Source organism: Python bivittatus, unplaced genomic scaffold (genome assembly GCF_059951505.1).
Source record: "Python bivittatus isolate LINGU-HERP-01145 unplaced genomic scaffold, Pbiv_v1 ctg000020_np1212, whole genome shotgun sequence".
In the NCBI taxonomy this organism is placed as follows: domain Eukaryota; kingdom Metazoa; phylum Chordata; class Lepidosauria; order Squamata; family Pythonidae; genus Python; species Python bivittatus.
In genome coordinates this window covers 36,622,371-36,910,728 of record NW_028277030.1, presented here as the reverse complement: position 1 = coordinate 36,910,728, position 288,358 = coordinate 36,622,371, and the positions used below count along the sequence as shown (strand labels likewise).

The 288,358-nt window shown below is 38.4% G+C and overlaps 4 protein-coding genes across 5 annotated transcripts; 2 read left to right on the top strand and 2 right to left on the bottom strand.

Annotated features, from left to right (window-relative positions):
* Positions 1-37,224: 37,224 nt before the first annotated feature.
* Positions 37,225-93,948, top strand: BMP5 (bone morphogenetic protein 5). Of its 2 annotated transcripts, XM_007431739.3 has the most exons (7): positions 37,225-38,500; positions 59,644-59,836; positions 65,458-65,606; positions 79,996-80,193; positions 84,166-84,242; positions 85,664-85,774; positions 93,043-93,948. In XM_007431739.3, the coding sequence occupies exons 1-7, from the start codon at positions 38,014-38,016 to the stop codon at positions 93,190-93,192; spliced, it is 1,365 nt and encodes a 454-aa protein (XP_007431801.1). In that variant the 5' UTR covers positions 37,225-38,013; the 3' UTR covers positions 93,193-93,948. The 2 variants fall into 2 exon arrangements, with proteins under 2 accessions (XP_007431801.1, XP_025024670.1); XM_025168902.2 differs by lacking the exon at positions 85,664-85,774.
* Positions 93,949-142,135: 48,187 nt separating this feature from the next.
* Positions 142,136-204,390, top strand: HMGCLL1 (3-hydroxy-3-methylglutaryl-CoA lyase like 1). Its single transcript, XM_088137163.1, has 9 exons — positions 142,136-142,481; positions 152,244-152,321; positions 154,210-154,317; positions 163,584-163,679; positions 165,189-165,337; positions 173,572-173,635; positions 176,736-176,924; positions 197,329-197,454; positions 202,851-204,390. The coding sequence occupies exons 1-9, from the start codon at positions 142,365-142,367 to the stop codon at positions 202,950-202,952; spliced, it is 1,029 nt and encodes a 342-aa protein (XP_087993289.1). The 5' UTR covers positions 142,136-142,364; the 3' UTR covers positions 202,953-204,390.
* A 306-nt stretch (positions 204,391-204,696) lies between these two features.
* GFRAL (GDNF family receptor alpha like) lies at positions 204,697-225,761 on the bottom strand. Its single transcript, XM_025170902.2, has 10 exons — positions 225,653-225,761; positions 221,806-221,946; positions 218,582-218,731; positions 216,130-216,543; positions 214,213-214,263; positions 212,729-213,059; positions 211,788-212,038; positions 209,287-209,382; positions 208,574-208,655; positions 204,697-207,533 (listed from the first exon to the last, which is right to left on the bottom strand). Exons 1-10 carry the CDS (start codon positions 225,675-225,677, stop codon positions 207,407-207,409), a joined length of 1,668 nt encoding a protein of 555 aa, XP_025026670.1. The 5' UTR covers positions 225,678-225,761; the 3' UTR covers positions 204,697-207,406.
* A 2,806-nt stretch (positions 225,762-228,567) lies between these two features.
* HCRTR2 (hypocretin receptor 2) lies at positions 228,568-255,824 on the bottom strand. The gene is made up of 7 exons (XM_007434772.1): positions 255,596-255,824; positions 239,004-239,182; positions 237,404-237,647; positions 234,281-234,396; positions 232,516-232,736; positions 230,633-230,754; positions 228,568-228,788 (listed from the first exon to the last, which is right to left on the bottom strand). The coding sequence occupies exons 1-7, from the start codon at positions 255,822-255,824 to the stop codon at positions 228,568-228,570; spliced, it is 1,332 nt and encodes a 443-aa protein (XP_007434834.1).
* Positions 255,825-288,358: the final 32,534 nt, after the last annotated feature.

The window sequence follows — 288,358 nt, the reverse complement described above, 5'->3', positions numbered from 1 at the left end:
AAGTTCCATGGCTTTTTTCTAGCTGTCTGTCCATTAATCCCAAAAGAAAAACCTCTGGTTTCAATTGTATATTAATCTTTAAAACCTTCTGAATTAATGTCTATATTTATATCCAAAATGCTTTGCCTTTTTTACACGTCCACCATACTTGATAAAATGTCCCTTTATGTTGTTCACATTTCCAGCATAAATTATACATTCTAGACAATTTCTCTGGTGACATATCCCAATGGTACATCATTTTATAAGCATTCTCTTTAAGCTTAGCATGTAAATTTCAGCCTTTTCAACCACGCCATTTGTATATTGTAACCAACATTTTTAGCCCATTTTATCATACATTCTTCCACTTCTTCTTCTTCTGTCTGAGCAAAATGAATTTTTGAGCTTGCCTACACCTCCTCAGTTTGGGGATGATATTTAAACTTTCACAGCTCCAGATGGAGTTGATGATTATGATGAAACCTGTGAGGCTTTGGTGGTGATGTGTTCAGCGTTGCCTCAGATTTTGGACAAGCTCAGCAGAAAAGGAACAGGATGTTCAGACCAACTTAATGTTTCTCTAAGGGGAAGAAAGATTGAGGGAACAACATGTGAAACAATGGAGAATTAACACATTATCAAAATGTATGGCTAAAAAAAGACAAATCTTCCTTCAGCTATCAATTTTCTCCTCAGGATTTTAAAAGGGCAGCTCTTCCCTTTATTATTATCATTTATTATCATTTATTTATATAACATTAGGGACCATGAAAGTTAAAGCATGAAAGTGCTCTTGCTAGTTATGGCCACCTCAGTCAAAGATCTGGAGAATATATGAGGCATTTTTTTTTCTTTTAAAATTAAGAAAAAAACATAATACTGGGAACATTGAAAAGCTTCTTAATCTATTGAAAGGTTAAGAAATGGTCATTCAGTTCAAGGATAGGTTCCTGCCTGTTCTGTAAAGACTAGAGTGAAGCAGTTTAGCAGATGAGAGCATTTCCAAAATCGTATCCTATTAATTTCTCTTTAGGATTCTAGCTTATATTTTTCAGGTTTTGATTACAGGAAAAGAATTTTCTAGTCACGATAACACATGCAGCCAATAAAAAACTTTGGAGATAGATAGATAGATAGATAGATAGATAGATAGATAGATAGATAGATAGATAGATAGATGATATATAGATATTCTTGTAGTGGTGAAGGTACTGGCCCAGAAACCAGGGGACTGTGAGTTCTAGTCCTGCCTGAGGCACGAAAGCCAGCAGGCGACTTTGGGCCAGTCACTCTCTCTCTCACCCCACCCCACCCCACCCCACCCCACAAGGTTGTGGTTGTGGGGAAAATAGGAGGCAGGAGAATTAGGTATATTCACCACCTTGAGTTGACCAAAAATGTATAAAAGACAGGATAAAAAGCTAATAATAATGATAAAGGATATCAAACCAAAACTATGCAGTAATAATACATCTATGTCATATGTGAAGTCCTCTGATACATTTTATGCTTTCAACACACTGAAATTAATAGTCTTTTTAAAAAATCCTGGGTTGTATAATAATGTGAAGGAGAATGTTTTGTTGAACTAGTCTCATTTTAAGTTCATAAGAAACTTATATAATATTCTTTAAGTCTCTTAATCATTGCTTTATTAATATAGGGTATTCTAATTGAGTCTCATGAAAAGGTAGGCTATAAATAATATTACTAAATAAACTCTTTATGCCAGAATGCTTACAAATAATTAATATTAGTAATTTTAGGCAATCCAACTGATAAAAAGATAAAAACTGATTATTTAAATTAAAATTCTTCCAGCAATATTCAGTGTACCATATAAAAGTCCTTTCACGCATTCATTGAAACCAATACTACAGATTTCAATTTTTAAATGGATACCCAGAATATCAATTAATAGCCTAACATTATCAGAAGCATGATGACGTTTTATAAAACCACACTGTGTGGGATAGATGATTCAAGTAAAATTGTCTGTTGCCTGTGTGTCAAGATTGTTGTCAATATTTTTGCATCAAAGCTTAAAAGGCAATTTGAACAATTGGCAGAGTTTTCATCAACCTTCAGAATTACAGTTGTGTAGGTCTCATTTATTTATAAACCTCTGGCAGCACAGGAAAAAACACCATTAAAAAGTTGCTCACCAGAGGGATAATCATAACAGTCTGCCTCCCAAGGTTTGTTGAAGACAGGCAAGTTATCATTGATCTTCTGACTATCAGAAGGGAGGCGACCATCTGAATTCCAGAGGACAGAAAAGGCCTGTGTTCACGACCTCTATAGGTGGCAGTATCTGACTGAGAAGACAAGTAAGAAGCCTGTCCTTCTAGTTAAAAGAAAAGGTAGCAATTCTATCTGAGTCCTAAAAAGCATTACAGAAGGGGAATCTAATATATGGTAAAGGCGGAGAGCTCTGAAAACTGGGCACTAAACCCACAATCAATCTACCTCTTATTGCATTCCATCTCTTCAAAAATATGGGGCTTGCTTTTAACTAGATTTGGGGTAGGAAATCTTGGGGTGGGAAATCAAGTTGCCAACTTGATTGTTTTGACCTGTATTGCAGATGACCAGATTACACTATTACATTTTTTATTGCTATGATGTTTAAAAATGCATATTTCAGTATACATTTAAATGTAAATTTTCATGCAGTTTTTTTTAGTCATGGATTTAGGAGGAAACTGAATGAAAAAAAAAAAAAGTGACCAAGATGGACAACAAATCAAACAATCTTTTTTCTAGTGGATCTCTAATGGCCCTTATACAGAACAAAATTCATAATCTTTTAGTAACTTGCAGTCTTGTTTTTCTTACTCAACCATTTAATTGAGACAAACCACCCCACAAGGCAGATAGGACAACAAATAATGACACATCTTCAGCCACGTGATTTCTAGAAAAACATGTCCCATGTTTTTAGACTTCACACACTTCCAGAATGGGAGTGAGCATCTTTATCTTTTTAGCGGTATGTCTTTGATATTTTAGAATTGTGGGTGGGGTCTTTGATACTAAGCTGACTTTATAAAAGAAGCAAGCCTTTCCTTATACAAGACTCAAGCCAGTAAAGCTGCAATATAATTTTTCTTCCCTGCAGATAGCAAAATATGAGTTCCAGCTATATTGCCAGTACGTCAGGTAAAGAAATACTGAAATGAAAAGAAGGTTGCCAGAAGAAATATTTGAAACCTTGACAATTTTTGAATGGGTAACAGAATGTCCTTCCATAAATATACTTAAAACAAGCTTTTGAACAAATTCGAATTACTTCAGAGATTTGAGGCATAAGGTATTGACAAATTAAAATTAATTTTTCACATTAGTTTCAATATATCTGTAAGAGAAAATGACTTCAATTGTGAATTGATTATGGTGTTGTGAAGCAGACTCTACCTAATCTAAAGTACTAAAGTTATTGGCTTTTCCCCATTTCTCATTGTATTTTTATGAAAAACAGGAAAAAAATGTTTATATAACAGTTTGAAATTTGCAAAATGTTTTACCGCTTGTGACTCCTACAAATTCCAGCAATGCCATAGATGACATCTGTGTTGTGTGGAGGGAGTTTGACTAAAAAGGGAAATATGAAGAAAGCAAAATATGCAGACAGTAGCAGGAGATTGCTAGGTGAGGTGACCTTAAAGAAATATCCTGAAGTTAACTCCAGCTGAACCTAGAGCGTTGGCATGACCTCCATAGTTCAAGATGATGAAAACCAGTTTTTATCTACTTTCAAGGTAGAAATGTTTTTTGCAGTTAGCAGGTGCAAAGAATCTCTAAATGAACAAATGTGTGCGTGACCATGATGCAACCTTCCTTAGCTATTTATATACAAGAAAATTAGTTAAATGAATATGCATACAGGAGTCCTATATATTCTATCTACGTTTTCTCTCAAGGGCCTTTTTCCCTTGTGGAGAAATATGATATTTGTTAAAATAAAATCAGTTTGTTAAAATTGCTAGAGTGTTTGATTTTTCCTTGGGAGAAACTACTTGTTTCCCCAAAAATTGTCATGTCATGACATATGTTCCTTCATATCTACATTGTGATATTACATAGAAATATGTAACAGAGTTTGTGCTGCAATGTTGCAACATAGGTTATGTCACTTGCGATCCCTTTCTGCTCCTGCACGTACCTATGAACAGGCAGATTTAAAGGAAAATGGGGTTAGGAAGCAGCAGGCAAAGATATTTCTCTTTTGCGTACACAGGATTTGCAAATTAGGTTTTCTTCTTGGTCAGAGTAGAGGCCGTGTCTGATTGTAGTTGGAATTCATAACTGGATGTGCATTTATTTAGATTACAAAAAGAAGAAGAAGAAGAAGAAGAAGAAGAAGAAGAAGAAGAAGAAGAAGAAGAAGAAGAAGAAGAAGAAGAAGAAGAAGAAGAAGAAGAAGAAGAAGAAGAAGAAGAAGAAGAGGAGGAGGAGGAGGAGGAGGAGGAGGAGGAGGAGGAGGAGGAGGAGGAGGAGGAGGAGGAGGGGGGGCATATCCTAGATGCTATGATGGCCTTTGATGTGCCTAATGCAATTAGACAAGATTTTGGCTCACTGACCTTTAGACCTAAAATGTGAAGTCACTTCAGCACGTAGGCTGCTTAAGGCTTTGGCTAGAAAAGTTTTATGTACTGCAATGATGCAAAAGGGGAAAATAAATGTGTTGCTTAAAGATGTTCTCTTAAAGATTTTAAAGTACAACTTGGAGTATACTGCTGTATTTTATGCTTGATGTGGACTTGCGGAATACGGAAGCTTCCAAGTGTGGAGGAAATGTTGTTTCTCTTTGGCCAGGAACAATTATTCCAGAAGGAATAAATAGCATGAACTATCTTTTAGAAGCAAAATAAAAATTGGTTCACCATAAAGACTGTTAACTTCTTTTCCGAACTCCATGTGGACTAATTTGTGCTCATGATGCTTACTTTCGGGAGATGAACCTAAGTAGGATAATGACTTCGCTTGCAAATGTTATCATGTTATAATTATGCTATTTATTATTTATAGCTGTATTAATAGGACTTGCATAGCATCTAAATATGCAAAAAACTTGCAGACAATAATGTAGTGTTTGTTATCAAAACCTGCTAATTTTATTAGCATTTTAGAGATAGTGAGAAAGGGATTTGTAATTGGGGAAAAGGTAATTACAATTTCCTGCTCAGATGTAAGGATCCTCCCTCTGCAGTCGAAGCACTAAGAGCAGATCAGAGCAAACCCAAAGGACTTGAACATCTGAGCCATAAATATGGTGCAGAATAAGGTAGACACTTTTAATAGCACAGTCATATTTGGAAATTAGTTCTATTCTGTTCAATGTGGCCTATTTCCAGTTAACTATCCAATGCTTTGAAGGATATATAATAAGCCTTTGCATCTACTGTATGGCTAGCCAGTAACATATTTATTTTTACTTGGCCATTTAATAGAATCTTGCTTGCATCTGTTCTCTCAGAAATAAAAATGTGGATAGCCTGGGAAAAAGCTTGAAAATATCCCTCCATCCTTTGACTAAATAAACGATCTGTTTCTCAGTATTGATCTAGTAGCAACAGAAGCTTGGAAGGCAATATGGTTTCAATCCACACTGATGATCATGAATTATTTCCTAGGGATTTCCTACCTGATGTCTCCAAGTTTCATTGGGTTGAATTAAAACCGTACCTGGTAAGCATCCATTTAAATCAATAGGTTTTAAGTTTCTCGTCTAGATACCAGCATATTTGATCAGAATAAAACTTGACCCAGTTCAGTGTTTGGGGTTAAGGAGGAAACTTTGACATTGTGCCATCCCTAAAGCTGTTGGACCAAGAAACTAGGAGCAGGAAGGATCCGTGTGTTTATGTACAGATAGGCTGCTCACTCCTTGCTGCCCTTCCTGAGTCTTCTAGGCACTTTAGGACCATAGATAAGGGATATTATAAATCAGTCAAAATCAGTGGACTCTGAAGTATACTGAACTTTGGCTAACAAGGAGGCTCCCATATGAATAAATATGAATTAAATTCACAATTTGCTATACAACGTACCTGAATATTTCTTTGTAAAAATAATATTTATACACAATTATGCTTGATTAATGAGGTTCGGAACATATCTTTGCCCAGACTGTTAAATTTCTCTATATCAATCAGAGCTACAAAATTCACGTTAGCTATAATTTCATTTTTTTAAAAATGTAGAATTGCAAACTTCTTTGTTAGCTGTTACAACCTTCACTGTGAAAACTAAGAAAAAAGGGGGCACAACATTGGAAGTCCTGAGCAGTGCATTCCAAAAAATTAATTACTATAAGTAAATAGGATAGTCAGCTTCAGAATGGTAAACAAATATTTTATATTTATAATTATTATATTATATAATATAATAATATAAATATATTATATTTATATTATTATATTATAAATTAAATTAAAATTTGTTAATCATCACACAGGCTGTTATATTTACTTTTACTAATGATGTTATAGTCATCATATAAATATAATTAATATAAATATTATATTCTTTCTCTCTATCCCATTCACCAGACCAGTTCACAAAATGGTTTTGAGACCAAGGAGATAAAAATTCAGTACCTTTTATAAAGAAAAAGGCAGAAGATGTACGATCTTACAAGGACAACTGCAGTGCAAATGCCATCAGCAGATGCAATAGTCTGGGTGGGTAGTAGGTGGGTCTATTATGTGGTTAGAAATTCTTGTAGCATAGACTGACTCTTCTGGTGCCTGGACAGAACCTGACATCATCTCATCATTCTAGTCAAACCAAGCAAGGCCCATAAAAGCAACATTATGGTGAAGCAACCATTTAGCGGAAGGTTATGGTAAACAACATGGATGATTTTGAATGTGCTATTTAAATTCAAAGCCATAAGTGAATAAAATTAAATGACTGAGATAACATAATCATGGTCCAAGATGTGTTAATCTTGCCCAGAGATTTTTAGTGTGCTAGTAATACCAATGACTTATGTCAAGAGGAGCAAGTCTACCAAAATGATTATTCTACTATTGAGGCAAGTTGTGGCACGGTGAAAGTGGATTGGATTTTAACAGAGCCAAGTTACACCCTAATTTAGTTAATAGGGCTATTGTTAGGAGAATTAAAGAATACTTTGAATGTTGTCTTGTGGAACACTAGGAGTATATATCTGATATATCACAATGTCTCTACAGTGTGTGTGTGTGTGTGTGGGGGGGGGGGGTTCCAGGTTCTTTTTTGATTTGTTAAACTTTACTGGGATCTTGCTTCCAAAGGCTATTACTTATCTATGTACTTTCTGGTAGAAATAAGATTCTTTCTCCCCATTGGCTTTGTGGCTCTACATAAGGGAGCCACAAAACTACATAACTACAAAAGCTACGTAACACAACTTGATTCATGGTTTGCATATGTGTGGGCATTTGGAGCCTCTGAGTCTGCTTACGGATTCCCAGTACAAACCACCCTTTATGAGTGACAGTGGAGGCTCATCAGATCCTGACCAGGAGTTCCCCCAGTGCCAAGGGTCTGAGCCTTGTTAAGCACTGAGTAGGTCATTGGTATGTGCCAGGCAGAAAGAACTCTTTGGACAAGATTAAATGCATGATATGCAACCACATGGATCTCAGTCAGAACATAGGCCTCCAAATGTCATGGCATATTGCCTCTGTGGAATAGTGTGCAAAGTTCTCTTGGATGGGTTCATCCATCTTCAATTTCATTTTGACATATTAACTTTCTCTGTGGTTTCTTTTCTTCCTAATTGTTCAAACATATCGATAAAAAGATGCTTTAATATATATTGTTCCAGGAATATTAAATTCCAGGAATCATCTCATATTCTGCCAAATTATTTGCACCAAGGATTGAACTGAAAATAAAAGACATGCAGCTGAATCAAAGTTAAGCAGCTTCTGTATGCAGCTGATCTTGAGGGATAACCTCTGTACTAATAGAAGCACCATATGTCTTGGCTAATAAAAGGCATCTTGTTGCTATGGGCCTTGCTTTTGGAAACTTCCTTCTCTGCTTAATGTTAAAACATGACAGTCTTTGCTGTAAACAAAGAAAGAAGAAGTGGAAAACTCTTTGCTAATACAGCAAGCCATGATTGCAACCTTAGGGTTTATATCAAGATAAATTTGGGCTGGACTTCTAGTTTAATTATGGAAGACCTCCTGTTAATCAGAAAGTATCATTGCTATAACAGTCCGCTCAGAAAAAGTTTGGCAATTGAAAGGTAATTTGCAGACTTGACCCTTTGGAAATGTTAAGCTCCATGCTTTGAATAATATTATATGGTGGTTCCATATCAAGTTCTCAGGGAAACTGGAAAGCACAATAATGCTTAGTGTTATAGTACTGTGTTGTGGAGAAAGAAGTGGCAACTGAACCAAAAGGGCCTTGTCCCTGAGGGTTTAGTATAACACACAACCACAAAAAATCTTGAAAACCCCAAGTTTTAAAAATTTGAATTCCAGTTTCAGAATTATTTTTCATTTGAAAGCATATCAGGTTGAACACATGGACCTCAAATATATTTATCACTGTCCTATCTTCATCTACCTCTGTAAGAACTATAAATAAATATCATCCAAGTTTGCATCCAAATGAATGTAGCTTAGATTGTAAAACCACTTGACATCTGCAAAAGAAAAGGTAACATAGTACTTAACAGAGGGTTTGAATACAAAATCAAAAATTCATTCTTACTTTACTGAAGAAATCATGTAGAAGTTTTAGATGATTTTATCTGTTCTATTTGCAACCAGTTGCATTTATGGAAACTGCTAGATCAAACCAAATAGCCAATCCTACATATACTATTCAGTGGAACATTTACACAGAAAAATTCTGCTCTTACCATGAATTCATGGTACCATGTTGTATTCAGCAACAGCTCGGTGGTACTTTCACAATTCTGCCCCAGTAAATCCCCAGACTGTATCTGAAGAAGGCATATTTCCAGATGGAACCAAACTGACACCCACCATTTCTGATAAGCTGTATCTGGTACAGAAATATCTTTTAATGAGAAGCATCATTTGGATACATCTTGGAGGATTACACCCATATGTGAAGGGTTCAGTTATTTCATAGAAATCAAAATGTACTATTTATGCCTAAAATTTAAGATTCTAGAATGCACTTCAGAGTTTTAGGTAGATTGGAACTGGAATATTTGTCTGAATAAACCTATAATCTGGAGAAAATGTAATGCTAATTTAAATAATTAAACTCTATATTCCTGTTTTTCCAGGAGATACATTTTTTTAGGATTCAGAATTCTGTTTCTTTAGGAAATGGACTACAGCATAATAATATGTACATATCTTTAAAAAGTTACTTCTTGCCCCTTCTGCATTCCTAAGTGTATCTACAGTATATGATATATTTTTAATACCCATCTCTTCAGCATTTGGTGCTCAACAATGAAGACTCTACAACCTTGAATAAATACAATATAGCTAATTTCTGAATAGATAGGCTTCATCACTTCCTTTCTTGTCTGGGCCACAATAGCCTTACATTATAAATGGAACATCATAGATAAGGTTAGTGGGAGAATACTGTGAGTGTGGGATGGCTTGGAAGACTTTACAGACAGAATTTCTAATATGGAGCCTTCAACAATCATGGGTGTCTGCATGTTATGATATCACAAGTGATGTGACTTCTGTAATTAGCTCATTGTCACTCTAAGTTGAGTATGGATAGAAATATAAGAGAAATGGTTTGAAGAATTTGCGTGCGAAAGACAAAAGCTTTTTGTTCTAATAAAAGGAAGAACAGTGGCACAAGAGAAAATGAAATAAACAGAGTATCATGGAGGAAATGGAGGAAATGGTTTAACTAAATAATGCATTTTGATGCATGAAAAGAGAGTACCTCATATTTGGAAAGATTAATTCCCAATCTCAGGTTTTTGTTTTTTTTATTATTATTAAGACTGTACCTGCTGTTCTCTAAATAACACTTAGGATGATCCAGCACTTTTACTTACTGAGTGTGGCTGATAAGAAAGCACAAATGTTCCAAACCAATTTAATTTTTACAATATTCTAACAATTATAATGAAGTATATATTGCAGATGGTTCCAATATGATAATAGGTTCCTTCACAGTGATGAATGTTGAGTTGCTATGCACAACTGCACTATTGTTGCTGGCAAATAGCTGTTAAAGATTTCGTGGCTTTCTCTCATCAAAAGTTAATTAAAAAAAAAAAAAACTACAGTGTACCAGCTGGCAATTTTGTGACACTGAGGCTCAACCAGGCAACTGAATCATGAGGGTTCAGATTTAGATACCCAAAGCAATTTTCTTTAGTTGGGGACATTTTTCTTTAGATGGGGACAGATGTAATGATTGATTGATTATGTGCCATCAAGTTGGTGTCGACTCTTAGTGACCACATAGATATTCTCCGTGATGTAGAATACGTGGTTAGATAATGTACACGATGTACATTACAAATGTAATGGCTGAAGTCTTTTGTCTGACCTACTTTGGAAAAGGTGGAAGATACATCGGAACATAATGCAAAATAGATGCTTGCTTTTTTCTTCATTCTTATCTCTTGAAATATCCCTGTTGATGACGATTGCTCTCTCTGTTCTAACACCCTTAGCAGTCTAGTGATTTCCTGCTCCTTCAAGAGAATATAGTTTCCCTCTTCTGCTCCAAGTAAGTTTGCACTTGTCTGCCAACTTACTGTTTACAGCATCCAAAACCCTCCTCAAAACTCACCCAGAAAGAAGTCTTTGGCAGGGCTCCAGCTCCCACTGAAATGTGCAGCTGAAATAGTTGTATCTTTTTTTCCCCCCTTTTTATCCCTGCCTCCCATTGTTTCTGTTTCTCCCCGGATCAAAACTAAAAATGTAACCTCTTGAAAGAATGCTCTACAAGATGGACTGTCTGAGGACTGCTGCTAATGAGGATGATTAGACACCAGCCCTAACAAATCAGAGGTTGCTGGAGTTCATTAGAAAACGATGGTTGATCTCTTTGCCCCTACTTACAAGGGTTGCTCCTCCCCATTTCCAAATGCTCCACTGAAGTTGCTTACGTGCCATCACTTTATTATCTCTCGGTACACTTAAAAATAAACTGATAAATTTCTCTTTTCCAACTCAAATGACAAGGGAATAGTCCAGACATAATGTTTCTGAGCCAAAAAAATAACAGGAGCTAGTTCTCTGCTTGTGCATTCCAGTCCTTCCTTCCTTCCTTTTTTTTTTTTTTCCTGTAGTTGACCTAGGTTATTGAACTAAATTCTGGGTTGATGAAATCTTAGTTAGCTGTGAAACATGAACTGGGAGGTTATAGTTTGTTTGTACTCTTCAGATCAAGATGATAAGTGAGGATTAAACTGTTTTGCTATCTTGATTTGAAGAAAGAGTTAGCAGGTTAGTTTAGGTGTGATGGTAAACTATGGGCTGATTACTCATTAAACCGAACACCTGAAGGAAGAAGGAGCATTAAGATGAAGAAAAGAGGTGTGTGCAAAAGGCTTCTTCCAGTTCATGTAATATGAACATAGACAACCTGGTGCCCTCCAAGTATCTTGCCTCTACATTACCAGCAGCCCCAGCCAACATGGTCAGTGGGAAACCATTGTGGGAGTTGTAGTCCATAATATCTGGAGGACGCCATGTCATCTGTCCCTGCCCTGAACCACAATTTGTTACATCCCCAAATGGAAAAAAACAAAATAAGGAGCAAAACTGAGCAGAAACCATCAGGCATTTTCTTAGGAAAAACCCAACAAAATTAATTGATCTGGTGCCTGACTGCCTCCAATTAATTTCAAAGACCAGAGACTGTCCAGGTGGATTGTGGCCAGCAGCATCTTGTTGCACAACCTTGCATTTGTTTCAATGGGATTTGCAGAGAAGATGTTCCAGACAATTGTGCTAACAAGTCTTGTTTCCTCCCAAGTTTGCCTGGATGAGTGTTTTTGGTCTTAATTCAGTAACAAAGAACATGTGTTGCCCCAGATTTAAAGTAAAAGTAAATTCTACATTTAATAAAGTTTCAGCTAATCTGAAAATTAAGTAAGTTTTCACCAGAGCCCTATGTTTAAATCAAATAATCCTTCAGATAATTGTAAACAGCAGATAAATGATCAGACAGAAAATACTGGCAATAATTGCACCTGCAGCTGTGGTTTTCCAGGCCAGTGTTTCCTCTTGAAAGGAAGGAAGGAAGGAAGGAAGGAAGGAAGGAAGGAAGGAAGGAAGGAAGGAAGGAAGGAAGGGAGGGAGGGAGGGAGGGAGGGAGGGAAGGAAGGAAGGAAGGAAGGAAGGAAGGAAGGAAGGAAGGAAGGAAGGAAGGAAGGAAGGAGAAAGAAAGAAAGAAAGAAAGAAAGAAAGACAGAAAGAAAGAAAGAAAGAAAGAAAGAAAGAAAGAAAGAAAGAAAGAAAGAAAGAAAGAAAGAAAGAAAGAAAGAAAGAAAGAAAGAAAGAAAATTGTTCAGTTATTGATCTTGTCTTCCTTATGCTTAATGTTAAACATTGCATCTGTTGTCATTAGAATTAGCCAAACTTTGTGTTTGCTGGAGCTTTCCTTTGCTTATGGCATGCTTGAAAATGGTTTCTGTAACTGACATATTATCTCTTAAAATCAGCCAGCATTTCAAATAATGATCTCTGTATATAAAATGACAGTCTGTGAAAATAAAGCCAGAATGCGTCTGAGATTGGCATAATCTGAAGAACTGGGCATTGTGTTCCTCTTCAGAACTGGGGATAGGCAAGCTGTCTGACTAGAATTTCCAGCATCTTTCACCATTAGCCACTGGTGGGAATGAAGGCCAGCTCCATCAGGAAAGGCAGTTATTGCTCTATTTTTTTTTTTTCCCTAATCATTCAAACCATATATCATAATTTCATTTTTTTCTGTTTCACGCAAAACAGTCTATAAGGGGTTTCCAGTCAGCATTAAACTTAGATAATGTCTTTTCTCTGATCAAAGCTGTCAGTTTGGCCGTCTCAGCAAGTTCCATCACCATCCATTCCTCCATTGTGGGTAATGTTGAATCTTTTGACCTTTGTGCATATAATAATCTTGCTGCAGTTATCATGTATAAAAACAAAGTTCCATGACTTTTTTCCAACTGTTTATTGATCAGTCCCAAAAGAAAAGCCTCTGGTTTCAATTATATATTAATCTTTAAAACCTTCTGAATTAATATATGTAATCGAGTCCAAAACTTTCTAACTTTTTTGCACATCCACCAAGGATGGTAAAATGTCTCCTCTTGCTGATTACACTTTCAACATAAATTTGAAGTACCTTTACACATGTGAGACAATTTTTCTGGCGACATATACCAAAGATACATCATTTCATAAAAATTCTCTTTAAGACTATAGCATAATGTAAATTTCAATCCTTTCAACCACATATTATCCCAGTGTTCCATTTGTATATTGTAACCAAAATTTTTAGCCCATTTTAACATACATCCTTTCACTTGCTCTTCTTCTGTTTCAAAGATTGTAGAAAAAATGTAACTCATGTTGTAACCATAGAGTAAGAGGTTAATTTACATTTATATCTATAACTGCTGTAAAGAAAATTGGAAGCTACTCCTTCCTTCCTTCCTTCCTTCCTTCCTTCCTTCCTTCCTTCCTTCCTTCCTTCCTTCCTTCCTTCCTCACTTCCTCACTCTCTGGTTTCTGTTCTTTGACTTTGGCTTTTTTCTTCTTTCTTTTCTTCTCTTTTTTCTTTATTCTAAATATTAGTTCTTGATAGTTTTTATCTTCTTTAAAATTTTAATAAATTTTATATATATATATATAAAAGGAAAATCAATGATTGCCCAACCTTGTGTCTACTCCCACATGGTTTTATAGTACGGTCCACAATCCTTTGAGAAATGTTGATTGGTATCTCTACGCTGGTCTATGACTGTAATAAAGATTTGATTGGTATCTGAAATAAGTGAATATTTTAAATTACGAACAGGCACTTCCACAACTATCAGTTTTACCGTCTCCTCCAGTTCCTTTCAGAAAATCCTAAGGTTGATTCAATATTTAAGAAGTCAAGAGTTAACATATGGGAAGAAATTTGTAATGGCACTGCTATGGTTTTCCCATGGACAGGAAAAATGGAATTGTGCTAACTGGCTTCAACCATTCCCTTCAGCCCTATATTAGAAACTATGTTTGCAGAGAGCAGCCAACTATGTAGCTAGGGATGTCTTCCAGATGACCAACTTCTCTGTCTCCCAGTCTCACTTAATCCCCTGGAGATTGATCCAGGCAGTTTTGACTACTGTGCTATAGGTGTATTCAGATATGAAGATACTATGAACATAGACATGTCTTTATGATTTTAAGCCTAGAACCATCAACCAATCAGGTTTGTTCTTTTGAGCCAATAGCTGAGTATAGACACTTACTAGTCAAGCAATACTCATTTTTCATTTGACCAATAAATGAGTTCCTGGTCTTATCCCCTCAGGTTCTGCTCAGTCTCTTATTCACCTTAATAAAAAGAGTAGAAAAAAAATTGCTTGTATTCCTCCCCCTCTGTGCACCATATATTTTGGTACATATATTTGTGAACGTTTGTCAATTATTATGCCTAATATCCTGATGACAGGGTGAGGGGAATCTGCACAAGAGGAGACTGATTTAAAAAATATACCTAAAAGCACTAAAACCCTTCATAAGCTTCCAGGCTTTTTATTGTATGCTGCCCAGAGTCACATTCTGTGACATGGGGGCTATATAAATGTGAGGAACAAACAAACAAACAAACAAACAAACAAACAAACTCTCCATGGCAACAAACCCCCATTGTCTTCCAAATCCCTGTGACCTGTAATGCGGGCACTGCAGCAATTGAACATTTAGCATCTTTCGTGGACCGTAGCCACCCCCCTCTGCAACAGGAGTTGGGAGGCATAAGTCTCCTTTGGTGGGAGTACAGCCTCCTTCTTTTGGCACGAGGCAACAATATGATGCTGTCCCTGAAGCCGCATTCTCTGCTCTGCAACAGCATTTCACAACATAGGCTGTGATCGCAAATGCAGGTGATGACAGCCTTGAAGAAGAAGAGACTTTTCCTGTGACTGACTCTTGAATCCCAGAAAGTTGTCAAATGTGTGTGTGTGTGGGGGGGGGGGGTTGGGGGAGAACAGAGCAGGTGGAGACGCCGTGAACACCAGACTCTACAGCACGGCCAGTGGGTGCGGTCTTTACAACTCTGAACTAAAGTCACTACAAGATTTGGGTCCCATTAGTTATCCAAGCAAAAATTACTTGCCTATGAAATTTTCCTTCTGCTAAATATCTTAAGGAAAACATTGCCCCCTAGTATATAAAATGTCAAATGCTTTCTGAATACAGTAATCTAAAGCTGTAATTAGTTACCAGGATAGCAGTTTTTTTAAAAAAAACAAAACCCCTCATCATTTAATTTGTTGTTCAGACCAGTGCTATACAGTATATATATGAATATACAGTAAAAATGTAATTCCACAAAATAAAACTTTTAAACAATGGATCCTCAGTCTAGTTTGCAGCCATTTCGTCTAAAATTCTCTTTCCAATTTTTTGGGCTGCTAATATAAACAAGGTTTATATAAACAAGAGGGTGACCGATGCCCCTTTCTTCCTTTCTGTTCACCTCTGGGTTTATTTTCTTTGTCATTGTTGTTCCTTTGCTTTGTGCTGTTTTTGTGTTTGCTGTATTGTTCTCTGTTTTTAAAATATTTTAACAATTGTGAACCACCCAGAGTCACTAGGAGTCAGGCGGCATGTACCTTTAATATATTATTATTATTATTATTATTATTATTATTATTAAAGCAAGATTTCGCTGTATATCAACATCTTCCAAAAGAAAGCAAATCTCATCAGTATAGTTTTCCAGTTATTCTGATATTATAAGTAGGTTATAAATCCAAACTGTGGATTGCTTGGTGAGTGAAGCAGGCCAGATTGATTTGTTAAATAAAACACAGTTAAGAGAAATCCTAATTTAGCACAGATTGGAGGGCTATAGGTTCTTATTCATACTCTCTGAAATAGCCTGTGTACCAGTATATATTTTTAATTTTTCCATGAACAACTCAGAAGTAGAGCTTGTGTTGTCCTTTCTCTGTAAATATATACAGCCCCTGGTTTTTTTTTCACTTTCTGTGTTTAAGCCTACCACTTTCACTAAATTTCATCAACGACTGAGCTTCCCCTTATTCTTATATCAGCCCAATCTGCTACTTTTCGTGTGTCCCTCTTCACTCCATATTGGTACTGTAAAGGAGATTCCTTCTTTCTCTGTTTTCCTGCCTTCAAGTTTGGACAAAGCCCCTCTTTATGGAAGATCCACATGGTTTGCACCTTGACCGTCTTTAAGCATTCTTTAAAAACCTGACTTTTCCCTCAGGCCTAGGCCTGTGATAGAGGGATGGGCCCCATGAATTTTTAGGGGTATAGATGGATGGTTTGCCCCCCAAACGGTCGCTGTTTTATACATGTTGTTTCTGTACAGTATTGTTTTTAATTCTGGAAAACAGCCCAGAGTCATTTGGAGTGAGGTGACCAATAAATAAATACATACTACATACATACATACATACCACTACTTCCAGATCAGTTCTTCAACCACGTGCCACCATCCGCCATCCCCTTACAGCATGCTTAACTTCTCATTCTGCTGTGACAACAAAGGAATTGCTGCAAACGCACCTTGCAGCGTGGCTATGGAACGTCAGGCCAGGTGGTTTTCCTCTGTGAGGTTTTCCACCTCATCCCATCTCCCACTCCTGCCATGATATCTTCAAAATAGACTTCTACAATTAAGCTGAAGGGGAGGCGTTGCTGCCCATCCTTACAGCAACTGGAACTTTTCAAAGTTCCATGGGAAAACGCAGCATGAGAAGTGGATAGCAGGATGGGGACAGGGAGGGTGGTGGGTGAGATGGCAATCTTTACACTCCTCTGTCTTTTAGCTGGAGGAAACAATAGCAATCCATCCAGGATTCCCGGAAGTGGCACTGGGGACAACTGTGAGCCATTCCAAATATGACTCTGAGATCTAGGACTGAAAATTGTTGCTGTGTGGAAAACCTCCTAGTTAGAATGAGTGTCCTGGTTCATGTGCTAAGAGATTAACATATGAGGTAAGGCATTTTTTTTCTCTTTTGCATACTTCTGGGTGCATTAGGGTATAAAATAAACTGGTGAATCTTTGGAACTCCAAGGCCTACTGAGCCAGTCGTTCCTCTTGTGCTGCCATCCCCACCTGGGCCACTCAACAGATGTGTAAGATTCAACTCCCACCATTCCCTAGCCAGTCCAGAAGAAAGTGCTTATATTGAAGACATTTATGTTGTAAAAAGCTGCATCTGGTAAATTAAGGCAGCAAAGAATAACATCAGTGAAATTTGCATGTGTTTTTCAAAATAGATAGTTTCTAAGGAAATAGTTAAAGTAGGGGAAAATGCATACAAAAGTTCTTCATGTTAGGGTAAGGAGAAAACGAACGTCTATAGAAAAGGGACCTAATTTCTTTTGATCTCCATTTCCTTAACTGGTAGACATTTCAATTTCAGCTGCCTGTTTTCAAAGTAAGATAGTAACCAGATATCTCCTGGATTGGCTGGCAGACTATTCATCTGCCATTAACCTCAACTAGTTGTTTGAAATCTGACTTCTCCAGAGGAAAAACTGCTATGATTTATACAACAATGACAAGATGGACATTTGTCAACATTCATTTCAAGAGCTTGTCTGGTCTTTATCTCTGTTTCAGATAGAGTTCAGCATATGGTCAACAGACCAGCTAGGATCAAGGAAGTGCCTTTGGAGAATGAATGGGCTACTGTGAAATAAAGTCTTGTGATTGGCTGCTTTAACACTTTAAAACTTAAACCCTTTAAAACTTAAACAGGCATTATGTGAGCTGATTGCCTCAAAATCCTATTTTATTTAGGTTCAGACTGAGAATACACCTTCATAGCCCTTAATATATAGCACAGCCTTCCCAAACCTTCTGCCATCCAGATGAGTTTGATTTCAAGTTCCATAACCTCCAGTTATTAGTCATACTGACTGGGGAGTAAAGAAGTTAAAATCCAGTATTTATGGTGAGTGCCAGGCTATATTCAGTGGTATTCAGAATTCATGGAGAAAATGGCTCTACCTTTGATTATGTGCCCAACAAATGGGAAAGAAACTTCTTACACTGATGTCAATAGGGCCACAGACTTTTTCAGATTTTCCTTTCTATGTACTCATTAAAATAATCAAGGCAGAGGTAGGACAACACCCAGCATCCACATGTTGTTAAGGCATATATCAGCTCATGTGGGCTCAAAAGAATGCATACAAGGGACATTTGCACAGGTAAACCTGACTGAGAATCTGATTTTATCTGAGGGTAAATCAGATCCAAGTCCCTTCAATTTTCACACTGATGTGAAGGTATGAAAAATGCTTTATCTTATAGCTAATGTTATTTATCTGTTGTGAATGGCCCCTTTTATGGTCTTTGATACGTGCATCTTGTATCCAAAGCATACTGATTCCTCCCATCACTAATTGTCTGCCTAGATGTCTACCAGGAACTAAAAAGCCATAGTAGCCATTATGTTACGATACTGAACAATTATACCCACAGAAGAATAGGGGGTGTGTATTTTGTTGTTTGTTAGTTTCTGCTTTCAAGGAAAATAACTGAATCTCTGAAACAACAGAAACAACTGTGAGAGAAAAAGGATGATTAAATCTACAACAAAGCTATCACTAGATGGCAGAAAATGCTTAGGACTAGAACTAGAGTTTAAAAATGTTATATGTATATATATTTAATTCCAGTCACTCACACTGATTAAAAGTAAAATCCTATATAAACTTAACTGGAAGTCAATCCAGTTGAACTCAGTGGAACTGGCTTTTGAGAAGACAATGGTTTATTCTAAGGTATCGTAAGCATTTTTTATTGATTTCTAATCATGTACTTTAAACACCTAAACAATACACTATTGAACATATTTAATACAATAGTCTTTAATTATAGTCATTTCATGTTTATATTACAGATGTGCTAGTGCATATCTTGAGCTATATGCTATTTTCATGGCTGGCAAACTCAAGATCAGTATTAGTGTATCATGTATTTATTAGTGATGAGAGCTTAAATCTTTAATCATATAACATTATTATGCCATTTCCACTGGACTCTAGTGACGTTAACATTTTAATCAAGTTACATTATTGAATTTAAATACATTTTGGCAAATATGTCCCCCCGCCCCAGGGGAAATAGAAAAAGGGAACCAAACACCCCCACTCCCTTCATTTCTCCTGTTTAGTCTGATCCTCCATGCAGCTCAATCTGTTGGTGTCACTTCTTAAAAACGCCAAGCTGAATACCAAATTGCCCATGGAAAACGACACGACTTTGTATTTATGTGTGAAAGAAAAAAGAATGGTTTTTCAAGCAAATAATTAGAAACCCAGAAGGATGTCTAAAACTTCCAAAGAGGAACTACGCAAATGGATGGCTGGTGAGAAAATAAAATCCAGTCAGTTCTATTTCTACTAGGTAACAAAGAGAAACATTCCAGAATGGCCTGAAACACCATGTTACACGCATGGAGGGATAATTTCCCCTCTGTGTAGCAATGATAGTAACAGACTCGAGATGGCAGGCTCTTTTTGTTCAATGCCAATCCAAAACCATACCAAGAGGAAAACCAGAGAAGCTGGATTGCTAACACATGTCCAGGAAGAAAGCGTCATACACCTGACACAGATTCTTATACTTCATGTCACCACCCATCAGAGCTCCTGAACTGAAATATCAGTCCCCAGTGCTGATATAAGTGATTTAGGGAATCTTTAAAAAAGAGCACAAAAGAATTTTGGGAAAAGTACATTGTCCTGATTTTGTCTTCTCTTTGCAGCGGTTGAAGCCTGGGCACAATTCCATGACACTTCCATCAAATGGAAACTCATCCCATTTTGGACAGGTGTTGATATCGAGTGCATGTGCAAATGGCCAAGGCTTTGTCTGCGCTGCCATAACTGTCATCTTGACTTTTTTTTTAAAATCTCCCCCCGCTCCAAACATTGGTGCCATGAGCAAAATTTTTTAAAAGGACATTATTCCATCTTTTAACCTTAATTGCTTTGTTTTTAATTATTAAAAAAAACTGAAAGAAACAATGAGTGAACCAGAATGCTCACAAATCAATGTCACCTGGATCCCTATCAAATTCCATATCTGAATCAGTTGCACATGCTTAAATATAAAATGCCTACAAATGAGATATTAATAGCAAATTTACAACAATATCTTGCTTTCACATTGGCTACCTTTGAAAATTGGTGCTACACTTGACATTTGGGGGCATTTATGGCAGTGATCACAAAAGGCTGCCATAGAACATGTAGTCAATCTGACCAAAAAAAAAAAAAATCAAATTAGTGAGCTGGTTATTTATCAGCATGTTCTCTACAACCCAGCATACCTGTTTGGCACACATGTCCGAACAAAGCACCATCTGTATTTCCTAAGTCTGTTTATGGGGCACATATAAGGCTGAGATGCATTCTTGGAAATAAAGGTGATCCTGGAGATTGCCACCTTGTTTTGTAGCATACCAACTTCCTTGTCTTTTTGTTTCATGAAAACATCTAAAAATATTAAAGCTAGGTGGGCCAGAAACACTGCTCTCTATGAGCAGCAGATTAATTCTATCTGGACTGGATGAAAATAAAATTGCATGGCGAAGTATTGCAATAGTATCAAGCAATTGCCACTCTTTTAAATAAACAACTATTATTTGTGCATTTGGCACACTGTGACTGGTAATAGTCCCATTTAATTGTTTACATATATTTGGTATATAAAACCAATAAGCTGGAACAAAAATTCTGTAGCCTGGAATAAAAACTTATAACTAGAAATATAAGGGGGGGGGGGAAATCACCTCTGTAATCCTTTATCAATAATACTTTAGATCTGATCTTGATCATATTTAACATGTCATCCTAGTAGCATTTCCTTCCATGTCATTGCCATTTAGGAAACCACAGTGTGAGGGAGGGCTGGTGATGGAGGACAGGTTGCATGGAATTGCCTTCTGATTTTCTTCTGGCTGTTAGCAAAAAATGCAACTCTCTTTCTGGGGGCTAAAACTGAAGGAGCTCAACAACCAGAAGTGTTTTCTTAAAAGCTGATCCAATAAATCAAGCGTGTGCTTACTGGTTTAACTTAAGAGCAGAACAAAGGGAACGGAAACCATATCCCTTGTTTGTTAATGACTCTTGATAATGCTGGGAATAAGTTTAGAACTTTATTCAATACCCAAAGGTCCTCTTGCTAATAACTAATCAACCTCTGGAGATAATATAAAATTAAAATGAATGGTGTCTGTGGAGACACCATAATATCTGCCAAGTCAATAGGTTTAGACATTTAGACTTAATTAGAGGAAGTGAAAAGAGAGTGGTTTCCAGGAATAGCATGCAAGTCAGCTGGCTAAATTAAAAAAACTGATCTCTTTTCCCGAAGTGCTTGAACAAGCTAAGGTAAATTCATTATGACTTAGTTGGAGGAAGAAGCAGAATCCAGTCTTTGCTCAACCTTCCCTACAGTGAAAATACGGGGGCGGGGGGGAACCTGTTTTGGAATCCAGCTCTGTGCTTCAGATACCAAGATGCTTCAGACTAGTGCATGAATGTGACATCTCTTAAGTTTAAATTCAAGGTACAATTGTGGGACTTAGCTTTAAAGATTCCAAAGCTTCAATGTATCCTTTTTAATGTAATGAGGAAACATGTTTAAGAATTGAGTGAAATTGTTCTATTTTTCATTCTGCCTCCTGTATCTTTATTTTTCAATCTTTTGTACTCTTAAGCTGATGCAGTACAATACAATAAAACAAGTAGAAATAACTGAATGAAATTTGCCTACACATTTGCCACTGCCCTTGCAGAAGTCCTTGAACTCCAGTCCTAGTCCAAAAAAAATTGACTATCAGTTGACAGCAGCTATGTATATGCATAAAACCCTTGCACAAAAACAGAGTAAAAACTGAACAGATAGCTAAACCTGTCAGTCTAGTCACCAGTCAAAATTGCCTCCTCTCTCCCAGCCCCACCACACTTTAATGAGAGTGATTATTGGATTACGACATGCTGGGAGGGGATGGAAACAAAGCCAATCCCTGCCCTTAATGTGCCTTATACCCTGTAAATAAGGACAACCATCATCATTCTTGGGGGAAGGTAGAGACCATCAGTGGGGGCATAACATTTTATCTTAATAAAGTTTTTAGCCAGCTGAAGGACTGGTGGACAACCTAGATACAAGGAAGAGGCCCAGGGTGGGTAGTAAGTTGAGGGGCAGTGACTGACATAATTTTTAATGACAAATGGAAAAAATAGGAAAAAATAATTCATTAGGAGCAAAGGAGCATTTTAGGAAAGACTCTTGAGAAAGAAGTCCTCTGGAATGGGATGAATACGTTTATATAACACAAGCAAAAAAAGAAAATCCTGATCCAAACTCAAATTGTTCAGGAATTATTTTAACATTCATGGATATAAGAGAGAGGTCCAGCAAAACAGTGGAAACCCCTGAGATGTTTTTGATATGTTATTCTAAAAATCACTCCAGGAAACATTGATTGGCAAGTCCTAGAACAGGACTCATTGGAAGGTAGCAATGTCCATCACAAAATGAGTTTCCTTATTACATCTCCTTGGGGAAAATGTATCAAATGCAGGCTTGCAAAAATTTAAAAAAGAAAGAAAAAAAACTAGCAGCCAAGCAGATCTGAAACAATCTTTTGTTTTGGGAACGGCCTACTTCCCTTTAGACCCTTTTGAAAATGATCCAAGTCCTCTTGGAAGGAGTCTGCTTCTCCAAAGTAGGCAGTTTGGGTGTGTTTTTCAGGTTTTGTCCAAAATGGATACCCACTCCAACCCTAACGCACAGAGATACCAATCCCACTGGTATGAGAAACAGTCTTTTGCAGAAGTTATTTTTCTTCATCCATGCCAGAACAGGCTAAATTATTTTAGGAGTCCTAATCTGTTTTTAACTCTTTAAAGAGTAAAAAAAAAAAAATTCTGGGTTAATTAAACAACAAAAAGAAAATGCAGGGGAACAATACATTTACTAGGATAACAAAAATATGACAAATCATGGGCCAGCTTTTAAATTCCCTGAACTCCTTTTTTAGATAAGATGCAACTAAACTTTTGCCCAAAGGGTGCTTCAGTGAAATCTTTTATTTCTGCAGACATTGTCCCAATGTGAATATTCACAGCAGAGAATCTTTTGATTCCTGGTGACTTTGTGGACATTCTACATAATTTTATTGACAGTAGTACCAAAATATTCGTCTTTGCCATTGCCTTGGATGTTGTTGTTTTTTTAATTTTCCCAATTTAGCCTACAACCTGGGATCTCCCATCTTCTTTTTGAGATTAACCAAGGCAGCTAGATTCTGCTACCTACGTGAATATAAATGAGATTAGTCTCTCTTAGATGCAAACTGATTGCGGGATGTAGAGGCTTTAGAACAGAATAAAAATATCAGTCTGTTGTCCCCTATTCTCAAAATATAAAAAATAACAGATCTGACTGAAGAACAATCAAAGCCTTGTGTCTCTTGTGGAAAGCAAAGACTATCAATAAAACTGAACAATATTCTTGATTAAATTATTCTTTTAGAACAGTAATCTCCAACTTTCCTTTCTGCAGACCATTACTATAATCATCTAAAGCTTTTGAAGACTGCCACATAAATCAAGGATTGACAATGTGTGCCACTTGGAATAGTGTCCACAGAGCCCAAATTAAAAAAGAAAAAAAGGAAAGAAAAAAAATTAAATGGCTGCAATCCCACAAGATTTAATTTATGTACCTTTGTTGTTTCGTCAAAGATTTTGAGAGAATATGAGCAAGAATGGCAAAATCTTGTGTTATTTGGGTATCTCTCAAGATTGGTTGTAAAAAAAAGTATTTTTGTTTGGGTCCCTATACTCTAGGATCCACTCTATAGGATCACCAGTGATCTCCAGACCACAGGTTGGGAACCATTATTTTAGAGATCATTATTTAGCAGTTTTAACCAAGTCACAAAATGTTAACATCTACATCAAACTGCATGAATCACCAAATTGCTGATTATCTGTAATGTATCTCCAAAAATGGTATTTTATGCTTCATTCATAACTTTCTTGGATTTAACATACATTAAAACTGTAGACAATTTAGTTGGAAAAAAATACGTTTATTTTTTTGGGTTTTCTTCAGTTATTCTAGACACAAAAAGGTTCCAAGCATGTAATTGTAGCCATCTGTTGTGTTTAAACCCAATCTGTCTAAATAGTCAAGCTGTCATGGCAGCAGCTTTAAAAACAATGGCAATTATGCAGGTTTCCTGTATCTTTATTTGGGGACTAAATAGAGTTGATTTGGGGATGTATCTGAATCTCCTTTCTGGAAGCTTCTCTTCTGAATTTGCCTATCAAATTTAGCTGAGGAAGTCAGAGATCCTGTGACAAGCATGGAGTCTTTCCAGAGATCTTGCACGTGCAGATGGGCAACCTGATATTCTGTACTGGCTTAAAGAAATCCTGGTTTAGATTCAGATGATAGGTGATTTTAAAAAATGGCCCTAACTGTGAACAAAGAGACGACTACTAGTTATAGCCAAAGTCATGGGGGCCCATAATCCCTGCAGGTTAGCTGGTCTGCCTGTGGAGGTAGATTTATTTCCAAAATGTCAAGCAGGACGCAACCTCTGACTTTCCCATCTCTAGTCTGTTTATGATTGGAACGAATGATCCTAGGTTTTTGTTGTGACTATTCTTCAATACTTCGTGTACCTTAGTGCTTTTCTCTTCATTTCTGAGGAGCTCTGGGTAATAACATTGCAAAGCAGCCAGCTGGAGTTGCAGCAGCAGAAGACGGATGCCAAAGCCAGCCAAGCATAGCTTAAAGCCTTAGTGGCGGTAATGCTGGGAACCGTAGGTCTGCAACACCAGAGAAGTAGCCAAGTATTGTCTAGCAAAATTATTTCAGATGCTTGTGGGGATTGCTACATACTCTCCCGCTGTCAGATACTGTGTGGGCTGTTGCAATGAATTTGCGGAACAGATAAAATTGCCTGGATCTAGAATGACAGCTACTGCTATTGGTATATGGTTGGTCAAACTACCTCCTGCATGAATTCTCGCTTTAATTGCCGTGCACTGAAAATATGAGTAAGGACTGGGAGAACTCTGTGACTGGGTATTTCCGCACATGGCCTTTGACTTTTTTGGCTCTGGTCGACACTTGAACAAAGGGGTTGGAAATCTTTCATTTGTTAGACACTAACAGCTTCAAGGGACAGGGCAATGATGTCATGAGTGGGTCAACTTGGGGTTCTGGGATTTGTGGGGAGAGGGATTATTTAGATGTGACAAGCCTTTCCATTGGTGGGGAAGTAGACAACATTTCTAGAAGCTGCAAAAGGAAAGGCATTTGTGGTTCATGAGTATTCCACCCCTGCTGTAAAGACTTCAGAGGGTACTTCAATGATCAATCACCCAGAAGCGTCATTTTCCCTTTCCCTGGGATATTTTCAAAGCAAAGGGACAGACCACTTTTGTTAAAAAAAAAATTAAAAAATCTGAGTGGGATGCACACTAGAGGGGGATGATACTCACAATTAGTTTTATGAACCATTTAGCTTAGCATAAATCTTCTGAATTTTCACTGCCTTCTGCTGCCGGGAATAGGCAGAAACAGTGGGCATTATTTCCATAATAGTTCACAGAATTATTTTTATGAGTTACCTATTTTCTTTCTCCTCTGGGCGAGGAAAAAAACAAGCCTGATTTTTTTCAGCAAAGATATGACCTCCCTGCCTACAATGTTTTCTTTGGTTTACTGTTTTATTGAATGATAATGACTGCTGGCTTCTTCACCTCTGCTTAATACATTTTGCCTTGTTTACTTTGTATTTATCCTTTCTTTGCTTTTGTAGGATTTTGGTCATCCCTCTTTCCAATTAGATGATACAAATATTGTAAAAAACTAATAGTACACATTCTCTATTCAACAGCTATGCAGGTATCCATGCAAAAACACTAAAATTTTGTCACAGATTTCCCTGTGAAATAGATAGTTTGGTCCTGAACTGACTGATCCTAAAATTACAGGACTGCTGCATAGTAAAATATATAGTAGATAAGCACAGCCAGCAGCCCAGGGCTGAATATGGCCCTGAAGCCCTAAATCTGGTTCCCCTAGTTCTTCCAAAAGTGATTACCAAGTTATACTTTTGCATATGAAAAATAGGGATGGTTCTTCATTTTTTTCTTGGCAATAGCCAAGTCTTTGTCCAGGCTCTGACTGTTCATGGAGTGTGTGCCTTTCTAGCAAAACTCTGCCACCAGTGTAACTTCAGAGTACATAATATTAATTGCCACTTCTTCAGTGATGATCAGAGGCATAAATATCTAGGGCTATGGTGAAAGAACCCCTTTTCATTTTGGACTCCTTAGAATTTCATGAGCTGATAGTAATACTACTAGAGATGTGATAACTAGGGGGGCAACAGATAGTCCTGCGGAATCATATGAGAATGCTATATATATTAGAAAGGTAATGGCTTACTTAAAAAAATGCTAAAGTTGTTTGTTGCACTTTCAAGAATTCAAAGATTTTTCACTTGCATTATCTTTTTCAAGGATGTGGAATTTTTGACCTCAAGGCATTGCTGAATTACAGCTTCTTCAGTCCCAGATTGCTTAGCTACTAGGAGGTATGTTGGAACTTACAGTTCAGTAACGTCTCTGAAGGGCACTGTCACTCATCCCTGTCCTTAGACATACTAGATCAGGGCTATAAAAATCCAGATGATCACTAGATTACAGCAAACAGATGGAGAAGACTCCAACTTTCTTGTGTTATTCAGTGGTCATCCAGATTGCTATCCAGAGATCTATCTAATTGTGATCCTTTAAAAATAGCTTTTGGACAACCCACTATATTGCAAATGGAAGAAGGAATGGAAACTGGGGCTGAAAGAGAGTGGGCCGTCTAAGGCCGCCTAGTGAATTCATGGCAGAGTCAAGATTCCCAGTTCATCTTACTGTATAGTTACTGAATAACACTAGCTCAACAAATGCACAATTTATTCCAAAGAAAATCCAGATATATCTGAGGCGCTATAGTTCAATTGTACTCTACCCATTTTTTCAGAACAGCTCTGTGCTGAGCAGAGGTTTTGTGACAGCTTGCAATAAGTGGTTATTAAATAGTCCTTCCTTGTTGAGGGATACTCTGCTTTTATTGCCAGCCTCCAAACCAGCTGCCTCACTGCAATCTTGGCTTTCCAAAAATCTCCATGGAGGTACTCCACCCTCTCCTCCCGACTTTGCGTTGATGTCCTCATCCACTTGCCTTCTCTGCTCTTCCAGTCCTCACTTCTCCAACTCAGTTCCTCCCTTCAGTTGTGCTCTTTCACTTAGGTTGCATCATCTATCAGGAACTGAATGAGTGAGTCATTTCCACATGTGAAATCTCACCTAAAAACCTGTTTTCTCTCAGGAAAAGCATCTGAGAAGAAGATTAGATATATATTTTTGTAGGCTGATTCTAAACATGCTAACTTGGAAGTAAGAGCTGATGAGTTCATGCTTAGATTAGAAAAATCCACCTAACTTCTGGTTTGGTAGGCAGTATTATTAACTGTTCAGCAACATTAATATTTTCCATTCCCAGTGCAAACACTGCTATTTCTCATATTACCTCAATGTGCAGCCAATGGTGCAATCTTAAATGTGCTTACAAAGAAGCCCCACTGAATTCCATATGATGTTCTTCCAGGTGAGGGAATATAGGCTTTCCCCTTTAACAGATCTTTGGTTTCCTGCTGAGTGTATGGTAGCAAATCTAGGTTTTCAGTGGGTGCTTTAAGACATTTTATTACTATTAGCTTCAATAGGATTAAGGAGACTTCATACTTTCGTCACTGGTATATACTTAGCAGAAGATTATAGCTACTCCAGGCTAATATACACTCATTTCAAGTTTAAAAAAAGAAACATTGTGTTGAAATGATTTTTCTTGGGTAAGTGACCCAGGTAAACATGTCTCAGAGACACCAAATGTTTAGAGCATTGCCGGAAATGGAAAAGTTAAAGAACTTTGCTTGTTTACTTTTAATGCAACCCGTTAATATAAGGTTGCAGGGATATAATGAACTAGGTCACTAAGATTTGTCCTCAATTTTATATCGCACAGATTTTTTTTTTTATTACTTCATATAGTTGTTACAGCCTGAATTGTCTCCACAAAATCTTGGAAAATGAAACATTTTAGATCTGATGTGAGCCACGCTGGCAAATTAGGAAATGTGAACAGGATTTGCCTGAAGCGAAGTGAACGATTTTTGCTTTAATGTGACTTAGGTGCTGTAGCACAAGGGCATCCTGCATTTTCTACTTCCAAAGGGGTAATAAATTTAGTGGCTTCAACGTTTGAGAAAGGACTTGGAATAGAAGGTTGTAGATAAATGAATAGCTTACATGATGGACCCCTTCTGAGCACATCTTTTAACCCAGTGTTGTCCAAACTTGGCCACTTTAAGATGAGTGGACTTCAACTCCCAGAATTCCCCAGCCAGCCATGCTGGCTGGGGAATTCTGGGAATTGAAGTCCACTCATCTTAAAGTGGCCAAGTTTGGACAACACTGTTTTAACCAAACACTTTTTCTGGCAAAGATTTAGGTATATCTAACCTGTTCACGTTAAGAAGCTTAATCCATATCCAGTAAGGTATCCCATAAGATTGTTTTGTGGGAATCTTTTTTTTTTTTTTTGAACAACCATGGCAACTTTAATACCTTCTCTGGATTAGATAATGGCCTTGGAAGGGAATGCCAATTCTGAATTTGTCACTACATGAAAGGCAGAGGACAATCCATCCATGCAAATAATATATAAAACCAAAAGATGGTAGCTTCTCGTATATTGTTACTAATGATTAAACATACAACGTTCCTCCAAACTTAGTATTTTTTTACACTCCAGGGATTTTCATTCAATTTGAATGTAAAATATAACTCTCTGAGTGCATATGTTTAATACTGATTGAAATTGTTATGGAAGGGCATGCCTTCGCTCCTAACCAAAAAGAGAACGTCATGGATATGCTTTGACATCATAAAATAAACATACTTTGTATTCTATTAGACAGACAGAATGCAAACAAATCATTATTTTTTAGCCTCAAAATCTGACTGACATTAATTTTGTGAAAGAAGGTGATAGTTAAAATTCAGTATAATGGTTCATAGGTTTTGCCATTTGGGATCAACTTTTGTTCCAGCTGCTATTATCCAAGCAAACTTGTCAAATTATGTCTTGCATTCAAGATTATATGATCAAACTCCTGCTTGTATGAGAGGATTTCATTTTGCTATCCCCTCCAGACCTCCACACACACACACACACACACAACCCCAAATCTGCCCGGGATGGTCCTCCAACACTTTAGGGACAAGAGGAAGAGAATTTAATATTCCCACTCCTAGAGAAACACAGCACGGATTTAAAAAAACCTTGAAACAGTTGGCTCTGGGTGGAACATATAGGCATGTGTTTGGTATAACAAAGTCTTCTGTATGGTGGCTGCTATCAGAAAAGTCACATCTGAGTGATGCAGCAAGCTTTTGCCATGTTTTAGATCACTGACCCAATCTATTGTCTCTCCAAGCTCTCATGGGGAAAAGAGAGTAATATGACATTCCACTAAGGGAAATATCAGGCAAAAGATAACTGATAATGTGCTAACAAAGCACTTAATTAGCTGTTCAAACTGGAATGGCTCCTGAAGGCAAGATTTTATTTTTTAAGAAAAGCATAAGAGCCAATTATATCAAACCAAACCCAGGTTTCTGAATTAAAATTCAAAATGCTGGGCTCTCTCTGCTGCAGAGCCTGTAATAGGTTATGTTTTGAGAAGTCTGTAATTACACTGGCGCCTCCCGGTACTGCCGTAGTAAAGTCTGTCACCATTTCCATTATATCGGCCATTCTAAAAGCAATTTGTAATGGAACTCTTTTTAACAAGCATATTGGATTGAAGCTTGGGAGAAAAACAATATTAAATTAGGGAAACCATGTTTCTTTAAGTGTGTGGACTCGGGGTATGCCACAGCTTTCAAGAGCTATATGAATTTCAGTACAAGGAAATAATTAAATCAGGTAGCAAAATTAAGAAAGGTATCCCAGCTTTCAGTGTCAGCAACTAGCCACAGAGTAACTAGTTACTCTGAACAGTGCATGGAAAGATGAAACATATATCCAGCCAGTTCCGTGGGGCCTAGATTAGCTTCACAATATAAAGTCAGATGCCATCCTGTATGTGTTCTAGTTCTCATTTGCTCGACTGGGACAAATCTGTTTTAAGGGTTTTATGTGGCACAGCCCACATAAAGTCCGCATTTAACAATGGGTACTTGCTCTGTCTCATTCATGAATTTTATACTCCTCCAGTTGTAAAACCTCCGTAAAGAAGTACTATAATAGAATGGTTGCACTTTTTTTTTTGATTGAGCATTCTTGAACTCTATGCTGCCGAAGATCTTAGGGGTTGTTTTGTGTTTTCAGTTGTGCGTAGAAACATGAGAGTTATTAAACTGACACACATTTACAGAGCAGTCTATGAATGACTAGCCATAAACACATACACACAAACCAAGGACTACACACCATCTTAATTGTTTAATTCAATTGCTGGCTTGCTTTTCGTGCAGGGCAAAATCCTCAGTCTAGCTCTATGGGTGGGTAAATGATTCTTTCACTGGGTTTTTGGCTCCAATCCAGGCCCAATCACAGCACTTGTAATTTGCATGGGCAAATATGCCCAGTTGAAATGAAAATGCTCTAAAAAGTAGTTCTTGGTAAAGGTAATAAGTTGTGTGTATGCATGGGTTCATGTGCATGGATAAATGCTGAAGTGTTCAAAGTAGAACAATATTTTGTGCATTGATCATGTATATTTATTGCACAGGACAATTAAATCATTAGGACTTTTCATGAAAAATTCAGTGAACATCTCCAATGTTTTCTTTCTCTATTGCCTGGCAAACCACATTAAAGCCTCACCTGATCAAAAAACCAGGGAACGATTCTTGGAAAGAGAAATAAAGTCAGCAACGGACCACATTGATACGGCTCAAGAAACAGCATTGCCCCCAAATAATGAGTTTAACAGGTACGGTTTTGTACTTGGGAGCTCAGTGAAATGCTTTATTGGCTAAGGCAAGTATCAACATTTAAGAGAGTGACTTACAACTGTGTTCTGCAGCCAAGTGTTTTACATTTGCCACTGTGCAATTCCTGTGCTAATCAGAGCCTTATTTGAAACCAAGGAGGATTACCGAAGTCTCTTTAGGTAGATAGACTTGCAAATCACAGTGGTATGATGATGGATTGTGTCCTTAATTGCAAGAGGCAGAGGGGGAAAATGTAATAAGGAATAATGAAGACAAAGCCTTGTGACTTTTTTCTCTCCAAGATTTATTACATTTCTGAAAACTAGATCCTCTGTGAACAAATGAGGGCGATTTTTTTTTCTCCCACAAGTTTTTTCTCACATTACAACCTTTCTGTTGTACTCGAGGAGGGAATGAGCATCTGTGGGTGATACTAATTTCGCATTTGTAATGCTACTAGATCCAGAAAAACAGGACTGTGCAGCCTAATTAAGAAAGTCTTTTTACTTTTGCCCTAATGCTGCATGCCGTGGGCAGGCAGGTCAAAAAAAAAAGACAGCATTCCCAACTATAGAATACCGTGCATCTGATTCCTGATGGTTAGTAGCGAGCTTTGTTCTTGTGAAGCGATGAAAAGCTAAGTACATCTTTTGTGGGATCAGTTGGGGACAAAACTGCTTTGGCCAAAAAAACCTGACAAAACAAGAGCTTTGGAGAAGAAGGGGGGGGGAAAACCCCGGTTCCCATTTATTGACGATATGAATATTTTTCCCATAATAGATTGTCCTCATCAATGCAAATGTCATTGAACTACTGTATAGAATATGAATTTTTAAATGTTTATATTTCTCCTTTCTGTGTGCTTGGGTATGTGCATTCATGTATGCACACATGTGCTCATATTTTAAAAATAATTTGGGGGGGTGGATGATGGTGATTCTAAAAAAAACATTAAAACAACTGGCTGAAACTGCAGTATGCCGTTAAGCTCAGGTGGAGTATGTTCGAGATACACAAACTGATGCTGCAGGATTGTATGTGGCTCAGAAAACCCCTCCAGAATTCAACTGTAAGACCACTTTAGTTTTGAAGGCCTCCTCAAATCCATTCAAACATGACTTCTTCCACCCTCTTGACCCATTCACTTTTTCTTCATGTATTTGTTTTTCTGTTAAAAAAAAATGTCACAACTCTAATTTAAAGCAAATGAAAAGTTACAAGGTTAACTCCAGGGTTTTCAACAATGGCACCCGCCATTGGCAACTACTGGCTCCATGTCCAACCAATTTTATCCTATTTCGTTCTTTAAGTTTTTAAAATGGAAAGTTAACATGATGCAGAGAAAAGTGATTTATGCTTAGCAATAATTATAATTCTGCCTTACTGGTATACGTGAATATAGTTCTGCCTTGTACTACAGAAAAGATGATATATTGAAATGAAGGAACTGTCACTAGAAACCTAAAATATACATGGTGTGCTGTTAGGAAAATAAAGCATACAATTCAGACGATAACAATTATTATTATTAAATTAATACACTAATTAAATATATGCTAATTTAAAAAATGCTCATTTAAAGTTCTGTTGTGCAGTGTTATTTCTTTCTTGTAATATGCTATTTCCAGGTTTAAGAGACTGATTAAAATATAACTTATGATCTTCACATTCTCATTATTTTAAGAGTGATTGATGACATTATTAAATGTAATGCCCCTATACCAAATATTCCTTATATCAAGCTAGGCAAACAAATCAAAATCTACCTTAAAAACTGACTTGTTAAACAAGCACTCCCATTCATTACATCATCCTTATTTCTTAGGATGTGCAGTATTCTCTGCTCACTAATGTAATGGATCTGAGGGGTAGAATAAATTCTCTCCCTACAGCAGAATTTTTGGGGCCTGGTCAAAGGGCTATAGGGCCTGGGGAGAGAAAGGGGACATTTACTTGCATAACGTTGGACGCAGCCCATTGCAGCCCACCAACTCCATGCAATTAAACTATCCATTTCTAAAAAAAAGATGTTGGGACCTACCTAAACAAAAGACATACAGGTAGTCCTCACTTAACGACAGTAATTGGGACTGGAATTACTGTTGCTAAGCGACGCGGTAGTTAAATATGATGTCATGTGACCACGCTGCTTAGTTCCGGCAGTCCCCGGTTTCTGTTGTTGAGTGAATCACTACAGGTCATTAAGTGAGGACCTCATGTGCCTGCACCTTCTGACTTCCTGCCGGCTTCCCCACTGACTTGCTTGTGGAAAGCTGGCAGGGAAGGTAGCAAATTGCGATCATGTGACCATGGAACACTGTGATGGTTGGAAATTTAGGCTGGTTGCCAGGTGCCTGAATCATGATCATGTGACTGTGGGGGTGCTGCAACAGCCAGAATTTCGAGGACTGGTCATAAATACCACTCGTTCAGTGCCATCATAAGTTTAAATGGTTGCTGAATGAGTGGTTGTTAACTGAGGACCACCTGTATTCTGCTTTGGAAACTGCCTTTCTATCCAAGAAAAGCAGAGACTTTTCCTGTGATTCTTCAGTGGAATGAAGAATGAGAAGTATTTGTACATTCTCAGATTCCAGAAGAGTACTGTACTTGTGTGAGTCTGCTATACCACAAGCCAAAGTCCCAAAGTGTTGCTTTCTGTTTATTGCAACACAAGTGCCTACAAACCACAACCAATCTCCTCAGTTGCGTCCCTGATGAAATGGACTGCAGCCCATAGAAACCTATGTCCAGTTTCTTCGTCTTTAAAGAGCTACATGACTTTGTAGCCTTTGTCGCATATTTTCCAAGGCATTTTTCTTTATGAGGAGTTTAGTTTTCTGAGGAAACTGCTTTCACATCAGTTTCTGCCTGAGCAGAGGCAAGGTTGATCCCCTGGCTCAATACAACTTTCCTCCATGCTACCTCAGACTCTGGAAAAGTTTATTCCTGGTGTGCTCTTGTTTTTGTCTCTAAAAGTTGTCATTTCACTGCAAGTGGCCTTTCTTTGTGATCTTTCTCAAAAACAAGGCGTCAACAATGCATTAGCAGAAAGCAAGCTTTCTACCCCTTGCAGGATGTAGGTCTTCTGCCAAAAATAGAAATTTCTGGGCCACTGATATATCTAATTGTCTGGGTCTGCTTTAATTTCTCTGCCTTACACAGCTGGAATAATTCTGATAAGCATTTAAATCATGGCAATTTTATTAATATGTAAATCTGGTTTAAATCAGTGAGACCTATTTCCAAGTGAGCTGGACTGAACTGTAGATCTTTTTAAGCTGCTTTAATGCATCTGAGCCCCTCTCTGCTGCATCTGTGTATCTTTTACAATTTATAGCAAGATTGTATTGGAGAATTCATAGCAATTTATTTCACACCTGGAAAGTTGCTCTCTCATTAAAGGGCTTATCTAGTCCGCAGCAGTGTAATTCAGAACCTTAGCACTGACATGAATGTTCACTTTAGGTCCATATGTGCACTGCTTTCCGGGTTTGTTGGTTGCCAACTCCCACAGGGGCCAGCCAGTAAGATGGCTGTCAGCATGATGGAGGTTTTCTCTGACAGCATCTGGAGAGCCATAGGTTCCTTAATCATGTCATATGATACTTAGGTCTCCTTGAAGGGAATGTAATTGGATCTGAGAAGAATCCAACTAGATTTCAGAAGAATTCTGTTAGGCCACAGTGGGAGAATTTGAATGATGAGAGCATACAATTTATGTAAATAATGTACCAGATATATTGTTCAGGAATAGCCCACCATAATTTTCTCCTGGTACCTGCAAAGTCAGTAAGAACAACAGGGACTGGGTCAATTTTGTGTGAAAATTTATTTTGCTAAATGTCAAGTAGTTGAGTCAGTTCCATAAGACCAATTATTTTGTTCTGTGTGGCTATATTTATCTTGTCTTACTTGGCCATGGTACTTAAATGGAAAATCCCTTAAACCAATTTCTGAGAGCTTGGGTCCTATCTGTGGACATCTAGAAGCTCTTGGTTGGCCAATGTTGAAAGGAAGCTTCTGGGATGGCCGTAGTTCTGGTTTAATCCAGCAGGGCTGTTCTTATGCTTTGATAAATTTGTTGGCTCCAGCCCAGAAGTGACCTTAATGTGGCTATAACACCCAAGAAAAAGCATAAATGGAGAAGCATTTGTAGGTAATTTTTTACATTTTGTCACAGGTTAAATTTTGTTATGCTTATTTTCAAAGGGTGGGACAAACATCTCAATTGTTGACATCCAGGAGGGAAAAACTTTTTTATTATAAGCACCTCAAGCTGTATATTTCAGCTATTAGAAACCAGGCACATTTCTTTAAATTTGCTTAGGGGCTTGATGACTTAGTGGGTCTTTCTCACTATCTTCAGGGGTTGGGTGGGTGAGTTCATGAGACATATTACATGTTTCTGTAGTAGTTTTCAAACAGTGAAACTACTTCCTAACTTAGCTCTTTCTTTAGTGTACTACAGATGTGACAACTTTATCCCAAAAATATTTTCTAGCTGTTTTTAGTTTGTTCTGGCACAGTTGTGTTTCCTTGTCTGCTAATATTACCCAACCTGAGTATCACTTTATGTATTCCTTGGCCAATAGACTCATTTGTAAATAATAATAAAAGTCCAAGTATAAAGATTGTCTGTGGATTGATACTATTTAAGTGGCTAGAGTGGGAGGAAATGAATTCATTGAGAATCCATTGCCCAGATACAGTGATGTCCTCATTTAATCAATTAATCCCTGATGCCCTTTTGGTATTTCCTGTTTGATAAAATAAAGCACGTACTTTTGTGTTGAAAGTGTGGTGAAAGGGGAAATGTAACATAAAACGAAAGGCTGAATTCACAAATGAAGGCTCATCACTTGATTACTGAAATATTGAGTCATGATTTCCATTGGATTAGTGCAGCACTAATAAAAAAAATCTACCCTGTAGACAAACAAACAATAAAATGAACAAGTCCCAACTCTTTTCAATGCAAGAAGCTCATACGCTCAGTTGGGATGTTAATGGATCAGTGAGACCTTCACACTGGTGTCAGTTGGGCCTGCTATTTTTCATTTTACCAAACGAAGTGTTTGTCCAATCCGGAAGACTTGCATTCTTCTCAGGAGACTGAGGTTGATTGTACTGACAGTGACTCATGACTGCCTTGAAAGAAAAATGAAGCAAACTATATTGCAAGTATGTGCAGCTTCCCCCCCCCCACTTTTTAATCAATCCCCGCAGCAGACTAATAGTTACTAAATGTAATATATCAAGAAAAGCAAACAGGAAGATGAAAGAAGAAAACGTTCCAAGGGTTGGTGAAAAACCCATCACATCCCTTCTACTATTTTGTAAATAAAATCTGTTTTCAGTCTAAATTTGGAGGTTACGTAAGTGAAAAGCAGCATTCACGCTTTTGGTATAGGAGTAGCCAGTCTGTTCCCACTGGGTCTACCTTAGGCAGCTGGCTCCAGAATTGTGTTCTCAGTCATGCTCCTTTAACCAGAAAGATAAGCCAGCTTTTTAGGTCTCTGCTTGAAATGCGTGTGACTCTAAGCGTTTAACTGCAGTTGGATGGGGCCCTTCCAAATTAAAGAGTATGTTGCAAAAAACTCCAGGCCATCATCTGCTGATCTCAGTGGAACGTTAAAATATTTAACCTGGGCTGCAAGTGGTCGTGTTTAACGAGGGTGAGGGAGGATATAGTTGAATATGTTCGGCAAACTAGTATAATTCAAACAACCCCTATGGTCTATCAACTTTGCAACCGTTCATGTGAATTGCATGCTAATATTAAGATCATTCTGTTGACGTAATTATTTTGGAGACGTCATTACCCCCATCCTGTTAGAGAGAGGACTATACGCTGGCTGTGGAGGGGGGGGGGGAGCAACCGTGTGGCAGCAGAAGGGTTAATGCATTTCCCCCCTTACTTTGCCAGTTTCAAATTACAATGAGAAGCCTCTTCTCTCCCAGCAGGGTTGTGCTTACATTAGCTTTCAGATCTCTCTTGAAGGGAGCTGCTCTATTTTTGCCTGGTAGAGGTGAAAATCACTTTTAAGGAACTGAAAAAGACTGGATGGATTTTGAGAAAGGGGTTCCTTTTTTTCAATATATTCCTGGGTGAATTCAGAGGAGGGCCTTTTAAGCCTGTGGTGCATGTTTCAGATGGGCTGGACATTAAAAATGTTAATAGGCTCAGCTGGATACTGAAAAAAAAAAAACAACCCACCAGAGAGAAATTGCACCATCTCCAAGCAGTAGTTGAAGACAGAAAGCTGTGATTCAGGAAAGGACAGCAAGGTGGGAGAAGAGTTATCTAGTTGGGGATTAGGAACCAGAGCAGGAGGGGACTCTGCTGATAATGGCAGTCTGACAGAAGATTATCTCTTGTTTCATACAACAGTATCCCCAAGTCTGGTCATTTCAAGGTCTTGAATAGGAATGCCTGCATCAACTGATCAGCTTCTGGGCATCTGTTCCACCAGTGCAGGAAAAACAGAAACAACAGTAGAAAACTGGAAGTCTGAATTTCAGCTTTCATAGAAGTGCATGCAGCCCGACATGTCCCATCATACTTAAGGAAGAAGTGGAAGAAGATGACCAAGATGGGAGGTGCAGAAATGGCAACACTGACATGAAGAATAGGTAATTCACCATTCATTTATTTATTTTTATTTTAACCTTCCTTGGTACTGGGAACATCAGACTTCATAAGAGACCAGAAAAAGGAAAATAAAACATTTTGCAAAGCTAATTGTGCATTTTATTTTTTTTAAAAATGGACCAAATTCTGCTTAAAGCTCTATTGAGCTTGCTCTGGAATTACTGGCTTTTAATGGGTTACGCTAAGGCAAACATGGGGAACAATCACGTCCACTCCAGTTTTATTTATCGGAGATTACGGAACCATGAGAGGAGAGAGATCCAGAGAGAAATTCTTTCCATCCTGGGTTTGCCTCATAGACCCAGACCATTTTCACCTGGAAAACAAGCTTCCTCAGCACCCCTCTTCATGCTGGACCTCTACAATGCGATGACAAATGAAGACGATCCTGAAGAGTTGGAATATTTGGTGAGGGGATCATCCCCGAGTGGAGAGAGCAAAGGGCTAAGGAAGGGCTACCTGGCATCTCCAAATGGATACTCCCGACGAATATACGTATCACGTACAAGTTCACTGCCTACGCGGAGTCCCACCTTAGCTAGCCTGCATGACACCAACTTTCTGAATGATGCAGATATGGTCATGAGCTTTGTCAATTTAGGTATGTTCCTGGTTTTATTTTGTTTTCCTTTGTCTGAAATCTGCTCTGGGTTTGACAGAGTAGGAGCTCTAGAACCCCTGATCTTGCTTTTAAAGGCAAAAACTGGTCCCTGGAAGTTGTACTACTAATACAAGATGGAGTTGGGCTAATGGTAAAACAGCTACTAAGTAGGCAGCACTGGGTTGGGGGAGGTTTTTGTTACCTTTAGTATAAACTCAGCTTCAGTAACTTTCCTGACTTTGGTTTTCCTTCTTTCAATGATGATATTAAAGCTTTGGCTCAAGAATCCTTAAAAAAATTTTTTTTAAATTATACAAGCGCACAGGTATATATTGTTCACTTTGCAAATTTGAACAAGATTATAGAAGATGACTAGTAACTGTGTGTACTTCAAGGATGATACAATTAGATACAATCCAACAGTTTGGGACAGATCTTTCATTTTTAATCAGTTTCTCATAGGTGATCATCATTTGCATGTTGATTTGGGCAGAGTGCTGTGGAAGTCACTGAAATGTGTTCTCTAACAAGCATGCATCTGAATTTGTGGGCATTAAAGGATTTCAAATACATTTCAGATATTGTTGCTTTTCCTTTCTGAAATGAAGTTTCCAAATAATGCATGGTTTTCTCTTTGCTCTTTTATATTTGGAATTCTTATATTTGTAAAGTTTGATCATAGATTCTATTTAGGATCGCTGGAATTCATTTGATTAATTTTAAAAAACTGTCTCTTCCCCACATATTTTAAAAAATGGGAAGACTAGAATCTTTAGAATAGAAGCTTTCTATTTATTTTAAACATTAGTGTACAATGATTTAGAGGGGAATGTAATTATAGCCCCTTCCATGATTATAGCCTGTTCCAAGAAGGTGCCAAAGATTCATCTTTTAATAGAAGTGGTAATTTTATGGATGCTGTCAAAATATTTATGTGTCTAGATTTATGCATTTCACATTGGAGGGAAAAATCCATAATCCATGCTGGATTGGAGCAAGCTGCGTCTGTTCAACATATTTGCCAAAGATTTCACTGAAAAGTAAACCGTCATATATAGTGTAACTAATTCCTCTCCTGCTCCCCTCCTAGAATATTTTCTATAAGAGTTTTAAGTATCAGCATAAGACTCTAAAATATCTTTAAGTGACATGTATTATGTAAACTGGTACTAACTATGGTAGGTTAGTACAATTCTTAGTTGGTAATAGTTACTGTTTAGAAGCAACATGCAACAGAAGTTTAGCAGTCAGAAATAAAGTAATATTTTGCTAATTATTTTTAGTGCAAAATACTTTTCAAAACTTGCTGAAAGTATCCATAAATGCAGTGTGATTTACGGGCATTGCATTTTTTAAAAAGCAAATGCAGATGTTTCCCTTTTACTCTTACCTTTACTTTACCTTTATCTTTGAAATGATTTAATGTGTCCTACAACCAGAACTAAATTGAAATGACTATATAAAGAATCAGCCATATTGAATGCATACTTAGATATAGGCATTTTAATAGAGATCTGCATTTAAGGTAAATTTATTGACCCTTAGCTTAACATTTATCAGCATTAATTCTCAACACAATTAATCTCTATTGATTTAAAAACAGATTCAGTAAATGCATTATTAAGCAGATGACTGAAATTTTTTCTCTTCAGGTCTTCAGTGGTTTGACTTTTATAAGCAAATAGGATTCCCATTCACGTTGATTCAACATTACCCTTGATGACAATTCAATTTCCTATAAGGTCATTTTTTTCCCCAGCCTACGAAGCTTACATAAATTGTATTAATAGATCATTGTATCTGCTGTGTTAAGGAACATCAGAACGCATGTTCTATATTGAGCCCTGACTTTTCTAGCTCTTGAAATGCGCAGACATCATTGAAATGAAAAGCTTGCCAAGCAAATGGTCCAGCTTTATCTGGTTTATATGTACTATGAAATTGATATTTTACCTTTCAAAGTAGATTAAACTTAGATCACTTCTTGTTGCCTTTGTTAGTTGTGCAGTATTTCAGGGCATTAAGCACCCTCACTGCTACAACTCTTCGTTAAGGCTAGATAAACATTTTTGGTGAAAGTAACAGAAATCTCAATGCAATTAAAGTACATAAAATATCATGCCAGTGAATAACCACGTTGTATTCTACATCTGATAATCAATGGCAATTGTAATTAAAGTCCTGTAAAGAAAAAATGGTTATGATAAATGAATCTTTGGTCATATCGTGGAAGTTGGTGGACGTTTACACAGTCCATCATCTGCAATCAAGTTGCTCTCTTTTGGAAGTAGTCCTGACTGTTAAAGTGGAGGGCCATTATCAAATTACAGTACATTAATCCCCCATGAGATGATAAAGAATTTACATAAATCATTGCATCTGCCAAACTGTAACGATTTAAAAACTCATACGCTAAAAATAACAAATCGGAAGTGTTAAGTCCTAGAAATGCTTTTTGCTGGGAGCTAGAGGTAATAAAGTTTCATCCTTGAGGGACATGTGAATTTAAGGCAGAAAAAAAAAAAGTCCTCTGGAGAAAAAAAGATTGTTTCTGTCATAATAATTATGCCAGTGGAATAACTTCTGATAATGTTTGCATACTTTGCTAATAAAATTTAAAATGCCTGAGAGGCTATTAAAAACAGATCCACTGGTGAAAAGGAAAATGAAGTCATACAAAATTAAAGTTTTGGTTTGTCTTCTATTATTTCAGAACACTATCCTTTTTTTTCTTCCAAACAGCAAAACATAAGCCATTTCGCTGTTTTCTCCACAATTAGCATTCTAATATATATATTATTATATATATTATATATATGGCAATATAACCTCATCTTCTCCTCTTCCTTTTCCACTGACATTATAATCTTTATTAAAAACATTTACTAAGAGATCATTCTGGTGCAGAGAATAAATTCACAGTGAATGTGCCTTGCATTTTTTCCTGCCCAGGTTTGCTTATGTCCTTTTCAGAAGCTTTTTGTTCCTGCCTTTCCCATCCAGTTCCCCCCAATTCTCTAACTTGCAATGTTGTACTTTTTAACTGTAGCTTTTAACTGTTTTTTAATTGGTTTTAATGGTTGAAGGTTGTGATTGTTAGTTGTGTTTTAATTGTGTACGCTGCCCAGAGTCACATGCAAGTGAGATAGGCGGCCATATAAATTCAATAGATAGATAGATAGATAGATAGATAGATAGATAGATAGATAGATAGATAGATAGATAGATAGATAGATAGATAGATAGCAAAATGGATAACAACTTAAATGGTAGGAATATATTTTCATTTTTCTAAATAGACATCCAGGTTATTCCGCAAAGATAGATACAGTACATGCATAACATCATTCTGGCAGATTTCACCAATGGTGGATGAAAGCTTCAGAAAAGATTTGTCCCAAACTCTCCAATCAACAAATACAAAAAATCAAAATGGAGTATTTTTTTCTAAATGAACCAACTACAATATTTTCAAAGATCTACTTTTGCTTTTAACTAGAATTTACATCAATTACTGATTCTCAGTGTTTTTTGTTTGACTGAAGGAAACCAAACTGTTCCACAAATTCTGTTTAGATGATAGATAGATAGACAGACAGACAGACAGACAGACAGACAGACAGATAGATAGATAGATAGATAGAATGGACAGACAGATATATTATTTGTCTAAGTGTGTATTTGTATATCCTTCCTTTTTAACTTGAACTGCAGAAATGGCATATCAAATCTCCAGTCTGTTGTTGTTGTTAGTAATCAATTGTTATTGGGTTGGAAGATATTTTAATCTGTGCTACTGAGAAACTTGAACTGAGAAAGTTCAAATCTGACTTAATTTAATTTACAGTAAATACAGTCCTCTTGCTTTGCTAAGATTAAACCCGCTTAGATAAACCTGAAGTGAGATGTGGGAAAAAAAATCTGAATCTCCCATCATCCACCCACAAATAACATATGATTGTACAATTCTTTAGAGAATTTAAGGATGACCAGTTATTTTTTCCATTTATAATGCCAGCATGAGAGTGGTACACTCAGTTTTTCTCTAAGCTTTAGTCATTTCAGTGGGACTTGCACAGACCTCCAGCAACTATGAACAGTGCTGAAATAATTGCAGGCTATCACATCACAAATGCTTAGTATATTATTCTGGCAGTTAATGCTAGATTTTATAGAAGGGAGTATGAAATACAGAAGTATTCCTTTTTGGTTTACAAATCCAATAAAATGTGTGTGGGTTTTCCTTACTGAAAAATAAAGCAGCTAAATTCATCTTAGTTTCATTTTATATAAAGTGAGGGCCACTTCTTAGACCACTCATGGTGAACCTATGAAATGTGTGTCAAAGATGACATGCCACAACATTTTGGGTGATATACCAGCGTTCACCAACACCCGACAACAACTATTCTGCCTGTTTGCGTTACCAAAGAAACTGAGTTTGTTTTACTTGTATTTCATTTCTGTAATTATCTGACCTTTCCTTATATAATACATAACAGCACACATGATTGGACTGTATTTTTTAAAATAAATGAATATATAAAGAATTGTTTCTCTTTTGTGGGATGGGAGGTGACATGCCAGCAGAGTCAAGTTAGGCGTTTTCCAAATTTTTGACATTCTGAGCCCAAAAGGTTTGTCATCGCTGTCCTAGACCTTGGGGTTATGGTGACCACTTTTTAGAACAACACAACTCTTTTCTCTACGTGGGTGGAATACCTAAATCCTGGATTTCCAGCAGGGCCTTTGAGATCCACCATGTACTTCTTGATAAGTTCCTTATTATCCATACAGCTCTCTGCTTTGCCTGCTTTTATTTTTTTAATAGTTAATTTTAATGGAAAACATGAATGGGTAGCTACCATGCTTGCAAGAAAGTAGCAGCTCTGAGCATCGCCTGAACGGGAACTTCTTTCATTGGCTCTTGGTCCTACATAGACCCCAGAGGCTTTTCTGGAAAAGGAAGTGATGGGCCACTGCAGTGTGAGCCTTGCTTTGTCTTCTGATCTCTTGCAGTGCTTTCCCTCCCTCAGAACTGGCTTCAGATTTTGCCCTTATGTATGTATTTGCAAAAAATAATATATATTAGCCCAAAGTGATAGATTGGTATGATTTGAAAATTTGGTGCAGGATATAGATAATACATAGTGATCCCTCCCTCCCTCCCTCCCTCCCTCCCTGGCAGTGTTATCTAGAATTAAAATATTGCCCTCTTTTTAAATATATTAAAACATTTAATATATTACTTTTTAAATATATTATCTAACAATATTTTGAAAGCAATTACTTTCTCTTTTCTTCTCCTTGATTTGAAATAGACTCGGCATCTATTTTTCTCAAAAAAGGAGAGAGAAAGAGACAAAAACCCCGCTAGAAATTACCAATAATCTGAGAGAATCTGATGTAAGCAGATCATTAGGAGTGTATGTGAAGGGACAGAAATGTGTTTCTCTGTGCATATAAAAATATGCACTGTTAATAATCTTGCCACTGGGAGGTAGACAGATAAAATTCTGCTTGTTGTTTCCAGTAGAAGTTGCCTTTTCAGACTAAATATAATCTTTGGGTGGGAAGCTGTGGTTACATACAATACGTGCTTTACTAGGAAAACAAAACCTCATAGCAACCATGGATAGCAATTAAAGTAATCTATAATGATCCTTTGAGCGATGCGACTTTTTGTTTCCTGGAGAACCATGCGGTGCGCAATATTCCCCAGCAGCATGTCTATTCCTATACAAAGCATTCTGTGACAGCCATTCCTGGCTGTTATGAAGCAGAAGGCAGGCTGCTGGTTATTAGCTATTGTGGAAGGAAAGATAAAACATGAAAAATGGCTCTTCATTATGGCGGTGTAATTTTTCTCTTTGCGCTCCTGGTGATTCTTATAACTTCAAAGCTATAGGTTGCAACTAAAACTCTGAGCTCTTTGAGCTATAGGAAATGCTCTTCCATATATAGCAATTATCATCATTGTCATTGCCTCCCACGACCAGCATTAGAAAGCGGCACTGGTGGACTCCTGCTAAAGCGTAAAGCCACGGTAGGGGCCTTCCTGTTGTTGTCTGGAACTTCTAGTCTTGTATCTCCTCCCTTCTTCTGTCTCTCAGCCTCCCTTCTCCAAGGGTTCGAACTATGGCGAGAGTGAGGTGAGAGAAAAGCAAAGGAACAGGCAGTGATGCCTAGAAAAAGAGGACCCTCCAAAATCATGGTGTACTACCACTGCCTTCAAACATCTTAAAGTGTGAGATTGCATGGTTACTGTTTCTTTCTTCCTCCTCAAGATAATTGCATTTTCAAATCAACTTAAATCAGGTCTAACCTAACTGAAAGACAGGAAACACAATATATTCTAACCAAACCTGAATAATGTCATCAGTTAAGACAATTATCAATTATACAAAATCATACAAAAATGCAAAAAAGATCTGTGTGGACTTGAGAAATGCTGTACTGAGGAATGATTGTTTATATAAGAAATAAACATAAACCATCTGTCCACAAATGAGTTCCAATTGTGTTCATCTGTCAGACACACATAACTGTTAAAGTAATTTCTTTGCAATGAGGCCAAGGGCACAATTTATCCCAGGGGCCACTGGCCTCCCGCTTTCTTTGTCTACCTGTTGGTGTTCCAAGATTTTGGGGGGAGTGGAAGGGATACGTTAGGGAAAGATTGTGGGAGATCTTGGACTCACAGAATGCAAAGTCCGCTCATTCCTGGAAGACCACCGGCAATAGAAAAGAAATCAAGTGGTGTGAAAGAAAGAAGCCAGCACCCGTGCCTTATGTTGTGGCTGATATGAATTCAGCCAGTCTTAAATGTGGCCGTTCTTTGACACAGACTGTCCCACCCAAATTTCATAGAACTTCTCTTTCTTTGTACTTACATTGATGAGCAAATAAACAATATTACTTCTCCGTCTGTGGAAACCAATGGTAACCACCAACAGCATACATATACCTTTGAGGTCAAAGTTACTCAACGAAAAAGAACATGTAAAGAATATTTCCCCAAAATTCCTACATCTGATTTGTTTGAAATATCATAGCTACTGAATTTGAACTCATTTCTCTCAAAAAACAATGAAGTGCCAAATTTTAACCCACATTTTAAATCCAATTACTAGTAATGTAGGAATGGTTTGGTGAGCTTAGACTAGTTGGCCAGGTATCTCTGGTATTAGAAAGACAAAGTTAGAAGATAGTGGCCATCCTTGCTTATATTTCCAATATTTAGATATATTTCCTTTAAACATGGTGATTTACTTCATCCTTTCCCAACATATCTGAAGAGCAGAAGTGTGCACAGTTCCCAAAATATATAGAGAATATAGTACCTGGTTCAGGAGGGCTGCTTATGTCTAGAATGGTTGAAAAAAATAATATTTATTTTTTAAATTGAAAAATGAAATTAATGTTGTGTTGTGGTTGAGAGTTCCACAAATTAATGGTCTTTTGTGTAAGGAAGCATTTATTTTGTCCATCCTGAAGCTGCTACAAATCAATTTCCTTGACTAACTGATACTCCCCTCCTAGTAGCAGAGGTAAACGTTTGGTCGCTATTTGCCTTTTCTATAAAGTTCAGAATTTATGAAGAACTCTGTCTTCCCACAGAATCACCTTTTTCTTCTGAACTAGAACTTAAATTAGGCAATTCGGCAGCTGTTAATCAACTCAGGCTCTGCAAGATTTCTGACTGCTATTAACCTTTGCAATTATTTCTTACATTCTTTCTCCTCTTTTCTTGACTTCATCTTTGCTTGTCCCTGCCAGCCATTGGTGAGATCATTGAAACTATTTGCAAAAGCTTCAGTTAGACCTGTTAAATACGAATTCTTAATAGGGAAAATTCAAAACAATTTGCACACAGATACAAAAAAGAACAGCTGAGAAACAACGGAACAGATGAACACAGAGATTCATCTAGTTATATATACTATCATATATACCTTTAGTCTTTTGTAGCTAGTTGGTGCCTTCCAGATGGGTTGACCTATAATTCCTTTCATCTTAACTATGTTGACTGTGGTGATAGTAGCCATACCTGGAAGGTATCATGTTGGGGAGAGCAGGTATATTAAGTATTACCTTTTCCAACGTGTGAAAGCCAGTTTGATGTAGTGGTTAAGGGATCAGTCTAGATTCCAAGAGACCAGGAGTATGGCTACCAGATCTAGATTACAACAATCCACAGAATCACGAGATGGCAGCAAATAATATTTTCCTTTGCTATCATCTAGTGGATGTCAGGAATTTGCAGCCCAAATTGGATTGTTTGGATGAATTGTCATTCATTTTTTAAAGGCACAGATTAAGGAGTTTCAGGGGGGTTGGCACTTGAGAGATATTTATCTGGAGGTGCTGCAGATGACACCTGGAACCTATTGGTAAAGATTGGAGTCTTTTTTTGCCAAACCTGTCAACTAATTTCTTTTCAGAGTACAATGTTTGGAACAAAAGCTACTGCTGATTGTGGGAAATTATGCTACTTTTTAATATTTTCATTACCATCATTTTTGGAATTAAAATAATTACAACACAACATAACTCTCAAAAGTTTTTTATCACCAAAGTTCCAGATTCTTCAGTGTTACAGAAGATCTGAATTTAAAACTTCATGGGTACTGATAAAGGATTGGTTTCAATTGACTGGTTTTCTTATTAGTATGGAAAGCAAAATGTAAAGCCTTGAAATAAAAACATTCAGGGTAGCAAACCAGAGAAGTGAGGTCTTTTTAGTGTTGGCCTCATAGTTATGGTACCTGTGATATCTTCAATGCAAACCTTAATTCTGACTGCTTATTGCTCAATTGTCATGCACGAATTGTTTCTGTGATTGCGTTTGAAATGGGATAAAGTAATATGAAAACAGAGTATGTGCTGTTTGACCCATATTATCCCCTTCATGTCCACATGCAACTAGCTGATGGTGTAATCATAAGTCTGGTTCATCTGTAATGCTAAATTAAGATTTTTAAAGCAGGATTGATTGAACAAAGGTAAGGTAGAGGCTCTGTTGAGCTGACTTCAACTCCTAGTGACTTCGTGGATGCTTCTGTATTGTCAACAGTACTGCAGTGATTAGCCATTGCTTTCTTCTGGAATATATTTTTGGAATTTTTCCATATTAGCTTAAAACTCTCGGATTTCCTGGTAGTCTCCCATCCAAGTATTAAGCAGACTGAATCTTGTTTAGCTTCCCAAATTCAAACCAAGACTGGTTAGGGACTGCCACCTTTTATGGCCTTACTGAAATAACACCTCACAAATCCAAATTACATTGCAGTTTAGGGTTATATGAGAATTAGGAGATGGAGTGATAATATTTATGTGGTTATCAGCTCTATTTTTTTTATAAGTTTAACTCTGACAAACATACGTCTCAGATCAGCCAAGAGAATTAATTTTCTAATTTTTTTTTTATACTCCTTCTGTCCTCATTGTTCTTGTTAGTATTCTCTTCTCCTTCCCCTTTGTGGTAAGTTACCGTCAGAGTTTTAGTAGGTTATAGCAACATCTGTTCTTAACTAGAGAGCTTGTGGAATTGTTGTAATTGCTAATTATTATTTGATCTTTAAGTAAACAGACAGTTGGAGTTAGATTTAGATATTCTGAGGATACTGGCATTGAAATAAATGGAACAAGCTTGTCATGACTAACTTAAGCTTGATCGTTTCACTGGTTTGCACCAGGAGTCTACAGCTTTTGGAAGGTGGTGCACATTGGGAATTCGGAGAACCCGTTGTGGGCATTCTTGCAAATGGTGCTGCCCCATTTCAAAAACGGCAGCCATGAGGGACACACTTAGTTGCCAAGCACCAGTTTACAGAATGCTCCCTACCCACCATTCCTTCCTGCAGGACACCCTCTAAGTTTCTTGAAATTTTTATTTTCTACAAAAGTTTATTTGGCACCCATCTGGCACCCAGAGGCATTTTTAGAAATAGAGGTGAACCTGGAAACTTATGTTTAGCCTTGTCTCATGCCAGCTGTCTTTTTTCCTCCTTTATTTTTTAAAAGAGGTAGAAAGTGTTAGAGGGAGCTCCTTACCACAGCTCCATAGTCAAATCCTTTCATCCCCGCCCAGTGAAGCTTAGAGCCAGATTCTTTCCCCCTCCAGGATGTGGGTGTGCAAGGAGAACACAGGGCAGCTACTAATGCACTGGCCATCCAGGACTTGCTCTCTGGAAACCGCAGGTTACGGGATGAGGGTTGCTGTGATGTACAAAGAGAAGCTGAGATCAGAAGAGAAGGAAAAAGGGGGTCCCTTGAAACGATGAATGCCCTTGTTCAGAATCAGATTTATGAGAGCTTCCTTGCACTTCAAGTTCATATTTTATTCACCGGGCTGTGGGGTTTCCTCATTTGCTCATCTCTTAAATTAACAGTCCGGGCTGAAGAATCCTATAAAATGCCTGAGGACAACAAGCAGGCAAAACCTGTCAGACCTGGCAACTCTTTTGTTTGTTTTGGTGGAGTGATGGTCATGGGGCCGGGTTTGCTTTTGGCTGATGATCAAGATCGTTTCTGGGCAAAGCTGACACAAGGACCTTTTAGTCATAGCTGTGTTTGACCCTCATTCCAAGGCAGAGATTTCCTAAAATGTCATTGCTGGCCTCATGTTTCTTAACTTTGTAACCTTCCCATATATGCGTGTGTATGTATATATATGTGTGTGTGTGTGTGTAGGCTTATATGTGGATGTGTATATGTATGAATAAAAGGCAATGGTGCTTCTATCATCAAAAGTAAGGCGTTACTTGGGGAAAGCAGTACTGACCCAAGTTTCTGTCGTGATCAACATAAGCAGCTGTTTCTCTGAATCATTTTCTTTCTCACCTAGTTTCATTGCTGTTGAATCTGGTTGGCTGTGACTATATGGATTATTCTGTTTAGGTGCATCTTTGTACCATTTCAGATACGGTACCTGGTGGCAAAATCTTACTGGTCATCACAAGCCACAGGACTAAAGCAGCCTTTTTGAAAAGAACACTTTCCAGCTCTGTTTCTAGTACCCAGAATTGCTCGGCTGGCTGGAAATTATAGGAGTTGAACATCTCAAGTTCACCAGGCTGGGGTAACTGTTGGGTATAAGGGGAAAATAGAGAAGGAAGTACCATTAAAAAAGGCTATATGGAAAGAGCATGCTTGGATCTGCTATAAGTTTCAAATGGAAAAACTTCAAAGCTGGGAAGGGCTTTTCAATATTAAAAAGTTAAAATTAAATAAATCGCTTGTTCTCAGTCATGGTAAGAAATCCCATCCAAATAATTTCACAACAGTTTTTCTATTCATACCCTCTTTCTTGCTATAATGAAACAGTTGGCTTTAGAAACATGCTAAAAAGCTTCTCATATTGACCAGCTTTTGTTTTCTAAGTTGCTGAGAAGTAGATACTCAACACAGAAGGAAGCCAATAAGTGGAATCAGAACATTTTGCAGACTCATTTCTCCAAACAGAAAAGTTACAGTCATACCTTGCCTATCTATATTTCCTCTGATTGATTGATTGATTGATTGATTTTGTGCCTTCAAGCCAGTGTTGTCCTCTGGTGATTGCTTGGACAAATCCCTGCAGTTTTCTTGGTAAGATTTTGGGAGTGGTTTGCCATTGCCTCCTTCCTAGGGCTGAGAAAGAGTGATTGGCCCAAGGTTATCCAGCTGGCTTCGTGCCTAAGGCAGGACTAGAACTCACCGTCTCCTGGTTTCTAGCCTGGTGCCTTAACCACTACACCAAATTACCCCATTGCTTATGTACAATGCACTTAAAGAATTCAAATTAGAAGGTTAGGTTTCATTTTAGCATTCTTCTAAGAGATAAGAATGGTTTTCTTTTTGATTTGCTTATTGTTTAAGAACATACAATACATACAAAGTCAAGGGATGGACATTAACATTGTTACATTGAGAATTTGTTTTGGGGGATTCTATACGTATTGAGGATTGCGACCTTAATGTATTTAATTAGAAAGATATAAGGTATTTATTTTTTCACGCATTCACGTACAGAAAACTCTTAAAGCAAATTAAGTTTAAACAATTAGTCTGCTTGGGTTTTTACAAGTCAATGCTCTGCATTCATTAAAGTCCTCATCTTGTTTTAAGTCTATTTTTATCTCCTGACCATCTGACCCCTGCTGTTAATTTAATTTGATTGCATTGTTTTCGATCATTCTTAAATGAAGAGAGAACTTTAAAATATTCATGGTGGAGAAAGTGAAAGCTAATAATAAGAGTTACCAGAGAGTTAAATCCTTGCCTTGGGAATTTCTTTAACTTGAGGGGAACCTCTGAGTTCTGGATTTTTCAGTAAAGCGAAGCAATCAATTAAGTGGTTTTCAACGTTGATGAAAAGAGGGAGAAGTATTTTTAAAGGGTGATAAAGGATGTTCTTGTTTGTTTTGGAGGAAAGGTATAATGGTCTCCAAGAAATATAATCACCTTATAGTATAATTATAATTCTTCTAAGAGGCATACAGGTACATCTGGAACAAAAATACCTGTCTTTTATTAGGATAGGCTGTTGGGCTATATACTTCTGTACTGCCTACTCAGACTGGCAGCACTGTTTCCGGGCTTCAGGGGCTGGGTCACTGGCACTCTTTATCTGTGCTGCAGTATACCTCAGTGCCCATGGGGCATGTTGATAATGATATCATCATTGATGATGGACAGTTAGAACACTGATGGGTCCTTTTCCTTCTCAATCCTTCACTACCTTCTCTGCCCTAAATGATGGAATAGATTCAGGTCTTCCCAGAGAAAATTTTCATATTACCAGCTGTCTGGATCTTTAAGAAAACAAAACCAGAAAAACTAGTGATGACAAGGTTTAGACTCAGGAATTTTCAATATACAAACTATTCTGTAACTGAGCTAGGGCTCCTAACTGGAAAATGTGAAACTCTCAGTCCAAATAACCAGAATGTATTGTGCTCTTATTTCACAGTGAGGATAAGAACTCTACTCTCTCAACACACATACACATTCTTTCTTCCTTTGACAGCATTCTTCAGTATACTGTATTCTGAATACTCCAGCCAACACCATGTATACAAAAGGATACCTTTATTCAGTAGATATAAAGATACCATTTACATCAATGAAAGTGGGGCAGATGTTGCGCCATTGGTCCAGGAAGATCTTCAGATGCTTGAGGCAACAGAACAACATTTTCACAATGAGCTAGCTTTGCAGTAAGAACTAGATGGCGAGCATCAACCTAGAACATCTTCTCAACAAATACGTATATCCTGGAAAAGTGCTTTATTTCTTAATTAGAAAATTTAAATGTCACTGCTGTATGTTTTTGCTTTATATTATGTTTACGTAACATATAAGTGAGGCAGCTCTCAAGGGGGCAAGTGTCACTTCCATGTGGTATGTACACAATGTAAACTGCTCCTAGATAAAAGTAAATGTAAATTTAAATTTAATGTAAAATGTGGGTGGAACATTCCCAGAACAACCGCCAAATAGCAGTAACCATGACTCCAGGTATGTGTAATAGGACGTTTAGGTATTTTCAAGATCAGGGCCTTTAAAAAAAATTAAAAGATCTTCACAGCCTCATGAAAAGAAAATACGCCCTGCAATATTTGGTAGCAGGTTGTCTCCTAATTACAGCTAGCTTTGCACTGCTGAGGAATTGGCAAATCAGGCTGGTAGGAAAGGGCAGCAGGTTTTCATTAAACACTCATGACCCATCCCTCTTTACTTTAACAGTATGGCATGGAGATAAGGAGGTAATGTGTCATCTTTTGAGATTGCAATTTACCAATTAGAATGTATAATATACTATAATTAGCTTTAAGAATACAGGAGACATTTCCCCAACACAAATCCTGCATGGCAGATATCAGTCAAAACCCTGTTCCTACCACATATCCTAGAATGTATTATTTTTATCTGTTACAACTTATATATCCCAACCCATCCAATTTACTTCTCCGAAGAAAAAACTACTACAGGTTCCCCTCTTTCAGAAAGTGAGAGAGACCGAGGTTCTTGGCGTGTGGGCGCCTACGCTATGGAGCTTTTGGCTTTCCATAAACCTTCAAAAATGTAGCATTAATTAATTAAAAATGCTGAGTGGTTTTTTTGGTTGGTTTTGCTTCATATTAATTCCATACTATAGATGTTCTGTTGTACTGTTGGTTGCTGAATGACTGTAATGAACTGCTGAGAGTCTACTGATTGCAGGGGGTATAAATCTGATAAATAAATTAAAGGAAATGTGGCAGGTGGTGAAAATACAAATAAATGGCCTCCATGACTCTGGAAAGATTTTAACTCTTGTTGCCCTCATATTTGGAACTCTCTGGAGAAGGTGAGGTGTGTTTACTTGGGGATTTTTGTTAATGTTCCAAAGGAGAGTAGAGTTTAGTAGACTCCAGGCTACTAAACTCAGCTCCCATCGGTCCTAGATAGTATGTCCAAGGATGAGGAATTAGATGAACTACAGCCCAATGGGAGTTATATGTTGTCCACTCAAGGAATTAGGAATGCCCCATTCAAATAACTGCTTCCAATCCTTGTCTAATTTGTTAGCAGTGATTATCTCCTCTTTAGCTTCTTTTACAAGTTGTAATTTATTTATTTATATTTCAAATTTAGACACCGCCCATCTCACGAGGAATACACTGTATTCTGTTGACTGCTTTTTTAATGTAGATATGATTCATCTAAACTATTTCTGTCTCATTCTTTAGAATAAAAAGGCTGCTGATAAAACAACAAAACCCTTGCCCCAAGCTTGCAATGAAAAAGGCATGACATGAAAGGAATAAAGCATGAGGGTGGAAGAGGAAAACTAACAGCAGGCACCAAGTTGAAGAGTACTCTATTTCTTCTAACAATTAGTTGGAATGAATTAGAAATCATTTAGAGACAGAAGAAGCTCACCAGTAGCTGGTTTTGGCAAAGCTGATGGGGTTGATGATACTTCCTGACTTTCTGTTGCAAACTGGAAGAAATGGCAACAGGCCAAGGACAGAGGCTACAATCTTTTTAAAGACTAATTTTCAACTCCATTCACACCTGAGTCCTAACTTGCACACTGTTTTGAATGGGTGGAAATGTGTAAGTCAGAGAATATCTTGGCTCTCAGAAGCTCAAAGGGGCAGTTAGGAGTATGATTGGAATTGGTATTTCCAAAAAGAACTTCACATAATTGACAACAGTGGATATTTCTGAGCCTTCATTGTATCTAGCCAGTTTTCAAGGCAAACTTTTCAGGGAGTGTCAGGGGCAGTTTACTCATTTCCAAGCTCTTTTGAGCTGTCACGTTCCACTGCAACTTTTTTTGAGGTAGTAGGCTATTAAATCGTTTCTTTTCATTGTACGCCTCTTCCTGTCAACACAACTAAAGTCAAGTACAGCTCTGCCCCAAGCAATGTAATGTAGCTTGATTTTCCTCTTGTTTTTCACTCTTACCAGGCAGAACAATTTATTTGAACTTACAGACAATTATGGACTCACCTTACGCTCTTACAAATCAGAAACCAGAGAAAAGGACTCCCTTCCTAACAGGATATGAAGCAAATGTGGAAAATTTGTCTTCCCAGTTTGAAACAGACGTTTTACTGTATTCTGATCTATACCTGCGTGGTATTAATTTCCCAAAGTTTCCATGACTGAAAAGGTAGCGTTAGCTCAATTCTTTAGAGGATTTTCCATTTTGAAGGAAGAAAATGGGTCTTGTGGGCTACATGTCCCATATATCTGTGTGCATTTATGACTTAAGAAACTAGCAGGCAATCAAAGGGCTTCTATTTAATTATACATCCAATGCAAAATTAACTCAGGCCCCACAGCCAGAGAGTTGAACTCTAAGGCCTGGAAAGGTCTGGCTGCAAGACTCTAGATGTGAGCCAACTAGCAAAGTTATTTCAAATTTCAATAAATAATAAAGTAAGGTCATGCAAAGCTTGTAAAAGAGTAATCTTTGGACTGTGTACAATATCCTTTCCCCGTGTGATGCCTCCTGGTGTTTTGAAGCACTACAACTTCCAGATTTCCCTTCAGACACATCTGGTGTACACCATCTTGGTGACTGGTGTTCATTTTCATGCAGGAGAGAATGAACAATAATTATATGACTGTTAATTAAAGGTTGTGCCTCTCCTGGGGAAAGAAAAAGGGCAATTCATTTTTGATTCCAGGTCCAGCTCTATGAGAGACTGAAGGGATAGACTCCCAAGAAGCTTCACTTAGTGAATCATTGTACAGAGCCAAATCTTCAAGGGCTGTTCCTATCATACACTGTTTTAGCTGTCTGTTAAACTGGTCAGGACCATAAAGTTAAAGCACTTCTAGTCTTGCCAGCTGAGTGGCCCAGTGCTGTCGAGCGGCTGCTAGCATGTGGTGCTGTAACCATCCCTACAGGACAGGGGTCATCGACCTGGAACCCATGGGCTGGACGTGGCCTGCCACCTGAACTCATCTGGTTTATGGTCCCTAGAAGAAATATATTCACACAGCTCACACAAGAGCAGGAGAGAGCACTCCCTCCCTCTTTGGGCAACCGTTCTGGTGACAGGTCCTCTGCCCAGCACTAGCAAGAGCAAGCCATGAGGTAGAGAAGATAGAGGAAATGGTGGCGGTGATGGACTTCTTCTCTACCCAGAAGAAGGTTGCTGACCCCTGCTTTAGGAACACAGAAGTAGAATGACACTAGAGAGACTAAACCAGGTTTGGAGGGGAGGAGGCATGCCTGCATCATCCTAAAATGGCCAATAAGCACAGATCTGATCCCACTCACTCTTGATCACATGACTTTGCCCCTGATGTAATGTGTGGCAAAGCATTAACAGATTTTTCACACCTTGTGGCTGCTTTGGGATGCTACTGGCTTAAGGAGAAAAACACAACTTTAGTGTTGGTACAGCTAAGGACAGCTCAAGTCTGTCACTCACAATCTGGAGACAAGTTGGAGGCAATGTCATGAGGACAGAAAAAAAATGTTGCCAGGGCATGTTTTGATGCAAGAGGGGAGAGAACCTAGTATCAAGAACTTCTAAAATTTATTTTAGAAGTTAATAAAGAGGTTGCTACAAGGTAATGCTTGTTTTGACATGCAGAGCATTAGTGGGATTTGGAAAATATAAAGAAATTATAAATAAAATGAGTAGCACATGTTTACAAATTAACTTGTCAGCATTACTTAACTTTATGGGGTGAAATAGCTTTGTTAATTTATACACATGCACACACATTTTCTTGAAAGAATGATCAGGAGGGCCTCTTGTATGGTTATGGTGGCATCTGAATTTCTGTCTAATATGTCTGTTGGGGACTATCACTAGGGTTCTCTTTCTTTTGAATAAATACAACAAGAAAAGTAAATTAAAAATACAGGCAGCATGAGCACAAATTATTATAGGCAAATGCTAGAATAAGATGGTTTGTAGAAAAACAGGACTTCAGATAAGCCTCTGTCAAGGATTATTTGAGGGGCAGGGGAAGCACAGGGCTTACACACAGTTGATTGGGTTTTAAGTAGCTGAACAAACATACATTGAAGTTACATGAACTGAGAGTTCAAGGGGTCATTTTGCTTAACAGCTATTTATCTAACATGTCTTTGGGCATTTTAAAACAGTAGGAACTATCCTCTGTCTTAAGTTCTTAACAGAAATATACATTATGACTAAGATTTTAAAAAATGTAAATGCTTTAGTGATACAACTTCTAAAAGAGACGCATGTAACAAAATTCATTTACTTTGGGCAGTAATAATTTTGGTATGGAAGGTTTTAAAACTCTTGAATGTAAAACGGCTTATGGTGGTTGATTTTATTAATAGACCCTCCTAGTTTCATTTTAGCAAGTGACTAATAATCATTTTAAAAAACAGATTCAGCTGAGTTCTGTATATGTTTATTTTGAAGAGTGTTCCAAGGAAAAGCTTAACTAGGGATGGAGACATAGGAAACATTTTGGTTTACTCAGTTTCTTTTTTTCCATCACCGTAGCCGCTAGAGCTTCCCAAGATTGCACAACTGTGGCAAGCTGCCAGACAAGAGCAATGTAATTTCCTGCAGATATTTTGTGAGTAAACACACTAAAACTGTTGTGTCCAGCTGCAGGTAGAATTAAGACACTGAGAAAGTAAGAAAAGAAGATAGACTTCTGCCTTACTACCTCCAGTGATGTCATTATGTCCCTGCCCTGTCTACTGTGGCCCTTGTCTGTTCAAATAATACACATTTTGCTCAATGAACAGCTGTCCTTCCATTACAGAATATTTCCCAATGTTGCTAGGAATGCACATGGTGGGGTGAAGAGTCACTTGCTGGGAAGCCCCACTGTTATGCTGCAAGAGTGTAGAAGACTACAACCTTGTCTGCTTTCTAGCTGATCCAGATATGGACCTTGATAGGTGCAGCCACACCAAAGAACAAAGCTACATCAAACCAACCTCCAGGATTTTAAACAATTTATATCAGAGGTCTTAAACTCACCAACTCCATATCATTTTCTGAAGCCTACCATGGTGCTGTGGATTGAATGGGTCAGAGTGCTGTAGGGAAGATTTGCACCTCTCCTTGCAGAGGAAGGTTGGCTGATGAGGTGAGAAGGTGGCTTGCCAGTCTCAGTTGGGCACTGCAGGATCTCCATTGGACTGGAAGGAAGGTGTGATTCTGAACCGAAGCAGAGCAGGACAGAGGGTGACTGTGCATCAGGGTGCCATTGGGTCTCGAACCAGTGTTGTGGTCTGCCCACTTTAGAATTTGGTAATTGGGAGAAAGGGGGCTGCCCCAGGTATAATATAAACCCTGTGTCAGGATGTCACTATGGCTGAGGTCTGTTGACCTACAGAAGGATCAGGTGTGTCATCCTGTTGTCAGCATCAAATACATTCAGTGAGTGGAGCTCTCTGGAGCTGTGAGACCACTTTGAGTTTGGGAGTGGGATGTTCCTGTGGCTCTGTTTTACAATGGACTTTTTTTGTTTCATAAATTTATATTTGGTGGCATCCTGGGTCACTCTATTTTCTCACCGGAGACTTTGATAGCAGCATTCATGGCTATTTGAGCTGGAGACTCTTGGTTTATATTGTACTTAACAAAACTCCCAGTTGCTTTCAAAGTCATTTGATTTTATTTTTATGGATCATACATTTATTTGGGACATAAAAATGTGACTAAAAAGCAAACTCTACATCCTAAGATGACAATTCAAACACTGCTTCCTCATCTGTGTTCCTTTCAGAAATTGTTGAATTCAGACCAGAAATAGGAGACAGCAATTTTTTATTGTTTATCCTAGTTCTGCTAATTCAGTGTGATTCAAATTAACATAAGTAAAACTTATGTCATGGTGAGTTAGGAGTTAGGACACTAACTTCTATGGGCTGTGGCAGATTAGCATTGCAAATAGCTGCAGACAGAGTGAATGGGATTGTGGCATACAACCCTGAGACTGTGGCTGGGTTATTCTAAGAGGATTAACAAGAAAATAATTCTGTTTGGTGGCCTCCCACTTCCTTTATTAGTTTGCAAGTTAATGTAGAGTTATGGGTCAGTCAAAGCTCATCATTTTTAAAACTATCAATATTGAAAGAAATAAACGTATCACTTTTTCATTCTGATGAGCTCATTTTTCTAATCCTACATGGAAGTTCAGGCTTTCTTCTGAATCCCTGGAGGATGCCCAAGGAGCCAAGAGATAAGGGAAGATAAGGGTCCTGGATAATGATGGAAGACAAAGAAAGGGATAGGTAGCTGTATCTGTTCCCAGTAACAGAATGGGGAATTCCTGGAGCCACTGCCCTTTGAGTGTGTAAGAACCAGAGTCTTTGCATTTATCTGTGACTTATCTATCACCCACCTCCCTTGATATTTCTAGCCTCTGCTTTCAATTATCAGTCATCTGAACAGCACTTAGTAATTTCAAGACAAAACTCTTGGAACCTTTGACCTGTGCTTGTCAGATAACCAAAGTATTTAGTGAAAATACACTATCATTTCATTGATTTGAAGCTGTAAACATATGTGCTTTGTTCTCTGTCAGCTTACAGTAACCTCCATCACCTAGAAGTGTTTGGTTTACTTTTCTGCTTCTGCAGGGAATGTAGAGATTTAAATAAGCTACACTGAGACCGTGTATCTCTCTAAATAGGAAGTAGTGACATTTGTGAAGTGTTATGTGTATGGATTAATTAGGCGTTGTATTCACAATTCCAGATTGATTAATACTGAGGGTGTTAACAACAAGGATATAACTCTTGGAGAGAGAATGGGTAGAGGCAGTATTCACACCAGGGTGGGCAGAATGTTTGTTTATTTTTTTTATTTTAAAACTATGTTAAGGCTATTTTTGGGTGTAAACTACAGTTTTTATGTATTTTGCACCTCACAATGGTCGGAAACCATTCTTCCAATTTCCAGTAATTGTGGTCCGTGGTCAGCCCTGGGAGCTGTGGAAAAGAGGCTTAGAGGCCACAGATGGTTCTGGGGCCTCAGGTTAACCACTCCTCCTGTAGATGAGTCACGAGTGCTGCCATTATGATGAATAACAGATGCTGCAAGTGTTACTTATCCAAAACAATTCAGGGACTTCATGACTAATATTTCTGTCTAATGAGCATCCTGCTGTAGATAGAAGTATCTGCGCAGATGAGATTTTCAATATTGTTTCATTTGCAGAGCAAATATAACTGGGAAAACGAAGGCCACAACATGAGAATGGAACAAGCATCCATGCTGTAGTCAGTGTAATATATTACAACTTCAGCCAAGGCCTGGCCAGCTTCTCTTCCTCTTTTTCCTCAAATGCTGTCCAACCTTCCATGCCAAGATCATCTGCTAATAATTCCTACTCATACAGAAAGCTGAAGCAAACCAATTTCATCATTTTTTTCTAACTTGTGGGGATTTTTTTGCCCACAACGTTATTACTTTTAAATATATAGTCTTTTTTTTTTTTGGTTGTTGTTTTTGCAGAATTACTTCCATTCTGAATTGTTGAATGCAGGCTCTATTCCCTTTGACCTTCTGACTTTTGGTTTGATGAATGTTGTGAACTCAGAAGTGGTGGCAGGAGTAGCTGCCTAAACTATTATGCTCTTAGTGAGTACTGAATTAACATGGCATATGGATTTTTAACTTTTTCATTTCATTTTATTTTCACAGTGGAAAGAGACAAGGATTTTTCTCACCAACGGCGGCACTACAAAGAATTCCGATTTGACTTGACTCAGATCCCCCACGGAGAAGCAGTGACAGCAGCAGAATTTCGGATTTACAAGGATCGAAGTTACAGTCGATTTGAGAATGAAACAATTAAGATCAGCATTTATCAGATCATCAAGGAGTATCCAAACAGGTGGCTTTTCTTCCAGTTGTACTTCAGATTAATTCTTCAGGTCTAGGAACAAAGACTTATTTTTTCTGCTAAGGAATTAAACTTAGGTGAAAATCAGACCATCCAACAAAACTGGCTAGGAAGTTAAAAAATAATGGTTGAAAGTGGTTTGAAAAGTATTGTTTGGGCTGACTGATCAATAACTCAGGTTAGCCAGCTGAGCTGTTGCATGCAGGTGTTGCATGCATTCTTACACCTTATAGTGCCAATCTTACATAGCAAAATACTGATTTTCAGTGCTGTGATTTTGTGAAGTTGTTTTTTAGATAAAGAAACATATATGCATGAAGCCTACCATAACTGCTGTAGATTATTTCACTGGCAAGCGCCCTTGAAATGGGCCTCAAATTTTGCTGCACCGACTTGGGTATTGCTATGTTATTGCTATGCTCTTTTTAGCCCTTGGACGACAACTGGCACTGCCAAAAAGGGATGGACAGGGAGGGGGAAGAAGTTCCAAGGCAGGCCTTGATGGAGAGCACTTCCCAGGCATTGAGGCTCTGGTCCTTACCCTGGGAAGTCAGATGTTGATGCCAGCCCAAACTGTGCACTCTGACCAAAAGATACTCAACCTTTGCTTATCACATCAATGGGAATTGTCAAGGAGAGAAGCATGTTTCTGAAATTCTGAAATCACAAAATGTTTGTAATATAATTGAAAAGACCACAGTTCTTTTGGCCCCCCCATCCCCTACAAACTCTGTCTAAAAAAATAATTAAAGAGATAAAATGCATGCCACTATTCGCCTAGATAAATGGCTTGTGGTATTCCTTTTCTTAGAAACTGTGTTGTCTTCCATCCTTATATCCTTTAATTTAGTATGTTGGATTTTGTGCATATTCCTCCTTGATATATTTCTATTAGTAAAAAATGCAAGATTTTGACATTGCAGAACACATTTGTACCTCAAAGGCTCCCCTTTACTAGACAGGAGACAACAGATTAAGATTTTTGAGGGAGGAGAGTATTATGTAGGTGCATGAAAATAATGGTACATACCTGTTTACAAACCACTGATGATGTTGATCCTACAACCACCTAGGTAGACAAAGAAGGAACAGCTAAGAATAAACTGTAATAAAATGAAATACAGAAAGAGAACACTGATTCAGCACTCAGCTTCATGTAGATAATGAGAATAATGGCCATTCTGTCTCTAATGGATGTCAACCATTGTCAGTATGAAGATTCATAGTTTCATTCTGAAAATTATAGTTTTGATTCTTCTCCACCAAGAGTCCATGCCATAAAAATGTTTACCTTGTATACCAAAGATGCTGTAAGATGGAGGAAACAATGGTTTTACCTGTGAATTTTCCTTTAAGGTCTCTGAAGTGGACAGAAATCCATCCCATTCATTTAGATGTTGTTGTTTTTTCATGTGAATTGAATATCATCTTTGCCTGTATGTGTGTTAGGAATCCCCTCTCCACATATGCATGTACTTTCATTTGCCTTTTTGCAAAACCTAGTCCTGTTGGATGAGAGCTTTTCCCCCTCTTTCATATGGAAGAGCAAGAAAAAAAGTATAAAATCAAGTGGCAGGTTTTAGACTGGTGGCTGGGAATATCAGGCCATAAATATGCCTTATTTTTCAAGGGATAATAGCTTCTGAATGGGGTAGAATATAGAGCAGCAACTTGCAGACATTGTATTTACTTGCGGCTGGAATAGATAATAACCACGATAGCTATTTAAAGGGCCTATCCTGGCTAAGCACTTCCTATCAACAGGGCAGGAAAACACTTTTTATGATTGCAAGAGTATCTACTTAGAACTTTGAAGGAGTTTTAGGGTTTTTAGGGTGGCTTATGGGTTGCTAGATCACCTTATATTCTGGTCTTCCATGCACCTGCCTCCCAGCTGTTAGTCACCTTTAATCGTTTTTCCCTCTCAATCAAGTTGGTATCCTATCTTTGTTTTCTGCTCTTTCCAGGTGTTTGTGATGTAGAACTGGGCAGCTGCTAATGGGATGTTCCTTCTCCCCATCTCAGGTGTTTTACTGGGTTTTCTCCACCTCAAAGAGTTTTTGCATTTTTGTTTTTTCATTAAGGGACTTGAGATTTTATTCTTATGTTCAAGATGCAGGTGGTGCTAGAAGCCCAAGATTAAACTTGCTTCTTTCTCACCCTCCCTTTCTCTCTTAAAAATATATAACTCTGTAGGAGTCTATCTCACCCACTCTGTTGTGTAAAATTGCTTGAAAATAGTAAGCTGATCATAAATATCACCCACAAGAAAACTGTTAAGTTCCCCTTATAAACATCACTGCCACAATCAAATCCACAGGTAGCACTATCAGATCTAGAGTACAAGTATCTGGATACTTAGATGATAGGAAAGGGACATAGAAAGTCTAACTCTTTGCAGCCTGGATCTGATAGACTCCAGGATCTATTTGCATAATGCACATATACTGGTTTCAGAATTAATCTGTTTTTTAGGTTCACACAATACACAGAACTAAAAACTAACCAGACAGGCTTGGTTTGCACAATGCACTAAGGCATACAGGTTCACACATAGATAGACATGCGCACACATCTTCCCCATCCACCCAACCCAAAAAACTAACCAAGATTAACATGAATAAAGTTAAATGCAGCTGCTAGATTTTTAACAACCCAGTCTACTTGTCCTCAGAAAATGAGGCTGTGTAACTGATGGCATGGCTTGCACAGAGATGCTTGACTGAGCTGGGTTAGCACTGGGAGGTCTTTTGAATGGAAGAAATATAGTTCTCATCAGCAGTCTGTAAGGGTGTAGCCCAGACACAGAGCCAGGTCTCTGGTATCATAATTCATTGCACATGTCCTTAATCATGGCTCCCCAATCTTTTTATGTTGTGGGCACACTTGGAATTTGGAGAGCATGCTACAGACACTCTCACAAAATGTTTACTTTGGCGGATATAACAAATCACAACATCCAGTTACCATAGGTAAACTGGTGAGGTTCTTATTTTCTCTAAATCTGCTTTAGCTGGAAGTATGTCCACCTACCCAGCTGACCTTTGTCATGTTTCTGTTCAGGTGGATGTACTTCCAAACAAAGCACTGAGCTGCAACCATCTGTAATCTTGATTTGCGAAAGATGCCTCTTGGGTGTGTTCATTTATTTATTGGAATTTTTTGTAATCTACTCCACTCTAGAGATTCTGGGTGGTCTGTGACAAAGCATGATATAAAAGCAATATAAGTAAACTAAATATCCTCCCCCCGTCCAAATGCACACCCACAAACAATGAATTAGAGTGAGAAGCATGGTGGCATAAAGTCTGAACTGCTTTGCAAAATGCCAAGGAGAGTAGGCAGCAGCTTGAGGACTACTACAGAAAAGGCCTATCATCTGGCTCACATCTTGCATACTTCTTGCGCAGGGAGGACCCTCAGCAAGTCGTCTTGAAATGCTTGTACCAGATGAGCAAATTTAATCCTCACCGGCATTGCTGAGGCCTGATATATCCCAGTGCAATGCCATATAGGGCTCTGCAGGTGATAATCTGCTCTTTGAAATGGGCCCAGAGCCTTACTGTAACCAATGCATTACTTTCAACATGGTGATTATTTTGCAATGGCAGAGTTGTCCCACCAACAGGCTAGGTGCTATATTCTGCTCCAGTTGTAGCTTTTAAGTCAGCTCTATAGGCTGTCCCACGTAGAGCACATTACAATAACCCAACTACATGATGATATATGCAGTACATTCCTTGTATTTTTTCTTTACAAAAGATAATAAAATCAGGTGGGTCATAAAAGCAAGTGGAGACCAAGGGAAATGTTTGTGGGTACCACGTTGGGAACCCAGGGCTTAAGGGGACACACTCGGCTTTTGAGCCTGCTCATTCTGATAAAAAGAAGTCAGTGCAATGGCAGTCTGGATTTCACTGATTAGGTAGGGCTTTGGACTTATGGGTGATCCTGTATGTGTTGTCCAAAAAAGGGAAATGTCATTAAAAGAAAGACAAAAGAGTTTATGGATTTGCATAAGAGATTCAGGTATACAGATGCAAATTTAGAGAGATTCTATTTAATTTAAACAAAATACACTATGTGTTATCAGAGTGGGGAAGATTGTGCTGGGGTTCCTTTTTGTGTGCCTGTTCTTTTGACTGTTCACGGTTGATGAATAACTTCAGCCCCTGCTCAGTCCTTCCTCAGTATAGCTCTTTATCTTTAAAAAGTTTAGTCTGGACAGCTGTTCAAATAGGGGATCCTGTTAAAGACAGGATTGTAAAATAGAGCACATGGCTAACTTACCTCCTCCGTAGGGGAATGATCCAACTGACATGGAACATTTATTCTTCTAAACATCTACACAGTGTGTAAATTCAGGTCACCCCTGATCAAAGTCGATGTAACCTCTGCAACTATCTTTGCCACTGTATCCACCCAGCCTGGCAAGTATGGAAAAAGAAAATAGGATATTGGTTTGGATTCAGAACAGAGCAGTGGTTCCTAATACCAGCATGTCTGTTTTCAGCCTCTACCTGGAGTCTTTTTCTCCTAGTGGTTGGAAGGTTGAACAACTCATCTGTTGTACTGCTGTCCAGTGAGGTTGCCAGAAGGAAAATTCACAGGTATCCAATTTTCCAATTTCATCATGTAAATGATTAGTTAAGTTAACCGTTATAGATGAGCAAATGTAGGGATTACATGCACAATTTACATGACTAGTTTTGAAAAATACTTGCTGCCCTGAAACATGAATAAAACAAGCCAAGTTTAATTTAGCTGCAACAAGGGATATACTATATGGCTCGGCTGTATTTATTTTTACAGAACCAAGAGCTACATTTACTTTCTTAATCTATATGCTGTATATAGGACTCTTGTGTTTGAGTTGGGCTATTAAGCCATGAATGAACTTTAAGATGAGATTTGCCACATCCATGCTCCTCACCATAAGTAATTTTTAATGCAAATATTCCATTAGGAAGAAGTGGGTAAAGTGATAATCTTGGGCTTCATTTCCAGAAAGATCTATGAACTATATATCTAAAATATTTAAGCTCCTGAACAAATTTGGAAAATATTTTTCCTTTTAAAATATTTAAAATGGATGGATTTTTGGTGTGGTTTTCATAGAATCCCTCAGTAGATCAAACTAATACATAGCTTTTTTTCCACAAATTGTGAAAAAAATACTTCAAAATACTATTTGAAAGCCTAATTCTTATGGGCTTTCATGTTACTGTCTGTACTTTGCATGCAGCTATTGGAATTTTCTATTACACCTACAACACTTATATATTCATAGAACTGAACTGTGGGATATGAAATCACTTAGTATATCAAATCTACAGAAATAAAAAATAAAAATTGAAAGCATCCATGTGTGAGGAAAATGAGGAAAATGGATTATTGATGCCAGCACAAAACTGTTTTGGGGAAATTAATTTGAAGTGCAAGAATCTAATTAGTTTATGAACCCCTGCCTTTCATTTCCAAAATGTGAAGTGATGTGTATATAGATTTTCTACCTTGCTGTCACAGAGCCAGAATCAATGTTTTACTGGCAAAGTTAATCCCAATGGCATAATTACCATGCATTTTTATTTTCTTATTGTTTTCTATACTAGGGATGCAGACCTGTTCCTATTAGACACGAGAAGAGCTCAAGCTCTTGATGTTGGCTGGCTTGTGTTTGATATCACTGTGACCAGCAACCACTGGGTGATTGACCCACAGAATAATTTAGGGTTGCAGCTCTGTGCGGAGATGGCAGATGGTAAGTTGTACACATATCTTTCACATGGATCTTTTTGAAATTATTCTGCTGTTTACATGCACACAAAGCACAAGAACTCATATACATTTTGGATTCTCTATGTGAACATTTTGATCAGTGACATCCATACAGTAAAATCTGTGAACGTGGTATATGAAACCCTGGCCTCACTTTTCTTGGTGCCATCATCACATTTATGATGGTGATTGGCCTTGGTGCTGTGAAACCACTTTTATATGTAGGTACTTGTAATGCTAAGTGGGAAAGACCTTGGGAGAATCTTAGAATTAGAATCTTCATTTTAGACAAGTATGTAGCCATAGAGAACAGTTGATTGCAAATGGCTTGCATACCTTCAGGGTTTTAAAATGTAGGCTTCTTGCTCCTGCCCTTCCAGATTAATAGATACGTGGTCTGACATTTAGCCTCAAAGCCAAACAATTGTTCAGTCTATACATAACAACCCTCACTGGCTGAGGTTCTCCCTTCTCTGTTCTTCTGAACTGAGATGTCTTGGATGTTTCATTCCTTCTCTCCTTTTGGTCTTGGGCAGTTAGAACGGGTTGCCCACTCCTTCCTTTTCCATTTCCTTAGGTACTCCCTCCTCTTTGAATTCCCTATGCTTCCCCCACCCTGACTAGGGGGAGCAGAAGAGGGGGGTTCCCTTCTACTACTTCATCAGGGACTTCTTTTTCAGAACTCTCCTCTCATTTGGGGGTGAGGCAGTCTCTGCAGTTCTCATGACACACCTGGATTAGGAAGGAACAGACAAAAACTAGGAGTGTTTTCAAGCGTGGCTATAAGATGCAGGAAAAAGGCTAAAAGATTGGTCTATGCTATTCTAGGAAGGTGTCAAGTTGTCCAACAATTCTGGCATCTAGCTTCTTGGATAATCACATGAAGGAAAAAGATCTGATAGAAATGTATGAACTTTAATAGTGACAAGGGTTTGGATGGCTTAAAAAGAGAATTTGATAAATTCACGGAGGACAATCAAAGGCTGAGACATGAAGGCCCAGTTACCTCTCTGGGTTAGGGACATGGTTTCTCCAAATACCAGTTGAAGGGAAACAATACTGGGAGAGGAGTGTATCTCTTTTGCCTGTTTGCAAGATGTGGCAAAAGCACAATGGTAGCAATGAAATCAATTCTGGTGAGCAAGTATCAGCCCCACTAGGTAGACCAGACCAGGAGATCAAGTTCACAGGAAAACTAAAACTCCTTTCGTAGAGATTGGCTGCAATAACAGAATCTTGCACATCTGAATGAGATCTACCTCCTCCTCCTTCTTATAGTTCGGTGAATTAGGGAGGCATCTGCCTAAGCTGCTTCTGAATGTTGTCGCATTCTGAACTTTAAACAAAGCTTCAGCCCCTTTTGCCTAGGCCAGTGTTGTCCAAACTTGGCCCCTTTAAGATGAGTGGACTTCAACTCCCAGAATTCCCCAGCCAGCCATGCTGGCTGGGAAATTCTGGAGTTGAAGTCCACTCATCTTAAAGGGGCCAAGTTTGGACAACACTGGCCTAGGCAAAGGGTCCTGCATATCTCCATCAAGGTCATCTTCCTTACTGTCTGCACCAGGGATTCTTGTCTCAGCGCAAAACTGTTTGCATCAGCTTCATTCATTACCCAAGCAAGTAACGGGTGCCAACATCCCAAATTTAAACAGATTCAGTAATCTATCTCAACCTTCTTTTAGTGGCTTCTGTTTACTAGACTATCCTTAGCCAAGAAATTTGGGGGTGTGGTTCACCACTCCTGGTGCTTCCTAGAAAGGCCATGGGGCATGATGAGGTATTTCTCCATCTGCCCTTTCTTTCTGGCTCTAGTGAAGGTAAGAGCTATAAAAAGATTCACTCAGGCAGCAAGACCGCAACTGAAGAAACAACATGAAAGGTGTTGCCCTTTTGAGAGCTGTTTTATGCTGTTCATTAGACACAAACATAACACTGTGTGTGTGTGTGTTGTTTTTTGCATTTGCTACTGCTGTTGAGTGTAAGGCTGCCAAAACTGGGAGAAGGGAAGAGAGAGGGAAAAGAAGGAGGTTAATGACAGTGATTTTGGGTGGGGGGAGATGACACTGAAGGCTGGACTGGCCGGATATGGAAAATATAGGTTAGATTGATGTCTAAAATGATGCTGTATTCCGATCCATCTCTCAATATTAGGGTTGCCAAGCAGAATAGAGGAACTGATTTTAGATGCTAGGCCAGTTTGCCTCAAGTTTCCATCCGTAATTTAATTGTGGACAAGAGTCTTTCTCTCTCAGTTTCACATTCCCAATCAGACACAAGAAGATTAAGTGACTTTATTGCAAAAGGTTATGAAGTCATACATATGGAGAACTTCATTGTATAGCAGTGCAAAGGAAAACACTGCCGTGTGTGTGTGTGTGTGTGAGAGAGAAAGTTTCAGGATTCAAAACCTAGACTTCTTCCTCCCGTCTTTTCTACTTAATAAGCTATTAGCTGTTTTTTTCTTAGCTGTGAAGTTTTCTGCCATTAGTTTCTTATTTACAAAATGGTGTGAGAATCAGGAGCTTTCATTTTAACATCTTCAGCCCTTACCAAGAAGACTGACCTGGCATGTATTACTCTGGCATGGTTGGACAGGCTTGGAAGCTGGGATTTCATTCAGTGTGGTCCATTCGGTTCTTGGTTCAGCACTGGTCTGAGGGCTCGGAGGATTGGTAGCTATTATCTGTAGAGACTGCATCATTCTCATGAGGAAATCCATCTGCTGTGATGCCTGCTCTGAAGGTATATACCTGGTATTAGGCCTGAGAGACAGGAAAAAGAAGTTGATGATGTAGTGACCCTCACATTTCCTGTGGCCTCCATAGTCAGTTTGGCTGAAGTGGTCTCAGAAGCAGAAAATCCCAGAATGGTCTTCTGTGGAGATTTTAACATCCATGCTGGCCCCCCTTTTATAGGCTAGGTTTAGGAATTCATAGCCTCCATGACAGCTATGATGCTGCCTTATTTTATCACTGGCCTAACACATGTGGGCCTAAATAGTGCTACCGGGCAGAAGGAAGAGAGTCTAGGTTTATGGGGAGAGTCAATTATTTCATTATCATGGGGAGACCACTTCTGTTGAGATTTGAGGGATGAAGAATGATCCTTCCAGTGGGAGTGAAGGACCTATTAAATTGGACCACTCCTAATTAATCATGGAATCTGAGGTATTCCAAAATGCTTTGCAGGATTTCCTGCCCAGCAGGGAAGACAATCTTGGTAGTCCTTAACACATTATGGAATTGCCCAATGTAAGGGACATCAAAGCCTTTTTCAGTGCTGCACAGCCAGTAAACTAAGAGGGAATCCTGATAAGACAGAAGTAGTATGGATTAGTGGCACTTGTTCATGGCACTGGCCAAGTCTCTAACTTTGGGTAGACTGCATTTCTCTTCAAGGAGTAAATGCACAGCCTTGATGCTCTTCTGCATTCATTTCTTTCACATGAGGCCCGACCAACCTCAATGACCCAAAGTAAAATTTAGCCAGCTGTGACTGGCCGGTCAGCTACAATGTTTCCTGAACGGAGATGACCTGGCCACAGTAGCTCAAGCTCTGGTAACCTCCTGGTTTGAATACTGACATGTCCCCTACATACAAGATAATTGAGAGCTGAAGCTGGTGCAGAATGCTGCCATGAGGCTTTTGCAGGGAACTTATTGTAGAGTTCCTATAACACCAGTCCTAAATGGAACCGCATTGCCTACCTATATGCTACTGGTTGAATCTGGGGTGTTGGTAATTCTATTTCAGTTTAGGATCCTAATACTTGAGGGAATGCTTTCCCCAGGATATACCTCTTTAGCACCACAGGATTGGGGGCACATGATGTAGAGACTTGACTGAGGGCTTTCTCTGTTTTGCACCCTGACTTGGTTCTTCCCTTGGAAGCCAGATTACAGAATAACAGTAGGACTTTATACCTAAGTGCAGTACAGGCAGACAACAATAAAAACCACAACATAATATAAACATCTGTGTCTATGTATGTGGGTATGTGAGAGAGATGTGTGTGTGTGTGTATGTGTGTATGTGTATATATGTATATATGTATGTATGTATATGCGTGGTGTGTGTCTTTGTGTCTGTGTGTGTGTGTAATATCTAAGTTCAGTACTAGCATATCTTACACAAATAACAGGTATTGCAGCTGATAAGAATTGTTCTTCTAGCTTTGTAGATCCTGGGGAAAGAAGCATATTAAGCCTGTTTGCATGACTGAGTGTGCAGGAACATGAATTGTAAGCACATTATTCAAACAACTGGGTGTTCCTGGATGCACCGCCTGGAGGTTTTCACCAGCAGTTTGAACTGGTAATGCTTACAAGACTAGCCAGCCAATGTAGAGACTGGTGGAAGGAAGAAGTGGAGTTAAATTTGCTTGGTTTTAAACACCAGGGAAATACTTGGTTTTACTCTGACATTCAGAATAGTCCTCATCAAATCGTCTGTCTGTCTATTATTGTATTATGGCTATTGCTGTTTTAATCTTTTAAATGATCATTTATTTTTATACCATGTGAGTGTTTTATCCTGTGTGTTTTATGGATTATAGCAGATCCTGAGATCGGTAGGATAATGAGTATATATCAATATTTTAGAATAAATAAATAATCTGTAAACAAATTTTCTGTTAGCGATTGAAGTAACTACATAAGAAACACAGAACCAGATTCTACTGAAATATATCTAATGTATGCAGAATTACATAGAACTGATTTCCACAAGCATTTGACCAGGCTTCATACAATGCAGTGTGTGTCTTTGTTTATCATATGTGTATAATTTTGATTAACTTGTAATGTGTTAGTAACAAAACCCAGGAATTGTTTCTCCTAGTTTTAGTGCTTCCAACACCCTAAACTTTATTCTATTTAGTTGATTGTGAGGATGGATTGAATCTTCTTGTTGAATTAAAATATATTCCTTATGGATTTCCATTGGGACTGTGATTTTTAATTTTAAATGAGTTTGACAGGGGATAAAAAATTGTTTAATATCACAATATATTGAAAGTAACTGAAAAAAATAGGTGCTCATCATAGTTTTGTATTTCCTTCTTGTTGAAAATCCTGAAAAAAACCCCAAGAGGCAACATGATATTGGAATACATTTTTTTCCTTGAAAATGATATTTGGTATCATAGGCATCATTTCTGCATGAAATATAGCTGATTTTCTGCTAAAACCACATTTTATATTGAATTGCAGGTCTAAAGAGCAACATAACACATATGGAATCTGTCAACATAAAATTTATTGTTTCCCTAGGGCTGTGGTAAATTAAGAAAGGATCATGTTTTTTCTAATACTCTTTTCTAAATGTCTGCATATATCTTTGTAGTAGTCCACTGGGTTCCATTATAATTTACATTTTAGGCTGAAGGTATTTGTGATTTTACAAGAGAAACCATCACTTCCAACTGATACAGAATGTGAGAGGTGAGCTGATGAATGGAAGTGTTAAAATGCATGCAGATGTAGAAACCATCTGAAAAAGTCTCTTGTATTATTTTTCCATATGCAGAGTATATCTATTAAACTTTTGATATATTCCCACTGTTTCAACACCCATGCTGTAATGTGTAATGTGACTTTTTAAAACTGAAGTTTGATTTTATGCTACACTTTATATTTCTCCATTTCCTCCTAGATTGTGGGATTAAATGCATTAAAATGTTAGATTAATTTCTAATAATTAATAATAGATTTATTTCTTCTAATAGTAGTAGGCACCAGGTTTAATTTGTAAGGCCAGGAGCCAAAGTAAATTAGACAGTGAGATCTTCACAATTTTTTTGTAAAAGAACGGAAGGGATGGACTGGAATCTGATTATGACCTTGGTGATTGTTGAGGAGTTAGGCTGTCCCTATTATTTTCTGGAAAAAAAAAAATCAGTATCTTGTGGCCTTTATAATGAGAAGCTCACATGTACCAGTATGATTTTCCTGGATGAAAAAGCATATTTTACCCTGTGTGGATATGGAAGGCAGGGCATTCATTGGGAAAATGGGGTTGGAAGAAGGATTAACTCTTCCTAGAGATCCAATCTGAATTCTCCTTCTCATGGTTATCCCCCCCCCCCCCGCCGCCCCCTGCCTTAAAAACAAACAATGAGAGAAAGATTACATCTAATTATAGATATCAGCTTGTTGGATCAGATTTGGCTCTGAGAATTTCACAGTATGGGAACTGTATCTATGGTCATGAGAATTTCACAGTATTAACATAGTCTCCATGGTCATTTTTCACAAGTGACTTATGGTATCTTCTAGATTCTTCCAACCATTTATCTGTCTAAATAACATTAATGAAGACAGGCTTTATATCACTTCAATGATGGCTAACTGATGCTATGAAAATACGGTAAGTCACTAGGGGAGAAATAGCCAAAATTGTACCAGTTTCCCCAGGGAATGCTCTTACTATGAGTTTTTAGTTTTCACTCTAGTCTCTTGCCCTCACCCTGCAGTGATTTAAGTGCAAGGCACCACCTTAAGACATTTGTCTGGCAGCTATGTCTTGTACTGTTTGTTTTATTTGATTTCCAGCTTTCTGTTTTTGCATACTGTATTGTCCCTACCAATACAGTATGCAAAACTACCAATGTGTATATTCCTCCACTTTGAGTCTAGTTATCGTATCCTACCAAGTTGGCATTGTATCTTTCTCATTTATTATACATAGCAAATTACTTTTCCAGCCCTGTTAAATATATGTCTGACTCTGTACAGGTGGTCCTCATTTAACAACCACTCGCTCAGCAACCGTTCAAACTTGTGATGGTGCTGAATGAGTAGTACTTACGACCAGTCCTTGAAATTCCAGCCATTCCAGCCATTGCAGTCATGTGATCACGATCTGGTGCTGGGCAACCAGCCTAGATTTCTGGCTGTCACAGCACTCCATGGTCACATGATCACAATTTGCAACCTTCCCTACCAGCTTCTCACAAGCAAAGTTAATAGGGAAGCCGGCAGGAAGTTGGAAGTTGCGATCAGGTGAGGTCCTTGCTTAATGACCCATGATGATTCATTTAACAATGGTAACTGGGGACTGCCAGAACTGCTGTTTCTAAGCGGTGTGCTCACATGACGTTGCATTTTATCACCGCATTGCTTAGCAATGGAAATTCTGGTCCCAATTTTGTTCAGTGTGGATTACCTATATATGAAATCAGACATGGCCCACGACATGCTGGTTTTCTTAATGTACAGGACAGAATGCAAATGCTATACTCCGTGCAAGAAATAATGATGGGGAGATGAGACCTAATTTAATATCATATGCCAGAAAGTTTAGTGTGTTGATGAAAAATGACAATGCGGTAAGACATTTCTAATACAGAAGACAGCAGCATTTCAGCTATGAAAAGTAGTGTATCTATTTCAAAGAATCGTATCCCTTTTTGCTTCTTTAATAAACTAATGATTAAGGGATCGTGTTTATTTTCTGTGCTGTTATATCTTTATAATTATTACAACAAAGTCAAATTGGAATCAAAAGAAAGCTTACCACCCTTCATTCACAGGTGAAGTATATTATATTGAAAGGTTAGTCCAAGTATTTCAAGAGTACATTTTGTGCAATGATTGCAACATTTTAAGGTTTTAAACAATACATCTTGCAGTACTGAAGGAATGTGTAAAGCATTCTGAAATGTTCATAAATCTTTCAGAAGGATTATTTTACATGGCTTTTGAAATATCATTGTCAACATGTACAGATAAAACCGCAAAGCAACTCTGTCAAATTAATGTAATGTACTTCTGACTTCAGTGAGGAAAAATACCTCATTTTTTAAAAAAATCCAGTTTTGGCAATAGTTATGATTAGCCTGTCTTTTTAAATCCAAAGTGAATAAATTCTCAGTATGATTTCATATGTGAGACTTTGAGGCAAGCATGGAAATAAGCTATGGTTTCATGCAGTCCTCATTTTGTATGGAAAGTAGGGATATGGGGAGGTGCAAAACTACAATGTCCAATCCATATAATCTCTCCCTGTCCCCACTTTAGATGGGCAGGTTGCTGCTTATACTTCACTATATAGTTTTCCACTTAGGAGACTGGAACATTTAGGGCAGCCACTCAGGTGTCTTTTTAGATAATTATTTCATATTTTTAATATGGAAATATAATGTGTGTGAGGAGGCATGTGTATAAAGTAGGATATAAATCTGAATGCCGCTGTTACTGCTGCTACTATTATTAGCAGTGAGAATGTATTTGTACACCGTATCTCACTTTTCCCCTAATCCTGGGTTTTACCAGACTGGTCATCCTAAGTAATTATTAGAGTGCTCTGATCCACCTTTACCAGAAGTGGTCCAACTTTGAAATGGACCATTTTCTGCCCTTGAAGACCATCTGGAAGCTGCACCTGGTCCAGAATGCAGCAACACGCACAGTTTTGGGTGCCCTGCAGTTCACCCCAGTAACACCACTGTCGCGTGAGCTGCACTGGCTCTCAGTTGCTTCCAGGGTGCAATTCAAGGTATGGTTATCACCTTTCAAGCCCTACATGGCACAGGGCCAGATTATTTGCAGGATGACCTCTCCCTGAGGTTATCTCCCGCTCTACTAGGTTAGATGGGGTGGGCTCACTGCTATTCCTCTTGCTTGCCACCTGATGGAACCTTGGAGGTGCACCTTCTCAGTAGCTGCCCCACCCCTTTGGAACAGCCTCCCACCTGAGGTCTGAGGGATCCCTACCCTTTTAGCCTTCTAGAGGGCTGTGAAGACCTGGCTCTTCCCCCAAGCGTTGGTCTAGGATGCGGGTTGAGCTGGGAGGCTGTTTGGTCTGGCACCTGGGGGGGGGGGAGGGTAATTCTCTTTTTATCTCTGTTTTTATGGATTGTTGTGAGCTGCTAGAATCATTATAGGAGACAGTCACCCATAGAAGTCCTGTAAATAAATAAACCTTTCCCTCCACTTTTTTCTGCTTCAATGTTCGATCACTTCTGATGAGATCAGAAGGGGGTATTCTGGAGTCAGAATGCCTCAGGTAGAATAAGGCAGTTTGGAGCTGTCTGTTTCAGATTCAAAATGATTTCCAAACCATTCAGTTCTGCATTTTTAAAAACTAGATTTTTGTTTTAATTACTAGAATGTTTCTATTTTGAAAGGTAGCCTCCCATTTTGATGAAAGCCTAAAAATGAATCAGAGTGAATTTATCTCCGTTAGAAGAGATTGTACAGTGTGAGACAAAGCAGTGCCTCCTTTCTCAGTACTATTTTATAAGTAACTAGATGTTGTACCTATTATTTAGTACTAAATAATAAGTACAAGTTTAAGCATAAAACTATATAAACAATGATAAACTCTTACCAGATTACTGAACTGGTAACATTTTATAAATTGTCTGCTAGCAACTTACCTGGATTTCTTTGTAAAGAAGGTGACATTAATTCGAGATTTAAAGTATTCAAGCATGGGAGGAACAGATTTCTTAATCCCTAATCTTGCTTTAATTTCAGTGCCAATGTCATTACAGATATAAAATGCTGTTTATGACTGAGCTAGTTGACTGCAGTAAGTTATGACATTTCAGGCCTATTACTTTCTGTGAAAAATTATGAAACTGTGTCAGTGAAAACGGTGACCTTACTTATTTGAAAATGCAGGTTACTTAGATAATTAAGAAGGTCTAGGTCACATGTCATTTGGGCTCTTTTGTAATCTCTGATGGAAGCTCTGCAGGTTGATATGGGGAGTTTTTCTTTTAACTCCTTGGAAATTCTTTTTCTTATGGATAAATGGACAAGACATATAACAAGATTCAATTAAAGATAGAGATTTCAGGGTAAGAATAAATTAATCATGTTAGTTTGACCGGGTGGGTAGCTAAATATTTTGTAAATTTACATTATCTTAAAATGTGATAAGTATAAAAAATGACAAGCAATTTCCCCCTATGCAAATGCTTGGATATGTGCTTTAAAGAAAATTAAAAACAGGCACCCTATATTCATAGTTCCTTTAGAACAAAATGATTTTTTTTTAAGTATAATTTTTTAATAATCAAAATTAATCATTTTTGCATTCTTCCAATTGCAAGAAGTTTACAGTGACTGCCTTAATAGGATTGATTTAAAAATGGGTTGGATATCAGTGATAGGACACTCACACACACAAACACACATAGTCCATTCCCACTCATCAACACGTTTCTTGCTTTCAATACATGGAGAGCTTTTCACTCATGGGAAGGCATGGATTGTATCAGTAGTTCCTGTTCTTCTGGACTCCATCTCAAGTGTGCAAGACATAGCCATTTTTGTTCTGCTAATTCTTTGTAAAGGAGAATCCCAAACATACATATGTGTGGTTGCAGCATTCCTGTCCTAGATCCGGGACCTATCGATGAGGAATGCTTTAATTTAGGTTCTTGTACTAAACAAGAGCTTGGATTCTCTGGCATAAATAGTCCCTTCCAACTCAGGAATACATTTAAAAATGTGGACTAATAATCCACAATAAGGTAAGCATTGATTGGACTATGCAAAATGATATCTGAAACCCTACATCTGGTATGCCCAAGGACTTGATCTTGATCAGAAGGCAACTGAACATTTTGAATAGCAGTTTCATAATCACAAATCCTTCTGAAAGGAACTTTGGGTTCAAAGATATTTGCTGTGCAGCATGCAAGAGTCTATCCTCTGGAACACAAGAAGAGATCTTCCTTGGGTACATGGTGCTAGTTGCACAGCTCTTTGGAAACTGGCCTTAATCAATAAGCAGAGGCTTCAATTATGAAACAGCTAATTTTGGAGGAGTTTCAAGATCAATGGAATAATTCTGGATTAAATATTTTAGTAGTTTTGCTGTATCATTCTGAGTTGTGTAATTCTGAATTTACTTTTATCTATAATTGTTGGGATTTATTTCCACATGCACAGACACACACACAGAAAATTAAAATAGAAGCCTTGGATATGATTGTAAAGTGAGGAGTAAAAAAAATCTGTTTCTAACACTCTATGTTGGCTCAATGAAAGATCAAGTAAACAGAAGATAGAGAGCTACATAAATTGCTTTATGTTTAAAGGATGTTTGGGCTTTAAGAGTATCTCTACATTTCTCAAGGACTTAAGTAAACTATAACTTGTGGGATCTTAGCTGTTATCCTATTGCCAAAGTCTGAAGGAAACCAAGCATTCTTTTAAAGGGAGTTCACATTGGTTTGGAACCTTTTTATTCCTTTTATTCCTTATTTTTGCTTATCACACAATATATACTTTAGTAAATTCAGAGTACTTAAAATTTCTCATATATTTACTCTATTTTCTGCCAGGAAGATGTTGATCTTTTATAGCAGTGTTCGCCAAACCCTAGTCTGTGGATCCCTATGGCTCAAGATTTATTTATTTATTTATCATATTTATATAGCCGTCCATCTCACACAAAGTACAAAGATTGTACTGCTAATAATGATGACAAGCCACTGAGTAATCAATCACAGTGTGATTTTCCACTGGTTTCCGTATGGGAAAGGGCGTTGAACATGCATTGTAGCAATTATGATTTTTTAATACCTGCACCAAATAAAAAAAAATGGAGAGAAGTGGCCAAAAATATTGGCTTCAACCACTGAAAATAAAAAGAGTAAAAGCATACTGTAAAAATGGAAGAAAAAGTAATGTTTTATAGATAAATGATCAAGGGTGCAACTCTATGGCCCTTGGATTAGGGTTAGGGTTTAGTTTCTATGAGTAAAGCAAGTATTTTGGGAAGATCGTCCTTTGATCAGCAACTAGAAACTCTGACAAGATGACTGCACTCAGAAGCATTCTAAAGATGTATCACCAATGCACCTAAGGAAGTCCAAGAAATGGCTGTTTCAATCAGGAAAGGAAAGAAAGGAGTAATCAAAACTATGTTGATGATGCAGCTAGGGACGACAAAGAAGTTCTCTATACATTTCACTTAGATGGAGGTGATGTGATCTGCCAGAAGAAAGTCTGCCATAGCATGGGTGGGTGTTGGTGAGTACAGTCCACAAGCATCCAACGTTTTTGGCTCCAACATTTGCACAAGAATATCTGTGTTTGGGAAAAATGCATGTAGAGAAGCATACATTAGAGAAAGTTGTGTTTGAAACTCTATGTTAGGGGAACATTCACTAGATTCAAGGACCCATCATTCCCCAGAAATGCCCCAAGAATGAAGAAAACCCTTTAAAAAACAAGACAAGCCAACTGATGGAAAATATTCTCCCCACAGAGATTTTTTTTTGCTATGTCCAGTAGAAGTAGTACAAGTCGAGCAAAATTTAGAAAGTGTCATTTTGTTCATTACGGTCTGAAGTAAATTACTGAAATTGAAATTAACCCTGGACTATTGTGGCCTAGCTTATTTATAATACTTAATATCATTTTTTCAAACTTTATTTGTTAAGGACATTCTCATTCAAGAGTGAATTGTGCTATGTGATTTCATAACCGTGGAGTCCTTGGTGCTCTCTGAGCTTGGTTGTTTACTTGCAGACCTTTTATTACCCAACTAGGGAACATCATCAGTGCATCGGTTGGATAATGAAATGTCTGAGGCAAGCAACTAAGCACAGAGAGCACCAAGGACTCCACAGTTCACCCCGAGATATAGATATTCTTTTCTATTTCATAACAATTGAACTAAAAAAGTTTTCAATTAATGTAATTATTCAGAGTATAAGCATCTAGCACACACTCTGTCACACAAAGCTTTATTTTACTTATTTATTTATTTATTAAATTTCTCACCTGCCCATCTCCCCCCGATGGGGGAACTCTGGGCGACTCACAACAAACATTAAAAATATAAATATATATAAATACATAAAACATCAGTTAAAAGCATTACTAAAAAGGGGAAGGAGAGTCTAAGAAGATGATATTATCTTATCATCTGGATTTATATTCCATCCTTTGCAGAATTCCTTTTGTTCTCCAGAATTAACAATTGCCTGAATATGTACTCACTTATTCTGCTCCTGAGTTTAATTTTCACAGGTTGTTTTTTTTTAAAAAACTTTTTCCGGTTTCTCTGTCATTGGATACATCTTAAACCAATTTAAAGTGCTACATCTGAATAAACACACTGTAAAAGTGTTTATGTACTGAAGTGGGTCAGTTCAAGGTATGGTATTTGGCTGAGACTTCTACTCTCTCCCTCCACCCGTCCCTGCAAAAAGGCTGCCAGGAAGGAGAATGTCTGAGCTGAATTAATACATTTGTTACAGTGGAAGTAGAATGGAAACTGCTTTAACCGCAAATCAAACTGCCTCTTTCAGTGATGCCAATGATAGAGGTTTTTCTCAAAAATATAAGCCCTGGCAAAGAGCCACTGTACGTTTGCCTTTAAAAAGGGAAGCCTAGTGCTGACTTGAGAAAGGCTTAGTCCTAGGGCTATTAGTAAATTCTCTCTGTAGTGAGAATGAACTCAGGAGCATGACTCACTTGAAAAGGCGGAGGCTTTTTTGTCCAACAGTTTGCAGAATTTCCTTTCTTCGATCCAACAATAGATCAGAAGAATTCTACTGCTAGTTGCTGTCCCCAGAAGAGCTCAGTTCAGCATTTCTTTACTAACACATTACTATTTAAAGGCTGGCCAGCGGTAATGCTTCTCCACGTACAGCTGCATAACTTCACATGGCACTGTCTCGCTTTCTGGCAGAATGAAGGTTCTGCATAATATGGGGAGACACACAACTCTTCAAGACGCCAAAACAAATTTTGTTAAGAGCCTGGGGGTTATTTGTTCGAAGTTCAGATAGATGGAACTTCAACGTCTTGGTTTTGACTTTCCCTTTTCAACTTTTTCTTCTGATACTCCGCACTTCCACCCCCCACCCACACACATGCCCTGGAGGAGAGTCTCTAATCTGACAAAGTGACTATTCAGACTTGACTGGACAAATATAATAAAGAAATATGCGCATCCCTCAGGAGTAAAATCAGAGTCAATCATGTAATATTTCACCCTCTATTATATATTATTCTTGAAAGACTGAAGCCTCAGCTGTACCTGTATGTCAGAGTCCTGACAAAAATTGAGTAATGCCTCAAAATTATTTATGTCTTGAAATATAAATATATACATTGCCTCCATTTCTCATTTCTCCTGGGGATGTTTTGGGCATACAGGATTCTTAATTTATTTTCCCCAGTTTCTAAAAACAGGATGATCTGACCTTTTTGCTCAGCTAACTTCTTTGTTGCCATAATGTGGAACTATAGCAGAGTTATTACACACTTTTGATACTGTAATGCCCACAAAAGAAGCTATTCTATGGACACAAACCTTATCTAGAATGTCATCAGTGTCATCCAACACAAATTAATGGATTTTGTGTCATGGTAGCTAATTTTATATCTCTTTATTTACAGGTCGCAGTATCAATGTAAAAGCAGCTGGTCTTATAGGCAGGCATGGTCCTCAGTCAAAACAACCATTCATGGTTGCGTTCTTTAAAGCAAGTGAAGTCCTTTTTCGATCTGTCCGAGCTGCCAACAATAAGAAGAAAAATCAGAATCGCAGCAAATCCGGCAGCTCACAAAATACTTCAAGAATGTCAAGTGTTGCAGGTAAGGGTGATCAGATGTCCTATTTTATGGAACCCTCTCCTACTGAAGAGGTGGTCAGAGGACATGATTCTGACAGTTGTCATTTCTTCAGGGAAGCTTTACTTCTAGATGGTTAGCTTAGAGTTGGTTTAATTGGCAGTTTAGATTCATATAGTCAAGTGACCATATCTTTGTGGACCAAGTGTAATGGTATGTGAGAAAGTCCTTGAGAAATGGGGCAAAGAGATGCTGCCTAGGGAACAGTCAGTGAAGAGAGAGCATAGCCCGCAGCTGCATAAAGGGCAGAGAAAAAGGTTCAGAGGGGATCCTCCCTAGCTTCTCAGGCTATAAAGGAGATGGTGGGAGATCTGTACTTGCAAGATTCTGTTAGTGTAGCCTTACAATAAAGTAGAATTAGCTTATCTGGTTGTGTTTCCTGTCTGGTCTACCTAGACATCAATCCTGCAAGTCTGAAAGTACAAATCTCCCACAGTCTCCTTTACAGCCTTCTGAGCCTCTTTCTCTGCCCATTATGCAGCTGTGGGCTATGTCCTCTCATATATGACCATTCCCTAGGCAGCATCTCTTCACCCCATTTCTCAAGGTCTTTCTCACATACCATTACACCAAGTTACATTTCAACCCACATTTCCCAACTCATCCTGTAAAACTGAACATATGACAAAAAATTTAAATATTGTATTATGTAACAAATGTTGCCCACATCCTACTTGCATTCTGACCATATTGTTTGTATGTGTTTGCTCTTTAACAGACTGGAAAATTACTTTCCCTTGCAGCAGAAAAAAAAAATTCAGAAGAAATGTAATTTAATTTGAACTCTTCATTGACCTGGGCACCATTGTGCCTGGGTTGTGCTATAGCTGGGGATTCACATGATTGAATATTCCATCCTGAAAACAAATAATTGTTCCAAAAAGAAAGCTAGAATGTCAGGAGAGCTCTGCCATAGCTTTCTCCATGATGGTTTTATTTCTGGGAAATAGGACTTCATTCATCTGCAGGAGAGCATGTCAACACATATTGTACCATTTTACCTGCAACTTGAAATAATATAGCCCCATCCCTAACTCACCTTTCTGGTGAGGCTTTCGCTGCAGAAGTTATTTTTGAAAGAATGTACCTAGGTTGTATCTTCATGCGATGCCTTAAGGCACATGATTTAAGTAAAGTGCATAGACAAATTCTAGCAGCATATCCTACATTTATTCTCAAGTGGCTTGAATACTTTAGGGTCTTGTGGTTGTTTGTGGAAAATTCTAGGCATGAATCAGTAGAAGTTGTGCTTTTAAATCCCACTGATTTATATGGAAGAGATGGAATTATGAGTCACTTTTATAGGTAACAATGTTTAAAGGTCACATGACCCTCCTTCTCCTTCTTTGTATTTATATTCCACCTTTCTGCTAAGAACTAAAAGTGGTAAACATAGAAGAGTCTCCTAATGTTATACGTGCAATCAACAACTCTGTGAGGTGCATTAAGATGAAACACGGTGGCTCACTCAGTAAGCTCCATGTTTGAACATGGATTTCTCCAGTCCAATGAACATTACATTACACTGGGTCTGTATGGATCATCCATTTTGTCTATGCAAAGGAGAAACTCTGTATCCGGTGTTTATTTTCAAAGAAGAGAGCATACACAAGAATATTTAATTTCAAATATCCTGTTTAGATAATGATAATGGCACACATGAGAGGTTATATGAGTGTCATTCTTCTGCTAACATATTTATAAATAAGATAAGAAAAATTATTAGTTCACATAAAATAAGAAAAGGCAACCCTTTTGTTCACATAGACTACGTACAGTGATGGCACCAAGTGATTGGTGGTTGCACACCAGTAGGATCCACACGAACATATTGATCAGCCCTCTCACAAGTAAAACACACACTCATTTCAATCCTATGGAGATGCAAACATCCTTACCATGACTTGTATACTGGCATTGTGGCTAGTTCTGTAGTAGAATATATACTACTATCAGTCCATTAGGAAACATCTGATGAATATGTTCTGATCACACACTCCATCACGCAGTGCACAATCTTCAGCTTCAGTTGTCATAAGAGCATCTCACCGATGAAAATAATTTTGTGTGATGTTTCTGAATCTGTGCAGATCATAGCCATGCCTTCAAGCTGGGGGAGCAAGTTGCTCACAGGTAGGCTCCACTGCTTCAATACCATAAAAATCAACGGGATTTAAACAGATCAGTAGAATTTCACCAGTTTAAGGCTGGAAGCAGACATTATATTAGAAATCCTCTTACGGCTGCTGGCCTATTTCTCTTCTCAGTGATGTCCTGCAGAGGACAATGGGTGACAGTCCCATGCTTCTTCCTGAGTTGCATTGCTGCCAGAATTGGAGCCAAGTTGATTAAATGACAAAAAAATAAAAACAAAAAAAACCCCCAACCATTTCGTCATTGAAAAATGGAGCAAAAATCACATCTGCATTGAAATAATATAATTCAATGTGATTTACTCCCAGTGTGTGTGTATGATTGCAGCCCAACAGTATAATTTAATTCATCATTAAACCTATACATATTCTGTGATGTTATATTCAGACTCAGATGTCTTTTCTTTTCATCCTCTTTTCTCCTGATCTATCTCAAATATTCTTTGCTTGTCTATGGGTATTTTGACAAGTTTCGAATTTGATTTCTTTCTCTTCCCCTCAGAGACTTCCCCCCCCCCCTTCTTTCTGCTCCAGAAAGATTTATTTAAAGGGCTGGAGGGCAGTGGCCAACTCTAGTTCCTAAATTATTTGGGTACGAACTTCATTCATCTGTAATGTCCCATGGTTTTGATTCCTAGCAGAATAAGCATATGGATAATTGAAGCCCCAGTCAATGAAATTGGAATATTGGCACCAGATTCTGTAGAGTAAATGTCACCCCAGCCATTTACATGGAAGGTAATATAATGTCCCACACTTCTCTCATCTGGCATGTAGAAATTCAAGGATGGAATATGGACTTGGTTTAGTATTTTTGCATTCAAAATAAGCCTGCGGTCAAATGTAATTCATTTTTCTTGAGATTGGATATTAACCACTTACAGTAGTTCCATGTTAAGTATGCTGGAATCTATACATTTTTTTTCACAGCCAGACAACGTTCATCTGTTTTCAAATTGTGTTTAGCCTTTTTAGGACTGTGGAGAAGTGCAAAGTGATACTTTGGGCCATTCTGGAGACTTTTATTTTTGGGGGGGGGAATGCATGGGGAGACAAGAGTTTTTGAAGGGCTTCTCGGTATGTGTAGAACAATATTTTTCCACTGGTATGAATATTTTTCAGTTTTCCGAAAAGTGACTGGCAGCTGCAGATCCAGCATGTTTTCTCTCCCTCTATCTTCTGTACCAGAGAGGTAGGAATAATCTGAACATTTAGGAAGATGAAAAAGGAAAGGAAGCCACAAAGAAGTGTCACTCAATAGACAGAATGTACAGTGTGTAGAAAGCAACTTTATATTTAATGTATATCACATCACTGAACGTTGACATTCCTTAACAATAATGCAGAGACAAAGGAAGTATTCCATTCTGTCTTATTGATCTAAATTCATCTGATTTAAAAGTAAACTGGAAGCCAAGTCAGACCATGAAATTACTGAAAAATTGCCACCTATTAAATGCTGAAAACCATTTTGCACTCTACGGAGTAACCATATCATTTGCACCAGCTGTACTTATTAGGCATGTGGAATAATCAGGAAAAGGAATGGGTGGGGTTGATGTGGCTTAGGTCATAGATTCAATCAGTTGTTCAAGAGAAACCAAACAGGACAAAACTCTTATGAATCGATTCCAGCATTGAGCATGATGGTACAAAACATCCTTTACACCATGACAATAATATCTTCTGGAAAAAATAGTGAATGTTTAAAACTGGAACAAATAATGTATGTTTAATGAGTGCTTAAAATAAGTAATTGTGCACTGTACTTTTCTTTCTGCAGATTATAACACAAGTGAACAGAAGCAAGCCTGTAGAAAACATGAACTCTACGTGAGCTTTCGAGACCTGGGGTGGCAGGTAGAGACAATGTTCAGTTTTAAGTATCATTCTCCTTCTTCTCATATACATACCTACACTTTGGGTTAGGCAAAGTGCAGAAAAAGGGTAAGAAGGTAAGAAGGAGTAAGAAAAAGAAAGAAAAAGAAAAGGAAATCTAATTACATCTTGTTTACACCATTTATAACAGAATATATGTTATGTACCTCTCCGTATCCTCTGGTTGATGCAAACCATCCGTGCTTCCAACATGCCCATATCCCACTTCATAAATTACCTTTTTGTGCTTGAAACTTCACATTTTTTTCCTTTTTGAAGATCACATCAGCTCCACACAGCCATGACTTTCATGGTCTTCCCCTTCTTTTCAACCCATTCTGTCCTCTGTTATATTTTTGTTGAGCGATTTGATCCTCATTCATTCTCTCTATAGGACCAGATCATTTCAACATGCTTATTTTGTAGTGATCACTCACTTTTGTATTCAATCCATGTTCTTTCCTCACCCCATTCCTCTTTGACCCTATTTCTCCCTGTCTTACCTCACATACTTATATACCCCATTCTTACTACACTCATTCACTTTTATGTTTCTTCTGACAAACCCAGCTCTCACTTCAATATAGAAAAGTCTGGGGGTTATTGTGCGGTTTAGAGGTTGTCATGTTGAATGAGGACAGGAAACTTTATGTTCTTTGGGTGCTGAATCTGCAGAGGAAAAGCAGCAATGGAGAGCCCAAACTGCCCTCTCTGGCCATTGCTTTTCTTTTGAAAATCATACCTTACTCTGCGTTCTGCAGCTGTTCAGTAGCACTTGGCTTTCATAGGCTGAGATCCCTCATCATATTATGCTATTTTGGCTTAGAGCGATAGGTGAGTCCAGCCATTCTGGTTTGTATACTCAAGTTTATGGTTTGAATTATGTGTAAGCCAGACAACTGAAGTTTCGTTAACAAACAATAGTAAACATATATCCTAGCTTACTTAGTGTATGAGGTCAGCTACTGATTCTTAACTGTTGTTGAATATGTATGTTAAAATCAGAACAGATGGAAGTTCCTAGCTGACTTAGGCTGACCTTGAAAAAGCAAAACAGGTTCAGATCGGTTAGTACTTAGAATGGAAACCATCAGAAAATATGAAGACTTTAGGCTAGACTGGAATGTCGAATAAATATCCCAGATGAAGGCAGTGACAAAGTTCTTATGACCTTATTATTGCCAAGAAAACCACATAGACAGATGACTTGAGGGAGTCTTTACCTTTACATATGTCAGATCTTGCGCAGTAGCACATCTGAGGATACAGTGCTGAAAATCATAGCATATGTCTGAATGTATGTGGAATTTCAATTTTCAGGTATCTTTCAGGTGTACACACAAAACTGAGGGATGATTTCACATGGGAAATTTGCATTTAAATATTTTATTTCTATTTTTTAGGATTGGATTATAGCTCCAGAGGGTTATGCTGCATTTTATTGTGATGGAGAATGTTCATTCCCTCTCAATGCTCACATGAATGCCACAAATCATGCCATAGTACAGACTCTGGTATGTTTACATTATATATATATATATATATAAAATCTATTTATCTATCTATCGATCAGTCAATCAAAGAGATTCAGTGGAGCTTCATTTAAATGAACTCAGTTATGAGGAGATACAGCATCCTAGACATACAGTGAGAGGAACATTTTAAATATCTATTTGGTCCTATTTTTTAAATGTCTTTTCCTTCCATAGGAGCTTTAAAGAAAAAAAATATTTAGAAATATTGTATGCTGTGCTAACATTTCATTTCAAGCACAAACCAAGTGCTATATTGTATTTCCAAAGGAACACCTGTAAGCAGTGATGCACTGATATTAGGATTTTACAAATTGTGTTTTTATTCGTCCCAATACTTTCTATTTTTCCTTGGTTTTCCTATAATATTTTTAGGGTTAAACTATCTCAAATCTCTATTTTTTTTTTATGTTGCTTAGTCTTTGGACAGATGCTCCCTTTAAATATGAAAAATGCATTATTGCTATTTCTCCTCCTCCTACCCTGAATCAATCCACTGCAGGATAAAGTCCTCTTCACTGAAAGCTATGGACTGGTCCAGTGTGGGTTGGTAGACAGATGGTTTTGTTTTGTTTTTTTTACTTTCTAATCTAGGGCTATGAGAGAATGACTGGTTCAAAGTCAGCTTTTATGCCTAAAGGAAGACTAGAACCTGGTCTCCCTACTACTAGTCCAGCACCTTAACTACTACAGCACACTGTCTTTTTCTCTCCATACACACAACACACACACACAAACACAAACAGTATACACAAAAACCCATACAGTGGGGCAAAAAAGTATTTAGTCAGCCACCACTTGTGCAAGTTCTCCCACTTAAAAAGATGAGTGAGGCCTGTAATTTTCATCATAGGTATACCTCAACTATGAGAGACAAAATGGGAAAAAAAATCCAGAAAATCACATTGTCTGATTTTTAAAGAATTTATTTGCAAATCATGGTGGAAAATAAGTATTTGGTCAATATCAAAAGTTCATCTCAATACTTTGTTATATATCCTTTGTTGGCAATGACAGAGGTCAAACGTTTTCTGTAAGTCTTCACAAGGTTTTCACACACTGTTGCTGGTATTTTGGCCTATTCCTCCATGCAGATCTCCTCTAGAGCAGTGATGTTTTGGGGCTGTCGCTGGGCAACATGGACTTTCAACTCCTTCCAAAGGTTTTCCATGGGGTTGAGATCTGGAGACTGGCTAGGCCACTCCAGGACCTTGAAATGCTTCTTACGAAGCCACTCCTTCGTTGCCCAGGCGGTGTGTTTGGGATCATTGTCATGCTGAAAGACCCAGCCACGTTTCATCTTCAATGCCCTTGCTGATGGAAGGAGGTGTTCACTCAAAATCTCACGATACATGGCCCCATTCATTCTTTCCTTTACACAGATCAGTCATCCTGGTCCCTTTGCAGAAAAACAGCCCCAAAGCATGATGTTTCCACCCCCATGCTTCACAGTAGGTATGGTGTTCTTTGGATGCAACTCAGCATTCTCTCTCCTCCAAACACGACGAGTTGAGTTTAGACCAAAATGTTCTACTTTGGTTTCATCTGACCATATGACATTCTCCCAATCCTCTTCTGGATCATCCAAATGCTCTCTAGCAAACTTCAGACGGGCCCGGACATGTACTGGCTTAAGCAGGGGGACACATCTGGCACTGCAGGATTTGAGTCCCTGGCGGCATAGTGTGTTACTGATGGTAGCCTTTGTTACTTTGGTCCCAGCTCTCTGCAGGTCATTCACTAGGTCCCCCGTGTGGTTCTGGGATTTTTGCTCACCGTTCTTGTGATCATTTTGACCCCACGGGGTGAGATCTTGCATGGAGCCCCAGATCGAGGGAGATTATCAGTGGTCTTGTATGTCTTCCATTTTCTAATTATTGCTCCCACAGTTGATTTCTTCACACCAAGCTGCTTGCCTATTGCAGATTCAGTCTTCCCAGCCTGGTGCAGGTCTACAATTTTGTTTCTGGTGTCCTTCAATAGCTCTTTGGTCTTGGCCATAGTGGAGTTTGGAGTGTGACTGTTTGAGGTTGTGGACAGGTGTCTTTTATATTGATAACAAGGTCAAACAGGTGCCATTACTACAGGTAACGAGTGGAGGACAGAGGAGCCTCTTAAAGAAGTAGTTACAGGTCTGTGAGAGCCAGACATCTTGCTTGTTTGTAGGTGACCAAATACTTATTTTCCACCATGATTTGCAAATAAAATCAGACATTTTGTCTCTCATAGTTGAGGTATACCTATGATGAAAATTACAGGCCTCTCTCATCTTTTTAAGTGGGAGAACTTAAAATTCTAAAATAATTAGAAAATGGAAGACATACAAGACCACTGATAATCTCCCTTGATCTGGGGCTCCACGCAAGATCTCACCCTGTGGGGTCAAAATGATCACAAGAACGGTGAGCAAAAATCCCAGAACCTGCACAATTGGTGGCTGACTAAATACTTTTTTGCCCCACTGTGCCTCTGTGTTGCATTTATAGGTGCACATATGTACATATATGTGTATATAGATATATACCCTAACACCAACAATCTTTTTATTCTGCTTGGAATTATTCAAAGCATGCCTCTGGGGGCAATGTAATTTGAAAAACAAATTACTCATATGTTAAAGTATGATTCAGAAATCATCCAGGTCTTTATATGATGATCTAACTACTCTGAAAAGGTCAAACCTTTGATTTCAATTTACTTAGTCCAAGAAATAATCATACTAGATTCACTGATTACAACGCTTTTCTTCTATCATGCCTGAGAGTTGGTCTCAAAGACCCCAGGTATGTTGAGAATGCAAATAAACATATTTCCAGTGCATGAAATGTCACTGTAAAACAATAACTGAAAGGTCGTTCTGATAAGCAGTATGTCCAAACATTAAAATCTTCCAGGCTTTTATTTTGAATTTTTCCATTCTTTACATTACAAAAGTCCCCCCCACCCCCCAGATTTAAATATAGTGCTGTCTGGGTGTTCCTTGAATTACAGTGTTGGATGAATTCCCATTGGTTGATTCAAAATGGAGTCAGCAACTGTAAATGTCACCGGATAACTTTTTTGACAGAGATAACATTCTTCATATGTTTTATAATTGTTTTTGTCATTTATTTTAAATATTACTATCCATTATGCAAGTTCCAAAGCAGAACACAATCCCAGTATGTAAATTGGCGAATCTCAATTCATTCTTAGTTAGGTATACCTCAGGCTCCTTTATCACAAGATTAGCAGTAAAATGAATAGGGCTGAAAATGGATTTACCCCCAGATGCTGATTATAGTAGTCAAATAAAACTATATGCTTGTTTATTTATTTAGAACACTTACGGGCTGCCGGTTCTCCTGAGTATTTTAGATAACTCATAATCATGAGATAGTAGTAATCAAAACATATTTAATGAGGAAATTAGAATTTTTAAATATTTTAGGATTTCTGAATGGGTTACCCATCCTATCAAATCACCACTCTTACTGTTAAAATAGGATTTATAACAACTGACTTTCCAGATTTTGGGGGAATACAGTATAGTTGGAGAGTGGTGGTCGTGGTGATTTATACATCTACTGTGCTCCAGCTACATTACTGGTTGAAAGTACAGTTTCTCCAATATTTTACACCTATTTTTAAAAGTCTGTTTGTAAAGTTTATTTTAAAGTCTATTTTAAAAGTTTCTTCTTTAATTTGTACTACAAAAACAAAAGCAAAAATAGAATTAATGACATTAATTTAAAATGTAATAAAGGGTTACACACTTTAAAGATTGAGCCATTTTTGTGCTTTCTTTATTCAATAAAACAGAGAAAAAGAATAAAACAATAACAAAAGGGAAAAAAACATAATACAACAACTAAAATTATATACATGGGTTTCTCATTCACACACACACATATATATACACAAACAAATGTTGCAATCGGTTTCAATAAAAGATGACCTCATGTCCACACATAATCTGTGTCTATAGGTAACTTGTTCTTAAGTTGCAGCTGACATCATATCTTCAATCTCCTGAGTAATTGGCTCCAAAAATTGGGGCCTTGTTTCACAGCCCTTGGTTGCAAGTTCAGATGATTTTAAATTAATTCCAACTTTAAAAGAGATGACCTTCATGAGACAAGGGAAGCTTTAGGGCAAATACTGTGTAGGTATATGTTGATATGAATAACTCACACCAGGTTCCCAATCCCTCTTCAGATCTACCCAGGCTTTGCCTTGAAGGCAGCATCCTCCTCCTTTCTAAGGAAAACCTTTGCCATGACCTTTCTTCTTTTGCCATTAATTGCTTAAAAGAGATGTTCACTCAGTCCAGGCAAATTCCAGCAAACAAGCAATATTGGGAGAGACGGTTAAATCGATCCTAGAACGGAATGCCAAGAGCAGTTGCCATCCTTTATACTAATATATTGTCTCACTTTCCAAATATATCATGAGGTATTCACAAGCAGGACACTGAGTGTAAATGCAGCCAGTACCTTTCAGAAAGAAGAAACTGAGGGAGCTTGGTTGTCAACTTTTCTCCAAGTGGCATCCTCTAGCTTTGTGGGATTACAGCTCCCATAATTCCCAGTCAGTGCACAACCACACCTATTGAATCTTATGGCAAGGTAGTCCACTATATTGTAGCTGAGGATATCTGGTTAGGAAAAGCAGGGATTTCCTCTGATTGTGTAGGCATTACTGTTTATTGCAGAAAGATTTGCGTAGCCCAGCTGTTTCCAGCAAGATTTACAGGTCTTCCGATATACAAGTTAATTGATCACAATCTGAGAGATTTATTTATTTAGTATATTTATATAGTTTTATTTGACTATATATTATGCATATATATAAATATTATTAATCAATATATATGTGTGTGTGTGTATACATCTATATCTATATCTATATCTATATCTATATCTATATCTATATCTATATCTATATCTATATCTATATCTATCTAAATAAATAAAGTTATTTAGAGAGAGAGATATATATACTGTATATCTAAATAAATTTATTTATTTAGCATACTTTTATAGGTTTCATCTCCTTTCACCCTTCCTACCTACAACAGAGTCAGGGTACAGATGGATGATGTATGGCCCTGAGCGTATGCTTGATGTTGTAAACTTGGGCATTTCTGGTAGAGTTGATTGAACTTACATAAAGTATTCAATTATGAATTACACTCCAGTGCCAAAAGAAAAGAGAAGAATCCAATTAATCTTAGTTTTTGTAAGGTATTCTATTAACCAACTTCTAATGATATGCTAATCATGGCTTCTGGCTGTGAACATTTAGTATGGTAGATGTGGAGTTTAATTCTTCAATTCAGTTTTAAGCAGAGGAAGAATTTCAGGTCAAAGGAGCTGCACTTAGCCATTTAAGAGCTGGGAAGAATTGTACACTAACCGCATTATTTTTTCTTTAAATTCTGGCAGCCTCACTACTGACAAATACTCTTATTAATCTGTTCCATCACCAGAAGAGAATGTCTGAGAAATTCTGAAATGAAAGTCATATTTTACATGGCTTCACAAGCAGCAATTGTGGCATCAAATAAAACCAGAGACACATATTCCCAACCATTTCAATCTTCTTTTAACTATGATGTATTAAAGGATCAAAACATTCTCATGTTAAATTTTTATTTTGGGCTTCTGGTTTATTCTAGAAAGATCTCCACAGGGCAAACTATCTCTTCTTGGTAACGGCTCTATAAAAGCTGTCTCCTGATGGCCTGTGCTGGCTTGTAACGCTTCTGAAAAAACGGCTACAACAGCTTTTAACAGTCTTAGCAAAAACAAATGAAGTCTGTTAATGCTGAAACCTTTATTCAGGCTTTAATCATCTGTTGTCCTTTCTCTTACAGTTCCGTCCTTTCTTTCCAGCATACCCAACATATGCAGGATAATATTTCTAACTTGATTACAAGTACAATGTCCCTGCCTTTCCTTTCTCCTCCAGTGTTCCCAGTACCTTTCCCAGTCATGTCCAGAAGTGTTGCCTCCCTCATGGTTATCCAAGCCTGTTTCACTCAATGCCTCTCTCTCATCCTCCTCCTCTGCACTCCTGAGTGCCTCTTCTGAGAAGCAAGCCTCTGGGCTGGGGCTTTACTTCACTCCTGGTGAAATGAATGGAGCACAGTTATGTACTTGCTCCAAAAACCTTCATCTTTTCTGATTTTATGTGCTAGATTATCCTCTAAGGCAGCAGGTAAAAGTAAATACTGAGTTGGACAGAAAGGAAAGAATATGAAAGGCTGGCTTAGCTAGGACATTCTCATTTTTGTTAACTTTGGCTGCTGTGTTCTAAAAAAGGGAGGGTAGAACAATTGAGCTACTGCGTACTACTGGTTTAAAGTACGTTAATACACGCAATGAGGCAAAGACGCAAATGTTAGCAGTTTTCTCCACCCAGAACAAGCTATTTATAATTAAAATGTGCTTGTCCCAATAGAGGTGAATGTGCTTGTCTTTGTATCCCACCTACCACTTTTTCACAAGAAGCACAGGAAGTGTAAGAATTATTGTCAGACTAAAATTTGGGGTAGTGGTTTAAGGCACCAGTCCAGAAACTGAGAGGGTGGGTGTTCTAGTCCTGCCTTAGGCGTGAAAGCTGACTTTGGACCAGTCGCTCTCTCTCTGCCCTAGGAAGAAGGCAAGGGCAAACCTCTCCCAAAAATCTTTCAAAGAAAACTGCAGGGATAAGTCCAGGCAGTTGCCAGGAGTCAGTAAAGTCTCGAAGACACCAAAACAAAAGGAAATAAATCCTGTAGTCCTGTCTGCATGATTAACTTCATGGATGAGGGAGGATTTGACCCCAGGTTTCTAGCACAATGTTAGTATTTTATCAATTATGCTATCCTGGATATTTAAAACGATGGGAATCAAGAGATTATCATCTTCTTTCATTTATGACTATATGAGCAGAATATGGTGTCATATGATTTCACAGACTAGCACTCAGATAAACAATTACCTGTGCTAAGTCTTATCCATCATAACACTTTTTGCCTTTAATGATATAGATGTAATTTAAGCCTCACTAAACCTATAAGTAGCCACAAGACAAATTTTGGAGTTTGTTGATATTCTTAGTAAAAGCATGATACGCTGTTCGGTATAAAACATTAAAATCAGAACAATGTGACTATGACTCTCCAAGCAAAAAAGTATTGTGTGTTATTGCTAATTATATGAGTAACTACAATTGATCGTTGTATGAGTAAAATCACATTGTATCTTCTTGTCTTTGACTTTCAGGTCCACTTGATGTTCCCTGATCACGTCCCAAAGCCTTGCTGTGCTCCAACAAAACTGAATGCAATCTCTGTCCTCTATTTTGATGACAGTTCCAACGTTATTCTGAAAAAGTACAGAAACATGGTGGTGCGATCGTGTGGTTGCCACTAGAATTAGGTGGTAAAAAAGAATGCCGCAAAGTGGACACTCAAATTTATCCAGTTTTTTTTTTTAACTATTTTTTCTTTTTTGGGATAGAGAAATTGGAGTGACCATTTCACAATATTTCTCCAAGAAGAGGATCAGTTCACCCGCATGGTATCCTGTCACAACACACGCAAGGCTGCGGTCAGGTCCTCTTTTTGCCACCTCCCCACCCTCTAGGTGCGGCTTCATTTGTAGACATTTGGGGAAGGAAATGTGGTTGTCACAAAAGTCGAGTAAAGAAAACCATAAACAACATTAAGAGAAACCCGTGCAGTGGCATTTTTTTAGGGAGCTGAGAAAATTAAAAGGAAAATAGAGTCCCCCATTGTGGGGAGATGGGCGGGGACAAGTTAAATAAAAAAAAGAAAAAGACGCGACAAATTTAGATTCCAGCTCTAGAATGTACAGTACAGCCAAAAGATACCCCTTTATTTTCTTTTTCTTTTTTTCATGGAGAAAATAAGAATACTAGATACAGTAACTTAATCCCATTTATGTCACATCTCTTTTCATGTACAGTATAATGTACATAGTAGCTTTTATTTATTTAAAGGTATATAGGTTCTTTTGTATGAATGTCATTTCAAATGCTTTATTGTATAGGTTTATCTTAGTATGTAGTAGAACATCGAAGGCAAATTTTTAGTAATCATACTGAGATTTATTTCATTTTATAAAATAAAGCCTTTGTATATTCTCTCTCCACCCTCCCTCCCTCCCTTCCTCTCAAGGTAGAAAATCCAGAACTCCTGTGACTATTTTATATTGTTAAAGGAAATTGAATACATTTGGCTACATTGTGCCAATGAAAACTTTGGCAGGCTATTTATTTAGAAAAAGCACTGAGAAAAGGTTTTGTGTTTTTTTTTAAATGCTTAGCTAAATACAATTCTCCTTTTAGAAGTTCTGCCCCATTAGATAAAGTAAGTTGAACTGTGTTTAAATAAACACATGGTAGCTAAATGCAGTGGGCTGAAAGATCGCACACAATTGTCGCAGCTATTTTGTCTAGAATAATCAGTGTAATCCTCGGAGCCATATTCCTTCTCTTTGCTCGTGGGTTGCAGCTTTTTCTGGAGACACAAAGCTTTGGGTGTTCTGTGGATGCTGCCGGTTGCCTGTGCTCACATTTGGTTCTGACTTTGTGTGGTGGGAGAAGGGAGGGGGGAAATATAGTATAGCCTTCTTACCTCAGGTAGATGTGATTGGTCCATCATCTCTAACACTGCTGCAAAACGTTGTCAACCTTCATAGACCAAAACACCCTATGAGCCTTCTAAGCAGGAGGTCACGAGATGGAAATGCATTCAGTTTCCACAGGGCATTATGGGATTTAAGAAAAAGATCCATTAACTTACTCCATGAACAGTACCACTCGATCCATATCTTCTCAGAAGTAAGTCCCAGAGAGTTCCATGGGACCTGCTGCTGGATAATGGCGAGCTTGGTTGAAAACAAAGGGCATATTTGTCTGGAGTTGCACTGTATTTCTCTCCTTTAAGCATTATTTAGTAAGATTCTCATAGTATGGAATAGGGGAAGCACAGAATAATGTGCTCAGCTGTGAGGACATTTTGGAAAAATGAATTTATCTCCTTTTTAACAACATCTGAAACAATTATATATATTTTTAATTTTGTTAAATCTGTTGAAATACTATGCTCTTGTGCTTCAGAGAAACACAAGAAATGCATTGCTTTTTACTCTGTTTAATTTGTCCAGGAATGGAGCTTGACATGAGGGCGTTTTTTTATCTTAATTTACCACAGCTTCAATTAAACTGCAGTTACCTACTGCAGCACAGGTACCTCCTCCAAATTGCTGTTTTAAGGAATATTTAAAATTAATTTGGGAAATGTTTAGAAAGAAAAGGAATTTGTTTAGGACTTAGATGGAAGGTGATGGTGTTTGGAGCTGAATTTATTTTAAATAAAGGTTGAAGTGTATTTTGGGGTACATTAAATAATATATTTTTGAATAAAGGTGTACCATTTTAAGTACATGAAATGGAAGATTATATTATGTTCTGTTGAAATATAAGTCTATATTTTATGACCTAATAAACCTGAAATAGTAGCTTGTTTGCTATGCCTTTTCTCCTGGATTACATTATCTTGATTAGAAATATTGTGTTCTCTTAAAACAGCCCTTTATTAAAAATACAATGTTGGAGCCAAAGATTTGGTTCCTGTCACAAAAGGAGTGTTCCACTGAGGAAAGCTTGCTCAGAAAGCATACAGATAAACACATACCTACACGGATAGAAGTTTAGCTTAGGGCATCAAAAAAATCCTACAATTCTAACCAATTAAAATTAGACCAAGAGTTAAACAAGGAAAGATGAGGGGGAAATGCTCCTCTGGTGTATAGCTATCGTCGTTTGATTGCAAAGCAGAGAAAATTGGCACAGATATTTTCACATGCTCCACTATTGGGAGTGGAGTTGCATGCTGTATGTGTCCAGGCATATTTCTTACAGTAACTAAGAAAACATGCTTCATGAGTCTTTCCATTTTGAGGAAAAATAAATCGTGTTAAAAAAAAACACCACCACCTCACAGACAAGTCAACAGCTAAGATAAGTGCACTGAGTCTAGTTTTAATTAGTTTAAACTTCCCAACTCCTTACTGACCATTGGAGCTACTTAATATATTCCCCAAGTGCTAACTAAATATGCAGCAAATTAAAGGAAAGTATGTATCATTATTTCAAAGCTAACTGTTCTTTAAGGAATAACTCCCAACTGACTTGAGTCAATTTAGATTGCCAACTTATTTGAGGGAAGAGAGACTATTAGAAAAGTATTAGATACAATGTCAGAAAAGAGAAAAGAAAAGGAGACCAAAAGAAGAGACTATATAATTGCCACCCAATTATAGTTTTGGCCCCACCCATAACTGCTCTGATTTTTGACTTGGAAAGACTGGGAATATTTTTTCCAGGATCTTGAGTGGGGGAAGAATCCTGTTTAGAATTTCCTGTCCCAAAATTTGTAGGCTCCTTTTAATACTCTCCTGGGCCCCTAGACTAGATTTCCTAGTTTGTAAGGAATTAAGAGATTCCCTTTTTTCTTATTCTAAGGTTTCTTCGATAAATTGCTAAATTAGGCAAGTGCTAGTCAGTGAAATAATCTTGAAACAGTTTTTAGAGATGAAAGATAACACCTGAATTTACCATTTAATGTATAAAGCTCTATTCCGTGAAGTAGTATTAAATGTCAGGAAAGTTTTAATTTTTCCCTTTTCTTGTTTCATCTCCTTCCACTTCTGCAATGTCATTATTTCTTGAAATTCGCAGAATATATCATGCATTTACAGAGTGACATATGGAAGCTGATAAACTCATAACAAGGGTGATATAAATAATAGTGCAAGCCTCTCTAGAGTTTAGCAATGGAGACATGAACATCTGTCTCCAGCTGTGCAGCTATTTCTGAATTACATAGATCAACCAAGGTTGGACAGAAATCGTAATTATTTTTGTTACTGACTGGAAGATCAAAGGTTAGTCTCAAGAAGTAAGGACAAGGGGACTGGTATCTAATGAAAAGATTTATACAGTGTGTAATTTAATGTACGGTTTGCACATGAACCTCGTGCTAATGCATGTAGATGACAGTGAAAACATAAACACCTTGGTGCAAGATTAATTATCACTGGTGTAACGCAAGTTTTGACTCTCTCAAGAATCCTCAGCAACTGTAATATTCCAATATAACACTTGCAAAGAATCAAGTTATACAGAAAATATCTGTTCTGGCTATATCACTGAACCAATTACTTCATTCTAAAAATAAAAATAAAATAAATATATCTGTTTCACTGAAATTGGCAGTGAATTTCACCATTTCACACACATTTTTGTATGCCAATCTCCTGCACATCTTAATGCAAGAGCTGGTAATCTGTAGTGATAATTAATCGCTTTTCCTAATAAACCTCACCATCAGTCAAAGAGAGGCACAGTTTAGTTGTTTTCTGAGCCAGGTGGGATTCCACTGAATGGTTCTTTTGTATTTTCAGATCCTTAGCTAGTGTCAGATATTTGTTTTTTATAGTGTTAAGGTTCTTCAGTATGACATTAAAATAATTTGGGGAAACAAAATAAAATAACAGCATAATGAAAGAGGAACTATTACATCAGCCTTGGCAAATGCCATTTTTATGAACTTTTAAATGAACTTTTAAAAAACTAACGATTTTGATGATAATGAAAAAGAATATGCTTTCTCAGAAATGAGAATTAAGCTTATTTTTTTAACAGAGGTGCCAATATAAAGATAATAATTCTTATTATTATCCCCTTATCTTTATTATTACCAAAACAAGGAAAAAGGATAGCATATATAACTCACTCATCTGTGAATGAAAGGACTCCCTTTTCCCTTTGAAGGGGATGATCTGGTGGATACAGAGCAACAAGGAACTAATTTGGGCAAATTCCTCCTTGCCCTCGATCCACATTTTATAAACACTCTGCCTAAGAATATATAGGCATTTTGTGTCCTTTTCCCCAATCTATCTACTTCAGAGAAGCTGGATTTAAGAAAGATGTCCTAGTGGGGAGAAGGGGAGGAGGCTAATGGTACAGATTCTTGGACAAAGGAATTGAGTCTAAGCAGAAGGAGAAAAGAAGGCATAACACTGTGACCCATTTATATTAATCAGATACCTTTAATCACTGTAGTTCTTCAGCTCTGTGTATCTTAATCTTTGGAAAAAATAAGCCCTCTCATTAGATAAACTGGTAGATGCCACAAGATGTTGGAGACAGAGCTCTGTACTTCTAAGCTAGCCTAATGCCTTCACATAGGCCTGAAAGATGCAGATCTATCACCCATGGTTAAAGGAAGAGTCCACTGCCAGTCTGGTAGGCGCAATGGGAGAGGTGACATTTTGTCCTTCCCTTCAGGCAGGCTCAAAAATGTCTTGAGTCCATGGCCTCATTGACCCATCTATTATCGGCCCTCAGCTCACCATGTAAAGGGAGTTCCTTGTTAATCTATATTTTTGGCTTTCAATTATTATTGTTGATTGCACAGTCAGTCAGATGTTTTGGCTGGGTTGGCATTTTTATCCACCTATTGAGTCCTTTCCAAAGACCTGGAATAGGCAGATGTTGTTTGATGGTGTTAAAGGTATCGTCGCAGGATGTAAGCTGTTCCAAGTAAAGCTGCCTTTTGCAATTGGCTGATGGTGATTTTGTCAATGCTGATGGTTTTCAAGGGGAGCTCCAGATGTTTTGAGGTTGCACCCAAGGGGCCTATTGCTATTGGTACTATGTTTGCTTTCTTTGCCATAGTCATTGTATTTCTATTTGCAGGTCTTTGTATTTTGTGATTTTCTCCAGTTCTTTCTCTTCTCTTCTGCTGTCTCCAGGTATTGCAATGTCCACTATCCAGACTTTTTTGTCTTTCTTATCGACAGTTGTTAAGTATGGGGTGTTACATGGCAGGTATTATCATTGTTGTCGTTGTTGTTGGTTGCACAGTCAGCCAGATGTTTACACTGGATTTGGCATTTTTATCCACCTATTGAGTCCTTCCCAAGGACCTGGGATAAGCAGATGTTGTTTGATGATGATGATGATGATGATGATGATGATGATGATGATGATGATGGTACTGAGGTATAAGACAAAGTATTCAGGCACTCTCTTGCCAAAAAAATTAGTGAGAGTAAGCTTGCTCTCAGTTTAATTTCTAGCCAATAAAATCACTAGTAGTGCTATCCAGGGAGCAGGAATTTCCTAGGGAATTCTGAACTCAGTTTTTGATGTACTCAGTTATTAGTGCTGCTGAGGTGTTTTTCCTTGATATGTGAAGCAATCTATTAATGAATATTATTTACATAAATTGATGGATTGGCAGAAAAAACAAGGCAGCCCCAAAGTGCTGAATAAACCTCGCTTCACAATCCAAGCATCCTCATCTTATTCAACAGGTGGGCAAACAGCTCAGATAGACTGCTGAGACCATTCACCTTGTTTTGGTCCTGTGACAACTCCTATCAACATACTAAGCTACTGCTGTTTTGAGATTAGATTCACCTGTGGGTGTGGGGGAATATATATGAAGTAGGCCCGCTGAGACAATTTGACAGAATTGGGATATCGAAGAGGTGCACCCTAACCAGCCTTTCCAAAACAAAGAAGAAAACATTGCTGTTATCACCCAGTTCAATGTGTTTCAATTTCAGAGCATCTTTTGTTGAATGTGGATTGTTAAATCATGCAGATGCACCAAGTACAGAATCAAATTAATCTACCAACAAAGTTTATTTTTCCATTCCCTGGAGCTATGTGAAAACTTCAAGTTTTGACATATTTTTCTTCATGCAGCTGTCAGGGGTCTGTTCATGAAGACTATCATTATTCAGGAATGTTTATGGTCACTGGTCTTTAAGAAAGGTTCCTCAAAGGGCAGGATGGGAATGGTCTGGGGGGAGAGAAAATATGACTTACCCACCCACACATACTCACACCCACACATACACACGCCAATTTACAATTAAGAGTTTTTTCTGAATTTTGTTGATTTACTTTAAAATTTAACCAGTAGCACTAGCTAGTCACTGATTTTTATACTTTAAATTCCGTCAGATTTAAGTATTTGAAACTGAAATTTGTTTCTATTTATTTTAATGGGATCTAGATACACTTAATTTCTTCTAAATTTTATCTATGTATGAAACATGCTTAGTTGATTATACCTTTCATAAGAAGTGAACTCAGGGACATCCAGTTAAATTTGTTAGTTGTTTCTTATTGATCTAGTCATATATGTTCCTTTGAGGGGGGGCACAGTTGCCTGTCTTTTAACATCACTTCAAAATAATGACAAATTTACACAGGAAAAACATATCTTCCTGCATTGCTTAATTGAGTTATTGCTCCAAAATGCATTGCACCCAGATTTTATTCCATCAGTTGACATAACTTACTTCTGATGGTGGTTGTGAATAGTGAAGGTCTTTGCCTACTTCCCTTGTTCTGCAGACCTCAGCATCACTTCCCCCACTATTCCAGAAATCTCTCTTTCCATCCCATTTCACCTTTCTGTTTTAGGACTTGGAACCTCCGAGGCAGCTAACAATATAGGAAAACCAACTTTAACTAGATGTTATGGGTTGAATCAAGATGTAATCATTCTTTGAATAGACCCACTGAAATGAATGGGGTTTATTCTGCCATAAATACCTTTATCTATTGATTTCAGTGGCTCTCCTTTAAGCATGACTAAATCTTGATCCAGATATAACAATAACATAACATCAACAATGAATGGTAAGCGGATCATTTTAATTTGAAGGCAACAATCAGTAACTTTGAATCAGAAGTCTACCTGTATGTGCAGACTTGAGGTTATATAAAACCTTCCATTCTTCAATTATCACTATTTTTTGATAAGTTAATTCAACTTAGAGGTTTTTTAACACTGGCTAAGGTGGGAGCAGAGGAATATATGGAAGAAGAAACAATTTGTTAAAAAACCAAAAGATTTGTAAAAAAATATTTGGCATGGACTCCAGATGCACTCACTTTCTGCTTTGACTTCACTCACTTTCACCTGCCCCGCTCACATACAACCACCCAACACACCCAGAGGACTTGTGTGGCTACACTATTGGATGAAGAAATACTAGATATCAGATGTATAAGTTGATTAAAACAAAAACATTTTGGAACATAACATTTAGGTAATCACTTAGATCTTTTCAAAACATTGATCTTGCATCTGTTTCAAGTAATGCTTTCCGCTCACACAACTGGAAGAAACACAGTGTTCATCCAGAATGCTTCATGAGTAGCAGAATCATAAAGACCTTTTAAAAAATCTCTCATGTGCGCTTATGTATGTGGATCTGTGATTCTGAGCAGAAATTGCCCTTGCTGGACCAAGATGAAACATTATTCGGTAATGTGTACTGGTATTTCTGTTTATTGCAACATTGCCATGTGATGATGTCATTTTATGTTTCTTCCTTCTATGGGAAACCAATTACAGAACTCTTTGAACCAAACAGATCATTCCACAACAGCACCAAAAGTGACAGCTCATTGCAGATCTTTACAATTAATAAAGACATGGAACTTTATTAATCCCATTCTCACCCTTATCTCATGTCTTCATCTCGGCTGGGTGGGCAAGCAACATCATCATGGGGAATTTTCCCCCACAGGAGAAGGAGCAATCCCATTTATGTTGCCAGCATATAAGCACAGACATACCAAACTTTGAAAGAATACCCCAAAGTCTTCTCCTCACTTTAATCACTCTTCCTAATATCACAGAGTACCAGTGAATAGCAAGAATTATGGTTGCTATGCTGATTTTCTGTGTACATCCTTCCTTGTTTTCAAAATGATAAATGGACAAATGACATAAAGCAAGATTGGTGATGTGGATGATACATTGACCTGGCATTAAAGATTGAAATCCTGGAACCTATGACAAATTTGCAAAAATTACAGTTGTCTCTGTTTTTAGAGAAAACAACCCCCTTTCCCTCCTTTGTAACTCTCATGGCTGTGGGGAAACGTTTGACAAACACAGCTCCCGTTTATTTTTAATGCATGCTTAGAGTATCTTGGATTGCAAAGAAAACAAATGATGCGGTTTTATATGAGGCGCAGCTAGATGGTTTATGAGTACGATAAGAAAGAGGCAATTGTAATTTGTCAGGCACGCAACCAGGGAAGGGAAATATAGGGCCAGAGAGTTTGCAGAAGGTAAAAGGGGACATGTTTAAATAATCATCTTTGAAAGTTATGTGATGTACAAGGAACAGGGGGTAAGCTAGGAACCAGCTCATGACTCCTAATGACAAATCAGACTCTAGGCCAAACAGGAAGTGCCTTGTACATCCAGGATGATGCAAGAATGTGTGGGCCCTCAAGCCCTTCTTTTGGTGGCCCCAGAGCTTCCCATCGTAAGTACTGTGGGGAAAGACATACAAAAATTGTTGTAAAGGCAGCAAAATAGAGTTAATAAAACAAAAAAGTACCCCCAAATTTTCACTAAAAATGAAGGGGAAAAAAAGTCCTAGGCTGTCCTGTCTGCTTTACATCATCATCCCATCTACTGTGGCCCTTGTCTCCCAATTATTAAGTGTGAGCCTTAGGAGGTCTTAGGTATGAAAGATGAAGGTATGAAAGAAAGTCACCTAAGGATGACTTAGGTATGAAAGAACCATTAAGGAGGGATTTGGAGAAGTGCTTGCATAGGCCAATGGTTGAAGCAAGTGTGAGAAAGAAACTCAAAGTAAACCTACCTTAATAGTATAAGAAGGGGCAGAGAAACACTTGGACAGACAAGTTTCTATTATTACATTCCATTATAATAAAGCAGCATTCCTGGAATCTCTGTAATGTCTGTCTCTCGCCTACCCCATAGTCATCAAAAATTTGTGCATCCCTTTTCTACTGTCTCAGGAAAGATGTGATTTACAGCATGGTGTGGATTCAACTGAGGGTTGCTTGCAAAGGATGTGCAAAAGAACCCATCAAGTTACAATGTTTTTGATGCTCTGCCGCATAGAAGGCAGCCTCTGGAATTTCCAAAACTAGGGACAAAGTAGGCATATTCAGCAAGCTGTGTGCAGCTTTGGGCAATTCTGGCCAAAATGGCTTCCGAATGGCAGCTCAGTGTCCTGCCATTTTGAGGTGGGCAATATATGAAAACTGCAGTGTAAGCCCTAAAATTGGTTTCACATGGATTAAAGAATTAAGACCACTTCCTCCCCCAAACTGCCCTCCAAAACAGGAAATTCTGGCTTCATCAACATACAAGGCAGACCTTCCACTAGGCATCATTGCCTCTTGTCCTTCCCTCCTTCCAAAATTTAGGCGCAATATCCCCAGCCTTCAAATGATTGTCCCTTCCTCTTTGTTCTGGGCATGAAAGGTTTCCTTTAGCAAGGGAATTCAGAGAAAGGTGCCATTCATTCTACCACAGCAGAAGCTTGTGGGCCACGTGTTCCGTCTCTTTGGAAAGTGAAGAGAGTTCAAAAGAAATCTGAAAGAAGCGGTGTAAGGCCCTCCTTTTCAAAGAGAAGGAAAACAGCCCAAATTCCACAGACAAACACCAACCCTCTGAAAACCTACAAGCATTTGGAGTTTGGCCAAGATCTCTTTTGCGCAGCAGCCCCGATGGAGCATTTCTGTGAGAAACAATCCCACAGAGTTATGCCTCCCAACTCTGCCTCTGGTGGCAACATGTCAGTGATGCCATTTGTAATACCACCAGCTTCCCATGTGTGATCAATTCCTTCTGTTTACTTATGAGAATCTTGGAATGTTCCGTTCAGCTCTCAAGGGTCTCTCAAGGCAGAATCAAGTTTGTTATCACGTTACGCATCTCCTAAAACCAAACGTTAAATACAGGAAAGTAAAAACTAGAAACCACACTCCAGCTAGTAAATTCACAGAACAGGGGTGGCAATGGAAACAAACACAGTGCATATCATACTGAAGCACTATTAAAGATGGTGTCAATCAAAAATATAATATCAAGTCCAATTTCCTGAGATAAAGAATTCCATAACCTATATGCCACCACTGAAACCGGCTAGTCCATCTCTCAGCTATCTGAGCGACTCAGAGTCACCCAGAGCCGCCCAGAGTCACCCATTGAGGGAGATGGGCGGCATAAAAATTTAACAGTAAATAATAAATAAATAAATAAATCTTGACCACCACTATAACTCCCCAGCAACTAGTCTTCCAATGACTATCAGAGTGGATTAGTAGACTTACGGACCAGAATCCCTAACTTTTCTTTAGCTTGGATTGTGCCTAGGGAACTTATGACATTTTCTAAGCTCCTATCTAAGCCATCTTGTTCCGTGTGTTGAGGCTGAGAGGGTTTCAGAAATGCATCCTGCATTCTTCCATTCATGCATACATTCTTAGACTCTGAACAGAGCTGTGGTTCATTGGCCAACTTAATTTCAACATTGATTCATCTGCTAGTTTGTGTACAGTACATTATTCTTCTGTTAAAATTATAGGACAGGATTAGGTTTTTTGCTTTGTTTTGGGTTTTTTCTTTTTTTGCTCTCAATTGTCAACCCCCTTGGATCAAATGTTTAGAATGGCACTTAAGAAATGTAGCGATTGCATCTGAAAAGAAGCACTCCCAGACCGATGGACCGTTGACAGGCTTTCTCAGCTTCCGACTTCCAGTTCTTAACAGAGGCAGTGCTGAGTGTTCCCTTTAAAAGCTACAAAGGCTGTGCTGACAGGCAATGAAGAGGGCATTGCGAGGGAACCAACTCTAATTTCGTGGTATTAATTAGCCAAAAAGGAAAATTAGTTCAAGTTCAGTGATTGCTTATTACAATTTGTAAAAAAGCTCTCTACCACAGAGATATGTAAAACAATGCCTCTTCCAGACGTTCCGTGGAACACAAAGGTTCTTCAGTGGGCTAATTTTACATCCTCAACAAAGCTTGGTTTCAGTCTATTCTTGTTAGCTGCCCTCCCACTTTCTTTTCCTTCATCACCTCAGATTGACAGATAGGGGGTTCCAATTACAGTTTTTTGTTTCTTGCCCCCTTAGATCCCTTTATCTTCTTGAAATTATTCACTTTCCTTCATTGTGTACAGTTCAAGGCTGGGGAGGGCTTCCTTTAAAGCAAGCTTTTGTGTTCCTCAAGTTGCTTCCTCCTTGTAGTAAATTTGATCAACTCTTAGCTGAATGTTTTTCCTCAATGGCAAATCACCACACACCTGCAGGAGAAACATATACGCACCCTATCTGTCTTCAAGATCCAGAATCAGATGGGCAGAAAAATTCTCCTGCGTTTCCCCCCTACTACTTCTCATTCTGTTTGTTGGAAGAATTTGGTTTAGAAAATTTTCAGTGAAGAGAATTCCAGGAAAATCCTTGTGAGTGAACTGTAGTGTTAATTATGAACATGTGAAAAAAAGTGTAGCTTGGGTCTCCATGGGGTCCTTCAACTACCCTTTGATGGAGCCCCATCAGAGTAGGTAGGCCTAAAAATTGGAGCCTTTATGTATTTTTTGGGGTGGTAGAGTTAGGGCAATTTTAAAGGCAAATTATTTAACTTTTAATCTAGTGTATGCTTAAGATATCCACTTCATGCCATAAAATGTTTGAAAACTTCTCTCAAAAAGGACCCTCAGCCTATTCATACCAAATAAATTTTGATCTGACTTTCAAGCCATAATAAAATGGCAATGTAATAAAGACCTGCAGTCTCCCTCTTATCATATTTCCATTAAATCCTAGGCAAATATTGTGAAGGAAGTCCTTTCACTGGGCATTTTTAAAAGCAGGGTGAATCCTGTCCTTGAGAAATGATTGAATAACTTTTTTCCTTTGGGAGAAATTCAGAAAAACTTTACCCTTATTTTATTTTACTCAAATACTTGGTAAAGAATATTAAAAAATCTAGTTCAAAGTTGAACCAAGGGTTTAACAAAACAGCATACAACAAAATGTATCCTAATTGTAATATAACACAATCAAACCGAAGGTACACCCAATTCCTTCCAAGCATTCAGCACCCATGCAGAAGTGGACTAGCCTTGCACAACCAGTCCCTTCTCTCTAATGAACACCTATAGATATTTTTGAACTCTTTGTATGTGCAGATGTCCTTACTAGCTAAGATGCATCGTCTCAAGTAGGATCTCTAAGCACATAAATCTGTCTATGCAAATAGCATATTCCAATGATCAGGGATATGGATAGTGATACAGGCTTTCAATAACAGGTGAGGTTTTCCAGCATAACTCCATACATACCTAGAAATCATTCATGAACACTGAACACTCTGTTCATATGAATTTTGATTTTTTTATATATGTCACAAATACCATTTAAGTGTTTGGAATTCAGACTTAGTAGTGTAGATCTGTGCATGATTCAGAAGACAGTCCCCATTGCACAGTACATATTAAACATTGCATTTAAGTTCACACTTTTTTTCTCCACTCATGCCAGTTTCACACTGAAGTGATGAATATAATGTGCCATTTAGCAATTAACTCAGTGGTTTGAAAACCATTGATGTATGTTTGGCAAAAATGCACTAAACACAAACACACACTCATGCACACACACAATTTCCCCATATGTTGAGAGTATGCTGCAGTTTCTTGAAATTTAGAGATCTAATCCCCCTCCCTCCAATCTTTCTGTAAATTCATCCCAGCAGCTTCTAGTACTGGTATGTTATGCTACATTTAAATTCACTGATGTTCAATATTTTCATTCCAGTGTGAAAATAGTATAGATGAATATGAAATATAGAAGAACAAGAAAGTTCTGAAAATTTCTCCAAATTAAGAAGCCATGGCAGAAGAAGCTAATGAGAGAAGAACTCAAGCTAGGTGGGAATTTCTAAAAAAAAAAAAAAAGGTACTAAAAGCTCAATTGTGAACAATTCTAATGATGGTGAGGAAAACAGCAAAAGAATCCATTTTGGCTGCATGAAAAGTTTAATGAAGATCTGAAAAAAAGGGAGGCATGCATAGCAGGTGGAAAGAGGGACAGGTCACTAAAGAAAATACATGGAGCTGGCTTAGAATAGTACAGATTGTGTCAAAAAGGACTTCTTTACATGAAGAGCAAAGAACCAGTATACTAGCTGCTCAGTGAAGACAGCAAAATGCTAACAGGTAAGAAAGAAAAGGTGAGATGCTGAGTTCCTACTTTGGTTCAGTTTCTCTGAAGCAAGAAAGTATATGTTTCACCTGGCAGTTGTGAAGAGTAGGATGAAGAGATAGAATTGAAGCTTGAGATTTATAGAAGTGTGCTCAGGGAATACTTATTGGCTTTGAATTTAAATCTCCAGGGCCAGATTAATTATCCCTGAGGACAGTGAAGGAATTTGCTGATGGTTTGCCAACCCTTTAGATGTTATATGTTATCTCTCAGAAGTCCTAGAGAATGGGTGAAGTGCTAGATGACTGGAAGAGGACAAATGTTCCCTTTATCTTCAAAAAGGAGGGAAAGGAGGATCTAGAGAAATGTAGAGCAGTCAATCGGACATCAACATTTGGGAATATTTTACAGTAGATTGGAAGAAATTGATCCATTGAAAACAGCGTGGAGTGTCAAGAACAAGTCTTGCTAGGCTAATCCTAATCATGTATTTGCTTAGATAACTTCCTTAGGTCAGACTACTGTAGACACAATAGATATTCAAAGCATTGTTCAAAATACATTTTGCATATCAAGTTTGTTAAGTGTGGACTGAATAATAAAATGGATATACATCTGGGTTGAAAATTTGGACTCAAAAGGTACCTATCAAAAGTTCCTCACCCAACTGGAGTAAGATATCCAGTGTGGGCCAACATGTTATATTCTGGGCTCTGCACTCACCACTATTTTTATTAATGACATGCATGAAGAGATGGAAAAAGTATGTATCAAATTTGCAAACGACATAAAACTGGATTGAATAGGAGACTGAAATAAAACTCAAACCAATCTTGATAGGATTGAGATACAGGCTGAATGTAATCGACTTAGCAAAACTATTGCAAAAACTTTCACTTAGGAATCAAATGCACAGGTACAGTATAGGATGGGGGACCTGGCATGGCACTAGTGCTTGTGAAAACAGAACTTGAAATAACAATAGAGTACAAACTGAATATGACTCAACACTATGATATGATTTGGAAAAAGGAAAATGTGATTTTTAGGCTTCTTTAAAACAAGGAAAGAAAGTGATTCACTTTATTCTGCATTCATCAGTTCTGGAGCTATAGTTAAGAACCAAATCATGTTCAGAGAAGGGCAGCAAAATGATCGGGGCTCTTGAAAGTTGAAGGCAATGGGTCCCTTAGCCTTAAGAAGAAAAGCCTATGATGGGGAAAGAAACACGACATAATAGCACTCTTCACACCTCATACAGAAGACAGTCAAGTCCAATTATCATTCCACACTGCAGGATGCAGAATAGTGGATTTAGGTTATAGGAAGGCAGGTGCTAATTGAATATTAGAAAAAAATGACTAACAAATGTAGTGGAAGCAGTTACCTAGAGAATGAATGGGCTCTCTTTCACTCAAAGCATTTGAGAGGAGGCTAGATGGCCATCTGTCTAGGACAGTGTTTCTCAGCCTTAGCAACTTTAAGATATGTGGACTTCAACTCCCAGAATTCCCCAGCCCGCATGCTGGCTGGGTAATTCTGGGAGTTGAAGTCCACATATCTTAAAGTTACTAAGGTTGAGAAACACTGGCCTAGGATGATATGTTCTGGATATCTGCATGGAGCAAGGGCTTGGACTTAGTGGCTTAAATGGTGCCTTCCATCTCAAGGATTCTATCATTAAACGATAACCTCCACATTTCCACCCTCCCATCACTTTGATGTATCAGGTCAAGCAAAAAATACGGTGTTCCTCATTATTGGGATGCCCTTGCTAGCAAAACTTTATCAAAGGAATAAAATTAAAACAATTAACAGTAGTGTTAGAGAAATAACATTCAAGACAGCCAGTTTGGTGTAGTGGCTAAGGCACCAGGCTAGAAACTGGGAGGCCACAAGTTCTAGTCCTGCCTGAGGCACGAAGCCAGCTGGGTGACCTTGGGCCAGTCACTCTCTCTCAGCCCTAGGAAGCAGGCAATGGCAAACCATTTCCGAAATCTTGCCAAGAAAACTGCAGGGATTTGTCCAGGCAGCCACCAGGAATTAAAACTTGACGCGTAGGCATGCACACACACAAGTGGTATTTAACATTCTTCTTTCCTGGTCCCCTTCCCACCCCCCACCCCCCCAGTTTGCCCCTTGGATGCAGCATATTGCTGCACTTCAGAGGAAGACAAAAGGCTGCATGCTTTTCAGTCCTACCATAATCAAAGTAAAGACAGTTTATTGGTGTAAACAATAATTAAAACCATCATCAGGTAGGTATTTGCCTTGGGCTTAATCTTAAAGAGCTGTGCACAAGAGACTTGCCTGCTTCTAGGATGGCCACTTGTCCTACTGTTCAAAGGGCTATTCTACCCAAATTCAGGTAGAAATTAAAACAGAACATAAGAAACCATCTACCAACAGTTAGAACCTGGTCTGCAGACCAAGCAAATGCATCAGGGACTTGATCACACTCTTCCGCAATGCCATGGGGAGATTGTGTTATTACTATTTAAATTATAACAAATATTTCTCAACGTGCATCATTATCCATAAAGCAGCATGCGTAAATCTTACGGAACACTGGAAATATTTTGGCGTTTTCAAAGTAATGGCTTAAAGCAGGGATGGGCAACCTCCTTCCACCTAGGGTCCAGAGCCCATGCATGTAAATGGGGGCGGGGCTGCTCTTCCCTCTCTCAGGTGACTACATGGGAGGACCCGTTTCTTTCTTAGGGGAAAGAAAGGGAGGCACAGCCAAAGGGGAAAATGAGGGCATGCCCTGCAGAGACTAAAAGCACCTCTTGAGGATGGGGAAAAACTGCTTATGGAGAAAAGGGGAAGCGGAACTGAAGGTAAGCTATAAACACATATGTATATTTATATGTGAGCTCGTAACACTATCCAAATCATTACAGTTTATTGAAATAGCACAGTTCTGCATCAGGCCTGAGATAGAATTTTTTTGTGGGTGTGCCTTCAAGTCAGTCTGGTGACTGCCTGGCCAAGTCCCTGCAGCTTTCTTGGCAAGATTATGGAAGTGGTTTGCCCTTGCCTCCTTCCCAGGACTGAAAGACAGAGGCTGGCTCAAAGCCACCTGGATGGCTTTGTGCCTAAGGTGGGACTAGAAGTCATGGTCTCCTGGTTTCTAGCCTGGTGCTTGAAGCACTACACTAAACTGGGTCTCTATGAGATAGAATTACAAACGCAAATTCTTTTTTAGGACCACCATGGGCCAGGTAGATATGATGTTTCTTTTGGGGACTACAGGCCAGCTGATTTCAGGTAGTAGTCCAGATATTGCCTGTGGGCTGTAGGTTGTCAACCCCTGACTTAAAGGCCACCTTGCTGGCTCCTTTGTTACATTAGAGGATGATAGATTAGACTTCCTTAAATCCAGCCTGTTCCTCTAGAAAACCTAGATGTTTTCTTCTTCTAGAATCTAGACCATCCCTTAACTTCCAACATATAGGGCTTACTAATTGCCCAATAATTTGCTGAGCTGTTCCAGCTCCCTTTTTAAAAAATGGGAACTAAAACTGCTAGCTCCCAGTTCCTAGTGATGTGACCATATCTATTTATAATTGTAAACAGCAAGGTCAATGAGATCTCACCAATATGAGTTATTTTTAATTAGCTTAGGGGAGTTAAATCACTGCCAGGGGCCTCCCTGATATGAATAGATTGATTAAATCTTTAGTCTCTGCAGTCATTACTAGTGAACAGGCTCCTGTGGCATAGGAAGAGCCTTTGGAATCCCCTGCTTCACCTTTATTCAGTTTCCTTAAGTGCCTTTCTCAAATCTTTGATGGAATAAACTATCCAGGCACATCCAGGTAGACCTAGGTATTAAGATACTTCACTGTAATACACCAAAAAAGGGCAGCATCTTTAGTTCTTACTGCTTAACTAAGGCATAATGAGGATTCTTTCATGGTGACTCTTTTCTTGTGTTGAACAAATTATTTATAATGCCTGTTTTGATCTATATATGAAAGATTACATAGTAAAAGTCCATGATTAAATTCTGAGTAGCTGTTTGATCCCAAGTTATTTTTCTTTAAGAAAAAAATGGTTCTCTGATCTGAGTTCCATTCATTAGGTGCTGTTTTTGTGGTACAGACAAGTCCAAGTCCCCTGGGGCAAAAGCATGCCTTCTTATTCTTAACAAAAGACAATAAAGATTTACTCTATTACGTTGGGATGTACCTCTCTTTTTAAGTTTTGGGGCACTCTCGGCTTTTGAGTAGCCTGCCAGAAGAGATGATTCAAAGAAGTGAAGTCAGGGTGATCAAATTAAATACAGCTAATATTATTATTCTTCAGTCATAAAAGGGTTTCCCCTTTCTATCGTATTACAATTTGATAACAACTTCTAAGACCTCTGAGGGCAGCATCTAAAGTTCTCCAGGAATGCATGCAGTCTGTGTTGCAGTCTCCACTGTTTTATGCTAAATGAATTGTGCTGCTTCGTGGCTCTCTAAAAAATATACTTGCTATATTATATCATGTTTGCTACTCTCTTTAGGAATGTTTTTTTAAAAAAATGTATATGTGTTTTTGTGTGTGTGGTAATTTTCTCACAAAATGATTCAGGGAAGGTCAACCCATTTGGAAGTTCCAATCAGTACGATAAACATTCCTCACTGAACTGTTGTTTTCTTCTTACTCTTCCAATGGCCTTTGAACAAGTCAGATTTCCCATTCCTAAAGTTCTGTTGTAGTTATTGCACATGCTTCTGGCCAAAAAGCTTAGCTTAGATTGAATGTGTCACTCCAACAGTAATTGGTTTCTGGGTTAAATGGCATGAGCAATATGCTGCATTGTAATAACCCACCAAACTTCTTTGTGTAAATATTTATCATTAACAGTATGATGAATTCACTTCTTGTCTTTGAGTGTTTTCATTAGAACAGAGTCTGAAATGCCGACAGTTAGATGGCTTGGGTTTGTTTGTACAGCCTACCTGCACAGGAAATGTCTTACATGTAATGATTTCCTTAGTTCAGTGTATTTTAGTTAGCTGAAAATGTAGATGTTGTGATAAGGGGGCATGAGTGTCTGTAGGAGGTCAATAATTAGTTTTGGAAATGTTTATAACTATGTCATCCATTGAACTCAAGCTTGGCTTGTTAATGACTTAAAGTTGTTCCAAGGGCATAGCTGAACTGCTCTATTAAAAACATGGTATTAGAACAGCATTCTTTCAAGATTCACATAGGCAACCCCTTTGGCTGAAATGCTCTACAATGGATAACAGTTTCTAGAAAGGGAGCCATGTTGGCTTCTTGGAGAAAAATATCTTTAGCAAACCTAAAACCAACCATTTTATTCTCATATAAATTGTGGAGCTGGATGGTCAATAAGAGCCTGCCCTTATCCCATGATGCTGTAAAATAATGCTAGACTACAGAGTGGCACTGGGGTGAATCTTAGTCTTTTCCGGGATGACACTAAGACTGGGAAACTCTCCCCTGAGAGGGTTTATGTGGCCTTTTCCATAGTGGGGATTTAGCACGCTCTTCTCCTGAAGCAGAGCTTCAGAAATATTTTAGAAAGGACATTTCAGAATGCCCAGGAGTACAAACATGGCACCTGTCTACAGTTCTTTAAGCCACAACTTTTTCTAGAATCTCTTGGCTGTCACATGATCTTGAGCCAGAGCTTCTCTCCTGTGTGCTCCAAGGCACATTTTCTGAATCGAATCTGAAGCAGTGAACAGCCCTACTGCTAATGTTGTGACTATTTTATTTGTACACATCCTGAAATAAAGCAGTGAAACAGCATATGGAATTAAGGGTCAGAATCATATCTAACTACCAAGGCTATTCATTCATTCATTCATTCATTCATTCATTCATTCATTCATTCATTCACTCACTCACTCACTCACTCACTCACTCACCCAACATTATATTCAAAGGTGGACCTCCAGCTGGCTAGATAAGGGTGAGTAGCTGTTCCAATTGGAAAGAGGATGGGGAGGAGGCCCTTCATTTCAATGGTTCTGAGGGCTACACTGGTTGTCTTCATCAATGTCATTTCTAAAAGAACACTATATAGTTTTATGTATTTTGTTTTTAGATTCTTGTTAAGATGCTGTATAAATTATTATTCATGGGAAGGGGGAAAATAAAAAAACATCCACACACATGTATACATATCTCTCCAGTGCTGTTTCCTACTTTGAAAAAGAAATAGCCACTAAGCAGGCACGGTGAAAAACAATGAATCTGAAATTCTGAAAAAGATAATTTCACCAGAATTCTCAAGAGCCTGTGAGTGCAAGGTGGTCAAACTCCTTCTGAGGAGTAAGATTTTGATGCAGCTCCATTTTTTAGGTAATTGGTATAATTATCCCAGCCTCACATAATCTTGTCTTTGGCTTTCAGTGATAAATTTATGAGCTCAAACATAAGCCAGTTGTCTGGGATTGAATTTTTAAGTTTACCCACAATTGAATGGAGAGGGAAAGATATGATGGCAAAATGGATAGTGTTCACATTACACAAAGTATGATGTTACATATGATGGAGTTGAGCAGCATGGCAATAGCAAAGATCAGTTGTCCAGGAAATCAGTGTCAAGGCTCAGATTCAGATGTCAATGTCAGTGTCAGATCTCAGACATTGGCTTTTATACAGGAAACTTCTTATGCTTCCAAGCCCAGTCAGCACTACTGACCATTACTCCCATGTGCCCTCTTGAAGGCTGGTGCTTCTTTATCTGACTGATTTTCTACTCTCAAGCCAATGCTGCCAATGTTCTTGTGGACTTGAAGGGCATGCAGTTTCATCCAGGTCAAACTCCAGAGCCACAGGATCAGAGGTCAGGGGAGTCAGTTCTATGTCAAGATTTCTACTGGAGCCTGGTTCTTTAGGGCTGAGCTCAGCAAGCTGTTCCTGACAACAGTCCTACTGTTCCTCCTTTTTAGGTTAGAAACCATCCACAAGAATCAGGGGACATCAACAGCATAGTTTGGCATTTGAAATAATAAGATAGACCAATAATTTTAGTGTTGCATTGCTAACTAAATGCAATGCAACACTAAAGCTGCAAAACTGATCAATTAAAATATGACCCAAAATGTATTTACTTCTTTTGGATTTATTCTCATCTAATCCCATTTGATATAGGCTAGAATGATTAGAAAGTGGAAGGAGGGCTCAAATGAACAGACTTTCTGCCTTAAGAATACCCCAGCCACATTAGAATTTTCTCTGCAGAAGATTATATTTACCATTTACTAATACTTTGAATGCCGAATTTTACCTGTAGAACAGGTAGTACTGATCATGGATTGTGTACCTTCTGACAGCTTTATTCTTCTGTGCTATTTCCTCTTTCCCCTTGTGGACTTTGGGGAGCTTGAGCTAGCTCAGTTACAATATTTATCTCATATTCCTGGCTTGATGTAATACTGTGTCAGAGTTATATACTGGAGAGAAAGGATGTGCCATCTTTCCTATCCATAGCTTACAATGCTAAAAGAAACCAAAACATACAGCTTTAAGTGCTGTCAGTATATTGTTTAATATGGGGGTGGGGAGTTAATAGGAATCTGAGTGACAGATGAAGGGATGTGGGTTGTACAGTGCTGGTGGGAGCGCTAAGTAGAAGAGTGGGGAGAGACAGAGAAGCCAAGATGCCTGAATAAACATTTCCAGAAATGTAATAAAGGAGTCCTGTTTTAATAACATGCAGGGCTTTGTTTATTTCTCAAAGCTTTGTCCACTCCTGACAGGCTCCATTTTGTTGCCAGGCCAGCCCAGGAAAAAGTCTGATGGATACATTTGCCAAGGAATTAAAACTTTTCCTTACTCTGAGTAAGCACCTGAGAGAAAGATGATTCAGTACATTTTGATCCTGGCTAACATATACAGTACAGAAACTTGACTTCAGTTATTTGTTTTACCAATGGCTTTGGGGTAAGACATAATGTTCTGCATTTCTTGTGTAACGTAAGACCAACAAGAGGCCAACTGCCATTGTTCGGGGCTCCAGTTTCTGCCTTGGGGTATGCTACAAATAAGGCTTGTAGTCCAAACCAATGGACTTGTAATCAGAAGTAAATCCCATGTACTGTAGTTCATGAATGCAAAGAACCATCACCTCCTCCTCCTCCTCCTCCTCCTCCTCCTCCTCCTCCTCCTCCTCCTCCTCCTCCTTCCTTGTGTGCAGAACCTGGGATGTAAGAGAAACTATCACTGCCCTCTTTCCATCCCATTACATCCTCAGCTGTTATGGTTCTCTTTGCAAACAGCAGCTTTCTTTGAGAACAGCTGCAAACCAACTCCTTCTTTGTAAAGTTCACCATAGCGGATAAGAAATGGCTGGGATTCAAAGGAAACAGTAAGAGTCATCTCCTTTTCCTTTCTTGGGGGTAGGATAAAGCCATGCCAAACTTGATATTCTCCCCACAGTTACAGAAGAGTTACATATCAAACTCTATGGATCTTTTCCCTGAATAATTCTGTCTTTCTCACATACAGTATCACACAGTTCTGCCTCCTTCCTCCCAGACTGATTTTTGAATGGCTTATAACCTTGAGTAATGTGACAAATTATTAGGGCTATGCAAAGCATTTAGAAGAGTTACTCTGTATAGCATGGTAGGATGAACACAGCATTTCTTCTCAGATTGCTATATCAATCATATCATATCAGTCCTTTGAAGGCTGCCCCTGGGTGCCCGTGTGTGCAGGTACCGCTTCTGTGGTTTGCTGGTAGTCTCTGTGAGAAAGTTTTGCCTGTGCCCTTTGCCTGCAGACCATTGGGGAAGTCTTCAAAAAAAGTGGGCACCTTTCCATTAAAACCCTCCTGCTGTTTCATAGACTAGCTCATAAATGGCTTATCTAACAGTCTCCAGAGCCCACCCACCCCATGGATTGGGACTGAAATTTTTGACACATTTATTTTTCATTGGGGGGCTTGGATGGAGATTTAAGGGGCAAAATGGGTATCTTAAATCTGGTAGAGCACCCTTTCAAAACCTCAACAAATCAGGCCAATTTTCCCATGCTGAGTGGGAATTAAGTGTCAGGTTCAGCCCAAGAACAACGGTGAAACAGTCGAGTTGAGTTCAGTTCCTTTATTTGTTTACACCTTATAGACAGAATCTTGCCAGACTAAATCTATACTACTGTGACTAGTGGATGCACCCTGCGAGATTCTAGGGAGTGGCTATCCTGAACCTCTTTCGCTTCCCACACTCCCCCTGCGGACTGTGTTGTCTTTTGTCTCCTCTCCCCGCCTGGAATGCACCCCCTCCTTCCTGATAGCCTTGATCTCTCACATCACCCTCCTCTTCGTAGATACATGCCATCATGTCAAGTGTTGAAAAGGGTCCCTTAAGCATTGCCCCTTAGAACCTGCCAAAATACCACCCAACAGAAAAATGAATTTGAAATTATCAGCCAGTGATGGCATAATGTCACTGGCCACATCCTTTGTAATTCTCAGGCAGGGCAAAAAGCTTGCCCAGGCTTATTTGATATCACTGGAATGAATGAGAATTGACTCAAAGCTCTGGAGTTGAGATAAATTCATGGCACAGTTGAACTTAGGTCTTCTAAATTCATAGCTTCCTTTCTATCCGCAGGATAGTGCTGAGTCCTTAGTTTTAAACATCAATGAATGAATAGAGTTTTATTAATGTATATAAAATATGGAGCATTTGTAATAGTTGCTGCCCAACTCTGAGAACTTTTTAGGGGCTGGTAATTGGAAGTTCCAGAACTAAAGTAAAAACATTTGATTAATGAAAACCCGCACAAGGCGTTGGGAATCAAGTAGCTCTTTCCTCATGTTTACAAACAACAAGATTGCTATGAATATTTATTTGGAATCTGGGTAGGTTGTTGCAAGATCAGCCCATCCCTACGCACCTGGAAATTGAATACTGCAGGTTCATACTAACCATGTGCAGATATTTTATTGAGATACTGCACTGCTGTAACTATAAATGTAAGTTAAGATCAATGATGATGGTGGTGGTGATTTCCCACCTTTGGGGACCATATTTCCCTGGAAATGATCTTATATTTGTGACCCTTATATATACTTATGGATCAGACTGACTCACCCAAACTTTGGAATGGAATCACCACATGTATCCTCTTGTTGGCATAAGATTTATTTTCCTGTACTGGATCCCGGAGAATCCCAGAGCATTATACTGGAGATGTACTGTTGCAAATTACTACACACATTTGGACAGGTCACCCACTTTTGCATTCTTTTTCTTTTGATTTTTAAAACTGTATTTTATACCACATTTGGAGACCAATGTATTCGTTTTCCAGAAGGGGAGCATTTGCTGAGCTGGACGCAGAGACAATGTGCATGGGAATCGTCATGTAACACCTTGTAAAATTTGTAGCTAACTATTGGGGTGCTCTGAGAGAATGGAAAAATGGGATGCACCAGATGAATGTTTGGCAAGAAGAACAGAAAGAAGGGAATGAAGCAGCATTTACCCCAACCACATAAAGCAATTAAATTGAGATAACAAGCTTAAATACAGTAGAGGGAATCCTAATGAAAGCAAAGTGATCACTTCCCATTGCAGCCTAAGAAGTATTTACTACAAATTACACTTAAAACAAACGTTTAGATGGTAATGACATTTACAATATCATGATGTTTTCATATATATTCATAATTTAGCAGGGTGTATGTGAAGGCAAATAAATTACACTTGGCTTCGTTTGCAGTTGGGTTAGGAAATATGAGAAAATCAGATAAGAAGTTTACAAACAATTGGCACACTGTTTTCTAAGTAATGCCACACTGGGACTCTAAGCAAAGGAGAAGGGAACATGAAAGAGCTCCTTTTGATTAAAGGGACCCACAAGGACCCTCAGGGCTGATACAAGGAAGTGCTTCTCAATACATACTTAAGCAGTGGGATTAACTGCCATTAGATATGGGGTGTGGTGCTGGCCAGTAGTTTAGATTAGGACTAGTGCATGCATGTGGCTGCATAAATCTGGATGGCAACTAGGTGTCAGAGAAGGATTAGTATTTTCTATATTTCTTGGCTGCCATCCTGTGCTTTTGCAGGCCAGATATGGCAGCTCAGTTTAGATGGCTTTCCATATGTACCATGAAAGATCTGCCTATTCACAAAATGGTTCTGAGGGCAGGCACCACCATTTACAAGCAGAATATTTTCTGTCATTCCAATGGGGTCTTTCTGGGGCCCAAAGACATTCTTACAAATGCTGCGTGAGCTGTATTGGATGCTGGTTTGCTTCCAGGTCCAATTCAAGGTGTTGGTTATGACCTTTAATGCCCTTCATGGCTTGGGCCCAGGTCACCTGAGGAACCATCTTGTCCCGGTACATCGACCCGTCCCACCCAGTCCAGCAGGAATGGCATCTTGCGGACCCCATTGGCTAGAGAATTCCAGCTGGTGGGGTCGAGGAGGAGAGCCTTTTCTGCCATTGCCCCAGCCCTGTGGAACATCTTCCCCCCTGAAATGAGATTGGCACCTACTCTTCTGGCCTTCCGGAAGAACGTTAACCTGGCTCTGCCAACTAGCACGGGGACCCAATGGGAGTTCACAGTACTGGGGGTGGTTGGTAGCTTGAGGACACTCTCTCTGTCTTTTAGCTTGGTATATTTATGTAAAGATTTTTATCATTTTTTAATCACTTTTTTACTTGTAAGCTGCCTAGAGTCACTTATATAGTGAGACGGGCGGCGTATAAATTTGATTAATAAAAGAAAATATAAATAAAATATAAATAACAATGACACTAGAGGCTGGTTCTTTTCTTTGCAGCACACCAACTTTCTAATTAATTTCTTCAAATTAAGTAATCTTCTTTTCAAAATTCAAGTGGGACAGGAAGCCCAATGGACACCCTACTGTCTCCTTCAGCTGCAGAGCATCTTTTGATTCAAAGGAACCGTGACTTAAGGAACAGTGGCTAGGGAGCTCCAGTGAAAAAGTCTGCCATCTTCATGCCTTGTTTTTGAACTCTTGGGACACATCTGAATGGCTGGCCTTAATCCAGCAGGGCTCTTTGTGTAATATGAAGTGGTTATCCCTTGAAATAATGTTGCTGTATTTTAGATAATGTTTGAAGCCTTGGGGTTGCATTGTCATGAATTATAGAACCATAGAGTTCAAGGCAGCATCCAGCCCTTTGCTCTGTGCACGGTGGTATATATTTTGTTTTCTATGACACAGACACATAGAGGAAGCCCACAGGAAATGTGAAGATGTGAGCCTTCAAACATGGCTGTGGCTACGATTCTCCACCCTCAAGTATTAAAGTCCTTTATCATTAAACACCTTTAAGCAGGTCTAATATTTTAAAAACTTTATTTATTTATTTACTTACTCACTCACTCTGTATGGTTCCCTTTAGGCCCATTTTTTCCAGGTTGGCTTACATCACATTAAGATAAAAAGCAGAGCAATAATTCAAATATGCAACAAAGGACCAGTTAAAACAATAAAAAGAACAGCCAGGGTAGTTAAACAATTTCTAAGGATCATTTGTACTTAAATTTAGCACCTTAATTGATTAATTGCCTGAAATAATAAAATGAACTGGAATTGCATCTCAACCTGGAAAAACATATTTAGGCTTATTGGTGGTTTAAGGAAACAGAGCAGCTTTGAACAGTGTTTCAGTAGTCACAATTACACATTTTTTCCTCACACAATAATATTTTTACCACAGGAGCATCCTGCTTATTCTAAGAGAAGCTGCTGTTTCTAGGGGAAGGAGAAGGGTTACTGGTGAACAAAACCAAATTGAGACCTAGGAACATGAATTTAATTTTTGAATTTTCTCCCTTTCTAAGCTAGTTCATCCCACATTTGAATCAGTTTAGAAATGTAGTCCTTTCACACTACGAGTGTCAAGTTAGAATGCAGATGGTATCACAGCAACAATCTCTTTTTGGCCAGGCACTACTATTAGCAATTGACACCCAGAAATTAAGTGGATAAGAAGGAGGCAAGAACTTTACTTATCCAACATCTAGGAGATTCAAAATAAAAGATTAAAGTCATTAGCATGACATCAGCGTGACATTTTCTAACATGAGTTCTTTTGCTCAATCCATTTCCCAAAGGTCAGTTTATTAAGAAGGCAAGTAAGGAGAGGTTATTGCCTATGACCTTGATGATTATTTTCAATCCTGTTTCCTATGAATGTCTTGAATATTTAGAAATGTTTCCATGTTTGTTAAAGCACATTTTCCCCCAGATGAGCTTGGCTATTCTCTCTAAGAGCATCAATTAAGGCCTTCTTTCTCGTTTCCATCAGTATCTGGTTGGGATGGGGGAAAGAGCTTTTTTTTCAGGATTGGCCTTAAATGCCAAGACTAAGTGCCTGAGAAAATTAGCCTTTCATTTCTCCCTTTCTGGGCAGCTTTCTATGGCTGTTTTTTATGAAAGGCATTTGGCCAGAAGGCATGTTGATTTTAATTTTCTCTGGCATGTTCAAGCCTTCAATTAGCTAGTATTAATTGATTTTATCTGCTTTTGTGTTTCTGCTGTTATCATTTGACTGAGTTCATTTTTTTAGTTCTACTTGTATAAGCTGTGCTGAACTTTTCTGGGGAAAGGCAGAATATAAATGGCTTTTTTTTTTTAAGTAACATGATAGTGCCTTTAGATGATTACCAACTAAAAGACATGACGTCAAAGGAAAAAGAATTAGGAGGGAGAGTGAAAATTCAGTCACAAGTTCTATTTGTTATACAGGACTCATGAAAGTTTTTTTTCCCTCAAAGACAAAAATGAAGCAAGGTCCCTGAAGCTGCTCCTTTATTAGGTAATGCATGAGGTCAGATTGATCACAGAAGGAGCAGCCTCCCATTTGTCCTTGAACTCCTGGCTGATGGTAGAGACCAGAATCTGCTATCCTTTAGCTCAGCTGTTGTAGGACAACTGACTATCGAAGCTATCTGACTATATTAGTTTTGGTAGAGAATAGGTGTACCATATGTGGTCTCCAGAAATCTGGAGGACCAATTGATAGTAGCAAGGAGATGTATCCAAAGAGCCATAATGGGGCAGAAAGAGTTAGAGTGTCCCCTAACTCTTTCTGCCCCATTGTGGCTCTTTGGATACATATAATACGCCTAGTAGGGAAAGATATAGCAAGCTTCATGAAACTGTTCCAGCTGCCTAATGGTTGATCTGTCTACTGCTGAGATGTATCCCTTGACCTTTGCAGCAATGGGTAGAAATTGTAGGGAAGTGGATTTTGGTTAAACGGTCTGTTTGGCAATAGAATAGAGTGCACTGGTACGTGTGATGAGATCCCCTTCTCTTGAGGTACTAGGAAGGAGAAGCTAGGAAATAATCTCCTAAGGATGCTGTAACAGCTCCTACAGTACAATTTTAATTTTTTTTAATGGTTGGCTTCAATGATTTTTGCCCTCTGTAAGCCACCCAGAATTGTTGGCAAATGGGCAGCCTTAAAAATGATTGAGTAATTAAATAAATAAATAGCGCAGGGAATTGCGCTCTAAGGCATCCACAGTCCTTTCCAGCTCTGTGATTTAGTATCCTAAAGTAAGGTTGGACTAAATCCATGGCCTGTCTCAAAATAAGTACTGCCCTGGTGTCCCTCACCAGTGCTGGCACCCTTCCTTTCTCATGTCAGAGCAATAAAGTCAGAGTAGAACCAAATACAGATGTTTCTAAGCATCTGGAAACATGTGCACATGTTTGAATCTCCCCTTTGAAGGCAGATCTTATACTCTTTTGCAATATTCCTACAGCCCTTGGAATTCCTTGGGGATCCCTGAATTTCAGTCCAAGTATATTTAGAATTTCAGCCTTAGAATGACTGCCACCACATTTATGTAATAGAAAGACAGACTGTGCATAATGTTTATGGAAGACGGACAATGGCTGCAGTGACCCAAAATGGGTGTGCTCATGTGAGACATACAGATAGGGCCAGAAGAAAGTTTGGATTTTTCTTTCAGATTTAGGAGGCTGGGATTTGGGTTTTTCTTTTTTAAAGTCTATTTGATAGTTTTCATGATCATTTTTATGTGTTTCAGCTTTAGAATGGTAAGAATCTCACCTTACCACTGATTTTCAGCAACAGTATTGTTAAATTTCAGAGACGGAATGGAAAATAAGGAAGAGGAGAGGAGAGGAGGATAACATGCAGTCCTAGTGCTGCAGGTGGTCCATCCCTGATATAACATATCACATTAGAAATCTCAATATCTGACTTAGAGAAGTCATAGTATAGTATTTTTACATTAAGAAGACACAGTGACTGTGATTTATTCTGAATCATGGTCTTTGTCAGTTTTTTTTAATGGATATTGCACAGTGGAGTTAGCTTATTAAAAAGGCAATAAAATCCTTAAAAGACTGTCTAAAGAATGTTGCTTCTGGTACTTACATCACCTTTGCTTAATTTCAGGATATTATACTTGAAAAATAAGTTTGAAGAATTCCATTTGTCAAAAGGGTGGGATAATAGATACATTTTATGATGTTTTGTTACCCACTGCTGAACAGATTCAATTATGAATTTTGGGGACATAATCTTACAATTGCAGATACTTTTTGCTACTGATTGGCATATAAAAAGAAAAAAAAAACCATTGGAAATGACAATCATTTCCATGACTTTTATGGATTTAACTCTGAGAAAAACTCTTCCAGGACAAATGCCTCTATTCAAATACTGTATACTTTTCAGAGGCAATATTTCAAATGTATTTAAAAAATAATTTCAATTTCCCTCCAAAGAAAATAAAACATTTTCCAGAGAAACAGAGTTGGCCACTGTAGTGCCAAAGAATTGTTCTACAGAATATAGAATGATATATGGACACCATTTTTTTAAAGTGTGTTGGTGGGAATAATTCAACCTAACGTGACTCTGATTACACATAGATGCAAATACACGCACATGGCTAATGGCCATTCTCCACGATCAGAAAAATATTCTTTAGTATAATAATGTGGTGACTTTATAGGGCAGCTCATAGAACGACTGCATTTATCTTTAATTAAAGGCCACGGTGGGCCCACGCAGACTTAAAAAGGCCTTGCTCTGAACAGTATGTTGACATCAGATGAATCAGAGAGGCCACCTGCTAGCTCCACTCTTGGCATTTGGGATGATTTGCATTCCTGTGGCCTGTTGCTCAGCAGGATCACTCTCAGCACTTTGCCGTCCCTCAAACTGTTTAATATCATGGATACCTGCCAGTCATGCAGGCTATCTCCTTGACTCTCTTCAGGCCAAATGGCAGTCACATTTTGGTGACTAAAGGACAGCATTTTCCCTTAGTTCCTTCTGCATTGGACAGAAGGATATTCTTGAATAAAATGCTGGATTGTGATAAAAACAAATTCATTCTTGCCTAAGAGCATCAAATGGAGGCTGTTCCTCCCTCCCAACCCCAGTCCCCTAAAAGGAGCTTAGTTATGATAAAACTGAAATCAGGCTGAAAGTAGCCTTTTGCACTGCTCCAAGTACAAAGCATCCAGAGTTAACATCTGCAGTGTGATGTCAAAAAGGCCTACTAATTCATTTATTTGTTTAAAAAGGGGTGAATTTCATCTGAGTACAGCATGCTACTGGAACTAAGAAACCAGGTTCATAAGAAGTGGCCTTTTACACGTTGGAGCATGAAGTCATCTAGCTTATTACTTATCTATTACCAGTTTTTTCTAAGCAGGCATCTTCTAGATATGCAGGATTGCAGTTCCAGAATCCCCAGCCAGCAGTCTGCTGCTCTCCAGAGGTGTCGGGAATTCCAAACATGAATATCCTATACTGGCTAGGAATTCTGGCAGTATATTCCCATCTCAGAAGATGTGGGATTGCAGAAGCCTAGCCCCTACTAACTGGCAATCACTCTAGAGGTTTTCAGCATAGGGTGTTTCTCAGACCTACTGGAGATACTGGGTTTGAATGTGGTATGAACATATGCTGTGTATACAGAGCATGAACGTAGACTCTGCACTAAGTTTGGGACATTTGGCCTCAAGCCTCCATTTATGTAGTTGCTGCTAATTTATTGCCAGAATGTTGACACAGAATCAACACAAAGTATATAAGATAATAAATCCAATTTTGCTACATAAAGTATGCTTCATAACGAGTCTAGTTGGAGACACTGGTTCTTACCTATATCTCTTTAGAATGTCCACAAGTGCATATATTGTGTATATAGACTGTCATAGCATCTGCCCTCCTGAATGAGGTCCTCCCCCCCCCCCCAATCCAGGTGGCTCTCAGCCTACTAGAGTTTTGGAGGGCCTGGAAGACTTGCCTCTTTGCCCAGGCCTTTGGCTAGGATGGGTGTAGCCCCCTTCCAAGGAGTGGGTGTGTGTTTTGTTGCTGCCTGATTTTGCTATCTTTATTTTCTAGATTATCTTCTTTTATTGCCATGTTGCATTATTGTTTTATAGTTCTTCTGTTTTCTTGTGAAGCACCCAGAATCATTGGGAGTTGGGTGGTGTACAAATTAAACAAACAAATAAATAAGAAAGGTAGCCTTGGAAATTTAGACACAATGGCTAGTGCTACTGCCAAGATTACAGGCTCTGAATGTTGGTTCCTCAAGCATAGTTGTGTCCACATTGATGCCTTTCCATTGTCTCCATTAGGGAAGAAGATCCTACTGAACTAGAAAGGCCATTGACCTGGTACAACATGGCTCTTCTCATGTTGGCAGCTTGGAAGGGTGGAGCAAACCTTTGGATGTTGGGGACAAGTTCCCTCCCAAGATGCGTGTATATGTGTTTGCACCTACTCATTATCTTGGCTTTTCTCACCAAACCCATCTATGGTCAGATGTGAATGTAGGAGACATAGCAAGATCCAAATAGTGAAGTGGCACTGCCATTTTTTTTACATCAATATACTATCCACTATATATTATACTGGGTAATACTATAACCTTTCAAAGCTTAGATGCTACATGGATCAGGGTCCCAAATCCCCCAAGTTATGGGGCAGAAAAGAATGGGACACATGCTGCCTTGCTCCAGTGTAAGCTAGCCAGAGCACGACTTGTAAGAAATCAGAGTGTGGACTGCCAGGTGTGGCTGCATTCTTTGTACAGAAGGCACAAGCTCACTGATGTTGGAAGAGAATCCAGAGTCAACTTCGAACACATCTTGCTTTTTGGGAAATGCCAAATGGATTCATCTTTACAAAGGGCCAAGCATACATTGCTATGTCCAAGTGAATCAACTAATAAATAAGTCCCAAGGGCCAAATAAATAGAAAAGCTCTGCTATAGCAGTTTTCCACTTGCATGTGGAACACATTTGTCTTTATGAGCTTTTACTTACATAAGAAAGTTATGAGCATTGTTCTATGGATGATTTTTCTTTCTTTAGAAGAAAACTGGGAAAAATAAACCCATTGTTTGTATCTTGCAAGCATACGTCTTAAAATGCCTTTTGATATGTGCAACATTGAAGCTGTCCAAGAGGAACATGTGTGAAGGAGAAGAATTCTTTGAGAGCTGGTTAAGCGCAATGTTGAAAGAAGGCTTGAAATCCTGCTCCAGAACAGAAAGCCCTGTTCATGTATAGTCAAATGTTTTATGGGTATGTAGACACCTGCCATTAATTGCTCCTATTTAGTTATGCATTGCCAGAGAAAAGAAAGGTCACCTGCCCCCAAAGATGACAAAGTGGATTGCAATATGCAGAATCCTTTCAGATGTTCAGATGCTAATTGAGTGTAAAAGGTATGATTAGAATTTGAATAGAAACGCAATACATATTGAAGCAAGAGGGAAAGACTTGGAACAAGAATCCTGTTCAGTCTGTTTTTCAAGGGTTCTCTAATGAAGTGTAATGTCAAGGTCCCAGCTTTCAATTCTTCATCTTTAAACTGGACTTGGACTGGACAGCCTTTCAAATTGAAGAAAATCATCCAAGGAAGTACAACTCTATTAATAGACTGACTTCTGAAAAGTATAACACATAGTCACTCTCCTCCTCCCATTGCAGTTAAGCACTGGGATGACTGGATGAGGAGCACTAAAGTAGGAACATATAAACAGATAAATGACATTGTTGATGAGAAGAGGATGAGCAAAGTGGATCAGGGAACAGCAGCATAGCTCGTTTTGAGAATGAATTAAAATTCTCTCTAAAAGAGCCCTTTAACTACTGGTAAGCAGAATATTTCATGACCCATTGTTCCTGACTGTCAGATCGATGGACAATGGATAAATATATTTTATTCCAGCTACAGCTCTTGTGCTATACTTGTCTGGAGTATTCATGTACTGGTGAAGGTAGTTAGAGTCTCCTTCAAGATAAGCTGAACTTCTGGTGTCTTCATGGACCCATTCCTGTAATTCTCTGGGCAACAGTACAAGAGTAGCTGGCCATTGCCTTCTGCTCTTTCTTTGATTTCCCAGTCTAGCCTATCACCCTGGTATTCCCTTAGCTTTTGGACATCCACAAAGGTTGACTAAATGTTTAGGTAACTTCTTAGTTGTTCTGTTAAGACACTTCACACATGATGCTGCCTCAGAATAAAGGGCAACCCAAGGCTGTAATAAATGAAAAAGTCAGTGAATAATAATCTGTAAGGAACTGCATGGGTTGCCAATATGTTTCCCAATCCATTTCAAGGTGCTGAAGTTGGCTCTGAAAGCTCTTTAAGCTGAAGTCAGAATAATGACTTAATGATTTAAGGGATGTCAGGGAGGGCTACCACTTGTTCCCTTATTTTGAGATGACATCTACATTTAGCACTTTCTTGGAGCCCTACTTGCAATTCTCATTCCAAATAAAGCCCACCTTGCAAAAAAAATTGCAGTATCCTTTTATCAATGATTTTTTTTAAAAAAAATATTTCCTCCCATGCTTTTGAAAATAATGTACCCTTTCAAAAATATTTCTCGATTTTTTAAAAAAACAATTGTTCTTTATTTTCTTTTATCTATGCCCAGGCTTACCTGGTATTGTTCTAATGCTATGGTTTATTTTATTCTATGCTATACTATTGTAGTGTACTGTACTGAATTATTATTATTGGCTGGCTAAGCATGCCTGTGATCTTATACTGTTACTTGATTAGCTTAAGTTGCCTGTATATATTGTAATTCTTGGAGACTAACTGGAGTTCTTCTAAAAGTTTCAGTAGAGCAAGCAGCAGAAAACCCTGTGCCTGAGTCAAGTGTCTTTTGTTTAATCAGTAGAAAAGACATAATGGTCATGCTATTTTATACTGTGTGCCGCTCAAAATAAATGTACATGTGTACATGCACACTTCCCATTTGCTCCTTGGTAACTCCATTATAGATATTTTCTTGGCTTTCATTCTTAAAGATGTTTTTTGTGGGCTTGTGCTAACTTTTAAGTATCAAAAGTCTCTCTGGTCCAGCATTTTGTTCCCACTGCAACTAGTCAGCTGCCTATAGGAAGTCCACACACAGTTTATGAGAACAATAGTATTCTTCCTCTTCCACATGTTAGCAGTTGGCATTACAAGATATTTTCTTGTCTGATTTACTTTTTTGACTGGGTATTGTATATCAGAAAATCTATTTAAGTCTACTTGAATGTGAAATTGTAATAATAACAGCAATTATAATAACAGCACTTACAGCTTGGTACTTTTCTCTCTGCTCCCATGGGACCTCCTCCATCCACCATCCAGAGGGGTTGACTCTGTTGACTATGAGATCCCAGTGCTATACTATACTATATATAGTATGCACAGTCTTGCTTTATCTTTCAATCCATGTGTATTGGGAGGATCAGGCAGAAATGGCCAGCCTTCTGGGTCAGGAATGAACAGGGCAAGAGGAAGAGGAACTAAGTGGAACTAATAGGGAAGCAGATGGGACAACATCCAATGTGCTTTCACTGTAGGCAAGATGCAGTAACAGGAAATCAACTTCATATAGTAAACAGCACACAAGCAAGAGAAACCCAAAGGGGCATAGTAAACCCCTCCATCCTCTGTGGTCAGGTCACGTTTCCATAGCCAGCTCAGAAATCTTTCTCCTGGAGTTGGTTCATCTTCCTAGACTGCCCTCCTCCTTCTCCTCCTCCTCCTCCCCCCACTTTTGGGAAAAGTCCCAAAAGTAAATCTGTTGGACAAAATAGATGAAGTATTAGCTGAACTTAGTTCTCTTCAGAAAAGATGACACACATGGAGATTAAAACTGGACAAAAATGAAATCCCCTCCCTGTGCAGAGTTTATTTAACCTGTGCAAACTTCCATTAGCAGATCAGTTTCTGTCCATAGCTTTCTGTTGTTAAATTGGGTCAATTCTTGCAGATTCTCTGAATTCTAGGAATGAGGGAAGATTTATAGTTCTTGATAGATAGGAACAATTTTATGGAAAGGAAAGATAGCTAGTGTTGTTGTTGTTCAGTCGTTAAGTCATGTCTGACTCTTCGTGACCCCATGGAGAAGGAAATGGCAACCCACTCCAGTATCCTTGCCAAGAAAACCCCATGGACAATGTCAAAAGGCTAAAAGATAGCTATTAGGGTACAACAAATGTGTGGTGGTGGTGGTGGTGGTAGTGAGAATGGATCTATAGTTGACTTATATTCTTGCTCTCTGTGCTTCTTTATTAATTGCAGGAAATCCTCAGGATGGGCAGAGCAGTGTAAATCTAGTCTATGTGAAAGATGTATGCATGAATATACATGTATCATCTGTTTTATCCAACTTCTCATCATATCATTTTTTTAAATGCCCAGAAAATCTGCAGTTGCTATATGGATTTTAACATGTATATTAAATATACATGTTAAAATCTATCAGTTTACAATTCCCAATATACTTCCTGCCCATGCAACTTCCCCTAATACTTGCTTTTTTCCCTATGCAATTTCCTTTATATCACTTTTATTTAAACTTAAGCTAGCCCTAACACATTTTTAACACACTTTCCCCATGAATATTCTGGGATTCATGCAACTTTCCTTAATGCTGCTTAATCCTTGTGCTGCTGTGTACAATTGCGAGGTATTCTTTGCAGGGTGATTTGATGACTCCCTGCATTGTAGAGATTTAGCATTAGGGCATCACTAATATAATCAGGGGAAAAAAGGCTGAATAAAGTTTTTGTAAAAAGGAAACATGTTTAAAATGCTGTCAGTTCAGGATACTGAAAAAATATCACAGCTATAAGGTTGATTTCATGCCCCTGTAGGGTCAGGCTGCCTCAAGATATTAGATTATTTTTTGGAATAATAACAAAGGTGCACATTTCTCAGCTCATTTGCTTTCCTCTATTTTGCTTCAATAAAAGCAATAACTTTGTACAGAGTTAATTGTATTCTTAAAAGGCATGGGATTTTGAACTTGTGGATTTCCCTCTTCTATCAGTTTGCTCATATGATATATACTATGGATGAAAAAGTTGAGAGAAAAATGTCAATCTGATTTTTGACTCCTGTTTTGAGGAGTGGAGAAATGTGACTAATAACAGGAGACACTATGATATACTGCTAAAATGCTTCCAGATGAGGTCATAACAGTCAGCGAGAAACGCTGGTTTGGAGTTGGGGGGTGAGGGACAGCTGGAATGCAAATATGCCCAGCTGCTGATCTAAGTGGTTGAAAAAGAGCTGGAATGGAGAGAGGCTCAGAGGAAGGAAACAGAGGTGTGGGGGAACTGGGGGAAATTTGGAGACTTTTCCTACTTATAAAAATTCTATGCACCAGCTGAGCTTTCAAGTTCCATGCCAACATAAGAGGTGCTTTCCTGCCTCCAAGTCTCCTGCAATTTTCCTTCGATTTCAAAGGTATATGGTTACATAGCATAGAAATTCATAACTGTTTGAGACAGGGCATTCTTTTTCAATTCTGCAAACTTATACGGGAGGATGCAAAAAGTGAGGCATGTCCTGAGAGCAAGGCTTTGCTTTTCTAATGCCTTCTCCCTCCCCTATATATTGACAAATGTGGTGAATATTCAAGGAAATGGGGAACAGAAATAGAAACATGAGGCTTTTGTCATTTGATCAAACTAACATAAACTAAGCAGCCCATTTTATTTTAAATCATTTTCAGCACAAACTATGCAACAACTTTTTGAACAATTTTCATACCTTCCCTATTTAATTTAGATAAGCAAGATTTGCTACCAGTTATTATATCTAGTACAGGTTTTGAATGGCTTTAAAAAGGAAATAGACACACTAATGGAGTTAAAGGCTGCCAATGGCTAATAGTCATAGTAAGGTTTTAGATTTTTAAAGATTTTTTTTATTCCGCCTTTCTTATTTTTATAAATAACCCAAGGTGGTGAACATACCTAATACTCCTTCCTCCTCCTATTTTCCCCACAACAACCTTGTGAAGTGAGTTGGGCTGAGAGAGAGTGACTGGCCCAAAGTCACCCAGCTGGCTTTCATGCCTAAGGTGGGACTAGAACTCACAGTCTCCTGCTTTCTAGACTGGTGCCTTAACCACTAGACCAAACTGGCTACAATTTGTGTACATTTTTCTGTAATGTGTCCATTCCTAGATTTAAAAATCTGTTAAAATTATGCTAGATATGGGCATAGACCAAGCTCCTCCATTAACTTCCCAGTATAACATCTATTTAATCCAGATCTTTGACCCTTAACATATTCAAAATAAAAAATAGCCAAGTTTCAGATGTGCCATGGATACTGATTGGCGATATGAACCATATTGGTACTGCATTTCTACACTGAAGTAAATCCCATTGCATTTTATGGGCTTTATTCATAGAAAAATGGGTTTAGGACTTCACCTTGCTTTCATCTATCCAACCTGTCCTAATGTCCCTTGGATAGCTTTTCCAGCTGATAGGGTATAAAATAAATAAAGCTATTTTAAAGCACAACTGAAAGTTTATCACAATACAGCATAGATGTTTTGTCAATAGACAACATAAATGGGAATGTTAATTGCCTCTGTATACGAATATTCATGTTTTCAGCCTAGAAACAGAAGTATCAACAGGTTACCGAATTATATGCATCTCTGAATTAGTGCTCATTCATATGTGTCATAGACATATCTTTAGGAGCAACACAACTGAAATACACTGGAAGTATAGAGGACCATGTGAGAACACCTCAGAAATGCATTTAAGCAATCCAGAACACTGCTGATTAAAACCATTTTCTCTCCTCTTTCTTTAGTAGAACCATTCACTAGAAAAAGCATTTCTGCAAAGAAAAGAACATTGGTGGATCCTACTGAATGCTCTCTTTCTTGTCAAATGAAAATACAGAAGAGGACATGGTGCATAGACATTATGACAGTCATTCTTGACTTTTCTATTATTTCTTAGGGATATTATGCTTTGTTAAGCTACCATATATTTAGATACCTGTGATTCTCAGGAACCTGAATTTCCAAGATATCTTAACCTGCTGTAGGCCCCATAGTTCACTCCATGCCATTCTTGCTTAGTTCAGAGATAGGTCATCTAGTGCCTTTCAGGAGTTTTGGAGCACATTTATTGCCATTGGCTGTGCTGCCTCTGCTTGATGGGAGTTGAAGTTCCAAATACTGTACTGGGAGGGCACCAGAAAAAGGCTGCAGTTCTAGGGGAAACAATGTTGATATTTAGTCAGTGTTCAAATAAATGGGATTACTATTCTTAATATATAGTCCATGCTATTTATTTACAAAACGTTTATCCCTCTTTTCTTCATTAAAAATGATCCCAGGATGATGAATGGAAAATAGCAAATAATCTGTGCATCATAGCTGGTATTTTAACACATAACAGCAGGATTTCAGTCCAGCAGCCAACATTATTTCAACATGGGGTGATCCTGCTGAATGGGGCTTTCAAAGTTTACTTCTCTGTGGGGAAGTTCCTTGTACCTTCTTTTCCAGTAGGTGGTTTCTTAGCATGTAGCCTTGCTTCTTCTTTTTATTAAATTGGCTAAACAGTTCATCAAGTTGCTTCCCAAGCTTTTCTTTGTTATTCCATTGATTCCCTGCCTCCCGCCCTCCCCCCCTTAGGATTACTGTTATGTCTGCAAGAGGCATGAGAAAAATGCTTTGGGACCTAACATGGATCTTTGGCCCCAGCTTTGCTCGCGTTCCCAGCAGATGGATTAGTCATGTGTTGTTTTAAAAACCATCCCTGCAGACAAGATCTTGTTGCTTCAGGCTTGGAAATATGAATTCTTATACCAGACAATAACATACGCAGCTTCCAATTGAATTTAACAGTTTCAGTCTGCAGATCTGCTGGGAAAAATACCTTTACTTTTACAATGAAATACATACTGCTGATGTTACACTAGGTAATGCTAATAAAAGCTGAGAGCTTTTTAATCTTTTTCTATTACTTAACAAGTAATGTTAACTATTAATAATACACATTCAAATAAAAGTAATTGAAACAATTTTGGTAAACATCCTTGAATCCCTACCCAAAGGGTAAGCACAATGTTTAGTGTGCAAGAGCCCAGTAAGCAAAGATTAGAGTGGCTTTTGTCAACCCCATGCATCTAGTAACATCAGGAAAACAAGAGCAACCCCAATTTCAGCAAGGTGTCTTTAATGCTAGTCTGGGGTAAATGCAGAATCTTGAAATCTGTAACAGGAATTTCCCAGTTATAGTTGTAGTTCATCTTAGTGTTTGTCCCCTTTAGTTGCAGGATCTACTTGTTTTGCACTGTGCTCACCTAATCCTGATGGTGAAGCAAGATGCAACCAAGGATGGATTTTGATTTTTACCTGCCTTGTTGCGGAGCCTGATGATGATTAGGGCTGAGAGGCCCAAGATCCTCCAGCTAGCTTCCATACCTAAAGGAAGACTAAAACCTGGATATCCCTGCTCCCAGTCTAGTACCTTAACCACTAGAGCACGCTGGCTCTTCCCAGCCTCAGTTACAGTGAAGTAAATAAGGCACAGTCTCTCTGAAGTGCTTTTCCCCACTTCTCTCAACAGCCTTTTCTCAGGCAAACATTCAACTAGCTTACCCCCAGCTTTCCCATAATCTCTCACTCCTTTTTAGGTTGGAGTGAAGGCAGATAAGGAGAAACATCCCTCACATATCTGAGTTTACCATATATGAATCTGGAATCGAAGGTAGTGGTGGTAGAATTTTATGTACTCCAATGTACCTTTTGTGACCTTCCAGTTCTGAGTATTTTTGAGGTCACATGGTGGTGCACTGGTTCTTCTCCACATGACGGTTGAAGATCCACTTGATCTAATCTTGTTGGAATTAATAGGGCTCCCAAGTGTGTTGTTAGGAGTGAAGAGGTATGTGAAGAGGTGAATGATGCTAAGCATTTAGGTCTGTGATGACCTCGGAGGAAAAAAATTAAGCTGGATAAATTGCATTAGGTAGTATTGTTGCTGGTTGGTGATTTGGAATAAAAAAAATGTCAAATTCAAACAATTAAGAAAAATGATGAACTATAAGGGCCAGTATAAAAAGTGAAACAGTGACATCACTTAAAGTCACATATATGGAGAACTACCCAAATGTAATTTGGGTGGAGCAGGGGTTCAGTCCTTGGATGGAGAATCAGACCCAGAAGACAGCGACTGTGAGAATCAGTAAAGTTGTGAATAAAGCTAAGAAACTGTATGAACATTTTGTGACCTAAGAAAGGGCAAGCCTAGATTTAGGGGCAGGAAAGCCTGGTTTGAACACTTTTTAAAATGCTAGTTTGCACAACATGAAGTTAATGGAAGACACAGCATCAGATCACGAGGCAGCATCCAGGTTTCCTGCCAAATTAAAGGTGATAAAAGAAAAGGTTATGATGTTTATGATCTACTGTGAAAATTGTTCTTCCCATGAATTAAAGAGCTATTTGAAAATATTTAGCCTCCAGGGTGTTGCCATTTCTCTGTAATGCTCCTGACCATTCTGAAGACAAATTACAATTTGCTCAAATATTGAAGTGGCATTTCTTCCTCCAAATACCACCTTGCTCCTTCAGCCCATGGATCAAAGCATTATAAAAACTTTATTGTAGGTGCAAAGCATTTGAACACGATGCAAGCATCATCAGCAATAATGCAAATCTAAATTTAGAGGATGTATGGAAAGATATGCCACTACTCGTGCCCAATATCATCATGGAATCTTTGGTTAAAACAAAACTATGCACCCTTAATGCTCTCTGTAAGAAAGTTTGGACTGAGATTTTTAATGAGTTCACCAGTTTTCTTGCCATTGCTGATTAAGTCAACTGCATTGTTGCTTCTGTTCAAACACTGACAGGTGATGGATATGAAAACATGCAAGCATGTGACATTAATCAGTTCTTTGATTCCCATTCTCAGGAAATATGTGAGGAAAATGGATTCCTCATGGATCCTCCTACTGGATTCATGGTTTGTAGTTGATCATCAAATGGATTCAATGACCTAAATGAACCTTTTCCCAGCTGCTGCTAGTGCACCAGATGTGGCCCTTTTAAGAGCATGATGTCCTAGCTTTCATTACTTTAAGACTGAACTACTGCAATGCAGTATATTTGGGTTGACTTTGAAGACTACCTGGAAGCTTCAATTGGCGCAGAATAAACAGTATGACATCTGTACTACATGAATTCCATTAGCTGCTAATATCTTTCTGAGGACAATTCAAAGTGCTAGTTTTGACCTTTGGAGCCCTATATGGCATAGGTCCAGGTTACCTATTAGACCATCTTCTCTGTGTAGAATCTACCTGCCCTCTGGAATGAGCCTGGGAAAGAATGTGTCACATCCCCTTCTGTCAGGATCCCAGAAGTAAGCTTCTTCTGTGGCAGTCCTGGCTATCCGGAATAGTTTACCACCTGAGGTCCAGACGGCCACCACACTCCTGATATTCAGGAAAGTGGTGAAAACCTTGCTTTTTCATTGAGCATTTTTGGCCTCAGTTGTTTGCTTTGTGAGACTGTTTTAATCATGGCTTTATTCTGTTGTTCTCCCAGCATTCCTCGCCATTGACTAGCTACCTAGGCATGCTAGAAGTTATAGCTTAGTAATGCCTACAGTGACTCAGGTGGCTTACCCATCATTTAATTCTTTTTGGCTGCCCTTTGAGAGAGTTGTTTGAAAAACAAATCTTTCAAATGTATATGATCCAGTTACTGTAACATCCTGCTTCTTAATCATGTAGGGATTGACACTGGGCAATCTAATATGTTCCTCTTCCTCCTCTTACCTTTTGACTGATGACATTCCATTGTCCTGTTTCCATTGACATTCCAATAACAATGTCATTATGTACTCAATATTTTTCAGTCTTTGTTGGGCTGAATTATTTAAAACTAAATTCAACATGGGGGAAAAGTCAGAATATCTTCTATATGACGTTTGAGCCTCAAACCTTGACAAACTTATAGGAAAATTGGTGCTATTTAGATCAACAGTCACATTTGTCTGAAAGGATGTTACCTGGTTACATAGCTGACTTCTCCATCTCATAGCTTGTTGTTGTTCAGTCGTTAAGTCGTGTCCAACTCTTCGTGACCCCATGAACCATATCGCACCAGGCCTTCCTGTCCTTTACTACCTCCCTGAGTTTGCTCAGTTTCATGCTCATTGCTTCAGTGATGCTATCTAACCATCTCATCCTCTGCCGTCCTCTTCTCCTTTTGCCTTCAATCTTTCCCAGCATCAGGGTCTTCTCCAAGGAGATCTCTCTTCGCATTAGGTGACCAAAGTATCTGAGCTTGAGCTTCATTATCGATCCTTCCAGTGAGCAATCAGGGTTGATTTCCTTTAAGATTGACTGGTTTGACCTCCTAGCAGTCCAGGGGACTCTCAAGAGTCTTCTCCAGCACCACAGTTCAAAGGCATCAATTCTTCGGCGCTCGGCCTTTTTTTATGGTCCAGCTCTCACAGCCATACATTACTACTGGGAAAACCATAGCTTTGATTATGCGGATCTTTGTCAGCAAGGTGATGTCTCTGCTTTTTAATATGCTGTCTAGGTTTGCCATAGCTTTCCTCCCAAGGAGCGTCTTTTAATTTCATGGCTGCAGTCTCCGTCTGCGGTGATCTTGGAGCCCAAATAAATGAAGTCTGTTACTGCTTCCATTTCTACCCCTTCTATTTGCCAGGAATCTGATAGCTACATCAGTTTTTAAAGGAAGATGGACAGAGGAAAACAAGATGAAAGTTATCAAGTGCTGAGAACTGGTTTGCCCAGAAGATGGGACAACCAGGCATCAGGTTTGCCATATAGGTGCCTGCAGCAGGCTTTGCATTTTCTTGGCTAGGAGACCAACTGGAAGGGAAACACCACATATACCACCTTGAGTTCCATGATGAAAAGAAGGTTGGATGTAAATGTATTAGTTAAATAATATGTACGTGTTTGGGGCTGATTTGGGGCAAATGAGCTGTCACTTTTAAACAAAAGCACTAAACATTGTGGCTGCAGAGGCTTACTCGTGATAGAATGTTCATCCCAAAAAGTTCCCACCAGTCATTCCCATGACTAAATTCCAAATGTTGGAAGGGTTGATATGCATGCCTCACCATGAGTCAGATACAGTTATGCCAAGAATTTGAGAATGATTCAGAATATTCACTAAACATGTATAAATCCTTCTTACATTATTTCAGCCATGGGAATAAATTGTATGAGTGTGGAACTCAAAACAAGTTAAGCTAGAATCCAGTATCATCCAGTTTAGAAGATATGAATGCATGTTCAGGAAAGGTTATAGATAATGGAGCATAACAGGATCATGCTCAAGTAGGAAGTATTCAGTTGTTGGAAAAACTACCAAGCACTACATAAAGAATAAGATTTATTGGGAGCTTTGCTTAGGAAAAAAGATGGAAACCAGAGTGCTAGACAGGAGATAAGAAGCCTGTGCAAATGTTGTTCAATCTGCTTGATGAAGCTCTTCAGGACAGCAAAGTATTGCATGGAAGCAAACTACTCAGCCTCCATGAAGTGTTGACCTGGAGCCCATCTGCACTTATACACTGGAAAAATGTGGCTTCTATACATGCACAGATACAACCGACGATGAGTGAAGCTCTGCAACTGCTCTGCCAGTTAAAAGCAGGGTGCCATAGGGGATGCACTTTGAAGGGAGACCTCCTCCGCGTTTTCATCAGACCAAAGCACTCTCTGAAGATCTGAATTAGCTCTTTGAAATGCTATCTAAAAATTATGGAACAAAGCATTGCAGGAAAAGTTAGTTAACATAGATTTGGCATCTAATGTCAAATCCTATATAATAATAAGATGATGATAAGGTAGGTGAGTTTACAGTGCAATCCTGTGTAAATATACTGACATGTAAATTGTACTAAATTTAGTAGGAGTTATTTTCTAGTATGTGTGTTTCTTTTAGATTGCAATCATATGTATACACTTGCCTGGTGTTAAATGAAATTACTCAAACTTCCTTCTCCTGACATAGACAGGAATGTACTATTTGTCAGTAAATAAAACAACTAACTATCTTAACTCCAACATCATAAACATGCTAATTAAACTGTCAGTAAAAATCATTTCCTTCATTATGTCTCATGGAACAGAGAGAGAAGTCTGAGGCTTTAAACAGGAACTGAAAAAATGAATTGAATTGATATTTATTCTTTAACATTTTAAAATAATTGTGTTCTATACCTATGTGGTATTCAATACACATATGCAAATCAATCAATCAACCAATCCTGCCTGTAGGCAAAATGAAATGATTTGTCCATAGCATAATTCCCTTTCTAATCTCAGTTGCTCAGTGTATGGTTTATTTCATTAACCATGGAAGTTCACAGCCATTCTATTTATTTTAAATTCTATACAATATAGCTCTGGATATGTTCATTATTTATATAATAGGCAGCTAGTCTCTCATTTCTACATTGCTATAATCATGCAGACCTTCCTCCCTCTAACCATTTTCAGGTGAAATGTCCATTGTGCACAACAAATTAAATTAAGTGTGTTCTCTCTCTCTCTCTCTCTCTCTCTCTGTAATTTGGACAGTATTTTTTCATAAAAACCACATACACATATTTTATGTATTTGTCATAACTCCATGTGTTAGGAATCAAAGGAATTATTTGCTTTGTTAACTGTATGAGAATATAATTTGCAGTTTGTTTTCAAAAGTGGAACCACTGTTTTCAGATACCATTCCTTGGGAAATGTGTTTTCAATTATCTCCCACCCTGTTAGTCTCAGATGAACCACACAACTTATTTTAACAAGTTACACTAATTTGCTCGTGAAGATGCTTTCTCAACAGCACCCTAGTTTCCATTTCCTGGACAGGGGCTGGCCTGTAATATAATGACCTATTCATTTCAGTATGAGTTCTAAGTGAAAGTACTCCATTTTTTAATTTGGCACTGCTGCTCCACAAATTCATCAGTGCTACTCCACAAGTGTTTCAGGGATTCTATACCTTTGACTTCTTTCTTTCAACAGGTTTAATTCCAGAGCCCATAAAATGTATTCTGATTTAGAAGATTCTGATTTGTTGCAAACTGCCTACAACTAATAGGTTTAGCAATCCTCCCTGAATTCTAGAAACAAAGAAACATAGGAAGACCACTGATAAGATCACTGGCCCATCCAGCCCAGGACTATTGTCAGCAAGGGTGGGAATCAGAATCCATTCTAAGGGCTGATTCTCCTTCTATCCAAATCTTATCCAGACCAGGTGATGTTGGAAAGAAAGAGAGTTTCTCTTATCTCCCAACAGACTCTTCCTGTGCTCAGATAGGTTTCTAAACATAGTATAAGCGGAGTGGATAGAATAAAGCTTTGACATGGAAGAGGTTTCATTTGAGGTCCTTTATTAAGGACCCTGGTTGGACATTATACATCACTGGATTGGTTATTGCTGGCCTAGGATTCATAAAGGAATCTTTCTCAGTCCTATCTGGAGATGCCAGGGAATAGAGATCCATCTTCTCCTTTCCTAAACTTGAATAGAAAATGCTCCAGTCCTTTTAGATGTTACTGTGAACTTCTCATGTACAATATAGGAATAATGTGGCTTCCAAGAAGCTGAATGGTAAATTACTTATTTGTAGAAATAAGTTCCATCTCTTTCACTTTCTAGGTGGGAAAAACCATGATGTCCACATTAGTGAGTTTTTACTAATTGCCAAAGTTGCCAAAATCCAGTGTAAAGGCAAGGAAGAAAACAAAACCTTCTTTTGGATAGAAAACTAAATGGAAGGTCAAAGATTCTAGATTAATCTTTTTTACACACTCACTTTCTACATGTAGAGATCCTTACGGCAGATGAAAGCAAGTCTTGCAGAAAGCAATTTTCCTGTTATAATGGAGACATCCGGTTGATGTTTAAAATAGTTGACAAATCAGTGGAAGAATTAATTTCAACATCTGGAACGGTCACTTGTGATCTCTTGAAACAAGGTCTGATTTGAACACTGGTATCTCTCAGACACAGACTGGAGCCAGAATTTGGCAGCTTCAGCCATTGGTCACCAATACAAAATCCTACCTCTGAAGACATCAATTTACTGACATGGTTTGCAGATTCATACACTCAAGCACTTTCTTCAAGCACTTAGTTGCCAACAATGTAGATCAACTAGATATATGAGAAATTATTTACATTTTTTCTGCAATTAAAATTGATCTGAGGATGATAGCTATTATGCTGTCATAAGACCCAATGTTTTCTCTTGTGTAGGCTGGACTGTATTAGCTTCATGCTTGTCAAAACTCTATGGCTTATTTTTTGTTGGTTGAGACTGACTATATGAAGCTTTGATCCCTGCTTGGTAGACACATTAGCTTTTTGCCAATTTTGGCATCTAAGTATCTTAGTTCATTATTTTCTGATTGCCCAACATCTCTTCTTTGCTATTTTATGCCTCCAAACAATGCACTCTATTTTTTTCCGGCTACAATTTAATTACACGATGACTAAAAATCCATTGGCTTTGATCATCTTGCTTATAATGATGATTAGATGATAAACTTGTATGGTCACTAATGATGCATATACAAACACACATACACACACTTGTGTTTATATGTATGTGTACTTGTTTATGTCTTAAACCAAGGACAAGAGCGTGCCAGAATACTACGATGTATTCCATGGAGATATCAACATTCAAAATATTTAGATTTTTATTATCTTGGTAGGTTACTGAAAAATGCAAGGTTTGGTGTAAATTAACCTTATTTCAAAGGCTATTAATTCAGAACCTAGGTTGTATTCTTTTGGTCATGAAATAGAAGTTAATGATCCATAATGTGATAAAAGAAGCTAGATATGTTACATCCAAACAGGACAATCAATATAATTAACACACAGTACAACTTCAAAATCAGATAAAAGCAACAAAGCAACATAAAGAGATAGAAATTAAATAAAATAAGACAAGTAAAATACATATCTAGAGAATAACATCATAAAATTAATTCATAAGCCCTGGTTGGGGCCTCCTTTTCTAAAAATCATGTATTTCATTATTCTGTCAAAAGTAGAGCCTTCTTAAATGATCTGACTTTGAGACCAATTCAGATGCTGCTTCTAAAAAATGAGGGCAGCTGCCCTCCTTACCCTATACCCCCAAAGAATCACTTTCTTATGAGAATAATTTCTCCCATATATGTAAGATCTCTGTGTGATTTTTCACTCTAATTTTAAATCTACAGGGGAGTTAGACTGAAGTATAAGCCAACCAAAAAGTCAGAGAAACATAATCAGCTGAGTGGTCATTATTTCCTTATGTTCCAGAAGATCTAAAATTGTCAGAGGTTCTGAAGTAGAGTTTGAAGATGAGAGCTTGGTAGGAAGAGGGTGTTCCAGATAAAGGAGTGACCATGTCACTAAAATCATGACCAGGATAGAATCTGCAATGTAGACTCCTGAAGATATTTTCAGTTGGGAATGAAGGAAAGCCATACAATCATTTTTAGTCAGAAGAAAGCCATACTTAGTACAGTGGTATTTACTCCTGGTAAATGTGGGTAGGACAGTAGCCTGAGGTAGATAATATATTCCTGAATTACACATTGTCAGGTTTCCATATTCAGAATAAATGCAAAATAAATTATGTTTATATTTAATTTATTAAGAATGGACAGCTCTTATCTACAGCATCTAATTATACATGTCAACATGAGCTTTATTCTACTCTTATTCTGTAATAGTGTGAAAATCCAGTTATCTGTATTTAAACCAAAGAATTTTGTTAGAAAATCCATTTAAGCAGCCATTTTCCAAAATTAAAATTTTATCTTGAGTAATAGTTTCTTATATTCGTTTTTCAGGGAAGAATGTTTTTTTTTTTACTACCATGTAACTCTTATGTTGTAGTGGATTCAAAAACATATTCTAGGCACACAACTCATGCAGAATCTGTCTGGCTCTGTTTGACTCTGCCACTGTAAAAACTGAGATCCGTCACATCCAATGTTCTCCAGTTTTGGATGCAAATTGGAGTGGACAACTGTTGTTTGAGAATAAACTGCTTTCAAGGAGCAGACTTGTCTGCTGTTACTTACAGTTATACGTGGTGAACTCCAATTCTAAGGAATTCTAGGTTCCCTAGTACAAAATTGGATGTCTTCCCACTTCCTCATTCAGTGTCATCTCAGTCAAGGAAAGGGGCCACTGATCCCTTTGCACACAGAAGATCCCAGGTTCATTGATCAGTATTTGGAAAAGACCCATCTGAAACTGTGAACAGCCGCGGCAGTGCAATGATGGAAAAAACAGAGTAGTGCTGAGACATGGTCTAGCAGCTTCCAACCTAAAAAAGCATTGAGGGGAAGGTGTGTGTACAAAAGTGTCATTTGGCCTGGGCCTCAGGTTTAGAGGCTTGTTAATTGTATTTATTTAAAAACTAATTAAATTGGGTCTTGCTTTGTCTTTTTGGTGCCCCATATTTTTCCCAAGTGCTATCATGTTTATATTCATCAAGGCCTGAAACCCTGGAAATGGCTTGGGTCTCTGAGCGCCTGGCTTCAACTCAGACGCATGGGTACTCTTGCCATGCTCTGAGGCAATTCTTCTTCCATATCCTGTCCCAGGCTCGCCTGTCTGCGACTGAGCAAAGCTGGCCGTGTTAAGCCTTAATGAATTTTTCGAAATCCTTCCTCTCTTTCTGCCAGCCGTCCTTGACGCTTTTGGCCAGTTCTTAATGATGCAACAGCAGAGTCTAAAGACCGCCACCTGCTGGATAAGGAGCCAGTCGACTAACCCAGTTTCAATCCGCCACCTTCCTGCTGCAAAGTAGCTCTCCGAGCCGGGCAGAGGATCAAAATATTTACTGTGTGCGTAAGCAGGGCTCCAGCTCCTCCCACCAGCCGGCACCCCGTCTCCTAAACGGCTCAGCGCACGGGCCAGCAGAGCAACATCCCAGTCAGGCCGCCCCCGGCAGCCAGGGATGCTGGCACCGCGATCTCCCAGCATCCACCTCAGCCAATCAGAGCCGCCCGGGATTCCCTCGGCTGGCCGAGGCGGATGCTGCACCCACGCTCGCCCCGGGGCTGGGTTCCGGCGGGAAGCCTTGCAGATGGCTTGGCGCAGAAGCCCGGGGAGCCGGTGACCTTGCGGACGGGGGGCGGGGGCTGGCTGGCTCCTGAAGGGAGACCGGAGCAATGGGCAACGTCCCGACGGCGCTGAAGCACTGCCTCAGCTACCACCACCTCCTCAAGGAGCAGCTGTGGATCGGCGAAGCTGCCCCGCAGCCTACTGCTTTGCAACAGCCTGGGCAGGTACCAGGGCGCCACAAGGCCGTTCAGGGCAACGGCTGAAGCTCCAGCCCACACCCGGAAGGTGGGGGAGGGAGGAGGAGGGGTGGCGCCCAGAGCTTTGGCTGACCAGTTGCCAGTCAGGCACAGAGGCCAATCAGAGGGCCCGGGGAGGTTGGGGTCCCCTTCAGGTGCTGGGAGCTTTTCTGTGTATCCTTGCCTCTACAGGAGAAAGCCTGCCTGCCAGTGCCATCTCTGCCATTTCCCTGTACGCCAGCCGTGGGGTGCTTGAGATATATTTGGGGATTGTGGTGCTCAAAATTCCCACATGCTAGGCTGGCTGGGAATCCTGGTATCCCCATGGATCTGGAGGGCCCCCAGATGGAGGAATTGGTTCTAAGCAGCAGTGAGAAGGTACCCCAATATCACTTCTAAAAGGAAGTGGGAAGATTGATGGCACGGGTGCTCCGTCAACTGGACTGCACCATTCAGAGAGGTATATGGGGCAGGAAGAAGAAGTATTAAGAAGCACTGAACTCAGCATCACTTTCTTCCTCTCAGTAGTGCAGAAAGCCTCATCCTTTAAAGCAGGGGTCAGGGAGTCTGAAGGCCTTCAGATGCCTTCAGCTCCCATCATCCTTCACCAGTGGCCATGGTGGCAGGTTTCTGGAAGTTGTAATTCATCAGCTTCTGAAGGGTTACATGTTCCTCACCCCTGCTGGATGAATAGCAGCACTCAGACACTGCTAGTGTTTTCTTCCCAAGAGATTATGAACCAATTTAAACACCTACCTATATCCCTTTAATCAGTCACTTATAGTACTTTGTCTCAATTCCCATCATGCCCCAGTAGAAGCAAGTGGGCAAAAAGAAGAAACAGGCACTGGCTCCATTTCTTCATTGTACCTGCTTAGAAAAAGTTGATTTGAGTATCACTGTAGTTTCTTGCTGTCACATCTAGAGAGAGAGAGAGAGAGAGAGAGAGAGAGAGAAGAGCTGCAATGACTCCTGGTCATTTCTCATCTGCTCACTTAGCAACCTCTGTGCAAGGCATAATGATCGGGATTTTGGACTCAGAAGGGTCAGTTATCATGACTGCATTACCTCTGAAAGAGATGATCATGCTAGAGATGTGAACAGTGACTCCAATCTACTCACTTACTGGCACTTCCTTTCTGTTTCTAGATAAAGCACCAATTAAGTCAACTGTGCACAAATGGTACCACCTTGCCACCAGCATAGCCTAGACAGTAGCTTTTTGCAGCTGCAGCCCCCTCAGCTCCCTCACTAGTATTTTCGGATGGTTCTGGGAGAGATTGGTCCTAATGAGTCCAGTTATTACCATTGGATTGCCAAAAGAAGGAATATAAGCAACTATTGTAGAGGTTGTAGTGGATTTAGAAAACCAGTATTGCCCCACTGTGTGGACTAGCAGAAAGCAAAATTGGAGCCCAGAAATGGTGCCCAGATATATAAATGGAGGCAAGAATCCAAATTCAGAATCCAGCGCAAAACAGAGCTGAATGAACGGAGGGGTGCAAATCTCAGAGAAAGACTGAGGTTCTTTACAACTGGTCTCCCGCTATTATATATTATTCCTGGAAGAATATTCTACTGTTTGCTCTAGAATGGCAGGAATACAAATCAAGGTGAAATTCAATGAGAAGGAAAAGGAAATGTTGAATTCTGTTGCTTCTTAGGCATGAGATATAACAACCCTAGGTCTGGTGTCTGTCCAATTCTCTGAAAGATGATAAAATGCAGTGGCTTAATCAAACAGGAGGCCCAGAAAAAGAGAAAGATGGTGAAAAATAAGAGATTGGTTATATCACAGCTGAATTTAGAACAAAAATGTTTCTTTGGTATGAATGTGCATTGCTTCTATTGTCAGAGGTTTAAAAGTAATTCAGTAGTTATATTTTCATATAGGAATGACATTTAAAGGATAAAGATTGATTTATGAAGATATCATACAACATTGGGTGCTAAAGTAACAGTTAAATATTTGAATGTTATGAAACTGAATAAATAGAATGTTACTTGAGGTGGTGGCCTCAAAATTGAATAAAATAAAATAAAATAAACAAATGCAATGGTACTCAGATATAAGGGAATTTGGAATAACCACAGTTCTCATACTAGGAATTCAGTTATTGGTATCTCCTATGCTGGAAGAATTGAATATACCAGAATAGTGCTATTGCTTGAAACCAGTTCATAAAGCATATTTAAATGTGTTTATTCTTAAATGTAGGGATTATTTTAATTCTCATGAAGTGAACCCACTGTGTCATCTCTATCCTGAAGATACACAGAATACAAACAGTCCTGAAGACATCCTGTCATCTGTAAATCTCAGTTAATGTTTTTAAAAATAGCAGATATTTTTCAGTGACAAAAAATATGTATATTTTAGTCCTTTTACCCATGGAAGAAAACTGGAATAAGTCAAGTGTCAGTGAGTAGTCCTTGCCTTCATCTACCTAGTTTCTACTTATTCAGAGAATGGTGTGAAAAAAATGTCTGAACATATAAAGTAGACCTGTATAGTTCTATTTAGTATGATAGACAACCCTGCAAGTGGCATTGTTAAAGTACTAAAATTGAGGGCCCACTTGCTTGGATAAACAGAACAAGGTTAGTTGAGTCATCCTGGTTATATGCTACTTTCCGAATAAAGTACCATAAATAAATACCATAATGGATTTCCATAGGGATAGTTCAGTAGAAAGAAATGCTTGGGTATTTGCTGAACTATGTTGGCTTGGCCAAGCAAGATTCTTCTAGGAATTAATTTCAAAACTCACTTTCTCTTCACTTCCTGTGAGGAAAGAAAAAGGGAAAACAAGATGAAAGCATTTGTTCATAACTTCCATTGTACCTTGCCATTTACATCTCATAGAAGTGGATTAGAATGGAGAAACATTTTTCTTCTTTTCAGAAGGAAAGCCCTGGTGCTTTCAGGTGGATTGTACAGAAAGATGCATAGAGCTGATTGGGTTTCAAAAGCAAATCTGGATTGCCACTAAATGTATAATGTACAATGGCCTGAAGCCAGTTCTTACTTTTACAGTCTGATTCATTGTCCCCACATAAAATACATATCCATCATATTCACTTCTTAAATATTTAGACATGCACTTTTTAAATGTACCTAAAAATACAGTGTGTGAAAACACCCTTAGAACTCTGAAGTTTTTTCCTGGTATGTGAGGAGGTGAAGAAGAGATAAATCCTGAACATCAGAGGAAAATCTGCTTCCTCTTATGTACACATTCCTGATGAGTTTTAGTCTTGGAAGACTTTATTATTTTAATTTTCCAAATTAAGTAGTATTTAGATTTGCAAATATCCCTTGGAGTGTTCTATTATTTCGGAAGTGTTTTGCTCTAATGGATTTTAGAAACCATTATTACTTCTGGCAATCTGTTCATTAGGATAAGATTTCCTGAAAAGTATGGTTTTAATTTTAAGTTACTAAGAGTCTTAGATCTTTTGAACTATTTTGTTGCCATATATTTTCCATCATGTTCTCATTCACAAGCTCACTATTTGCTGTCTGTGCAATTTGCTTTTACACTGTTTTAACCATTTGGACCATTTCATCTTATAGGGAATTCACTTAACTTCTTTAGGGTATATTTTTTGCCTATTTTTCTCTTTGATATAACTGTCAAGTCGTTTCTAGTTGGAGTTCTATCTACCATAGGTTGTTTCTCTTCTTTAGTTCTTCACATGCATATCTAGGGATACAGCACTCGCTTATCACCCTGATTTTTTGGTTGTCCCAGTATTCTCATGATAAGTCACAATCAATTTTTGGGGCCAACACAGGTCCACTTTGGATTCACATTGGACCAGATGCACTATGGTGTTGATTCTGACCCAAGATACGCATAATGGTGGCTGAACGTTGTGTAGTGTGGTATAAAATTAGAGAAGAAAAATGTGGAGAAGAAAAAGTATTTTTTTACTATGTACCTGAGATAAATTTGTTTTGTGACTTTAAGTTTGGTATGAACTAATACTAAGTGATACCACCTTGGGTATGTATGTTTAAGTTTTGTTCACTGATCAAAATAAAGTGTTCTGATTTTATTTATCTAGGGAGAATTAATTACTAATGGATTACTCTCCATGGGAATTCATGTTAAGAAAATGTGTCTCTCCACACTATTATCCAAAAAGAGTCTATGTAGGAAACACACTGTCCTTGAGATCGAGTTATTTGTTTGTGTTACACTCTCAAATAGTAATATGTTCTTGTCTCCTCACCAGGTGGGTAGAAATTGCATTGAAAAATGGTCTATAAGGACTCTCCAGTATTAAGGAAACAAAACCTATTAAAAAGGCACTTGATAAACAAACAAACAAACAAACAAAGTTAACTTCTTGTAAACTTGGGGATATGGGTGTTCCACCCAGTAGACACTGACTTTATGTGCTGTTCTTGCCACCTCATAAGCAGTCAGTTATTTGAGATATTTATGACAGTTCCTTTGAACTTGAAATAATGAAACTGTCTTGGACCTGTTTGATTTCTTATAACTGTAGCCTGAACTTTTTTTAAGGCACAAACATGAGCTAGGGAAAGGGCTGTAGCTCCATGATGCATCTTCAAGTAAGCCTAAGAGAGACCACTACCTGGCATCCTAGAGAGTCAGTGCAATGTGTCAAGTAAATGATAGAAGTTTTGACATGGAGTAGGGCAGTTTCCTGACTACACTCGTGGTGGACTGCATGATTGCTAAGCCATCCCATGAGGAAAGTTGAGAGACATTGTTTAATTCATTGTCCTTTATAATGTCATTCTTGTGAACTGATACACACTTGCCTCAGCGCAGAGCTGAGCCTACTATGGGCTGATTCACACCTGCTGGCTTGTTATTTGTTGATTCAGCGTTGTGTTTAAAGAAGTGCTCTTGGGGACTAGTCACCCAGGGTGGCTTTTTCTCCATAGGCAAATGAACTTGATGTTGCAGTCAGTCATACATTTCATAGGGGCAATCATGCAAGTGCACCCTTTCTATAACCATGTGCTGGGGTTACTCAACTGATTTGGAATACTAGTTTTGGGAATGGAAATGTCTGTTGCTCTTATGTATTGTGATTATGATGAAACTAAGCTAAAAGAACCTCTTGTGACATGTAATGCCATACAGCTTCATTTGGATGGGGGTTCTGGTTACTTATGCAGTGGATATGTGCAATCTGTAAGAATACAGGGCTTTCTTCTAGTATTAGATTGGCTGCATTGGTTTATGAGTTGAACAGCAAACAGGGTGGCATTTCCCTAATGTAGAGAAAGCTAAGATGTCTGCTAATGTTTCTGAATTCTAGTTCCATGAGAGGGGGAAGTTATTAGTAGTGTTTTCCCTCCCTCTTTGTATGTATGTATGGTTGATTTGCTTACAGCTGATGTAAATTTAAGAAGGCTGTAATTCCATGATTAAAGGTTAGCAGCATTTTCTATTATAAACCCATGTTTTAATCACTTTATAAGCTGGGGAGAGGAGCAGAAATTGAATATTTCGATTAAGATATTTGGCAGACAACATCTTAAGCCTTTTCTCTCTTGTTCAAATTGTGTGGCATCTGAGGAGGGTGGAAATCCAATGGTGCTTTCTGTTTGGAAGGAGGCATTTTTGAGGATAGAGGATTTCCTTGGTTTTACATACTGTTTTCTGGTTTTTGCCAACACCTGATAAATGGAAAATGCTCCAGGCTCTTAGCTTTTTATGTAAACCCCTTTGTTGCTGATGCTCCACACAATTTACCCATGGTACTCACCACTTCACAGAACTGATATCTAATTTAATAACCTCTCATTATCTTTAATGATCAAGCATGCATTTTTGTTGGATCAAATTTAGGAAGAAATGTTAATGTAACGAAGGAACAGTTAATCTTTGTACAATTTTGTTGCCAGATTTTTTTTTTTAATATCATTAGCTTTTAGTTTTAACTTTAAGGGACCTGGCTGGATAGAATGAATTTTATACTAGGGTTGGCTTGTTGATGTTTTTATGTTTACATTTAGATCTTGTATGCCCCTTTGAGTTTTTTAAGCAAAATAAGGTAAATGCATGCTATAAATATAATTAGGGGTTTAAAAGTAATCCCTGCTATTCTAATGTTTCAGGCACTGTTAAATAATTTTTTTTATGCCTTGAAGCAGTGTTGACTCCTGGCAACCAAGTGGGCAAGCCCATGAAGTTTTCTTGGCAAGATTTTTAAAAGTGCATCGCCCTTGCCTTCTTTCTAGGGCTCAGAGAGAATGACTGGCCCAAAATCACCCAGCTGACTTTGTTTCTAAGACAGGACTAGAACTCACAATCTTTTGGTTTCTAGCCTGGTGCCTTAACTACTACACCAAATTGACTCTTGCTGTTCTACAGAGTGATCTCCATTTTCTCTAAAGGCTAAGAAATGCTGGAACAGCACAACACAATTTGGCTTCCTTTCAAGGAGAGAGCGTTGGGGATTTATGGTTTCTTTGTAATATTTGTTTATTTACAAATAGACAAGCAGAACAGAAGTGGAAACAAGGCTGTGAGAAGATTGTAGGCAAAATGATCTTTTGTATATCCCTTCCTCACATATTTTTTCTTAGTGCATTCTATGGTAATATATGTTTTTCCATTGCTTTCTGACTGGTCCAGTAAACAGAAATGTGTTGACACATACTAAATTCTGAAATAATTCCTGGGATAATATTTTATGATTTTACTGAATGAGAACTATTGATTTGACTATTTCAAATCTTAAACTAAGAATAATTCCCTCTTCCCCACCAAATTTGCAAGTAGACCAGAAATGTCATCTTTACAGCAGGTGGCAGTGCTGCTAAATTTCACTCAGGCCCCCAAAGAGAGGATTTTAATTCCCAAATGTTGTTTGTTTATATTTCAATAATTGTAGGGATGGCCAGATCATGTCTGACCCCTTTTGCTTTTCTCATCTGTCCATTTTAACTTCAAAATTGGCTCCGGTCTCTTTCTTTCCTGGCTGAAGAATAGTGTCTTTTCATGAATATTCTGTTCCAGTGCTGTACAGATATACCCAGCTTTTATTGATTAAATGTCCCTTAGACAGCACTCCCAGTCTTATCTAAGGTCTTGATTGGCCTGTAACTCCAATTTAGAATTTGTCTTTTATTATCTCATACGATCTGTCATCTTTCTGTGATGGTTGAGTGATTCGCTGTTGATCATTCACTGTTATAGTGTAGATCAACATGGTAAACCTTTTTCCACTTCAAATTGCCCTATCCCACATTGCTAGTTCATGGAAATTAAATTGCAGGATTAAATTAAAATAAGTTTGAATCAGTGTGCAAATTAGAGATCACAACTTGAGGCCCCTGGAGCATCTTCAGTTTAAGCTGCTTATAATGCTTAATAATAACTGTCAGGGTCATAATTGTTAAGGATGGGAGTTTGCTGAAATAAGAAACAAAAAGTTTCACATGTTAACATCTCTGTCATTCAAACCATGTGAAAATACCCGCTCTCCCCTTGTGACTCTTCATCTTATAATGTTACCCCATTACTGAACATCTCCCCTGCAGGCTGATTGATTGATTGATTGATTGATTGATAGATAGATAGATAGATAGATAGAGTGATCCCTTGCTGAAAAAAGTTGTCCACTCTGGTGTAAATGGTTCACCAGTACCAACAAACAGAACTATAACATGTTAGTTAATTGAAGCTTGATTTTTTTTTCAACACATTTGGAAGATATTTCACTTGGGAAGGCACTTTACCACAATATCACCAGACCTGTAGCACTTCCAGTGCTGGCACTTACTTCAAATGGCTCCTACTATAACCATGCTGATTACACTGAAATGGATAGAAAGCTCTGAAAGAAGGGCTCCACAGAAGCCTGTCTTTACCAAATGGAACACCAGAGATTTATCCCAGAGTCAAGGTACACATTATATTAGACATGTAGGACCAGGTCTCCTTCTACCTTTCTTTTATTCCAAAGTAAGTGCAAGAGGCCCAATCCATTTCATGATCACAGTATGTGGGGAGGTTTAATCCTTCCTATCCTAGATTTTAGTTATCTTTCTGTACAACTGTTGCTGAGAGGAGGAAAATAACCCATTTTACTACTATGACATTTGGTCTAGTATGGCAGAAAAAAGAAGTATAATTACCTAAATGGCAATGAGAAATGACCAAGCCATCTGATAGCTATGTGTGGGTAATTGAAACATCACGTTAAGATTTTCCACAAAAGATAACTTGTAATACAATATACAAAAAAATGGCAGTGGTCTTTACTTGCACAAGCATGCTTGTTGGGTGTGTGCTGTCAAATACCCTGGGATCATTCACAGATTTGACTCATATGATGGAAAATTATGCTGATAAAAGTTATGCACATGTTGAATACATTCTGAGTAGGCGTGAGATATTTACCCTATTTCTCACAGATGCATTTGTACCACAAATGTGGCATTTGTCTTGTAAGATCAAATAACTGATGATCTTGAAAAACTGCAAAAACACACCCTCTGCAAGGAGGTCTTGCATTAATAATAATAAAGTGCTTTCTAAATTGGAGGGGGTTATATAGCAAGGGAGAGCTTTGCCATTCCATTGAAATGGACTTATATGCTCAGCAAGTGTGGACCCACCCTGGTCCAATAAAAGTTTTGTAGGCCAGATGATATACATGTGATCAGATATTTCCTATGTTCTGTTTCTTTTTGCACTGTCATCACAAATGAAGGCTAAATGAATTGGATTCCCCATCATCACCACTATGCTTTAGCAATCAGTAAAGAGGATCACTACATAGGACTTAATTTAATGTGTAGCCATTTGTGGCAGTGACATATATGTGAGAGAAGGCTACAAAAGTACCACAATACAATGTTGTCTTGCCTTCAATTTCTAGAGGCAAAATTGGAAGTCCCAACAATTTGGGCAGTGTGAAAAGAAGTTGAATTTGGACAAGAAAGTCATTTCGTAATTGGCTGGGCATTTTTTGATTCTAGGCAGTGTGCGTTCCCTCCATCAGAAATTCTTGATTTTAAATCTATAAAACATGAAAAAGCTGGTCCCAAAATTCCAGTTTTACTCCATTCAGTGATATCATCAGCTTACTACCATATCGCTGTGGTGCATATATATGTATATGCACACACATACCCATACGTACATGTATAAAGTATAGATCTGATCTAATGCCTTGGTTGGTAACTAATTTTGCTGGAGTTTTGTTTAGAAAAGAGTTGGCAAGAATGAATGACAAGAATCTTTCCAAAATACCTTCCAGAAGACTACATTTTCATAACCATATTTCATCTTTACTCTCCTTTGATCACAGGATTAGTATCTGGAATGCAGATTTGATGTAAATGTTGCTAGTTGCTGATATACATTATTCCCAAACTAGATGAAAATCAGCTTCTTAAAAATGTAAACTTTATGTTGGGAGGAAGAGGCTATGATCCAGTTGATCCTGTTCTTATTTTCTTATAAGAGCAGTATCAGGCTTCAGTGTTTCTTGAAAAAGGCTATCAAGTTTTGGAATCCTGTCTGTTTGATCCCAATCTGCAGGGAAACATTCCTGTATTTTTGTGATGATGGAAAGACATTCTGCAAAGAGTCTTTAAGATAATTTTCATTGTTACTACTTTCACATTCCAGAACTTGTTTCTAGTATGAAAACAGGCTGTAGGCAAAGCCCCAAGGCAGGAGCCTTAGGATAGATTAAACTGTGATCTTTTACAGTATGTGTTAACAAATCTTTCATATTATGTTTCAGGAATTGCTTACAAGTGGATTTCCTGAGTTTGTTAAAATAGTGGAAGTTGGTCCAAGAGATGGATTACAGAATGAAAAGGTACGTTAACAATGAGGATAGTGAGTGTTTGAGGAAGACAGTATTGTATTAATTAAGCCCAGATAATTGATCATGCTGTTAAAAGTTTACAGCAATATATAAAAGGTACCAGAGTCTAGATATTCCTATACTAAGAGTCTGGACTTTTGTCAGATTTCTATCTGACAGAAAAAACCCCACTCTCTATTGTGAATTTTAAATTTAGGTTTAATTAATTAATCAATCTCTTGATATAAACATTTGTTTCTTTTTTCAGTACTTAGTAATATGCTAGCTATTGCAGTAATATTGTCTTCAAGGGCTTTCTTTAAAAAATATCAACAAAATATGACTATCTATAGCAAAAAGAAAAGAAATGTTCATTTAACTGAAATGATTAATTTTTTAAGTAGAGACAGTATGAAATCAATCAGTAGTACAACAATGAAATATACAATAGCAACTTTATATTAAAGAAAAGGACTGTGGCATATTAATTGCGGGAAGCTCACAAAACTTGTAGCTTCTTTACAGGCATTAAACCATATGGAAGCTATTTCCCTTTGGTGACATCCCATATGGCTTCAGTATGTGTGTTGTCACTTAGCTGGTGTCCATCCTATGGGTTTTCCCCATTTGATCATTAATTTGCAGGAAAAAAGTTCCTCATCAAGTGAGAAAGACCTGTGCAACTGTCTCCTTCCAAGGGATTGTGATCTCTCCCTCCCTCTCTTCTTTACCCTCCAGACATAATATGTGGAATATCATCATGTAGAAGCATGTGCCTTACAGCTCATGCAATGTTTACGTATGAAAGGATAGCCTTAGGATGGAAGCTACCTCAATAAGTGGTACAGATGTGACAAAAATCATATGGCAGTGAGTGGAATTTTGCCTAAATGGAAGCACTTAGTCAACCTGAGCTGATCTCAAAAAGCTAAGCAGGATTGGACCTGGTTGGTACTTGGATGGGAGACTATAGAGCTGTAGGCTGGACTGGGAAGTTGAAAAACATCCTAGAAGAAGGGAATACAAACTGCTTCTGTTTTGTTGCCAAGAATCTTATATGGGCCTGTGAAGTTACCAGTAGTTGAATCTGGATAGAAAATGATGTCTTGCAGTGTTTGAATGATAGTTTACCACAAGTACAGGCAGATAAAACCAGTGCATATACTTGGAGTGTCACTGTATTGTCGTTAGACTCTCCTGCATTAAGTAGAACTTATATAAACTAAGGAGCAGGCACTGCTGATGGAAGAGGTGCTTTTTCCTCAATAGCCACTCCATATAAGATTCCTCGAATATATTTGATGAGGCAGGAAGAGGGAAGTTGCCTAGCAAAGGACAGAACGTTAAAGTCCACTTGTAGAAGGAGAGGTCCAGATTTCATGATAATGGAAACAGTCACAGCAGCTTTCTGACTTTAGTCTTACTTTATGACTAAATGATTTTCTCATGTTTCTTCTATCATTAATTGATTACGTTTCCATCCTTGTCTTTTTCTTAGTCTCAGAGGCTTTAAATTGTAAGCTCCTGGGGACAGAGCCTTCCTTTCTGCTTTGATCTGGTTGGTACAATGCCAGTTATTGTAATAGTCAGAAAAATATGCTTTGTATTCACAAACATGTGCTATCCATAGTCTTTATTCCATTTGACTATGTCACTTGTATTAAACAGATATTGCAGACTCCGGTGAAGAGCCAAATGTAGTGCATACTATAACTCATTTCCTGTGTATGTGTGTTAGTTTCCCTTTGCCTAAGAAAAGAGCATCTGGCCCTAATATCTTAAAACATTATTGGTGATTTTTACATTTTATGTTACTGCATTATAAATAGTTTTGGGTATGGATCTAAAATGTTTTTAACCCATGGTACTGTATAGAAATGATGTTTCCTCATATTCACAGGCTATACTTCCTACAGATGTGAAAATTGAGTTAATTGACCAACTTTCCAAGACTGGCTTGTCTGTCATAGAAGTGACAAGTTTCGTTTCTTCAAAATGGGTACCTCAGGTAGGTAAAAGAAATGATGGTCCCAAGCATTACTCAGCATTCCCACTGTTCTTACATTATGTAATTTCTCCACAGAGGGAATCTCTTTCTGAGCCATCAGTTCCCTATCTAGCTTTCTTTTACTGCTTCTCACCTTCCACCTGTCTCATTTTTCTATACTTACTGGAGTTGATTTGCACATAAGTCATGGTTTGTTTAACTATGACCTGTTGAATTAGCCACAGTTGACTGAGTTCATGCATACTACAGAGTCACAAACTGTGGTTTATAAACTACAGTTTCTGAGTTCACACAGCATGTTGTGTCAAAGCCAACAATACTGCCAATCCATACTTCTGTTCATTGCTTCTCAATGTAAGGCTATAATTCTGTACACACTTACATGGGAATAAATGCCATTGATGGTGCGGTTTACTTCTGAATGGATTGTATATGGCACTGAAATTCTGAAAACTGTTTAGGCAGGAACCCTGGCATTATTACTGTCATTTTAAAATCTAGCATTCTACTGCTTGTAAATCTAGTAATATAATTTAGCAATAATAAGTTAACACAATTGCATTTTAAAAGATGGCCTAGTATTTTGGAATTTACCTTTTATATTAAATGATAGCTTGATTGGAATGGAAACATTTGTGCAGATGAAATTGGTAAACTCTAATACAAATAATTGAACTGTTTTACCAAGTAATATTCAAAACTCCAGTCTTAATTTCAGGCTATTTCCTAGATTGAATCAGCTTTAGCGATTTTATTTAGCATCGGTAATGTTAACTCTGTGAAACAGAAATATTCCTAGTGTCCTATAGTGAAGAACTTAAATTAGCAGGACATATTATGCCACAGAGAGATCCTGTGTTAATTTCCTCCCTCCATTTTGCACAAAATTAATGAGTATAGTACGTAATGATTTTTAACAAAAGAATACACGTGCACACACAAAGCCTTTAAAATGGTTAGGGTTACATCTCTTAATTTATAATATAGGGCTAGAATGGAATGAATTGGGATTATTTATTTATTTTTTAAAGGAAGTAAATGTGAAAACCGAAAAAAGAAATAAGTAACGAGTAAGTTAAATCATCATGAAATTAGCCTTACTTTAAATTAAAAGACCTCCGTGAGTCATCAGCACCCAATATTCAGGGTTAAACACTATTTTAAGAGAGTTGCTTTGTTACAGAATGAAGAGGCTGGGTTCATGCATAATGCTGACCCAATAATCAGAGTTTGCAAGCCACAGTGACTTGACTCATAGAACTCATTAAGCCAAAATAAATGCCAAACTGGTTTAGTGTGATGTATGAACCTAGCTGTAGCTTGATATCCTATTACGAAGTAAAATAGGCAAGAGAAATTCTGTGTCAAGGATCATGCCATCTGGGAAGCTCAAGACCTGCAGCTGTAATGTTTGACAATTCTGCATGCTTCAGAAAAATATAATACTTATTTGCAATCCTGTTTTGGAAGCAACTCTTAAATCATAGTATTCCCAGTAGACTACTGGTTTAAGAAGTCTTTTCAGCAATCAGGGATATCAGATAAAAAGGTGATTTTTGCGGGGGGGGGAGTGCGACAGCTTAGGCACATTAGTTATTCATAATGCAGATAGATGTATTTATTAGAGAAGTCAGTTACCTCTGAGTCATAATTTCTATGAAGAGTTATTATTGTTTCTGGATATACTGTATATGGTAATGGAAAGGAAGCAAAAATTAATCTTTGCAAAAGATATTCCCATTTGATTTTGCCCTGGTAATACTAGATGATACCTAGTTAATCCTGTAGCCAGCATCTTGCAGTACTTTTTCTGCTGATTTTTGAAAGGTTAGAGAGAACTGTACTGCACTGCAACACTGTGTGCTTCTTTTGTTGGAAGGCAGAATCTTAAGATAACTGTACATGGATATTCATTGCAACTATAGAAAACTAGTATAAAATCCTCCTTGTGCTCGGATCAGTGTCAGTGGATAGTAGAATGTGAACAGGATTTGCACATCACACCACAATATAGTGACATTCAAACAGCTTGAAGTGGCACATCTGGTTGTGGGTTGGAAGTTAATCTAAATGGGATTTTCATGTAATCTTATAAATTGACCTTAAAGCAAATATGAGGCATTACTTCTCTTTAATTTAGGGCCAAATTATACATTATAACAGGGTAGCGTAGTCTGAAGTAAAATGTCTCTTTAATGTTTTTTCCAGACAATAACTAAAGAGGAAAAAGCTTTTCTTGCATGTTGTTATCCTGATGAAGATTGCCCTCTTCCAAGGCTGCTGTTTGATAGAAAACACATATCTGCAGGCATTTTGTTGGATTGAGACTGGGGTCTTCAGAAATTGAATAAATCCTTACATTTGTAGAAGATAAAATGGCCCCTGAAAGAATGGAAAAGATGTTTTTTTTCCCTGTTCTGTCTTGCAGTTACCCATACTACTACTTTTGTGTATATGGTGGGGGAGAGAGGAGGTTCTCCTGTCCTTTATATAAAGACAGGATCACAGGGAAATCAGTGAACATACTTCTTTCTACATTTCCTCCAACAGAAGCATCCCACTGGTATAACATCTGTTGTAGGAAGTTTGGATCTCATACATTATGGGATTTTCTCATCTACAAGGCAGATAGCAGCCTCAGAAATGAGACATGAATTTCATTGGGAAAATGGCATGATGAAAGGTTAACTGCTACTGGTAGCCTGAATTCTACAAAGAAACAAAGCAGGTCACTCTCTCTCTCCTGCAGCTTATGTAATAAAAAAAAAAGAGGCATTCACATATCACTATTGTAGAAAAAGCATTGGGTTATAAATTTTATGTCTTCATTAGCTATAATAATGCTCAGAGTATGGGAAATGAACAAAATGAGCTTGTGTCTGAGTACAGAAAAGCAAATATGATTTCATAGTTAAAACGCAGACTGGGATAACTTTTGTGTGGATGATTCCATGACTAGAATATAGCAACTGTATGTTTGTTCAAAAGGAGCAGAAGCAAAAGAAAGATATAAGTTGTTGCACAAACATTCTTTCCTAGAAATCCAAATGAATGAACTTGGCAGTACTGTGGAAAGAATCTGGGTTAAAAATAAAAGCACTACATTGTTAACACCTACTATTGCCCTCCTGATCAAGGGGTGGAGGTGGATAATACCTTCCAAAAGCAAATTTGCAGAGCTTTCAAAGAGGCATGAAATGGTAGTGATGGAAGACTTTAATAACACCAGCCTTTATTGGGAGACAACTTTGCAGCATGGTCCTTCCAGCAAAGTCATGACACCTCTTGCTGATGACCTTCTCCTGTAGAGGATAGAGTAAGGCACAAGAGAATTAGCTATCATTATAGCTAAACAATTTTGGGTTTAAATGCATACACTGATTCAGAGGATCTTTATATTGTTTTTCTTTCTTTTCTATTTTTCTTTTAGCTTTTTTCTTTTAGCTTTTTCTTTTATTTCACCCTTTTTCTTTTTTCCTTCTTATTTTATTTTAGTTTGTATTGATTTTTACTCTTGTTTTTAAAACTTTCAATAAAATTATATTTAAAAAAAGAGAATTAGCTACCATTGGCAGCTATCAATAGGGAAGATATAATTGAGGAAGTGGACATAGTAGGAACATTGGGGGGAAATAACCATGTAATACTGCAGTTTTTAATTTTAAGAAAATTAAATTTTAGACTTTGAACAAAGAAGGGAAAGCTTGCAGAACATCATTTCTAGGCCCTTTACTCTGACTCTGAAGAAGCTGTTCCAATTGAACCTGGGGAGTGTCAGCCTCAGGAGACACTGAACCAGGAATCACCTGAGGCTGATCAAACACAGGAACCATCAGAACAGCTGGAGCCGTCAGGTGATGAGGCATGGCCCCCAAGCCCTCAGACTCAATGAGTAGAGCAGAGAGCAGAACAAAGAAACTTAATAAGGCTCTTTGCCAAGCAAGGGAGAAACCCTTCTAATTGAAGATAGCTGGCTGCAGGGCTCCTGGGGGAGTAAGGGTGGATTGAGGACAGCTCCATTTTTGTGGAACTGACGACCACAGCGGCTTAGAGGACCTGGTGAAAGGTCTGGCTCTTCAGAACCATCTCCGGATAAAGGAGATAACAGGATCACCTACAAGCACTCCTTATAGAGGCTCCCTGTGGAGCGATCACATTTTAGCAATCTCCAGCAGGCTGAGCGCTCTGGGAGTCGCACGAAACACTGAGCCCGAGCCGTGGCTTGGAGTCTTCCAAAGGACACTACATTTGCTTTCACTTCCTCTTTTAATTACCATCAGAAATTACTTATTACCGATTTACTTGGACATTAAAAACCTTCTGAAAGGCAAATTGCTGTACACCAGGAAAATTTCCTTCTATCCTGGAAGAAATTAGATTTAAGTAAGTTTAAAGATTGAAAAGAAAAAGTTTAACTTTTGGAAACAGTGAAGGGAAGTTAAGAATGCTGACTGGGGATGGATTTGAAAGAATAGTTGTTGTGTTTTTTTTTAATGGACTCTCTTAATTTTATAAAAATACAGCAGATAATTTTGGACTTAATTGTAAGCAAACCTATTGTGGGAGAGTTTTGGCTCTGAAAGTAAACAAAAGATAAGACTGGGCTTTGAAGGTTAACTAGAGGGAACCAGAGAGCAATTAAAAGATACATCCTAACAATGGAGGAACATTGTCTTACTATAGAAGAATTTAAATCTGTTTGGGAACAATGTGTTCAGGACTTATTTTAAAAATTGGATCTAACAGAGGTTATAGAAGAAGAAACATTTCTACTGGATAAAGCAAAAGCTGAGGATGATATGAATAAACAGTTTAAAATGAACTTAAAAAGAAATGTCAGGTTATAAAAGAGATACGGAAGATATGGAAAAAGATGGTGTGGATCTGAAAATGGACTTAAATATGTTTGATTACAAGAGTGACATGGTGAAAAAAGTTGTAATGGATATACAAACTTTACTGGTTGAAGTTTTAACAATTAAAGGGGATATCCAGATTACAAATCAGAAGAGTGAGTTGGAGAGTTCTTTTACTGTGGATCCACAGAATGGAAGAGTTAAATCTCTGAAGTTGCTTCTGAAAACAGACAGGGAGAAAATGATAAGAAATCACTATGTGGGACTTTATTTGAAGAACCAACTGAAGATCAAGCCTCTTAAAAAGAAGAAAAGCGTGTTCAGAGTGGACTTACTTGACCAGGGTTAAATTGTATAAGTTTTGATTTTGAGTTGTTATTATTGGAACCTTTTTTCTGCAAGATGATGTAAAGATTTTTTTTTATATATATAGGGATGAATCTTTTATTTCCTATTTGTTAGAGAAAGTTAGGGGTTAGTATGTAAAAGGGACTTATTGGATCTAGTTTAAATATACAGATGTTGTTATTATTGTATTCTTTATCCTTATGGGGATAATTTTTTCAATGTTTTATTAGAAAAAGTTCTAAGTCAAAATGGAAAATAAATTTAGTTGTTTAAGCTTAAAACATACGGGTTATTATTACTGATACTTTTAATGCTTTTGCTATGTAAGACTGATCAATGAAAATCTTTTTTATAATTTGGTTATTGTTTAGTGATGAGAAATGGGAAGAAGAGTTTCTTTTACTGTAGTATCAGAAAAGGTATTAAGTTACTGTAAATGCTTATACTTGTCTGGAGGGAGAGGGGAGTCACTTTTTATATGTCTTTCTTTTTCCTTTTCCTTTTTCTCTTGTTCTCTTCTTTTTTGTTTGTATATCTTCTAATTATGTATTAGCTTTTAATTGTGTAAAACTCTTAATAAAAATATTATGGGAAGATAGCTGGCTGCAGCCTGATTTGAGAGGCAGCCCTGGCCCATGTTTCTCCATTGGAAACAACCATCTGATCTCCTGCGTGCCATTTTCAATAATTTTTAAATAATTATCAAATAATTGATAGTAATTATTAAAATTATTATTAATTTTAAAATAATTATTAAATAATTGAGTCCCATCATTCTGCTGGATTGGAAGAATAAAAAGTGGATTTTAATAAACCCAGAACACTGATGAGTACAATTCCATGGCAAACTAATGGAAAAAGAAGCTCAAGATGAATGGGAATCCCTAATTCCAACGAAGAGAAAAACTGGAGGGTAGCAAAAGAAGTCAGTGTGGCTACACAAATATCTGAGAAGACAGAAAGATACAGAAAATGGAGACAGAGTCAGGTCACAAAGGAAGAATACTGACAGATAGTCCAGAACCACAGAACTGGTGTTACAAAAGTAAAGATTCAGAATGTGTTGAGTTATTAACAAAGGATGCGAAAAGATGCTAAAAATAACAAAAAGAGCTGCTTTAGCTGTGTCAAAAGAAAAAAGAAAAAAAGTGTACCACGTGCTCAACAGAAGAGGGTGAAATCTCATTCCAAAATGGAAGAGAGGGATTCTGATCACATGTCAGTAAAAAGCTTGATAACAGTAAGAATGGTTGGATGGGGGCCTTATCAAGAAGGGTAATGCTCCCCCCCCCCATTTGATATGTCCAATTATAGGCTAAACAGCCATTGGCCTAGATTCCTTTTCTTGGATTTCTGCACTGAACAGAGGCTGGACTCAGTGATCTAAAACTATGATTCAGTGACATAAGTGGTTAGAAGGATATTTCTGTTCATTGAATTTTCTCGCTGAATGATAAATGTGAAGGTTTGCTGTAAAGGCAAATTGTAAAGATCTAATTGCTCACAAAGATACATATTTCTGATGAAAGTGGCACTGGTAGACTTTTTCTTATCATTTTTCTCATGCATTTTTAAATTAAAATCCATTCAGAAACTTTTTTTTAATTGTCTGTGTTAGCCTTAACGAAATCAATTTAAATTGCCCGTACTAATAGGCATCCCATGTTTTCTTTAAAAAAAATAATTCTGGAAGCTTCTTATTGTCATTTTGCACTGTAATGTTGTACTCTGATACTTAATTTCCTTCAAGGAATAGCTAAGGCAACCATAAACCACTCTTTTCATTCCCTTAGTTTTTAAAAATGTGCTCTTAATTTTTTTCCCCCTGTGAGGCTTTTTGAGTAACCAATTTGGCCTAAGTTAGTCATATATGAGAGGTGGAGAACAATCCCTTTTTATTTCCATTTCAATGCTGAATGTATTATATAGCAGCTTGATGTTCGGATTAAATTTGTTGACATACTAAGGCCATGTTACTTGCAGATGAAGCATGATTTTGATTGTGTCCCCTTAGCATTGTCTTTTCTTAGATCATAAAACTATAGTTAGTTACTTTTCTGTCTTTTCTTTCTTAAAGGTATTTTTGAATTGTTACCATTTCTTTACAAATGTTTTCTTTGGCAGTTTTTTTTTTTTAGTTAAAGGCAGCCAGAAGAAGTAAAAGTTCTGCAGTAGCAATGTGCCATGTAAAACAGGATCCCACACCTATAATTGAAATTGCCAAGAATGATAAATGGGTGCCACTGGAAAGCTTATGGTATAAGTATCCTATTGCATTTTGTACATTGATTGCAGAAACATTAATGTGCATGTTAAAATAAGATTCTACCTACAAGAAAAATATCCGGAAGAAAAAACTGTTGTATAAAATTTATTTGAAACTATTAAGTTTCATGGTGCTTGAACTGTACTTTCTATTTAGATTTTTAACTGTCTTTTTGAATATCTCACAATATTCAAAAGCACAAATGTTGTGACATTGGTTTAGCATTTAATTAAGTAGAGTATATTTTATTTTAAAGATTTGTCTTATCCTAGATGGTATGAAGGACATTCTTCATTTAATTAAGGGATTAAAGATTTGTTATGATTGCACAAATAGTTTGCCTTTCCTTTGGAACCTCAAGATGGTAAACATAGAGTCTCACTTTCTTTTACCTTCACAACAAAAATCTGGCGATTTCTTTGAACTAAGAGTAAGCCCAGGGTCACCCAAGCAGCTTCACTTTGAGTGAGGACTCAAACCTGCCCTTCTCGAATCTCAGTTCAACATCTTACTCCCAACACAATTACTTGAAAATTGTGTCATTCTGAAAGAGATATCCCTATACCTACCAGCATTAAAGACTATGCAATAGAAAGAGAAGGATAACAAATGTTAGTTATATTGACTCCCTTTTATATACAGGTAGTCCTCACTTACCAACTGCCTCATTTAACAACTGTCTGAAGTTACAACAGTGTGGGAAAAAAAAGCTTTGCAACCAGTCCTTGCATTTACAACCATTGCAGCATCCCACGGTCATGTGATCACTATTTCTGTGCTTCACAACAGGCTTCCAACAAGCAGAGTTAATAGAGAAGGCAAAAGTAAAATCATAAGTCGTGGTCATGTGATGTGTTGCTTAATGACCATGGTGACTCACTTAACAACCAAAGGGGAAGTGCGGTGATAAGCCTGCTGTGGTTATGTGATGTTTTGCTTAGCAACCGCTGTGTTTAGTGATGGAATTGCTGGTCCCAATTGTGGGGGCTAAGTGAGGACTGTTTGTAATCCTATATACTCAGTAGGTCTTCTGGGTATATATGTATTTATATTAAAAATCTACATGCCACTCCTTAAAAGTGTTTACATGTGTGCAAAAGTGGTGTAAGAGTCACTTTATTATTTTAAATATAATAACATAGTTTCTAGACAATGAAATAAATTAAGGTATACTGTATATTGTATGGACATGTGGAATCCACAGTTACATTTTTTTCACTATTGGCGTCAATAGGACATGAATTGGTCTGTCTGCCTATCTATCTACCTACTTACTTTTACATACATTATATAAAGATTCCTGGATCTTTTTTAAATAGTAGAATTGGAAGTAGTAAGAGATAATTTCTGACTATTGATGGCCAGGGCAAATTCAGTTTCATCATAAAACATCAGTTAGCTTTTTTACAGCTTTGTATTAATTGCTAACAGAAGTGAGAAACTTATTTTGTTTGTATCATATTTCTGGTTCACATTTAATCATTTTCAAATGAAAAAAGGGGAGATAATTGAATATGCTACTTTCTCCAAAGATGCTTTTACTTTCATGCTCAGAGAACTGCAGGGGCAAATCCCTTACACAAAGGAAAGATGCCAAAAACTGTTTATGTAAAGATCACTTTTATCTCTATGTTACTTTCTGGAAAATTGAACCTGGCATACATTCTCAGTTTTATCTTGCCTCTCTGGTTTGTGTATGTTTGTTGTGTTATTTATGTCCCTTTATTAATACCATGACGTAAATGTTAGATATTATAATATGACATTGTGAAATTAAATTAATTATTTTTTTTAAGATGGCAGATCATACAGAAGTAATGAAAGGAATAAAACAGTATCCTGGAGTCCGTTATCCAGTTCTTACTCCTAATCTTCAAGGTTTCCATTCTGCTGTATGTATATATATATATATATATATATACTGTATATACGTATGTACTATATAGAATGAAGAGAACATGTGCTTAAGATATAGAGCTACCCAGACCGGGGAGGTACAAGTTCGAGTGCACCTTCAGTCATGAAGCTTACTGGGAGATTTTGGGCCAGTCGTCTTCTTTCAGACCCAGGATTAAGTCAGGATAAGAGTTAACAAATAAACGAATGTTTTTAGCTATGCTAAATATAAAAAAGAACATTAATTTTGATATAAATTAGAAAAAATAAATCCTTCCAAAACATTCAAAGAATTAGAAATACCAAATAATAGAAAGCTTCCATTCTTGAAGTTAAATCCAAAATATATTAATCAGGATTTAGACTTCTTGAAATGTATGACTTATGCCAATTTTAGAGCTTATCCATATGTCTTGCTTGCTGCGGTGTGAAGACAGCACATGTGCCAATTGCAAGGAAATATCTTCACAGAAGAATCTACATTTGATCACCTGCCTGCTGGTGAGGCAGGCAGAAGTGGGGTGAAGTGTTCCAGCATGGAACATCTGTCAAGGTGTGTTTGCTGCCATGCTTGTGGTGCTTGTGATGGTAGTGGGGAAATGGTTGGGATGTCCCCTTCCTTCCCGAAACTGATTTGGTCCTGAGGAATGGAAAGTTGTGGAAGGCTTGCATGATAGGGCTTTAAATCACAGAGGATGATATTCCCATGGCTAGACCTAATAATTGTAATAACCTCTAGTCTCCCCTTATCTCTATCATAAACTACAGCATGGCTTATAAACTGCAATAGCTATTCATTCAAGCTATTGAGTCAAAACCAAACAAACTATATTATGGCTTATCCTGAGAATGCCCAATATGCAGTCTGCTATCATCCATTTTGTAGCCCAAGAATGGGTGGAACCATTCCATCCCTCCCCCCCCCGCCCCCGTGGGGAGGTCTTAAGGTGTAAAATGGGTGCTGATTATCAGGATTTCTGTTTTACCTCTTAAAGTCCTTGACACTACCCCCTGTTGACACACCACACAAAGCTTGGTGATCCCCAGCTGACAGAAATTGCATTACTCTGTCTGCCAAGTTTGTAAATGAGTTTCAGTTCACTGAATATCTCCACTTCCCTTTCAGAATAAAAGCCAATGAACTGAAGCGAAGATTAGGAAACAATAGAGTAACATCATGCCTCATCTTTTCTACTTTAGTCTTGAATCCTTATTCCAGTAAGTGGAGTCTGAGACTGGACACCATTGAGAAGACCTGAGTTAGCAGCAGTTCCTCCTACTAGTCATGACTATCTAGATCTTAAGATACTTAACTGGAAATAATTTTCTCTTGGAATGACTTCATGTAAATTTAATTAATTACAGGTAGACTACTTTTTGGTTACTTGAACTACAGATGGTAGGGAATTACTATTAAAAAAATATATATATATATTACAATTGTATAGTTCCTATTTACTTAAGAAAAATGATCTTTTTTCCCCCTGTTCTGTTTGTTTTTGTAGATAGCTGCTGGAGCAACTGAAGTGTCAGTGTTTGGTGCAGCATCTGAGACTTTCAGTAAAATAAATATCAACTGTACTATAGAAGAAAGCCTGGAAAGATTTGAGGCTATAGTTAAATCTGCAAGAAATATGGACATTCCAGTGCGAGGGTAATAATTATTAATTTTACTAATGTGATCATTTCTTTGCTATATTTTCACACTGACTAAAGAAATTGAGATAGATTACTAATTTGCAACACAATTTTTGGTTCTTTATTCAAAGTGAATCCTAGTCTATTCAGTTGGACTTACACTATGTAAGGTTGATTTTAAGATTGCAGTCTTAGTTACTCCATTCTATCACAATGCTGCAGGTGTTTCACTTCAGACTGATTACTTACTAGTATTCCCCTTTACATAAGTGGGTTACAGCAGTACTTGAGTCCTTGTTAACCCCAATCTGCATATCATATCCATGCATAGCTTCTCTTGTGCAGTTTTTCAACATACTTGAAAAAATCCAATATTTTCTTATAATCCATTTCTGGAATCCTCCAAAGATTTGGATATCTCTAAACTTTTCTTCCTTCCTAGTAAAGTCTTTTGGTAAATTTGCAGCAATTAAACTGATTGGTAATGAACTGGAGCTCATGTGGAGGAACTCTTAGGATGGATTGAATCAAATATAGAATGCAGTTCAATTTAACTCCCATTTGAAATCCTTTCCTTGACAGTGAATGCAACAATGAGTGCTCACTTCTGTGCCTGCATTTACCTGCAAAGAATAGGCCAACAATGCATTTCTGTACTATGTAGGATTTTTTCTGTCCAGATCTTACAGCAGGTACAGAGACTTGTTGTGAAGAATTTTAATCATTATTTGCAGAAAAAACTGATGTGATTTGTCTTGATTTGGACTCCAGTGTTGTGGCAGAACAGAGAGACTACTTTGGGAACTCCTTGTCCCGTTCACATGGATTTTTAGCATGTAATGTATGTGGAGATGAGGACCACCACTACGTCACCCAATACCTTGTCCTTATTGGATGGTTAGTTTGGCCCAGATGGGATTGGGCTCCATGGTTAAGGAGGTGATCAATGCATTCTTGAGGGTGGATTATGTTCCCGCTGGCTGTTATAAGGTCCTTACTGAAAAAGCCTTCTCTTGACCTGGAAGATCCTTGTAACTGCAGGGCAGTCTCATATACTTCATTCCTGGATAAGGGCTTAAAAAGAGTAAGGGCTCAAAAAAGTTGTGACCTCAGTGGATTTGGATGCAACTGCTTCTCTGGACAAATTTATGTCAGGTTTTTGGCTGGGATATGGTCCTGAGACTATTCTGAACACATTGATGAATGACCTAAGCTGGAATCCAGAAACTAGATGTGGGAGTAGGGACCTGATAGTTTTCTAGATTACTTAGTGGCTTTTGGTACCATCAACTATGGTATAATTGTAGGCAATCTGGCAGGATTGGACCTTTCCAGTGAACTTTCAGAAATCATGTTAGGAGTTTCAAGTTTTATGTTTTGTTTTTCCTGGCAATCTAGAGTTAATATTGCAAGAATGCATCAACAGCAATGGGTAAATCTAATGGAAAAATCTCCTTGAAAGCTTTAGGGAGGCTTCTTAAGTTACATTGCTACAGCTGGACTGGCATCGATCCAGGGCCAGGCAGATTTGGTATATGTTCATGTAGAACATATACATTATCAGCTGACATACTGGAAGATGTCAAAGGCTTACTATTTTTTTTAAAGTATGCAACCTAAATATCTTTATTAATTATTCATGCATATAATCTCCATATTTATATATCTAGTCTAGTGAATGAAATTAATTAGCTGAAGATTCAGAATGAGAAAAGAAGTGTTTCTTCTGAATAACCTGTAATTATTAAGGTTCTGAATTGCTGCTGCAAGGTACAGTGAAGCTAAGCCCTAGATAGGGGGGCTGTGCAAATCATTCTGGAAGTATTTTGTTCAGAAACAAAATCCTGTCTGGATTTGCAAAGATACTACAACCTCTTGATGGCTCAGCATGGCAACTTTGAAGACTTTCTGGTGGAAGTGCCTTCTATGCATGAACATGGCTACCCAGAAGACCTTAGAAGGGCTCTTGGGAGGGGAGAACACAGAGAACATGTTTTCTCCCCTCTCAGGACCTGTAGCACAATCACCAACAGAAGACATTAGTACAATTGCATAAGTTTATTTAATCAACGTTTGAATACAATTGTCCCTTTAATACAATTCTCAGTTCCAGCACAACTAATTAGAAGTACACATCGCTGATCAGTATGATTTTCCCAGCTAATGCAAACAGAGAAATTATCTTAATTAGTAATCAGTTACCAAAGGATGTTTGTGGCTCCTTGATTTAAAAAGATGTTGCGGTGTGGAAAAGATAGTGAGAGAAGCAGCGAGCAGAATGCAGCAAATGAAGTATAAAATGGAGAAGACATTACACACTACATGCATGTTCTTACACAATACATGTACACCTTTACACACCACACACATCTACTTACACACAGTTTCTCTTCGTCACTTATTTTATAACCTAAAAGTTTTGGACTCTGACCAGCTGGTTTTCATCAGTCTTATCATGGAATACTGATTTAAAATTCTATAATTTTAAAAGACAATTTGGAGAGGAATTTAGCTGTTCTTAAGCAGTTCTTGATCATGAGGTTCATGTCCTGACTCTTGGCATTTTTATGCATCAATCATACTTTGATTTTCTGCTGATCTTTGGCACATCATTATTTTAGGCCATCCTGGCATGTTGTTGCATTTCCATGCACCTGTGCACTCATATGGACCATAAGTACTTCATTAGGCTGAGTATTTGTCATATAGTTCATTATTCATTATCCATCATAATCACAAGAAGAGGTCATTTGTGGGCAAGCCTGCAAATTATCTTACATTCCTTCAAATGTGAATTTTCTCTGGTTCCTGCTGGTAGTACTGAATAAAATGAATCCTGGAGAAGAGTTCCCAGCTTGGGTTAAAAGCATATATCAACAGCAAAAAGCAAAGATTGTGGCTAATGGAGCGCTCTCTGCATATTTTTAAATTAGTAAAGGTACAAGGTAAGGATGTCCACTTTGTTCCTTATGCATAATAGCTCTAGAAATATTCGCAGAAAAGATCCAAAGTGAGAAACAAATATCAGATCTCAAAATCTGTGGAGAAGAACATAAGCTTAAATGTTCTGCAAATAATGTAGTATTAGCCTTCACAGAACGACAAAGGGCAATAAAATAGTTAATGAAAACAATTCATAGCTTTGGAGAATTCTCCAGATACAAAATCAATGTCCAAAAACCAAAAATAATTACAAGATATCTAATGTAAGGAGAAGATAATCTTTCACAGGAAGAATCTGGCTGTCAGATAGCCCACTAAGTGAAATATCTTGGTTTGCATTTTATAGGCAGGAATCAAGAAATATATCAAAATACCTATGCTAAATTATGGCAAGAAATCAGAAGAGATCTTGAAAGCTGGAGGAATCTAAATCCATCTTGGTTAGGATCAATTGCAATTAAAATGAATCTATCAGCCAAGATAAATTACATGATCCAAATGGTGCCAATCACAATGTCAGAGAAGACCTTACAAAATGGCAAGAAATTGTCAGTAAATTTATATGGAGTGGGAAAAGACCTAGAGTTAAGTTCAAATTTTTACAAGATTCAAAAGACAGAGGTAGTCTTGCTCTTCCAAATTTTAAATTGTATGATAAAGCAAGTTGCTTGTCATGGATAACAGAATGGATAAAATTCCTGAATAGTAGAATGTTAATACTTGAAGGAACTGGCCTAGCTAATGGACTTTACAGATATTTATGTTACAGAAACATTATCAGACAAGTTTATCAATGCTACACTCAGCTCTAGATGTACAATTTAAGCAACCATACATTTATTAATACTAACATTTGAGAAACCATAGTTAATATTGATGTAAACTTTTCCCCTTATCTTTAAAGGTTTAAGTTACCTAAATCATCATGGTGTTAATAATCTCTCATTAATATTGTAAATACCACTGTACCCAAATCATATAATGCATTATTTGCACCTTATAATACAATATTTTTTTTAAAAACCTGTTTGTTTCTATATATCCAAAGTACTTTTTCAACAAGGCCTTCTAAATAGCCATGCCAGGACTGTAGGCAACTGTTTTAAGTGCTTTGGAAAGTGCTTAGTTCATGGAATGATTTGGACCACCAAACTCTTGTCATCAACAGTCAGAAGCTGTGCATTTGGATACCAGCTGCTGAGGTCGACCATGAATGGAGGCTGTTCCTGTACGGATAAAAGAAATCCCTGATGGCACTCAGTCCAACAGGGCTTTTCCTACCACTTTAGGATCCATCTAAAGTCCACAGTCCAAAGAAACGTGCTCAAAAAATCCAGTAATCTAAATATTGTTAATATATTTTGTATATTCAATTGTACTAAAATCTTCTGGGTAATCGGGTAATACAGACTGCACAGAAAATTATTGTCTTTTAAAACGATTCAAAGATTCACAAGAGATTTCCCTGTAGAAGAGTATATATAATCACAGACGCTCTCCTGATATGACTATTGGGACACGTGAATGTAATACATGAAAAAAAGCTTACGTAAATATATTGCAATTAAACTAGGGGCAGTATAGCAGGTGAATAACATGTCACATTTAGACAACTTTAATTGCCTGCTAGTCAAGAAACTGACTGGGTGGTCTTGGCAAATCATGCTGTCTCTATGTATGAGCTGACTCATTCAAAGCACTGTGAGATGAAAATGGAGGAAGGATTGTAAAACACAATATTTATTTTTTGAATCTTGCTTTACAAGACTACTAAGATACTTCCCATAGCTCCTTGCCTATGAACAATATTAGGTCAGACCCAGGTCCTATTCAACCCAACGTGTTCCCTTGGGAACTAGACAGATACCTATGGGAAATCCACAAGCAGTTCATGAACAGAATAGAATCTTTCTGTTATTTTCACTGAGAATGTTTGCTAAGATGCGATTTATCTCCATTATCTGAGGTGATATAAAACATCAATGACTTTATTCTTCACAAATTAGTTTAATCACTCTTTTAAGATATCCAAGATAGCAGCCAACACTATATCTTCTACTAGTGTGTAGCAAAATTTAATTGGGTGTGATAATGCTTTCTGTCTTGAATCTCTATTCATTAAGTTCAGTAGTTGACCCCAGGCTCTATTGTTATGAGATACTCATAATTAATATTTTGAGAGACTATGACCTTTACATAGCGAAATTTTCCATGTCTTAATTTTGAGAATGTCTGGAGTTCATAAATTACCAGAACATATCAGCTTCAGTTTTCAGATCTGAGACTCACCTTTAACACCAATCTGCAACTTGAAACTAACTTTTAACTTTTACCTTAAAAAAACAAAACAAAACCCAAGTAGGCAAATTGTGATGCCACAAATGTGTCCCTACTTATAAATAAAAGAACAATCCACTTGTGGTTGACATAAGTGATTGACTTTACTTCCATACAGAAAAATAAAATGTTTTGCCTCATTTCAATATGAGGCAATATGGCAGCAAAAGAATCTGATCTAATGAAAATATGAAGTGTCATATCTGCTTGAAGGAAATGAAAATTATTTGCATTCTTTCACCAATGGCAGAGTTTTTCATATTTGTTGCTCTGAATGGCCATATTCTTGTCCATGTTTGTTGAAACTTAAAATCAGTTATGGGATTTAAGAAACATTCAACATACCTTCTGCTTGTATGATGCTTATAGATGATGTAAAAACTATTTTCCCATCCATGCAGAAAATAGGTCTACAATTATTTTTGTATTTTTTAAAAATATTGGGAGTGGGATTGAGGGTTAGCTTTGATTTTAGCTTTGATTTAAACACTCCTATATTATGAGAATGTGTTGAATAAATTACAGAATGTTACTACAAATATAGTATATATTGCATCATCTAGTACAGTACTTTGCAATGAGCAATTTTGAAATACAGTTGAAACTATCCAAAGTCCTATTCTTTTTTCAAAGCTTTGCTTTAATTAGAAGACATTTTTTAGGTTATTATTACACCCTCCCTTTACCTCCTAGTGTTCTGGCAGTAATTATTTGGTGGCTTTGTAATATGACATTCCGTAAGGAAATATCAATTGCCATGTTAAGAATTTGCTTTAGGACACATGTCTGTTCTTCAAACATGAGCTTCCAATGAAAATAAATGGTTCTGCAATGAAGAGTGTAAATTATATTCAAACATACAATATAATAATAAACAGGAAACAACAGCATCTGTGTCTCAGACCAGATTCTCAGAGTCTCTCTGCGTTTGGCTGTGCTAGCAGCTGTGCATGTATATGGCATTGTAACCATCAGATTCATGCAAGAGCCTGACTTCTGTGTAGGACTCAGTTTCTACTTGGATTTATTTTCATTTTACTGGAACTGAGAGTGATAAATTACATAGCTATACTTCATAAACGTTCCTTCCAAAGACCAACTTCCATAATAAATTATAATTTCAATTCCCAGGAGTTTTCCGGTGGAGGGTACTAGTATTCCATCCATGATTTTCTGTTCTTTCTTTTTGATGAGAAGCAGCAGTGATTTTTATCTCTCTTCCCACTGAGGCATCCAACATAGTCTTTTAAAATACAGAAGAGTGCTGTATATTTGCCCATTGATGCCTAGGTTTGGCTTACATGCTTTTTTTTTTTTTTTAAACTGGAGGATGGGGAAGTGAGCTTAAGTGAATTGATTTGTCAAAAGGAGCTGTATATAGTTTCATCACTTCTTTATTTTGTGGAAGGCAGAACAGACATGGCTAAGACAGATGTTAGCAAGATGTTAAGCAAGATGGGATGTGCATTAATCCTTGACTATGCCATTCATTTCTGATTTAGTAGAGGAAGGCAAATTTCCTATTGAGTGTTAATGGAGCCTTATAACACACACAAGAACATTTTCAATGTGTGAGGTGCTGATGTGATTTTTAAAGGATTTTGAAGCCCTCAGCTTCAGTTTGGAAGGCTATTAGAGTAGTTCTTAGCTGGGTGACGTTGACTGTTATTCTGGACTGAATTAGTATTACTTGTGGTATTTCGGCAGGAAGTCCCTTTTCCTTTCCATTATAATGTATTTACTAGGGTGGGGCATGGGCTGAGAAACCAAGTGCTAGCTGATGAGTTTGCCTCTCCTCTTTTTTCTTCAGAAGTCCTCTAATACATGGGGGTTTTCTGCAGAGATGTCATGGGGGAAATGAAGAGGGTGTACAGCTGGAGCCCTATCAGCCCTTTACTTCACAGCTTGCCTGTGGCTGATATCAACAAAAATGGGAAAAAATGTGTCATCAAAATGGTGAACCAAAGCATTGATTAGACACACTAATTTATATAAGTATATGCATTATTATAATATATAATTATGAACACTGTCCTCCAGGAATGCCCACTGATTTATCCTTCCCTTCCCTTCCCTTCCCTTCCCTTCCCTTCCCTTCCCTTCCCTTCCCTTCCCTTCCCTTCCCTTCCCTTCCCTTCCCTTCCCTTCCCTTCCCTTCCCTTCCCTTCCCTTCCCTTCCCTTCCCAATTATTAGATACTACAAGGTATCCTTGTAGTTTTCAAAATTTGGTAATGTTACTGCTTTCTGGGTAGGAGGAGCAATGTAGAATAGATTTTTGTATGAAAGACAGTGAGCTCTGCCCTGTTCTGGAATTCAACATAAATTCAGAGTACTTTAGTTTTGTAACAATGAATTTTGCACCAAGCTCTAGTAGGTAGATATCAGAATTCTATAAAAGGATAGAGCAGATCATGGGAGGCCTGGAGTGGTGAGCTGCATGTGATTCCCATTTATATGAAATGTAAGTATTCTGAGTTGTGCGCTGCTTTGGCAATATCCTGGCTGAAGTCCACTGCACGAGCCTTTCATCCTCGAAGGGAAGATGCTTTGTACTGGCATATCACTACTTGAGTTGAACACAGAATCATTATCCCAGTGCTGCAAGATTTTACTTTATGATCTCAATGCAGATAATATGCTAGTTCAAGAGTTTGGAACTAGAGAGTGGAAGTCAAATTGTAAATATAAATCCAGCTAGTTAAAAATAAATTTGATAGAAACATTGGATTTTTTCCCCAGAAGTACTGTATGTGTTTAAATTTTAATATATGGCGTACTACTTGTGACCTGGTTGCTGATAGCTTGCATTTGATTTTATCAATATTTTTGTAGACTTTGCAGAATAATTTGTCCGCTATTACATTTTTCATAATTGTACATACTGCATTTAAAATCATGATTGTTGCTTGTGAGAGTTAGTATATGGATGTATATCATAAGTGAGCCTCTTTTCCATTTTGTTTGTTTAGGTATGTATCTTGTGCGTTGGGATGCCCTTATGAAGGAGCTATTCCTCCAGCTAAAGTTGCTGAAGTAAGATTATTTTTTCTAAATAAAAACCAAACCAGAATATGGGTGTCTTAAATATACCTCTACAACTCCTTATTCTTCCAAAGTTGTAGGGATAGCTGCACGCATGATTCATTTCCTTGTGGTAATTGAAATTGGAAATTTAGGAGCATGCTTGCAATTTATTTATTTATATAATATATAAATATTATTTATATTTATATGTATATGTAATACACACTGAACATGGAACTGCCAAATACCTTGAGAGATACTTCTAATCTGTAAGTCAGTGTCAGTTCTTCTCACTGAGGCAAAAAAGCATTTATTTGCATTTCAGCTATATAATTGTTCCTCTATATCTTCTCTGTTAGCTGTATGAGACAGTAAGTAGCCTCCATTTCCAATCCAAGCTTATAGCATGAGCCATAGCTATTAGCTGCCATCAAATATATATAGTTTGTATATATTTTCAGAAGCAAGAATAACTGTCAGTTTAGATAATAATAGAAGCATCAGTCCCATTGTCAGTTAGTAAGCAGGAAGGTAAAACATATGGTGGGAATTTTCTTCACTTGATGCAATAAAGTAGCATTCCTGAACATGTCATGAACATTTCAGCTCAAGCTAAGAATTAGAATTAAAGCTAATAGAATTTACATGATCTGCCTTTTCTGTGTCTGAGGAGTAGATGGACTGCAGAAGCGATGAAAATATGTTTTTAAGTCCAAGAGGCACCCATATAAAAAAGAATTTGTGTGTGTGTACATGTTTATCCCTGGAATAGGGGTGGAGAAACAGCAGAGCACAGCTCACTGATTTATCACTATTCAACTTCTGATAGGTCATTTTCTGGTGGTTTGGATTCTTGTAAAAAAAGGTTTCTCAAGGAGCCTCATAGGATAAAAGAATACAAACAAGAGACACAAACTTCAATAAAAGCTGGTGGTGATCATAAATCAGAATCCAATCCTCAAGATATGAAAAGCCAGAAAGTTGTTACCTCCCCCAGCTTAAGTAGAGGCCATGGAAAATAGGTAATGACTGGATTTTCTTAAAGGGGATTGATGAACTTCACTTGGTAAGTTGTTCAGAAGAAAAGATCCTCTTTCTTGTATCTGTCAAGCTGACTGCTATCAGAGATGGGCATTGGCATCCTGCACTAGCTGAAGTTGCTGAACTATCTTTAAAGGCATATTACGTGCTTTACGGCAGTCCAGCATGGTCATTATTGGAGTATGAATAATTGAAACCAGATCAAATTACACCAAGTAATCCTGACCAAGCTACCTCAGCTTTCCACACTGATGAAAACTGCAAGAGAATTGTCACTATCTCTTTTGTGGGAGTGCAACTTTATCTAAGACCAGTTGTAAACCTTCATCTAGATTGGATTTCTTAGGATACAACACTTTGGTTTTGTTTCAGCTTGTTTGCTTTCAGCCATCCACAACATTGTTTCAAACATTATGTCAGGAGTTCCACAGATGAACCTCGATCTGATCTGGAACAATACATTTTATAATCTTAAGGAAAATTGAAAGCTCAAAAAAGAGTTAAAACAGTGATAATGTTTTCCCAAAAATGTTATCAGTATACACTTTTGCTTGGTAAATTCAAAATGTACAGTATGTGAAGAATCTGATATAAAAAGAAGAAGAAAACAAGTTATGTAAGAATAAGATCATTTCAGTTTGATAACCCTTGCTTTGTCTTTGCTGTTCAAAAACTTTCAGTGTCCACAGCTCTCACTGCAAGAACCTGAGATTACTTGAACCTAATTACCTCAAAGCCAAAACTAAATACTGTTAGCAGATTCAAAGTTGCTGTAACATCAAGTGGTAGTTTACATGGGTGAAATACCATCTCAAATTAGATGGTATTTCACTCATGAAATTAATAATTACAAGTTTTGTCATTGTGAATTTGAAAAGTCAGGATCAGCTCCCTGCCAAAAGTCCTCTGTCTCCCAATATCTCTGTGCCTGAAATTTACCTGGGAAAACTATGTTGAATAACCTCAGCAACGCAAGAGGATATACTTGTTTGTAGATTTTTGTGTCTAAAATGCTGAAAAGGGGAATAAGTGGAAGGAAAAGATGTTTTCACATATTGTTCCTGATAGCTAAGTTAATGATTAAGCAATCTGGAAAATTACAAAGTTTCCTTTTACTGTGAATAAGTGGCTATTCGCTGCAAAACCTGAACAATATTTGATCTTCTGAAATATATTGTAGATGTTTAATAGGTTGTTTCCCATACTGGCCTTCTTCTACATCAAGGCCGCATACCTTGTGGCTCCACAATCTCCTCCACAAGGTGTGTCCCATATAGCCCCTCCAAATAACATCATTGAATTGTAATTTCTAATGTGACAGAAAAGGGAAATTACTTTAAATACATGAGGAATAATCATATAAATTTGTATTCCACTGAACTTTAAATCCCATGGTCTGTGGCCATGCTTATTTCTTGGAGGACAACCTTTAGCACGCCACCGCAAAAAACCAAATACTTCATCCTGAGAAAAGTAGTCCATCATGCTCTACATTTTCTATACGAGTATATTTTTCCTCAAAAAAGGAAGAAGGGCTGTAAGCTCTGAATGCTTTTTAAGTCAGAAAGAGGAATAAAAATACAATACAGCTAGGTACATATGCAACAGGCATCTGCTTTGGCTTTTATTTGTTAAGCAGACAATATAATATCAGATGGGCTTTTTCCCAGTCTTAATTGGTTTAGGCAGACTAAAATCTAGCAGTATGTCTTATTGTTCGGTCAGATATCTTGATCCAAAAAGCCTACAAACAAACTCACACGCATACGTAAGTGCAAAGACTCATTTTGTGACTTAGATCTATTTTCCCAACCCAGTGCCTTCCAGGTCTGTTGTGGTTGGAATTCCCAGAATTCTGAGCTACCAGGTTCAGATGCTCCATAAATCTTGAGAAGAAGATAGAAATAAGCCACCTGAAGAGAAAAATGAATGGGTTCCTAGTATTAGTTTCTGTTTCTCAGAAATTCTTCTTTGGTGCATGTGAATGTGTAACACTAAAATAGAGAATTGTTATTTCCCTTGTTACCTCTTGCTTGTATTTGACAGAACTATGTTTCTCTCCAATCAGGTCTCAAAAAGGCTATACAGTATGGGATGCTATGAGGTCTCTCTGGGAGATACCATTGGAGTGGGAACGCCAGGCTGTATGAAGAGAATGCTGGAATCTGTTATGATGGAAGTTCCATTGGCTGCTGTGGCAGTGCACTGCCACGACACCTATGGCCAGGCCTTAGCCAATATTCTTACAGCTATGCAGGTAACTTCCAACTTTGGTGTACATCTTCACAAGCCTCATTCATTCATACATTTATGTCGGTTGGAGAAAGGAGGGGGAAGACAAATGCGGGTATGTGCAGAGCTGCTCAGTTCTGGGAGTCATTTGATGTTACTCCAAGAGCATGGGGTGGGGGCTGCAGAGGCATGATTACCATGTGGCTTCCTAATTGCCTTTCCCTTGCAATGTAGCAGTTTAGAAACTTGGTTTCTAAATACACACTTCATTACTAGCAGAGTGAATTTATGTGTTCTGCAGATTCAGGAATCCTGCAGACCCATTACTGCAGGAAGGGAAGAAAATAAGGTAACATTTGAATTAGTTTGTGAGGAAAAGTCCCAGAGTGTGTTTATTTTGTTGGCATTTCCTGTGTAGTCAGAAGCAAGAAGGTATGACAACAGAATAAATGTTGTTAAAAATACTGATAGCATTTATAGCATCCAAATCCACAGGAGAACATAAATTGGAACCCAGATCTCCAAGAAGGAAACAGTACTTAAAGGATGTTTGTCACTTATGTATAATTTGTGTGTATGTGTGTATGTTTGTTATGAATATAAATCAGTTAGAAATGCAAGAGCTTAAACAGAACAAAAATAAGCTAGAGGGTGTTAGACTTCCATATTTTTCACAAATAAGCAAAAATTGTAGTGGCATGGGTCACATTAAAATTATATTAGTGTGTTCTTTGGAACTGAGAAACCCTTTTGAAAAAAATTGGCGAGGGCAATTTTATTTCACTTTCTTTTTCTGTAATAAAAGAAAAGAAATACTAGACAGGAAAAAATTAAGCACACTTTTCCCCTGCTTATTCTCTGCTATAACATCTGTATTCCTAAAGCTTCTTTTAATCATTATCATCATCTTCCTGACTCCAGAATGACTCTCAGAACTCAATGACATGTCTGAAGACAATATATGTGCTTAGTTTATCAGAAGAAACAAACTAGCGAGATGGTCAGAAGTATATAAATGAAATTTCTGATTAACTTAATTCTACAAAAAATAGATACAGTTTCCTGTTCCAAGGCCCAAATCCAGGAACAGTTCTCTGTTGACCTTCTACTTCTTCTGTAAATTTCGTGTCCTAGAGCATAGTAGATTAGCAGTGTACCCATTACTTTTTCTGTTCTGATAGAGGCACTCTATTGTCTTCATCTTCACCCAAACTTTGTGTCTCATTTCTGGGATCAGCAATCTTTTCAAGTGGCAGGTGTCATGTGATTTTGTGTTATGTCTTGAGCATACACAAATGGATGAGTTAATTAAAATGTTACATTCACAGGACAAAATTAAAAATGTGTGATATTGCAGAGGCATTACGATGGGTTATCTTGAGATTTTAATCAAAAAGAATATTAAAGGGGAGGGTGGGCTACAGGCACCATGTTGTGGTGTTTCATGCTCCATGCCACATTGCCAATCCCCATTTGCCTTTCTGGAAGGAAACATTACTGTTCTTCTTCATCCTCTCACTCTGTTGCCCCTGGAAAATACTTTCTGAGTGTCTGCTTCCAGCATCTCTAGCAAGCAAGCAAGCAAAGATAGATTGCTGACCATGTATTTATTTATTAAATTTATATGGCTGCCCATCTTAATCAAGTAACTCTGGGTGGTCCTAAGTAATTTCTAAATCAGTGAATAGGCGAACTCTCCAAAAAAGGGTTTGTAAACTGGCTCTGCTTGTTTGCATTGTATATTGTGGGACAGTGGGGAGAGGATGACCCTCCAATGGCAGTACCTTATGGCATAGAAGGGAAGAATGTAGAACTTCATTGGGATAAAAAGCATATGAAATAACATTTTAAAATAATAAGTAATGCATAGTTTGACCTTTGGTGAAACTGAAGGAGAACACTGAGAAATTTCAGAATCCTTTTCAGGGCCAAAGCAGTGATACTTAATTGAATACTGCTATACCTGATATGATGTCTTGGCTTTGGCAAGTGACAAAAAGCAGCCACAAGTCTTCCAAATGTTATGATTTGTGATCAGATGTAATAGAAAAAGTCAGGAAAAGCAGGAAAAATATTGGTGGAGCTGGTTCTTTCTTTTCTTTTTTCGGTGGTGTCTATTTCATCTTAACAGTTTTAATGGTAGTGCTGTACAAACAAAAATTCTGTACAGTCTTGGAAAGAAATAGGAATGGTAAATGGAAAACAGCTTCCTGTTTTGGAAATCATACCAGCAAGGTAGTCAAAGTTTTGATCTGCCGATTCTGCTTCTTTAACATGTTTCTTACAGAACCATGGAAACTGAAGATGAGATTTCCAGTTTTCCATTATTTAACTAAAAAAAAAGAATAGCAGGATAAACAATACAGATGAGATATTTTTGGATATCCGTTACTAATATGGGTAATATATACTTCAGGAAGCAAAGTAAATTCTGGCAAAAAAAGCATTGTGTGTAATAGTGCTTAAACCCATAAATAGATATGGGTTCTTGAATCCAGCAAATGAATTCATTCAAAGTAATATTTCTGAAAAAGGCCATATTAATACTCTTAGCTTGATGCTATAGAAAGAAAGAAATTGTGAGCTTCTCCTATTAATTCTAGTTTATGTTTTCCTTAACAGTGCTAATAGTGGGGGAAAAGAATGTGTGAAACGGAAACATGGCACTTAAAAAAGAGCTAAAAATACCTAACAATATGTGAATGTATTTTCAGGCAAGGGTCAGTGATGAAGTGCTTACAGGCACCAAAACACTTGCAATGCCTTAAACAGCATACTGTAACTCTGCAATTAAAGTGTTAAAATAACTGAAATGTTTTGTAGTTGTCATATTTTGCAGGATTTCAGTGTTCTGGCATGGGATCTTGTAAAATTTCTGTTTGTTTGTTTGTTTGTTTGTTTATTTATTTATTTATTTATTTATTTATAAAGCCCATACCTGGCCAGTTACTTGCTTGTTGCTAGAACATTATATTTCATATGATGTTCCTAATAAAAAGAATACTGTGATGTTTGAATGCTGACCTGAAGCCTGGCCTAATTGATATGTGAAAGCCAGGCATAAAAGTGGGCCCAGGCATATTGTAAGTAAATGAAATGCTCTTCTTTTTTAAAAGAGCTCTTCCCATGGGGCCTAGCTTCTGCATGTGGGGATGTGCAGATCCAGGCACTCATCTGTGACCAGTAAGTGGTTAATATTTTTCCCTATCTGACTTGTAAGATACTTATTTTTTAAAAAAGAAATCCTCAAATAAATTGTACAGCTGATAAGCTATAATTTGTTTGCAGATAAAGCAGTTCTTTTGATAATGGACATTGTGTGGGAGGGATTCATAGGAATTTTTAGTTAACTGCATGCATGTACTCAGTCCTGTGCACGTTCCCTGAAAAACAAGTTTCACTGAATTCAAAGGATTTATTCCAAAGCATATATGAATAGCATTTGATCTTCAGAAATGTAATTGTAAGGCTCTTTTAGTTGTTTTTGTTTATTTATTATATTATTTATTTCTACAGTGGCCTAATGCTTTCAACATCAGAATAGGCAAGACCAGTCTTTTTGGACCAGAATGTCTTCTTGAAATTCCAGATGCCACATTTGGAATTTTGAGAATGTATTGTGAATGGTTTTGCAAAATGACTGCTTAGAGTAGGTGTGCCTATTCACAAAAAGAATGCTGTGGGAACATAATCATTTACAAAGCATAGACCTACAGTGAAGGTTCTTTGCTTTCCAAGGATTGGACATACCACAGCATAGCAGATAACTGTACACAATGCTTTATTGTAGCACACACCTTCCCCAACAATAGGCTATTATTCTGGGTTAACTCCACCCTCCTAGGCTTTGCAAGTTGATGTAACCACATAAATAAATCTTTGATGGGTAGTCTTTATAACAAGTTAAAGTCATAAAGTTTGTAAAGTGCCATACAACCTTTACCTCCCTCCAAAAGAGGCACTTGTTGGGATTAGGCGCTGCCTCAGTGTGGTTGCTCCTCTTCTGGTTGTTACCAAGCTCCAGACAGGAATCACACCACAATGGGCTGCTTACCGTAGCTTGTGGTCCTGGCAATTGACTGATAGCTCTCTTGCTTGCCTGTAATAGTCGTACATTCCCATACGTCGCTTCCTGCTTCCTCATCTGCTTGTTGTTGTCTTCTCTCCTACACACCCACACTTTTGTAGGCTAAGGGCCCGGGTGGGGTGAGGCTGCCTATGGACGTCAGCATGTTCCTAAAAGCCTCTCTTCTTGCTGAAAGTTCTTATGTAGCCTGCTTACATTTGTCTTCTTTTCTAGGCAGGTGTGGGCATTCTTCCAGAATAAGTCTTGGATTACAACCATTTACATTTTTTTCTTTCTTAAGAAAGCTTATAAAGGCCAAATACATTATTGGAAATAAAGATGATGCAATGGAGACTGGCACCTTGTTTTGCATCATGCCAATTTACCATTGGTAAAACAATATGTTTTAAATGCAAGAATTCATGCAGGGCAGAGAATCTGGCAGGCGCTAATAATGGCATCTACAGGCACACTGGCACTCCCAGATGTTACATTAAGGACCCAATTCATATAATCCTGACCAATTTAATAGAAAGAGAAGGGAAGATAAAAATATGTGGGATGTGTGTGTGTGTGTGTGTGTGTGTGTGTGTGAGAGAGAGAGAGAGAGAGAGAGAGAGAGAATAAATTCCACTATGGTTGGATGGAATTTATGATGCATTCAAGGAAGCCTGACAGCACGCTCATAGAGTATATGAAAGAAAGGAGGCACTAGTGCCCAGTCAGTGGGCAAAGATTAGTTTATTTAAATTGTTTTTAAGCCATTTCTTAAGCCAGCCGTGGACAACTTCTATCCCTCCAGATGCTGCTGAACACAACACCAGCAGCCCCAGCCTTCATGGGCAATGGTGAGAGGTGCTGGGAGTTGTAGTTCAGCAATAACTGGAGGGTCATAAGTTTCATCTAGATTGGACTGACAACCAGAGCTGAGTAGGTTTTGTGAGTCTTGGCATTTGACAATAAAACTTGAGCTCAAAAGAGGTTTGGGATTTATGTAGGGAGTTAAACCAAGTGTTGACAAGAAGCTTAAGTTTAGTATGATACTTTGCAACTGCAGAAACTTGGCAGCAGTTATGGATCATTCTGCATGTAGAACCTGACTTTGAGTGCTTGGTTTGAGTATAAGAAGAGAGTTGGCTCTGGTTCAGAACCTTAGTAATTTTTCCCTACCGTTTTCTTGTTTTGGAATTTAACATTCTACAAGCATATGTCCAACACACAGGATAAGTTGCTATGTCAGCTAGAGATAAGATCTATGTACCATTTAGAGGTGGAAATCCAGAAGCCTCGTCTTCATTGAAGAAAAAGGATGACATTAGAAGTGAATTTGGGCTCACTACTTTATACAGCTGTTATTGTCATAGTTTCCTCTGGGCTTTGGTAAATTGCTTTCTACTGGCAGTAATTTCTATTTCAGCTTGTCTAATTAAATATGTAACTGTGAATTTTTCAGTTCCTCGTAGTCAGCCAAAATCCATATATCATTGCCTGCTTTCCATTAGCAGAAGGAATCGTTGTTTGCTTTTCCCATCTCAGGGGTCTTCTTTTCAAAAATCATTTTGCACTTCATAAATAGTTTTTTTAAAAAGGACTTATATACTAACATCCATTGGTAACTCTCAGCACTCTATTGGTCAAGTTAGTTTAGACTGAATTAATAGTTTGGTAAAATAAGACCCAATAATGAAATGTCTTTTAGGATTCTTCCTCCCATATCTAAATCTCTCTCTGTGTGGTTTGCAATCCAGCTTCTTAGTTCAGATATAATGATGTCTCTAGTGGTGCTATAGCATTTTTCCTAATAACTATGTCCCACTGACTTTGTAATATATATTATTAATGTTCTAATTTCAAATAGATATGGAATACCTTCATGGTGGAAGCAGCTGTATGTGTGATAGTAAGCTCCATCATCTCTAGACGAGGGAAAAAAACAGAGGTTGATCAAGGATTTCATCAACGTAAATGAGAATCCCTAAAAGAAATAGATGCAAGGGTTTTCCCCCTCTTCATTTCCAACCTACTTGCTTATTTATTGCATTTAGCAAGACATAGTTAGACTCTATCAGCAAAATATATAACAGTGCAAGAGCAAGCATGGGTACAGGGTACAGGAGGGAATTAGGGAGCAGTTCAAGAACTTCTGTTCCTGACACTATTTCCTGTCTACTTCCTATGCTAAGAAAGTTATTCAAGTTCCTCTGAACAGGGCATTTAGCCATGCATAATACGAATGGGGTTGGGCATGTTACTCTTCCTCTAAATTCCCTGGGTGAGCCAGGGAATTTAGTTAAAGAGAAGAGCTGACACAAAGTTCTACTTGTATGTGCTTAAATGTAAGTAGCACTCTCTGTAAAGCAGAGTTCCCAGTCCCATGGAGAATTCTACTGACATTCAAGCCAACCCCCCTCAGAGCTTACTCCTCCACACAGCAAGGAGGGTTGGTATTGCGGAGGCAGGGCCAATGTGTCCAACCTCTCCTTTTTACAAATAAATAAATAGGACTAGCCAGGGTGATCATCTTATCAAGTTTGCATCAAGGACAAAATAGCCAAGGGAACTTGAGATAGAAAGGAGCAGGAAGAATTACTTTAATTCTAGCTCACTTTCTGCTTGTCGCTGCTCTGAACAATGCAGTTAGGTGGAGGTAATAAAAAAATGTTATTTGGGTGTGAGTTTATATTCACAGTGAAGGAGTAGAGGATGGGGAAGGCAAGCAGAATAGTCTTCAAGAAATCCTTGAATAGCCTTGATGAAAGAGGTTGAATTAAATGGAGATGGTTTAATTCAGTGGTGGGCCACACTGAAATAGGCTTACATACAGTGGGGCAAAAAAGTATTTAGTCAGCCACCAATTGTGCAAGTTCTCCCACTTAAAAAGATGACAGAGGCCTGTAATTTTCATCATAGGTATACCTCAACTATGAGAGACAAAATGGGGGGAAAAATCCAGAAAATCACATTGTCTGATTTTTAAAGAATTTATTTGCAAATCATGGTGGAAAATAAGTATTTGGTCACTTACAAACAAGCAAGATGTCTGGCTCTCACAGACCTGTAACTACTTCTTTAAGAGGCTCCTCTATCCTCCACTCGTTACCTGTAGTAATGGCACCTATTTGACCTTGTTATCAGTATAAAAGACACCTGTCTACAACCTCAGTCACACTCCAAACTCTACTATGGCCAAGACCAAAGAGCTATTGAAGGACACCAGAAACAAAATTGTAGACCTGCACCAGGCTGGGAAGACTGAATCTGCAATAGGCAAGCAGCTTGGTGTGAAGAAATCAACTGTGGGAGGAATAATTAGAAAATGGAAGACATACAAGACCACTGATAATCTCCCTCGATCTGGGGCTCCATGCAAGATCTCACCCCGTGGGGTCAAAATGATCACAAGAACAGTGAGCAAAAATCCCAGAACCACACGGGGGGACCTAGTGAATGACCTGCAGAGAGCTGGGACCAAAGTAACAAAGGCTACCATCAGTAACACACTACGCCGCCAGGGACTCAAATCCTGCAGTGCCAGACGTGTCCCCCTGCTTAAGTCAGTACATGTCCGGGCCCGTCTGAAGTTTGCTAGAGAGCATTTGGATGATCCAGAAGAGGATTGGGAGAATGTCATATGGTCAGATGAAACCAAAGTAGAATGTTTTGGTCTAAACTCAACTCGTCGTGTTTGGAGGAGAGAGAATGCTGAGTTGCATCCAAAGAACACCATATCTACTGTGAAGGATGGGAGTGGAAACATCATGCTTTGGGGCTGTTTTTCTGCAAAGGGACCAGGATGACTGATCCGTGTAAAGGAAAGAATGAATGGGGCCATGTATCGTGAGACTTTGAGTGAACACCTCCTTCCATCAGCAAGGGCATTGAGGATGAAACATGGCTGGGTCTTTCAGCATGACAATGATCCCAAACACACTGCCCGGGCAACGAAGGAGTGGCTTCGTAAGAAGCATTTCAAGGTCCTGGAGTGGCCTAGCCAGTCTGCAGATCTCAACCCTATGGAAAACCTTTGGAAGGAGTTGAAAGTCCGTGTTGCCCAGCGACAGCCCCAAAACATCACTGCTCTAGAGGAGATCTGCATGGAGGAATGGGCCAAAATACCAGCAACAGTGTGTGAAAACCTTGTGAAGACTTACAGAAAACGTTTGATCTCTGTCATTGCCAACAAAGGATATATAACAAAGTATTGAGATGAACTTTTGATATTGACCAAATACTTATTTTCCACCATGATTTGCAAATAAATTCTTTAAAAATCAGACAATGTGATTTTCTGGATTTTTTTCCCCATTTTGTCTCTCATAGTTGAGGTATACCTATGATGAAAATTACAGGCCTCTCTCATCTTTTTAAGTGGGAGAACTTGCACAATTGGTGGCTGACTAAATACTTTTTTGCCCCACTGTACTTAATGAATGGAATCTCCCAGACATGCAGTGCATGCCTAAGCTTGCTCTGGCAATGTTCCGTACTTGAGTTTCTCATCCTTTCCCTTCCTTTTCAAATCTTAAGAGGAATAGGTACCACATCTTCCCTGGGATTATGTATCATACTCTGTTGAACCATTGCTGCCATAATGAAGAAGCTTTTTTTCCTCTTGCAATCCAGTTCAAATTGACTTTATTCAGTTGCTTCAGTGTGAATGCCTCTGTTGTCATGCTAAATAACAATATCCACTTCTCTTCATGATTTTGGAAAAGGTTAGCTTGCATTTTCTTGTTTAAGCCAGTATTGAATATTTTGGGCCAAATGGTAAATAGACCTACTTTGCTAAAACATTTCCATTTTCTAAACCCCATTTCTCATATATCATACATTTCAAGACAAAAAGAGAGAGAGAGAGAGTTTAAAAACACAATACTGCCTGGGCTGTTTGCTTCTGGATTCTCTTCCATTTGCATGTATCTTTTTTTAAAAAAAGAAGTGATCAGAATTTCATCCAAGATCCCAACTGAGGCCAGTTTAATTCAAGTGAAACCATAGGAAAACATTGAAAACCACTGCATAGGTAGAATTGTTAAGCCTTAACTTATGTGCACATTATCACGTTTCCTAGTTATATTTTGGTTCTGCAGGCCACTTCAGATCTTCCTTTTTACTTAAATTTCATACAGAGAGTGAGGATTAGACAAATTGGAAGAAATTATGATAGATTCCTTCTTTCCATGCTTGTTTATAAGACTTTGTGAGGGCACTGTTCTCCCTGTACCTTTTTGAATAATTTTATTGGTGTATAGTATGTGCACATATATACTTTAATGAAATAAATAGCTAATTCTTATCCAGATATTACACAGGATCCAGATATATTTTCTCAGAGAAGAGCTCAGGTTCACATTATAAAATTATCTGAATAGAAATACTCTGTCTGGGAAGGTGTAATTTTGCTGCTTTCTGTCCTGGCCTCTTCAGTTTTGTTCATTGCAATGAGGAATGATATGTAGGATATGACCATGCAAGTATTGTGATGCAATTACTGTTACACAGGCATCCATGATGTTACTCAGGAAGAGTATGAAAACTCATTTCTTAATTAAAGATATTTTAATCGAATATAAAATATTTAAACATCTTTTGGCCTGTAATCCTATACTTGAAAGAAAAATCCACTAAAACTTACCTTCTTGTATGCTTCCCATTGGATTGCCACTCCATTCATTAAAGGAGATCTCATCCTACTTAAGCAAACCAAAACAGATCCGGCCACTTTCTTTGGGACCATCCCCTTCCTTACCAGTGGTTGGTGAGAGAGGGAGATAGGAAGAGCTGAAATCCAATACCTCTGGAAGGCACCAGGATAGAGAAGCCTGTGCTATGCTGACCTCCCATTTCCAGTGCTGGATCATCATTCCTTTTTCAGTGGGCAAGAAGCAATAATAGCCTGTCAAGGCTGTCCAGCTCAAGCAACAAGAACCATTTGGCCTTCTAGAAAGATGTTTACTGCTAATAGGGTAGTATTACCCTATTAGTAAAATCCTGAAAGCCTACCAAAGTAATTATCCTGCACAATGTATATTCCATGTAATTAAGGCAGAGTTACTCTGTCTTTCTCATGTTTCCTCCCTTCCCTGGAGTCGAGAATTTCTTCTGTAACAGCCATGTTTTCTCCTTTAACTGTCTTCTTGTCCCCTCTGTGCTCCCAAAGGTCTGTTAGGCATTTTATTGCTTTGTCCTACAATAGGTTTTCTCTCATATATGTAAAAGTTACTGTTAGTAATGGGCAACTTATGCTACTAACACTAAACTCACATTGGTCTATGAATATCACTAAAAATAAGTGAAGGGGTTTTGTGATCTGGAAAGCCCCCAAAGCATTATTTAATAGTCATTCTTTTGTATAGTCACAGCAATAGCCTCTTTATGTATATACCCTTTTATCATGTAACTGTGGCTTATTTAACATGACTCCTTAAATGATTATATTAAGGTTCAGGATGATTCTGTTGTGCAGTGGATGGACAGTAATCCAGGCCTTCGTTATTTTTTTTGTCAGAAAAAGGCATCATTTTCTAAACTTGAAGCAAATTATTTCCAAATCCTGTACATGGGATACAGACTTTTCTGATATTGCCATAGCTTTAGGCTGCAGTCCTGTGCATGCTTAGCCAGCAGTAAATCTCTCTGAACTCAGTAGTGCTTATTGAATAGACAGAAAGGACTGTATTGTCATAGATTTGATTTCTATAACTTTGTTGAAATGTAAACTATTCATAATGTTGTTACCAATGAATAATTGCAAAAGTCTGCTAATGTGTTTTCCTCTAAGATTTAACATTAAGCCTTAAAATTTAGGAAAAGAGCATCAAGTAACAGTTGCAATTGCTCACTGATAACAGCATTATGAATAGCTCAAAGGCAGTTTTTGAGTTCATCTTGTCTGATACTCTTTTTGAAAACTGTTCTGCTACCCCACCTACGTGTACCTGCAAAGAATAAAACAGCAGTCTTTTCAGAGTAAATATTAGTTGACATCTTATGCCTATTTATTTTTATATTTCATCTGAGATTGCCTCAAAACCATAATAATTATCACATTCTTATTGAATCACATAGGGCCTCATGCAGAAACACTAACATTTCACAAGATGTGGTAGTTTTGTGAGAGATCAGCCTCTTTTTTATTTTTATTTCATTACTCTTTTTATTATACAGTACTGACTCATTCAGAAATCACAACTGTGTAAAACAGATTAATATAAATTAAAATATTAAAATATGGATGTATCCACATGCATATGTATACATATTATGTATTCTGAGTACATGCAGTTACATGCACCTTCTAGTTGGTGGGATGTAGCCAAAGTAATCTTGTTTGCAAGGTAGTCTTTAGCTTAGAGATCCCAGCTTGCATGAGATAGCATCAGCATACCAAGTGGACTTGAGTTGCATTTGCATCTTACTAGCCAAAACACGTCAGAACTGACAAATACTATTCTTATCATTAGCAGGTGGGTGTTATATGCATATTATAATCCAGTGAATGAAAATAATGGAAGACTAGATAAGAATTTTGTTAAAAATTGTGTAACATTCTGAATGAATGCGACTCGAAGGAAAATTATTCTAATAAGCCATATGAATAGATGGGTGGGAACAAGATGAGATAATATAGAAAAAGTGACTAGGTCATTTGAAGACCCAAGAATTAATTAATATAGTGATTTTCTGGTGAGTATCTGTTCAGAAAAAGGTATGTTTGTTTCAAACACATGGTTTAAGCATAAGTCTTTTTATAGATACACATAACAAAGGAATGTATATAAATAAAGCATGATTGATTGATATTTTATGATGCAAGATTAAGAGAATTAGTGAACAATGCAAGAATAATGAGGTTCTGAATGTGGGAGAGACACTTTTTAACAATTTCAGTGTTATTTATAGTGGGGAAAAAGGAAAGAAGTGAAAGAAGGTAGAACAACTGCAGGAAGAGAAAAACCAAGTCCTCAGCGGAAAAAGTGTTATAAAACAGATTAGTTTTCTGACAATTAATGGATAGAGGATGTAAGGAAGGAAGGTGAGACAGTTGAGGCAGCTACTTGAAACAGAATGAAAAACATCATGTTACAGAATGCTACAGAAATATGTGGAGTTATGCTCATTAGAAGTACAAAAAAGCATGTTTTGTAGAATGATGAAGTGGAAGACACTATGGATGAGAAAAAAATACTTATAAAAGAATTATTATTATTAATATTATTAGATTTTTATCCTGCCTTTTTAAATATTTGGTCATCTCAAGGCAGCAAACATACCTCATTCTCCTGCCTCCTACTTTTCCCACAACCACAACCCTGTGAGATGGGCTGGGCTGAGAGAGAGTGACTGGCCCGAAATCACCTGCTGGCTTTTGTGCCTCAGGCAGGCCTAGAACTCACAGTCCCCTGGTTTCTGGGCCAGTACCTTCATCACTACACCAAACTGGCTTTCAAATTACTGCAAGTCATGTGAAGGAGGGAAAAAACTGTATAACATGTATATAAAGAAAAAGATAATTGCAGAGAAAGTAGTTAAACAGAACATCAGTTCATGTGGCAGAATAGAGCAAACGTTGATTGCCATTCTGTCATGTGATTCTCCAGATATATACCTTGTACTTGTGGAAGATAACCTGAATCTGCGAATTAGCTGAGAGAAATCCAGATGAGGGTTGTTCACACAGAGAGAATCTCTCACAGGAGTGGGGAAGGCATACACAAGAGAGAAGCAAAGGGGGAGAGCTGTCTGCATGCATTAGCTGAATTATCTGACTGAAAACTGATATGTTTAGCATTCTGTTGTAATGCTAAAAATAAAGGAAAAATGGAAAGTTTCATTACAAAAACCTTGCCTCTAAGATTTGGTCTGAACAATCCTAAGAAGTCATGACAAGAAAGGAAAGAAAGAGTGATTTTGATGGGAAAAAAAATTGCTTTCAAAATGGGTGAAGAGGGCTAAAACAAGGAGCCCCCAATAGAGTGAATGGAATTAAAAATAAAAGTAATGAACTGATTTGGGATGAAACTGGAAGGAGAAAATGGTAGAAGGAACATTTAGAGATTTGTCTGGTAATATAGAGGTATGTTGAAAAGAGAAATTGTTTTTTAAAAAATTAATGGTGCAATATAACAAACTACTAGAACACAAAATACACCAGTAATTGTATACTAAAAATGTCCTACTTACATTTTAGTGATTAAAATAAACTAGACTTAAAAGAAGAAAAATAAGGTAATAAAAAGAAAAAAAAATAAAATCCATGTTGTATCAATATAAAACTAATTAAATCCTTAAACTTAATTTTAAACCATATAGAAATATACTGCTGTATCTACTCATTTTAGACTATAAAGACATTTTAAATATTGATAATAAACACATTTCTCGAACCTATTCCTTAAGATCTGGAGGGTAAGATTCTTTCCATTTTTATAAAATTATTTTCTTTGCTGAACCCCAGGCCAATAAAGTGAAAGCTCTTCATAAAAGGACTAATTCCATAATTTAGGGGGTATGATTTAACATCATATTTACATTTTTTACTATTATGCTGTTTCCCAGAAAGCTGTGACTTGAAACCAAAAGGGAAGTATGGCGGGATAATACCAAGACCAAATTGGAGGAAGCTAAAAGCCCTCAAATTTCTTACCATGCCAGTATTAAAGATCAGATATCCAACTTTTTTTAAACATGCTTTGGGGAGTCCAGTAAACATGAAGCAATATTTTCTGATGAACTAGCTTTATTTTTAAATAGTAAAAACTATATTTTACATTTCCCATTGAAATCATTGGGGTTTTGAAATGCACTCAAAAGCAAGAAAGCAGATGCTATAGTTTGAAAAACAGATTTTAACTTGTGGTTTTAAACATGACATTTGTGTACTGATGGAATAATGGTAAATTTTATTACAAAATATAGATCACATTGTACAAGAGAGGGAATATAACAATCACCGTCATGTGTCAATAATTTAGTGCACAACCCCCCCCCCAGCTTAGAGTTCTCCAGATGTGTTGGGACTCTCTCCTTCCAGAACTCCCAGCAATATGGCTTCTTGCCATCTTGGCTGGGCATACTGTGACTGGTAATCCCAGCACATCTGGAAACTGTCAGGTGAAGGAAGGCTGGTTTAGTGCAGTGTAGAATAATATGGAATAGCTGGATACTACCACCATCCCACCTCAAACTCAATAGCATAAATGATCTGAAGCTAATCCAAAGAATGAATTCTGGTTTAAATACATTTGGCATGCTGACTTGCTGGGGGGGGGGAGGGGAGTCAGCGAAGGGAAATCAATTGATGTAGCCTTAGAAAATATTTTTGAAATTGTCCATCTGAGGTCTTTGATAATTAGAGGCTAGCCTGTAGAGATTGGCAGAGTAAATTACTGTCAAATGTTTACCCAACAAAATGTATGCCCAGGACCATATCCTATGCTGATATTACTGAAACCAGAGTCCGGAAATGTACACTGGAAACAAGACTTGGTACCTTTCTTGTGCCAACACAAACAGCAATTACAGCTCAGTATGAGAGGCATCGTAAGAAATACTACTGCATATCAGTAGTTCAACAAAGTCAGCACTTTTGGGTAATTGCAGGGGAAAGGGCTGAAAAACATTACACATCTCAGCAAGAAATGGCCCTTTATACATTAAAAGTGATCCTTGATAAAACAATGCCGGGGTCATGAGAAGGCTACTTTGCCAATTTTGCTCTCACCGTGGGATCTGTGGACATCTGGTTCAGCTGCGGAAGCTGGAAAACAGCTTTAATATTCTCTTGACAGTAAAACGGACATGTGGAAAACATTCTAACCTGTTAATCTGTGGTGCTCCTGAAAAAAAGGGGGGGGTGAGGACATTTGGCTTTATGTTTTATAATGATGAATAGCATGTTTCTGAGTCCAGCTGTAAATAGATTAGTGGCACCAAAAAGAAAAATGTTCCTAAATATAGGACCTTCACCTGTGTAACTCTTCTGATGGGCTAAATGGCAGGGGTAATTTGAGCTTCTATTCTCACAACTTATTGATCTGTTTTAAAAGGCTCAGTTAATATGTACTGTTTGCAGAATGGTAGATCTCCTGCACCAGCGTGAAGTAATTGAGACTGTGGCTCTTTATCTGTTTACTGGGTCTAATCTCACTGAACTCAGTGGGGCCTAGCTTTGGACAGATGTGCAGAACAGACCATTGCATTGCAATTAATTATAGAAAGTATTCAGTCCTGTCTCTCTGCAGCTCTAGGCAGCTCTAGGGAGTTCATATATAGCTTGCTGAACTGTTTAATTTAGTTAATTTTAGGGGGGGGGTCCCGTTCTCCTTCTCCCTTGCCCAAAGCTATTCCCAAGGGTTTACAACCCTCTAGAACAGAATGAGGTAGAATGCAGAAGTTGGGGCTTGCCCGATTTAAATAAGGTTTTCTTCAAGTGGAATTTCATGGAAACAATTCAGAAGTGACGACAATGCCTGTTTTTCTTCTCTCACTTCATTCTCAATCCAGCCTACAGTCCAGGGATTTCCTGCTAGTCTGTCATCCAAAGATCAGTCAGGTTTGGCCCTGCTTAGCTTCTTCCAGATTATCTAGGTGTTGCTGTGAGTAGAAAAGCTTTAAACTAATCACAGATATCTCTCCTCCCAGATGTATACTGTACAGAGCGTATTGTACATGCAGATCAGTTACAGAGTTTGCTGAATGAATGATATCCATGTCCTAATATACAAAACAACCGTTTGAATGTTACTATGGGGAAAATGAAAAGACAAAATAAAATAAAATTTACTTTGTGTTATATTGCACTTATGTAAAGCAGGAAAAGAGGTCAAACACATGAACTAATTACATATTTTTGTAAGCTACCCTATTAGTTATATTGTCTGAAATGATCAGCTGTCTTTGCCAGAATGTTTTTCTATGGTTAATGTTTTCATTGTTCACTGGGAAACAGCAGAAGATTTAGTATAGCAAATTTGTGGGTTTTGAAAGCAACCTTGGCCAAATGCAGGTGAGTCAGGAACTTCAGAGAAAACTTTATAAGCAAAGGCACTGTCAAGAGTAAAAACCATCCTTAAAACTGGGATCTTGGGGTTCACAGTTTTAAAGGAACCCCCTTTAAAGGTATGCCAATAACGTACCTGCCTTTTGGTCTTCAGCAGTAGAGATAGCATATCTTGGCTGCAAAAATCAGTTGGCAACAAGGAGATCCCCAAAATTCTTTGTCACCATCTAGTCATTATTCAGGATTTTTTCCCAACACAGATATGATCACTTTTTCAGGAGAGAACACATTATTTTGACCTTTAGGAAAAGAAAGTTGCCTATGCTATGAGTTGAGATCCTGCTGCCATATTATGCTCTTGGTGCGAGAATACTGGGCTTTTAACACCTGTTTTGGGTGATCCAACTAAAGGTAAGCCCCCTACATCCCAGTCATCTAATTGGGGATTAAGTGTATTCTTGTCTCCAATAAATCCTGACAACTGACCTGTGAGCTCCAGTAAGGTAGATATCATCCTGTAATGATATATTTATGAGCCTGTAATAGATTATCCTTTTATTGCGCCATGGTAGGTTGTGCAAGTACAAATCCTTCATATATTGCAATTTGGTATTTTCAAAATTTTGGAAAAATCGACATTTTATTGTTGTTTAACTTTTAGTTTAAAAATAAGTAAATTAAAATCTTAAATAAAATGTCCCTGTTGTCAGGATTTATCAAAAAGTCAAGCAAAAAAACAGCCACCTTAAGGCAACAGTGCCACCAAGTGTTTAGCAAAAGAATATTTTTCACTTTAAAAATTAATTATATTCTTAACTCCATGTACATCTTGCATGCATATAATTAATACTAAATTACAAAGAAGAATCAAATACAGTCCCCTAGTAATTTGGGTGGTATTTAATAGAATTTTAATCCGATGTTCATATTTGTTTTTAGTTTAAAAGTAATCTGTTTGGGTGGTGTTTAACAGAATTTAATCATATGTTCATATTTGTTTTTAAGCTCCAATGTATCTGATCTAGTTTTTCTTCATGAGGCCTGAGCGAAGCATTCAGAAGAGTTATTTTGCAAAGTTGGTTTAATGCTCCTTGAACCATCAACGCAGCTAGGTCCTCTGGCAGGTTTGATGCGGTTGTTTTTAAAGGGTTTCCTCCATTGTCTGCATGCTAACATGTATGCACAGAAATCCTTCCATTGGAACCACCACCACTACCACCAAAGGTGACTATGCCTAGAGACAATGGGGGAAAACCTTCAAAATAGTTGCACTGAACATTCTGGAGAATGTGGCTGCTTCAGGGCTTTAAGGAGAGATGTGTGGCTTGCCCAATGCACTTTGACAAGCATCCTGTCAAATCTTTCACACTAAACTTTTTATACTAAAACTCTTAAGTACACAGTTTGTTTCTGATTGCATACATAAAAACCCAATTAAAGGCAAGTATTTATTCCACTACTTTTATTCCAGTTGGCTCAAAGTTTTTATCTAAAGCTCCTGAGTAGCCAAAATCCTGCACACTGAGCTAGCAGCACCAGTGCACACTAGCTACTTCTGCAGATAAGCAATGCATAACGTCAGCACTGTCTGGCTGCATTTCCATTATGAAGGGGCAATTTATTGCAACCTTGGTTGGCACCCTCCCATTTACTCAGTGGAATTTGTGTTTAGCAGAGCATACACGTGTGAGTAGAATCTAACCTCAGAGGCAGTACCCTTAGAGTACTTAGGGACAGGTGCCTAAGGTTTAGAAGTACAAATAAAGTTTATTCAGGAAATTGTACACTGTTGTACATGGCTCCATTATACATGGCTCCATCCCTTGATGAATGAGCTTCCTGTCCTCATGGTGGTAAAATTGAGAAGGAAGCATAAAATTCTTGATTCTTCCTGCAGGAAATAGGCTGAAGGGAAGAATCTCACTCTACCAAGGGACAAAGACCAGACCTTTATTCCAAGTGGTCAGTAAAATAAAATGTGCAAAGAATGGATGCTTCTGAACCTACAGATCCAACATTTGTCTAGTTGATAATACACATCACTGAATGTAAAACAACTGAAAGTATTATGAAAGACTATATTATTCAGCAGTGAAATTTCATGATTAGCTTGGTATCAATAGATCTGTGCAGTTTGTTCCATGTGCAGCTTGTTCCAAGGTGTTTTAGGCTTTTATTTTTCAAGCAGTAGCTCCTTAGACCTCATGGGAGAAAGCACATTTGAAATATGGATTTTAAAGTAGGAGCAGACAGAATCCCCTGGATTCTTCTCAATGCTTATTTTGTGACAAGCTGAAGTCGCTTTTATTTAATTTCATTGGATACAGGTAGTCCCTGGGTTAAAAATAGGTTTAAGGACAACCCATAGTTAAGAACGGAGCCTACTGTAGCAAAATTTGAGTTAAATACACAATGATTTGAGTTAAATACACAATGGTACGAGTTCATTACACAATACTACTTATACAATATATAAGATATCAAATAAATAAATAACACAATAATACTGTTCCAGCTTACATACAGTATACATTTGACAAGGGTAGACCTTGGGAACAGAATTCATTCTTAAAATGGGGACTACCTGTACCTCTTGTGGAAATAGTTCTGTAATACCTAGTTTAATTTTGCATTTTTTAATAATGTGTACCAACTTTTCCTCTTGCTGCTATTAAATTTTTATTGTTTGTTTTTTTCAATTTTATGTGTCTTTTCTTATTGTATTTTGTGTGTCTTTCCTTATTACATTTTGATTTTTCATCATTTATTTCTGTTGATTATATTGTACAATTTTATGATTAGGGTTTTACATCAATCTGCCTACATTTAATAAGAACATGGGATATTATTATAATGTTTTCATCATATAAATTTCTAAAGCTAGTTTCCATGCCTACTTTAGCTTCAGAAAAATGCTTCTCACTGCATATAAGTCTGACACATAGCTTTTTTGATAATTCAGCATTTTGGGACTTATGTAAAGTTTTTATTTTGTCATACTTCTGCATAAATGTTATATATACCTTGAGTTACATTAATGTAAGACTGCTCTGTGAGATTTAAAATGATTTTAGCCTATATGAGTTGTATAATGTATTATCTAAATATGAACATTCATAAAAATGTTGGCTGTGTTATATTTGAACTTGAGGAGGAAATTAATTGTAAATCTCAGAGACATCCATTTTAGTACTTTAAGTTCCTATTGTAAATTGTCCAATATCAAATTAACTTTTGCTGGGCTTCCCTGACAGTAGCGATTGATTCCCTGATAAAAAGTCTCCAGATGCTATGATTGTATTTTATAAATGGCACAACTGGACTCTGCAATGGTTTAAATACGATATTGTGTGACAGATGTGCTCTAATATAACTGTTAATATTCAGCATGTTGCTGAACCCATTGTACATTAAAGCTGAAGAAGCATCACAACAGAAAACAAAGTTTTTAAGTCTCAGTAAGACAACTGTAAGTGGACTAATATCAAGATGGAAGCTTTTCTTTGCCATTTATGCAGAAAATCTGAAGGTGATGGTGATAGATCAAGATGTGTACATAGGACTCCTAGTTCATTTAGGGTGATCAGCCATGAATCTATGCAGTCATCTGAGTTTGATGCTTTTCTGGGATGAAGAAAGCAAAGTGGTTGCTTTGTTGAGCTCAATGAGTCATAAAGCCTATAGACCAAAATATACAGTTTGTAAACATAAACTTCAAGTGAAGCTTCAAATTAAACTGACTTAAAACATTTGAAGGAGTCCACACAAGGAACAAGCCACCATTGTGTGTGCCAAGAAGTTCATTTCCCTTAATTGTAGCAGAGGAAACATGCCAAAGGCTGATGGTTGGAACTGATTGGGGTGATGTGTTTCACAAATACTTGAAAAATGCTTTTTATGGAAGATCAAACCTACAACACCTATCTTTTATCTATGGCTTGAGTTGAGAATATGCAGTAGTTATGAATCCATAAGATTTCAGTCATTTGAACAATGTCATGTTCTCCACTTGTGAGACTTTCAATTCCTCATTTGCAATAGAGAATCTCAAGCTGTTGTTTGATCAGTCCATACTGATTGCTGGAATCAGTTTGTAAAGAAATAGAGTGTTTTATTTTGAAAGAGGAATTGGTAAGCATGGCAGCTGTGTTAAATGTTTGTCTAAAATAAGCCATGCATGGAGAGGGTTAAAGTACAATAGCATAGGAGTAAAATGGCATCTGAATTATTGAAGGAAGGCTGCCCAGATGTAGATTACAGAAAATGCTCTTAACCATTTTCTTATGCAGCATGCACTAGTGAGCATTTTTAACTTGAGGACTATCCAATGGAATACTATTATTATCTGTTATTGTTTTCTAGATGGGAGTTCATGTTGTGGATTCCTCTGTTTCGGGCTTAGGAGGCTGTCCATATGCAAAAGGTGCCACTGGAAATGTAGCCACAGAAGATGTGATATACATGCTTAATGGCTTGGGGATCAATACAGTAAGCTAATTTTCATATCTCTATCAGATTCTGCATAATTGCTAAAATTGGGGGCCACTGAAATAGCATATACAGTGTGTGATGCTTGTTATACTGATTTCAAATAATATAATGTGTTATTTTTTTATACCATTTATAAATCAGTGCACACTAATGTATTCTAGGACAGCAATCTGTTAGGAGAGATTGCCTTTTCCACAGAATAGGCATATGTGATCATCTCTGTTAAAGGGATTGCATAATCCTATTCTTGTAGTTATACATACGTGAATTTGTATGTAAATCTAACTAGTTTTCCCAGGATAGGAATGTATCTCAGGCAATTATAAAATTCTTTTTAAAATAGTTTTAAGCCTTACTGTTACTTGAGTTCTAGACTTTGTAGTTCATTTTCTGTTATCAATTTCTTTATTGATAGCGCGTACCATTTACTAAAATTAAACATTGCCCAGTGTTTACATTATCTCCACGTACTTGTTCTTGCTTGGTTGACTGATGATGCTAAAGAACACAATGGATTTATTTCCCCTTTTAAAAGCCGTAGTACTTTCAGATGAGCTGAGATCTTTGAAGTGACAGTTAATTCCTCATTTAGAACAAGATTCAGACTGATTAGATCAAATTGTCAGTTTACTCTGGGAAAGCTCAGACACAGCATCTACACATAGTTGTGTATAGTTCTGCAAAGGTCAGCTCAATGAACATGTGGCAAATGACCATTAGATTTAAGACGCTGAAACATTTTTCTTTTCAAAAGATAACATGTATGTGTCAAAAGAATATTAGAATCCCAAAGCAGTTATGATTCAGTGCTATTTATGCAGAAGTCCCTGCTCATCAGATTTCTTCCAGTTTACTCAGTGCCTAAATACATATTCAGTAAATACACTTCCAAGAAGAAATGTGCATGGGATAGTTTGAATCTGAAGTAAAAAGATGCTATTTTTAGATTTCCTGACTAGTTCATCTCTCTTATAGCAGGATTCTTTCAGTTTCTTCCATCTCCAGTTAAAATAGAAACTGCCTTTTGCCAAGTGACTTTATGTGTGCATTTGTACTAGAAATGTGCTTACACTCCAGCACAGATGCTCACTCAGTTGAGAGTCCCTAAGATTTTCCCTTCCACCTGGACTTTGCAGCCTCCAGTAATTTGGGGGACTAGTCTGCCTGGTCACTGCCTCCACTTATTCTTCACAGAGAAATTTCCTCTTGAAACCAGTCTCTCAGGAGGAGGTGACTCCTTCTCTCTCCCTCCCTCCCTCTCCTTCCCCTTTGTAGCTAAGTGGGGTGGCCAGGATGGATGAAAAGCTAAATTCCCTGTCAGAAGGAAACACTGAATGTCAGAAGATACAAGTTGTTTGCTATGTAGATTAAGGTTAAGAAGCTAATTGAACATTGAAGACAGTGAGAGAAAAAGAAAAGGAAAATCTCACACATTCTGTAGGTTTTAATTTTCAATTTATCTTCCTGGTGCAAAAAAACATGGAGGCACAGCTCCCATGTAGGTAGAACAAAACAGATATAGCAGAGATCAGTCCATAATATAGACGGCTTAATTTCTTCTACCTCTCCAAGCTCACTTCAAGTGAGCTGGGGTGTATTTCTTACCTGGTGGAGGCCAGATGGGAAAGATGCTCTCCTCCATGACCCAGAATAAGGGCAACATAAGCTTCCTTCTTGTCTGTTTCAAAGCCCACTTTTTGCTTGGTTGGTTGCTTAAAATTTGAGTTTCCTGGGCTTTGCTAGACTCTGCCCACTATCTTGATTGATTGATTGATTGATTGATTGACTTTTTCATTCCTAAACCTCTAGGAGTGTTTTCTCCTCTTTCACTACAGCATCTAACTATAGAGCTGGTTTTTTCTGGCTTTTTAAGGTAAAAATGGGAATAGGATAACTTGGAAGCTAAGCACCCTCATACTTAACCTTAACCTCAACTTTAAAATACTATCCAATATTGCTGCTTTAGGAGCCATGTTTTGGAATTGTGCAAGATTAAGACTGGGAACGGGAGTGGCCATCTTTTATTCTGTAAAAAAAAAAAAGTCCCAAAAATATTGTCATTTTGCTGCCAAAATTCTGGTGGTGAATGTCAGGTCATAGGTGCCTTCACAGAAGTGATGACTGAGGGTTGAACATACCTGCAGGTTGCCCATCTTATCATAGTGGGCATGCTAGAATGCCCCAGCTATATTTAATGTAGATAAGTGGGGAAAAGAAAACATCTTCAGTAAAGTTGGTTAAAAAGAGAAAATCCACCACATTGGGTCATACAGAGATGTAGCAAAGAGTGTTTTCAGTGACTGTATTCTGGATTCCTTTCTTTCTTCTTGCTTACCTAGGTCAAACTGAATTATGCCAGAACTTTCCTTGCACCTTGCTTTTTTAATACAACATTTCTGTTTTTGAGTGACACCTCTGTCTTTCCTTCCATTGACACTCACACTTCTATCTGCTGAAATTATGACTCATATCTCAGGCCCATTTAACTATTGTTTATTCTTACAGCCACAAACTCATATAGAATATACAGTACTGTGCAGATGTTTTAGGCAGGTGTGAAAAAATGGTGTAAAGTAAGAATGCTTTCAAAAATATATATTGTAATTGTTTATGTTTATCAATTTACAAAATGCAAAGTGAGCAAGCAGAAGAAAAACCCATGTCAAATCAATATTTGGTGTGATTACCCTTTGCCTTCAAAACAGCATCAATTCTTCTAAGTACACTTGCACACAGTTTTTGAAGGAACTCGGCAGGTAGGTTGTTCCAAACATCTTGGAGAACTAACCATATATCTCCTGTGGATGTAGGCTGCCTCAAATCCTTCTGTCTCTTCATGTAATCCCAGACAGACTTGATGATGTTGAGATCAGGGCTCTGTGGGGGCCAAACCATCACTTCCAGGACTCCTTGTTCTTCTTTATGCTGAAGATAGTTCTTAATGACATTAGCTGTATGTTTGGGGTCATTGTCCTGCTGCAGAATAAATTTGGGGCCAATCACACGCCTCCCTGATGGTATGGCATGATGGATAAGTATCTGCCTGTATTTCTCAGCATTGAGGACACCATTGATCCTGACCAAATCTCCAACTCCATTTGCAGAAATGCAGCCTCAAACTTGCAAGGAACCTCCACCATGCTTCACTGTTGCCTGCAGACACTCATTATTGTACCGCTCTCCAGCCCTTCAGCAAACAAACTGCCTCCTGCTACAGCCAAGTATTTCAAATTTTGACTCATCAGTCCAGAGCACCTGCTGCTATTTTTCTGCACCCCAGTTCCTATGTTTTCATGCATAGTTGAGTCACTTAGACTTGTTTCCACGTCATAGTTATGGCTTTTTGGCTGCAATTCTTCCATGAAGACCACTCCAGACTTCTCCAGACAGTAGATGGGTGTACCTGGGTCCCACTGGTTTCCACCAGTTCTGTGCTGATGGCACTGCTGGACATCTTCCAATGTCAAAGGGAAGTAAGCATGATGTGTCTTCCATCTGCTGCATTGTTCCCTTGGTCGACCACTGCGTCTACAGTCTGCAACATTGCCCATTTCTTTGTGCTTCTTCAAAAGAGCTTGAACAGCACATCTTGAAACCCTAGTCTGCTTTGAAATTTTTGCCTGGGAGAGACCTTGCTGATGCAGTATAACTACCTTGTGTCTCGTTGCTGTGCTCAGTCTTGCCATGGTGTATGACCTGTGACATGAAACTGTCTTCCACAACCTCACCTTAGTAGCAGAGTTTGGCTGTTCCTCGCCCAGTTTTAAGCCTCCTACACAGCTGTTTCTGTTTCAGTTAATGACTGTCTTTCAACCTACATATGAAATTGATGATCATTAGCACCTGCTTGTTATAATGGTTAATCATACACCTGACTCTAATCCTACAAGATCCCTGACTTTGTGCAAGTGTACAAAGAGTGCAAGTGTAAGAACTGATGCTGTTTTGAAGCCAAAGGGTAGTCACACCAAATATTGATTTTAGATTTCTCTTCTACTTGCTCACTTTGCATTTTGTAAATTGATAAACATAAACAATTACAATATATATTTTTGAAAGCATTCTTACTTTACAGCATTTTTTCACACCTGGCTAAAACTTTTGTACAGTACTGTATCTTGTTCCTATTCAACAGCAAGCACTTATAAGCCAGCCAGTGATTTGATCCCCACTCCGTTTCTTAGGGAGGCTAGTGAGTAAGGGCTAGTTGTAGGTTTCTTAAATACAGTAATGTCTTTTCCTTTTTTTTAGTTTCATATCTCTTCCATGAGTAAAGATTGTTTAACAGCTTGTTTAATTGCCTTAGCTAGAGTGTTTCTCATTTAATTTCATAGAAGAATGGATTTTGATCTGATAGATCAATAGCTTTTCAGAGTGGTTTACAAAAAGTTATATTCCAAAGTGTACGCACCACATGTCAAAAGCAAAACTTTAGAATACCGTAATATAAAACAGCAGTATAAAAGCAATTAGCCAAATTAAAAAATGAACAACGAGCAAACCCTAACATATAATGGTAAATAAAAGAAGCCATATCTGGCACCAATATTATACAAGGTTGAGCTGAGCCTATGTTGACAGTTCCATATTTAAGGTGCCACTACTAAGTGGCCCTACTGCATTTCAAATAGAGCACTAATTGTCATAGTGTATTTAAACTGGGGCCTTCAGATATTCTGTTTACTACTAGAAGTAGTAAAGGGCCTGAGCCAAATTTTTGAATTAAACTGAGGCACAAACTAGCAGTATTATTTCCAGAGCACAGGTGTAATATGATTATATTTCTCTTGTAGTTATCAGACTGGAGAGCCAGTTTGGTGTAGTGGTTAAGGCACCAGGCTAGAAGCTGGGAGACTGTGAGTTCTAGTCCTGCCTTAGGCACAAAGCCAGCTGGGTGACCTTGGGCCAGTCACTCTCTCTCAGCCCTAGGAAGGAGGCAAGAACAAACTACTTCCAAAATCTTGTCAAGAAAACTGCAGGGACTAGTGCAGACAGTTGCCAGGAGTCAACACTAGCTTGAAGGGACAAAAATAATAATAATTTTAAAAGGTTATCACTCTGAATTTTGGACAATTCAGGTCCATTCAGACAATGTAATTGCAAATTCTGAACCATATTCAGAGGCAGACCCATATATAATTCCCTGAACTAATGTAATCTGGAGATTTTGTGTTTGTGATGTAGATGTTAAAAAGCATTGGGGACATAATGTATTAGAATGCTGCAAGACACCAAAGTATAGTAGGCAAGGAGGTAAGACAGACAGGCAGACTCAGAGAAAGATTTCAGCATGCTCATGTTTTCTCTCCTACTGAATATCTTGAGTGGTTATATATAAAAATATATATTAAAAATAATTCTCTATCTTTCTCCTCTCTCTTCCTCAATTTTAGGGTGTGGATCTTTACAAAGTCATGGAAGCTGGCAATTTCATTTGCACAGCTTTGAATAAGAAAACCAGTTCTAAAGTTGCTCAAGCTTCCTTCAGTGATTGAGCTGGAAAAGAAATGGTGGCATTCTTAAAAGTTAATATTTACCCATCAGTGGGCTTTTCCTGTTTATAGTTGTGTAAGACAAGCCTATTGCAAAAAAAAATTCAGCTGAGGGGAATAGTGGCACCATAGTCAATATTAGGCCAATGGCAGTAATGAATTATAAGACCAGAGGAGAAAAACTTCACTTGAATTGCTAAATGAAATTTTCTTTTTTTCCCTGGGGTCCTTGGATATTGCCTGTTGCAACTCACCATGGCCTCTCTCTATCAGGTTGTAGTCAACTTTTTATGTGATGCTCATATAATCTCTGTGCATCCCTATCATAGTCTTATGCACTATTTGTACCAACAAGAGTACATACTTACTTGCTTACAAGTACATGAATTAAAAGATAAGTTTGAGATAAATTGAACTGAGCAAGCATACTGTATGGAAGGTAATGTAATGCTACTGAAATTGAACTGAGCATATCTTGATATGAGTTCTCCAGAAAGGTATATGCATATCAATAGTAAAGGAGCAAACAGTCAAGAAATATGCCACAGACTAGCACTTGGTAGAGTAGCAATGAAGGCCTTGGAAAAAATATTCTTATGCTATGATGTGTCTGTACTACAGAGATCAGAATAGTGCAGGCAATGGTTTACCCTGTGACACTATGGAAGTGAAAGCTGGACTTTGAAGAAGCAGATAGAAAGAGTGTTGATGCTTTTGATGTTGGAGATGAATCAACAAACAAATCAACCTAGAGTTCTCACTTGAGGCACAAATGACCAGGCTCAAATTATCCTACTTCAGACACATTATGTTTGACCTAGCTCTCGAGAAGGCTCTAATGCTGGGAAAGGTGGAAGGAAGGAGAAGAAGAGTATCACTAGCAGCAAGATGGATGGACTCAGCTACAGAGATGATGGATGTACCACTGAAAGACCTGAAGGACCAGGCTAGGGACAGATCATCATGGGGAAAATCACTAAGAATTGACAAAAAATTGATGGCATATAATAAATCATATGCAGATCAGGCTCCAAACTAAGAGTAAGCAATATGGGACTATCCAGATATGTTGAACTTTATCAGCCTCAACCCAGCATGGCTAGTGTAGTAAGAAATGATAGGAATTGCCCATCCCTGTCAAATTCAGGAAAATATATGTCATAATGCATTGGTTACTCTTTTAAAATGCCTTAGAAATTTATTAAATTTGCCTCCATTTTTAATTTTATATATTTGCTTTAAAAATGTATATGTGTACTCTTCTGGAAACATTTCTCTGTGTATTAGATGATGTGATTAGCTAATCTATTTATAAAACACACTCTGATTGAAAAAGCTTCTTTCCCTTAGTATATATAAAATCAATAAATAACTTAATCTGTCTCTGTTCAAAGCTCTTACAACTTCGAATCCATGATCAACTGCAACTCTCAGTGTCTAAGAAACCCTCACTGTGCTAAAATGCCATGAAAAAGGGCACACTCTGGTCAATCTGCTCCGTTGAAAATGTGTATTAGACTTGCAAGGCACCGAAGCCCAGCCACTGAGATATAGACTGACCCTCCGTGCAAGGTGAAGTGGCATACATTTCATACAATGCTGCCTATCTTGAATTACAAAAACAAGAATGGGCAAATTGCATTTGGTTTGGTGGGTAATAGGGTCTGGATTAGGGGATTTAATTACTTTACCTCCAGATGATCCTTTTAACCATGTTAGATACAATGGGCTGCAGAATTTTAAAGATAGTAAGTACACTGTTAGTTCTTAATCAAGCTTTTAGAGTCTCATAAATATTTACAGCAATTTATGAGGCCCGTCATTGTGTGTGGCCTGCTGCACAGTTTATTTCTGCAGAGTACCTCTTTCTATTTGCGGATTTGCCAAGTCATTATGTTCTGAGCTGAGAGCCAAAACTGGGTTTGCTATGACTAGCGTTTTTGCAGTGTTTTACTATGCCTGACATCTGTTAAGAATATGAATGACTTTATCTTGTTCCAAGAATTTGTGGGAAACGGCAGCCTGCCATATTTTGCAAATTTGTGGTGCCTTCCTATAGTTGTGACATACATTACAGTCATTGTAATCTACCTGAATCTCTCATCTTGAGCAAATGCCATTTAACGCTGCCACTGCTTTGCTTTTTCTTTTTTTTAACGTGAGGAAGTTCAGGACTGCACCTTCTCCTTCACTGTGCAAGCTTCCTGAAAAGTTGTGGTTACACAGTGGCAGTGTTTGTTACTCATTCTCTTCCACCACTCCATTCAAAGGAGATGTGGTGATATTCATGCAGGTTCGTCTGTGTATATGCCCCCTACCCAAATAAACGGCTGGCCAAATTTGGATTGGAACTGTGGATTGGGAACAAAAGTAGAATGGTTTGTCCCTGCCGATCCCAATGTAAGTTGTGCCCCCTCTTCTGACGCCTTGGAACTGCTTATCTCATACCAGGAGAAACGCCCTTGCAATGTTTGCTCGTTCGTTTTGACTGATTCCCATTTTAGGATTATACAGTATATCCATGTTACATGTTTTGCCTAGCGTGGCGGATCAAGAAAGTGTATCTTGAAAGCCAGAAGTGGAAATGTTCAGAACGTATTCCTCATGTTGGATTTTGTTTGCGATCATGGCAGCGCAAATGAATTGAATGCAGTTGCGTAAGCGACGTAATGAGATCATCCAGCGAAAGCTGTTTTAAAGATAACCACTTCTGTCTTTCCACCACCTCATCAGTTCCGATACGGAAAGCATTTCAGTCCTTGTGAACCTGAAAAGGTCAGTGCTTTATACAGTGCCATGAACAATGAATTATACAATAATTGTTTTCTCAGAATGTTTTTTTTTTCCCCCCTCTTCTGAATCTGTCTCCTTAATATAGGAAATTATGCCTGGTTCATACACAGCCCTGTTAACAAGAGGGAAGCTTTGCCTACTTTTTCCAGTTGCCTGGAGAATATCCAGTGGGAATTGGGTCTTGGAAAGAAAGATCAGCGGAGGGTGTAATTTATGGGCTATGAAGGACTGTGCAAATAGCATTATTGCTGGATGGTTTCGCTAAATACATCTGTTCATTACTTTCACCGGTATATAGCGTTTATCTTAAGAACTAAAAGGAACATCAGGTATGCTCCAAAATTATACCTTCATCACCAAAAGTGATCGATCTGGACAGAAAACATGAGTGTTTTCTGCACTTTCCATCCAGAGTTGACATTATTGGGCTATAATAATCCACATGAAGGGAATATACAGTATTTACCACTAATTAGCTATTGAAACTACAACTCATGCCCCGTTATGCTCCATCCTCTATAAGGATCCCAGGACCTGCCTTATAACTCCTTTCCCAGTAAAAGAAACAGGAAATTTTGATCACTGTTTTTATACATAGTTACAGTCCTGTCTTCAGATCGGTATGACTTAATTTCCCTGAATGTATCCAATTTCTGTTACAGTGCTTGTAAAATTAGACATCTGACTGCCCACCAATGAATCTGCCATCAGTTGTAACATTCTTATCCCATTTTGCATTTCTATTCTTATTTTATTTTTAATGTGTTTTATTTTGGACTTACGTACAACTTTAAAAAAAATGATAGCACACAATGTGCCTATCATTTTGATGATGATTTTCCACAAGGAGTGTAAGTGTCATGATCTCTGATGACCTCTTACCTAAGTGTCTATTCCTGGCTTCTCAAATGCCTTGACAGCGCTGGCAGGGGAAATGTGGCAGCAGGTCTTATGCTGTCAGAGGAATTGGAACATCAATCCTTCTGTATTTAATACTTGCATTTCAATGAAAATATAAGTTTTATATTTATAAATATAAAAAGCATTTATAATTTGGGCTGAATGGATTACTAAACTCCATTTTGCCACCTAAGGAGAAGAGATGGTAGGGCACTTTAAGATAGAATTGAATGAAATAGGTTGCATCGGAAGGATGAAGCTGACCTCTCACTTTTTTTTTTTTTTTGATGCCTTGGAGTCAGGGTTGACTCCTGGCGATGGCAGTTTTCTTGGCAAGGTTTTAAGTGGTTTGTCCTGGCCTTCCCAGGGCTGAGAGAGAGCGACTGGTCCAAGGTTGCCCAGCTGGCTTTGTGCATGAGGTGGGACTAGAACTCACGGCCTCCCAGTTTCCAGCCTGATGCCTTCACCACTACACCAAACTGGCTCTCTATAAGCCCACCGCTGCCCTTATATTCATGCTATCTTAGCAAATAAAAGCTTGGGAACATATAGTTCTCTACTCAATATAATATGTATCCCTGTGGCTTAATTGTAAATCAAATATCCCAGGGATGCAGTCAAATAGTACAAGAGAAAAAAGAACTCCAGATAGATATGTGTTATAAGTTGCCCAATGTTTGCCAATTGTTATTGATCCCCCCCCTTTTTTTTTTCTTTCTCAAAAGAGATTTTACAGAATAAAAAAGGCTAGTTAAGGAGAAGAATCAGAAAGAGCATTTTCGGCCAAACTGATGAGCCAAGGTTGTCGAGGTATCATGAGCTTCTCTGATAAATGGCCTTGGGAGGAAACTGTCTTCTCTCATCTTTGGCAGATAAGCAGTTGTGCAAGCCCTGAAAACAAACATGTAGGTGTTGCATTAGTCTGAGCACCTCACTACTTGATAGCCATTATTGTTCACTCGGTAAACTTTGGGCATGATTTGGTAGCTGTTAAGCCCTTTTAAGTCTCATTGATTCTTAAAAGGAATTAAGCATATCTCCCTTCACTGAAATAAGTAGGAACAAAAAGTGCTTAACATTAGCTAAACTGTGCCTCTGTTTCTGGGAAACTCGAGTTGTAAATGTTCCTGCTTTATTAATGGTCTATTGGTATTAGTAGTAGCAATAATGCACTTTATCTGATATGTCAGGATAATTATGTATCTAGGCCAAAGGTAGCCAATTGGATGGTCTGCAGAATACCCACACTCTACAGGCATTGCCAGTGCTAGCTGGGACCAAGGAGAGCCGTAGCCCTAATTATTTAGAGGGCAACAGATTGCCTCCCCTGTAGTAAGCTAGGGCTGGTGGCTGCATTTTGAAGGCTGTGTTGTGGGGCCTCTCAAAAAATGGCTGCTGTCGTTTGAAGAAGTCCATCACAAAACACCCACTTAGAAGACATGAGAGTGCTTTCAGCCCCACCACTAGGACCCCAGGAAGTTCTCTAGTGCCCCAACTTTGACTTGGAGAGGGCAGGTGGGGACACTTCCCATCAATGCAGTGGTTTGCAGCCACCCGCTAATTTGTAGGCAGCCCATATTTCAGGCTGAGACAGTCTTAGATCAAAAGATGGTAGAGACTTTGCTATTCATTTTAAAATTAAAATAAAATTTAAAATTACAAAGGCCAGAAATAGGCACGTGAGTGCCATGTTGGAATTCCAGGTGCTTATGTTTCTTATTTAGCTTCACTTATACCTGTCGCAGGTAGTTCTCTAGTTCTTTCCCTGGCTCCCACCAAGATTTCAACATCTTCTTGGAAACAATAGCTAAAAATGACTAGAGTTCTAGGAAGCAACTGGGAAGCAATAGGCTGAGGGAAAGCAAGCATTTTAGCCTCTTTCCTAACCCTGGAGCATGCAAGACATAAACATTGCATTTTGCAGAAATTACCTGGTTTTTAACAAAGCCAAAAGGATTATTCCCAGGATAAGAATTATGCAAGAGGTGTATAGAATAGTGATGATTGTGTTGTCTAGAATTAAAGCATGAAAACAATTAAAACATTAAAGGGCATCCAATCTAAAGTCAATATTTAATTTGCAAATTAAATTGCATGAATCAGAATTATATACTTTTTTCCTTTTTTCTTGCAAATCTCAGAAACAGAGATAAGCAGGTGCTTCAGCTTAAGTCAGTCTCTCTCTGTCTCTCTGTCTCTCTCTTGCACACACACGCGCACACGCATACATATATGGACGAGGCTTTAAAATACTCTGGCTGTTTGTTATCCTCCTAGAGTCACGGGGAGTCGGGCAGCATACACATTTAATGAAATAACAACAACAACACTACAAGGGGCTATATCAACACATGCCAGATTAAGAGTCCCAGATCTCACACCAGCATTTTGAGAGGGTATCTGTAAGGAAAGAACCAGGCAATTGATACAGCTCTTCATTAGATCAAGGACATTTGGATATGCTTGAGCAACGGCCTACTCGTCCTCTTGTTCCAGATAGAAACAAGGACCAAAGCAGGGCTGGTTTCAGCAGCCCCCTGCCCCCATCACCTGTGCTCTTTCCTCTGTGGGCCCCATGCATTGTGATCCTCCAGCATCCGTGCCAGGAAAATAGGTTTTCTTTCTTTCTGAAAGTCAAGCTTACCGTAAAATGAAGACCGTTTGCCTGTTACAGGAAGTATTTTTCCAGGGAGTTCTATCTGCGATGAATAAAGGTCAATGTTTCCACCTGATATCTGGCCTTTAAATAGGAGAGGACATAAAAACGAGAAGTGTGAAAGCAAGTGGAAACCACATGTTATCACAGCTGTGTGGAGTGCTTTCATTTCAGATGCTTGCCAGCCAGCCTTATCATCAGCTGTGCTCTTCCAGGATTCTCCATTCCGTTCCATTCCCTCTCATCTCCCCATTCCCCCTCCTCCCTGTCCTGCATCCTAAAACCTCCTGGAGTTGTTTTGGGAACTCTCTTCCTTCCAAAAAAACTAGGGGAAAAATTAACTTTTTGTATTTTTGCTGCTGCCTGAACCACTAGACCAAACCGCAAATGCATCTAGTGATACATTTATATTTGTCAACAGAATTCTTGCTAAATCCTTCCTTCTTGAATCTTATCCACTGACTAAGATTCTGTTCTTGCCGTAACTGAATTCTGTTTCTCAGCCTATGGAGTTGTGAAAACCCTAACTCAAATGCACTCCTCCAGATCTCAGAATCCCTATTTTTTAGCTACAGTGCTTCTTCAGATGGTTCTTGTGCATCTCAGTCTCCCCAAGCCTGATGCCACTTCCCTTGACGATACAGAGGATGATGCTTTCGCCAAAGACGTTCCCAGTCTCAGTTTGCTATTATTATGTCTCAAGGAAATGAGAGAGGTAAAAAGAGATTCTAGCTCTATTAATTTTAGATAAAAGAAATCTGGCTACAGTACACAAAATAAGAATATTTAGTCTGTATTAGTAATAAAATCAGGCCCCTACTTCATTAGATAGGAGACAGGTTCTTCACAATTTCATTGAGTAATTTCCATTTTTAATCTGGCTTTTCTGCTACAAATTCTAAAATATGTCTAAATTTTCTTGGATGTTACTAGGGCTTATTACAATAATGAATGCATATTATTTTTAAAAAGTAGTAAAGACCATACCCTTTAAACAAAATTAACAAAGTAGACATATTATTACATAATACATCAACGAAGTAACACGCACACACCCCCAACTAAGCTCTAGTTATTGCTCTCTGTCAATTTGTTAATTACACTTTCAAACAGGAAATGATTTGTGCAGGTCTTATGCTGTGCTAAAGGAAATAAATTTTTTTAATGGTATGTTACTTGATTATTAGTGTAAATTTCATCATCTAGTGATACAATTACATTTGTCAACAGTATTCTTGCTAAACCCTTCCTTCTTGAATCTTATCCACCTAAGATTCTGATCTTGTCATAGTTGAATTCTGTTTCTCAACCGATGGAGTTGTGAAAACCCTAACTCAAATGCACTCATCCAGATCTCAGAATCCCTATTTTTTTAGCTACAGTGCTTCTTCAGATGGTTTCTTTGCACAACTTGAGGCCACAAGTCTTGGGATATGAGTCTTCCAAATTTTTGACTGCAACTCCCAAATGTCTCTCCAAATTATAACTTGCAATGTGACAGAAAGATTGTATGCATGGGAATTAGTTAAACGTATTTAATGAACGTAATGTAACTTCAATTAAATTTGTTTTTAAAATAAATTATATCACCTTTTGTTTTCACATTTTGAAGTGTAGCCCACATTACACCACTCAGAAATCAAGTGAGATCCTTCACCCAAGCATACATGCACACTGCTGTTCTACACAAAGGTGTCCTCATAGTAAAATATGACTTTATTCCTAATATGTTATGGGCAGTCTTTGTAATGCTTGTACTCAGTCACTTAGGCTTCAAGAATCATGGCTCCAGGTTTGCTTGATTTTACAAACAGACCACATTTGTATTCAAGGTAGGTTTTTCCAGCAATATTTCTAAATGCTGAAACAGAAATCTGCTAGTTGGAACCCCAATTCTGTGTAGAACAAGTGTCTATGTGTGCTTCAAACATAGCTGGGTGGGCATCTTTGTTTGCCATAAGGGATATTTCCCCAGAAGTAATTTTTGAGGGGCAATATGGCTTTAGGGGACAGGGCTGGAACAACTGTGGGATAGGACTATAGTAAAGAATGGATGTGACCACTAGCTTTCTTTCTGATGCCCATTCATTCTCTCTCTCCATCTATCATCTCTCTCTCCCTCTCCCCCCCCCCCCCCTTATTCTCATATCAGGCTACAAGGAAAGCCCTCCCTTGAAGTTGCTGATTGCTTGCACCAAGTTTAAAGTAGAAGTAAGGATGTTTTCAGCTTAAGGTCAGCTCTGGTGACTTAATGAGCTGCTACATACAATTTACTGAGCAATAGTACAGGAGTAATATTCTGTTGCTTTCTTTGGGAAATGTTTTCCATGTCCTGGTCTAACAAACAGCCTGTTATTCCTTAGGAGTCTCTCATTCAAGTCCTAACCTGGCCTGGCCCTGCCTGGTATCCAGGCTTAGTATCTGAACCAGATGCTGCCACCTTCAGAGTTTAAAGTAGACAATGTCAAGCCTTGATCAGTTTGACTTACGTAAGCAGACCTTGCCGTGAAGTATATGATGGAACCACCGGCATACAGACTGTTCAGCTGGTGGTGCGGCCTCACAGGTACACTTGACTCGAAGGAGAGACCCCCACAAGTCCACATAAGCAGCTCTGCATTCAGTGCTTTCTGAACAAATTGGGTCAATTGCATTCAGAGTCTCAAGGCAGGTGTTTTCTTCAAGGCAGGCTTGGCTGATGTGTTTTAAACACTTTGATGTAAATGCCTCGTACTTTCTCCTTTGGAAATATAAGGGAGTGTAAAGGGGGCATAAATATATAGAGATATATCCCCACTGTTCCTTTTTATTGTGAAATATACAACAAGTCAAAGGACAAATGAGCAGAGGCTAGAAGGAGAGCAATCAGGAATTTCTTATGAGAACTAAAACAAGGAATGTGAGGTAAGGCACAATTCATCCAAAGTACTGTAAGTATTTTACTTATAGTTCAAAAATTGATTGGAGGTGTGAATTACTTCAGTTCCCCTGTTGTAAGTAATGGGTTTTCAATGTACTTTATTTGGGCTGAACAGAATCAGCCTCTGAATTCTGAAGTACAGCAAATAGTAAATGGCCTGAAAGCATATTTGGGGGGAAGCAACACCTCTCCTTAAAAGAATGCATGGGGTGGAGAAAGGGTAGGAGCATGGACTGCTTACCTAAGACTATATTTATATGATTCATATTGATGAACAATTCAGATTTGCATATCTAACGTGTCCTGCAAAAGCTCTAAAGTTAGAGATTAAAAGGAAGACTTAAATCACAGTGAAAAAATAATTTTAGCATTACCTTATTCTGTACCACGGAATACTATTGTTTTTGAAAACTTAAGAAATATTACGCAGTATCATGTAAATAGATAGATTCAGTGCATTTGTGTATTTTCATATTAAGCACACCTCTGCATGCAAGCAAAAATGCATACCGACAAAGCTTGTTTTCTTGGCACGAGCTCATGACATGAACACAGGTAGGTGTTGGAACCATTTTGATGGCACATGGATGGCCATGTAAGAATTGTTTGGCTTGATGGCAGTTGTCATCCGATGGCATACAGTCACAAAATGTCAGCATCTGGGCAACCTGAAAAGGCATATTGGTATAGAAGGAGTGTAGCGCTGCACGGCATTGATTTATGTCGCAAGAGCTTCCGTTTATTTGGCACACTTGAAGATATAGAGACAATTGTTTGTTACACACTTCATCATTCACACATTCCATGTTCGCCTGGAAGCAGGATTGCGGCTGCTTGTATTCTAAGGAAATAGCAAAACAATAGAGGGTTACAAAGATCTGAGTGTGAAGCATGATCTAGTGAGCACTTAGGACTGACTCCTTAGCTCTCTCTTGACATGCTAATATCATCTGTCTGCAACAGCAATAGGCAACTTAAGACTCTCTTAAGATTCTTTTTTTCCCCATCTCTCAAACCCATTCTGATCACCCCCATTCTGATCACCAATGCCCTAAATGGATGGAGTCTGTTAGTGCTGGGGAACACGGAGTGGATGTTGTATTTGTACAACTGTTCGAGATCTTTCCACAGGCATTCAGCTTGCACACGTAGAAACAGAATACTAAACTAGGGAGGCCTTTGATCCAGCATGGCTCTTCTTAGAGCTGTCTATTGTTAGCCACTATTGTCATCATAGTCAATAATATGGTAAGTTAATCTCTCTTGTACCAATAAGTAGGGTATTACAACCAAGAAATCCCATTTCTCTGTTTCTCATCTGGTGGGGTTGTCAGGATCTACGCAAGCTAGTAATCATAGTTGTTTTTAATTTAGTTTAGCAATGTATATTAAATGGTTAAATGGTTAAAATGTTAAGTGCAGGCCGCTTGCTTCTTCCTGCCATTGAAGTGAGGAGAAGGGGGGAGGAAGATACCAAGCCAGGTGCTGCTGTTATCTCTACAGAGGCGCAAACAAGGTCAAGCTACCGTGAGACTCGGAGAAAGGCGCCAGGAATTTCAAGCGGGAAAAGAAAGGAGAAGGGGGGGGGGAATTTGGGCTTAAAAAGGGAAGGTTTTGCTTTGTAGAATTAGACTCAACAAACTATAGCTGCTGTGCATTTCTCCCAATAAAGAAATCTTTGATGGAACTGTTTAGACTCCAGAGGATTTACTGAACTTTGGGAATGAGTGTGCAGATTCTGACAGGGGTAATGTAAAGCGGGCTTATAAATGCCAAGGTAGAGCACCATGGGAGAAGGCATTTTGTGACGTGCTCATGTCTGTAGCTACGTTAAGCATGCAAAAGTAAGTATGAGCAATCTGAATGAGTCTGAGCACTGATGCTCTTTGAGATAGTGCATGTATTTCCCTAAGACTGCGGTGTCCAAATATACATAGATTTGGGGCAATTAAGCCTATGTGGGTCTCACACTAGACATCTGTACTGATTTTTACCATAGTTCGAAAGTGCTGATAACTTCCACTGTGATTTTGCTTTCATATGATCTGCAAGAAAAGAGAGACATCTGTTCAAAATCAAGGATTACATGATGCAGGTTCCGAAGTGAAGCAAAGAGGGTGGCAATGGAACATCACTACCATAAGTTCAACCAAATAAAGTTAGTGAATCATATTGAAACAATTCTTTTCTTGAGTCCTTTTCTATAGTAGTAAAATGTATTGATTAGGCAGATAAGCCTTTTCAGCGTTGGCCCCAAGTTTTTAGAACTCCTTTCCGATAGATCTCTGTCTAACCTCTTCTACTCTAAGATTTAGTTTTGCCATGAAGATTTTTCACTTCTAAATTGCTTCTGATAGTGTACAATACATAGGCATCCACTAATGGGTTAAAGACAAAGCAAGCATCACAACTTTGTGACATAAGCTCCACCCCTTTTGTGTAAACATCTGGAAGTTGCATACATGCATGTAAGGAGCTGAGTTTGCATTAAGACATCACAATGCTCACCACTCATTCTGATAAAACAATCATATTCCATGGATGCGTCTAATATAATAGCCTATGTTGTAGAGAGGTTTCACAGAGTAATGCTGGACATTGGTTTTGGTTTAATTACATTTAAATGGGATCTTAGCTCTCACTTTCCATGGACACAACATGGTTTGTATTAAAAGTGAACCTTGTACTACAATTGCAGCTGCAAGACATGGTCTCGTGCATATTGATTAATGCCTTTTAGACATTCTTCCTGCATGATCTATGCATTTGCAAATCTGATTCCTTTTGTCTGAATTTCCCAGGAGACATCTGAACTTAACAATAATAACAAAACTGGATAGATGCTATTCTAGTTGAATTGCACTACAACAATATGGAATTAGATACAGAGAACTCAAATAACTGGGTATATTTTACTTATTTATGCAGTAGAAATTCAGTTTTGATGGGCTGTCTAACTAGGGCAATAATCATTGTCTACAAGAAGAAGGATTGCAGAATGTTTCTGCTGCATGGTTGTTGACTCTGGTCATGCATGGAATAAAAAACCTGGAGAATAATCTAATGGAAGTTAGCCTCCCATAGTCGCTCAAAACTAATGTGATTTTAAATCATTTCAACGATCTAATGTTACAGATGTCTACTTGCAAGCATGATTCACTGAGTTCCCTGGACCTACTTTTGATGTCCATGTGATCAAACTTCCTTTGAATTTGGAAAGGGAAAAGACCATCCGTTACCAAGTTCCATTTTGTTCATTTCCAGTTGGCAGCAGTGCTTCCTTTGACCATCATTTTTATTACCTGTTACTCCTTTTGGAATGTGTTTTAACAAAGTGGGATGTACTTTTAATATGATTTTAATGGAATGATCAGGTCACATGACGTATCTATCATTTTATTTCCCAGAACCCTTCTTGCTAGCACTATGCTACAATATGCCATTACTCCGAAGGTAACCCAGCCTGGCTTTCTGCTGGTGGTTGTTAAAAGAAACGTGGCTGCTTCCACCATGAATTATAATTTTAACAGTGATCCCTCCTTTTGCCCTAGCAACTAGGAAAGTATTACCACAGCTTCTGAATATTATAGCCTGTGAAAATTTGGAGAACATTGAAATCAGTGGCTGTGTTTATCAAATCCACTAACTCGTAGTTACCTGAACCATGATTTACTATACAAAAATTGCCTTCAGGTTGAGCCTTTCTGACTCTCAAGCCATTTGTCTTCTGATTCATGCCTTGAACTGATAGTGCAGCCATGAGAAATGTAAGACACAGCAGGTTGTAGAACAGTGCCAAGGGACAGTGGAACTATAGCTACTCTGTGCTCTCAAAAGAGAGAGCAAGAGAGAGAGATTCAAGGCTGAAACATCATTACAAGTGGCTGTTATTTAAAAGGTAAAGCATTTACCTGCACTGCGGCTTTGAGTTTCCTCAACAGTATAGGTTTCCTTCCCAATGGCAGAGTCTTGATATTCCTGTGTGGACTGTAGGCATGTGTTGTTAAATATATTTTTCCATATTTTAAAGCATCTTTTATGCACTGGCTCTGGACATGTGCAGTTGCCCATCACTGTTTTCTTGAGCAACTTCCATGCGGCAAAGCATTGCTCTACCACCATTTGTAGGCTGCATTTTGCTACCTCTGCTCTGCACACTCTCTGGAATATCTTGTACTTTGTAAAGCAGGTGTTGTCTCTTTGACAGAGGTCCTTTGCAACAGAGCAATCGTTTCCAAGTTGGCCTGAGAGGACCATCCTTGGAGTTTTTATCTGACGCGGGGGTGTGAATTGAGTATCTATGCTGGGTGAAGGCTCTAAGTTCCCTGTGAAGAGAGAGAGTTTATTTCAGGTTCCTTTCATTTTCATTTAATTAAATCTCAGTACACTTTATATGATTACTCATCCTTGATGCAACAGTTAACAATTTCCTCTTCCAGCTGGCTTAACTGTAATGTGTGTATTCCTTAAAATGGTGACTTTTTTTTCAGGCTCACACAGAACCAAAAAAAAAAAAAAAAGATTTATATCCTTTAATGAATGGTAAAGAGGTGATGTGCTCTTAGAAAGCACCAAGCTCTTCTTCTGAATCATTTATGAAGGATGCCCAACCCTACAGTTTAGGAACAGTTTTGAAAGTCTCTGGAGTAGGTTCCACCCAAGAGCTATCATGGCCACAGGCAGCCCTTGGATTCTCAGGATGAGCATATCTCAGCCTTAATTGATTTCTTCCCTCTGTTATCTGTGCCTATAAGAAATATGCCCCTGATGGTCAGAGCACCTCCTGGGATGCTGCGCAGGGGACCGCCGAGAGAGGAGGAGGAGGATGTTTCCTCGGTGAACATTCTTAAGTTAATTATCTTAGGACAGGAGGAGGCAATCTTTCAATAATGGGCGTTGAATTTGTTTGGGTGACAGGAGATTGCAGCAGGTGGCACAATGACGCAAAGAAGGTGAGAGTGTGTCATGTAGGTAGGCTGGGCCAGAAGACGTTTGAACATTTCCTCTGAACTTAGGAGGGCATCGTGAGAGTGCCATATGCCACAATTTGGAGTGTTTCCTGCTTTAAAATGTAAAAAATGGTGCTGCCAATCTTTAGTAACAGCAGCTAGATATGGGTTCAGGAGATTGCAAAAATGGGGCTTTCATTATGTGGCACTCTGGAGCCAAAAGTTGTCTGCCCACTACTGTTCGTTTATTTATTTATTTATGCAATTTATTTGATCATTCAACTTGCAAAGTGGGAGTCTGGTCAGCTAACATAGGATTCAAACATAAAACAAAAGAAGCAATGAACATAAAGACAGAGAAAGACAGTATATAACATAATCAAGGCCAAATCACAGTGTGTTCCCATTCCAAAACCATTTACCAAATGGGGGTCATCTAATCATCCAATATCCTAGCTCAATACCGGGGGAATAACCAGTTTTTATGGCCTTCTGGAAGGCCAACAGGGTGGGGGCCATCTGAATTTCAGGGGAAATGATGTTCTTTTTTTTTAATATAATTTTTATTGAAGAAAATTTTAACAAGATAAAAACAATACAAATATTAGAAAAGAAACAAAATAAGGAAGAATAGTGAATAAGTAAGAAAGAAAATAGAAAAAGAAAAGAGTATAAAGAAGATTATAAATCTCCTTCTTTATCATCTTTATAGGGAAATGCTGTCCTAAAGAACAGGCACCAGGACAGAGAAGGTGCTTTCACAGATACAGCAGCTGTCTATGGCCTGTTCATTCCTCACAAGGGCCCTCACACATTCTGAAAGGCTTCTTGTTGTCATACTAAAGTTGCAAGGGACAAGTGAGGATAGGAAACTTTCTATGGATTTTCTTCCATTAAATTAGTATCCAAGTAGCTGTTTTTTTCAGGTAGTCGTTTAATTATAACTTGGTCTGTATTACTGCCTCTCTATAACATTTCTCCTCCACTTCTGTTGAGCAATTTCTAGAGATTCAAGCATTTTCTCATTCTTCTGCTGTACCCTTTATGAAAATGACTGATTTGGAAGCTATTGCCAGAGTTAATGGGCTACTGCTCTGCATGATTTGCAATTCCAGAATTTAGAACATGAAACTGACAGGCTTTAATTTGTGTACAATTCTAGATACTAACTTAGAAATGATTTGACTCTGTTCAAGATATCCATTTTTATGTATGATGAATGTGGCCACTTCTTGGATCTGAAGTCCAGTACAATTGCTTACAAGAGCCATGGAGTTTCTAATTAGAAGTTGGTTGATATAATCATGTGATTACTTGAATTCATGAGCTTCTTAAAGTGAGAAGTGCTTTTTCTTAGCACAATGCCATTATAAAATGCTATTGTTTTATTTGATAACAACAAGCCGATGGTTACCTTTATCAGTGGAACATTTTTTCCCCAACAACATTCTGATGCTGCAGTTATCTTTTACGCAGATGCAGTCTTTAAATTCTGGGAACTGGTCAACTAAAAACTGAATTATTTTATTACAGTTGGATGAATCTTTTACTGCACAGCTGTTACCTAGATTTCCAAAACACAATACTGTTAATATCTTCTTATGAAAAAACAGCAGCAACGTAATCACTTCATTTTTCTAAGAAGAATCCTGTGACGCCATCAAGACTCAGCAGTTTACTTTTATGATTTTCAAGATTCTTTCACTATCTAAAATTTTGGATGAAACTCAAAAGAAGGTTCCCAGCCATTAAAAATCTTCTCATGACATGAACTAGCCACTGAAAGATGTAAAGGATTACCTCCAAGTTTTACTAACTAGGGCAAAAGTTCTTAACCTGTGGTCCTGATCCTTCATGAGGTTGTGATCAAGGACACGTATTAGTTCAGGTGTGCACATGCACGGCAGGATCACTGACAGAACTTGTGCCGACTCTCCTTGGACAAGCATTTATCCCAGCAAAATGGAACATGGTTTGCTAGGGCTACAACTACACTTAATCTACTGCTATGCTTGATCTGTTCACACCACCCTGCCTCCAACACCCAGCATGCCTGCATTTGCCTGCAGTGCCTCATTCATAACTACTCCTTTCAAGAAAGTTTGGAGGCTTGGTGTAGGAGGGAGGGGGTGGGTAGTAGGAGTTGACAAGCATGTGTGCAGTCAGGAACTGGTTCCCCTTCTTCTCTCCCAGGACATTTTCCCCAAGCCTAGTTGTAAGTCATAAGAGAAGAGCAGATGGGTAAGACACTTGGAGGATGGGCTGTCTGGCACTGTGGCTGGGTCTGCCTATGAAGGCAGAAGAGAAAGTGGTTGCCACCATCACCACCCCTGACACCATTCTCTGCTCTTTCTGTTTGCAGGAACTGCAGCTGTTGTCTGCAGTCTGGCTGGTTGGGAGTAGCAGAGGAAACAGTGGCAGGCTCCACACTCACCACAAGAAGAGCTATGGGGCCAAGCCACAGTGAGGAACCCAAGCTGGAAGATCTCCCAGCGCTAAGTTGGTGAAGGAGATCTGGAAGAAGGAGCAAAGAGTGTTCTCTCTGGTTTTCCTCATTCATATATTCAGACTTTGGTTGCAGGAGAACAAAGCCAGCATATAAAAGATTCCCCTTCTCCCCCAAAACAAAGGGGGGGGGGAGAATGAACAGAGGAGGAAACTCATGGCAACATCCCAAGCGGTTTTCCTCCTGCTTGGTCACAGGCCAGGGATAAACAGGAACCTGTCTTGGAGAAAGGGGGTCACATCACCGCAAAGTTTGAAAACAAGGCATAAGGGCTTGGCTCACAGATCATATTCAACTATAAAACATGGTTTAAAATCCACCATGGCAGGGCTCATGCAACCCAATAATTAAAAATCCAACAAGTACAGTGGTACCTCGGTTCACAAATGCTTCTGTTCACGAACAATTCGGTTCACGAACAGCTCTGTTCACAAAATTTTGCCTCCGTTCGCGAACGCCGGTTACGAACAGAATCCGCGGCCATTTTCCCTCCCGTGACACGGGGTCACAGCTTCCTGTAGGGAGGGGGACTCTCCCTCTCCGCCCACCTTCCTGTCCTCCACGCCAGAAGTCGCGTCGAGCAAGTTTAGCTTTCTCTCTCTTCGTGCTGTACTTTGTGTCATATTTTTGCGGTTTAAAAAAAAAAAAACATATGGTTCAGAACGGATTAACCGTAATTACATTGAACCTTATGGGGAAATTTGATTCGGGACGCGATCAAAAATCGGTTGGCGACCAAATTCGGAGGGGTCAGAACGGATTAACTGTATTTACATTGAACCTTATGGGAAAATTTGATTCGGTTCACGATCAATTCGATTCGCGACCAGAGTCATGGAACGAATTAAGTTCGTGAACCGAGGTACCACTGTATTATATTCAGTCTTAGCAGGCTGTGTGTACCCAACTACTGTATAGATGCTCTTGTTCCTAGCTTGACCTGAAGGGTTGTGTGACATCTTCAATAGTCTGGAAAAGAGTACACTGCTGAAAATAATTCAGCCAAGTCACTAAAAATCATCCAGCCAACTGAAGGGGCATTTTTAGTTTTGTGCAATATTTGCAAGTTACTCAGAGACAGGGAGATCGCAGTTCAGATGCAGATTGGATGGGCTTCAGCATTTAATTATTAAAATTACAAGACTTTAATATACTCTTCACCTGATTAGGAGTTGTGTTAAATGGCATACCTTTCTTTTACAGGTATCATGAAGGTTATTCATAAGATTGATTCAGCTGCTCAGCTAAAATGCCAGAGATATAATTTTGCCCAAGTCTGACTTTTTCTCATTGTTTCCATTTTTATGGAATAGTGGAAGTGTTGGCAATACAGCAGATACATTTGGGTGGAAAGATTTTCCCTTCAATTTTTGATCTAAATATAGTACATGTTGAGGGAATCACTAGTGATTGATTCAACTTTTTATATTCTTTTGACTAAACACAAATATCTGACACACTATAGGTTATAATTTGACCTAGAGGATTTTTTTCTTGGGATTTGTTAACAGCAGTATTATTTAGTCCATTTTTTAATAATGTGACTACACTGGTGTCTCATTTTTGTTCAAGAAGATATCTTACTAACGTGTCAAGAACATAAGAGAGAGAGAGTCAATATTATCGCCATTAGAAATGCAAGCTACATTATCATAGGCAGTATGACTAATGACCTAATTCCCAAAGACATGGCTGAGCCTATGACCCTAAACATACTTATGTGAGAATAATCAGCCCAGTAATTAAATGTGTATGCAAGGGTGGAGAATATATGTAGCCCAGAGTTGAATTTTGGGGTTCTTTGTGTCTCTGAGCTTGATATTCTTCTTGCTGTTATCAGATTAAGCTCAGAACACCAAGATGAACAATTGAATGTATATGCAAAAACTTCGAAGTGATATGGGAATGCAATTTTCCATCTGTAAGAGCTTTCCCATATATTCCAATGGAAACAGGCCTGCACAGGGAATAAGATACGTATACGTGATTCCCTACTCCCACCCCAACATTGTGGGGAAATGAGAAAAGATGAAATGGGGAAAAAAATCTCAGTGGAAATTTGATGTACTTATAATGTTTATAGTAGTGATTTGAAACACTCTTCCTGCAATATATGGCTTTATACAAGTTACCTGGAATGTAACAAACTTCTTCAAGTAAATTCCAGACACTTTCACATCCATTTCTTGCAGCCACACATCTCTCTTTCAGTTGTTGACACTTTGATGTCTGGGCCTGGTAAGTAGATTCATTCATGGAATATAGAACCAGCACTACAAATCAGGTAATATAAACTTTATTAAAGTGTGGTTCATTTGCATTCATTCTGCATGTTAGTTATTTATTTCGATTTAATCATTTATTCATGTATCAGTCAAATGTATATAGCTACTCATCTTCACTAGATAACCCTGGGTAGCTTACAGAACAGATGGGAATCATCATCATCATCATCATCATCATCATCATCATCATCATCAACCATAAAAGCCATATTCAACCAACAGCACCAATTTAAAAAATGAGACTCCTTATATAACTGTTAGCAGCATAAAAACAAAGACTCGTATCAGGGTCCACTGACATCCTGGTCCTAGTGCCTTTCCCAAACGAATAAGTAGTCTATAATTGTCATCATCCTTATCTAACACAAGCAGTGACATGTTGGCTGGAAATGGTGAGAACTGTAGTTAAACTGATATGCACAGGTTGGAACAGGACGTTATACAGTTTAGCATGGAAGGGAGGATAACTATCTTTATCTTTCTCTTATTTATCATCTCTATCATCTATCTATCTATCAATCTATCATCTCTATCATCTATCTATCTATCTATCTATCTATCTATCTATCATCTCTATCATCCATCCATCCTTCCTTCCTTCCTTCCATCCATCCATCCATCCATCCATCCATCCATCCATCCATCCATCCATCCATCCATCCATCCATCCGGTAGCATCTTCTGTATTCTAGATATCCCAGTGGATTGGAGACTAGATATTAATTATTTCCTTAAAGATGCCAAACTCATCTTCAACATTTGGCAACTTGTTTTCCATCCCACTTTTGATTTTAGTTAATGTTTGTTGTGCTTGTTTCAGACTCAGTTATTGGGACTTTCCCAGTTTGAAGCTCTCCAAATGGATTATTATCGAAGATACATTAAACTGATGGGAATCTCAATGTAAAAAGCCTGGAAAACCCCACTTATGGGAAATTTTCCTAGGACACACTTTCATTTACAGCCCAGTACTATGCAAATCTAGACTGAAGAAAATCCCATTTTCAAAAAGAACACCTTCTCAGGTAACAATACATAGTTGTCTATTTGCAAAGCATTAGTTAAGGACCATTATCCAGATCTGATGAAGTTGCAGTTGCAGCAGTGAACTGTCTGTCTCACTAGGTTTGGGGTGAAGGATGGAGTTAGAAGGAAATCTTAGATCAGTGAACTCCTCAGGAGGTTCATCCTTGGGCTGCTGAATTGCATAGATGAGTAACATATTGACATTTCCCACCTGTTGCTGGTGTGACAAATGTAAATTTCTAACTGAATCTTGGTCCAACTCATATAACATATGATAACACTGATAATGTACAGTGGTACCTCGGGATACGAACACCTCTACTAACGAACATTTCGGGTTACGACCAACTCGGGATACATCCAGAGTCACGGAATGGATTAAGTTCGTATCCCGAGGTACCACTGTATATCCAATTTGTCTAATCTGAATAGACTTTGCTAACATTTGTTTGGTATTTTTTTTAAAGCATACAGTTGTCTGAAGAACTTCCCAAAACGCATACTAAGATTGGAATATGGTATTGTACCAGCCTCTTCCAACCAGGTACCAATCCCTGGGCATTGCCATACTGTCTAAAATTGTAGGAATCAAAGTCCAAGACATCTGGAAGACAACTGCTTAGGAAAACTGATCTATTTTTTTCTTTTTAATTCTAGGTTTGGAACAACTTTCCAACAGGTTACAGTGAGTTGAGTGACATGGATTAATAAATTTTTCGGGATTTGTTTAGAAATAACATTTTAAAACTTTAACTGGAAATAAAACTATTGATCATGAGGACACAATATACCCTTTCAGCCTTGTACCAGTGCTTTCTGTATGCCTACTTCACTGTTCTTCCTTCCCTTTTTTTCATGCCTGGCCAAAAGGAAATGTTAATAATAGTAGCAATCGTTCTTCTTGTACCCTTACACACTCTTAGGTTTTTTACTTAGCAAACAACAACTGTTTGTTTAAACAAGGTTTCCCACTTCCATGTCTGCTAGATATTTATAGATCTGAGTAGGTCAGCAGACTCACTGAAATATATTGCCAGATGTAGATGACATCTTTGGCAAAAAGAAGCCTCCCCCAAAAGAAAAATCTCACAAACAAGCAAATGCTGTTCTGGAGATGGTATTGCAGTGTGAAGTTAGCACTTGTTCATCAACAACTTGCTGTTTCCAGCCTAACTAGGAATACATGAAAGCTGTTCCAATCAGACATTGCCTCCAAGAACAAGAAGCACAAATGATTCAGGAAGCATGAAGAGCCAGAAGCATTTAAAGGATTAGCCATGCTTTACAGAGCACCTGTAACCCTAGACACAAGAAAGCTACTCATGGAGACAGAATAGAATTACTCTAACATTTTTGTTGGCCAGCACATAATGTAGCTTGCAGCTGAAATGGGTGTGCTGGTTTGAATAGTGATTCTACCTCCAGAACAACATGAGATGTTGAATGTGACTGTGGAGCCCTTCCTTCACTGAATTTCCTTCAAGAGCCCTCTGCTGCGTTTCATGTCTATGCAGATGATTTTAATTGGAGACAAAATCTGGGTATCTGAATCTAGCCAATTAAATGGTTCCTAAAAGAACAGGGGGAAGAAGAAAAACAAAAACAAAAAGCCTTTCCTTGCTCACAGCTATTCTTTCTCATCGTGATAGTACTTCCACGAGCCCCTTGAAACGTACATAACTCATGGGGCCCACCCCTTGTTCTCTCCTGAAAAAAAAAAAAACTAAGTCTGAATATGATCAATTCTAGCATGTAATATAGGCATTGGTGAAATAAGAGATAGCTAAAAAAGTGTGCATGAAGTATTCTGATTCTGGGACCTTTGGAAAAGTGTTCTACAAGCCCTGTGGTTTGTTGGTTTGTTTATGTAAGTAAGAAGGTTAGGGCCAATTTCCTACTTTCTTATGCAGATCATAAATGAAAACTGTAGGTAGACAGGAAGTAATTGCAACCATTTGGGAAGTGTGAAGTGAGGTCTGGGGAGGTAACCCAAAAGAGTAACTTGGATATTTATATTTTAAATCCTGTTCTACCCTAATGGTCAGAAAAGCTTACACAATAGCCTTTAAAAACTTACTTTTGTTGCCTTCGAATCAGTCTTGACTCTTGGCAATTGCCTGGACTAGTCCCTGCAGTTTTCTTGGCAAGATTTTGGAAGTGGTTTGCCCTTGCCTCCTCCTTCTTAGGGCTGAGAGAGAGTGACTGGCCAATCACCCAGCTGGCTTCGTGCCTAAGGCAGGACTAGAACTCACAGTCTCCAGGTTGCTAGCCTGGTGCCTCAACCACTACCCCAAACTGGCACTCTTTAAAAACATTTAAGGCCATAGTTTCTTCACCATTATATGGGATGGGGAAGAAGGAAAGAGAGAAACAGTGACAGAAAAGAAATTTCAGCTAAGACCTGACAGATAGATACAACCTTTATTATTTTCAGAGCATCCAAATTGGGAAAGCGATAGAGACACATGTTGAGTGCACACTTTGATGCTGTCAAGTATTTTATCCCTTTACCCAGGCAAGCAAGATTGCAATCATAGCAAATATAATTGGGTTACCCAACTGCAACTTACTTTATCATAGCTAGCTAGCTAGCTAGCTAGCTATAGATAGATGATAGATAGATGATAGAGATCAATAGATATATTCCTGTTGACTAGAGTGAACTTACCAGTGATGAACAGAATGGAGTTCATGGCTGAGGAGGTTCCAGGTAGACTGACTCTCAGCACAGCAAACTGCCTGTTGCCACTTGATCCTCTCTGAAGTCTCTCTTTAAACCTAGGAGTCATTTCAGTACCAAGCTCCACTGGACAGCGCTCCGCTTGCAGCAAACACTTGCGATTGGTCCAGTCAGGCTACGAAAGAGCGGGACACTCACCCACCCACTCGCTTTCCCGCCTCCCGGCTCTGCGTATGCTGGAGAGATAGTACAGTCTGTCTCTTGTTTCACACCTGCTGGAGCGGTCCAGGCTACGGTAGACATAGCTGCTGATCAAATATGCTTCATGAATAATTATCTACTCTTTCACTAAAGTCAGGAAAATGGTCAAGTCATGTTTGGCTTGATGCCTGAATTTCATTATAATTCATCAACACACTGTTCAGATGACACAGTTACTTAAGGTTAAATAAAATCGAACCTGATTTTCCGGGTTCAAATGGCACACTGATCCATAAGCTAACCACCTGAACTGGGTTTGCACACCATGCTAAGCCAAAATTGTGGTCCAGACATCTGAGGTTTAGTGAGTTATGCAAATAAGCTTATGTTCCATGCTCTTGAAGAAAAAAAAACTTTTTTCCTGAGTGTTAAAACAGAATTAGATCTACTCTGGGGTGACGGCAGACAACCTCTTGGCTCTGTTTCAAAAGTCTAAGGGAACTATCATCACTGAAAAGAAATGTGGAACTTGCTGCATTGTGTGCTAGGATGCCATTTTTTAACCATAGAAAAATCTGTAAATGTGGGAGGAAAGGTGTACAGGCATCACTCTGCAAGAATGAACTTGTTCTTATAATCCTCAATCAGCATGAAAAGATCAGGGGCACCGAAAGTTTTCATAGTACAAAATCTGGCGATCCACAGTGACCAGGGCAGTGAAGGTGAGCTGGGAAGGCTATAAAGACTTCATAGGGGATGCGAAGTGGAGAGGGGAATGAAACATTCAAATGCAGTTCAATGAAATGGTTTTTTAGTTTTAGAATTCTGGAAAGAACAAACAAAAAAGTTTGTAATAAATTGTTACTATATAAGTCAAGTGTAAGTGAAAGAAATTAAGTTTGGGCAGCAGGGCAAAACAGTTCCACATACTATACTTATAACTGCCATTGTTTGGGGAGGTGTGGATATATCTAGGAAAAATGTAGAAACGAAAATATGTTCAATCTACTTACTTGTGTGTTCAAGGTCTTTGAAATAAAACACAGACTATGTTGTGTTAATGATATATGTCATCCAACAAGCATCTATCTATCTATCTATCTATCTATCTATCTATCTATCTATCTATCTATCTATCTATCTATCTCTATCTCTCAGTCATCTGAAAGCTGTAAGTTCTCTGGCTTTATTCACATCAAAAATTAGGAAAGAAATATTAATCTACAGTATTAGACAATTGGAGTTAATATTTATTTATTTATTCATTTATTTATTTTGACAGCATTCTGGAAAAAATAGAACATAGAACATGCAAGGTATCTACATTTTTCAATTATCTAGAGCCAGGCTCCCTAAAGACTATTTGTTCTTCTGCTCTGAGTGAGCCACCTTCCAAAGTAAGGTGAGTGACTCGTACAAGTAGCATTTTCTGGGCTTTTTTTAAAAAATATTTTTTTAAAATCCCAACTTTATTATTTTTAAAAATAACTCAAGGTGGTGAACACACCTAATACTCTTTCCTCCTCCTATTTTCCCCACAACCACCACCCTGTGAGGTGAGTTGGACTGAGAGAGAGAGAGAGACTGGCACAAAGTCAGCCAGCTGGTTTTCAGGCCTAAGGCAGGACTAGAACTCGCCGTCTCCTGCTTTCTAGCCTGGGGCCTGATCCACTAACATATTCATCTGTTTGGACTACACAAGTTTCCAGACATGAAGAATGAGTTCACCATTAGCCAATAGGGCATCAGACCATCATTAAAATTTGGTATAAAACAAGAAAGGAAGAAATGACCCAACCCTCTTTAATTGTTTCTATTGTAACCACAAGTTGGAAAGAAAGTTTAGGGGTTTAGGCCTTAATCTACCTGTCTGTCAGTTTAACTCTCTGAAAATAGGACAACTCTCTGAAAACAGAATAGAACGGGACCAAATTTGCTGGGGCATGAGAAGCTTGCAGAAGAAAGATTGGGTCGGGGCTGCAGGAAAAAGTTCTAGAAAAAAATTCTGTGCAGCCCAGTGGGGGAGGCAACGGGGCACCAGCGTGGAAGGCTCAGTGCTCCCTTCTAAGCCCCCTCCCTCCCTCCTCCCTCCTGGTCATGTGACTCAGGTGGAGCATACGCTGCCCACCCAGGACATACATACACACGAACACAAAGATGTCACAGAATAGGACTGCAGAAAGGCTTACATGCACATGCATACACACACACACACAATACATTACTTCATTACACAGAGCAAATGCAGACCCTTCCTATGGTCACTGCTGATAAGTGTTAGAAGCCACACCACGTGCTTTCTCTACCATGTTATTTATATTATAATGTGTAATTTCATTGTTAAGCACCTTCTGACTAACTTTCACTATTTTGAACCTTACAGTGAAATGTTCTTTGGGGAGGAAACAAGCCCAGCAGAAGATCAGGCCAATGCAAAGGTGTGTGTGTGCAGGTGTCTCCCAACAATCATTTCTTAGAGTTGAAAAGCAAATGCTGTGAAAAATCACATACGTTTCCAAACAAAGCTCTGGTTTCTTTTTTCTTTTTTAAAAACCCAAACATCCAATTGTGTATATTAGTCTATTTTAGCTTTGTCATAATCTGTCATTTCACTTTTGCAGTTTTCAAGTTTTTTGGTCCCTGTTTCACAGGGATTCACAGATTTCAATTTACAAAGATTTATCACAGAAAGTAGCCATCGATCAGCTCTGAACAGATCCGGTGCTGTTTGGGGGCAGTGAGCCTATACTGGTCAAGGCAACATGTTCTGAGAGCTTTGCGGCATGGTCAAAATTGCTGGTCTGGGTCGTCAAGGATTTCCGACTTTCCATGCTTGTCCTTCCTCTGGGTGGGGCATTGTGGTGATGGCCAACGCCAAAGCAGCAGCAAGAAAAAGCAGCTTTGAATTCTTCCCGAAATTTTCCTGTCAAATCAAAGACCAAGAGCAGCATGAAGAAGCAGCCAGACCATGTCCCCCCTAAATGTGCACGCAGAACAGGGTTCATATAATTGTTTCTTTTCCATTCCATTGTGTCTGGTGTGATTTGCATAATCCAGAGAAGGCACTGAGGTGGCAGCTTTATGGCAGGTTATCTAAGATGATTTACATATTTAAGCAATTATGATTCCGATTTTGGGTTCCTGTGTGCAGAATTGCTGAAGCGTGTAGCAAAATCATCCTTTTAAACTGAGATTCAGGCTTGAACATCTGTGCTGTCCTAAAGATGTTAATGAATGTTGAAAGCAAAGAGAACAGCAAGAAAAGGACCCTTTCAGCCCACCACTGGCAGCTTGGGCAAAAGTTTAGCAACTTTTGATCGGCCTTGACAGGCAACAGAAGGCACAGAAGCTGAGCCATTGTCCCCACGCCACCATCACATCCTTATTATCAGATTGCATTTATTTTCCTATTTTTCTCTGGGAGCACAGTGTGGTCTCTGTGAATTTATCCCCCCAGCAACCTAGACTGAGGTGATGGGAGAAGGACTATTAAAAAATCACCCCATGAGCTTGATGGTTGCATAGGGATTCAAACCAGAGCCTCCCCAGTCCAGGGCTACAGGACTCTGGCTGCCTCTTTTAGCATAAGGGATTCCAGGGGTGAGGGACTGTTTTGCTGATGTGGATCTCAGAGAGATGTTTGTGAAGTCCAATTCCTTCTTTTTAGCCCAGAGACCAAAGAGCTCAAAAAGAGATATAAAAAGAGCTCTTGAACTTGATCATTTGTTAGGAAGTTTAAGAGGAATGAAATCAGTATTTCCTATATATCAGGGTTCCATTTAAGCTGGTGTTTTAATGGCTTTCTTAAATCTTCATCATCTTGGTTGAGGCAACATTCAGCCCCTTCTAATGTATGCCTGTTAGTTACTATACATTATTAAAAAATATCAGTGGCAGGTGGAACATGCAATCTATGTTCACCCTCACTTTTCATTCAATGTATTTTCTTTCCATCTGGAAATAGAGACAGATTTTTCTCCAGTTAAGACTGTAGCTTGAGAATAATTTAAATATTACAACCAATTGTCCTGATACAGGCAGAATAGTTTCTTGTTCTCACTACCTCCACTTTGCTCAAGGTAGAATCTTAATATTTCAAGCTTTTATATTGTACCCAGAACCTCTACAAAAGGTTCTTTGCAGCAATTCACCCTCAACTTTGGAGGATGACAAGAATGGGAATGGAGGGGGGAAAATAAATATATTCAACCTTGCTCTCCTTGCATGGTTGTTGAACTCAGAAACAGAATGAATGAGGGTAGTTGGTAGTCCAATTTCATTTCAGTTACCATGATCCCAGGAATCATACCTAGATATGTGTGTCTGTGTGCATGCATTGTCAGGATGGTTTTAAATATTAAAGATGTTCAGATAAGAAGACACCTCATATCAGCCAGATCTTCTGTTACAATATGTTGGATTGAAATATGTCCATTATTTGTTTTGCTTGTGATTGCAACTAAGAAAAATTTGGCTATGGATTTTGAATTCTGAATTAGAAATAAAAAATCTGTTTGATATTGAAATAAAATGTATATATCTTAAACCATGTATATTCAAATTCTAGATCTGTTTATGGGATTGCTTGAATAATGCATTTTCTCTCAATCTCTGTTCCTCCCTCTATATAACAGTAATAAGAGTATCTTTCCCTTTTAAAATACCATAAGTACAGCAAAGTAGTTTACATAACATCAAATATATTGTATTAATTCTTTAGCTCTATCGCTTTTTACCATGATAAAAAGACATAAGTAATCAACTTACCACTAAGAAAGTTATAAATAATTGGGTTTGCTGCACTATTTGCATATACAAGCCAGTGGGAGAAAGTAAACCAAGCATATACAGTTTCTCGATCTTCAGCATTGTTGAACATCCCAAAAACTCTTACAAAAAGAGGGAGAAAAAATTTCAGAATTAGAAAATATATCATATTATCTTTGATGTTTGTAAACATGTAAGATATTTACATGGTATATGGGTCAAAATTCAGAATTCCAGATGAGTGCAGTGGTGTTGTAACTATAGAAACATGAAGTTGTGGGGTCTTCTCTACAGATTACCCTCTTTTATACACCTGTCACATTGATTGGATATGCCTTGGCCCAACCAAGGCTCACACATAACCAGATGTATCTTAGCTGAATGAGGAACCGCATGCATGTCTGATTTCTCCAGCAGACCTAAGTGTACAGATTCTAGCCAGACACTATAATAATGAACTTTTAAATGTACAGAAATGGCGGGATTTATGCTGCCCACTGACTCCCAACTGCTGCTTCTGTGAATATCTGATGGGGGACTACTCATACCTTTTCTCATAATTGCAAGAATACATCTCCCAAGCCAGCCTGACCTTTAAAATTATATACAGAGGCCTTTTCCATTATTCTCTTCCATCCATGCCATTAAGAAAGGGTGCTCTAAACTGAGAATGATTTCTGCACTGAGAAATTATCAGTGTCCCTGTTACAGCTCTCTTTCATAACAGTATTATAATGTACAACATGTTGCCAGGTTGTGTACATTCCAAATGCTAACTAGGAACACCTTTTCATCAATGCATCCCATTATAAAGTCACAGTCCCATTCAGCAGACACATGGCATTCAATATGCATACTTCTCTAAACTGCGATTTAATCTGATTTCTTTAGCAGTATTGAATCTTGAATTCAGGTCACTAATCCTGATGAAAACAGTAACATTCTTGGGAAGGATTAGCATTAACTCTGCAATGGCAGCCTAACCCTAATCTGAACCCTAACCCAGAAGAACTGAAACCCTCAAGCTAAGAATTCTCTTGCCTTGAATGCTGTATGCCACATTCTCCAATTTACTGCCCTCCAGATGTGTTGAACCTCAACTCCCATCACTCCTACCCAGACTACTGAGAGGAGATGGAGGAGATGAAGCCTGACATATCTGGAGGACTATAAGGAAAACGATTACATTCTTTGTTGGCCTTGATGCCTGTAAAAATGTTCTACTTGCCAGCTTCTACTGATGAGTTCTAACCAAGCAGAATTCCATAGGAATAGCAATTATGCTGATACTTTTGGGCAGTGTGAGATCTTGTTGCTTATACTGTCCTCAGACTTTGAAACGGGCTCCTCGCTGGAACAATATGAAGTTTCCTGGTTCAGCAATATTTTCTACTTGCCCAGACCATATGGGCTCACCTGAGTCCATAGGCTGATGGGCCCTCTAGTGTCAGTAAGTGTATCTGGCAGTCTTTTGATTGCTCCTTCCTACATTGCTTCCAATGTTGCCTCTTTCAGAGCCCAACATATTAAAACATTTAAAAGCACAAGAATTTTTTTACTTTAATTTTTTTTTTAACTTTAAAACCAGTCCATTAATTAAAAGGTGTGTGGGGTGAATATTCCTTGGAACGACCTGGGAAAGAGTCATGACCATGTATGAAAAAAGATCCCCTTAGCACCCATGGAAACTTTTTCCTACCCCAATGCTTGTGGGCACCCAGAGGTTGATTTTCATTCTGATCACCACTGGGAAGGAAAGTTAAACATATTGGACTCCCACTGAAAATCAGCCCTCACCAAGGTATTGTTAAATATTGACATGTCCCTAACAGATGTCCAAGCTATTTATTTTGGTGTCCCAAGTCTTTGCACATGGAAGTTACCTTTTCAAGATGTTGAGAATGCTAATGGGGAGATAGCAGAAGGCAAAAACCAAAAGAACCACCATGAGCATCCGTGCTGTTTTCCTCCTGGTTTTAATCTGTTTGATTTCAGCTGCCGCCGCACTAATCCTCAAATGTGCTGGTGGCCCCAGTCCCCGGATTTGTGCTGTTGATTGCAGAGGCTTCCATTTCCTCTGAACTCCAGATGACGTTCCTGGAATCTAACAGCACATAACAATTGGAACCTTAATTATTGGAATTTAGCCCAAGGGAAAAATTGCACTGATTAACCAGCTGCAGTTGTGAAGCAGATCTGCTTCTACCCATGAGCATAGCTACACAATCACAGAGAAGTTTCAGTGTAATCATCTTTCTATGATTAAAATGGAAGATGTCCTGGGAAAATAATTGTATTTAAATCTAAACCCATTTTCTTAGAATCAGTATGTTTCCACAATAGTTACAACGTTTAGTACAGGGTAAAGATGTGAATGTACTTTAGAATTAAATACCACAAATTTGGAATTTATCTCTATAGGAAGAACTATGGATTCAGCATGGGAAGCAGCAAAAAAAGATTGCTGTTCTACATGGGAAAGATAGAACAACCCCAGATTTAAAATCTTGGGTTGACAAGATATATTTGCTCTCTGTTTATAAACTGGCTCTTGATAATTATAATGGAAAAACTAATCATTATTATTCCATGTACTCAAGGGCTAATAAAAGGTTTAAACTTTGGGCACAATCTTTAAAATAATATTTCTGTTATTCTTTCTTCTTTTCTTGTTTGTTATTTTTGTTATTATGTTTTTTTTCCTTTGTTCCTTCTCTCTCTTATATTAAAACAACAAATTAAAAAAAATATATAGATACATCACATTTCTAAAATACTTGATGTACTGTATGAGTGGTCAAAAGTCAAAGCAAATAAGATAAGATTTTGGGGGGTACATTCTAAACAAGCCAAAAAATCTCCAATCTGTTTTGAAGACATATATGCTGAAGATGTGGAAATCATTTTATGTTTACATATTAGAAAGAACAGGTTGGCAAATATAAGGATTACTTGCTAAATCACTGATTCTCTTGAGGTGCTCTAACCCTATGGGTGGGGGGAATACATAATGATGGTAAATTATTCTAACAGTCAAATACGGTATGTCTGCCATCTCAACATCATTGAGATAATTAGAACAAATCATAGCAAATATTAAGTGCTATTGTGTTTAGTTCTCTTAATATAATAGCACGTTCACTGCAGCTACTACATTCAAAAATCAAATGTCTGTCTTTTCCATGAATGAAAGTAGTAACAACCCTTGCTTAATGCTACAGAAAAAAGTAAATGTTATGTTCTATAAATGCTGCGGAAATGTGTTTTGGAAATATTCATGACAACTTTCTTTATTTAAAGTTATTTTTCAGTTTCTTTCCTTATCCCTTCATTTAGACATAACTTAAGAAATACGGAAACACAGAAGAAAAAAAAATCCTAGCAGGATGTACAGCATTGCAGCTTTTTAGTTTTAACATCAAATTTGTAAACGAAGGGTGTGTTGATTAGGGACGTGCAATTATTTATTTTTGCTAGATTGCTTCATATGTTTGGATGGTGCAACATTTCCTGAAATATTGCATTGCCAAGGATAATTTGTTATTTCATTCTGTACCACTGTACCTGTCAATCAAATACATAATTCTGAGGTTGAGAAGTTTAGCTGACATAAGTCCTAAAGATGGATTTTGTAGCAAAAGAACTCACCTGTTGACACCACAACTTTTGAAATATCTGTAAGTAGGCCAGCACCATAAGACACAGCGGGGCCAGATAAGTTATCAGGAAGAAACAAATATGATACATTTTGGGGAAGAATTCAGCTGCAAAGAAAATAAAACAGCACATAAATAATATCTCGTTTGATCCGCTATTACGTGCTGCAAAAGCTGGTTCAGGTGAACATAAGTGGGCCTTAATTTTATACAGTATGGAAGAGCAAAACCTTGTTCATTGTTCAGGTAAAACATTTATAAGGTATTTTGGAAAATCTTTATATTCTCCTTGGCATTGAAAAGCCCATGATGGATCAGCTTCTCAGAGTACAACCACTGTCTTATGATGTAGTATACTGTTTTATTTTATGTGTTTTATATTATTATGTTTCAGTATGTGGAAATGTTAAATTCTGCATACTTCCTGGAGTAAGGAACAGGCAGTTTATAACTATTTTAAATAAATAAAATTCAGGATGCATTACTTCCTTTGCACATAGGAATATATTTACCCTTCTTGTGGTGGGGTGAGGGCCAGACTACATAAAGCAGATGGGGCAGAGATAAAGAAATGGAGAGGAACAGGACAGAAAGAAATTGCTTTCTGCAATTTTTGATATGACAGAAGGGAGAAATTAAATATTGCATTCATATCAACTGTATTTGATTTAATTAGAATTAAATTAGAATTAGAATTAAATCCCAGCCCATCACTCAGAAGGTATGTGCATTCCTTTGTGCAAAGGGAGTTACGCCTCCTGATTTAAAGCATATGGATGTATCTCCTCAGCTTTCCATCAGTAGAACCTCTGCGCTAATTTGCAATCTCTGAACACATCATTCTATCTGGTTCATCTGCGAATCAAACCGTGATGCAATGCCTAAGAAGTGCTAGGAAAGCAAAGGAGGAAACTAGATTGTTGAAAAAGAGACGCCTCAGTCTGGGAAAGTGGGAAGTTTCTGAGCAACTCTGCCAGAATTATGCTAGGCAAGTGAAATGGGAGAATTGCTTTGATGGTTTTCAGGATTCTCTTATGTTACTCTATTAGCAGTAAAGACCTTCCAGAAATCCTAGTGGTTCTTGTGTCCTGAGTGTGCCAGATTTGCATGGCTAAAAGAAAGATGGTTTCTCTCTTAGTGCAGATTAGATAGAAGTTCCTGTAACTATCTTGGTGTGAGGGGGAATAAACTTTAACCATGTTGCTGGGTTAAGAGCCAGACTTTTAACTGAATATTTACTGCAAGAGAAGTAGCCATTACCTGAAATATCTGACCAATAGCAGCACCAAGGAACCTCATCAAGAACTTCTACCTATCTCCTTTCTGACCTTGGGGTAGCATAGCACAAGCCTGTGGAATGTTTGCAGTTTAACAGCTCAAACGTTTTAGGGGAAAACAAGGAATAAAAAAAAAAATCTGCCAATTAATGTATAAGCTGGTTATAAATCAGGATAGGTGAAGAAGACTGGCCTGTTCTTTGAAGTGAGAAGAGGGCTATTAACAATCCCTCCCAGTTTTAAAGTAGTCTTAAATGACACGACCAGGGCCTTGATCTATACTGGGTTCTGGGATAACTTGTGGCTGGAGAGGAATGGTAATGCTAATAATACTCATACTTTAGTATCTGGATCCCCAATATGGTGCCCATCGGCACCAATGGGTCAGTGGACAATTCCCTCTGTGCCTGCCAGTCTGTTTTGTTCTTATTTCAAGTATGCTTTTGGGTGCTGCATATATTCTAGAGATGTTCTCTGGGACAGTATACATTGCCCTCTGGCACATGGGTATTTTCTGATGGCCAGAGCAGCCATTATCTGAAAGAGTCCATAACATACTCTAAGAATTTCAAGTGTGCCTACCAACCCAAGTATGTAAGGGATCCTTGGTATAATAGGAATCAAATAGCAGGGCTGAACATATGGCTGTGAGTCTGGGCTGTGCAAGGTCGACCTCAGGAAGATGTCTGAAGCTCTAGAAATGATACCACTTGCCTCATCAAAGTGTGGAGGTGACCCGGTTCTCCCGAAAAGGTCATTTGCGTTGCCTTAAAACCTTAGCAGGTAGTTCAATTGGCTGGAAGAAAACGCTCAGCACATACTTTTCACATGCCAAAGCTTCTTCCAGCATTTCCAGAAGTTCACTGAAACTGTCAGATGAGTGCTTGAAATGAAGCAGCGCTGCTGCTTTGTTTTTAGAACCTTTATTAAAGCTTTGCACATGCAACTTCAGTAACTTAAAGAATTGCAATGGTCCTTTTAACATGAGAGACACCTTGGAAGTTCTTCAGAAGTGGGACCCTGGTCTTGGTGTTCCAGACCTTCTAACAATGATGGCTAGAAGTAAGTTGAAGGAAGGGACGGAGGGAGAAGGAGAAGGGGAAGGGGAAGGGGAAGGGGAAGGGGAAGGGGAAGGGGAGGAATGGATTCTTCCTACCAATATTAGACTATGTATCCAGTAATTCACTTTGGAGGACATACAGGAGGACTAATCTTGATTTTGACATAAAGTGGTGGACAACCTTTGGATGGCTAAGGGCACAATTAATATTGTTGGGTACTGAGTCTATAGAAATCACACAAATCAAACATTTGACAGGGTTGGGTTTGGTAGAGAAGTTGAAGGGCTCTGTATGTTTAAAACAATTATTTCATATTACAATTTTCGTGCATTGTCCATGACAAAACGTCAGGAAATGACCGTTAGTTAGCAATAGGGGCAGGGGAGGCTTGGAGGCCCTTATAACAAGGGGGCTTGGGACCCCAAATTAGCCATCCTGATTTCTGAGCTGTGGAAGAAGGCAGCCTATTAGCTACCCAGCTCCAAAGCCATATACAGAAAAGCTCTTCTAAGGCAAATTGCTACAGACCAGGTGATCAACGGCTCTTCTCTTGAACTACCATTGAATATGACTGAATTACAGTAGTGACACGGCTGATGTAATTTATACTTTAGAGATTAAAGTCAAAGAAAGGCACAGAAAATTATATAAAACAATTCTGTCAACCAGTAAAGTCTAATTAGTCTTCTGTAGCAGATTTGACAAACACCAATAGCCTTTTCTTTCCCTGACACAGTGAGACTTGCAAATTCCAGGCTTGGGGCCACCAGCACTCACCTCCCCAATGCTCATCACAGACAGTGAATAAGACAGTCTTGTTAGCTAATCCCGGAAACATGCTGCTGCACTCCATAACAATTGCCTGGGGGATCATGATAAGAGAGGACACAATCCAGATAACAATGATGCTGTTCCTGGCCCGCTTGGCTGTGCTTTTGAACATCAGTGGGTGACAAATTGCATACCATCGATCCAGCGCAATGCAGCTAAGGGTTAGTACAGAAACAGAGACTGACACAGTCTACAAAGGGAAAAGAAACCCCAGACAACAATATACAGTGAGTGACAAAGGAATCAGAGAAGGAAGTCTATAGTCTCTCACACCATGGTCACAATCAGCAAAGCTTAGTTGCCAGTAGCCTCTTTAATCCTAGTCCCAGTCCGAGGAAAGCAGGATGCAGTTGGGCTATATGGCTTTGCACTGCTAATAGGGACTGGCAAGGTCTAGTGTTGCTGTTTTTTTTTTTTTTTTTAAAGCAGACAAAACAATTCCCACATTCTAATATGTCATGGGAAAGTTAGGCTAAAATTTCTCTCTCTGATATGCAGGGAGTTTTTCACTGCACAAAAGAGAATCAGACGAGCAACAATCCATATGCCTGCTTCTCATATATTGGGCGTAAGGAGGAAGAAGGACTTTGTCTTAACTGGTTATGGGGGTTTCCACTATAAAGTATGACGGAAACCTTGTTTGCAGTGCCGATTATGAAACCAGGTCATCCATTACTTTGCAGACATGAGAGATAACTCTGTTTCTTCTGATATGTGTGAACGTATGAATGAATGAGATTTTGCCTCCAGTGTTGGCATTCCTGCCCACATCCCAGAAGTCTTCATATTCAGCTGAACAATGAAAGGGACTCATATGGCTGTCACTCCCATACATATACAGCCATATATGCATGGGAATGTCCATGTGACTAAAGAACCTCAATTGTATGTTCTGTATCATGGGGAGGCCCTCACTCGTTCACTTTCACCCACACAGCAGTATCACATAACAGCCACTTATACATTTTCATCAGAATACCCAAATACCAGGAGCTGACTACAGAAATTCACCAATATTAGAGTGTATTCCACTCCACACATCATTTGTGTGTGTCATCTAAAAAAAAATCAGTTTTATCGGTACGGGCTATGGAACTACTCATTCATACCACTATTTTGCCCACTTCTTTTCATAAAATTATTCTGTGGATACCTGGAATCCAGGTATTGTCCAGTCTTTCTCACGTCTGTAATGTCTTGGGTGTAGGAAGCTAGTATTTTAATTGTTGATAAGTTTTGCTTCTTTCCAATTATTGTACTAGGCTGCTTTGGGTGAAATTTATTTTCTGCTTTATTTTACATATAATTTTATACTCTAGTTTCTACTTTATTTAGATGTTAGAGCAAAAGTACTATTATAACTGGCATAAATTTGACAATGATAGAACTAACTCTCTTATTCTAATTTTCAGAGTGATCCTTCTTCTTTTTCTATGAAGCAATATGTTAATAATCATGAACTAGCCTCTGGGTTATAGGTTCGGTGGCATTGCTCCCCTGACTTAGTTTGTTTTTAAATGTGCACCACAAACCTGGCAAACAATACCTGCAAATAAGGGATCACCTTGCAGAGGCTGTTGCCAAGGAACCACGTCTCTGTGATATCCACCACTAGTGTTGCAGGAAGACAAGTGATGGTGACCAGGACATCAGCCAGGGAGAGGTTGACTATGAAGTAATTGGTAACAGTCCTCATGTGATGGTTTTTCCACACTGCAACACAAACTGATTTTGCAAAGAAGTCAGCACAGGGGAAAAGGCATTGGGAAATAGCCAACTGGATGAACATGGTGAAAGAGGATTGGTGAGGAATGCACATCGTTTTGAGCAAGGGCTGTCCTTCATCACTGTCCTCAGATATTGACCGACCAAGCTGTTCTTCCTCCTACTTAGAAACGCAATGGATTAACATCTCTTACACAGTGCAGGGCAATCCAATTACAGAGGCAAAATTGCATAATACCCAAGGATGCCCAGAAGATTGATTGGGTGGATGGGGGGAGACTGAGAGAAAGAGAGCAAGAACTCTCCACATTTGGAAGGCTTACAAAGGCATAGCTGCATTTGGTCAGTTCGGTGGAATCCCTATGATTTATAGAGCTGAAAGCCTTTTAATCACCATTGTCTACTTGGATAATGCAGTACTAGGACTACAAATGAAAATTAGAAAAATAGAATTGTGAAGAACGAGAACTCACTGATGGATGTCACAGGCACTCTATTTGTTTGTTTGTTTGTTTATTTGGATGTATATTCCATGTTTCCTTCAGGAGCTCAAGATAGTGTACATAGCATCCTTCCTTCCATTTTTCTCCATCACAGCAATCCTGTGCAATAGATGAGGTGAAGAAAGACCATGGCCCACAGTCACCCAGAGAGTTTCTGTGACTAAGGGTAGACTAGAACATGGGTTTCCTTAGTGCCAATTGAACATTTACTAGCTTTCCCTTTGACCATACTTTTATGCCACCCTCTCTATGGAGTCCTTGGTGTTCTCTCAGCTTAGTTGTTTGCTTGCAGACATTTCATTACCTGACTAGGTAACATCATCAGTGCTAGTGAGTGTGGGGTTTGCTCTCTGCTAGAGTTGGTAGGGGTGTGGTTTTCTCCTTGGTAGTTCCTTGACTACGGTATTGTTTTCTGCTTGATTGTTTGTCTGGTGTTAATCCCTGATTATCTGGGTGTTGGCTGCTGGAGAGGATGTGTTCCGGCCTTTTAGTTTCCTCCTTAGCTTTTTTATTGTCTCTTTTGAATGGTGTGTAAATGTGGTGGTTATCTCTATGTATCTATTGATGACTGATACCCTAATACCCTAATCAAGGAACTACCAAGGAGAAAACCACACCCTCACTAGCATGGCAAGCTACTGTATATAAACAGGGAGAAAACCCCACACTCACCTGCACTGATGATGTTACCTAGTTGGGTAATGAAACGTCTGCAAGCAAACAACCAAGCTCAGAGAGCACCAAGCACCCCACAGTTCAACCTGAGCTACAGATATTCTCTTCTGTTGGCATCCTCTCCATGAGAACTTCACCCCAGGAGGTGTCTAGGTATAGGGTTAACATTTAACATAAAAAGTAAAATAATATAAAAATTATATGAAAACCAATTCAGAAAACAGCACGAGAGGGAGAGAAAGATCAGGAGCCATGATAATCACGGCAATAAATAGAACACAAAATCAGAATAGCAAAGGAGCAGCAAAAAGCGATGTTCTCATAATCCTGACCTGGTTTTTCAAATGCCTGGGAAAATGAAAAAGCCTTCATCTGGTTCAGTAGGGGCCATGATGTAGGTGCCAACTGTTCTCTTTCGGGAGGGTGCTTCTTCAGTTAAGTTTGCTCTAAGCTCTTTCAATGTGCTACTGCTATGGATTTCATGTGCTACGTACTTCTCATATCCTCATAAAAAACTCAACACGCAGCCCTGTTGAAGTCTTTCTAGTCCAGCATCCAGGTACTCAGTGGCCTGCGGGAAACTTGTTTTAAGAATCAAAGACTAGATCTATCCATCTATTATTTTTTTTTTAAGTTTGGAAGTGATGCTGCATTTTAGCACTGAAGCAGTTATTTGGTAGTAACTGCCTTGATGTCCAAACTTATTATGGAATAAATCCTATCGCACCCAACTGAATTTACTTCTGAGCCAATCACCCTGCACTTCATCAATGTTGCAGGCAGTAGCTCACTGTAACCTTTAGTGTTCAACCTACTTAGGATATTCTCTGATTCCATTAGCAGTCTAGATGACTGCGTTATCATTTCAAGAATGTCACCAGTCCAGTTTCTTGTATGATCTGCTGAGTAGGAAAGAATGGTTTATGTCATATTTTGTATTCTGCTTTTGGCAAACAAAAAACAACTGTAATAGAATTTCCCAAAGAAACCTTGATTCCCTTGTTGGAAGAGTGGTATAAATCAGAATAAATCTAAACAATCCAAAATAAATCTAATCTAATCTAATCTAATCTAATCTAATCTAATCAATCAATCAATCAATCAATCAATCAATCAAAAAGATAATCTTTGCAACACTTTTTCACTGTTCACACTGAAAAGTGTGAAATGGGTGTAGTGGATTCATTTTGCCACTATGTGTCAGTAAATACTTGGCAATGGAACTGGATTCCCAATGCCTATAGAAGAGTTTTCCTCAGAGAAATGCTAGCCTTCAAGCATAGATCACTTCTGGTTTTCTCACAGAAGTTTTCTCCCATTTACAGCTACAAATAAAGTAGCACAACCTAACTTTAAGGGTGCTGCTAGATTCAGGCCCATGTCCTCAACAGAGAAAAATATCCCAAGTATATGGCGTGTGTGCATTGCTATTTGGATACCAGAAAGATCACACAATATCTGTGGCAGTATGGGCCTTTGTGTAAAAGATGTGTTATCCCTGTTGCTTCTCTCCTGTCTCATGCATAAGTGACTTGTTTGTTTCTCCACTACTGTTGGGAGACCTGAATGGCCAGACTGGGGACAGATCATCCTGCGAAGGTCTGTCTGTGTGGCTGCTAAGAGTCAACACTGACTTGATGGCATGTAATCAATCACTCAATAGGAGGCAATAAACTTGTAGCAAACACTGGATATAAAAACGATATATTTAAACTTCTGAGTGTTGTATCAGAGTGCTATGTACATCTCATCACTGTGCAATTCATGACCTTACGGAGTAACACTTGCATTTTAAGTGAAAATGAAAATTACAGCATTTCATTTTCGGTGAAGTAGCCAGTGAAGAGAAACTTCCCAGATTTTGCAAAGCAAGACTGCTGTTCTTGTTTATGGTTTAGTCAGGCCAGTTCCTGCCCTTAGATCAGGTCTATTTTTGCCTCGATGCTAGCCAACTTTTGGCAACATCACATTGCTTGTTTTCTATAACCCTCACCATACTTGCAGCACTGCAGATGGCTCTGATTGTAATTCCTTCAGCAACATATGTATGTTTTGGACCAGTTTGGTATGAAAATTGTAAGTCTGATCATTGCTCATCTTTTTGCTGTCAATAGTTAGACTTTCCAACATTTGTTTACATAAATAAAAAGAGCAATATGAAACCATAATTGCACAGCTGATGGCTGTGGTTAAACTAGATTAGCTCTACAGAACAGTGATAGCAACCAAGGGAAATTAATGCCTGTTTGTTCTGACAGATAACACACGCCTTGCTGGATTCTCTGCTTTGGTGCCAGGGCAAGGGACTCCTTTGGACGCCTTCCCACAAAGGCTCTCTTTGTATATGCAGATGACTCAGCCAATGACCCTGTCAACTTCTTCTGCAGTGATTTTGTCAGGACATAAAATCTGGGGGTCAGTGAGGTCAAATGTCTCCATTTGGGGGATGCTGAATTCCTGCCCATTTGCTGCAAGAACGTTCTAGCAAGATTTCCTACATCACCACTCCCTTCTCCATTGGCAGGCAGGTAGCAAGGGGTATGGAAGGGATTTTGAGTGAAAAAAGAAGAGTCATCAAAGGAAAAGGGGGTGGATTCATCCTGGAGGAAACTGGAATTAGTGAGCTGTTGTCTATGTCAGAATGATGTTCCCTTTCCATGCTATTCTGAGCTGCCTGTTGTACCTCTTCACTACCGAAAATATTGATGAGATTGGTGATCTGTGCTGTGACCCAGTTTTCCCCTTATTTCTTCAGATACATGGATGGGAGAGAGACTTGCATGGAGGATGGGGGGCAGGTAGTTCACCTCCATGGCCTGCCACCTGCCTCTGACATGGGATTAGGGAACCATACAAGGATAGCGGTGTTCTGTAGGGTATCTTTTGTTCTCTAGCACTGAGACCATGGTGAAGCACTGGTGGGCTCTGTTGTGGCTTTCTTGTAATGGGATGATACACTGAACCGGTTGATGCTTGCCAGGCTATATAGGAGTGTGGATTGTTTTACTTTTATTCTGTGGGAATGGATGGTACTGGACTGGATACCTCTTGTCTTGTCTACAGGTATTCCTCGACCTGCAACCATTCCAAGTTACAATGATGCTGAATGAATGGTGGTTACAACCAGTCCTTGGAGTTCCGGCTGTTCCAGCACCCCCTGTGGCCACATGATTGTGATCTGGGCACTTGGCAACCCATTCACACTTAGAACAGGTTGGTAAGTGCCCCATGATCACATGATTGCCATTTGCAATCTTCCCTACTGACTTTCCCAGAAAGTCAATGGGGTAAGTCCCCCCTCCCCCAGCCCCACGCCGGCCACTTGCACACTCTCCCTGACCCTCACCACGCCTCCCTCGAACCCCTGTGCACCCTCCCTGAACCTCGCTGAACTTCCCTTGCACCCGGTATACGCTCCCTGACCTGCGCCACGTCTCTCGCACATCCCTCGTACCCTCACACACCTTCCCTGACTCATGCCGTGACTCTCATGCACCCTCTCACACCCTTGCACACCCTCACTGGCCCTCACTGCACCTCTCAGGCACCCCCTCACCCCCTCATGCATCCTCCCTGACCTGCCTCACAACTCTCACCCCCCTTGCACCCTCACACACCCTCCCCACCCTCACTGTGCCTTCCTCGCACCCCAGCGCACCCTCCCCAACCCTCGCTGTGCTTCCCTCACACCCCCTTGCATCCTCACACCCCCTCCCCATTCTATGCCATGCATCTAGTGCACCCTCACACACACTCGCCGACCCTCCCTGACCATGCCTCTCACGCACCCCCTTGTACCCTCCCCACCCCACATGGTGCCTCTCACACACTCTCCCTGACCCTCCCCTCTCACACACTCCCTCACATCCTCCCTGTCCCGCACAGCACCTCTTGTGTACCCTCTGGCACTCTCCCCAACCTGTGTCAGGCCCCTTGTGCACTACTTGTACCTCTGGCACCCTCCCCAACCTGCACACCTCCGTGCACCCTTGCACACCATTCCTCACACTCTTGCACACCCTCAAGTACCCTCCCTGCGCCATCCCTCTTGCACACCCTCCCTGACCCTTCCCTGCACCTCTGCACACCCACTCCCTCTCTCCCCCCCACCCAGCAGCAGCCACGTACCTGCCTGTGGGCCTGGGTCTTGCAACTTCCTGCCAGCTTCCCCACTGACTTTTGATTGTGGGAAGCCGACATAAAGTTGTCTCACCTAACAACCATAGAACTCAGTTAACAACAGCAACTGGGACTGCAGGGATTGTCGCTAAGCAATGTGGTCATACTTTACAACCGCATTGCTTAGTGATGGAAATTCCAGTCCCAATTGCCATTGTAAGTCAAGGACTACCTGTATATGGTGCACGTCGTATGTGTTTCATGGAAGTGTATAGCTGAGACTTGGCATTCAGATTTCTGCAGCTTGTTTGTTCCTGTAGACATTGCAAGTGTACAGTTCATTCCACATAGTTCTTCAAAATTTCTATTTATCTTAGGGAATTCCTACACTGAAATAAAGGATAACATTCTGGTTTGTCTTGTTTGTACTTAAGTGTTCATAATCTTGCATGTATTTAATTGGGATTATGCTCCACTGAATAGAGAGACTTTCTTTTGAGTACTGTATGTAGGCAGAAAATTGCAATTTTAAGGATCAAAAGAAAAATGCAGTTTGATTGTATTAATTTTTTTTAAAAAAACCTTAGAATTCAACACCTTCTCTTTCCCACAAGGACTTTCTGAAATATAATTAAACACCATACATATACACATACACCCCCCCCCTTTCCATCCATTCATTCACACATATCAAACCCACTTACTCATGACACATTTCATCATTTTCATACTCCCAGGACAAGCAATAATCCCCTTGAATGCTCATCCATCCTTAATCGACACCCTTTCACAAATACTCCCCCAAACGACGGTGAGTGAACCCTTTTGAAAGCAATAACAGGAAGAAATAGCTGTGGAGGGGCCGTGTTTGGGCCATGGAGAACGATGACAAGAAGGTTAGAGCAACGCTATCCCCATGAAATTACCTGTACCTGGTTTTTCAAAAACCTCCATTGGCTGTGGGGGAGGCCTTTGGAAATCTTCACTGGGGTGAGGGAAAAGGGAAGAAAAGTGATTGGGGTAGACCAGACGGGGGAGGTCTCATGAGAAGCATCAGCCAGTAGATTGGAAGGTCCTCCCTGCCACTCTTTCCAAGCAAGATAGGAGATTAAATTTCCTCACTGAAACCATGGAAAATCATTTAGAAACCTAGCTGAATTGGGAGAGACCAGCTATTACAGGCTTCACTGAGAGAGAATGGCACCATTTAAAAAAGTTTGACTGCTTCACCGCATTCTCAGAGCCCAGCAGTACACTGGCAGTTCTGTTTCATAGCATTATTATATCAGCTGTACATCAAGCTGGATTACATCTTTTCTTTTTTCTTTTCAGAACTGCAAGCTGTTCATGCCATGTTTAAAGGCATGATGAATAGTCAGTGGCGGTTATAAAGAACAGAGTGGGAGAGAATTAAAAGCTTTGGCAAGCTGAGTTATCCACATAAATTAGGATACCAGTTGAAACAGCTGCAAGATGCCAAATATGGAATATTGTATTTGGTTTTAATTGTCTTTAATGGACTTTGGCTTTAATGGACAGTGCAGACTAAATGGTTCCCATTAAATAATCAGAAAGCATCTTTTGATGACAAATTAGCGAGATACATTAGCAACTGCTATAAAAAATCATTTCTGAAATGTCTGGATCTGGATTTCAACCCAGTCCCAAGAACTCTGAAGAATGTGACACTTGCCTTCACTGATTTTAAAAAGCCAGTAGATAATATATTGTTACCTATTATTTAATATGGATCATACATTTCCATACACAAATGTGAACATTCCTCATATCAATATGCATCTTATCTAAAAGAATTCTTGATGGAATTTTATACATTCTCTGGGCAATCTGCATCCTCTCCAAGAAATATGCCATACCTCCAGGGCTATCACCATCCAAACCACTACTAACCAGTTGAAGAACATTGGGAAACTTTATGGTAGGACACATTAGCTTTCTCTCTCTCCACAACCCTGATGAACATTTTCCCTCACACAAGAGAAGTTCATCTACTTCTCGTGGGAATGGTTGAACAATGGGGAAAAGAAGGTTGACTTGAAAGTCAGGTTAATCCCAGATATGCACATTCCTGAAGATTATGCATAATTACTGAAAAGCAAAATGTCATCAAGATATACACAGCCCACAGATCTAGTGGAGTGTATGTTTGCTGAGCAGGAAGCATGCGCCGTGGTGTCTTAATGGATAGACTGTTTGCACATTCTCCATGAGAAAACACACAGGAATGGTGCAGACACATGGTGGAGATCAACTGCTCTTGGAATATTTTATATGTTTATATTGTTAGTCACCTAGAGCCTATGGGAATGGGAGGCACACAAGCAATGCAAACAAGCATATAAACTGTCCATATGCAACTCTCTCTCTCTCTCTCTCTCTCACACACACACACAATTAGTGGTTAGAATACACTGAGACCGAACACATACACTCCCAACAGGAAGCTGAATGGGAATTTTCAGCCTACCCTATTTTGTCATGGGATAACTTGGAGAAAGTGGGGGCAAAGGAGGTAAATACGATAGTGAGTGGGGGAGGGGGAAAGGGAGAAAGGGGGAAGAGATTTTTGAATGTATCCAAAATAATTGGAGGGCCAGGAGTATCCATATTGTTAGAATAATGGTTCATGGGCTGCTTTTCTCTATATTCCTTTCCTGCATTATCAGGCAGGACTTGTAAATAAGTAAGTGCTTTTCTTCCTTCAGCTTGCAGGAAGCCTTTCAAGTGGAAAATGGCCAGCCTCACTGCCCAGATAGTTTTTCTAGTGGAAGTGCAAAGTGACCTTGCTCCCTGCCACTGCAGACTGTACATCATGGCATATGCCACCTTTGAGAATATGGGGGGATATTTGAATGGACAAAAAAAGGAATGGCTGGCTGGCTGATATATTTACAATGTGTGAATGAATGTATGAATGACTGGTAGCTAGGTCAATATCCCTCGATGTGATCATTCACAGACTAATATTGACACCAGGACCTCTGTCTCACTGCAAATGATGTTCTGTGGTGTAGCTGAAGGCTGCTTCTGACCTCACACTATTTAGAAGTAGCACAACTGAATGGGGTGTGTTCATCAGATCAAGAGTTATTCAGAAGCTTGCAATATTGCAATATCCAACTGTAGTGTATCTGATGGATTCTCCAACCTAAACTGAATGTATTTAATGGGATAACTTTATGAATCTAGCAGAATACTTAGGTCTGAATGAAATGGAGAGAACTGTTATGCTTCTAATAATCATCAAGCAATTCATTCCTTTTTATATTTCAGAATTCCATGAAATTGAATACCTGAACACCTATAAATATTTATGCACAGAAATAAATAGTAATAATGCACAGAAATAACAATAACACCAATAATAATAATAATAATACAGCTTATATCCTGCAATGATACCTTTAATACCATCAAACAACAACATCTGCCTGTCCAAGTCCTTGGAAAGGACTCGATAGGTGGATAAAAATGCCAAATCCAGTCTACACATCTGGCTGGCTGTGTGACCAACCATAACAACAATAAATATATAAATGAGGTTTGTGTGTCAGAAGAGGTAGGACTTGGGAGCCTAAGATTCATGAAATTCAATGGGTGACTCTGGCTCTGATTTTTTCTCAGCCTAGTATACCTTTCAAGGTTGTAGCAGGAATAAAATGGGAAACCATCTAGGGGTGAAATATATATAATTATATAATTTTTAAAAACCCTGATATTTGAATGATAGAATCTAGATTTCCTAAGTATGCTGTTTTCCATAGAAGAGGCAGAAGACATTGCCCCCTTCCCCGCTTTGCAGCTGAAGTCCAACTCTGGTCAATCTTGTATCATAGTCAGTGGGATGAAAATTGTAATTGATGCCCTGGATTTCTATAATAAAATTTACTTTTTTTATGGATCTTCAGATATCATTCAGATGTGATGTTCCACCTGGCCAACAGTACTGTGGTTTTTAAAGGTACCAGGAAAACTAAAGACTTGCCAGCACTGATAGGAGATAATTTCAGGGGGCTTCTGTATTTAACAACTTTTCCCATCACCAGTTGACCTTAACAATTAAATTAGCAGATGATATTAAACTGGGAAAATTTCAATTAAAGTACAAACAAGATAATTCCAAGAGGACCCATCTACCGAAAAAGCCACCAGAGACCAGAAGCTCAGACTATTTATTCACTGCAGTCTAGCAGCAGTGGGTAAATGAACATTAATGTAAATATACACTAGCTTGTAGCCTTCACTTGCATTCCTATTAACTTATATCCTTAACGCTCTTATTTGGGGATGATAAACTCTATGCAAATTGAACATTTATAGAGATAGGACATCAGAAAGGAGATACAGAGTGGACATGGAGCACAGAATGGAAAGAATGAAAATAATACAGGTTGGTATTCCATCAGTGACAGGTCACAAATAATCTCACCAGCATCCAAGTATCTGAGAGTTTCATCTACAGCTGAAAATAAGCCTGAGTTAAAATTCAGATTTTAATTTTTTAAAGAACATAAGAGATCAGTCATGTTTTGTTTCTATTCCAGTAGCCCTTGGGTGGGGGGAATCTTTGGTCCAACCTGAATCCAGGTCAGCATTTGAAAAACCTTTATTTGATTGTCCATGGTATACTTCTCATTTAGCTAAGACTGTAACCAAGTGCTCTGAACCTCCCCTACACCCCACTTGCCTTTTCTTGTAACTTGTCTGATGAAAAGTTCTTCAGAACTTGAAAGCCTGGACATTGTTTTATGGCCATAAATTGGCCTAATAAATACATTGACCTAATAAGTGAGTTGGAATATTAACTGGGATTGTTTTTCTGACTCAGATTGAAATGACTTTTAGAGGAAAATGAAGGTTTAAAAATTTAGAAATGGAAACGTTAAAAATAACAGCTTAATCCCCCCCCCCCCCGCCTTTTTCAGAAACATTTTCCTCTCCAATTTTTCCTCTTTTTTTCTTTCCAAGCCTTTGCATCGCTATCTTCCTGCAGGAGTTTTGACAAATGTAGGACCTAGTGCAAAATGCTAAAGAGTCTTTAACCTACCCTACAGCAAGGGCACTATTGCTTCTGCCATGCCTTTAGGCTTCTTGCTCTCCCTTCTCCCTCTCTCGGTCCTCCTCAATAGTTGTTTTGTTCAAGACAGCGGAGAGGGAGGCAATAGAGGGGGCAGATAAAGCAAAAACTGTATTCAAGGCAGATTTACAAGGAGAAGATGCAAGCCTCTATAGGGAAGGAGAAGATGACTAGAGGGCAGTGCAATGTTCTCAAGAAGGTGGCAATGGCTTTGCTCTATAGTTTCAGCCAGGGAGATAGCGAGCTTGCCACTCTTGGTGTCTCCTGTGCTGTGATGCCCTAGCTCTTCAAGTTATTCCCTCAGTTCTTTCCTCTGCACCCATTTTATTAAATGCTCATCAACTCTGTTCCATACATCATAGTGGAAAATTAATGCTTTATACATGGAGAACATCAGTGAATGTTTGGGGAAGGGGGAAGATGTTTATCTAATTATTCTACAGTGGACCCCTGTTTTCTAGTGGGCATCTGTTGATTGGTCCTTGTTTTCCCACACCTCCTTGGCTGCTTTTAGTGAATAGTCTCCCACGTAATTGTCATTTTGTGAATACCTACAGTTCAGTAACAGCCATTTTATGGTGATTGCCCAAGCCTCTCTGATTTCCAAGTATTTCACCCTTCCCACTCCTATGATACTCAGTAATGCTGCAGGGCTTCCAAATTTGATTTATCATAATCAAGCCTGGAAACTTTTCAACTGATCCTTTTATAGCAGAGTTTTTTTTACAGAACAGATGATTCCTATATTCAGGTCTGGGGAATATGTCTCCCACTACTGCAACTGTTAAAATCTGCCTAATGTCTGCCTTTGTATTTCCTTTCTTAGGGTCCAAATTACACATGACTTTAAATACATAGCATATAATTCTGCTTGTTGCATTTTTAGACAAGATTAAGTCTGAGACCTTCATGGGGAGGAAAGTTTATTTACTTTCCCTAGCTGTAATTCTCCATGTAATTTCTCCATGACATCAGCTAAAAAGAAAGTGGTATCATCTGAATGCATCAATAGCCAACTTTTGCTGATGTCAAAAAGGGTTGGATCTGGTTAGTATTTAGATAGGAGATCACTAGGAACTCTCAGCACTGTGGGATAGACTAGAAATTGGAAAAGGCATTCCAGATGAGGAACTGTCAAACCACTTCTCTATAGTTGCCAACAGAATGATATGAATATATCCACAGTGTCACTGGAAATTGAGCTTGACTCAAGGGTGACTTTACTTTTACAGTACTGCACTACAAAACTGCAGATTTCCAAGTTTAGGTTCTGCCAAGCCACTCCTATTTTTTCCAAAAACCTCCAACACTTCCTGCCCTATCACTCTTCCCTTGTGTTATTGGACCTCCCCAATTCTAATTATTCACATCCAGCATGCTAAATGGGAACTGAAATTCAATTATATCTGGAGGTTTACAAATTCTCTATTTTGCCTTGACAGTGGAGTGACAAGAAGGAGCCAGCTGCAGAGACCTTGAAAGATGTGAGCTGGAGCTTCAGAGCTGCCTTGATTCTGTTTAGGAGAATTTGAAAGACTGGACCCACATAATAGACCATCTCTGCTTTGACTTATTGTTACATACCTAATATAAATTGGGAAGATGTAAGGCTAGTGGGTTGTAATTTCTTAAAGGGCAAAAGAAAAATGTAATTTGGATGATATATTAAAGAACGTATTAGGATTCAGGTAGATAAATAGCCAGAGCATATTAGAAAGTGTGCAAATATTGCTACGTTATTAAATGCAGAGGAAAAGGCGAGGGTAGATGGAGCCTCAATTATATTCTAATGTTCTGGGAACAGCAAATACTGATCTACACCTGCAAAATCTATCTTGAGTTTTAAAATCAGGACTAAATTGTTCATCTGACTAAATTACATCCCACCACCCATTCAGTAACTCAAACCACCACTAGAAGAGATAGGAGGAATACCTTACTAAACTGGAAAACTAACAAGTTTGATTAGATTGTAGAATAAACCGTAGATTTAGTTAGTTAGTTTTAAGATGGAAAGACTCATAAATACCTACAGTGGAAGAGTGGACTATTAAATTAAAGGATTTGGCTCAAATGGTGAAGCTAACAGCCTTAATAAGAGATAATACTGTTTCTAAATTTGTCTCCTCATGGCAACCCTTCCTAGATTACATGCTTGGGTTGGGAAAAAAATGAAGCTTTGATTGTGGGATTTAATGATTAGATGGTTTGTGTTGATAGAAATAATGTGAATTAGGATTAAATAGTGGTAAGATATTAACTTTTTTTAAACGTGTACTTATATCTGTATTGGAGATAGTCGGAAGTCACTTCTTGTTTCATCTTTCTATTCAATCTCACTTTTTTAGTTTTTGTCTTTTTCTTTTAGTTCTATCTTCTCTCTTTTTTCTCCTTTCTGATTTGTATTTTAATTGTATTTTTTATATACCTTAAGAAAAGTTTTGATCAAAAAAAGATTTAGTTAGTTTTAAAGCAAGACTATATCACTGAGAACTGAGCATAGTTTGTAATCCATTCATGGGCAGATGAGAGGCTTTGGCTTGTTTTGAACACTGTCATTCATTGGCCAGAGGAAAAAACACTGCAAAATGTTGTGACTTCCCTCCCTCGTCCATTACAAGGCTCCAGGCTCCTTTCTAAGCGCTCAGTTCCCACGCAGGGAAACCATGTACTTCACTTGAAGGAAGTTCTGTTCCTCCTAAGAGGTTTAGCAAACTGGACTTGCTGGCCAGATTGTAAGAGAGAGGTGCGGAGGTGTCTGACTCGGCCCTTAAAGGACCACAATGGGTGGCTGGCTGCTGACCAGTGAACTGCTCTTTTAGAAACAAGGGGAATTTAAGTGTCTCGACCTTAGGAAGCTCATCTTCAGTCTCCTTTATGTGCCACTAAAAATAAGAACAATTATGGTTCTCTTTAGTTGTTGAGTAGAAGAGAAATTTACGGGGGAAATCAACAGAACAGATTGTGATTGGAACTGGGATCAGTTCATAACATTCAAAGACACACAGAATGTTTCCTGTTGGATTGTGGCATACTTGTATCTAGTATGGGGTTAGTATATGGTCATCTGACAGATGCGTATGGCACTCCTTGGTCCTTGAGAGCTTGAGATCTTATGCAAAAGGAACACACCCCAGATAAACAGGAGTGCCATTTCAAGACCTGTTAAGTATCGCCTCTCAACTCTTGACTTAACAGACTCTGCCTCTGAATTCCGGAAGTACCACCAGTTGCCAGACCTGGCATGAGAATTACAGTATAGCACTAAAACTTATTTTGCCACAACCCTTCAATAGTATTTGCAGGAGGGAAGAACACACCATAAGAATGACAAACCTGAAAGGGAAGGGGGGAAAAGAGGTGTAATCAGTGCTGAATTATTATTTCTGGGTCATCAGCTGTGAGCCTTGTCTTAAGGAGTTGCATTTTGGAAGTAACCTCCCCTGTTCACTTCAGTGTTTGGGGCTGATCAAATCATTGAAGTCACAGCCACCATGTTAGTAATCACCACCAGTTTGGGTGGGGATTATAGAAATTCTTGGAGGAAAGGCCTATAAAACGTGTTAGTTATGATGGTAAAAATTAGAGTTTTCATGTTGTCAAACAGTGTATCTCAGAAGAGCAGGGCAAAGAATTGGAGGGGTTATTTTTATTGTGTCTATATAATTAATAAAAGAATATGTACAACAGCATCAAGAATATAATATAACCTCAACATGAATAACCACACTCATAAGAAGGGAAGGGGGAGTCTGGGAAATTTAACTATGCTGCCTGCATAAGAATCTTATTCTTTGTCCCTTCATCAAAATAAGAAAAGGCATAAGAACAAAGACAAAACAAATCGACTGACAATACATATCAACAACCCATTGCTCAAATCAGGTATATAATTCTCTTTCCATATTTATATGATAATTCTTTTAATACAACTCTGTTTCTCCCAATATTACAATTTTTGGTGTTGTAATAGAGTCCAAATACTGCAGATGTAGCCAAGGAACCACTAACAATCCTGTTGATTTCACTAGCACGTATGCCAATGATAGGACAAATCTGAACCGCACTAAATGTGGGGATCCAGCCCTGGAAACATATTCTGTTGGACTGTCTTCTCCCCAGATTTATGCAAATAATCTCATTCATTTAGTCCCATTTCTCGTGTCTTTGGACGGGACACTCCATTATGGATTTGCTACTACCATAACTTCTCCCTTCTCCGGCTCAGTGTGAAGTCCGTGGAAAACAGAGGAAAGGCAGTGCAGGGGGGTAATGGATAGTTTGGATTAGCATTTAAACTGGTTCTAGCAGGCTACAAACTGGGTGTTTCTTGTCCTACAAATAGCTATGACGATTCAAGCACAGACACTTCCTTTTTGCATGCTTTTTTTGAAGTGCTCATAACATCCAAATAAAATCTGTTCAACCTAGAAAGCCCTTTGCCAGCTGCCTTTCAAAGGCACCTTCTTCTTTCCACCAGATAATCCACCATGAATGGTTCATGTGTAGATCCAATTTTTATTTTAAATTACTGTACAGAATTATTATTAAAATAAGCTATTTTTCTTCCCACTCCTCAAGCTATACTCTCAGGTTTAGGTGATTTTGCCTCAAGCGAACCTCCCATTTTATGTACAATATCACTGAGCTACCTCTGGTATTGGCATTCTTCGTGCATGCATTCCCCAGAAGCTATGTGTTCCCAACTTATTCCCAGTATTTCCCCTTTGTTTTCCCCATCTTCTATGTTCTTTTCTGAGAAAAGTCAAAGGAACACTGCAGGCTGTGTTTGTTTTAACTCTCAGATATTCCCTGTTTCAAGTAGGCTATAAAGTTCATCAAGGATTTCTGTTTCCCAGTTGTTTAATAAAAGGAGCCATAAAATGCCCCCCTCTTGGTCTAAATGAAAAAACCTGGGGAGAACTGAAATGAAGAAAGCTTGGAGTAACTAGGAATTTTTTTTTTGTTTGTTTTTTTGTGCAAAGAGCTGAGATCTCCGTTTACTTCTGGTACTAACAACAAATTCATGACTCAGAATTTGCAAGTCCAGATGCTTGTCTTTTGAACCAGTCTCCAATCTTGAGATTAGTAAAAAATAAAGTACATCCCACAAGGCTGAACTTTGCTCATCTTCTTTCTGTTTTATATCTAAAAGAATATATATTGGAGCATGAGTGGAGTTTTAGTGATTCTCAGTACTGACAATCATAAGGCTATACTCTTATTCAAAATTCCATTCACAGTTCTGACAGCATGAATGAGCCACAAGTAGAAACAGCCATTCACAACTGTACTGATATGAATGGAGTTGCCAGAGAAACCTGCCAGTCAGTTCCTCTAATGCATAACGGAATGAAACTTGAAGAGTTTGGCACCCTTGCTAAGCAGTAAGGTAAGCAGTAAGATAGCAGTAAGAGTAACAGTAATAACAATAATTATACCAATACTCAGATCCCTTTGGGTAGAAGAGATTACTTGTTATCTTCAATATATTTATGCATATACTTAAAAGAGCTATTAATATTAATAAGACATTTCCACATAATGTACCATGCTGAAGATTAAAATATCCCTTCCTTGTTACTGAGTTTCTGCAAGGTCTGGATGTATAAATATACTTTCTAATGCTCCATTGTGAAGCACACAAACAGCACATATGGAATGAGGTCATAGACTTAATGCACCTTACCCCCAGGCAGGTGGGTAGCCTCATGGCAGCTTTAACTTGAAAACTCATTGAAAGCCACTAATATACATGTTTATGAACATAGTGCAAAATTCATTTAAGTCTTATTGCAACAGAGTAATATGATTGCCCACCTGAGATGTCTCTGTGAGAAACCACAGGTATTTCTCACACCAACAGCCTCTGAATAAATGAAAATAAGGATGCTACCTTCTATGGATCTTCAATTACTGAAAAACAGAAATGGTGTTTCTAATTCCCAGGGCTGTGCTGCTGACGTTTGATAAATATGTAACTTGCATCAAGAGGCATCTAGACAAAATGGTACTCACCAAGGATGTTTCCTATGAGAGCCACAAGAAATACAATAATATAGCCAACAATTAGTACCCATTCATATTCCTTAGGATGCAAATATTCCTCCCAGAGATATTGCAGAAATTCTTCCTCATCATAGTCTGTGAGGGGGTTTCCAAAGGGGTCCTGAGTTCCATTCACTGTCATATTAGAAGACCAGTTTCTGCAAGACAGAAAGCCATCTTCCACTTGAGTCGCAGACATAATTTATTCTGCTCTGGGACTGAAGTCAGTCTTTCAGTGATTTAGCCTGTCTTCAAGCCAATCAAACATAACTGCATTCAGCAATAGAAAAAAAGCAGGCAGAAAGAAGCTAGGGGAAGATGAAAAAAAGAGCCTGATGTGTCAATGGAACTTCTTCCACTAGCTTTGCATCAAGGATCTCCCAGTGGCAGGATGCTTGCTGCAGCTCCAGAAACACCGAGGTTGCTGTGACACAGAAGCAGGCACGAGAAACAATTCCTGCATATAGCTTCTTAACTCAGCCAGAGTGTGTGCGAATCACATTCTTGCAGTGACAGGCAAAATGAAAAATGCAGCATGTTCTGAGGGACTCTAGAGATCATGAAACGAGAAGGGAGAAAGTGTGTGTGCACACTTGCAATTGAGTGTGATCATAAACCCACCAAGACTTTTGAAGGCGTCCTTTTGCTCTTTGATTAGACATTTGTACAATCCATGATCTTTAGTAATACAGAGATATTCTGGACAGGATGAATGAATCACAGATAATTTTTTATGATCTCTTGTAAGGTAGCATTTTATTCTCATGGAATGAAGGCTTTCCTCTCCTTCCTAGCATTTGATTCTGCATGACTTTGAGAAAATATAGCATATCATATAATAGTGCAAGACTAAAAGAGTCTTGAACAGTTGCTTCCCGGTGCCTAGTAAACTATAAAGAAAATTGCTTGGGTATTGATGGGCAAAGGACAGCTATAGGGATGAATGTGACCCTTGCTTAATTTCATATGGGCTGAAGCAAGCATTCAGTTCAGAATTCTTGCAAGAGTATTCTGTCCTTCCACAGGAAGGAAGGAAGGAAGGAAGGAAGGAAGGAAGGAAGGAAGGAAGGAAGGAAGGAAGGAAGGAAGGAAGGAAGGAAGGAAGGAAGGAAGGAAGGAAGGAAGGAAGATGGAGAGAGGCAGGATCCCGTTTACCACTAGCATATGGCACCAATAAATGATTTCCCCAAACTAATGAACTTGTCATTCGTGCAGGAGTGGAGAAAGACAACTCTCTGCTCTTGAAAGAATAAGTCTTCTCAGACGATTTGTCTGCATCAGTCATGAAGACTAAATATGAAATACAGTTGCAAAATCTTAGCAAACAGATGTAATGGATCCAACACTTCCTCTCTCCTACTAATCTCTTTCTTTAAACAAGAAACATGGCAAACCCAGCCAGACGAAAATTTATCAGAATTCACATACCAAGCCAATTTCTCTGTATAGCAGAAATTACTGGGAAAACATCTGATGCATGGTAGGACATATCCAGAAGATATCTGAGCAAGTCATTCAAACTACTGATTGGTCACTCTCTCTAGAATCTACTTCTTCCCCACCTCCCATGAAAACTTTTGATGAAATTCGCTTCATTTTCAAGCAGCTGTCAAAGAGTTCAAAGGTTCCTGGTAAGTTTATTAGGTAATGTGTTTAATTTTAAAAAGCAGTCAGACACTTATGATACCTTTCTGTTTGATTCTTTAATAAATGTACTGAATTGGAAGTTGGAGTTCATTTACTTATTTTGCATAGCTCAGGCAAGGAGTAGTCTTACCCATGTCCTAGACTGCAGGCTGGGCATGTTTGACCCTCTAAAGCAGGTCAAAGGACATTTCATGAAAATGAACCTATCTTTTTCCATGGATGCAAACCAAACACTTGGAATATCATGTGTTCACACCAAGAAATGTACTTGCTATGCATCACACAAGTGGTAGTAATTATGTATGCCCGAAAAATAAGCAGGGGGAGTGATAACCTGACCTACCATGCAAGGTTGCAGAAACAGATGCTCCAATTGTCAATAAATGCCAGGTTTTGTGAAGAAGGTCCTTTAAGCAGGCATCCTGGGAGAAGATGAAAAGATATTAGCCTATAGGATAGAAATGAAAATCTCCTGTCTTCCACTAAAATTCCTAAACACAGAAAGACAATCAAGAGTTTTGACACTTGGAAGACTCTCATGATACCTTTCACTACATTTTATGCAAGTCAAGGACAGCAAGGTTCCTCAGGGTTATATCCATTCTTTGAAATGCAAAAAATAATAAAAATTGGCAGCATGTAACAACATCTATTTATAGCAGTACATTCTGAAAGAAGTTTGCATCCATATAAAAGACCTGAGAAGTTAAGTCAATAATTTTGGTAGTTACACTGACAAATAATGTAAAGGATTAAGAGCAGAAGAGAAGCAAAAATTTACTACATACAATGTGCTTGTAAGAGCTGCATTCAAAATTTATGGCACAATTACATTTTAAATGAGTCAAATTAACACCCATTCTGTAGCAGTTGCTTCTCCTTGTGATAAGCTTTATTAGTGAGCAACCACCTTTTCTCTAGTTTATCTTGAACCTATGTTAATTTGGGTGACATATTAGTCACTTCCTGACCTTTTCAATTCTAATAGCATCAGCTGTCTTAGGTGTCTTGATCTTTTTCTCCCTGTAACTTATCTTTATCAACTATTCTCCACTTTTTACTTAAGTCAGTAAGGAACTTACAAAGCCTACACTGGCTATTAAATGAAGAAGTTTCTCCATGCCAGTAGAGCCATGAAAAACTACACAGCTAAATGGCACCAAATTGTTTTATTTCATTGACCGATGTATACATATTTATGTATTATTTATCAACTGGAATGTTTCTTTACAAAGCTCATGGTTATAATACAAAGTATGCAGGAGAATTATATTACTTTTGCAAAATTAAAACTCAAGCATTGTAGAATTTTATCAGAGATAATTTCTCCAGAAAAAAAAGAGAGTTCTGTTTTCAAATTATCTTCTTTTCAAATGGTGAATGTTTTTGATGGTGTCCAGTGAATCTGAGACGATGTCAAACTTCTGCAAGGTCTGATCTGAATTCTTTTCATCAGTGACAGGAAAGGAGTGGAATAAGAGATAGATATTTTCTGGTTTCTCTTTTCAGTTTTCCAAGGGCACTTTTAGACAGAGGCTTTCTTATTGCCCAAGTCCTTTCGATTCCATATTTAAAATGGAGCAGGGCTTGCGAGTGGTGCTCTCATTATTAAAGTTACTAGGTCATGATCAGGATTTCTGTTCTGGGAATCTGTAGTGCTTGAATACAACTAGCAACCAATCCGAACATGCCCTTCCTGGTCAATAGGTGAGCAGAAAAATCTTAGCAATCAACTTTTGCTCAGTAATTGGGATCAAAGAAAACCCAGCTGCTACTACACTGCTTCCCTCTGCCCGCTCCCCCCCCCCCCATTTTCAAAACTTGGGAAAAGAACAACAGTAAATCATTACTTGGTGAGATCACATGTGCCCAGCTATCACATCACCTGAATTGTGGGGGTGAAGGAGTCTGTACACTCTGCCAGAAATCTGAACTTCCCTTTGGAATTGCCCCAAGTGTTTGTCCTGCTTCTCCTCTAGTTAGTCAGCTAAATTCCATCTGTCAGGCTTCTCAACACAGGTGGATGTTTTAGATGCAGGAAAGACAGTGATGTATCATATCTTGTCTCACGCTAGCTGGTTGGTAATGATATCTCATTAAGTCAGAGGCAGTAGTCATGGGGAGAATTGCCAAATATTCCAAAGGAAATGATATACTCCATTGAGGAAGGAAGGAAGGAAGGAAGGAAACAAACAAACAGCTCAACAGAACCTGTGAGACTTTAAAAATAAAGCTCATTTATTGTAGTATGAGTTTTGGAAGATATCACGCTGCCTTATGCTGAATCACATCTTCTAGCTCAGTACTGTCAACGGTGATTGGCAGCAGAGGCAGAAACCTCTATCAGTCCTATCTAAAGGGGTTGCAGAGTGAGTTTGGGCCCTGTTGCATGGAAGGCAGATACTCTACTACTGAGCGATTGCCCTCACCCTCAGAAAATAAGTGCCTACAGTGGTTATGTCTCTGAAGTTGTGGCGAATTGCATAAGATGATCCAGCTCTTTTTGGTTTTTCTCATTAAAAATTACAGCTATCCAAGACGTTCAATTCAAAGGCAAAATGGTGCTTCAGAGCGTGCGTGTAGCATCTCTCTGCAGCTTGCTAAACCAAACACATCTTTTCTTGGGATACTGCTGCAGCTGAGCAGGACAGCTGCACAAACCTGGAAAAAGACCCAGCTGTTTTTAGGACTTGCAAACAGGTGTTGTGGAACCTCTGTGTACTACAAAGCAGGGGTTTTTTTGCCTTTGAATCTTATTGCACCACACATTATATTTATCATGGGGCTTTGTGGCACTAAAAAATTAATATCATCCTCAGATAGGAAAATCCCTAAATTCAAAATGAATTCCTACAAACTGTCTTCAGGTGTGCCCACTCTATTAGTTCTATTAACTGAGAGTCAGTTTGGTGTAGTGATGCTGGACTAGAAACTGGGAGATGAGTAAATTCTACACTTCCCATAGGCACGGAAGCCAGCTGGGAAAATAAAGGTGGGATATAAATCTAGTAAATAATTTTTTTTCAGCCATTTTGTCTGAGATTGGAATTTAATGTGATGATGGAGTTGATTCACTTGAGAGCCATTCTGGTGTATTGGCTAAAGGGCTGGGCTAGGAGTAGGGAGAGCCAGGTTCTAGTCCTCCCTTAGGTACTGAAACCAGCTAGGTGACCTTGGGCCACTGGCTCCCTCTTAGCCCTGTTCAACAAAAACCCTAATCTGAGACAAGCAGGTTGTAAACAAAACCCTCATCACATCATGCCTTGACAGCTTCACTGTGAGACCTAGGCATGTGCAATGCAAAACAAATAGGACAAATGCTAAGAAGAGGAACAACAACAACATAGAGTTGATTCACTTGTTCAATTTTTAGCCTGCATGTCTGCAGAAAAGAAAAAAAAAAAGGCAATGGAACTAAGCTCTATATAGATAGAAGTACTACCATACTATTTATTTATTTATTTGTTTGTTTGTTTGTTTGTTTATCCATTCATCAAATTTATACAGCCATCCATCGCATGAAAAAGCAACTCTGGGGAGCATACAATAAAACTATATAACATCTAAAAAATTATTATTATTCAAAAAAAAATAAAAAATCACAAAAGCTAAGAGACCGCAGCAGATGTCAACAACAATGGAGCTATCTCAGTACCCCGCCGGTCCCCTGATGGCATCACCAGGTTTTGAGGGACTTCTGGAAAATTAACAGGGATAGAGCTTCGTGGGGGAGGATGTTCTATAAGGCTGGTGCCATGGCAGAGAAGGCCCACCTCCTGGGACCTGCCAAGTGTAGCTCTCTAGCAGATGGGACCCATAGCATGCCTCTTCTGCCAGATCTGATGGTACGGGAAGATATAACTGGGGAGAGGTGGTCCCTCAGATAACCCGGCCCCATGCCATGAAGGGCATTAAAGGTCAAAACCAGCACCTTGAACTGAACCTGGAAGCAAACTGGCAACCAGTGCTGCTCATGGAGGAGATATGACATGTGCTGTTCTAGGGGCACACATAACTGCCCACGCCACTGCATTTTGCACCAGCTGAAGCTTCCAGATACTCCAGCAATGCGATTGAGCTCTTTATAGATAAAGGTACTGCCGTACTAGATTGGAAGATGGAAAAAAAATTACTTATTTACTGCATGAATGACTAATTCCAAATGCATCTGTTGTGTCTGAAATTATACAACAATCTGCTGCTAAAAAGTATTTCTCTACCTCATCAGGAAAGCTGCAATTGACTACAGGCAATATCTATTCCTTCTAAAAGACACATTTCTAATACAAGCTCAGATAGTTTTATTAGCCATATATGCGAAAATGCCTCCTTTCCAGAGATATCAAATTAATTTCCAGTAACATACAAACATCACTGAATTTTATGATGTTTTTAGAACCATAGTTCCAATTAGCTTTCAATGCATACTACTTTATCAGTGATGGGATAGGAATATGATATTGATCAAAGTTTATTTTACTGGGTTTTAAATGGCTTATAGTAATTTTTTCTTTACAATGGTAATGGGACATCTAGAATACAATCTTGTCCATATGTACTCAGAAATCGGTCCAAGAAGGTGGGATAAGATTCATCCAACTCTAAAATAAATGTTTAGACCAATAATTTAATTTTAACTGCACACCTGCACATAAGTTACAAAAGCAGCAGCTTCTGTTCATAACACCTGCCATGTACTTCTCTTGCAGACATGTTTTAGACAGTTCTAACAATAAGGTAGAGAAATATGGAGTCTGAAGAAGCGAGTGAGAAGTAATGGGAGAAGAAAGTAGGACATGTCCCATCCATTCTGGGTAATCATTCATTCATTCATTCATTCATTTATACATTCGATTTATTCTCTGCCCATCTTCCCCCAATGGGGAACTCTGGGCAGCTCACAAAGTATATATATAAACCTAACAGTAAGAAATCTTTACAATTAGTGCTATTACGTTATGTGATCAGCAGAGGTCGCTAGGGGGTCATCCGGGCTTTTTTCCTCCTCTGTAGGTGTCTCTCGCTGCTCGCATCGATTGTCGCTCGTGCCGGCTGCATTCGGAGTTCGGGCAGCACCGGTATTTTGCTCCCCTGCGCAGCCCCGCTGGTTCCTCCCATCTAAATGGGAGTCCCCATTTATCTACTCGCAGATGGGATAGCTTTCGAACTGCTGGGTGGGCAGGAGCTAGGACAAGGGACAGGAGCTCACCCTGTCCCGCAGAGCCAGGCCCGAACCGATGGAGTGCCGACCATTCCTGACCGGCAAACTCCAGCGTCATTAAGCCCTTGTGCCACCGCGTCCACCATAATCATGCCACCAATTGCAGTTTTTGCCTTCACCCAAAAGTTATTAAGTCTGGCCTACTGTGTCTTAAATGACCTGGTTTCCAATGGACTATTTCATCCTGTATGTTTCTCATCATTTTTAAAGATTGATTGGGGGGGGGGGCATTATTTCTTTTCCCATCCCAAAGAAATTTGGGTTCAGAATCACAATTTTCTTATAACAGTATCCATTAGGTGGATTGCATGCACACTTTGTAGCTTACAATAACAACAACTGCTCTTCCTTCCGGTTATCGTTTTGGCTGATTTACATTTTAGCTTTACTTTATTAACTTTTCCTTGCTTTTCTTTTTATTCTGCACATTGTTTTGGTAGTGGAATATATGGTGTATAAATTCTAAACTACCAAACTGACTCTCAGAGCTCAGTACCTATTATGATATCAAAGAAAAGCCAATCACCTTTGTCATGGAAAGAAGAGCATAAAAACAGTGTATTTACCAAGCATGGTAGGATCCAATCTTCTTTTACAATATTAATCTGCATTATTTGAAAATGCAGATATATTTAATACCTATATAAAGGGAATGACTCATTTGTGCATTCAGGCCATTGTAGTTGGTGATGATACAGGAAGCACTTAACCTCACCCAGTTGGCTAGACATTTTTATTTTAGCAAAAAGAAAAGAGTGTCATGGCCAAGAGAATTATAAACAACCTAAAGGATTTGTGAAGATAGAGATAAAACTGACACTACTATTAGAATACAGTCAAAGTAGTTGGCTGGAACCACCATGTACTGTTGGTACATTTCCTCACAGTGAGGGGAATATTCCTTTCTCAAAGTGCCAAAGAATGAGTCCACTTCTCTGAAAACAGTACACATCAAGGTCTAGGGGCTGAGACTGAGCCAGATGTTCTTCAAGCTTATTTTTGACTTTTTGGTCTTCTCCCCAAATTTTTACCAATTCCTTTAATTATAGAAAATTGCTTTTGTTCAAATATACTTTTCTCACTTTTGATACTGATTGGCAGTTATTTTTCCATCCTATTTCATATCTTTTCAAGTGATCTTACCTTACGTACACTGGATGTGATGATATTACAAAGGTAGGCAAGCAGATCTGGAGATCATTGGTGTCAATAAAGATAAATGATAATTAGAGCAGAACCAATGCTTCCTATGCTAATATTATAGGAGTCTAAGTCTAAAAAAAATCACACTCTGAACAGCTACCATATCTGACAATCACTAGGTGGCAACAAACTGATTCAACAAAAAGTGGTTGTCTGGATTTTGGCAGCTCAAACCCTTACCCTTCTCCATGGAACTTTGGGCTAGGATTGTCAGAACCCATCCAGACATACATTATGCCCTTGATCACCTGCAATGAATGTCCCACTGATAGGATCAGAGTGGTGCAGGCAACAGGAGCTAGGCAGATTCTACCCTCAGCTGTGTCTCCATTTCAGTTGCCACTGAAGTACTACATTTCTGCAAATAGCTGGTTAGGAGAAGACTGAAAACATGACTTCCACATTAGATCCAAAAAACCTGAAATCAGCTGGTTTGTGTATGGGTTGAGGATGAGAGGATGGCTGCATCATATAGAGGTGCCTTCATGAATTGTTGGCAGACATCCTTGACTCAAAGTTATGAGAAGGTTGGATGTGCTCTCAGCCAAATTTTCCACACGAGCTAACTTGAGCTTCTGGAGAAAGATAGGATATACATTTTACCCAAAAGCAATTAAGAGTCAACAAAGTAAAATACTAGGAAATACTTCAAAACACACTGAAAAACCAATGCACATTCATTATTAAAACCCCACCTACATTTGCAGCCACCTATGCCAGACTACAGGGAAGGAAATCCAGGAAACCACAGTTAATCATATGTTTTTGTAGGGCACTTAAAAGAAAATGTGAATTAAAATTTGCCAATTAGAGATATGAGAGCCAGTTTGCTGTAGTGGTGTAGTGGTTACCACCAGGCTAGAAACCAGGAGTCTGTCAGTTGTAGACCTGCCTTAGGCACAAAGCCAGCTGAGTGACCTTGGGCCAGTCACTCTCTCTCAGCCCTGGGAAGGAGGCAAGGGCAAACCACTTCCATATAAAGCTGCAGGGACCTGTTCAGGCAGTTGCCAGGAGTCAACACTGACTCAAAGGCTGAGAGAGAGAGAGGGAGAGGGAGAGAGGGAGGGAGAGAGGGAGGGAGAGAGGGAGGGAGAGAGACGCTCTGAAAAATGTATTGCGTAAAACTCCCAAGTATATTGAGCTAAAGACAGGGCAGGATGAAAAGATCATTTTTTGATGCATGAATATGGTAGAAATCCCATCTGAATCAGAGACTTTTGTGTAGAAGAATGGGGTTGGATTCTTTCCTTCATATTATTTTTTTTTTTCTAATTCCTTATCTTGCTACAACTGGAGGCTTTTCTTACCAGAGTTCTAAACACAGACCATACTTCTCTTTCATACTTCTTCAACACTTATTAGTCTTTGGTTTTTCATGTGATGCTAATCATGATGACTGTTCTTGCGTCATTACTAACTGGATCATTAACATTAAAAAATACCACCTATCCCATCTTCTGCCATTTATTTCCAACAAGGCTTTACTTCGCACCCTCTGTTATGCCCCCAAACTACACTGCCCTATCAATGTAGAGTTGGATTTCATGGGAACCATTGACTTCTTTTCTATTGCTTCAAGTAGCAAAATGTCCTGGGCCTACCAGCTTGGCTGATGATTTGGAGAATCATCTAAGTTACCAATAGAAAAGAATTTTAAAATACACCTCCTTTTTGAGTCTGTCTGTCTGTCTGTCTGTCTGTCTGTCTGTCTTTCTTTCTTTCTTTCTTTCTTTCTTTCTTTATTTATTTATTTATTTATTTATTTATTTATTTATATGGCCATCCCACTGAAACTAAAGTGACTTTGGGTGGTGTACAAAAGACAAAAAGCATAAATAATTAACACAAGATAACACAACACATTAAAGCAATAAAATGGTGAAAAGAACTGAAAACTTCTATAACTTACCCACTGGGGACTCCACTCAACCTGACCTCAAAGCCTGGGGAGCTTTGTCCTTTTTTGAACATCAGTCATTTTGTTCTTTATATACATCACTCATAAATTAGGAAGTTACAAAATGTTCCCCCTAAAAGTAGATGAAACTTAAACTGCTACCCTCAACCATTCTCTTCTTACAAGTAGGTTTTTCAAAACAATTTCCCCAGCAGTCCTTCTCTCCCATGTGTTGCATTCTGCCAGGTCAATTAAAATGTGGAGATGCCAAGGTGGGTTTTGGAAGCCCACAAGGAAAAGGAAAAGCCACATCTGAGGGTCTGAGGACTGGTGTCCATATATCAGAACAATACAATCAGTTTAGAAGCAATGTTTTACATGTATATCTAATGGGGAACGTCTGTGAGAGAGAACGCCCATCCAAATAACACTGATCTTTTCAAGTTACTAATTAATATAATTACAACCCTTAAAGTCAGAAGAAATATTGAAAAAAACCTATCAATCTCAAGTAGACCTGAAGTTACATTCAGTTTGTTTAAAAGGGCTTTGAAAATAACTCCTCTTTGAGAATGATTTGTTTACAGCACTTGTGAACATGCTCCTTTCTTCCTTCAACCTCATTTTCATGCCCCTCAATTTGCTTCATGATACCAGCGCAACAACCAGCTTGGGATGGTTGTGTGATGCCACTAATTTCTTCAGTTTGTGATTCCTGGTGAATTGGGTCTAAATCCACCTCTCACAACAGGCAGAAGGAAGATGAAGATGCCATAGAAAAAATAAGCAGCATGGAAGCATTTGCAGCATCTGTTAAAAATGAAGGCCCTTTGAACACGGGGGTGGGAAAAAAGGTTTTGAAAATCTGCCTAACCTAACCAAAAGGATTTCTGTCAAGGATGGGTCCTAAAACCTAGCAGTGATATGACAGGAAACAGACAAGGAGAGGACAACATCCAGAATCTCTAAGAACATTAGAAAGTACAGTGCTAAACTTGGACCGTGGCTGTAGCACTGCTATTGCTATTGGTGTTGTTGCACGTAAGGGATAATGGTTCATGAATAAATCTTCCAGAAAATTTAATTTAATTTAATTTGGCCTCATTTTGGAAATTGTAATATGTAATCAGGTTTTGCCACTATTGATGAGCTGGAAATTCAATGAAAATAGCTCCCCATCCAGACTATGGGTGACAGATGGAGGCAGCAGTAGAAGTTTTGTATTGGTGTTCTCATCTATCGAGTGGTCAATAAGCCACACATGGGTTGAAGTTTATAGATATGTATCCTGCAGGCTTGGTTTAACTTTGGAGACATCAGCTGTTATCATGAAGTGGTTCCATTTTATGTTCAGGAGACCAGCATCAGTCTTCTGGGTTGGATCAGGGTGAGTATGTGTTTGCTGTTTCAATGAGCATCCCTGAAAGCAAAATAATCTAAGCATAATTTTCAAACGGCTCTTGCCAGCATGCAAAACTAGATTCACCCCAAATCATGCTTTTTTAAAAAACAAAAGACAGAAAGGTGAGGAAGAAGTGTATTTTAACTTGGAAATCTAAGATCAGGGTCTTTTTTTAAAAAAACAAAAAATCTGCTCGTGGGTTTTCCTGTAAATTGTCAAAAAGCCAGTAGTTTCCTTAAAATGTATCTAAGGTGCTTCTACGCTAGGACTGTATTATGGGGGCCCCACCCTTTGTTCACTCACTGTTTGTGGGACTTATATGTAGTAACATGATGAAGGCATTGTCTTCCCTTGGTCCCCCTGCCCCAGCTCTTTTCTTTTTGTCTTGGAACATAGCAAAATCTAATTTAAAAATGGGGGACAGAATGAAAGAGAAATGTAGCTTTTCCAGATGTGGCTAAGAAAAGCACAGTTGAAGTACTAGTCTTTTGCTTTTGTCTCAGACCACAGAACCTCTACTGTATTGTCTACCCATGACATGACATGACTGTCAATATTTTGCCAGTTCTGTTCTCAATTCCACTCTGCAAACTGCTTCTTTGCAGTGAGGACTGAGGGACTCGTAAGTGCTGTCTAAGGAAAGAAGTGTCTGGGAAACTTTTCTCTTAAATTCTCCTCCAGCAATTGCTCTCCACCCTTCTCCCCTGAAGAAGTCTACAGGGTATTCTTCTGTTTTCAGAACTCAGGCTTATTATGAACAAAGTTTGAGATCCCATCAGCCACTTTCAGGTGATTAAGACACTTATTTGTATTAACATGCGCGATCATCCAGAAGCAACCAAGTGAATGTTGCTATATGGACAAAGAAAAATACAAACCTAAGGCAATCACTCATATACCACCAAAAGAGAGGAAAGACATCATTTAAAAAAAAAGAAGTGGGTCTGTGTGTGTGGAAGAAAGCTACAGATTGCTATATTATGCCCTGATCTACTGTTTGATGCAGACTTAGAAATAATTGTTGTAACTTAAAACATAATGTTCCAACATAAGAAAACAAAACAAACAAACAAAAAACCCTACAGAGTTTCAGTAAAAAAAACAAAGTATTCTTTTTCAATGAACACATAAATGAACAAAATTAAATTTGGGTTGTTAACAATGTACTAATTAGTAGGACTAGACAGATCATCAGAGCTGATTTGGAAAAAAAAACTTTAGAAATGCAGAAGTACAAATGTAATGTCTAGCAGCAAATCAGGCATGTTTCTTCCAGGATCATGCAGCTAATTAAATTATAATAATAATAGTAATAATGCAATCCCAAAACACCTGGAGCACCACTTGGAACACCATCGGCATTGTCAAAATCACCATCAGCCAACTGCAAATGGCAGCTTTACTTGGAACAGCTGACATCCTGCAACGATACCTTTAACACCATCAAACAACATCTGCCTATCCCAGGTCCTTGGGAAGGATTCGATAGGTGGATAAAAATGCCAAATCCAGTGTAAACATCTGGCTGACTGCAACCAAAAATAATCATTTATTAAATTTATATGCTGCCCAATTCCCAGTGACTCTGGGCATTTACAAATGGTTAAAAACAAAGAAACAACAATAACAAAATGATAAAGATGGCAAAAATGACAAAACTGGATGGGAACAAAGAAAAAAGGGTCTTCAATTACCCTCACCAAAGGCCTGGGCGAACATTTCAAAATTATAACAAGTTTATATCATAACATATGAGATTATAACAATTACTAACATATTATGATTATAAATATAACCAGACGTATCAGAGACACAGAAGATATGGATTTTACTTTCTGAATAGCTGAAATGACTTCTGCAAAAATCAGCTTGGTATCAGACAAGGCAGCCATCAACAGGCAGATGGAGATAAACAGCATCTACACACTATTCAAACGAGACAATAGAAAAGAAAACAAAAGACCAGAACATCTCACCAACAATCATCACCCAGATAAGCAGAGGTTACCACCAGGCACAAAATCAAGCAGTGAACAATCCCCTAATCAAGAAACCACCAGAGGAACAAAAGAAAACCCCCGCCCCACCAACACTGGCCACCACAGCACACAAATAGAGAGCAAACCCCATCCCATTCTAGCACCAAAGATGTTACCTAGCCGGGTAATGAAACATTGGCAAGAAAACAGCCAAGCTCAGAGAACCCCCAGGACTCCACACTTCTGCATAAATTTATTTTATTTTTTCTAGACTATTTAACAACTCTTGTCTCCTGTTTGAGAGATAATAATGAACCATTCACTTATCTTTTCCCCCCAAAATCAAAAATGATTCTTAAATTAAACATTTTTATCCCTCATTCAGGACCTGTTAACTTGACATCAATTAATGGAAGTAAAATCATGTCCCCGGATTTTGTGATCTTTGTGCATAGTTTTCAATTATGCTTTTAAATGAGTTTCTGACATTTTCTGGAAGCCTGGTACCTAAGAAGCACACAATGAAACAAGGACTTTGAAACTGTGCATTTTATGATCTTTCCCAACTCTGGAATCTCTGACATGGTAGCACCAGATACCAAGCAAAAAGGAACTAGACTGTCCACCCTGATTGATGGTAGAGCTGTCACAAGGCCACGTCAAGCATCCAAAACCTTCTCACTTATTCATATAACCAGTTTGTCTTTTTTGCCTATGGACATCAAGCTCCTCTCTTTTTAAAGAAGCAATTTCTGGCAAATACTTGCAAGAATTCTCAGCATATTCAAGATGGGAAATGGCAGGAAAGATAAAGAGGAACTTTTCCACCAAAGGAACTGTCTGAGGCAGTCTTTTGCATATGAAATATCTTCATTAGGCTCCATCCATGATTGATGTTCTCAGTTAAAGGGGACAGCAACAAAAAATGAAGTCACTATTAGCCCTCTGATTAAATTCTACCCCATAGGCATGTTTTCCAACTGGAGAATCAGCAGCTTTTTGGAAGGATGTTAGTATGTCAGATGTGACAAAGGGGGAAGAAAAGGCTTTCATTTGCCAATCTTTCTAGGCAATCAAAATTCTCTCTCTTTCACTCTCTCTCCCCGCATTTCACTGAACTGGCCCTGGAAGTTGTTCACATGCAAGCTTCCAGACTCTCACAACCCAGCATTTGCTTAAAACAAGTGAGCCTGATCAAACTCTACTGTCACTACACCATAGCATCATGGACACTTTCTACATGGTTTTAACAACCCGTGACGAGTTGTGGCACCCGCCCAGAAATCAGACATACCCTGACTCTGCTGGCCTTTCTCAAGGCACTAAAAACTTGGCTTTGCCATCAAGCCTGGGGCCCCAATTGCACCAGCGAGTCCCTTTCACGGTTAGCTTGAGTATCTGTGAGTGTTCTTGGCTGCTATTATTAAGGTTATTTCTGCTGTTTTTAATTCTGGTTGTTTTTATTGGTTTTTACTCTGTTTTAATCGTTAGCTGCCCAGAGTTGTTTATATGGGATGGGTGGCCTATTAACTTATTAAGTAAATAAATACCTTGACTAGATGGCTGCAGCACCTTGAAATAGCACTGAATGTGGTAGAGCTGAGCCCCCAGGTCGACTGTTCAGGGTTGAAGCAGCAATGGGAATTGCTGCTAGCTCACTTTCTAGAAGACTAGTAGCTTTAAGATGTTCAAGAAAATGGGCCATATCAGGAAACCTTTCTATCCTCATGAATTCAGTTTCAAACTGAAAACTGGGGGGAGGGGAGACTTTCTATTGCAAGGCAGGCACGCAATAGATAATGAAAATCGACAGTAAGAAGCTTACAGTCTGTTTCATAATATCTCCCTTTACACTGATAAGGGAGAACTTCCACAAAAAGAAACAGTCTGCTGAGCTGCTGCCAGGCTTTTAAGAGAAATAAGCATTTAGTTGCTAATCACAGAAAGAAGAAAACACTTTAGGGAATACAGGTAGTACTCACTGACCACAACTGGGACCAGCAACCTTGTCACTAAGCGACACAGCTGTAAAGTGAAACATCACACGACCATGCCAAGTTACAACATCAGTTCCACTGCAGTTGTTAACAAATCACCCATGGTAGTTAAGCACAATGTCACATGACCATGACTTGCGACTTCTTGCCAGCTCCCCCATTGACTTTGCTTGTGGGAATCCGGCTGTGAAGGTTGCAAATGGCAATCACATGATGCTGTGACTGTCGTAAATGAATGCTGATTGCCAAGCACCCAAATCATGATCGTGTGACCACGGGGACACTGGGAGGGCCACAACTTCAAGGACTGGTTGCAAATCTCCTTTTTCAGTGCCATCATAACTTTGAACAGTTACAAAATGAGTGGTCAGTAAGCAAGGACTATCTCTATGTATACAAAGATGCACATTTTTTTTACACCAAATAACTACAGCCTGTTCAAAAACATTTGGGATCAGGTAATAGGGACTCCTTGGTCCAGGATGTAAGCTTTAGGCGTAGTTAATGATATGCTGGTGGGAAAGATGAGGTTGTAATACCACACAACCAGGAGATCCCGGGATGAGAAAGGATGAATAAAATCCAGCACACCAGAAACAAAGCTAATGTGCAGGGGGGATTTCACTGGCCTATTAATGAAATTGTAAAATATGGAGTAGATGTTGCTACTGATGGGTTCATAGTCTATCTGAAAGCTGGGAGGGGGTAGATTTTAAAAATTGGACACTAGAGGGGAAATAGAGAGAACTAAATATTACAATTAAAGGAGACGGACACATAAACTTGGCTTACAAATACAAAAATTAATATTTTGGAGCAAAATATTCTAACATTGGACATATTGAAGAATATTTTTGAACAAAGGACTCAAAAGTTAATTTTAATAGTGTCAATAGAGAAATCTGCTTCTATGGAAAGACTGTGTTTAAAAGATGTTATGGAAGAGGAACAAGTTCTACCTGACAAGATTGATATTGAGTTGAAAGTGGATTTATAAATGATAGGCTACAAGAATGACATGGAAAAAGACACTACACTGGACATACAAAAGAAACTGGCTGATGTCTTAATAATTAAAAGGGATATACAATCAATAAACCATGGAGAGTGGTTTATTGATTGTATATCAATAGAGAGTGACCTGGATAATTTTCCTATATTGGATTTACAAAAGTTTTGAAGAATCTCATGAGAAGGACAAGGAAAAAATGAAAAGAAATCAAGTTCTACAACATTATTGGAATGGGCTAAATATTAAGATTGTTAGAAGTAAAAGGAAGAAATATTAAGTTGGTTTATTTGATCAAGATTAAAATAGATTATGTTGTTATTTCTGGTAACCTTTAATGGACTTTTGGTGACACCAGGACTGAAATGACGATGCTTTATGGACTTGTTTATAGATAAGAGATGGGATATGGGAAGAAGACAAAGATGTTAACAAAGAATATGAACATTGAAAAACAAAAGGAACTGATGGAAAAAAATGATTTTAAGATTTGTGCTGAAAAAAGAGAAAATGAACTTGTGATTTATGAGTCTGAAGATTAGAAAGGGTAGCTTGTGGAAAGAAGAAATTATGATGTAAGCTTAGAGAGAGAGGATAAAATATAAATATATCTATAACCACTATCAAAAAGATCAAAAGCCGCTTCTTTAAAACCTTTCCTTTCCTTTCCTTTCCTTTCCTTTCCTTTCCTTTCCTTTCCTTTCCTTTCCTTTCCTTTCCTTTCCTTTCCTTTCCTTTCCTTTCCTTTCCTTTCCTTTCCTTTCCTTTCCTTTCCTTTCCTTTCCTTTCCTTTCCCTTCCCTTTTTCTTTTCTATTTCTTTTTCTATATTTCTTTTTCATTTTCTTATTTTTCTTTATTCTTCTTTAATTCAAAATTTGTATTGTTTTTAATTCTGTTGAAAAACTTCTTCAATAAAAGTTATTAAAAAAAAAAATCACCCACGATCTCATATGTGCTTGACTCAGAAACAGCCATTCAGTCTGTAAGCTGCCCAGAGTTGTTGGGAGTTCAATGGCCTAGAATTAATTAAGATAGATAGATAGATAGATAGATAGATAGATAGATAGATAGATAGATAGATAGATAGATAGATAGATAGGATGCTGTTCCTCATAACTTCAGCCCCATTGAATCCTGATCTCCACACAGCATGCCACTGCTGGATCGGACACTAGAACAAATACTGGCCCTGCTTGTTATCATTTAATGAATTAATGACATTAATTATTTCAATTTATATGGCTGCTCATTTCAAATTCATGACTCTGGGCAGCTAATAACAATTAGAAATCTCATAAAACCTCTAACAGTACAAAACATCACACACATAATCAGCAGCCAAGGTAAAAACAAAATCACCACCAACAAATCAACACAACCATTGCAGAGGCTCTACCACACATCTGGATCCCCACACCCAGTGGAAAACCATGTCTTTAAGGTCTTGCAAAAAGCCAGAAGGGTCAGGGCCAATGATATTCCAAAGGGTGGGTCCTATGACAGAAAAGGTTCTCTTCCTGGGCCCCACCAAACAGCACTCCCTAATAGATGGGACCCAAAGCATATAGTACTTTCTTGAGGTTAATGAAATTCTGTGTGAATCTTGTTTCTCTGGGCATCCTGTGTTGTTAGGGCAGTGGTTCTTAATCTGTTTGATCCAAATACTCCTTTTCCCAGTCTTGAAAAATGTTATTACCCCCACAAAGAAACCAAAGTCTGTTTTGTCTTGACAGTGGCAGTCCCAAACTAGATCCTCGACTCACAAACAAGCAATTACACATAGCTCCATTACCCCCAGGATATGCCCAAGTTACCCTCTTGGGGGTAATTACCCCCAGTTTAAGAACCACCACATTAGGGACTTAACACTGTTTAAAGACCTTCAGCAAAGGAGAACCCACCATCTCCCACGACAGTTTGCTGTCATATTTATGTGAAAAGCCTAAATATGAGCCAGAATCATCCAGATAGTTCTCAAAAACGAACTCCACCAACAGGGGAAACTCAAGTCCCCAAATGTGCCGTGACTGAAATCTGAGCAGTGCCTAGCTCTCCTGAAGAAGGCTTCAATGGAGTTTTTACAAATCTAGTCAGAGATGGTCTAAATGATATAAAAACCATCCTTGACTTAACATGACAGGCCTATTAACACCAACCTTCTATCTTCATTATTCTCTACATATTTATCCAGAAAAAAATCCCACTATGTTCATTCTTCATTCTTAGGAATAGATGCCCAAGAATTCAGACTTAGCTGAAAAGCCAGAAACTTGTCATGTTTGGGGTGGAAGATTGAGGCCCTGATATTTTAAAAATCTATTCCCAGTTGCACCATTCCTTACAATTAGATCACCCTATTTTGTCTTCATTTTAGATGTCCTTCTGGAAAAATGATGAACAGCTTACAGAAGAGCAAAAGCATATAGCACCATGCAGAGAGAGAGGGGAAAATGACACAGAATAAAATGGTTAAAATGGTTGTTGGAAAGCAACAGTTTCTTCAAACTGTCTGTCTCCCACCACCTTTAATGTGATGTTTTGCCGTCAGGTGATGACCTGCGCCATAAACTAGTCTTAATGAACATCTAGTTTGTCATACTAGAGTGTTCTGTAATTTGATGTAGTCTGCCCCCCTACACCTATCTAATGCTCCTACCCCTCTTTCTAGATTCCTTTTAGATATATATTTTCTGTTTTATACTTTTTAGCTTTTTATAATCATATTTTTTTAGTCTTTGATGTATTTTTGGCACTTTTTAATTGACTGTACCCCACCTTCCTTCTGCTGGTTTTGACCATGATAAAGATGTTTATGGTTTGATGTTTTGCAATCTTTTTACAGCGGTTACACAGTGATCCATTCTGATTCATAATGTATAGTCAGAACACTTTGTCAAATTTCTGTTGCTCTTTTTCAACGAGAAGTAAACAAAAATTCTTGAACCGTTGCAGTGAAATGGCTTTTCCTCCCTTTTAGAAGTACAGCATATTGAGATTAGGAATAATTGCTTGCACAATCTCATCCTTTGGGGGCACGGAAAAATCAGAATAAAATCTCCTTTGAGTCGAGCGCAACTACCAATCGTTACATGGACATACATCTTGGCAAGAATACCTAATACATTTTTACTGCCTTCTGTTCCTCTTTTTGTTTTCTTTTTACTTCCCATTCTGAGATTTTTTAAAATATTCTCCCCTCAAAATACTCATTAAGTCTGACCCGACTTAGCTTTCTGATTAACCAAAGTTGATTCGATGCTGCCACCTAGCTGGGCAGGGGAAAAAAGGCTGCCCTTTCACAATAGAGTTGGCACACCTCTGTCCAGCCAATCAAGTATATTTAATCAATATCAGATATGCCATCTCAGAGAATCCTCAGCAGGGAGCACTGAGTTAGAGGACAAATAAAGTGCCATGGGGAACAAGTACTCCACCATTTTCCCTCCATTACCTGCTGCTGCCACCTCTTCCACCGCTCCCACCACACAGTTCCTCTCCCCTCTCATTATTTATTTATTTGAGTTTATACAGTCGCCCATCTCACTTGCATGTGACTCTGGGCGATGTACAGAATTAAAACAAAAGCTAAACAAGCAGCATAATTTATCCATTAAAACCAATTAAAAAACTATAAAAACAAAAAGACAGGGAAGAATGCAATCAAAACTTATACCAGCCACTTAATGGGCTCCACGCTTCCAGGGGATTCCCAGGGCCGATGGCAAAAGCACGGTTTGAGGGCCTTCTGGAAGGCCAACAAGATTGGGGCCAACCTCAACTTGGGGCGAATGATGTTCCAAAGGGCATGTGCCACGGCAGAAAAGGTTCTTCTCCTGGGCCCTGCCAAATGAAGGCCCTTGGCTGACGAGACCCGCAACGTGACCCTCCTGCCAGGCCTGATGGGATGGGTGGATGTAATTGGGGAAAGGGGTCCCTCATGCAGTCAGGGCCCCACTCGCTCCTCTGCCTCCACCTCTAGAATGCACTCTGCCAACTGATCTGCTGGAGCTGCAGCCAAGCTATTTTAAAGATGGAGATTCATGAGGACATTGATGCAATTGAAGGTGTGCCCCCTTATTTTTCCAGCATCTCCCCAAGGCACAGTCCACTTGAGCCTAGCTCACTGCTAGGATCTTTTTTAAAAACAAAAAACCAAAGAAGTTGTTCCTTAAAAGAGCTCAATAATAGGTGGTGGAATCCCACAGTCTGCTGTAGTCTAGACCAGTGTTTCTCACCCTTGGCAACTTGAAGATGTGTGGACTTCATGGTGGCTGGGGAATTCTGGGAGTTGAAGTCCACACATCTTCAAGTTGCCAAGGTTGAGAAACACTGGTCTAGAAGAAGCGGCAGTGATGGTGTGCTTCTGGAAGGCATTTGAGTGCCTACAAGTTTTGCAGCTGTATCTTGCTTCTCATAGCAGCGTTATCCTGCATCTATCCAAATTGAACTGAAGGTAAGGAACCCAGGTAAATTTGTGGTGTGATTCTCTTAGTTGGAAATCAGGCTCATACAATGGAGTGAGATTTATTTCAAAATAAACCTGCCTAGGATTGTACTGCAGACAATGTATGCTGGATGGCTAAACTGCATAGCAAACATTTCTGGTAACGGTAAAGCCATCAAGAACTGATATCATGAACCCTAAGCGAGTTGCTCGTATGTTAAATACATGCAAATGTATGCCTTTGAGTCAGTCTTGATTCCTGGTGACTACACAGACAAGCTGGTGCAGTTTTCTTAGCAGCATTTGCTGAACTGGTTTGTCCTCATCTTCTTCCTAGGGCTGAGAGAGAATGACTGGCCCAGAGTCACTCATATGACTTTGCGCCTAAGGCTGAACTAAAACGCACACTATTCTGTTTCTTATCTAGCACCTTTAACCACTACACCAAACTGGCTTTCAGCTCCTGTTTTCCTTTTTGTTAATTAGAGGCTTAAATATTGTTGTTTTTGTTGTTCAGTCGTTAAGTCGTGTCCGACTCTTTGTGACCCCATGAACCATATCGCACCAGGCCTTCCTGTCCTTCACTGCCTTCCTGAGTTTGCTCAGTTTCATGCTCATCGCTTCGGTGATGCTATCTAACCATCTCATCCTCTGCCGTCCCCCCCTCCTTTTGCCTTCAATCTTTCCCAGCATCAGGGTCTTTTCCAAGAGTCCTCTCTTAGCATTAGGTGGCCAAAGTAAATATTATGTAAATACAGCTTTGCTGCGAGCCACACAATACAAAATGGAATAATTCATCTAAGCACTGCAATATGAATCTTCCATCTTAATCACTTCTATGAGGAATGTGCCAGTCCAATTTTGACCCATTTTGACACAGTCAACAGAGGAAAAAAAAACCCATTTTAATTCTTTTTTGGAGTGATTTTGCTGCAAGACAGAAGATAGAAATAGAATTTTTACCTTTCGCATGAGACTTCTTTTAGAGGAATTGCAGGATGAATGTCTTAAAGGGAATGATGAGTAATATGAAACCAGTGGGTTGAATTAGCTTTAACTAACCTACATTCTATTGCTTGTAGCACAAGCCTAAACATGCAGTTTTGGAAATTAGTCTAGTTTATTCAGCAAGTCTTTAACAAAAGGCATGACTAACTTAAGACCTGGAGTGGAGCCATTACAGAATGAAATACCTGAAGCAAATGAAACCCTCATGACCTAGGATACCATGCCTTATAGCAATTGAATTTATATGGTTCAATGCAGAAAACCCCTAAGTATACAAAACATTGTGTGGTTTCTTCTAATGCTTCTTAACAAAGCATCTTCGGGATCACTGACTATTACTCATCCAAATCAAGAGTGGGCAAGCCATGGGCCATATGTCAGTATCCTCAACTGCCTTCTGAGCAAGCAATCCATTTCCTTAGTGCAATGACATGCCAATATTTTTCATCCAAAGGATGCATTTGATTGTTGAATGGCAAGCTGATTGCCACACTCCAGCAAGTGGGCATAATCAGGATAAAGAATTAGGTCCCCAGCAAAATAAAATAAAATATATAAAATAAATGTAATTTCAATTTACATTATTACAGTTAATATGATTGTGCCTGATGTATTTAAGAATGTCTTCCTTGCAAAGTATTAAAAATTACACACTAGAAGCAACCTTACAACTGTATTCCAGTTGTGTATCCTTATCTGAAGGACCCAAACCAAGGGTATCTGCAGGAGGTCAATGACATCAGATTGGCAGGTGTGATCCAAGTAATCAAAGCCCTGCCTTTTTGAACATGCTTCATACACATTGAATATATGTAAAAAAGGACAGGGTTTTGGTTGCCTGGTCATGCCCCCGTTCTGATGTTGACACCCCCCATCTCCCCTCATGGATGCTCCTAATCCAAATTACAATCACCTGATTTGCAGGTCCACATTATTCTTTGAAAATGCATGCTACAGCATTCAAGAGAGGATTCAACTCCTCTCTTCCAGCCTGTAAAGGCAATTCATGTCACTGGCACGTTTTGTATAGCATCTAGTTACCTTCATTTCCTTTTAGAACAATTGCATCAGGCGGCTGGTTCTGCATCAGCAGAGGGCAGTTAAAGAAGGGCTCATGATCCTCAGTCACCCACTACTATGGAAAGCTGAGCGTCCAGGTATCATTTCAACAGCCTGAATGGTAAGTGCTTCTGTTTTGATTGGGTTGGATTTTGTGCAAATAGACAATAGGATGTTTTGCATTCTGTTTCACCCTTTGCCACCTCACTTTTCTTTCCTTGTTGCTCATGCTGAGTACTACAGTGTGACTCTTGGCTGAATTTCTGTCATGAGGCAGGCGAAAGCAACTGAGATTTTCTTTTTTAGTTCAATAGTTGAAAAAAGGCCTTGAAACATGCTAGGTATATAAGATAAAAGGAAAGCAAAAGAATACAAATGACATGACCTAGAAAGATGACAGAACCCTCTGATGAAGTGAGGCGATACAGACATCATACCACATCCATTTACTTTTGAAACGTGCAAATAAAAACTCTTGTTCAGATTTTCTTTTAAAAAAAAATTAGGGGTCAAGCAGAAGAAAGAATACACATTTCTTTCTGTGCTTATTGATTTTCTAAGGCAATTACCTTTCTCTTACTCTTCCGGGTGGGCCTTATTTATGAGTTTGAAGGAAAATTGAAAAAGATGGGCTAAAATCAGCAAGGCATTTAGTGCAGACATAAGAATCTTCTGGCCAATGGACTACCTTAGACCTCTGCCTTGTGGAGGAATTGGTTTGCGTCTCCTCTCATCTCTCCCAGGATATAAACCCCTCTGTCTGTGCTAAAATGGGGACGCTGTTACCTATCCATCAGGAGCTGACCAGATGTAGCAGCTTTTCTCAGCATTATCTTTAAAATAATCCCTGCTACATTGAATAAGGCTGGAGATTATGTTTGAAAAGATTCATTCCCTGTCCCAACACTGCAGCTCTGCCCTGAACACTTGCCCTCCTGAATGCCCTCCTGAACAAGGGAGCTCTCCACCAGCCAGCATCTGCTGCCCTGCACCAATGGAGCAATCTCTGTGTGTTTGTGTGTGTGTGCACGTGTATGTATGTGTCACTGCCGAATGAGGAGAGAGGGGTCTGCCTTCCTACCCTCGATGCTGAGATACCACTATGAAAACTTATCAATAAATGACCCAAATAGCCTTTAAAAAGCTGTTTTGAAATTTTTTTTTTTTTTTTACTAACAGGAGTAAATGTAAGAAGCTATATATTTTAAAACTATGTTTATGTGTCTGTGGTTATATGCACAACTTCATCTGTGTGGCTTCAGAAGGCTTATGGCCGCAGCAGATGTTCCCTGGTATGTAGTCCAGCCAGGCCTGTCTGGAGCCAGTTCAGGTTGGGGTTAAAATAGCTTTTCCCTCTCTGGTCTAGTGTTTCATGCCAGTTTTTGAACTGCAGTCTAGTTGTTGTCATTGCACTAACCACTTCAGGATTTCTTCGAATGGGAAGGAGTATAGAAATATTTCAAAGAACTAAAACAGTAATCCTGTAAGTAATTGACCTGGTTCATACAGAGTGCTTAATCATGATATTTGAGTGAATTAAAATTCCTGACTGGGACCAGCCCAAGATTCTATCAATAATTGGGGGAAATAGTATTAGGCACTAGATATAGAAGTAGGGGTAGAGGGCATCTCAGAAGATCATGGTAAAATTCACCCAATCTCTGTATAGGAACATGCACAAAGGCTTTCTTGATCAAAAATGTTGTGACACCTTCCTCCACCACCTTTGATGGTAGGGTGTCAGACCTCACCAAAGTCCATGCTGTTTTGTGTGAGGCCAAGAGAATATTGTAAATGTAGTTGGGGATAACATAAGAAATGTGGATAAAGGTGTTATGGGATGCTCTGATCCTATGATTTTGTAATTCTAAATCTAACACTCTCTGTGTAACCTTGGCTGTGGCTTTTTTTGCTAAACCCAGCATAAGTAAGACATGAATTGAGAGTCTGCAATAAACCATTATCAGCAACTATTTGTTTCTGGGGAAGAAATTATCAGCTGGAGTGAACTGGGCTAGGGAATGGAAACTGCCTGAAAACATGAAATTTATAATCTCTCCCTATGGGCACAAGAGGTCACTAATGCTATAATCAAATTCACTGACCATAAGGAGAATAACTGCATTCTGGCAGCCATAAAACTATTCAAAGCAAGTTGATAAATCTTTTATAAGGTGCATAGTTTTGCACATACAAAAACACATCTGCATTAGAGAAGACCACGTAAGCAGGTATGGAAAGCAACTCAGATGTGGCAAATGTGTTTGCTATTATCATGCACATTGCTTTCCTTCCTTCCTTCCTTCCTTCCTTCCTTCCTTCCTTCCTTCCTTCCTTCCTTCCTTCCTTCCTTCCTTCCTTCCTTCCTTCCTTCCTTCCTTCCTTCCTTCCTTCTAGAAGGCGTTGTAGGAGGAAAGTTGTGTTCATCTACGGAAGTCTAAAATCAGGAGTCTGACTGAAATCTGTCTCACATGTAACCTGTATCTATATACCTGTCCTGTCTTCTCCTCCCTTTCCACCTTGCCTCATCCCAATTTAAATCCTACATCAGTTTAGCAGCTTCTCCATGCATCTGAAGTGAGCTTATGATTTTTAATCAAAGTCATTAGTCAGAAAAAGCATACCAGTCTCTTTCTGATTTAAGAATGCTTGAATAGTTGATGCTGTATGAGAATATTTAAGCCAAGATATTTTAATTTCCTGCAGTACAATGATCAGCGTGGCTTACTGCATGTAAAATACAGAGAACACACTAGTAGCAACTTACTGAGATTTTGCAACTGTACAATATAATTCCACTGGTTTTTTTGAGGGGGGGGGATTGTGTAGATCTGGGCTGCAATCCTTCCTTTTGTGAACCAACTCACATTGCAAAATGGCTGGTTTGGAATTTAAGGAGAATGGGCTTTATAGAAAGTTATCAGCCTTTTTCCTGTTCTGTCTTTCGGACTTAATACGATTTATTGCAAATGTTATATTGCTATATATAGACAAGTACAAAAACTCATTTATTTCTAGATTTTTCAAAGAAACTACAGTTCATTATCCAAATGACAGGCTCGTTTCCTTGTAGAGAATACACCTTTCACTCTGGTTTAACTATGCATTAAATGATGCTTTTAAACTATGATTTATTGAATAAACCATAGTTGGCTGGGTTGACACAGCACTCTAAACCAAAACTAGATAAACCATCTTATGGCTTACCATGATGTATGAATCCTGTCATACATAAATACATACATTGTCAAAATGCCATTTAAAATATGTCCTACAACTAGTAGAAAAACAAATTTCAGTACTTTGTTTTTGTAAGTTACTTTTGCTGAGAATAAACAGAACTCATAATATGTTTCTCCTGCTACAAGCAAAAGCCTTGGGAAGGAAATAGACAGATGTCTTCGTTAAAATTCCCATTCCACAAAGAAGGCGATGTTCACCATCAGGATTAAATGGGCTAATACGACATGGAACAGATAAATAATCCCCATGTATTAAAACCTGGAACGTAAAAAACTCTTGTGTTTCTTACCTGGCTCTCTGGAGCTGCATTATATGCTGGCAAATCTTCAGACTCCTCACACACACTATTGACTGTCTTTTCCCAATGAGATCTTATGTTTCCAGTACTCTCCATCCTTTGTGTCCCAAGCTGATTGTACTGATCTTCAGAAAGTGTAGCTCTATGGATTGTATGGCCATAATGACCGTTGTTCCCTAGAGCTACTCCTTATTTATGATAGCAAAGGCCTGCTACATTTAGAGCAGTGTTTCTCAAACATTGGCAGCTTTAAGATGTGTGGACTTCAGCTTCCAGCTGGCTGGAGAATTCTGGGAGTTGAAGTCCACACATCTTAAAGCTGCCAAGGTTGAGAAACACTGATTTAGAGTCTTCCTTTCTGCCTAATTCCCACTTAGCTGTATTGTGATCTGTTTGTGTGAATTCAGCCATTATAGTTTATTAATCACAGTTTATAGCATAGTGCAATGGCTCTCAAGCTTTTGTGACACTTGCATCTCTTAAGGAAGCCTTCCAAATCCTCACAGCTCTCCCCTAAAATGATGCATTTGGTGCACTTTTTGACTCCTTAAATTAGTATCTTTCCTTGGGGAACTTTTACAGGCCTCTCTGCAAACCCCTTGAACTCTCATTTTGCACAATGGGTGTGTTAACACCCCTGATTGGAAACTTCTAGCTAATTGCATTGTGCAGTCTCAGACAATCTTGGCTTATTTAATGAACAATGTCTAAACAAATCCTTTCTGAAACTTGACTGTATAACATTGTCAGCTCCTACATTGTTCACAGTTCCTGGAACAATGTGGCTCTGATATAGGAGTTATCATAGCAGAAATAGTCCTTTGATTTGGGACCACGAGAGGGCATGCTCAAGACCAGAATCCTGGTTGTGGAATTCACTTCTTCTTCAGTTCGCATAAAACATTCTTCAGGCATTTAGCTCATTTTCTTTTCTGGTTTGTATTGTCCTGTATTTGAATTGGAGGGGGGTTTAAATTGTTTTTATTTAAATTGTTTTAATTTATTGTATATCACTTTTCATTGTTCTCTCCTTTGAGAGTTTTGAGAAAAGAATAAAAAGAGAAAATAGAAAGTGCAGAAAAGAAAAAAAAGAAAAGAAAAATAGAAAAAGAAAAAAAATATGAATATAGTCAAGAAAAAGAAATGAAATATATAAAGAAATGACTTCCCCTTTCATCACAACAAGTATGAACAATTTTAGTAACTTATCACCTTCTCTTAAAATACAACAAATGATCTCTTCTGTCCATATGCCATCTCTTATCTATAAACAAATCCTTAAAGGCTCGTTTTTCAGTCCTGATCAGCAAAAGTCCATTAAGGGTTAGTAGAGATAACAGCATATCTAGTTTAATCTTGATCAAATAAACCAATTTTATATTCCTTCCTTTTATTTGTAACAATCTTGATATTTAGTTCCTTCAAAAAATGCCCTAGAACTTGCTTCTTTTCACTTTTTCTTTGTCCCTTCTCACAAAATTCTTCAAAGCTTTAACAAGCCTATTTTGTAAATCCAATATAGGAAAATTATCCAGGTCACTCACTTGGTTTGTTATTTGTATATCCCTTTTAATTATTAAGTCATCAGCAGGCTTCTTTTGTATGTCCAGGGTAGCATCTTTTTCCATGTCATTCTTGTAGCCAGTCATTTTTAAATCCACTTTCAGATTGGTCTCAACTTTGTCAGATATAACTTGTTCCTCTTCCATAACATTTTTTAAACACAGTCTATCTATAGAAGCAGACACTTAAAATTAACTTGGAGTCCATTGTTTAAAAGTATCCTTCAATATGTCCAATGTTAAAATATTTTGCTTCATTCTGCATCAGTAAGTCAAATTTAAATGTTCTTCTTTAATTGTAATCTTTAGTTCCTTCTGGTTCCCTTTAGTGTCCAACCTTCAAAGTCTCATTCTATTATTATTATTATTATTATTATTATTATTATTATTATTATTATTTTTTTTTTTAGAGAAAATTCAAAGCAATAGCATTTTCCCACAGGAAGGATTCTTATGATTAATTCCAAAATCTTATTTCAAATCCATCTGGACCCTTAATCTGTTTGTAACTTTCCAAAATCAAAGTTCTAATCACCCTTTTGCTGTTTATTCTAAAAGAATTTTTTAAAGTCCTTAAGCTTGTATTTAAAACTTCTTTTGCTAAGGATTGAAGGAAACTCACCCAGTGCTATAAAACGTGTTGATCCAAAGGTTCCAAATAGCTGAAAAGTAGTTAACAGTAGATATCCAAAAGTGATTAGAAAAGGAAGTATGTAAACCCAGTGTCCTTTTTTAAGGTGCTGACCACAGTTTGAGCAAGATGGTTTTCCCTTGTCTTCCAAAGCTCTAAACCCACCAGAGACTGCTGTCTTGAAGTCTCCTCATGAGGAGCAACTGTATGGAGCACTTGTGGGCAATCTCAAGTCCTCTCTTTGTCTAGAGAGGAATTACAAAGAGCTGGTCTACTCCCCGGCTATTCATTCTGCCACGGTTGTTGGCTCTACTACTCCGTTCGCCATTTCTTATGGCGCCAATTCCCAATTCCCGGGAATTCCAACAAGTATTGTTTTGGATCTAAAACTTTTGCTTTGTTTTATATTGCTTAATTTATTCATACAACATTGCCCCTAATCTTTCAAAAAAAGGTCAGCATATAAAATACCTACGTATGAGGAATACCGATGCCATAATCATATAAAATATTAATCATTTATCTAAGATTCCATGAATTCATCTAATAAGCAGAGAGAATTGCCCTTCTTTACTGCAGAGCTTTTGAACTGTGGTGCTGGAGAAGACTCTTGAGAGTCCCCTGGACTGCTAGGAGGTCAAACCAGTCAATCTTAAAGGAAATCAACCCTGATTGCTCATTGGAAGGATCGATAATGAAGCTCAAGCTCAGATATTTTGGTCACCTAATGCGAAGAGAGATCTCTTTGGAGAAGACCCTGATGCTGGGAAAGATTGAAGGCAAAAGGAGAAGAGGACGGCAGAGGATGAGATGGTTAGATAGCATCACTGAAGCAATGAGCATGAAACTGAGCAAACTCAGGGAGGCAGTGAAGGACAGGAAGGCCTGGCGCAATATGGTTCATGGGGTCACGAAGAGTCGGACACGACTTAACGACTAAACAACAACAACAACAACTGCAGAGCTTCTTTAGCAAAGCAGTTATCATGCTATGGAATGGAAAAGAAAAGAAATAATCCTCAAAGGGCTATTGCTTCCTTGAGAAATGATTAATCTATTGCCCCAAATCTGCAAACCTTCCTCAATTTATTGTGGAAAGTTTTTTTTTTTTTTTAATCTAAGCCAGAGTATCAGCTAGTTCCATTTTCCTTTCACTGACAATGTTTGAAAAATGCAAACACAGTTGGAGACTGCAAAGACTCTCTAAGTAGATGGTGATAAATCACAATGCTAACCTTTTCCTTGTTACCAGTAATGCAAAATGCACAATCACTTCTTTTTAAAAAGAGATCCAGGGGAATTCCAGGAAATTATAGGCCAGTCAGTTTTACATCTTTCCAGGGAAATTGGTGGAAACAAAAATAAGCACATTAGAGGAACAGACCTTTTTGAGAAAAATCAGCATGTATTCTGCAAAAGCAAATCATGCCATCCTTCCAGAGTTTTTTTTTTTTTTTTAGAATGTATAAGAAAATGGATTGAAGTGATCCTGCTGACGCCATAAACCTGGACCTTCAAAAAAACCCTTGACAAAGTTCCTCATCAAAGCTTCTTGAATAAACTGAGCACTTGTGGGATGGGAGACCTGTTCCTTTATGAAATACTAAGTAGTTAAAAAAGAGAAGACAAAAAGCAGAAACAAATAGGTAATTTTCTAAATGGAGTGAAGTAAAAAGTGGAGTCCCACAAGCATATGTGTTGGGTCTAGAGTTTTGTAACTTGCTTATAAACAATCTTAACTCAGGGATAACTGTGACCTGGCCTAGCTTATGGATAATATCAAACTATTCAGGGTGGTAAAAATCAAAAAGATTTGTGAAAAGCTCCAAAGGGCGCTTCTGAAACTGGGTGAAAGCAACCATGGCAAATGAGGTTCAATTTAAATACTGTATATGGTATGTCTGCTTCTAGAAAACTGTGTCTAGTTCTGGAAAAGGATATAAAAGACCTTATAAAGGAGGGAAGAAAGCAGCCCAAATGACACCTTCTGTATAAGTAAAGGCTAGAACATTTGGTACTCTCTCTTCAGAAAAAAGGCAGATGAGAGGGAATATAATCAGGGTATACAGTATAACATCATCCATGGAATGGAGGTGGTGGGCAGGGAAAAGTTTTTCTCCCTCTCTAAAAACATGACAACCCAAGGCCACCCAGTGAAGCTGAATGAAGGAGACAAAAGAAACTAATTCTTGACATAGCACCTAATGAACCTGTGGGCATTCATTACCATAACATGTGGTGATGGCCACCAACTTGGATGGCTTTAAAGGAGGATAGGATGGATGGATGGATGGATGGATGGATGGATGGATGGATGGATGGATAAATAGATGATTGTTAGATAGATGATTGTTAGATGATTATTAGATAGATGATTGGATAGATATAGATATAGATATAGATATAGATATAGATATAGATATAGATATAGATATAGATATAGATATAGAGATAGAGATAGAGATAGAGATAGAGATAGAGATATAGATATAGATATAGATATAGATATAGATATAGATATAGATATAGATATAGATATAGATATAGATATAGATATAGAAGAAAGGACTATTGAGGGAGTCTTGAAGGCATAATGTAACTGCCAGATCAGGGAGAGCCCATTTACTAGAGGAACAATGGCAGGAAAGGAGAACATCTCCATCTTCTGCTTGGGAGCACTCAGAGGCATCTAACTGGCCACTATGAGCAACAAAATATTGGACTCAGATTATCTTCTAATTGATTTCCTGTTCCCCCTAGATAATCCATTCTACCAGCCATACTGGATACGTACTTTCTGTTTAACTTTGGTTGTATCTGGCACTGTGGCTGACAATCATTTCTGTGAAAGCCTTTTTTGCTCTAAAGTTCTTGGTTACATACACCACCTACCATATATTATGTTGTTTTTTGTTTTAAATGTGGAACATTTTAAAATAGTTTTTCTTGGAAATTCTGTATGTTCTGCACTATACTATGAAAAAAAGAGTCCAGTAAATTGATCAGACATTAGCATTTATAATTATTCACATGTTTACATCAGCCCAGATTCTAATCTCACTTTCATGAAGAAAATATATTAGCAAGGTTACATTTAACAGCCTCTCCCTGACTCATTTCTCCAACATTGTACTTACTGGTGTTCAAATGTTTTTTTTTCCTAAGGTAAATGTCCATTATCCATAATCACAGAATGCTTCCACTGAATTTTCTTCTGGCTTTGATGCTGTTTAACTTTAGCAGGTTCTTGAAAGTTTTGAAGATATTTGTTGCAAGGAAATCATATTATTTTTCTTATTTACTGTATATTAGTTTTTTCCTATTTTTCCTTCAACTCCTGGTCTGTAGCATTTTGGAAGCATAGCTGTTATAATTGTAATACAAACAACTGAGTGTAACAGAAATAGGTCTTACCTACCTATGATTTATTTTATACAATGTAGAGGCTGCCAACTCCAGATGACTGGGAAGCTTACAATTTTAAAGATTTTTTTTGGTGGAGGGGTGGGGGTAAAGTGCCTTGAAGCAGGTGCTGACTCTTGGTGACTGCCTGGATACGTTCTTGCAGTTTTCTTGCCACGATTGTCAGAAGTGGTTTGCCCCTGCCTTCTCCCTAGGGCTGAGAGAGAGTGATGGGCCCAAAGTTACCATGTTGACCGTCCCTAAGGCAGGACTAGAACTCACGGTCTCCCAGTTTCTAGCCTGATGGCTTAACCACACCAAACTGACTCTTGGAGGGAAAAAAAGTACAACAATTAAAAATACAACAACCCCAGATCATAAGCATTCAGAAAGCAAACTCAGAATAATAATAAAATGCCCTACAGGGGGTTAACCACCACTTTGTCCCAAAGCCTGGAAGACCAGCCAAATTTCCAGTGACTTTTTGATTCTCATCCATATGGATTTTGGGCAGTGGAGATGGTACTCAAGAGAGTAAAGGTGGTGTCAGCCTGCAACTGCATTTTTTTCTCATTTCCTGCCAAATTCATTACCAACAGGTACTCTACAATTAAGGATATAAAGGAAATGGACTAGGGATTTCTGTGGGAGTAGATTTGAGCAGTGTGGCCCAGACAGTATGGTTGAATTGAGTCTGCTACATCTATCCAATTGGCACCCATTTCTTTAT

Excerpts from the sequence above, each read along its gene's own strand:
- BMP5 (XM_007431739.3), top strand. The coding sequence starts at position 38,014 with ATGGACCAAATTCTGCTTAAAGCTCTATTGAGCTTGCTCTGGAATTAC. Across the intron at positions 59,837-65,457 it reads ATCAAGGAGTATCCAAACAG|GGATGCAGACCTGTTCCTAT; the intron begins GTGGCTTTTCTT and ends TTTCTATACTAG. Across the intron at positions 85,775-93,042 it reads ATGCCATAGTACAGACTCTG|GTCCACTTGATGTTCCCTGA; the intron begins GTATGTTTACAT and ends TTTGACTTTCAG.
- HMGCLL1 (XM_088137163.1), top strand. The coding sequence starts at position 142,365 with ATGGGCAACGTCCCGACGGCGCTGAAGCACTGCCTCAGCTACCACCAC. Across the intron at positions 142,482-152,243 it reads CTTTGCAACAGCCTGGGCAG|GAATTGCTTACAAGTGGATT; the intron begins GTACCAGGGCGC and ends ATTATGTTTCAG. Across the intron at positions 163,680-165,188 it reads TTCAAGGTTTCCATTCTGCT|ATAGCTGCTGGAGCAACTGA; the intron begins GTATGTATATAT and ends TTGTTTTTGTAG.
- GFRAL (XM_025170902.2), bottom strand. The coding sequence starts at position 225,677 with ATGAACTCCATTCTGTTCATCACTG. Across the intron at positions 218,732-221,805 it reads AGAAGTTTGTTACATTCCAG|GTAACAGCTGTGCAGTAAAA; the intron begins GTAACTTGTATA and ends TTGGAAATCTAG. Across the intron at positions 214,264-216,129 it reads AACTCAAAGCCGCAGTGCAG|ATCATATGAAAGCAAAATCA; the intron begins GTAAATGCTTTA and ends CTTTTCTTGCAG.
- HCRTR2 (XM_007434772.1), bottom strand. The coding sequence starts at position 255,824 with ATGTCTGCGACTCAAGTGGAAGATGGCTTTCTGTCTTGCAGAAACTGG. Across the intron at positions 239,183-255,595 it reads TCTCATAGGAAACATCCTTG|TTTGTGTTGCAGTGTGGAAA; the intron begins GTGAGTACCATT and ends TTGCAAAATCAG. Across the intron at positions 228,789-230,632 it reads TATTTATAACTTTCTTAGTG|GAAAATTTCGGGAAGAATTC; the intron begins GTAAGTTGATTA and ends TTGATTTGACAG.